Raw genomic sequence first — 288,358 nt, 5'->3', positions numbered from 1 at the left:
AGAATAATTTTCATACCTACCTTACACTGATTTGTGAGTATAAAATTATAAAAACCCATGTGGAATATTTAGCAAAGTTCTTGATTAGTGAGTAAAACAGCCAATGGTACCAGCTACACTAGTTTCCTCTGGCTGTCATAACAAAATGCCATAAACTTGGTGGCTAAAAACAACGCAGACTTATTCTCATATAGTTTTGGAGACGAGCAGTCCAAAATGGGTTTCATCGGGCTGAAATCAAGGTGTGGGTAGGGACACACAGTCCCTGGATACCTTAGTGGAGAGTCGATTTCCTGATCTTTCTTACCTCCCTGTGATAGACCGTGTTTCCAGGTTCATTGCTCCACCCTCCATCTTCACAGTCAGAGGTGTGACATCCCTCTCCACGTCTGCCTCTCTGCTTCCTTCACATGGCCTCTTCTTCTGGGTCAAGTCTCCCTCTGTCTGTTCCCTATAAACACTTGCAGGGCACCGGGGTGGCTCGGTCAGTTCAGCGTCCGTTCAGGCCAGCTCAGGTCATGATCTCACAGCTTCTGAATTTGAGCCTCACATGAGCTCTGTGCTGACAACTGAGAGCCCGGAGCCTGCTTCGGATTCTGTGTCTCCCTCTCTGCCCCTCCTCTGCTGGTGCTCTGACTCTCTCTCTCTCTCTCTCTCAAAAATAAATAAACATTTTTTAAAAAGACACTTGTGAGTGTATTTAGGGGTCACCTGGAGTATCTAAGATAATCTTCCAATCTCAAGACCTTCATTTAATCATATCTGCAAAGTCTCTTTTGCCACATAAGGTAGCATTCACAACTCCAGGATTGGGGCCTAGGTAATTTGGAGGCCCATTATTCAGCCTACCATACCGCTGTGATTATTACTGGAATTGAAAAAAATTGATGGAATAGTATGGATAATTCTACACACACTAAATAATCAAAGTATATGGTATCTCTGCAAAATGCACAGAACTTAAGTTCTATTGCAGCAGATCAAGAAATCCTTATGTCTTAAGCTTCTACTAAAGTTATACATTTGATGACAAAAAGGACTACAGGACTATAGCTTCCTATACTTAACTCCTAAGAGAAAGAATCCATTATGCTTTCTCGGAAACAACTTTCATCGGATATATTTTCTGAAGATTGGTGAAAGTACAGGAAAGTCAGGAGAATTATTATTCTTTTTTTTTTTTAAAGTATATTTATTTGGGGAGGGTGGAGAGAGAGAGAGAGAGAGAGAAAGAGCAAGCAGGGGAGGGGCAGAGAGAGAGGAAGAGACAGAGAGAATCCCAAGTAGGCTCTGCGTTATCAGCGCAGAGCCCGAGGCAGGGCTCGAACCTACAAGCCGTGGGATCATGACCTGAGCCAAAGTCAAATGCTAAACTGACTGAGCCACCCAGGCGCCCCAGTGTTATTCTTGATTCTTTATTTGATATAGGCATACAGGGTTGTATCCTGTCTCTCTTCCTCCTTGCAAAATCACGGCAAGACCTATCTGTGCCTGAAGCTGCCACTGAAAAGAAGATAAGAAAGATTAGTTATTTTCAGACCTCGGTGTCTCTCTTTAACTTGTCAACATGCTCTACTGAAATAGAAAAGGCTTGCGGTCATGTTAAGCATTGTTGCCAGGTCTCTGGGTATGGCGAATTTCTTTGCAACTTTAGCAATTTGTTCATTAGCCAATATGCTTCCTTGATACAGGTGTAGTTGGACTGGGAAAGGATTCTTGAGCTTAACAAAAATCAATGAAAGGAATTATAATTATGGGGCACCTGGGTGGGTCAGTCAGTTAGGCATCCGACTTCTGCTCAGGTCATGATCTCATGGCTTGGCTCATGAGTTCATTCAAGTCCCACATCAGGTTCTGTGCTGACAGCTCAAAGCCTGGACCCTGCAGCCTGATTCGGATTCTGTGTCTCCCTCTCTCTCTCTCTCTGCCCCTCTGCAATTCAAGCTCTGTGTCTCTCTCAAAAATGAATAAACATTAAAAAAAATATTTTTAATTACAACTGCAAAAAATTCTGCAAAATTAATTTCTTCTAAGCAGAGGGCAATAGAGAGGATTTTACATAAAGGTTGTAATATTACAATAGATTTTTAAAAAACTATTTCTTTACTTTGAGACAGAGAGAAAGAGAGTGTGTGCACAGAAAAGGAGCAAAGAGAGAAGAGAGAAAATCCCAAACAGGCTCTGCGCTGACTGCACTGACATAGGACTTGAGCCCATGAACTGTCAGATCATGACCTGAGCCAAAATCAAGAGTTAAATGCTTAACTGACTGAGCCACCCAGGCACCCCTTCCAATAGTTTTCTGATACTCCAATGTTAAAAAAATCAAATAAAATAAGGGTAGAAACTGTATAGTTACGAGGGTCAAATCAAGTCCAGAAAGCTTATCTCCTCATGGTGTGTAGATTATCATTTGCCTAAATTATAAGTTCCAAAATCCAGGATATTCACATGAGAGATAACAAGAATAAGTAGTGAAGTCAGTGGGGAGTGTGTGTGTGTGTGTGTGTGTGTGTGTGTGTGTGTATGAGAAAGAGAGAGAGACAGAGAGAGAGAGAGACAGAGAGAGAGAAACAGAAACAGAGAGACAGAGACTGACAGATACGGAGGAGAAGGAAAGAACTATAAATTATTAAACAGCAAACGCTTTTTGAACACTGTTTTGTTCCCAACTGATTTAGTAGATGCCAAAATTGTGATTAAGGTAGAAAACAAAGTAGGAAATCAGAATTAGCTTCCAAAGTGTTTTGCTTCCAATCTAGGCAACACTGATAAAGCAGACTATTAATACAACTTAACTCTAAACACTGTTCTTCTATGAGAGTCTCAAATATCTCCACACACCAGCGTGGCTGTCTACACGGTGTGGGAAGGAAAACCCTGAGAGAACGGTTTAGTATGCGGTTCCTGCACCGCTGAAGTAGGCCTGGGAGCCCATCTTGAGCTGTGAAACGGTTAGATCATCCAGAACAGGCTCTGGCATGTGGTACGGTCTGTCTTCCCCGGGAGGTGGACAGGGCAAGGTCCGCGCAAGGTCGCAATGGTGACAGGGAGACTTCACCCAACGCAGTGTAACAAGGCGAGGGAAGGGAAAAAGGAGGCTTCGGCTCACAACGGTACATCGTGACACTTAATTCTACAGATGACCCTGCTCTGCTTCTTCTGATTTCAGAGAGAGAGAAATAAAAAAGAACCTCGGGGAGGGAGCTTTACAGGCTTCTCGAAAAGTGCTGTGAGCCACAATGAACAAAGAACAGTATTCCACTCTTCCCGTGTAGCATCTACGTTAACTGCAGAGCTTGGGGACGGCCTCGCTCAAGGGAGGTGTTCCCACAGGCAGGCCCAGGCTCCCAAACGATCGTGTCTCCTGAGCTAGCGAGTGCCCAGTCCACCTCTCCAGATTGTGCATGTGCGGCAGTAACTGCCAGGAAGGAGGAAAGTTCAAGCGCCAAGGTCACTGATGGGAACTGGGACCTTTCCCTGCCCAGGAGCCTGCAGGTTCGACAGAAGGGCCCCTGCAGTAATGACCGAGCTGTCATCTCCAAGTGTGGCATTAAGTTATTAAACTCAACCACAATTACTACAGCTGATAAAGTGGTGGCGCAGAGCACAATACCAGCAGTAATTGTGTGGCGGAATGATTAAACAGCAGGCTGCAATAATTATTCCAATCCATCTTCAGCAATGGCGTCAAAGCTCGAACAATCAAATCAATCAATTAGGGAAGAAGAGCACTGAAGGGAAAAAAAAATCAATGAAAAACAAGTTTTCACAACAAAGCAATAAATCAATCCCAAATAATTGTGCCGCTTCATTGTCCAAAAAAAAAAAAAAAAAGTGATACCAGTTATTGCAATGAAATACCAAAGCAGTGGTTTCCTTATCTACAATTACAGCTGAAGCTCAAGGGGTATCTAATATTTGTCAGACTTTGTGGCATCTAAATAAACAGATGGGACTCAATGTATATTTTTAAGAGTAATGTCATAGCATGGTATCTCTTTTGGCAGTAAGTCCCAGGCTCCTGTCGATTTCCTCTGCCCAATACCCAAGCAACCAGGGATGATGGCTTCTACAGCCACCCTACAAAAACCCAGAGCAGGCCCCGAGAGGTCCTCTGTGCAGCATTTTACAGCTCCAAAGCACTTTGACCAACATTTTCAGAAGGTTTCTTTCTCAACAAGTGTCAAGTGAGGTGACAGAGAGTTGATATTATTTATTACAAAAATTTTTTTACCTTTATTTATTTTTTAAGAGAGAGAAAGAGAAAGAGCAGGGGAGAGGCAGAGAAAGAAGCAGAGAGAATCCCATACAGGCTCCACACTGCCAGCACGGAGCCCAATGCAGGGTTCGAACCCACAGACCATGAAGGTATGACTTGAGCCAAAATCAAGACTCGGCAGCCTAACCAACTGAGCCACCCAGAAACCCCCAGAAAATCGATATTTTTAATTACTATTTTACAATGAGGCATACTGAGGTTCAGAGAAGTGTCTTTCCCAAGGTCGTGTGGAGTGAAACAAACAGAGAGAGGGCCATGTGTCTTTCTATCTTGATCACTTGACATTTCGAGGGTCATGGCATTATAGAAACTTAGGGAAGGGATTTAAGGAAACCCCAAAAGTCCCTCTTTCCTGCAGGTAGCTGCAAGAGTCTGAGGTCATGCACGAGACTGGGAATGGACACAATCCTCCTTGGTTGGAGGATTCTGACGTGTAGGCTCACCCCTGAGTAACTCAGACTGAGAGGCCACCTCCTGGGGCTGCTCTAGATGTGACTAGAGACTCCAAGGTCCAGTCAATCAGCTATCAGCTTCTGCTTCTCAGATGGTTCCAGAAGTGAGCTTGACGGCATCTGTCCCAGAAGTAGGCTTGATGGCATCTGTCCCAGAAGTGAGCTTGGTGGCATCTTTGAGTTGTTTCCCCTCATTGCTCACTGACAATATATACTTATGCCACTGATTAAGCCCTTAGAATATGCCAGGCACTATGTAAATTGTATTACATAAACATTCAAGTTAATTCCCCCAAACAGATGGGTAGTACTATTCCCTTTCTACAGATCTGAAAAAGAAAAAAACAAAACAAAACAAACTTAAACTCAGAAAAGCTAACTTTTATAAAGTCATATAATAATTAGATTTAGATAGTGGAGCCAAGCCTCACACACAAATTTCTGACTCTGCTCTGACCTGTTTCACTTGGATCTCTATAACATTTTGATTGTGAATTAATTAGTTGCATATAATCCAAAGAACATTAGCATTCCCCATCAGTCTCACCTTCTAAACATTTCAAAAGACTATTCATATTGACCTCATTCTTCAAACAAACTTGAAATTAGTGAGTACAGAAAAGATGAATCAAAATTTCTCCTGGGCTGTTTATAAAGTTACCACATAGTTTTTTAAATTGAAGGAATTAAATGATGGCAGAAAGGTGGTGTGTCAGGCGTCCCCAAAGACCAGTACAAGGTTCATTGATTTGCTGGGACGCACAGGACTCAGCATATAGCTGTACTTGGAGCTATAATTAATGACAGCAAGACGATACAAAACAAAATCAGAAAAGGGAAAAGGTGCCTGAGGTCAAGTCCAGAGAACACAAGGCTCAAGCGCTAAAATCCTCCACCAGTGTGGCGTTACCCAGTTCTCCCTGCCAGGAACTGTGAGAGCACACGTGAAATGCTGTCTCTCAGGAAAACCCATTAGAGACTGAGCTCAAGGTCACATAAGTTCCCTCTACTGAGCGTGCATCAAAATCCAGACTCCCAGAAAGTACACGGGGATTCAACACAAACCACGTCATTTTCACAAACAGTTGAGGCATGGTGAGGCTTTCTTATCAGGAGATTGTGAGAATCTTCCCAAATTCCAAATTCCCAGACTCCTGCCAAGGGCCAACCCCTTAAAGCAGATCTTTAACAGGAGAGCAGTCTCAGGCCTGCTAATGCTAACTCTTTTCTGCCCAGGGTGGGTTTGTCATGTCTTTTCATTTTATTTACTTTCTCTCCTCCCTCCCTTCTTCCTTCTCTCCCTTCCTTCCTTCCTCCCTTTTTCTTCCCTCCTCTTCACAGAACTGGAAATCAAGACTCTAGAAATCATTTTAGCCAATGCCCTAAGGGTACGTAGTAATGCATTTCCATCTTGCATCTCTTGATTAACTTGCTGCCTTTCTTATAAAGGTCTGGTTATGGTTTGTTCTGAAAATCGAGCTCTCTGGGGCCTCTCTGGGGGCCCTCTGGGGGCTCTGGTGTCTCTTATACTGGTAGCTTCCAGAATTTGACAAACCCTGTTTTTGAGCCTCTAACCCAAGAATTTCTCTGTGAGAGAAGAACTATTTTCTATCTTCCCTTGATGGCTCACAGGACTCCCTGCTTATTCCACAGAGAGTTCTGAGAACTTCAGCACTGTTCAGGAAGGGAGTCCAGACTCACCTTTTCTCTTATAAAACTAGTAGCTCCTCTCAGGCACCCTATATAAGCACTAGGTGGCAGCTGTGGATTGGCTGTTTAAAATGCAATGAAGCTCCACACTGTTTTCCAGAGGGGCTGCACCAGTTTACATTCCCACCAACAATGTAGGAGGGTGCCCGTTTCTCCACATCCTCGCCAGCATCTAGAATCTCCTGATTTGTTCATTTTAGCCACTCTGACCAGTGTGAGGTGGTATCTCAGTGTGGTTTTGATCTGCATTTCCCTGATGCTGAGGGACGCTGAGCATTGTTTCATGTGTCTGTTGGCCATCTGGATGTCCTCTTTGGAGAAGTGTCTGTTCCTGTCTTCTGCCCATTTCTCCACTAGATTATTTGTTTTTCGGGTGTGGAGTTTGGTGAGTTCCTTATAGATTTTGGATACTAGCCCTTTATCTGATATGTCATTTGCAACTATCTTTTCCCATTCTGTCGGTTGCCTATTAGTTTTATTGATTGTTCCCCTTGCCATGCAGAAGCTTTTTATCTTGATGAGGTCCCAATAGTTCATTTTTGCTCTTGATTCCCTTGACTGTTGGTGGGAATGTAAACTGGTGCAGCCCCTCTGGAAAACAGTGTGGAAGTTCCTCAAAAAATTAACAATAGAATTTCCCTATGACCCAGCAATAGCACTGCTAGTAATTTACCCAAGAGATACAAGAGTGTTGATGCATAGGGGCACATGTACCCCAATGTTCATAGCAGCACTCTCAACAATAGCCAAAACATGGAAAGAGCCTAAGTGTCCATCAACTGACGAACGGCTCAAGAAGATGTGGTTTATCTACACAATGGAATACTACATGGCAATGAGAAAGAAAAATTTGGCCATTTGTAGCAACGTGGATGGAACTTGAGGGTGTTATGCTGAGTGAAATCAGTCAGGCAGAGAAGGACAGATACCATATGTTTTCACTTAGAAGTGGAACAGGAGAAACAGCAGAAGACCATGGGGGAGAAGAAGGGGACAAAAAGTTGGGGAGAGGGAGGGAGGCACACCATGAGAGACTCTTGAATGCTGAGAACAAACTGAGGACTGATGGGGGTGGGGGGGAGGGGAAGGGGGGTGATGGGCATGGAGGAGGGCACTTGTGGGGATGGGCACTGGGTGTTATATGGAAACCAACTTGACAATAAACTATGAAGGGGAAAATAAACAAATAAATAAACATTAAAAAATTAAAAAATATATAATGCAAGGAAGGCAAGAACCGTTGCCTCCAGGGAGGAGAGGAGGCTGTGAAGGGAAAGCCCAGAGGGCAAGGTAGAACACAGCAAAGCCATTTAAAGAAAGAGAAGAAAAACAGAGGCAAAGAATGGCCTCAGTTTAGAGTGAGTCCAGGTCAGAAAAGTGAGCTGAAATGGTGACAAAACCCAAAAGTTACCAGAGACAGTTGTGAGGGAGGAAGAGACAGAGATAGAATCTTAATGGAGAATTCTACTTTGTGACAGCATTAAAAAAAAAAAAAGAAATAAGAAAGAAAGAAAGAAATTAACATTAGTTCGCAACTTTGCCATTGGTAAGTATTTCCCATGTTCTATTACCCTGTGGACGAGGAATAAATGATCATTTAAGGTGATATCTACATAGAAACCTGTTAACACCACCACTGCCCCACACAGATACTAATCAATTATTAACCAGTTGTTTGAATTAAGACACATTTTTATTTATCTTCCATCCAATTTGCTTTGTGTGTATCTACTTTTTGGGTACTGGAAAACAAATCACAAGTTGTTTTGTTCTGTTTTATGGTTTGTTTGTTTCCATGAGAGGGATCTGCTTACTAATCCGTACAAGATACTACCCTTACTTTCAATATTGCTCCCTTTCTCTCTCTCCTCACATCTATTTCTTACCACCTGCTACATCCCACCCCTTTTCTTCTTCCTTCCTTTCCCCTCAAGTCCAGAAACGTGGGGACTTCTGCCTCCTCCTCATCCTCAGCCATGTTCTGTGTCCCAAAGTCCTTGAAATAAATGACACATCTTCATTAGCTTCCAGAGTTTATATTTGTGTTGGAAATATTCTCTTCTAAACAAGGCTCAAAGCCTCCGCGAAGTCAGACAAATACCTACTGAGCTGTGCCTCCCATCCTGGATGAGTCTCTGATGTACCATGCTATTAAAAAATGAGGGGTTTCTGTCACCTAACGCTGGTGTTGTCCTGAGAGAACAGCTATGCAAAACCTTGTTTAAAGATTTTTCTGTGGTGTCATGTGCTTACGGAGCACGTACAGACAGAAGGCCGGGAGCCAAGAGGTCGTACAAAAGGGATCTGAAGGCGCCGATCTAGGTCTAGAAGACAGAAACGATGTTTTTGAAATGATTTGCAAATAACCATCATTCCAGTGAGAAACTTAAAAAGAGGGACTCTGACTGGCTGTTTCATGAGGCAGCCAGGCTCTTTCCAGTTCTTTGGTGAGTTTACTGGATTATGATGCTTCCTTTTTAATGCCGTTTTGATCTGCAAGGAAGAGAGGCAGAAATGAAGAAGGGAAAAGCCGGTATTTTGATGTTTGCACACAAATGGAAACGGAGCTGTCTCATTCTGATAAGGAAGCTGCTCCATGGAGAGAACCGCAGGGTCTTTTTAAACCCAGAAACACGTTTAGCCCACAAAGGGCTGAAGCAAGCCAGTTAGTTGGAAAAAGTAGTGCTAAGAGAGGCCAACATACTGCACCCCGTCCCCTCCCCACCCTCACCGCTGAACTGCTCTGTTCCCAGCATTTCCAGGGGTAAGAAAAGAGAAGAGTCAATTTGCATCTCAAGGTCAGAACGCAAGTGACAAAAATGATTAATTGCATCAACTCTACAGGTAAGTTCTAGGGCCTCCTCATAGATTATCTACCGAACACTGAAGAGTTACACAATTCATAAGTATTATGAAATACCAAACATTAACCTAATGATATGAGTTTATCTATATTCCCAATTAAAATGGACAAAATTGTAAGGCTAGCCAATTATCAGAATCACTGGGAAGTTTTAATAAATAAGGATGTGTGTGGGCTCACCTCTAGAGATTCGCCTCCAGTAGGCTTCATATCTCTGTGTTTTTAAAAATCGATGCTATTGATTTTGGTGTTAGAGCAGGTTTGGAATTCCCAGATGTGAATAGTACTAGGTCCAAATGACCAGAATTTCTGATAGACTTTATAACAGAGCTTCTCAAATTAATATGTATACCAACCACCCAAAGATCTTGTTAAAATATAGATTCTGGTTAGTATCACTGAGGTAGAGAAAGAGCTACTGTGTTTCTATGTATGTATGTATGTATGTATGTATGTATGTATGTATTTAATTTACATCCAAATTAGTTAGCATATAGTGCAATGATGATTTCAGGAGTAGAATCCAGTGATTTATCCCCTACATATAACACCCAGTGCTCATCCCAACAAGTGTCCTCCTTAATGCCCCTGGCCCATTTAGCCCAACTCCCACCCAGTGCCTTTCCAACAACCCTCAATCTGTTCTCTGTATTTAAGAGTACAATTTTGTTTTGTCCCCCTCCCTGTTTTTACATGAGTTTTGCTTCCTTTCCCTTATGTCCATCAGTTTTGTATGTTAAATTCCACTTGAGTGAAATCATATATTCTCTGACTTATTTTCCTCAGCATAATACACTCTAGTTCCATTCATGTCATTGCAAATGGCAAGATTTTATTTAAAAAAAATTTTAATGTTTGTTTATTTTTGAGAGAGAGAGAGAAACAGAGCATGACCGGGGAGGAGCAGAAAGAGAGGGAGACACTGAATCCAAAGAAAGCAGAAAGCAGGCTCCAGTCTCTGAGCTGTCAGCAAAGAGCCTGACATGGGGCTCAAACCTATGGACTGTGAGATCATGACCAGAGGCAAAGGTGGGTCACTCAACCGACTGAGCCACCTAGGCACCCCGAGATTTCATTCTTTTCAATTGCCGAGTAATATTCCATTGTATCCATATACCGTATCTTCTTTAGCCATTGATCAGTCAATGGACATTTGAGCTCTTTCCACACTTTGGCTATTGTGCTGCTTGTAAACATTGGGGTGCATGTGCCCCTTCAAATCAACACACCTGGAGATACTGTATTTCTAATAAGCTTCCAGGGGAGGCTGATACTGTCTGTCTCTAACTGTACTCTGAGGGCAGCTGTGAGAGACCAGTTCCCCAAATCTCAGAGACTAGACACATCAGATGTTTACTTCTCACTCATAGAGAGCCCAGTGTGGATTGGATGGGCCTCTTCTCTCTCTTAGTTATGTCATTCAGAACGTTTGGTCTCCCAAGTAGGAGATAAAAAGGATGGTGGTGGGACCATGGCTTTTAAATGCCTCAATCTGGAAGCAGGGTGTGGCCTATTCCAGGCATGTGGGCTCAGTGTAACTGCAAGGGAGGCCAGAAAATGCAGAAGAGCACATGGAAACTGGTATTAGTGGCCTTTGCACAAGGATCTAATGTTGGACCAGAGTACATTAACAAGTTTCAATATCTATTGGATAAATGCTTGATCTCATCTTTATTTGCTAGTTTTGTTTTAATCTAAGCTACATCATTCAAACAGAAAAAAATCACTATGCCTGTGATTCACTTAGCTCCATAGAGTGATTATCTTGTCAAATATCCGAAGTCCAGGAAATGCCATGATAATGTGTTCCATTATTACACTGTACACAAAATTATACTGTTTTTAATTACAACATCTGTATTCAGTATCGTATAAAATGAAAAGCACTAAAGACAGTAATTTCCAATGAGTGTATCATGGGAAAATGGTAGACTGGTTAGGAGACCGACAAATTCAGAGAGCATTGAGGTAAGTGGCTTCATCAAATAGAACATGATTCTCTTCAACTCCTCGGTAAAGCCTGGCCCCGTCCACTTCACTGCATACTCACCTGATCCCATTCTCTTTTGGCGTCCTTCACTCAGAAATCCTTTATAGCTCTCCTGACATAGGTAAGTAACTTAACTTTGTTGGGTCTCAGTATCTTCATGTGTAAAATGGGCATTGAAAAATCTAATGCTTGCAGCGCCTCGATGGCTCAGGCGGTTAAGCATCTGACTCTTGACTTTAACTCAGATCAAGATCTCACAGTTCGTGATACCAAGCCCCATACTGGGCTCTGTGCTGACAGTAAAGCCTGGTTGGGATTCTCTTCCCCTCTCCCTGTGCCTCTTCTCTCCTGCCCCCCATCTTACACGTGCACGCTCTCTCTCTTAAAATAAACATTTTTAAAAATCTAATGCTTCAGAGAGTTGTTGTAATGACAAAATAGTTACTGAATAAATACTCTCTTACAAACAGACTATGAACAAAATGTGAAAGAATAAAAGGAGGAGAAAAGGTAGATTTGGGCATATTTAGGGGGTCCACTCCAAATGTTATTAATCCTTGGTTTGAAGAGTCTGTCTATATGCGTATTATATATGTTCTACCTGGAGATTCATGGAGCCAAGGAGATCCTCACTGGTGAGCGAAAGTTTAGTTTCAGTGTAATAGAAAAACATTTCAGTGTCCCTCCTGCAGTATGATTCTAACTAAACACTGTGATCACATGTTTTCAGTTTTCTCCCCAAAGTTTGAAGATTACATTTACATGAGCAGTGTCTCTTCTTATTTTCCCTTTGAAGCCTCTAATAACATCTCTGCAGGAAGTTGATCCTCAAAGTAGATTTACGATTATAGCGAGCTGTGTTGTTTTGGAAGAACATCCTATTGATTTCTTTGTGACAAATATTTTTAACTTTTGGGAGGTCACAAGACACTTAGATAATTTTTAAAACTATAAATCCCACTTCCCTAGAAAAATTTATATTTTCAATACATATAAATGTTTATAGATAATTTCTGGAGGTTCATAAACTTCCAATGCCATGGGTTCCCTGTGTCATAGTTACAACTTTATGTTAACTTTCTAAAATTTGGCAATAAGCACTACTAACCGGCAGGAAATACAGCAGCGCTTCCCATAGGATGAAGCAAATAACCCCCCAGGTGCATAGAGGAGGAGTAGCAAGGCCAGAGTATAACAGGCTACCTCTTCTACTTTCCCAGAACTTCTGGTCCCTGATACTCTCTCCTCAAGAGGGAGACTTGCTGTTTCTATCACTTCTGTCAAGCCTTCCCTGACGCTACCAAATAAAATCATCTTTCCCTCATCACGTACCTCCTCCAAGACAGTCGGCACGTTAGGGCAATGGCTTATCCATTTCCACTCCTCCAGCGTCTAGTCCAGCAGATGGTACCCAATGAGCATTGAGTGTTTATTTAACAGAGCTGAGTGGCAGGCCACACGGATCTATTCCTTTTTTTATATTGAGTGTAATCCCAGAGTTCATCAGAACCAGAATAAGCAGAACATTCCTGACAGACTACCTCACCAGCCTCTCTCCTTCCAGATCATGCTTGACCCAGCATGAGACAAATATTAGTCAAATCAAATTAAACTGTATTTAATACACTTGTCAGCTCTTTGGACAAAGCAGTTATTTCCAAGGTATTGTAAAACAAAGGGTTCCTTAAACTTGCATTAAAAGTGGGCAGAAAGAGGGGAGCAGCATTAGACAGAGTCAAAGCCAGTTATGCAATTGAGGCCCAAAGTTCCCCCACTTCTCTCGAACGCTTGGAAACCAGTTGCATTCAGCTTGGCGTTGCCACTATGGGTCTTAGGAAGAGAATAATCAGGAATCAGAAAGGGAAATAGATTGTCCATTTGACTCCAGATCCAGCACAAAATAACACAAAACACCCAGTCAGATTTGCATTTCAGGTTCACAACAAATAACTCCTCGGTACAAGAGTGTCCCAGATGTTGCCTGAAATATATTTATACAAAATTTTTTCATCGTTCACCTGAAATTACAATTTGACTGGCACTCTGTATTTTACTTGTATAATCTGGCAATTTTAATTTGAGGGCCAGTGCCTCACAGTCAAAATAATAATAATACTAATAAGATACACAGAGTCACCGTCCCTGGTCCCCTCCTACAAAAACAGCTTTGATTTGAACAACTTTGACTTGCATTTTTATTTACCATGTTCCAAAAACTACTTTTACCTCTGCGTAATTGTGCTTTTTTCTGATGACAACCTGCAACTCTCCAAAGCTTTTACGTCTGTGGTAATTGCATTCACAGAAAACAAGATTCTCAGCAGTTCTGTTTTTCTTCTTTTCCTTCCCTAACGGGTGGTTCATAAGGAGAAGCGGCTGGTGCCGTGTATTCTTGGCTGTCTCTTCTGGGCTTTCCTTTTTGCTGGCATGTGCGGTGAGAGACCAGCTGTCACCCTGTGGTGTCGGGTTGTGGGGCTATTCCTTTTGGAAAGAGTAGACAGTCCCCTCCCTGAAAAGGGAAAGGCCCCCGAGGTCAGCAAAGGCGGACACCTGTTGGGATTTGATAGTGTTCCAAAGCGAAGTCAAAAGGCCCTGCCTTACTATTTATATTGGAAAGGACAAAAGGGCCTTAAAATTTTGAGACAGCTGATGGAGCCAGAGCACAGCTACATCTTGGTGAAAGAGAACAGATGTGGCTTCTGCTGAACTATGTATAGAATCAACCTGGGAGTTCTCCCCAAAATCATGGCGACAGAGCATCACCATGTGTCAGCTCTCCACGGGTCACCGCATGCATTTGCCTCTGGTTCTTTGGTTTCCATATGAACCAAATGTTCTGGGTTTCTTTTGCCCTGGTGTAGCGGACACCATGACACTTTTGTAGCATTCCATTTTAAATTTGAATCTTATTGCTAGACTAGGAGATCCCTGACAGTGATCTTAGTGGTGTTGTGAGGAGGCAAAGGTCCAAAAGCACATGAGGATCTGTGGCCGAAATGATAATATTTTAGTCAAACATTTACAATCTGTTTAATTGAATTCCTTGTCAATGCCTGCTTGATGTCCCAAGAAGCATCAATAGCATCTTAAGACCAATGCACCTTGTAGATGGCCTAGGGACGTTTTTAGGGTTGGAAGTAGGGAGGGCTTTCCCATTCAGGGGACTCCTCAGGACATAAAGTCAGGAACACATCTGCTTCAAAGCAGAATCTGGTGGCTGTAAGATTAGGGGTTTATTCTGCACAGAGCTTCACTGCAAGCTGCGGTGTACTCAGTGGCGGCCTCAAAACACACAGGAGAGCAATTGGTATAGTTCCATAGTAGAAGGATCACATCATGGCCCGTTCGGAATGACTTGCCAATATGATTTCCCGCTATTCCCTGGCGCATATCTGATATTATCACCTGTCTTTGAAACACATTCCTTACCATCGTCACTGCTTAAAAACCACACTTACCACCACCATAAACTCCCTCTCCAAAGTTTTACTTAACAAACTCTTCTCCTCGAGGCACACTCAAATAGCACTTTCCTTTAGTGTACCCATGACCTTGGGTCTACCTCGTAGCCCCTACCAGGAGATGGGCCCGTCTTCAGGGACATGATGTCAGTCAGGGTAGCCTGAGGCAGCACGGGTGGGTGGAGAGCCAAAAGAGTTGAAAGGAACCCAGATTAATCTAAAACTGGGATTGAAGGGATAAATCACAACCAGGTTAAATAGCAAAGAAAGAACAGAATGAGTTTATAAAATGGACAGCTGAGGGGCGCCTGGGTGGCTTAGTCGGTTGAGCGTTCGACTTTCGCTTAGGTCATGATCTCGCGGTTCGTGGGTTCGAGCCCCGCGTCGGGCTCTGTGCTGACTGCCTGCTCAGAGCCTGGAGCCTGTTTCAGTCTGTGACTCCCTCTCTCTCTGACCCTCCCCTGCTCACGCTGTCTCTCTCTCTCTCTCTCTCTCTCTCTCCTAGAAATAAATAAAACATGAAAAAAAAAAAAAGGACAGCTGAGAGCAGGAGGAACGAGTTTTGACGAGCAGGTGGCTCATGTCTGAAACTGTGAATCAGGGCCAGGATGTCCTTCTCCTTTTGTATGTGGTGTACAACGTAGACCAACTTGAGACAAGAACGTCCTCCCTGACCGATCACACTTTATGACTGCTTCGTGTGTTGACTTCTTCTCTGATGCTGTCATCTTCTAGATCCAAAGTCCTCGTTTATTCTATATTTTCATAATATCTGCCTAATGCAAGGCAGAGAGTCCATGCTCAGCCAGTGTTGGTTGACTGATTCACTGCCAATGGACCTACAGCTCCTTTAAATCCTTTAGCCACAGTTGTCACTGTTTGCCTGTGCCATGGTGATGGCTGACTTCCAAGGATTCTATGGGAACGCTGAGCGATGCCATCTTATAGATTGCCCTTATGCCTTCTGCTCAAAGGGACAGAGATAAATTTAAAAACTTGTAGAATCAAACCTCTTTCCCTGCTTCACATTAGACGTATGCATTTGAGAAGCCACTTTCAAGGAAATATGATCGTAAACGCAGTAAAAATCGTGATTCATGTTTAGGGGCACCTGAGTGGCTCAGTCAGTTAAGCATCCAACTTCAGCTCAGGTCATGATCTCACAGTTTGTGCGTTCAAGCACCGTGTCAGGCTCTGTGTTGACAGCTCAGAGCCTGGATCTTGCTTCAGATTCTGTGTCTCCCTCTCTCTCTGCCCCTCCCCCACTCATGCTCTATTTCTCTCTGTCTCAATAATAAACATTAAAAATTTTTTTAAAAATAATATTGAAAAAATTATTAAAAAAAGAACTGTGATTCATGTTTCAACATCTATAATAGGGTGAAACTAAGTTCACTCGGAGATTGAAGGGATTGTCGTTGGGGTAAATATGTCAAAGGGCTATGAAGCTGAAGTTAAGGCTAAAACGATATACTTTTTGAATATAAAGTTGAAAATAAAATATCTGAAATAAAAAGAACAAATTCTATAGCTTTGTCCTGGGGATTAAAGGAGGAGAAAGGGCTATGAAGCTTAAGTTAAGGCTAAAACGATATACTTTTTGAATATAAAGTTGAAAATAAAATATCTGAAATAAAAAGAACAAATTCTATAGCTTTGTCCTGGGGATTAAAGGAGGAGAATGAGTTAGGCACTACAAGAAACGCGTGATATTTTTATTGCCTCTATAAGCCATCCTCTCCTCCTTTCACAGATCTTCTCTAATTTACCACCCATTTTGCAAAACCAAAGACAGCAACACTCCAATTTCAGTGGAATCAGGACTGCTCTGGATTTTCTGTCCCTTAGCACCTTGCTATGTAGCATGTCTTCCTATAGCCTGTAGCATCAGTATCACTAGGAAGCTTGCTAAAGATGTAAAATCTCAGGTCCTACTCCAGACCTACTGAAGGAGAAGATATATTTTAACAAGATCCCAGGGCAGTTTATATGAAGTTATTAAAATGTGAGATCTTCTGGAGGCACCTGGGTGGCTCAGTCAGTTAAACATCCAACTCTGGGTCAGGTCATGATCTCACAGTTTATGGGTTCGAGCCCCGCGTCAAGCTCTGTGCTGACAGCTAGCTCAGAGCCTGGAGCCTGCTTTGGATTCTGTGTCTCCCTCTCTCTCTGTCCCTCCCCTGCTCATGCTGTCTCTCTCTCTCTCTCAGAACTAAATAAAACATTAAAAATTAAAAAAAAAATCTGAGATGCTCTGGCCTCGGGTAAGCAACACATAGAGTATCAGCTTTCAAGAGAATCCACACTAGTTTATAATAGAAACAATCCAAGTGTCCATGTTCAGATGAATAGATAAATAAAATGTGACATAAACATGCAACAGAAATTATTCATCCCGAACCAAAGAAGGAAATCCTGCCTCTTATGACAGCACAAGTGAACCTGGAGGACTTCATCTATCAGCTTTACAAGCTGTGAAATAAGCCAGTCACAGAATAAGCTAGTCACAGGATTCCACTTACATGAGATATCTAAACTAGTCAAGCTCATAGAAGCAGAGAATACAGCGGTGGTTGCCAGAAGCTGGGGAGTGGAGCTGGGGAGTGGGTACAATGGGTTTCAAGCTTCCGTTATGCCAGATGAGTAAGTTCCAGATATCTGATGTACAACATACTGCTTACAGTTAACAATATGGTATTCACACTTCAAAACTTATTGAGGTGAATCTCATAATAAGTGTTTTTAAAATGCACACACAACACATACGCACAAAACACAAAAGAACACACGGAAATTTAGGGAGGTGTTTCTCGGGTATTCCCATCGCCCTGATTGTGGTGATGGTATTGCGGAAGTTTGCATGTGTCTAGACTCATTAAAGCACATGCATTAAGTATGTGTAGTTCTTTTTATGTCAATTATATGCCTCCATAAAGCTGTTAAAAAAATAAAGAGAATCCACACTGAGACGCTTTTAAATTATCCAACAGAAGAATTTCCCCATTCACTCTCATTCTCATACTGAGTTCTGACTTGAACCCTTGCTCATTTATGCTTGTTGTGACAAAGCCCCACGCCCCCACCAGCCTCTGCACAGTCCCTGGAGTCACTGATACAATCGGGTGCCCATTTATTTTTCCACTGAGGGGCTTCAACCTACCACATGAGCTCTGCAGACAAGTATGGTCAGTAAGTTGACCCTCTGGTCACTGATTTATCATTACACGTTGCCTTACATGCTTTTCCTTTGGTAGAGGTCATTAGAGTGTTCTCGGGTCGCAGGTAGAAGGGGCATCTTTGGGTTTCCTATGTCAAGATAATTGACACTTTCCTCATATACCTTCTTGGAGAAAAATAAATGGGGGCTACCACTACCCACCTGACTACCTGACTAGTACGTGAACAATATAGGATTCTTTTAAGGAGGAGCCCTCCACCCCTCTGTACTTTTCTCTGTGCCCCCTGGGGCCTGACTTCTAGGGATCATATGGGCTAGGCGTCCTTGCCTGCTAATTTCTGGGTGGATTTGGCCTGTGAAAGGCATATGGAGAATACTAAAGGATGAACAGAGAAAGAGGTCTGGATATTTATGACTCCTCTACTTCCTACAACTCCTTCACTTGCCCCTGGAGGGCTAAGGGTGCTAACAGCTTTTTGCTTTTATTAATATCTAAATGTTTCACCTTCCATTATAGGTTAGCTTGATCCTGCCCACACCTCTGCAACTAGGATTTTCAGTTAAGTTCCCTTAAATTCCTTTTTGAGTAGTCCCACCTGGTCCGGCTGGGACCTTGACTGATTTAATCACCTTGTTTCTCTGCTCTCTTGCCTTAGTTCAAAGATGCATAACCAAGCACACTGTAGCTTCCTGATACTTTTCATTAGAATGCCTTTCTCTGACCATCCCCCTGGCCTGTTCTGCGAGTGCTCTAAGTCAGCGCTTCTCTAATTTTAACGACTGCAAAGTAATCACCTGAGCGACTGTGCTACAATGTGGATTCTGACTCAGAAGCTATGAGTCAGAATACACCAGTTGCATTAGCATCACCTGAAAACAAGCCTGTTAGAAATGATGGTTCTAGGCCCCCACCCCAGACCTACTGAAGAAGGTCGAACACAGAGATTGCTAGGCCCCGACCCCTACAGAAGCTCTGATGCTGGGGCCTGGCAATCTGGGTATTAGCAAGCTCTCCTGGTGATGCCGACTCACACGTAGGTTTGAGGACTACCGAAATAGGACATACTACACTTGCAACTTCACATTACTTGAGTAACTTCAGAATAAATATACTCAATATATAGACAGAGTTCTTACAGAATTTCAGAAACTGACTTTAGCCACATTTGACAGAATTTTAAACTTCTGCTATTGTCATACATAATGCCGGGAAGGAAAAGAAAATTACCAATCAATGTGTTTTGAAGACAGTAAATTATCTCGAGTTGTAGTTCATTTCAGTCATACTCATACCAAGTCTAAGTTAGATGCTGTAAAAGATACAGAGATGGGTTAGGCAAGATTTGCCTTATGAAACTTACAGTTTCATGGAGGAAAAAAATTAGCAAGACCAAAAACGAGCGTTCACTAGGGGTACTGCAAAACTGCTCTCTAGGACTTAAACTACACAATCAGTACATAAGGAATGAGCAGAAGCCTACAAAAAGGCAACTTGGAGATGAAATGATTTCGGGATTTAAGGTGGCAAGATGAACAAGAATCAGGTGATTCTTGGATAAAGGAGAGCCACAGAGATAAACCCTCTTCAGCCCTGTTGTCTGGTGTGGCCCTGCTGGGAAGCTGCTTTTGACTAGAGGCCTTTTGCACCAAGCTTTTGAATCACAGCATTGCTCTGATTACATGCCAACCAAGCAAACGTGTGGCCTTTACTGTCCCAGTTGGCATATACTCAGAGGAAGAGCATGCACTGGTAAGACCGACTCCACCCGACAAAATTAACATAATGGCATTCTGGTCTCATGTTGCCACTCTTGTGAGTCTACATATTGTGTGAGTCTGATGGGTTCTGGAACACTGACAAGACAGAGTTTCTGGGTAGCGGGACTAGAACCACTGGACCATAGCCAAGTTCTCTGTGGTCATTGAATTTGCTACCTGTACAGTCCCTGTGTGGATAACCTCCCAGCCTCTCCTGGTGATGTCCATTTCAGTACTTACTCCCTTTAAACCTTTGAAAGCCACACAAATGATTGTATGCCAAGGCCACAGGAGGTGCCATAAAAGATTTCTGCCTAAAAGATAAAAGTTCCAAGGAAAAATTGAACACCGGAGATTGAGGTGGATGCCGAAGATTAATGTATCTTCAAGAATGGGTAGAATTTTGTTGTTGAAGTAGAAGTCACAAACCATAAAATCCACCCTTTTAAAGTATACAATTCCATGATTTTTATTATATCACAAAGATGTGCAACCATCACTATTATTTAATTCTAGAACTTTTCATGACCCCCAAAAGAAACACCATACCTATTAAGAGTCATTCCCTATTGTCCCTTCCCTGGACCTTGACGACCATTAATCTGTTTCTCTCTCTCCTTATATGCCTACTCTGGATATTTCATATAAATAGAATTGTGCAGTATGGGGCCTTTGGTGTCTAGCATTACATTTTCAAGATTCATCCATGTTGTAGCATATAGCAGTACTCCATTGTTTTTTAAGACTGAATAATATCCCATTGGATGGATATACCAGATTTTCTTAACCCATTTATCAGCTGATGGCCATTAAGATTATTTTCACTTTTGACTATAATGGATTGTGTTGCTATGAACAATACCAGCTTTTTTGTGAACATGTTTTCAATTGCCTTGAATTTATACCTAAGAGTGGAATTTCTGAGTCACGTGGTGCTTAAATGAAAAAATTTTTTTTAAATGTTTACTTTATTTTTCAGAGAGAGAAACAGAGTATGAGAGAGGGAGGAGCAGAGAGAAAGGGAGACACAGAGTCCAAAGCAGGCTCCAGGCTTCAAGCTGTCATCACAGAGCTCAATGGTGGGGCTCAAACTCACAGACCAGGCAATCATGATCTGAGCCAAAGTCAGACGCTTAACTGACTGGGCCACCCAGGTTCTCCTGTGTTTAACTTTTTAAGGAACTATCAAGCTGTTTCCCAAAGTGGCTGCACCATTTAATATTCCCTCTGGCAACCTATAAAGTGATGGCAAAATCCAACACCATTTCATGATTAAAGACAACAAAAACAATAAGAAAACTGGGAATAGAGGGAAACTTCCTTAACCTAACAAAGGGCATCTGCAAAAATCCACAGCCAGTGTCATGCTTAGTGGATAAAGATTGACAGCTGCACCCCCTAATTTTAGGAACAAGACAAGGAGGTCTACTCTGACCACTTTTACTCAACATAGTGCTAGAAGTTATAACTCCTAGCATTTGGGGTTAGAGTAAAGGAAAGAGTAAAAGAACAAAAGAAAGAAAGGAAACCCAGAGAAAGAAAAGAAGTAGAGCTATCACTAATTCTTGATGACGTCATCTTCTATTTAGAAAATCCTAAGGAATCTACCAAAAAAAGAACAAAAACTATTAGAACTAATTGATGAGTCTGGCAATATTTCAAGACACAAGTTGGTACACAAAAATCAATTATATGTTTACATGCTGGCAATAACCAATGGGAAACTGAAATTAAGAAAAGAATCCCATTTGCAATGGCATCAGAAAGAATAAAATACTTAGGAATAAATTGCAGTACCATATTAGCACACTGAAAACTATAAAACAGCACTGAAAAAATTTTTAAAGATCAGAATAAACGGAAAGATATCTCCATGTTTAAGGACTGAAAGAATTAATATTATATAGACTCTCAAATTGATCTACAATTTCAATGCAATTCCAACAGCATTCAATGGGGAAAGGACAGTCTTTTCAACAAATGGTGTTGAGACAGCTGATAGCCACATGTGGAATAATCACTCTCATTTCATACAACATACAAAAATTAACTGAAAAGTAGATAAAAAACTTAAATATAAGAGCTGAAACTATAAAAATTTTTAGAAGACAACAGGGGTAAATCTTTGGGATCTTAAATGTAACAACAGATTTTTATGACATCAAAAGCACAAATGACAAAACAAAAAATAAACTGAGCTTCATCAAAATTAAAATCCATTGTGCCTCAGAAGACACTGTCATGAAAACTCAAAGACAACACATGTGGAGCGAGAAAATATTTGTAACTCATGTGTCTGATAGGGACCCTGCATCCAGAATGTATGAAGAACTACTATGACTCAATAATAAAATGAAAACTCAGTCTAGAAATGTACAGATGATCTCGATAGATCTACCTTTGAAGATTATACAAATGGCCAACAAGCCATGAAAAATGCTAACCTCATTAGCCATTAGGGAAGTGCAAATCCAAACCGTGATGAAATACCAGTTCATATCCACTAAGACAGCGATAAGAGAGACAAACAATAATTGTTGGTGAGGAAGTAGAGAAATGGAAACTGTTCTACTCTACTAGTGGAAATGTAAAATGATGTAGCTACTTCAGAAACAATCTGACATTTCCTTAGTTATACATATAGTTACCATATGACCCAGTAATTCCACTCCTAGTACATACCCAAGAAAATTGAAAACATACGTTTGCACAAAAACATTCATAGCTGTCCACTTCATAGCAGCATTATTCATAATACACAAAAATATAAACAACTCAAATGTCTATCAAGTAACAAATGGATGAACAAAATGTGGTATATCCTTCTACTGGAATATTTTTCAGCCATAAAAAACAATGAAGTACTGATGTAGGCTATAACATGAATGAACCTTTAAAAGATTCTAAGTGAAAGAAACCAGCCACAAGAAATCACATATTATGTGATTCTGGTTATATCAAATGACCAGAATAGGCAAATTTCGAGATACAGAGAATAATTAGTGGTTGCTTAGGGATATAAGGGAGGGGCACGGAGAACTAGGGATCACAGCTAAAGAGTACAGAGATTTCTTTTTTGAGGTGATGAAAAATCCTCTGAAATTGATTGTGAAGATGGCGGCTAGACTCTGTGACTATACTAAAAACCACTTACGTGTATATTTTCAACAGGAAAATTTAATGGTCTGTGCATAGTATCTCAATAAAGATTTTTTAAAGAAAAAGAAAAAGTGCAGAAGAAAAGATGCGGGGAAACCAAGCCCTTGGCATTGTTTAAGCCACTGGAACATGCTTTGCCTGAGTCATTTCTACCTCAACATTTTTAGTTACATGAATTACATAAACAATGTTTAGGGGCGCCTGGGTGGCTCAGTCAGTTGAGCGTCCAACTTCAGCTCAGCTCATGATCTCATGGTTTGTGAGTTTGAGCCCTGTGCTGACAGCTCAGAGCCTGGAACCTACGTCTCCCTCTTTCTCTGACCCTCCCCGCTCGTTCTCTGTCTCTCTCCCTCAGAAATAAACATTAAAAAATGTTTTAAAAATAATGTTTAGGTCATTTTGAGTGGAGATTCTGATCACCTGCAACATGGATTCATAACCATCACGAAAGTGGCAATAGTTCATCAGGACAAATTGAGTGAAGGGAGCAGTTAAGGGCCAAGAAACCAAGCAGGGGTCATTGCTACAGTTGAGAAAATGGTAAACAGTGAAAAGGGGTTGACAACATGGATGTTAAGCTTGGGGGGTGGTCTGAATTTTATAAAAAGTGGGATGCTTTGAAAAAGGGGGAAAAAACCATGAAAATGTCTGAAGAGATAAATCTTAGTGAGCTGGAGATCCTCTACTGAACACTGAGCCCCTGATGACAAGAACAGTATTTCATCATTACTCCATTAGTCAGCTTAGCTGCTGTAATAATCCCAAAGCCCACCTGCTTTGCACAATCACTGATTTCTTGCTCACATTCTAAGTGTACTGTGGGTCAGCGGCAGCTTGCTCCAGGCTGTGTTGCACGGGTCTCTCATACAAGAACCTAGATTGAAGAGGTAGGCCCTTTCTGGAAATACCACTCTCAGGGAAGAAGTCAGGAGCTAGAGCACTGGCAAATTTGTGACACTGTCTAAAAAATTTGCTCACTCATGGTATACATCACATCTCATATTCCTTTGGCTAAAATAAGTCACATGGCCGGCCGAGCCCAAAGATAGTGCAGCAGGGTATTTTTCTTTAGAAGAACACACTGTAAATCATAGCAATGAGCAGTATGTATAGCCTTCTCAAGTAGAATTATTTGTGGGTAATATAATTCCCACAACCGCTTTACCGGGTGTGTCATTGTGTCTGGTATAAAATAGATAGTTAATTGATACGTACATAGAACTTAAACAAATGAATTCATGAATTAACAGCTATGTGCATCAATAAATGGAACAAGAAACTTTTATGGAGATGGGAAAGAAAGTAAAAGAAGGGCACCTGGGTGGATGTCAGTTAAGTATCTGGCTTTGGCTCAGTTTGTAGTCATATCACAGTTTGTGGGTTTAAGCCCTGTGTCGGGCCCTGTGCTGACAGCTCAGAGCCTGTAGCCTGCTTTGGATTCTGTGTCTCCCTCTCTCTCTGCCCCTTCCCCACTCGTCTGTCTGTCTGTCTGTCTGTCTCTGTCAGAAATAAACATTAAAAAAGAAACTAAAAGAAGACGAATTTATGTTAATTTTGAAGAACTAAACGAGGTAAAGATGGAGATTGTTCAACCAATAATAACAAAGTTAGATAGAGTGAGAGTGAGATTAGAGAGATACAAGAGACTGAGGCTTTTAGGAGGTGAGATCATAAATGTGGAATGTATGCAGTGAGAAGAGAAATGGCTATTAGATCAGTAAGAAAAGGAATCCAGAAAAGATCAGTCAGGTCATGGTCAAAAACCAGAACAAGGTGCTATCAAGAGTAGTGAAAAGAAAAGGTAATTAAGAATGTCAAGGACGTTTTTGTAATTACTAAATAATGCCTCTTTCAAAACTCCAAATAGTTGTGTCATTTTTTCCCCTTTTTGCTTCTACAAAGGTCTATTTCACACAGGAAAATAAATTAATTGAAGGCTAAATGTAACAACAGCCTAATTAAGTTTAGTTGAGGGTGAAAATAGATAGTTTAATGGGAAGAAAAAAGATTTAAGCGACCCGATTTAAAAGTTAAGACTAAGCAGGAAACCAAAATCAATACACACAACAAGTATGTAACAAATATTTAACAATAAACTATAAGTCCATATGATATCCAGTTAAGAGGGAATCAGGAAAGAGAAATAAGGAAGAAAAAAGGAGAAATATAGGAAGAAAGAAGGAGAAATAAGGAAGAAAAAAGGAGAAAACACAGACAGACGTAAAAAAATGTAAAGCTAGAAACAAAAGCAAGGGAACAATCCTTTAGCCTAATGGTTCTCAAAGCTAGCTACATATTAGAATTACTTGGGGAGTTTGAAAAACAAAAACAAAAACAAAAACAAAAAACTTACGCAAGATCTATCCCCAGAGGTTCTGAATTAATAGGCTAAAATGAGACCTCGTGTCATTATTTAAAAAATAAAATAAAATCTCCCAGTTGATTCCAACGTGCATTTTGAACTAAGAACTACTGTCTTAGAGATACAGAGAGAAAATAAAGAGGAAGCTGTAATGCAGTAAATTACTTTTGTCCAATCTCATGATCCATTTCAGCTACAGTCTTCAAGAAATCTTTAAGGGGTAAATTAGCTAATTAACCAAGCACAGCAGTTGTATTTTACTTGTTAGACAATGGAATGCCTAAAGACCTAGTTTTATTTTTTTCATGTTTTTTAATGAGAGACGGCCTGAGCGGGGTAGGGTAGAGAGAGGGGAAGCAGGCTCCGCGCTGTCAGCTCAGACCCTGAGGTAGGGCTCAAACTCGCAAACGGTGAGATCATGACGTGAGCCAAAGTCAGACATTTAACAACTGAACCACCCAGGAACACCAAGACCTAGTTCTTTTTTTCTTTTTTTTTTTTTAATGTTTATTTAGTTTTGAGAGACAGAGCATGAGCAGGGAAGGGGCAGAGAGAGAGGGAGATGCAGCATCTGAAGCAGGCTCTAGGCTCTGAGATGTCAGCACAGAGCCCAATGTGGGGCTCACCCATGAACCATGAGATCACAGTCTGAGCCAAAGTTGGACTCTCAACCACTGAGCCACTCAGGTGCCCCCCCCGCCCCCCCACCACCACAAGACCTAGTTCTAATGCTAACTGTAAGGCCCTGAGCAAACCACTTAGTATCTAGGGATCTCTTTCCAGATTTGCAAAATGAAAAGGTTTAGGCAAGATAATACCTAAGGCTATGACCACAATTATGATTTGAAGAGTATTAGAATGAGAGAGGGGGAGGGTCCATACAAAATCAAATCTCTTCCAGATATGTACTGAATGGTCCACTGGGCACACTTAGCATATATTTGAAAACATAAAATAAAAAACAAAAAGGGAGTGGGGTGGAAAGAGAAAGTCAGAAAATATGAGAAGATAGCAGATCAGGAGGCCCCAGCTGTCACCCCCCGCCAACACAAACTGATGTAACAACCATCCACAGACAAAAATAATTTATCTGAGTTCTAGAACTCAAGTGAGGTAACAGTAACCTGCTGAACCTCAGAAACAAGAAAAGATTCATTGAAAAGGTAAAAACAATTTCATTTACCTGCATCACTGCATTTTCCACCTGGTACAGTGCAGAGCTGAGAGAGATCCCATGGGGCCACAATTTCTCTTTTTGGAGAAAGAAAGAGCAAGCCTACTTATAGGCACTGACACCAGGTCCATCCATCCATGAATTCCAGCCTCAGGCCCAGCAGTGGACCCCACAAATCAGGCCTGTGTGGGGAAGAAGTGACTGCTTCTTCAAATGTGCAGACACCAACACAAGGTTACAAAGATCACAAAGAATCAGGAAAACATGACACTACCAAAGGAACAAAACAGCGTACTAGTAACTGACCCTAAAGAAATGGAGGTCTACAAAGTACCTGACCAAGAATTCAAAATAATCATCATAAACAAGCTCAGTGAAGTACCAGAGAACACAAAATAAGAAATGACATCAGGAAAACCTTACATGAGCATAATGAGAAGTTCACCAAAGAAAAGCCATAAGAATGAGTCAAACAGAAATTCTGGAGCTAAGTAATACAATGAACTGAAAAATTCATTAGAGAACATCAAAACTAAACTCAATCAAGTAGAAGAATCAGTGAATTGAAAGACCAGGTAATTTGATAGTGTACAGAGAAAAAAAGGAAAGAATGAAAAAAGTAAAGAAAACTCTAGGATTTAAGGGACATTGTGCATTATGGGAGTTTCAGAAGGAGAAGTAAAAGACGAAGGGTAAAAAGTTTATTTAAACAAATAATGGGTGCAAACGTCCAAAGTTTAAGGAGGACAAAAGACAGCCATATTCATGAAGCTCCTAAGACCTCAAATACGTTGAACTTAAAGAGGTCCAAATCTACACACATTATAATTAAATTGTCAAAGTCAAAGATAAAGAGAAAATTTTGAAAGAAGCAAGATAAAAGCAACTCATGACAGATGAGAACCCAGAAGATAATCAGCGGATTGCTCTGAAGAAACTTTGCAGGTGAGAAAAGAGCGGGATGATATATTCAGAATGTCAAAGAAAAAACCAGCAGCCAAGAATACTATACCCAGAAAAACTGTCCTGTAAAAACTGAAGGGGAAATAGACTTTCTGAGATAAACAAAAACCAAGAGAATTTGTCACTACTAGAACTGCCTTACAAGGAGTACTAAAAGTTGTTTAAAATCCTCCCAAAAAACAAAATTCCAAGAGCTGATGGCTTCATAGGCCAATTCTACCAAACATTTAGAGAATGAACACCAATCCTTCTTTAGCCATTTGAAAAAACAAAGGTATCAAAGGCATAAAAGCCAGACAGAGACATGATACAAAAGCAAAACTATAGGATAATATCCCTGATAAACATGGATATAAAAATCCTTAAGAAATATTAGCAAACCAAATTCAACAACACATTAAAAGGATTATACACCATGGCCACGTGGGACTTATTACTAAAATGTAAAAGTGGTTCAAGATACATAAATCAATGTGATACACCACATTCACAGAATTAAGGATTAATATCACATGATCATCTCAATAGATGCAAAAAAGTAGTTGATAAGTTAACATCCATTTGTGATAAAAATTGTCAAAAAAATTAGGCATTGAAGAAACATATTAGCATAATAAAGGCCATAGGTAACAAGCCCACAGCTAACACCATACTCAATGGTAAAAGCTGGAAGCTTTCTTCTAAGATTAGAAATAAGAGTGGCCACTCTCACCACTTCTATTCAACACAGTACTAGAAGTGCTAATTATTAAGGAAAAGAGAAAAAGGGATCCAAATCAGGAGGGAAGAAATTAACTGTCTCTGTTGGCAGAAAACATGATCTCATATATTTTTTAAAAACCTTGAAGACTCTACTCAAAAACTGTTAGAATAAACAAATTCAATGAATTTCAGGATGCAATATCAATATGAATGGAAAACATTTTCATACACTAATGATGAATTAAGAGAGAGAAAAATTAAAGCAATATCATATACAATAGCATAAAAATGATAAAATACCAAGGAATAAGTTTAATCGAGGAAGTGAAAGATTATGAAGTGAAATCTGTAAGATACTGAAAAAGACACAAATAAATGAAAAGACGTCCCATGTTCCTGGATTGAAAGAATTAATTTTAAGGTTCTGCACTACCAAAAACGATCCACAGAGTCAATGCAATCCCTATCAAAGTCCCAATGGCATTTTTTCCCACAGAAATAGAAAAGAACAACCTCAGATTTCTGCAGAATCACAAAAGACCCCAAATAGTCAAAGCAATCTTGAAAAAGAACTTCTTGGTTTCAAACTGTATACAAAGTAATCAAAGTAGTATGATTTGGGTATAAAAAATAAACACCTATATCAATGGAACAGAATAGAGAGCCCAGAAACATACTCATATGTATATGGTCAACTAATCTCTGACAAAGTCACCAAACGCACACAATGGGGAAAGAACACTGTCTTAATAAGTGGTGTTGGGAAACTGCATATCCGAATGCCAAAGAAATTGCACTCTTATTTTACACCATACATGAAAACCAATTCAAAATGTATTAAAGGCCTAAATGTAATTCGTGAAATTGTCAAACTCCTAGGAGAAAATTTAGAGGAAAACTCCTTGAGATTGGTCTTGGCAGTGATTTCTGGGATAGGACACTGAAAGCACAGGCGACAGAAAGAAAAATAAACAAGTGCGACTACATCAAACTAAAAAGTTTTGTATCAAAGGGAACAATCAGCAAAATGAAATGGCAACCTACGGAATTGGAGAAAATATTTGCAAACCATATCCAATAAAGAGTTAATATTCTGAATATATAATGAATTCCTATATCTCAATGGCAAAAAACACAAAAACTGTCATTTAAAAATGCGCAAAGAACCTGAACAGACATTGCTCCAAAAAATATACAAATTACCTACAGACATGTGAAAAAACACTCAATACCACTAATCATCAGAGACATCCAAATCAAAACTACAATAAGATATCACCTCAAATCTATTACAATGGCTATTACTTCTTTTGAACTTTATTTACTCTTTAGTAAGCACTATACCCACCATGGGGCTGGAACTCACAACCTTGAGATCAAGAGTTACACATTCTACCAACTGAGCCAGCCAGGGGCCCATAGAATGGCTCTTATTAAAAGAAAAAAAGATAAGTGCTATCCAGGACATGGAGTAAAGAGAACCCTGGTGCACTGCTGGTGAGGATGTAAACTGGTATACCCATTATATAGAAAACAGTATGGAGTGTCCTCGAATAACTAAAAATAGCATTACCATATGACCCAGCAATCCTACTTCTGAGCATATTTCCAAAAGAATTGAAATTGATTTCCCAAAAAAGTATTGGCACTCCCATATTCTCTGCAGCATTATTAATAATAACCAAAACATGGAAGCAACCTAAATGTCCGCTGATCGATGAATGGATAAAGACAATGTGGCATATACATACAATGGAATATCATTCGGCCTTAAAAAGAAAATCCTGCCATTTGTGACAATGAGGGTGAAAGTAGAGGACATCCTGCTAAGGGAAATAAGCGAGACACAGAGGAACAAATGATACGTAACACCACTCCTGTGCAGAATCTAACACAGTCAGACTCGTAGAAGCAGAGAATGGAATGGTGGCTGCCGGGGCATAGAGGGAGATGGAAACAGGAAGGTATGAGTCAAAGGCTACAAAGCTGTAGTGATGCAAGAGGAATACATCCTAGAGATCGACTGCATAGCATAGTGCCCACAGGTCACAGCTTTTTGTTGTATCCACAAAAATTTGCTAAAAGTGCACATAATGTTAAGCGTTTTAATCGCACATGAAAATAATGATAAAGAGGGTGGAGGGGCGCCTGGGTGGCTTAGTCGGTTAAGCGTCCGACTTTCACTTAGGTCATGATCCCGTGGTTCGTGGGTTCGAGCCCCGCGTCGGGCTCTGTGCTGACTGCCAGCTCAGAGCCTGGAGCCTATTTCAGAGTCTGTATCTCCCTCTCTCTCTGACCCTCCCCTGCTCACACTGTCTCTCTCTCTCTCTCTCCTAGAAATAAATAAAAATATTTAAAAAAAAAAAGAGGGTGGAGAAATATTTTGGAGATGATGGATGTTGATAGCCTAGATTATGGTTGTGGTTTCACACGTGTATTTGTAGCTCCAAATCCAATAAATTGCATATATTATATACGGACAGTTTTTCTATGTCAATCATATCTCAATAAAGTGGCTTTTTTAAAGAACATGCAAAAAGTATGAAAGTTCTTTCAACTTCAGTGTCCATGAGTTTTGTGTTACTTTGAAATATAATTTTTCAAAGCTTAGGTTTTTTTCAAGAATAAATTGCAGCTGGGCACTGTGATTCTCTTCTATGCTTACGTCCTCTAAATTATTAATACGGCTCTGCTTTTCCCATTATCCACAAATAATCTGAAGTACCTCGAGGCTCAGAAAAACTTAGAAAGAAATAGTAAGGCTTATGTGGAAAATATATGAGAACTATTTGCCCATTTAAATCTTCAAATTCTGAACCTTATTCTCATTTCTAAACACAGATATGGAGGGAAGAAGGGCAGCATGAAGGTGGAAAGAGGACTGAGGATGGGATCCCACCCCCACCCCCCACCCCCCCGCCAGCTCACAGCCTCATTACCCTACCCCTTACGTCCGTGCCTAGTACATCCTGCCTGTGCAACCTCTAGGCCAATCCCCAGGCCAAGTGTAGGAAAGACTAATGAACGGCTTGCCTGCACCAGAGGCTGGAGTTCACACAGTTTTTGACATTTTAGGGATGCTCGTCTCGCTTGTCCCACTGCGGAGGCCCAAGGTCAAGAGGACACAGGGAGAATTAGACGTGTTAGTTGCATTCGTTGAGACCCATGGACCTTCCCATGTGAGCATAGCTCAGAAGCCACATGGTTCATTTTAAGATAAGATCTATACATTATGGGAATGTTTATATTAATGGATTTGGCTGGTTTCCCACTTTATTTTTAAAAATTCCAATTCACAGTAGCACCATATTTCAACAAATATTAATGAAACACGACCCAGTTTAAATGTCACACCCTTCTGCTCTCGTGGTCAGGATTAGTTGTCTCTTATCTGTGCTCTCCAGGTACTGAAATAGTTACCTTTCATCAGACGCTAGACACAGCAGCAGGCTAAGTGTTTTACATGCGCTTAAGGCTCACAACGCCCTAGGCAGTAAGAATTACTATTTCTCCATTTTTCAGAACAAAACTCAGGCTAAAAGAGGTCAATCCATGTGACCAAGCCTGCTCAGTTAGTAAGTTGCAAAAGCAAAACACAAACACAGATAAGTATCGTCTCTAAGACTGTTTCATTTGCTGATTATACGTCACACGTGACCATTGTAGAGAATTTCCACAAATCAAGAAAATACTAAAATCAAAGTATTCACTTTCTATAGTCTTTACCACCACTCGCATTAAACCTCCATTTGTATTTTGATGTTTTTGTGGTATTTTGAACACTTTCATAAGAATTGCTTCACTTGATTATTAGATCATCTATACTTTTCTCTCATCGTCGATTCTTCACGAACATAATTTTAACCAGTAATAAGAGTTCATCATAACCGACAGAAACATTCCCTTCCTACTAGACATTGAGGGTTTTCCTTCTCTGCAGCTATAAATAATCCTAGAGTGAGCATCGCACAAATCTTTCTTCCCTTTTCTCATTACTCCCTTAGGACACATCTCTTCTCTGAGAACCATCTGCTTCACCTACAGGCGTCCCCTGTATTTATACTTAAGCCGTGGAATCCTGCCCTCCTGACCATAACTAATTGGTGCAATGTTGTATACCAGACTCAGACTGATTTATTTATTTTCGGACTTTGGAATTTTAACCTGAGAGACATAGAAACTTGAGTGTTATTCCTAGCCAAGCCACCTGATCGGTGGCATTCTCATCCCACAGACGAGATCCCCAAAGCTGTTCTGGTTCCTTTCTTCCCAAAGCCTGGCTTTTTAACCATTCCTTGTGTCCCCAGATTCACCCTTCCAATATCCTTCCAATAAAAACCCTCGTTTGGCACGCTATCTCTGGTTTGTCTCAGTAACTTTCAAACACAAGAAACTTAAGGAGTAAAAACTGCACAGTAATGTTTCCTAAAGAGGTATTGCTTGGTCAGAGTAAATTTAGGGTTATTCATGCATGTTGCCTTACTGTCCCCTGGAAATTTCTAAAGTTTGCATTCTCATCAGAAAGCACATGAGAAGATACTATTTTATTTAATATTTTTGCCAAATTTGAAGGCAGGTAATACTTTCTCATTGTAGTTATATGTGAATTTATTTAATTACCAATGTTTAACATTTTTATATGCTTATTATATTTATCAACATCTGTTCCTATTATTTATCCTTATCTGTTGTGGTCTAAGGAATTTATTGTTGATCTATACAAGATCTTTCTATATTGAGAATGTTAACCTTGATTAGAGGGCTTCTCACATTTTGCTGTGATTATATAACTGTATCTGTCAGTGCTCTCCCACCACTGCCTCTCATGTATCCCAAGTTTCTGTCAGATTGAATTGTATACATTCTTTGTATTAGTCAGGATGGGCTTGCTGATGCCATGGTAACAAATAGCCCAATATTTCAGTTGCTCAGTACATACACAAACTGAGTATTTTTTGCTCAGGTTTGTCGGAAGTGAGAGGGTTCTAATTCCAAACACTAAGCGAGCCAGGTTGATGGAAGTTCCATCTTGAGTCATGCTTCCATGAGCCCTGTGGCTCATGGGATAGGGAAGAGGATTTGAGGGCTCTTTCTGCCAGGAAGTAATGTACATCCTTTCTGATTATATTTCAATGACCAACAAGCCATGTGGCCATGACACACTTCAAACTGGCTGGTATATTCAGTCTTACCATGTGCCTAGCAGGAAGTGAGAACCAGAATATGTGTGAATAGTCCTAAACGGCTCTACCCCTGTATGTTCTTGGGCTTTCCCACCGTTATACCTCCTGGAAACCTTCTCCCTCTCCTCCACACATGAGATTCTACCAACCCCTCAAAGACCATGTCACTCCTGAAGTCTTTTCTCATCTACTCCAGAGAGGATTGTTAACATTCTTCTCTGAGCCACCTTAAAAATCTCATGTCTCTTAAAAAGAGACTCATGTCTTTCTATCTCAAAATATAGTCATTTACGTACAGTCTTCTTCCTTTTCACTGGATTCTAAGCTTCGTAAAGGACAGCTCTGTATCTGATCAGTGATTGTATACGTCACAGGGTTTAGTCCAGCACCTGGGACATCAGGCTCCCGATGATGTTGGCTGAATGAAAAAAAAATGTGTAGTTTCTTAACTTATAGACTTTAGTTTTTGCATAATACTAAAATCTACTTATAGCTCATTAGTTGTATTAATAAGAATTATATTTTTATTTTTTTATTTTTTATTTATTTATTTTTTTTATTTTTTTTTTAATATTTTATTTATTTCTAGGACAGAGAGAGAGAGAGAGACAGCGTGAGCAGGGGAGGGTCAGAGAGAGAGGGAGTCACAGACTGAAACAGGCTCCAGGCTCTGAGCTGGCAGTCAGCACAGAGCCCGACGCGGGGCTCGAACCCACAAACCGCGAGATCATGACCTGAGCGAAAGTCGGACGCTTAACCGACTAAGCCACCCAGGCGCCCCGAGAATTATATTTTTAAACATGCTAACCTTAAAATTAGCATGTTCCTCAGCTTTCCTGAGGTCCCTCGATTCAGTGATTTATTGAGAGATGTGGTAGATGTGAAGTGCTGGACAAAACTGCAAAGCTCTTCCTCTTTAGGGGCACAGGTTGATGACTCGACTTCTAGAACTTTTCAGAAGGAACATTTTTATTGGCAGGTAGATTACTACTATCTATTTAGGTGTACTAATAGGACTTTTCAGAAAGAACTTTTTTTATTATTCGGTATATTGCTACTATTTATTAGTAGGTATATTACTACTATTTATTAGTAGGTATATTACTACTAATACAGAAAAGTTTTGCTACTTTTAAATATAAATCACTAATAGTTTATCTTTCACCATTTATTTTGATAATTTGTTTACTTAACCCTATAGAAGGCTTTTGAAATTTTATTTAGTCCTTTGTGTAATTTTGGATTAGAATTTATTATTATGTATACACATATACATATCTGTGCATATATACACATATCTGTGTGTATATATATGTATATACATGTATAAAATGTATATATGAAATGCTATATATTTTTACATACACACACACACCCCTACGCTGTATGTGCACACACAAATACATATATATGGGGTCTCTGCATTTAACCTTTATCTAGATCTCTGTATGGCAGCAGATTTTCGGTCATTCTCTGGAATGTCAGCTCCTCAACTTCCTTCCGCGACCACCCCGGCCAGAGGAGCGTCTGACCACACCCAAAACCCCTCACTCCCCCCCTATATTCACTGCTCTTTTTAGATCTTATTATTATCTGAAATTCTCTTATAAATGTGCCTGTTTTATGTTTATTGTTATTCTTACCACACTTGTAGTCAATCTCTTCCCACTAACATGCAGTCTTAAGGACAGGGATTTTGTTTTTTTAACTACTATATTGACATCAAGCCAACATTGTCTGGTACGGAGTAAAATAAATATTTTTTCAGATCAGCGAGTGAATGAATAAAAGATCCTTCCTGGGATGACTGGGTGGATGGCAATGCCATTCACTTATAAAGGAAGTGCAAAGGCAGAAGGGATTTCAGAGGAATAGTGATGACGTCCTTGAACATGCTGGGTTTCAGCTTCCCAAGTGACATTCAGATGAAGATGTCAAGCAGGAATTTGGCTTCCCAGGTCTGAAATGTAGATTGGGGGATAGAGATGAGGAGCTTACTGGCTCATAGGTGACGTCGCGACCACGGGAATGCCTGCAATTGCTGTGTAGGTAGAGTAGTGTAAGAACAGAAAGGGACACATTTGGCCTCCCAGATCTTCCTCTCTCTGATGTCTGCTTCTCCCAACAGCCTCAACAGGCAGGAGTCCCAGAAACCTTCTCTTCTTGACAGTCAAATGGCCTCGCTTCTTTCATCTCATTGGCCTCCCTATCAACAAAGACAGCTCAGGAGTGCTGGCCGTGCATAGTCTATTTATCCCAGTCTGTTAGGCTCATGTTCATCCCTGATGTTACAGATGTAGGAGAATCAATACATCCCACGGGGCCTTACAGAAGCAGATAGCAGACCCCACTTGCTTACTCAAACACTTGCTCCCAGCCCTTCTGGCAAAATTCCCAGGAAGAAAAGACAGGGATGTGTGAAGAGTGTTTTATCAGCGAAGCACAGCAGCAGCCAGCTGTCTCTCTAATGATTATTTGTATTCATACAGAGATGTGTTCAACAAAGGAATTCAAGCTTAGAAGGAACTCCTCCTCGGTAATACACACCACAGTCCCGCGAAGTGTTTTCATAATTTACTGTATCTCTGCCCTGGGGCCATTCAAAGTACAACATGTAATTCACAGCTTCTAAGAATAAATAAGAGTTGAATCTCGTTCTAAAGTTAAGAACACGGAGTCATAGCAACCTGCCTGGTGACTGCTGAAGATCAATCCTGGCACCAAAAGTCACACTCCTGTTTCCGAAGTTCTGTTCCAGAACCCACTCCTGTGTCTTTACAATGGCTTCTGAAAAATCTTAATCTACTTCTAAACATTATATCAGTCCCAGCTCATGAACCAATATGATACCATTCAAGGATTGCCTGGTAAGATGAAACCATGTGAAGGCATGTTTTGTCCAAAATAAGCTTCTCTGCAACTTTTATACCCTACCGATTGAACACTAAATGCCAAGGTTAGACACTAGACATCATCCATCCATATATTGCTTAAATTCCCTTCTACAGCTTGTTTGTGGCGTATTCATCCATTTCTGCTGGGACACTCCAGAGATGCGAAATTCACTACCTCCTAAGCTAGTGCATGTAGTCTTTAGGTAGATCACACAGTTCCATGTGTTGAGTTGAAATCCGCTGCAGTGTATTTAGTCCTTATTAGCTTTGGTCCTACAGTCTAGAGCCACCCAGAAGAAGTCTGAAAGTGCTCTTCCATAGATGAGTGCTACAGCTTATTGAAAGAATTATCCATTCTCGTGTCCCCTCCTAATCCAGTGTGAATCCTCTCCATTCCTTCAGCATGTCCACATGCATGGTCAGTCTACCAGCTTCTGCTCTTCAGCCCGGGACCCTAAATAGCCTGTTCCCACTCAAGTACACTTCTCCTGGCACACAGCTCAGGGTCTGTTAATGGTGTCCAGACCTCATCAGCCATTTGGGCAGGCATACCAAACTACTGATTCACACTGAGTTTACAGCCCACTGTAACAGGATGTAAATGAGTTTAACATCCTACTGTTAAATGATGCCTCCTTTATGCTCTTCTTGGGCAGCTCATATCCTGATGCCGGGTGAGGGGCTTTGCATTTACTTATGCTAAATTTCACCTCACTGAAGTAGACCTATGTTTTCAGTTTGCCATTAAATGTCCACACTCAAGTCAGTAATAAAAGTTACACACAGAACAGGAGGGTCAAGAAGAAATCCTATGACAAGGATTTCAATCAACACTGATTTATTCATTAATCATTCTTGTCTCATTCAACCAGTTACTAAGCCATCCACCTGTACTTTCACTGGCTCACAGCCCTGCATGTTGCATCCTGGGCAACACAGCAGAACTTGTCAAACATGGGCTGAAAACCAGACCCACTCCATTCATAGCCATCGTCAAACAGTTGGTTGAGTAACTGTCAATTTTGTCTCCATTGACCAGCTTAAAACACACATTAAAATATCATTTTTTACACTTTTAAAAAATTTCTTTAATCTTTATTTTTGAGAGAGAGAGAGCCACAGAGACAGAGTGCGAGTAGGGGAGGAACAGAGAGAGAGGGAGACACAGAATCTGAAGCAGGCTCCAGGCTGTCAGCACAGAGCCCAGTGTGGGGCTCGAACTCACAAACTGTGAGATCATGACCTGAGCCAAAGTCAGACACATAACCAAGTGAGCCACCCAGGCACTCCTAAAATATCATTTTTTAAATACTGAAATGATTCACAGAACTTGGCCTTTGCCACCTCGGGTTCCTGTCAGAACCCACTCTGTACCATCCGGCCTCTGGGCTCTGGGTGCATTTCACCTTTAAGTCAGCATCAGAAACCTGAGGGCTTCTAGACATTTCCTCAGTTCTCCTTTAAAAGTATTTATGTGGTGGGGGGGGGGGGGAAAAGATAGCCTGGGGTTTTAACTCTTTTCAAGGGCAGGAAGATGAATGACCACATAGCTGTCACTGCTACTCTGGAAACAATCTCACCACCTTGCATCACAGAACTGTCCCCAACTGCCTTCCCCAGGTGTCCTGGAATAAGAGTAAGGAGCTGTGTCATTAGGAAAATTCTCAATCATCTCTGATATAGATTCATTGATGATATAACTATTTAGCTTTTTGGTTGAGGAAGTCAAGACACTCATGCCTTTGCCTCCATGAAATACTTAAGGCCAACCTTAGAACCATTTCTTCCAAACTATCATCTTTAATCATGTGCTAAAATATCACCCAAGCAATGTTTCCCCACAGGACAGTCCATGATTCCAGAACCAATCAGTACTGGCCCCCCTTCTTGGTGGGGAGGTCATGATCAGCCTCTACAGCAACAGTAGAATTACAAGGGATCCTAGCAATTCCCAGATCCCTCCTTCTTCATTTTACATGTGAGAAAATTCCCAGAGGTGTTGAGTAAGCTCTTGAAGGTCACAAAGCTGACTAAACACAGAGCCAGAACAAGCTTTCAGGTCTTCTGACTCAGAGTCCAGTGTTGTTCTCACTGTTAGAAAGAGAGGAGATGGGACAAAAGAAAGGAAGAGGCAGCAGTGTCCTCTGACCACACAAGAGATCTCTAGAACCATTATTTCCTGTCCATCATTTCCATGGCTGAGAAACAAAGAACGGGAGGGCATCTCTGATCAACTTCGTCTCCCCCTGGAGCTGGGGGTAATGTCATGTGCGTCCCTACTCCACTATTTCTGGATTACTGGTAACTAAACATCAACATCCTTTGACTCAGGGTGGGCCCTTGCATAGCACTGGATGAGAAAGGAGCAGAGAGTGCTTGCAAACCCAGCCATTTCACCCTCTTTGGTGCAGTATCTGCTACCAGAACTCTCCAAGTTTGTAGTTTGTCTCCAGTGTGTTAGTTGCTTGCACTTCTTTACTTTGTACTCTCATATAAAGAGAACTCCAAATCTGAGAAGTCTGTCTTATTTTTCAAAAACAAGCCAGCACCACAAAGTGCCTTTTATTCTTTTTTAGGAAACTGGAAAAGATGCCTTTAATCATTTAGCTATCAGAGAATTCATAAGGTTCAGTAATAGATAAGGGAACAAGAAGCCATTCAGCAATTTAACCAGATAAAAGGAGGAAGAGGGTCCTTCAGCATGGCTCTAGGAAGAAGTGTCAGAGACAAAACCCTAAACTCCCACAGTGTGAGGAGCCTGAAAGTCTCCTGTGATAGCCAACCTGAAAGGCGCTAACTCAAAATTTAAACAGATGAGGGCAACCTCGTCTTCTTGAACAGTGATCCCCAAATCAGACCAATCATCAAGGTCATTCTGGATTTTTTTTTTTTTACAAGTTTCATCTCCAGAAGTAGATCCCACAGTACATAACTTGATTCTTATGTAGCCAGCTTGGAATCATCTAGAGATGATGAGCTATAATCTTGCTGATTTTACTTTATTTAGAATCGTGGGGCGCCTGGGTGGCTCAGTTGGTAAAGAGTCTGACTTCAGCTCAGGTCATGATCTCATGGTTCGTGGGTTTGAGCCCCACATCAGGCTCTGTGCTGACAGCTAGCTCAGAGCCTGGAGACTGTTTCAGATTTTGTGTCTCCCCCTCTCTCTGACCACCGCCCCCGCTCACGCTGTCTCTCTCTCAGAAATAAATAAAACATTAAAAAAACTTTATTTAGAATCTTTCATCTCCTATAATGTAAACATCTATCATGACAAGGAGACAATGATGACTTTATGTAAAACATTCTGACATGGAACAAAGAGGGAGGAATTCATATATACAAAGGTATTTTCTAGAAAAAAAGAAACTTTAGAAGGGAGTACTGTGGAATGTACTCTAGAACGTCAGACCAATCCTATCTATTTCTGCAGGGTAAGTCTTGAACAATTGTTGAATACTGAAGATATGACAGTATACATTGTTTCGTGGCCCTCCCATATTCAAGGACTTTATTCAATATAAAATGTGGGGGGAAATGAATCTGTTATCCCAAGGGACTGACTTGTGTCCATCGAGAGAGGGGCTTTCCTTCCATCACCTTACACTCCATCTCATACGTTCTCAGATGCTACAGTGGAGGGCATCTCAGCATCTGAGGGCAAAGGCAGTAGAGTGGAGACAGATTATCTATTACACTCGTATCCAGTTATCTGTGCGTGTACAGGTAGACAACATTTTCTACCTTGCCTTGCAATTAGATGTGGCCTTTGATAAGTTCTGGCCAACAAAATGTGGGTGATAGGAGTCACTTCTAGGCAGTACAAAACTTGATTAAAAAAAAAAAAAAAGCTGTGCAATCAAGGCCTAGGAGATGACGAAACCAGAGAGGGGGAGCCTGGGTTCCTGAGTGCATGTGTAGACAGGAGCCCTGTCCTACACCTGTAGCCAATTAGACTTTATGTAAGAAGAAATAAACCTCTAATGTGTTAGCCACTGACATTTTGGGGTTATTGGTTCTAGATGTTAGCCTTCTGTATCTAGTACAGAAATCAAGACAGAAAGTGGGGTGCTGGCCTCTCTTACACTGTTGGTGGGAATGTAAACTGGTGCAGCCTCTCTGGAACTCCTTTGTGGAGTTTCCTCAAAAAATTAACAGTAAAACTCCCCTATGACCCAGCAATAGCACTGCTAGGAATTTACCCAAGGGATACAAGAGTACTGATGCACAGGGACACATGTACCCCAGTGTTCATAGCAGCACTTTCAACAGTAGCCAAAACATGGAAAGAGCCTAAGTATCCATCAACTGACGAATGGATCAAGAAGATGTGGGGTATCTACACAATGGAATACTACATGGCAACAAGAAAGAATGAAATCTGGTCATTTGTAGCAATGTGGATGGAACTCGAGGGTATTATGCTGAGTGAAATAAGTCAGGCAGAGAAAGACAGAGACCATATGTTTTCACCCATATGTGGATCTTGAGAAACTTAACAGAGAACTATAGAAGGGGAAGGCGAAAAAAATAGTTAAGGAGAGGGACAGAGACAAACCACAAGAGACTCTTAAATGCTGAGAACAAACCAAGGGTTGATGAGGGGTGGGTGAGAGGGAAAAATGGGTAATGGGCATGGAGGAGGCACTTGTGGGGATGAGCACTGGGTGTTATATGGAAACCAACTTGACAATAAACTATATTTAAAAAGAAAAAGAAAGTGGGGTGCTGGCTTAGTGAAAGCCTAAATGTGTGGTGTTGTTTTAGTGGTCAGATAGCAGACAGGGCAGAAATAAATACAGGAAGCTAGAGTGTTAGCCTCGATGTTCTCTAGCCATACATTATATAACTGTCATCTACAGTGGCTTAAGAGAAGGACCACAGGCTTCTGAGCCTGAAGTTGTGAGGAAAACGGTTGGGAAAACACAGAGGGAAAAGCATGCCGATTGCTCTTAAATGCCTTCAGTACAGGGGCTTAGACAAGAAGAGGGTGCTTTTCACACAGAGATCGCAGGGAATGGAGAAAGTACAAAGATCAAGAGCTATTCAAGTACAGATTTGTAAGAGCTGCTTGGACTGTCCTCCAAATGGTTAAGAGGTAGGACTGGACAAGATCGTGGGCTACAGAGGCTTCCTGCTCACACACTGACTTTGTAGCAAAGGTCAGCCTAAAGGAATATCTTGGTATCCAAGGCTATTGTTTCAGTGAGCTTCAAGTTAGCTCACTGAAGTTGAGAGAAGGAACACAGGGATGAAGGAAAAGAAAGAAATCGGGCTGGAGAATTATGTTTATTTTAGTAAAGAACTTGAGTGTGGTTACTTATTAGAAGCAAATAGGTCAGAAGCCTACTGAGTCCTTGAGTCAATTATATTGCCAAACTAATCACAAGCCGGAGCTAATGAGAATTCTGATTGTTTAAGGCTTAACACCATTCTTGAGCTCTCGAACTTATGTGAGCAGGAAGCAGGCTGGGAAAGCTATAAAGCTTCTGGGGAGAATATATTTCTTTGTGCACACTTCGGATGTAACCATGGAGGAAAACCGAGAAGGAAGAAATTGTCCCATCACCAATTGAGGGAAAATGCAGTGCTGTGGAGGAGGGAGGAGTGGGAAATGATACCTATTTTTTCACTTCAGAGGTCACCTGAGGCTCTGCATCCAAGCCTGATAGGGACTTTGGGATTGTCCAGAGATCCTAGACTTTGAACTGAATGTAGGAACTGGCTGTGACTTAGGGTTGTCTCCCTCAAGTAAGGGAACAATGGGTTCTATATTTGGAAAGAAGAGTGAAATTAATATTTAGTGACCAGAAGATAGACTATCTAGCGTGACCAGAAGATAGACTATCTAGCCATAAAATGTATTTTCCTGCTGGGTCTCAACCAAACTGCTTCTCCAGTCTCTTTGGCATGTGGTCAATCTTTGGTGGTTAGGAATATGAGCAGAAGTGAGGTGTCATCTACTTCCAGGCCTGGATCGAAAGTAGTCCTAATGTGCCAAGTTCACCTTTCCCCCTCCTTTGCTAGCTGTAGGCAGAGGATTCAACAGAAGGTTCTGGGAATGGCAAGAAGGAAGGAGCCTCAGTTCCTAAATGGAGAAGCCCCACCTCCACCTGTCCACCAACGCTCATCAGCTTTGACGTGAGCCGAATAAACTTCTGTGTAAAGCCACTGAAATCTGCAGTTGTCTCTTCCAGCAATAAGGCTTCCCTTACTCATACAGGTGGGCGGGGTCCCAACCCACTCCTACTTAGAGCATTGCTAGTTGAAGGAGGATCCAGAGACATGGACTTCTGAAGTAAACATCTATTCTTTTCCTTCCTGTGATTCAAACCCTGAATCACAGGACAAAAAGTATCCTGTCGTGTAATAAAGTAGATCTGGTTTTTAAATCCAAGATCTGTCACAGATTAGCTGTTTGTTTTGGGGTAAGTCATCAGATCTCTCTGAACTAGTTACTTTCTAGAGTTGGTATGAGCAGGAAATGAGGAAATGTGAGGGTACTTAGCACGGTTCCTGGCACATGGAAGGTAATCAGTAGGTGTTGGCTTCCTTTCTTCTTCCTATAATAATAAGCCATGCTTATTACGCTCTCACTCTGCACAAGGTGCCACCTTTAATCGCTTTCTGTATCTATATCTGGAACCCCATAGAAAAAACAAGTGTGGCTCTGTGTCTGGTCCTGCCTGATGCGTACATTGAAGAGAAAGTTCAACAGAAGCAGGTCTCTATTTTCTCCTCTGTGATATTCACTGAAGTGGCCTCCCCATCCCACTCAACAGACACATACTCAGGAGGCACAGTAATGATTTCCATGTCTCCTTTTGGGTGACCTGGGAACAGTGGATCAGGAATCCAAGTTAATCCATTCAACAGAACATTAAAACTGGAAGTTCTCATCACTGGCCATGCCTTTAGCAAACCCCAAAGTAGAGTACACCTTCTGGACCGTGAGATCTGCACAGGAGGAGAAGATTCATCTAGGAGCCAAAAGTGTGCACTTAGCATTCCGGAACACAGCTGCCGGGCCAATGGCCCAGAGCCTACGTGTCTAACTGATAGGTTTCCAGCTTAGTTAGGAGACATGAATTCTCTCCTCTCTTGCTACGTCTGTTCTTTTCATGGTAATCTTACTGTGGTACCATTGTCAACATCAAGAGAAGGCTTATTAAGTCTTGACCTTTGGTATTTTGTTTTCTACCTTGGTTTTCTCATCCTTTCCTAATTCAAAATCATCTTTCAGCTAAACATTTTTTCGCAGTATGAAAGTCCATAGCAGCAGAGGCAAAGCTTAACTGAATATAACAGATATAATTAAATTGATGTCCAACCTTCAGGATATATTCTTATCAACCTCTACACACACACACACACACACACACACACACACACACACACCCTTTACATCTACTGTATCTCTACTGTACAGTGATTTTCAGTTTACAAGTGATCCAGTTCAATTTTTCAAATGATTTAAACTGTTCCTCTTCATGTGCTGTAAGAAAGTTCTTATTCAAGTTTCTCAAAAGCAGTTGTAACACATGGTGACTATTAGATTTGTTTGTGCATTTCGTAGACGAATGCTTAATTTGCAACTCTCACTAGTGCCTCCTAGAAGTGAATCAAAGAGGAGTCCTCTGTTCTGTTAACTCCGAGAGATACAAGTTAGTATTCCAGGGGAAATTTGTCTCATGTTCTTCAAAAGAAGGTGGGAGAAACACCCTAACTGGACAGAGGAGAGGCCCACCCTTCTTGCGTATGGAATCAGTGTCCACGATCTTGCAATCATTATTAGTGAAGAAAAGCATTTTACAAAATACTGCATGGCTTTGGGAAAGTGACTCAAGACATAGGCCATGGTTGATTTTTGCCCCTACAACAATGACAATAAGCTCTAGATGATAACCAGTGGGACAAACTTTTAAAAGAAACCCTTGACCTGTAGTTAGAAAAAATAATATGTATTTAAAAGCCAACACTAAATAAGCAGAACACTAAATAAGCAGAACTTAGCTGTTAAGATTATAAAGGAATTCTTCTTCTCCAACCATCTCCTTCAAGCATTTTCATACCTACAGTGGGAGGGTGCCTTTGTCCATGCCCATGAATGAAAATTCAAATCATTCCATGACTTTTTCAGTTACTCTGAAGTAATAATTCCACGTTCACCCTAAATCCTCAAGCCTAATCCTGATGCTATATTAAAAGTGTCTAATCCTACATTATCAAAATTCCAAATGTGACTTAAAGTTAAATCCTCTCCCAGCTGCAAGCAGGAAGCTGAGAAAGAGAAGCATGATCCTTCTTTTCTCTCTTCCTGTCCTATGCTTTTATCCCTCCTTCCTTTTACTAACTCTGGTTTCTGACCGCCCCCTTCCCCCAGCCCCCAGATTGAATCTGAGGGAGGAAGGAGGGACATGAGGATGTTCTGTTTGGACTGGTTATAAGATACCTACATGGTTTCTGAGACTGACCCATTCGCTAACAGGGATTTTCTTGGCTTCCCCAGGGACCACTCCATTGCCAGCGTTGAGATTTCTAAAGTGGGTGAGTCATTATTCCTGATCACATTGCCTACCCTTTCTATAGTCCCTAGGAGTCCAGAAATATGTTGAACTATTTTTTTTTTTTTTGTTCCTTCAGCTCTCTACTGAACAGGGCCTCATGGGACCCCATGCTGGTTCACTTATGAGGTGGCCCACTGTGAGCCACAGGAAGTAATTATCTGCTTTGCCCTCACAGCTCTGAGAATGTAGGCAGATCCTAGAGCACCGCCTCTTCACTTGAGCTCAGCTGTCAGGATCTACACTGTCTATCTCTCTCTCTCTTTCAGTTTTCCAGGTAGAAGTCAGATACAAGTCTATTCTCCTTCAAAGGGGATATATATCAAATTCTTCTAGTCATCCTTTTGAAACCTTTTTTCTTGGCTAGAGAGGAAAGAGTGGCATCCCTCTACCTCTCCTCCTTGCTGGAGACAGGGATTGACAGTACAAATCTTTTCAAAGAAATCGCTCTGGAAGTTCCATCCTACTAATCTTCAACAACCTGGCACTTTACACTCTCACTGTGGCTGAGGGGTTTCAAACTTGTAAAACTGTTTTTGAAGTTACTTTTGAAATTTTATAACTTGGTCTAGAATCTCACGTTAGAATGTCATACGCATTATAGTTGAGTGCTTACATGGGAAACTTTCAATTTAACACGTTAACATACTTATTACTGGAAACTTGGATCCTACAGGGTCACACGATGAAGAACGTAAGAGTCATTGTAATTTGACTTCCCACACAAATGGAACCACTGAGCATTCGGGGGAATTCTTGTTCAGTCTTTTTCCTTTGCTAAGAAAAACACTGAAAGATATATACTTTGAGAAAATAGGATTACACTGTACCTGCAATTAGTAAACTGTTATTTTTTCTAATATATTTTAAACAACTTTCTAAGACAATAAGTGTGTTTTTATATATTTTTAGATGCCTGCTCTAGATATCATCTTTGGACATATCACTGTGGATTCAACAAATTATTTACTGTTAAGCTCTTTTTCAATGATTCCTTTACATAAAAAATACTCTTATGAACACAAAGTAAATAGTAAAGTATACACGATAAATTTATTTATAGTAAATAAATATATTTATAGTATATTTCAAAGTAAATATAAATAATAAAATTAGAATTTCAAGTCACAGTACAAACAGGAAGTAAAATATAATTCCTACCATTCAGGAATAGTATTTATTTCACAAGCTATAATCAGTAATCACTAAATTCACATTACCATAAATTAAGGACCTAACAGCAGATTTTGAATAAATGTCCTATAGAGAAGCCAAAGCCCACAAAGTGGATTCTAGAAGACTGAAAACAAAGTTTACCCATTTTCATACGCTTCCCCTAAAGCCAACTCTTACTTAATTTTCACCATTCTCACCTAAAAATATCACCAAATACTATAAAATTCTACTCTAGAAATATGTCCTGGTTATGGTCCCTGTCCCCCTTCTCCACTATCATTTATTTAATTCATGCCATCACCACTTTTCACCAGAACTCTATAATCACCTGTGCCACCCGCCCTCCCCTTCATTCACACAGATACCCTTTTTTTTTTTAATGTTTTACTTATTTCTAGGAGAGAGAGAGAGAGAGAGAGAGAGAGAGACAGCGCGAGCAGGGGAGGGTCAGAGAGAGAGAGGGAGTCACAGACTGAAACAGGCTCCAGGCTCTGAGCTGGCAGTCAGCACAGAGCCTGACGCGGGGCTCGAACCCACGAGCCCCGAGATCATGACCCAAGCGAAAGGTGGACGCTTAACCGACTAAGCCACCCAGGCGCCCCTAGATACCCTTAAAACACATCGATTCTTACATGACTTCTGGATTTAAGTTCTTTTCTAGCTTTCAGATGCTACAGAACAAGTCTAAATGCATTTCATGGCAATGCAAGGTATTCTCAATGGGTCTCAATCTCGTTTGCAGGGTTATCCCAGACTCTCTCATTGTCCCTGTGCTATAGCCATGTTCAGTTTCTCACTGGTCCCCAGACACACGGAGTTATTTCTCATGGTGTCTATACATACGTTCCTTCCTTTGTCTGGAAGGTTCCACCCTTCTCCTTTTTTTCATCTTTCAAACGGGACCCTCCCATCTCCTGTCCCTTCCCTCCTGTCTAGGTGGCATCCATTGCTCTCTCTCTGCTAATTCCCAGCAGAGTGTTCTTAGTTTCATCCTTGCCTTTATTGTACTGTGTGGTTTTCCTTCAGTCCGCCTGTGTGGTTAGACTGAGCTGCTGGAGGGCAGGGACTTAGTCTCTCTGGCACGCGCACCATTAGACATGTGGTACGGGCTCCATAAATTAGAATGACCACTTAGAAATCTTAATCAAATACTTCTTTACCCAGAACACAATACAGACACCAGCAGTCCTTTCCCCCCACCTTTTATAGCTAAAAGAATAAAGCCAAGGGAGGGGGAAGTCACAGCCATGAGGTAAAGCACAGGGGTGTCTGACTCAGAAGTCTGGGGGTGCCATCCTGTTTGCTGTCATACTAGATACCAGCAGGTCTGGCTTGGCCAACATGGGTTACATTACAGAAAGCCCTCAGATTTCCAGGTTAAAACTGAGGCCTAAAGACTTGAAAATGTATTTCTCCTCCTACTGCGCTGATTGCGTGCAATGATAGCATACCTGATGTGTCTAGAATACAAGCTCAGATAAGCATTTCTGGGCCGCATGAAATAGCGCTCCAACGCCAGTAAACATCGTTTTCAAAGCCCACACTAAATGATAGATTTAAATTAGAATAAAAAGACAGAAAACAGTATGTGAAACACTTCATTACCTTTTACATTTCTAGGAAGCCTAGGGTAGAGGCAAGGACTAAAATAACAAGATTGAAAAGTGGCTGGTGGAAAGGTCTTTAGCGTTTCTCAACTGACATTTTTAAAGGGGCTTATTAATGCAGAAACCCTGGGGCTTCCGGCGCGCATGCACAGACATGGCTCTCTGAGGCACGGACACGCCAGAAAGGAAGTCTGCCCCATTTGAGAGGTGCCATAGAAGAGGGGAAAAGGAGCTTTTACTCTTTGGATGTCCCTCTGCCCACCCTCTTCCATCACCATCTCCCCCAAAAGGCAGGCTGACAAAAAGGGCTTCAATCCTCATCCCAAATGCTAGCCTCATGGAACTGTGGGGGCTGCCATGCCCCACTGCCAGGGACCGTTACAGGCTGCTGGGTAGCGCTACCCACCCCGCAGCTACACAACAGGCTTTCACTGCTCCTAGGGCCAAAGTGGGTGGCCAAGCTGGCCCTCGGTATTTTTTGACAGCACAGGAGAAATCCCTTTTACAGAGGCCAGTCTCTCTTCTTTCAAAGCCAGTGGAGGGCCACCTGGGTGGCTCAGTTGGTTAAGCATTCAACTTCGGCTCAGGTCACGATCTCATTGTTCACGAGTTCTGCGTCGGGCTCTGTACTAACAGCCTGGAGCCTCCTTCAGATTCTCCCTCTCTCTCCCTCTGCCCCCCTTCTGTTCATGCTCTGTCTTTGTCTCTCTCTCCCTCAAAAATAAAATAAAAACATTAAAAAAGTTTTTAGAGCCAGTGGAAACCAAGAGTGTGCTATCTGAGAGAATTCTGCCCAGTACCTTGAGTAAGACACAGGGACTGTTATCCAGCATTATTCCTGCTGGCCCATATTCTAGAATCCTGTTCCCTGTTTTATCATGCCCTATATCTCAATATACTGTCACACCAGGCAATGTACCCATGGTGGCTACAGTGCACATTGGAAGCCATATCTCATTCTGTACCTTGTACCCTTGGACATTCAGGCAACCAGAGACCAGACAAGAGTTCCATTCTTGAAAAGTGTTTCTTCAACTGTTCCTGAGACTTCTGTCCTGTTATTTATCCTGGGAAACTATTAAAAATTCCCTCTGTCACCCTAATCCACCCTAACCGCACCCTCTCTCAGCATCTGAATTCCTCATAATGCTGGCCTGGAACAGGCCCTGGAGAATCTCACAGAAAGATCACAAGCCCTTCCCCTCACCACCCACACCAACCCAAACTAAGCCTGGCCTCAATGACTTGATGACAAAGAGAGAACTGAGTAGAAGTAATCTCTACATTTCAAATCATTGATTCATAGGGTAGAAAAACATTTTAACAATAGTTAAAATTCCAGTTGATGCTGGAATATTTGCCCACGGGAACAAATCAAGGATATGACAATTCATTTGGAAGAGTTTCTATCCCTTTCTTACAACACTGGCACTCATTTTCCATGCCTGTGCCCTTGAGAGTACATACCCCTGAGTCTTTGTTGCTCAGTAGACCAAACATCACTAGGGCTAAAACCACCCTGATCCCCCCGGTACTCCTGACCACATGGGTAGAGCCAAGCAGTTGTAGAGCTCAATGGTGACCTGGAGATCATCTCACAAAAAGTCCCGATTCCCACTATTTTACAAAAGGATAAACGGAGGCAAAAAGAAAGAGACTTGTCTAAGCTGGAAGTGGATGTAACATTGTTTTAGCATTTAGGGCCCATGATGACAAAGCCACTACTCTTTCCACCATCCCATACAAACATCAACCCACTAAAGATCTCCTCTTGTGCTCCCCCATCAGGGCAGAATTTGGATGCCTGACACAGGACTTTGCACTTAGCAGAGATTCATAAGTGACACGCTGAACAGCACAAATTTCTTGGAGAAAAATGGCCCAAGGCACTGTTTCTTTCTTCCTTCCTTCCTTCCTTTCTTCTTCCTTCCTTCCTTCCTTCCTTCCTTCCTTCCTTCCTTCCTTCCTTCCTTCCTTCCTTCCTTCCTGTCTTTCTGTCCTTCTGTCTTTCTTCCTTTCTGTCTTTCTGTCTTTCTTGCTTTTCTTTTTTAAAAATTTAACCAACAACGGATTCTCTTCTGTCTCAAGAGCTTGCAGGATCCTCTACTTCTAACATCAGAGCAGAGACACCCTTAAGAACAGTGGTATAACAGAAGTGTTCGAATTTGGAACCTTGAAACTTGAGGACCCACCTGAGGGATGGAGCAGCTAGAGAGACTTTAAACTCCCAGGGCATGATCAATAATCAACTTTTGAGGGTCTTCAGAGCTGAAGGGGTGACTGTACCATAAAATATCTCATTTTTAGCAAACATGATGAAACTTGCTCATGCAAATTAGTTTTTTTAACCCAAGTAATTGTTCTATAAGAAAACATACTTTATCCTAATATAAATATTCACAAGTATTTTCAAACTTCTCTTTGGAAATTGCTACCAAAACCTGTGCAGAATTCTTTTTAATATCTTTGGTGTTGGCAGATAGTTTTTCTTCAAGGTGGGCTTGGTTATTAGAAATAGACAAAGTCACTCTTAGGTAACTGGAAGGAACAAGATATGGAAATTATATTTTTGTTTTAAAAATTGCATATTGAGGGGCGCCTGGGTGGCTCAGTTGGTTGAGCACCTAACTGTTGATTTCGACTCAGGTCATGATCCCAGAGTCATGGGATCAAGCCCCATGTTGGGCTCTGCACTGAGCTTGGGATTCTCTCTCTCTCTCTCTCTTTCGCTCCCTTTGCCTCTCTCCCCAACTTGTGCTCACTCTAAAAGAAATAAAATAAAATAAACAAACAAGTAAAAATTTAAAAATTGTGTATTGAGAACAACACCAATTTCCTGAGTTGTTTTGAAGGTGTTTCCAAAAGTCGCATTTCAAAAATAATCTCAGGAATGGCAAAGTCCTTGTAATAAGAATTCAATCTTCCTAGTTAATTAAAGCAGAGTCACCATTCACCAATTCAAGTAAGTTTTGGTTTTGTGATCCAAAGACCAGCTACAGTGAAATACATGCTGTCCTTTCAATGGATGTTTGAAACCATGTTTAATCGCTTAGAAAATGCTTTTGTTAAAATGCTAAATTAAAAAAAGCAGAGTATATAAACATACATCAAGTATTACTGCAACCACAGAAAAATAGATAAAGATTGGAGGAATAGACACCAAAAGGTTAAAAGTGTGGGTGTGGGGGCAGTGAAAGAGCAGACGAGTATCTTTCTACTTTTCAGTAGTTTCTAATTTTTTCTAGTATACAGGTATACTCTGAATAAAGGGAAAAGGCTTCTTTTCATATTTTAGAAAACTCAATCATATGTGAGCATCTTCCCCCAACTAATGAAAGAGTTGCTGCTATTGGGCTCCAGGAGCGATCACTTCCCAGCGTGGTGCCTCATCTGTAACATGAAGTGGTCGGGCTGTTACCATCACTCTGAAAACCATAGAAAAGACTGACATGCAGCAATCACAAATGCTAAGAACAAACACCTAGAAAAGTCACAGAATAATCAAATAGTATGATTTGATTCCACTAAATGAGTACTTTGTTTACTTGCCTATCTTGTACTATAATTTGACTAAATTCTGTAACCATGTATTTATTTTAGACCAGTGTGACCATGTGTTAAGAAGCTTAAACATAACCACACAGGGGAGAGCAAGACTTAAAAAGACACAGCAGGCTTTCACGGAATAACCTGGTAGGATCCTATTCAGTTCCTTCCTTCCGTACACAGATGTCAGGGGCCAGAAAGCACCCAGCACCCAGAAGCTCTGTGAGCAACTGTAGCTTACACATTTATGGGACAGTATTTCCCACATTCACACAAAATATGTCCATTTACATTATTTTTTTACATCTGCATTTATTGTACAGCTACCATTAGTGCTCCTCACGCTGAATTAGAAACGGTTTTAGGGCTGATTGTTAATAGCTATAAATTGAGGGCATGAAGCATGCCTTATTTGTCCTAATGACCAACAAAATTTGCCAAATTACATTCTCATTGTGCAGATTAGGAAACAGGTTTGGGGTTGTCATGTGGTTCGTTCGTAGTCATAAAGCCAATAAGTGACTCAAGACTGCCAACTTCATTTTTATACTATGGCTCTTCTATAATAATACCCATATTTTTTTATTTCTGTGGTATCTTTTAGCCATGGCTAACAAAAAATTAATTTAATACTCAAGTATCTAAATTCCTTAAAGAGACAAAACTTACAGCTAAGAGAGTGAGTCTTTACAAAGATACCTGTAATTACCAGTATTACATCTACGAAGGTGTAACATCCACTAAGGATGACTACATATATTTACAGCTAGGCAATTACAAACGAAAAGTGTTATTAGAATATAAATAATAATGAAGCATGCAAGTTGAGTTTAGCCTCACTAGGAAAGATAAGATCTTGAGCTGTGACCCAATAGAAGTTCTCAAAATCCTAAAAGAAATCAATAGAGGTTGAGAGAGAGAAAGCCTTCATATGGGTAAAGTACTAACGCAACTGTCTGGAGACCATCATTCAAGACTAAGAAATGAGAATACAAAGAATTTGGACAGCATATTTTTTTCATAACCAGTAATAAACACAGGTTCCCTGAATTTGATCAGGTATCAGGTCAAATGTTACACACCTCTTCCATAATATTCCTGAAGTGAAGCTCCTGACCCTACGATGTGCTGGCAAATGTTTACAACCAGATCTCTGGGGTGGGGTGGGCGGGATGTGTGCATGTACATATAGGCATACATGTTTACTGTAATTTTACTGAAATAAGAGATGTATATCAAACTATTTAGAAATGAAAATAACATTAAGCCTTATTGTTTATCATAAATTCTTCATAGTCAATTGATTCGCATAGAATGCTTTTGCTGTTTTTTTGCATACTCATGTATCCACAGTCAATCTATGATTGTAATTGAACAAGTACAGTTCAGACTCGTTGATGTCATTGAATGTATAATTAGGAAGGGATGTGCAGTAAGGCACCATCATATAGTATTTCCACCACACAGATATAATAATATAAACACGAAAACATATATAATTGCAAAATGTAGTAAAATGAGAAAGTGAGGAGTTTTGAGTATGTATTAATAAGTTTCCAATAGGATTTATTTGATTTTAAGTTCATATAATTGATTTCTTAATAACAGCTCTGTTTAACAACTGGCTTGTGGGGCGCCTGGGTGGCTTAGTCGGTTGAACGTCCGACTTTCGCTTAGGTCATGATCTCGCTGTTCATGGGTTCGAGCCCCGTGTCGGGTTCTGTGCTGACTGACAGCTCAGAGCCTGGAGCCTGTTTCAGTCTGTGACTCCCTCTCTCTCTGACCCTCCCCTGCTCACACTGTCTCTCTCTCTCTCTCTCTCTCCTAGAAATAAATAAAACATTTAAAAAAAGGGATTATCTCTTCCTTTAAAAAAAACAAAACAAACAAAAAAACCCAACTGGCTTGTAAAATCCCTCTGGATTTAACAAGAAGTTCTCACAAGCCGGCAGGTGACCATCTAACACACCCCACCCCCCCCACCTCAGTCCCTCATTCTCTGTTTTATTTTTGAAAATAGCTTTCATCACTCATAAATCTCAGTGATGAGAGAGCTAAGTACATATATGCTTCTATTGTTTGTCTCTCCCACCATAATTTACATTAGTAATTTACTAATTAAATTTACTCAGTGAGGGAGCGGATTTTGTCTGTCTTGGTTATTACTGCCATGACACATGGTACGTGGTGAAGAGGGGTGTGAGGGGCCTGGGCTCAGTCTGAGGGGGCACAGATAGCTAAGTCCCAGCATTTCATGCCATTGTCTTTGTGTGCTCAGTAGACTGACTCTGATATGGAGATTAGGGTGAAGGAGTTCAGTAGGAAGTGTTCTTAGCAACATCTGCAGAGGAAGGCGAAGGAAAAGGGGCCGGCAGAGGAAGAATTCGGTTCAGCCCCAAGCACAGCATCAGTTTACCTACAGGAGCTGGAAGCTGAGACAGTCCAGCAGAGTTGCCCTGAGATGGGGCAAAGCACGAGCCTTTGTACCCTCACATCAGTCATTAGATACGTGCTCCCTGCACTAAGGGGCGTGACTGCGGATGAGGTAACTCTTATTGATGGCTGGTCGATAGCTAAGTAGGGTCTGTGGGCAGCAATCCCACAGGCTGGGGAGCATGTTACGCAAGGTTAGATCCAGGGCAAGGTGCTAGTGCCAGCAGGAAATTGTAGTGCAATGAGAGAATGAAGGGGAATCACAGGAATCATAGGGAGGGAGCACATCTGGTGGGGATTGAGGGAAACATTGCAGCTTGGATGGCACTCAAGTTCCTAGAAATGGCTCTAGGACTGTTTTCGGGAGTTGGGAAGCAAAAGTAAAACTGAGGTAGGAATACACTGCTAGACTTTGTAATTTGCCCCAACACTGACAGGGCAGAGCCTGCTTGGGATTCTCTCTCTCTCTCTCTCTCTGTTCCTCCCCCACTCTCACACTCTCTCTCTTTCACATAAATAAATAAAAACTTTAAAAATATATTTATTGAATATCTCTAACATGTCAGCACCTGTGCTACATTCTGCAAATGCAAGGGTGAATAAAATAGACATAGTCCTTGCCCTAATGGGACTTACATCTAATATGGTGGTTCTTAGCCCTGACTTCCCATTAGTATCACCCGCACAGCTACTTTTTAAAAAAATGTTTTAATGTTGTATTTATTTCTAAGAGAGAGAGAGAGAGAGCAAGCGAGCGTGAGCAGGGGAGGGTCAGAAAGAGAGGGAGGTACAGAATCTGAAACAGGCTCCAGGCTCTGAGCTAGCTGTCAGCACAGAGCCCGACGCGGGGCTCAAATTCCGAACCGCAAGATCATGACCTGAGCTGAAGTCAGATGCTTAACCTACTGAGCCACCCAGGCGGCCCCCTGCACAGCTACTTTAAAATGCCAGTTGACTTGGGGTGCCTGGGTGGCTCAGTGGGTTAAGCATCTGACTCTTGATTTCGGCTCAGGTCATGAGCTCAAGGTTGTGAGATGGAGCCCAATGTCAAGCTCCAGGTCAGGCTCCAAATTGAGCATGGAGCCTACTTGGGATTCTCCCTCTCTGCCTCTTCCCTGCCTCTCTCTCTCTCAAAATAAAAAAATAAACATTTAAACATTTAAAATGCCAGCGCCTGCCTCATCACCAGAGATTCTAATACAGTTGATATCAAATGCAGCCCTAGCATCAGCATTTTCTAATTCATGTTAATGTGGAGTCAGGGTTGAGAGCAACTCCTTTAAGCCACTGAATGAACAGAAAGTAAACAGATTACATACACAACACTCCCAAATTCAAACTGAAAGATATACACCCTGGACATAAAGAGATTACATCAAAGAAATAAATATCTTAACAATTGCCTGATCCTAAAATATTATTTCACCCCGTTCTCTGTACCTCAATTTGAATCAACACTCAAGACTAGATCAAGTCGTTGATACCACCTCTCCAGGATGGACAGTAAATATCTTTGCTGATCATTTGGGATTCCATGCCGTATGTATCCCCTGTGTTGTGTCTGGCGGTATAGTAGACGTGCCTTGCACACATTAGTAGACACCAGGGCAACCCAAACATGATCCAAACTGCTCCTGTTGAAAACTGGCAGCACCCTGGGTTTTTGGTTGTCGATATTGTCGGCAGTAAGTCAGCCTTTCTCTCTGAATTCCCAACTCCAGTGCCCAGGCGCAGTATTTAATTAGTGTTTCAATTATCATTTTAAATGTTTGCACATCAAGTTCAATAAAGCTCAGGCAGATGAATTCTGAGACAAGTGGGTGTATCACCAATGATTTCCACAGAGGTAGCTTATGTGAAGGTTAACAATTCAAGCAGAGGGCCTTAGAAAGTTGTTAATTGGTGTAAATACTTCAGCTGCAGAAATCAGCACTGTGAATAAGCGACTAGCTCCTCTGATCGTAATGAAGTAAGATGTTTTTCACACATCACAGCAGCTGGTTGGGTCCGAAACTGCAGTTACCAAGAGCACAGAGGTCATCTCTTTCTAAACAATCTTTCACATTGGCTAAGTTGTAATTACCCTGTACACAATTAGCCATTAGCTCACTAGAACAACTTTACTCCCTGGAATTTTTTTTTTTAATCATGCAAATAATAAAATAAAATCTGAATGGGAATGTTTTGGAGTGGAGAAGCCAGCTTTCTGTCACTAGCAGAAAATGAAAAAGAAGTGGTGGACATCCGGACTCAGACTGGCTGTTAATATTACCTCATCTATTTTTGTGCTTAAAGGGTAATAACATTGCTTATGATCAAAAACAAAATGTGTAGGAGATAGAGGGACATGGGGAGAAAGAAAAATTAAACGGCATATCTACCCACAGCATTTCATTAGGACTAAAATGACTTTAAATGTGATAAAGATTAACAGAAAACATGCCGAGACTGCTGTCTGTGTTTCGGGAGGTATAGCTGGATTTCCATTTAATTCTGAGCTGTCCTGCCTACAGGCCTTACTGGTCTTTGGTTCGTTTTCAACTCAGGGTCAGTATGAAGAAGGGAATGTTGACTCCATCTCAAAATGAGACGAAAGGATTCCAGAAAGCAGAAGATCCCAGGAGCTAAGGCAGATTACCTGGCAATCCCTCGAAATGGGATCTCTTGTATTTTTGCAGAACTTCGGGCTCTGTCTTCTGAGCATCCAATGAGTAAAGTGGAAAAAGAAACCACATAATGTGTTTGAATCTCCCGTGAGTCATTTCTCCAAAATTAAGATTCACCCTTCTTTGTCCAAGACATATCAACACACAATGTTTCAGAATATTTTCCAGGACTCTCCTAGGACTTAATGACTCAGTTGTTGCTGTCGTTTTTGCAGTTCTTGGTTTCCTCCCCGGCCAGAGGAATTTACTTGGTCTCTAAGTTCCCAAGCCCAGGGACATATTACTCTTAATCTTTTATGTCATGTCACCATTTTTATACTCCATCTTTCAGAAGAGAGAGTTGGACAGGATCTTGAAGCTGGAACAACCAAATGATTCATCAAGGTCAGTGTCCTTACTTTAATTACTACTGATACTCAGAGTGGTTCGGGGGTCTTCGAAGGCCCAGTACCATTTGGGCAAACAATGGTTGAGAGCACGAGTCCAAAGCCCTCCACACTGATTGTGACACCGGCACCGACATTTGTTTTGGGGACCTTGGGCAAGTTACTTAACCTTCCTGAGCCTCAATTTTTGCATCTGTTAAAACAGCACTAAGAATAGTACCTTCCTCTAGGAAATGTGAAAAGGAGCAAATGAGAGTATTCATGAAAAGCACTTAGCCCAGTATCTGACACAGTAAGCACTTGGTAAGAGGTGGCTGTTATAATTAGGGACAGAACCTAGCCTAGAGCCAAAGATCTCGACCTTCAGTACTACAAGATTCATTCCTTTTTGTCACAATGAACAATTTTTTTTAGTTAGGGCCCTACCATTAAAATGTTAGGCCTTCTTGCTCTAGAAAGAAACACATTTCCTTTCCTCTGTATTTGAAGATGGATACAAATTCCCATGAAGAAATGAGTTAGGAAATGATTATTCCTTCAAAGTGGCCCTTTGAAAATGTCTCGGCAGAAGCAAAATGGAGTATGGGGCCACTTCCCTGGAGGAGAGAGAACTGCTCATGTTATTTCCAGCTTCACTGCTACATGGCCCTGTTGGGCGTAACATTCTGCCTCTGATTTCTTAACTGTTTTCCTCCTAACTACACAGCTAGCCAAGTTTGTACCTCACCTCCATGACCATCTATTTCACAAATTAATTAGGCTCTTTTAAAAGGCAACTGACACATGGCACAGAAAGCCAGCCTCACATAAAGTGGCAAGTCTATCCTGCCTCTTTCTGGAAAATGGCTTTGCCATTCCAAAAGGTTATTCCTGGGATCGGTCACTTTGAAACTACAACAGCATCTTTACAGCTAAGAAGGCAAAACAAAACACTAAGCCCCACACTAGCCTTGATTATGTTGTCAGAAAGAATAGTTTCTGAAGTGTGTCAGGCATGAAAAGTAGTTAAGGTGGAACATTTTCAATTTTTTTTTTAAATGTTTCATTTATTTCCAGGAGACAGAGAGAGAGACAGCGTGAGCAGGGGAGGGTCAGAGAGAGAGGGAGTCACAGACTCTGAAACAGGCTCCAGGCTCTGAGCCGGCAGTCAGCACAGAGCCCAATGCGGGGCTCGAACCCACGAACTGTGAGATCATGACCTAAGCAAAAGTCGGACGCTTAACCAACTAAGCCACCCAGGCGCCCCAAGAACATTTTCAATTTTTGACCCTGGTTCATACAAGATGAGTTTTCCTCATCTGATCGGTGTCGCTGTGAGTAGGTGCTACCCTGACTCACGGAGCAGAGCCCTGGTGGGAAGGCAGCATGCACACTAGCAGCTGTCTCAGCTGTCACAAAGGATTTCAAGGAAGCTTGGTGGTCCCGTTACTAGGGAAAACATCAAGGGAGCCTGCTCACACCATTATGAGGCTCAGATATAAAGACACGAATGTTCTGAGAAAACCATACTCCCAGCTCTGTCAACTGGAAGGGAAAAAAATACCACAAAACTCAAATTGAAACCTTGAGATCCTTGTATCTTGGAATATGCTTCATTCTCCACTGAGTGACCTTTGAAATTATACCGTTAGAGGTTGAATCAAAACTAAAAGGAACTTGAGAAGCCACATTAGAATCTGTGAGCTCTCTCTCACCTTGGACTTGCTCCCCTCAACTCCCTCTTCTAGTTGGTTGGCACATTCTGCTGACCTTCCTCTTCCCCATTTCTCAGAGATGCCTGTTCCTCTCGTTTCCACCACACGCAAAATTCTTCAACACTCACATCTCGATTACTGCAATAGTCACTTTGTTGGCCTTCTTTGCAATCATTGGCTTTCTGACCCAAACCAACTTCTATTGTGCTATAGGATTAATCTTCCCTAAATCATAATTTTCATCTTGTCTCTTGCCTGTTTGCAAAGACACAATGGTTCTTATTTCATGCAGGTACTCATACCCTCCATGTCTGGATACACGTAGCTCCATTTCCACTGCAACTTTACCTTACCATGTCTTGAATTTGCTTCCTTCCTTTTTAACCTCCAGGCTACTTATTGTTCTGTTTTCTGGTGCAAAGTTACCTTTCCTCCACTTCCATCCAAATATGACACTTCCTTTACTTCGGAAGGCTCCTTCCCTGGGAAAGTAACTCAAGCCCCTTCAGTATTCATCACTTTACCTTTGTCCTCAGCTGCCTCTCAGGAATTTTTTCTTCTCTAAAAGTCTCTCACTTCTTTACCTCTATCCCTTGGAGACTCCACCCCTCCTTACCCTCGAGAATAACAAGTTCCCCAAAAGTTCCCTGTCCCCCCACAAATTCGTTCCTAACTATATCCTTTCTCATGGATTAGCAAGAAACACTCATCTGAGTGAAATACTGCAAAAAAGCATGGGCTGTAGATTCCAAAGTGACTTTTGTTTTCAGCAATATTTTTAGGTATACAGAATGCTTAAAAATTCCAGGAGATAATGTACCCCCCCCCCTTTTTTGATGCATGGCTGAACTGACTAGAAGGTAAGAGACATCTTTAGAGGTCAGAATAAAAACGATATCTGAAATCCAGAAATGGGCTACCAGAATTTTCATAGAGGGGCGCCCGGATGGCTCAGTTGGTTGGGTGTCGGACTCTTGATTTCAGCTCTGGTCATGATCTTGCTGTTTGTGGGTTAGAGCTCCATGTTGAGTTCTGTGCACACAGCGCAGAGCCTGCTTGGGATTCTCTCTCCCTCTCTCTCTGCCCCTCCCCCATGTGTGCACACACTCACTCTCTCTGTGTTTCAAAAGAAATAAATAAACATTAAAAAAAAGAATTTGTCATAGAGAAATGAAAAGTCAGCATCTTTCCTCTTCCAAGCCTCCTGGCCTTGAACCTCACTTGCACAAAAAATGAGGAGACAACTGAGAGTGTAGACATCATAGACATTCAGACCAGAAATCTCTGTTTCAACTTGGGCTTCTGGAAGCCTCTGTGGGTAAAACTGGGGGTGGGGGGGGAACTGCCTCACAGAGAGAGGATAAATATGTTTTGGCCTTGGCTTTGGGAAAAGGGGGGAAAAAAGAAAATGATTCCTCTGAAATCTTAACCACAATTCTGCCCTCACACAAATTCAAGCCTGAAATCTACAATGACCAGAAGACCCATAAAAAACACATGCTAAAATTTTAGTTTAAATCAGAAGGTGGCAAGCTGTGGTTCATGGCCAAATCTACATCTGCCATCCGCGTTAGTATAGTCCATGAGCCAAAATGGTTTTTATGTGTTTAAACGGTTGAAAGAAAATCAAAAGAGGAAAATACCTCATGACACATGTAAATTATATGAAATTCAAATTTCAGGGTCCAAAAAGTTGTATGGGAACATAGTTATGCTCATTTATTTACATATTGTCTACAAATCATTTCACATTACAGTGGTAGAGCTGAGTAGTTGTGACAGAGACTATATAGACCATGATGCCTAAAATATGTAATCCCTGGCCCTTACAGAAAACATTTGCTGATCCCTGGTTGAAAGTGATCCCTCGCTGGCAGAAACAAACACTAATGGTCTCTGGTAAGCAAACTTTAAGCACAAACCTCAAGGAATTACACAAATAAAGTTCTGAGGACTATAGGCGTACAATAAAACCGGGAAGGAAGGAAGCAAGCAAGTGAGCGAGCAGGAAGGGGGGAAGGAGAGAAGGGAGGGATTGAAGGAGAGAGATTAGAGGGAGGGAGGGAAAGAGGAAGGAATGGGAGAAAGAGAACAAAGAAAAAGAAAGGGCGCTAACACTCCAGGACTAAGACAGCACAGGTGACACAGAAGTAACGAATTAGAGAATCAGACCTACAAAGAAGGTAGATGCCCAAAATATCAGAGATAGAATATACAATATGTTGTATCACATTTACCCATCTGGGAGTCTCTATCCAGTCATATTTACGTATGTATTTGTTTACTCACTCATCGATTTTTCACTTGCTGTCTGCTTCCTTTATAGAAAGTGATTGATGGTAGTTTGTTTTTTTTTATTTGTTTTTCCCTACATGCATTATGAATGTCATCCCTTTTACAGAGCATGATATTTTAGGGATTCATTTCAAAACTTTGTTTAAAATAGATCCTGGGGGCACTTGAGCTCCTAGGCACAGTCCCAACACTGGCATTTCACTTACTCAGAATTTAACTGTCTACAATGGAATTGGAAAATTCTAGTCTCCTGGTGTACTTACTACTAAGAGATATTACAATCAGCCATGATTCCTAACCAGGACAAGTTCATGACTTGTGTTCTACAAGTACTCATGAAAGTAAGAAATCTTAGATCTACTTGATCTTCAAGTAGGTTAGCCACCTGCAGAAACGAAGCCATGCTCACTGATGCCATGGGTCATGCCCTTCCTCTAGATCACTGAGGACTCAACTCAAATGTCACTTTATAAGAGAGGACTCCTAAGCACTCTTATTTAAGAACCCTTACATACACACATTGTCTTTCACATTACCTTACTGAATTGCCTTCAAGACATTTCACATTATCCAAATACTATTTATTCATCTATTCATTGTCCATCCCTCCCGTACCCCCAGAATGTAGGTTGCAATGACAAAGGAATGCTGTCTTTGTCACATATACACATCACTCCTGTATATGGAGTACTTGTATTCCCAGGACCTAGAAAGTCACTAGCCCACAGGTACTCTTCACATTTGACTAATTCATGGTATGTTGCCTGAAAAGATGAACACGGACAGACTCAGCCTCTCAGACAAGTTAGAAGCTACAGATGTTTTGGACAGACTCAGCCTCTCAGACAAGTTAGAAGCTACAGATGTTTTTATGTGTCTCTGTAAAAGCCAGTGACCTCTGGTTTTACTTTCATCTCTGCCTAAGAATTCTGGATGGTTGTGGCATACCAGCCTCGGGATTTCATTCATTTTAAGCACTGAACACCCAGAGAGAAGAGGCTACAAGTTTTCAGGTTCAATTTCTCTGGGATACTGAACTTAATCCTTCCAGTATGCATTCTTTCCAGTTGGGTGGTCAGAAAAACAACGAATATTTGGCCATTCCCAAGACCACGAAACATCCTCAGTTAAGTTTACAAATGTCGGTGAACAAACCACTCTGCTACTCACACGAGCAGTATGGTGAGCTCCTCTCCATCCCCCGAGATTCTCCCCTTGTTGGAATCAAGATGGTCTAAATCTTGGTGCTTATTTCTCTGCTAGCAGAACAGAGACGAGTATATATTATCTGACTACCACAAAGGTGACTTTTTCCAGTTACTTTTACTTTGCAACAATCTATCCCCAAATGCATGGCTTAATACAACAGCCATTTTATTGCATATGTTGATTGATAAGGAAAGTAGCAGTCAGCACAGGGGGAATGGCTTGTCTCTACCCCATGATGCTTAGCAACTCATCTGAGAAGACTCAAAGACTGGGGATGACTTGGTGGCTGGGGCTGGAATTATCTGGAGGTTCTACATATCTGGTGCCTGGACTGCCAACCAGAGCTCTGTCTGAGATGAGGTCTGTCCCTACAATGTGACTTCCTCACAGCATGGTGGCCTCAGGCTTGTCAGGCTCCTTCCATGGTGGTCCAGGGCTCCAAAGTAGTGTGTTGTGGTGAATAAGACAGAGTTGCCTCACCATCTATAACCCAGCCCAGGCGTCACACAGCACCCCCACCCCCGTCTCTAATGATCAAAGCAGTCAAGTCCCTCCACACTCAGTAGGAGGGGTTGTCAAGGAATTTGCAGCCAATTTTATAAACTGCCACACTCTTTTCCTCTCAGATTTACTCCTCTCTCAACATAGTGGCGTGTATCTAACACCTAGGTTAAAAAAGATTCCTATCACTTATAACATGGGCAAGGCTGGATAACTCACCTGCATAATAAAGGTATTAGACTTGATGATCTTGGGTTTCTTCCTGCTAGCTTTTACATTCCATGCTTCTACTATTGCAGTGTGTTGAATAATATTATCCAAAAATTCTTATCTGCCTGGAACCTCAGGTTGTGACCTTATTTAGAAATAGTGTCTCTGTAGATGTGGTTAAGGACCTCAAGATTAAATCATTGTAGGTTTAAAATGGGTCATAAATGGGGCACCTGGGTGGCTCAGTCAGTTAAGCATCCAACTTCAGCTCAGGTTCATGAGTTCGAGCCCCACATCAGGCTCTCTGCTGTCAGCTCAGAACCCACTTCAGATCTTCTGTCCCCTTCTCTCTCTGCCCTTCCCCCACTGGTTCTCTCTCTCTCTCTCTCTCTCTCAAAATAAATAAACCTAAAACAAAATGAGCCCTAAACATAATGGCAGGTGTCCTTATAAGAAGAGGAGAGAACACAGAGGGACAAAGAGAAGGTCATGTGAAGACAGAGGCAGAGACTAGAGTAACGCTACCACAAGTCAAGGAATCCCGGGAGGCAGCAGAGACTAGAAGAGGCAAGATTCTCCCTTAGAGCCTTCAGAGAGAACAGAGGGAGCATGGTCTTGCCGCCACCTTGATCTCAGATGTCTAGCTCCCGGAACTGAAAATAAATTTGCATCGTTGTAAGCCACCAGGTTCGAGGTGGGTGGTTATGACATCCTAGGAAACAATTACCTGCTCCATCTCTTCCTTTCCCAAATCAAGACTCAGGTACTAAAGGTAGAAAGCTCTTCCCACTCGCTTCTCCCGAGCTGCTCCGCAGCGATGAGTTCCTTCGGGAGTGCAGCAGTGAGAAGGTAAAGCACGAAGACACCGGGGGAGCGCGCACCATCTCTAGCCTTAGGGCACCCAAGCCACCTCGTTACTGCGCTGTAGTTAGCTCCCTTGCGCATGAGCAAAACGTGATGCTGGGGCCGACGACGAGTCCCACTGTGTGGAAGACACAGACCTGCTCTGACGCACGTTCTCCAGGAGGCTTCCCTTGGAAGGGACGCAGGGAATGTGTGCGTCGCCTGCTCCTTGAGAAGACAAACCCAGTGTGGCATGACGCGAGGTCCAAGTGCAATTATCTGTACTCTCAAGACATGGAAACAGTAACAGCTAGGCCCAGTACAAGGTCGCCGAAGCAGGAAAAACAAGACATAAACTTAATTTCATCAGGTTACAGTCTACAAGTAAGTCATAAAAGTGCGAATTATTCAGCAGTTCCCATCTAGAGTCCTAAAGACTTTGCATGCGGCCAAAGGCTGGCTGTTCCTTCTCAGTTTGAGGAACATTCCTTCCTCTTGACTCTCAGGTGGCTCTCTCCCCACCCCCAAACTGCTGAGTCCAGAAACACAAAGCTTTCTCATAGAAGAGCGCCCCCTCCCTTTCCCACATCTCATTTAAACTTTGAATTTCCCAAAGCTTAAAAAAAAAAAAAAAAAAAAAAAGAAGCTGCCTCAAGCAAAATTGAGAAAGTCAAAGTGAATAGTAACAAGGGGTTCAGTTACAGACCATGCCTTCTGTTTATCTGGGTGCCAAGCACACTCATACAATTTGAGATCTTGTCCTCATTGTGAACTATGTCCTCCATAGTTCAAAGAAAGCACCTTGCCCACCCTATTCTACATAGATCACATGCAAGCTAGACAGAAAGGAGACATTTTATTTTGAAGACAAAAAAAGTTGCCTTTTCTAATGCTCTCAAAGCTGATGCCAAGATGCAAGAGGAAGAGCTAATCAGATATTTGGAAGACAGAGCCTTACCCCAGGAAGAGAGTATATTTTGTTCATTTGTGCAAATCATTTTGAGTAGATGGTGGAGAAAAGGAACATATGTAATAAGGACATTAATTTTTACTTTACAAGGCAGAAGATCACAGGGGACAGCAAAGGAACTGAGCTGTTTATGGTGAGGCTTCAACTGAAGAACAAAACAGGCTGGCTAACACTAACACAGTTCAGTGAATACTGAGGCATTGCTCTGAGCCCTTCTGGAAGACTTTTTGTTCTTGTATTGTGGCCTGGTTGACTTTGCACCAGGTCGAAGCAATGATCTGTATAATTGCAAACCTCCCTATTACCAGGGCCTGTCACTTCAAAAAGTGATGTCTGGGCTCCCAGCCAGATTTTGGTTTCACCTTAGCTTTCAGGATACTCCGTATTGATGAAATTAAGTATATTATGGTGCATAAAGGAGGGAGAGAGGGAGCGGGCAGTGGGAGGGAGAGAGAAGAAGGGAGAGAGGGGAGAAAGAGGAGGAAGAGACAGAAAAGAATGAAAACCACCAGGAGAGGGGTTGGAACAGGTGGTCTGCAAGACAGTGACATTGTTTGAAAGAATAGCTTGTCTATATTTGTCAGTTGAGGGAAAGCAGCATGAGGACACACAGCAGACTTCCGTCTGACCAAGAGTCTACTTCCCTATGTGCTTTGCACCACAACTTATGCTCCAGGACCCTCACCTTGGGAAGTGACTCCATCTCATTACAAATGAAGCTCCATGAGAACTCATGGAATTCTGGCTTTAGTGCGAACCCTGGTGAATGTCAAGGGGGTAGGGGTGTCCAATTGCCTGCCTGACCTGGGTCCTTCAGAAATTTGTGACTGAAAGAAGGGTCCAGCAGGGAGCAGACCTGGGCACCTGGCAGTATTCAGCAAATATTTGGTGAATGAACTGAATTTATTTCTTTTATATCCTTATTTTTTAAAGTTTACTTAATGATTTTGAGAGAGAAAGATAGCACAAGCAGGGGAGGAGCAGAGAGAGAGGGAGAGAGAGAATCCAAGCAGGCTCCACGCTGTCAGCATGGATCCCGCTGCGGGGCTCTAACTCTCAAACCACAAGATCATGACTTAAGCCAAAACCAAGAGTCAGAAGCTTAACTAGTGGAGCCATCCAGGCCCCCTGAGCTGAATTTAAATAAAGAAATATATTCTGTATTCAATAAGAACACATGGTTTAATGTTTTAAAGGTGATTAGAGTAATGGATTAGCATAGGGAATACAGTCGATGATAATATAATCATGTTGTATGGGGTGCGATGGTAGCTATACTGTGGTGAGCACAGCATGGCATATAGAGATGTCAAATGGCTATGTTGTACACCTGAAACCAATGTAACACTGGGTGTCAACTACACTCAGATAATAAAAGATTTAAAATCCTTAAAGTAAGGCCTAATCTTCAAATGAACTTATATTCAATAGTTTGCAGTTGTTGGGTTTTTTTTTTTTTAACCCCAGAAACTCATCTTAAAGCTGAATTTCCTAACCCATTTTTCTCCTGGATCCAAAGAGAAAAACCTCATCTAGATAACCTAGATCCTCGTGGATCTTCAGAGCTTCCACGGTTGTTAGTGGATTTCCAAAATCAAGAGTTGCAATTCAGACAAAATATAAAATACAAAAGAAAAGCAGTGAGAGGGATAATGCCAGGCAAAGATTGCCACTGTGTTTCTATGTTTTGCTATGCCTGTCTTTTTGGACAATTATCACCCTTATTCTTAAGATTTGCACTCAAATAACTGTCATCTTAAATCACGCATCGTTCATTGTTTAAGTTGCAAAGTAAGTGCACAGAAAACACTGCAGCATGGGAAGGTACAATTCAAATTTCGTGGAGGCAGGGGACATGACAGAATAATGTGTTGGGGAATAACCACAACTCCCGTAAGTCATTCTGTAGAGTTCATTTCTTCTGAGAAGCAGTTACAAACCATGAAAATCCCTAGTAGAAAAAAACAGGCGTATCCTTCCCAGAAACTCACACCTTTTCATAGGTTGCTGCCATCTTCTTCCTTTGAGATCCATTGATCCATCTTCCTCTTAATTTATTTTTGGCCCAGGCTGTTAGTGCACAGTGAATGGAAGGAATAATCAGGTGATTGATACTGGTTAGTCTGCAGTCATTGGGAGTTTTCTTACCTTCACAGGACTGGGGAAGAAGCAGTAATACAATCGTCTTCCTCACTGGTAGGTGAGCAACTCAAGTAATGGCACACCCGACTCCATTATATCCTACCTCTTTATCACAGAGGAAAGCAGCACTGTGCCCTCACAAAGCCTTGAGTGGACAATATCTCCCTTCCGTGTCCTTTGAATCTCCACAGTGACTGGGTACATGGCTTGCACCCCTCAATTACTACGACTCTCCGCAATGTGTCCTTTTGGTTCTCAAAGTGGATCCACATGGATTAGCTTACTTGGTCTTCTAACCATTTTTGCTTTCACTAGGTGAGGAAAGTCTCAGAGATAGTAAGTGATTCTCAAGACTGTATGCCTAGTAAAGAGGGACCAGCAAACCAAGTTTCTCCACATTATAGAAGAACTAGACTCACTTAGCCACTTGGAAAACAGCATTTGGGACTGGACAATGGGCTAATCATAATATCTAGAAAAGATAGGTAGGAAACGTAATGAAGCCCCCTGGCCCTAGGTAATAAGGCCTAACTAAGAATTGGGGGGTTGAAAATTATTAGCAGCAGGGGTCATGAGAGATCTCCCAGACTCACAGATGAAGTTCATAGGTGCACATTTCAGTGGCTGAAATTTCCAGAAACCTTTGGACAATAGTGGTTTTTTTTTTTAAATTATGCCCACGATAATTAAAGATATGGCATTGGTTATGCTTGATAATGAGGGAAGAAATCAAGTATAGCTTTATGTCACCAGTTCTATGATATATGAAAATTAGATCATTAATAGCTTTCTACAAGAAAGCGCCTCCCTCTAGTTGGCACTTCTCCCTATTCATCTACACGAGCCCCTCTGCACCATTCCTTAACTTTCTCCCCATCCATCTGAACCCACTGTTGCACATTATTGTGATTCTGCTGTTGCAATCAGGAATAAGCTTTTTCATTTGTACATCAGCCAACAGGCCTACTGATATATTTATTGAGAATATACCATCTTAGACTCCGAGGGCAGAATAGTGATCAAGGCATCAAAAGAAATAACTCCTATGAAGAAAATATACCCAACTGACATAAAGTCACTATTATTATTGAAAGTTGTATGGGGTTTGTTTGCTTGTTTTTGTGGCTATGCTCCAGAATCAACAGAAGTGGATATGGTGATTCTGTCAGAGGTACCACCATAAACACATTCCTACCCCTCATCCCACAACAAGAAGAGTCAATGCTTAGATTGAAGTGCAAAGCCCAGCAAGACTAAACATGTAGAAATCCTAATTATAAGTACATAAATATAATAGAGGATGTGGACTAAAGTCTCAGACTAATAGGGTAAGTAATAAAGTAAGTATTTACTTCAGTTTTGCAATTTGAGCCTTCTTGGCAAGGCACCACAGATTGCATTTTAAGATTTTCATTCTGTCAGTAGGATATTTTTTTTTTCTGGATGACAAATAAATACATTGATCTGTTATCAAAAACAACCCTAGAGATTATTAGAACATTTTCCTCCAACTTACATTCCTTTTGAAGTTTATTGCTGGTAATTTATTGCAGCACATTTAGCAGAGCAAGGGAAGATGGAGTCAGGTCAGACTCACAAAAACACCCATATTTCAAACATCAAGGATTCTCTGGAATTTCTTATTATATTAACCAGCTTGATAGTCTACGTGGTTGAGGAGCTGTCTCCTTTATTCTCCCATTTCTACCCATTTAAATTGTGTCTGCTTCTAAAAAGAATGTTACATGATTTAAATAGATATACTTAAAATGAAGATTAAAGAAACAATTTAAGGGAGAAAGAATAATTTTATCCATTACTAGGATGAGATCATTACTGCAAGTAAACACTTATTTTATCTCTCAGCTGCCTAGGAGTCAAGGCTAACATTAAATGTAACATTATATAGCTATGTTAAAAGAAGCCCACAATTTTATCTGGGAAGACACTTCTTTGGCACTAAATTCCCGGACAATGGTTTTCCATTCTGCATTGTATAAGAAACAGTAAAAGTAGCACAATAAAAAAATAAAATTTTAGAGGTGATTACAGGATATTCTTCAAATAGGCCCTCCTTATATCAAACTTTAATGAAAATCCAACAACATAAAGAACAGTTTGCATGGGGGCGCCAAGGTGACTCAGCCCATTTAGCATTTGACTTTGGTTCAGGTCATGATCTCACAGTCTGTGAGTTGGAGCCCTGTGACAGGCTCTGTGCTGACAGCTCAGAGCCTGGAGCCTGCTTCGGATTCTGTGTCTGCCCTCCCCTCACTCATGCTCTCTCTCTCTCTCTTTCTCTCCAAAATAAGCATTAAAAACATTTTTTTTTAAGTTTGCATGAAGGTAGCTCTGTGGGAAGTTAAGAGAACAGTCCTGGTATATAACACCCCGATGATCTTATTTTACACAAGGATAGAGTTTGAAGAACCTAGAGAAGTGAATAGAGAGCCTGCCTCTTTTAATCACAGTTTGTCAGCTGTGCTTAGGCGGATGTTTTATAGGGGCCACTGCAAGACCGAGATCTTTTAAACGTGTCCAAAATGCTGATCTTCTGTGCTGTCGACTGATGACAGTCTTGGTTTTTGCTGTGGACATGAGATGGATTTTTGCTAAGCAAAATATCGGTGAGATTCCCTAATGTTTATTACAGGAAACTCACCTGGACATGCCTCTGCTCCTCTGGCACCACAGCCAGAATGAGCTGCCCTGTCGGAGAGAGTGACTTAGCTGAACCACAACGCTGAAGACCATCAAGAAAAACAGGTAACAATTTGAGGTTTAGCGACCTATGGGTTAGGCATCAAGTCTTTGTCAATAATTCATTTGTGTTTTAAAAGACCAATCAACTCCAAGTTACATTCAGAGAACTGGAATCTTAAAATTGGAAGGCAGTCCTTCAATGTTGGACTGTGAACAGCAACAGTGACGGGGGACTTGCCACTAAATGAGACAGCTGTGTGGCTTTTAAAACACTCAAAATGTGAGAACGATTTTTGGGTTTTTTAAAATACAATGCTCTCCTTTAAAACTTACTTCTGCCTAACTTCTAGCTATAGTCTTTTTTTTCCCCTCTATGTGTGCAGGGGATGCATAATAAATAGAAGACATCCACTTCCAACCACAGCTATACCGAAATCTTAATTATGCCACGAGTACAGAGTTTATCTTTGCCCGTAGAGATATGTAGTGCACCTGTATCACTTCAACCCAAAAAGCTCACAGCACAACTGCTTTTTGTGGTGGTGCTAGCATGGTTCTGGTATTTTTCTCTATTGACTATGGTGGGGACTCAATCTGTATGTTTTGTGGACCTGCCCCTCCTAAAGTTGTTAAAGGGTCGGTGCCATGCCCTACACACTTCCACCCCAAGCTAGGCTGGGATGGGTTGGAATATGGACGAATGTCCCAACCAAAGGCTACCAGTCCACAGCCTGTGTGCTCTGGCTGACACACGGGAATTAACCCCATAACGTTCTCTCAATATTCAACTAAAATACAAACTATGTTGTTAGCTGGGGGTGAATGTTGGGGTACGAAGATCGTGACTATTGCAGGATGTCTTAGCGGTTTGAGGGGTCACTGGGAAACTGATGAATAGGAGAAAATAAATATTTCAAGAAAGAATAGAGAGTATGTGCACCGAAGGACTGAGCTGGTAGTTCATCAGGTCCTGAGGAACTGAGGAAGCTATTTTGACTCCCTCTGACTCTTGTTTCCTAGTTACACTGGCTGGGCTCCAATCCTCAGATCCCTATGAGCTCTGCGTCCTTACAGCGCTCTCCCACCTTTACTCTGATCCGATCGCACTGGGTCTCTCTTCCTTAAAAATGAGATCGCCCTGACTGGAGAGGGCTGAGAGAGAAACATCCCAGGCGTACAGATGGAGAATGTAATCTACAATCGGAGGTAACAAGAATGCTGATAACCGCACGGCCGCCCCGGCAGTTGAAATCCTTCTGTCCAAAATTCCATTTTATACGGGCTAATTTCAGCAACTGATTGTTTTATCGTGTGTGCACAATAAGAAGGCATATTGTTGATGAAAAGAGAGGAACCGTGACTCCAGTCAGCTTATGTGGCTCAGAGTGCAAGTATATACGCATCAAGACTGAAGTGCACTTAGTACAATACATGGTCACCAGGAACTTGGGTCTGTTTAATGGTCACATGCAGGTCCAGTGAGCAGCTTCTCCCAGTGCCATACTTATGATAAGCAGTAGTTCAGACTGACGTTAGAAAGCCCCACTTGTCATGAACAGAGCAGATCACAGAATTTATGGAACCCTAGTTGGAGACTCCTCTTCGGATGTCCTGCAATTCCAGGAGGGTAGGCTTCCATGTGACTGAGGCACAGCGAGGGCAAGTGAGGGACACAGCAGGTCATGACTGCTGTGAGGAAAAAATATGGATGACATTGGAGAGTCACCGGTTTGGAACATGATTCATAGTATTTTCCAAAAGGGAGTTACTTTCTCAGAGCACACAATTTTATAATGATATGAAGGTATGTATTCATTTTCAAGCTCTTTCTCCAGTCGGTTACAGAGTTTCTTCAGCAAGTCATTCTTTACACACGCTGCATTATCTTGGACACCAGTTTTTTGAAAAACAATATGGAATAAAATGCTTTCTCATCACTTTATATTCCTAGGAGCTACTGGTAATTTCATTTGGTTTGTAATATCCCTTCCTTCCCCTCTCTTTTCCTTCCTTCCTTCCTTCATCCCTCCTTTCTTTTCTTCCTTCCTCTCTTCCTTCCTCCCTCCCTTCCTTCCTTTCTTACTATCTTTCTTTCTTTTTGGTTCATAAAACACACCCTTCACTGAAGCCTTAAGGTAATCATCCATGAAAACAAAAACATTCGGAAGCAAAATTTACCCCACAAAATTCCTACTTTCCCCCATGCCCAAGGGAGTTTTCCATTGGGAATTAGAGTGGGAAGCAGCGGGAGAGTGCAAAGACTGGGACTTGATCATTAAAATGATTGCCAGCAGGCACAGGGGGGAAAAAAGGTAGAAATTACATTCGGTAAGACCAGAGCAAAAAGGCAGAGCAAAATGAATCACAGAAATAATGTCTGCTCAGAATCTGAAAATTAAAATACTGCTCTGAATAGAACAGATATGATTCCCAATTGAACAATGAGCTGAAACCCAGGAAGCTTTCAAAAATAAATAAAAGGTAATCACAGTGAAGAATGAAGATAAGTGCACCTTCTCATTTACATGAGCGGACAGTAGTTCCCCAACTACTTGCTTATTGGAATGGATTGTTAACCAGATTGCAAGGAGCAAAATGAAATGAATCATAACATTGCTCATTTTAAGGCTACATTCTCTCAATGGAAATGTATTTTTAAATTAAGATGTAATATGCAAGAGGAAATCTTAACATCTGAGAGATCACAGAACAGAGAGGGATTTTGAATTAGGCAACAATCTACTGTTTGGGGCAAAGTAAGTTTTTCTTTAAGTGATCCGTCATTGTAATACAAGGGCTCATTAGGAGATCTCTGTGTAGCTTTCCCAGGGGCAATCCCTGACTCTGTCAGTGTTCTGACTTTTTCCGGGTGACTACAGCTTTGCACTCACTGCTGCAGAGTGACTGATCCAACCGCGAGATGACTAAGGTAGGCACACAGGACACAAGCCCTATCCTCCATGAGTTTTCTTTTCGGTGAATAAGTTATTCACTGCTGGTTAACAAAGGTTCTCAAACTCAGGGACTTAAAACAAAAGCAACTTACCGACTCATGAATCTGAAATTTGGGCTGGGTTCTTCTGGGCAGTTTCTCTACTAATCTTGTCTGGGGTCGCTCACGGCAGCCTGACTTGGGGCGTATGGTCCAAGATGGCATTATTCAAATAGGTCTGAGTGCCTCGGCTCTCCTCCATGTGTCCTTGCCATGTTTCTTACATGAAAGCAGCAGCCTTCTTCCAAGAAGGCAAACCCCAGTCCTCAAGTGCATATTAAACCCCTGCTTGCATCATTTTTATTGATGTTCCACTGGCCAGAGTCACACAGCCAGTCACATAGCCCAGAATCAACATGAGACAGGAATCACATCAAGGCATGACATTCCAGAAGTCATGATTCACTCTGGACTATCCATGTAACAATATACTAAAACTCCCATTCCACGTTTTTTACATAGCTTTTAGAACCGTGAATTCTGAAGTATGCTTCAAGTAACAAAAATCTTGTTTAAAAAAAAAAAAAGAAAAGTTTTACCTGAGGGTACTCATTTAAAATAAAGCATATGAGAGGGGAGATGGGTGAAATAGGCTGAAGGGGATTAAAGGTACGCTCATCATTATGAACACTAAGTAATGTATAGAATTGTTGAGTCACTATATTGTATACCCGAAACTAATATAACACTCTATGTTAATTACACTGGAATTAAAATTAAAAATTAAAAATAAATTTTAAAAAATTTGAATTAAAAAAAATTAACTCCTTACTCCCAAATTTCCAAACCATTTCTGTAGACATTATTTGTTTAACCTAGAAGATATTTTTAAATGTTTAAACACTTATTAACATAATAAATATTTACATTACAGTACAATCAAGGAAGACATTCCAAATAATTGAGGGGTTAAGCTAATAGGGAGTGATTTAAATGTAATAGGAAGCATTTTATTTCATTATAATCATCATAGATTTAGCCAAAAATCGAATTTTTAGAAATACTTAAGGTTTAGCTTAGCCAAAATGCTGAAAGACGATTTTTAGGAATTTTTAAATATCCATGTGTGTATCAAGCCTTACCTATCACAACTGAAGTGAATTTCTTTATTTATTTGTATTATTATTATCATTTTAATTTAATTTGTCAAGTTGGCTAACATACAGTGTACACAGTGTGCTCTTGGTTTGTGGATAGGTTCCCGTGATTCATCGCTTACATACAACACCCAGTGCTCACCCCAACAAATGCCTTCCTCAATGCCTGTCACCCATTTTCCCCTTTCGCCCACACCCCTCCATTAACCCTCAGTGTCCCTCATAAGAAACTATGAATGGTAATCTGTAATGTAACACTTTTGTTTCACTTTCTCAGGTTCTAAGTAGTCTTGATTTCTTCCTCCAACCACTTAAACCTCCCAAAGTCTCTTAAATACCTTTCAGCCAACCCTATCTTTGTTATGGCAACAGGTATAAATTAATAGAGTCTGAAACCTCAGAAATAAATAAAAATAAAACTCCCATTATAGGTTGAGCGTTGAAAAACGTATAAAGTTCTTGGCCTGGCAATCACAGCTCAACATCTTCTCCCAAATTGCCTTTCCTTTTATTGCCCCACTGAGTCCCACTAGAAACGTTACAATAGCAAAAATAATCATGTGCTTCAACCTGCAGGCAGATGTGCATGCCACATCCAGAATTCTATCTTTCTCTCTTACTCAAATTTATTCTTATGGGCTCTACTCCCTCTGTCTAGTTCCTTCCAACTGCCAAGAATCCTGGCCATCCTTCAGGGCCCAGGTCATAGGTTACATACTCCACAAACACTTCCATGACTGTCCCAACAGATGGTATTTCTCCCTTCTCTGAACTTAGTATCCAGGAGGCACGGTGTGTAGTAGAAATGATCCAGGCCTTGGAATGAGACAAATCTAGTTTCAAACCCCAGCTCTTTCAATTGTGTGACTACAGCCCCCCTAAGTTAGGTTTCCTAGCTGTAAAATAGGCCTACTTCGTAGGTTTGTCACAGGGAGATTAAGAGAAATAACATGGTAAACATGTAGTAGGTTACGCGGCATAGCATGGTCTTGCAGATCTAAGGAGTATTAGGAGACACATCCATTACTGAGGTTTTACTTTTTATCCTCTTACCTTGTGAACAATTGTCTCCCATCACAGAATATGAATCCTTAAAAATAAATATTGAACCACATTTTATTGCTCAAGCCTTCCTCTCCATCACTCCAGTGTCTAGTGCTTACTCAATGTTAGTTGAAGGTAGAAAGAGAGGAAAAAAGGAAGCAGGAAGGGAAGGATGGCTGATGTTCACTTTACTTCCTAAATAAAGCAAATGACACTGAATACAATGCCTCTGTGTACAGAGGGGCAAATTCAGGACCACTGCCTGGTACATGTTGCAAGGGCTCAGCTGCTAAGACACACTAAGTGTCACTGCAGGAAGCCTTTTTTTTTTTTTTTTTTTAAACCAAAGTGTGTTCCTATTTGATGAGTAAAAATATCATGGACTGATAGACCTGGAGTGGATGCTAAGAAGGTGTTTACCTAAGCTTCTCCTTCAAACAGAGTTGCACCCGTTTCGTAGAGACAAAGGTGAAGGTGGCTTTAGCACAGGAGGAAAGTGAGAAGCCACGGGCTGGGCTGGCCCAGCACCTGTACGCCTGCTGCCGAGACACCACGGAAAATACTGCTGGTGGACATGTGATCTCCAGCAGGCCTCTGCTAAATCTCCTTCTTGTCTGGGGTGCCTGGGCCGCTCAGTCAGTTATGCATCCGATTCTTGATATCAGCTCAAGTCATGATTTCACGGTTCCTGAGTTTGAGCCCCACATCAGGCTCCACATTGATAATGCAGCCTGCTTAGGATTCTCTCTCTGTCTCTCTCTCTGGCCCTTACTCCCCAGCTACCACCCCCTTCACCACAGGTGCATGCATCCCTTCTCAAAAAAAAAAAAAAAACTTAAAAAGAAAAAAAATCACTTCTTGTTTGCCCACTCAGAGATTTGTCTACCATCATTTGGAGTACTGCCAGAAAGTTCTTAGGGGAGATAATGGAAGGCAATGAAACTAACAGTCAAGGAAACAGGACAATAGGATTCAAGTTTGGGGGGAGGGGACTTGGGTAAATGAGTTCCAAAGTTACCAAGAGAAGAAAGTTGTCAAAATCAAATTTCTATTTGTATATAAACATCCAAATATCCTGATCTTGCACAGAACTAGGTGAAAATTTCTAAGATATCAATAGATGCAGAAAGACAGAGACTGCCTAGCCTCCTCACTTGTAAAATCTGAAAGAGAAGAAAGGAAAAAAAAAAAGTCAAACTTAAACTCATAGAAACAAAGTAGACAAATGGCTGCTGGAGGTTGTTGAGGGGAGAATAAGTAGAGGTTGGTAAAAACGGTACAAACTCTTAGTTATAAGATGAATATGGTCTGAAGATATGCTGTATAACTATAGTTAATAACACTGTGTTGTATAACTGAAACTGGCTGAAAGAGTAGAATTTAAATGCTCCCCTCCACCCAAAAAAGGTAATATGTAGGAAATGAATGTGTTAATGAACCCAATTGTGGGAATCCTTTCACAATATCTTACAATTTTATTTGTCAATTATACTTCAGTGAAGTATTTGTCAATTATACTTCAATGAAGCCTACAAAAAATACAAACTCACTCTCTAAAACATTGAAATATTTCATAGTCACAGGTCCTAAGATGAGATAAAGAAAATTAACTTAAGAAAGCCTCTTTGGGGTGCCCCTGGGTGGCTCAGTTGGTTAAGCATCCGACTTGGGCTCAGGTCATGATTTCAGGGTCCGTGGGTTCGAGCCCCGCGTTGGGCTCTGTGCTGACAGCTAGCTCACAGCCTAGAGCCTGTTTTGAATTCTGTATCTCCCTCTCTCTCTGACCCTCCCCTGCTCACGCTGTCTCTCTCTCTCAAAAATAAAATATTTAAAAAATTAAAAAAGAAGAAAGCCTCTTTGAGCTTTAAACTCAAATTAACTATTTAATCAGTTAAATAAGTCTATTTATCAATTAGAATTGATAATTTTGTTAATTATACCTCAATAAGGCTGAAAAAAGAAAGAAACCATTGCTAAAGCCAATGCCATGAAGATTACTCTCTGTTTTCTTCTAGATATTTCCCACTTTTAGGTCTTACATTCAGGTTTCTAATTTGAGTTAATTTTTATATATGGTGTAATATAAGGGTCCAATTTCATCAATTTATGTGGATATCAACATCATTTGTTGAAGGGACTGTCCTTTCTCCATTGTGTAGTCTTAGAATTCTTCCTGAAGTTCATTTGAGCCTATGCATGGGGTTTTATTTCTGGGATCTCTATTCTGTTCCATTGGTCTATATGTGTGTCTTTATGCTAATACCATACCATTTTGATTACTGTAGGTTTGTAATATATTTTAAAAACAGGATACGTGAGACCTCCAATTTTGTTCTTTTTAAAGATTTTCCTGGCTATTAGAGGTCACTTTAGATTCCATATTAATTTAAGAAATTTTTCTATGTCTGCAAAACATGCCATTGCGGTTTTGATAGAGATAGCATTGAATTTACTGAGTCCTTTGGGTAGTATGAACAGTTCAACAATATTATGTCTCTAATCCATGGGCATGGGATACATTTTTATTTATTTAATACTTCTTTAATTTCTTTCAGTCATGTTTTGCAGTTTTCAGTGTAAAAGTCTTCTATCTTGGTTAAATTTATAAGCATTTTATTCATTTTGATGCTATTGTAAATGGGATTGCTTTCTTAATTTCCTTTTTAGATTGCTCATTGTTAGTGTATAGAAATCCATCTGATTTTTTGTGTATTGATTTTGTATCCTGTAAGTGTGCTAAATTTATTTATTCATTCTAACAGTTTCATGTATGTGTGTGGGGGATATTTAGTATTTTCTCCATATAAAATCATGTTATCTACAAAGATTTCACTTCTGCCTTTCCAATCTGGATGTCTTTTATTGCCTTTTCTTATCTCTTTGCTCTGCCTTCCAGAGCTATGTTGAGCAGAAAGTTGGCATCCTTGTCTTCTTTCTGATTGTAAAGGAAAAGCTTTCAGTCTTCCCCATTGAATATGACGTTAGGTGTGGACTTGTCTTACGTGGCCATTATTATACTGAGTTATTTCCTTCTATCCTACTTTGTTGAGTGTTTTTATTGTGAAAGGGTATTGAATTTTGTCAAATGTTTTTTCTGTGTCAACTGAAATGATCACATGGTTTTTGTCCTTCATTTTGTTAACGTGGTATATTATTTTTAATATAGTATATTTGATTTTTGTATTTTGCAGCCTTCTTGAAATCCAAGAATAAATCCCACTTGGTCATGGTGTATAATACTTTTAATATGCTGTTGAATTCAGTTTGCTATTATTTTGTTGAGGACTTTTACATTAATATTCATCAAAGATATTGCTCTGTAGCTTTCTTTTCTTATAATATCTTTGGTTTGGGTGAGGTTAATACTGGCCTCATAAAAGGAGTTTGGAAATACTCCTTCCTTTCCAACTTTTTGGAAGAGTTTGAGGAAAATTAGCATTAATCCTTCTTGAAATCTTTGGTAGAATTCTCCTGTGAAGCCATCTGACGCTGTGCTTTTCTTCGTTGAAGGTTCTTGATTACTTATTCAGAATCCTTATTGGTGATAGATTTGCTCAGATTTTTTATTTCTTTATGATTCAGTCTTGGTATGTTGCATACTTCTGGGAATTTATCCATTTCTTCTAGGTTATCTAATTTGTTGGCATAGTCTCATAATCCTCGTTTTCCCTGTGTTGCCAGTTGCAATGTTTCCTCTTTCATTTCATTTTTTTAAATGTTTTATTTAGTTTGGAGAGACAGAGACTGTGTTAGCTGTAGAGGGGCAGAGCGAGAGGGAGAAACAGAATCCAAGGCAGGCTCTGGTCTGTGAGCTGTCAGCACAGAGCCTGACATGGGGCTCAAACCCACGAACCTGTGAGAGCATGATCTGAACCGAAGTCGGACACCCAACCACTGAGCCACCCAGGTGCCCCTCCTCTTTCATTTATGATTTTAGTTATTTGACTCTTCTCCCTTTTTTTTCATAGATAATTTAGTCACTTGTCAATTTTAGTGATCTTTTCAAAAAAACTCTTAGCTTTGTTATTTTTTTCTTATTGTTTTTCCACTCTCAATTAGGCTTATTTCTACTCTAATCTTTATTATTTCCTTCCTTCTGCTAACTTTGGCTGTACTTCTTTTTTTTTTTCAGTCCCTCGAGGTGTAAAATTAGGTTGTTCATTTTAAGTTCTTCTTCTTTTTTAATAGATTTATTTACCATTAGAAACTTACCTCTTTGTATTGCTTTCACTGTATCCCATACATTTTGATATACTGTGTTTTCATTTTTATTTGTCTCAAGATATTTTCTGATTTTCCTGATTCTTTCCTTTGACTGATTTATTGTCTAAGAGTGTGTTGTTAATTTTCACATAGTTGTAAATTTTCCAGTTTTTCCTCTCCTGTTGAATTCTAGTTTCATTCTATTATGGTTAAAAAAAAAAAAACAACTTGGTATGAATATTAGTAAGTTTAAAAAGCCAGTCCCTCAAAGTGACATAGTGCATGATTCCATTTTTCCGGAATTCTTGAAATGACAAAATTATACTAATGAAGAACAGGTTAGTAGCCGCCAGGAGTTGGGGACAAGCGGGCGGGGAGTGTGGCTATAAAAGGCAGCAAGAGGGATCCTTGTAACGGAAGTGTTCTATAGCTTGACTGCAGTGGTGCCGATATGCTGGCTGTGATGTATAGTATAGACTGTAAGACATTATTGGAGTAACAAGGTGAAAGTATCTTCTCTGTACTTTTTTTTTTTTTTTTTACAATTGCAAGTGAGTCTATCGTTATTCCAAAATTAAAGGTTTAATTTTAAAAAGTCTTTAAAGAGGCAAGTAGAGCAGTTGAGAGTTCAGGGTTTGTGAGCAGACGGAACAGGTTTCCGTTCCCAATTTCATCATTAATAGCTGATTGACTTTGGCCACCGTGTTACCTCTCTGAACCTGAAGTTCCTTGTCCGTCAAATGGGGTAAATAGCACCCATCCCACAGAGGTGTGGTAAGGATTCAGTGAAGGTATAGGAATCCTAATTCTAAAGCCAGGCACATAGTAAGTACTCCAAGAACACCATGCCTTGTTATTATTGCCCACTCTCTCCATACAGCCCATGGTCGGTGAGCATGATTTTAGGGACACAGGAGAAATGACAAGAAGGAAAAGTAGGAAGACTTGCTTCTTACACTGAAGCTGGAGCTACACTGAAGTCTTAGTGTGAATATCTCAAATGCATAAATTATAATGAGAAACAAATGCATTTATAATTAAACTAAACAATCTTATGAACTGGAAACAAAATCACTGCCCAGGTTTATGCATCTCTCTCTCTTTTTTTTAATGAAATGGAGAACCAATTAGATAGCCTGAGTAGAAGCCCGAATAAGCATTAAACAGAGGCACAAAAGGGATAAAGATAATTCCTTCTTAGTTTCCCAATTTGCTAGCAATAATAAGCAAAATCAGTTAAAGTTTTCCTAAGATGACCTTTCTTCTTCCTTGGAAAGAAATTTCTGAGATGTCTGCACTCATATGAAATAAATTCCCCACAGCTTTGCATGGCCTTCCTTTATGGAGTTTTGTTTTGTTTTGTTTTCAAAATCAGGGATTCTATAGTGTAATCAGGGCATGACCATCTCTTTTCAATAGTGGTTGGATGGGGCTAACACAGGCAACTGAAGTCCCTTGGGGGGAAAAAAAAACCAAAACATAAATTTGTTTCAGCAATCGATTTTTGTCTTTTTCCCTACCAAGCAGCTAACCATCAACCAAATTAGCATTTGCAAGTTTTGTCTGTCCTGACCACCAGTTGCTAAAAAGGGATGAAAACACTCTAGACCAGGATAAATTTAAACAGCCATAGAGAATATCATGACAGCCTTTGTACTTTAAGCCATCGCGGACTCAGAAACTAAGAGAACATAAAAATTAAACTGGGAGAGAATAAAAGAACCCTGCACAACACGGAGAACACGATTTTCTTAATGAGTGTTTACTATTTGCAAAGATGAATCTATTATGCTGGTGAAATAGAAAGAATGTGAACTTTGAAATCAAAATGTAGTCAAGCCCCAAGCCCCACCAAGTACTTGCTGTGTGACTTGAGACCAGTCATCAACCTGTTCGAGCCACAGGTTTTCTCGCCTGTGCAACTGGGATTAAAGCAGTTCCTGCCCGTAGTCCTGGGGCCACTGAGAGCTCATGGATCACATGCCTACCTCAGTGCATGATCAAAACAGCTGCTCAGGATGGCGTTGGATCTGTCCTTTCCTTGCCCTTACACCTTTTGTTCGTCTTGTCATCGTGGCTTATTATGGGGCCAAGTGACTCCCAGGTTTTGATTATGAAATTGTTCCCCAAGGACTGAAACCTGACTTTTCATAGCAGTGCTGAAGGAAGATGTGATGCCTGTCAAGTCTGAATATTCCACTTTCAGGGTATCATTGACAAGTAAATCCTTCTGAATCAATTGTAATCTGCACATACCAAAACGCATATAACATTCATTCTTTGGAATATTGAAAAGAAAGAGATGGGTAAAGGGAATGGAGGTTAGAGAGGAGCTCAAATCCAGTGACAGGAGGCCCTTCATAGATCAATGGGCTCATTCCCATTGATCTTGCAAAGTGCATGGCCTCCCCTATAACCTTAAGTGAAGGTCTCTGACTGATGCAGAGAAGCGCAAAGGTCTGCTTCTAACTCAGTCTCAGCCACCAAAGATTCAGAAAATTGCTAGTAGTAGAACGGTTGTCTTTTGAACAAGAAAAGGAAGATAGTACCAATAGGTCAAGAAGCAGGAATCTGGGTTTAAGCCAAGGTCAGAGACTCCTTTGATTACTTATCCATAGTGTGTTCACTTCACTTATGCAATAACCTTTTGTTTTTTTAAAGTTTATTTAAAGGCAGAACAAGGGAGGGACGGAGACAGAGGCAGAGAGAGAATCTGAATCAGGCTCCATGTTATCAGCACAGAGCCCAACATGGTGCTCGAACTCACAAACCATGAGATCATGAACTGAGCCAAAATCAAGAATTGGATGCTCAACTGAATGAGCCACCCAGGTGCCCCCAGTAACTTTTTCTTAATAGAATAGAAGCAACATACCACTGTAGGACATAGTCAGATATGTGAACAAATGTTAATAATAATGTGCCTGAGGGGCACCTGGATGGTTCAGCCGGTTGAGTGTCTGACTCTTGATTTCTGCTCAGGTCATGATCTCAGGGTCATGGGATCAAGCCCCATGTCAGGCTCCACACTGAGCATGGAGAATGGAGCCTACTTCAGATTCTCTCTCTGCTTCCTTCTGCCCCTCTCCCCCTGCTCATGCTCTCTCTGTATCTCTAAAATAATAACTACAGTAATGTGCATGGAATGGCAGAGTTAGAAAACTGATTCTTTCATAAGTTTCTGGTTGTGCACTACCAGAAAGTGAGAGACCCAGCCAAGAGGCAACACCAACCCTCCAACATGGCAATGAAGATATCTGGGACCAGCCAGTCACAACCTGATCAACCAACTATCTGAGAACTTGAATAAGCCTACCAACACTAAAAAAAAAAAAAAAAAAGTAAAGGAGTTTCCTAGGTGAGTCCAGCACAGTGATATTGTTATCACATTTTATATATGATAAATATAAAATGTTATATATATTTATACATATATATAACAAGAAATACTGATCTGGTCTTGACCCCATTTTGGGTGCCTTCTAAAACCCTTGGAATTTCCTAGGTGATGTGAGAAATAAAAGGGGTACTTTGTTATTTAATGAGGTACTCTTTGGATGCAGCTAGGATGCAGCTAAGGACTGAGACCAGTTGCTCCAGGAATACACCATGTGATTAGAGAATTGAAACTCTCAGTTCCACCCTGTGGACCTCCAGGGAAGGGAGACGGATTGGAGGTTGAAGCAATCACCAAGGGCTGATGATGTAATCCATATTGCCTCTGTAATAAAGCCTCCCCAAACCCCAAAATGATGGGGTTCAAAAGCTCCCAGCTTAAAGAACATGTGGGGGTCCTGGGGGAAAGTCGTGCTCTCAGAGAGGACATGGAAGCTCTACACCTCTTTCTTCATGCCTTGCCCCCCACGAATCTTCCAGCTAGCTCTTCCTGAATTACGTCCTTTTATAATAAACCAGTAATCTGGTAAATACAATGTTCTGTGAACCACCCTCGCACATTAATCAACCCCAAGAAGGGGGCACTTGGAACCTCCAGTCTATAGCCAGTCTGTCAGAAGCACAGGCGACAGCTTGAACTTGTAACTGACATCTGCAGATGGGGGGAGGGGCGGTCTCGTAAGACTGAGCCCTTAACCTGCGGGATCTGGCACTACCTCCTTGTAGATAGTACCAGAACTGAGTAGAATAGTAGGACACCTGCTGGTGTCAGACAGGTGCTTGGGAGTGTTAGGGGGAAAAATCCACACATTTTAACTGGGTACAGAATCATAAATCTAAACGGCCCATGCACAAAATCATAATCAAACATGGTTTCGGTTTTAAGCCACTAATTTCTGGCTTGGTTTCTTATACACTAGGTAAAGGGACTTTGGTATGCTTTTGATACAAAATAAAAGTACATGTTACTCCTCTCTCCCACTTTTTAAAATATCTAACTGTCTTTCCTATTTTTTTTCGTTGATATTTCTGCAAGTTTTGAGATTACTGACCACCCTCTTTTTGAAATGCTTCCCTTGATTTTCTTCACTGCTCTTTCCTGGCACATCCAGTCTCCCCACATCTCCTCCTCCCCATCACTTGTGCTGGACTCCATCCTCTAGATTTTCAGTACACCAGTTCTTGACCCTCTGCTCTTCTCTTTCTGTCTCACTCTTTTGGTGAACTCACTCTGATGGCTTTATGCTGAGAATCACCCTCTCTATCCTGAAGACATGTAAGTGTTTACTATAACCTTGATCTCTGTATATCATTGGTTTTCAATAATTACCTGGCAGTTGCTTTTCATATAGAAAACAAAAGGCAGGCATATCTCATGCAGGTATTTCATTTTTCACAAATTGAAGGTTGGTGGCAATGCTTTTCATACAGAAAACAAACACAGGCATATCTCAGTGCAGCTATTTCATTTTTTATAAATTGAAGGTTGGTGGCACTTTTTCCAACAGCATTTTCTCACTTTGTGTCTCGGTGTCATGTTTTGGTAATTCTCGTAATATCTCAAACTTGCTTATTTTTTATTATATTTGTTATGGTGATCTGTGATCGGTGAGCTTCGGTGTTACTACTGTAATTGTTTTGGAGTGCCTATATAAGACTGCAAACTTAATCAGTAAATTTGTGTGTGTTGACTACTCTACCCACCAGTCATTCCCCATCTCTCCCTGTCCTTGGGCCTCTCTATTCCCCGAAACACAAAAATACTGAAACTAGGCAATTGATAACTCTATGGTGGCCTCTAAGTGTTTAAGTAAAAGTCACACATCTCTCACTAAAATCAAAAGCTAGAGATGATTAAGCTTAATGAGGAAAGTATGCCAAAGGCAAGCTAGGCCAAAAGCTAGGCCTTCTGCACCAAATGGTTTGCCGAGTTGTGAATGAAAGGAAAAGTTCTTGAAGGAAATGAAAAGTGCTACTCCAGTGAACACACAAAAGATAAGAAAGCAAAACAGCCTTACTGCTGATATAGAGAAAGTTTTGATAGTGTGCATTGAAGATCAAACCAACAGCAACATTTCCTTAAGCCAAAGCCTAATCCAGAGCAAGGCCTTAACTCTCTTCAATTCATTGACGGCTGGGAGAGGTGAGGAAGCTACAGAAGAAAGGTTTGAAGCTAGCAGACATTGGTTCCTGAAGTTTAAGGAAAGCAGCTGACTCCATAATATATAAGTGCAAGGTGAAATGGCAAGTGCTGATGTGGGTGTTGTAGCAATTATCCAGAAGATCTAGCTAGAATGCATCATCTAGTTAAGATGATTCACGAAGGTGGCTACTCTAAACAACAGATTTTCAATGTAGACAAAATAGCCTTCTATTGAAAAAAGATGTTATCTAGGACTTTCATAGATTAAGAAGTTGATGCTTGGCTTCAAACCTTCAAAAGACAGGTCAACTCTCTTGTTAGGAGTCGGTAACTTCAAGTTGAAGCCAATGCTCACTTACCATTCTGCAAACCCTAAGGCCACTACAAATTCAGCTAAAGCTACTCTGTCCATACTCAAGAAATGGAACAACAAAGCCTAGATGAAAGCACATCTGTTGACAACGGGGTTTACTGAACATTTTAAGCCCACTGTTGAGAACTATTGCTCAGAAAAAAAGATTCCTTTAAAAATATCACTGCTCATTGACAATGTACTGGGACACCCAGGAATTCAAATGGAGATGGACAATGAGATTAATGTTGCTTTCATGCCTGCTAACACAGCATCCATTCTACAGCCCACCCATCAGAGTCATTTCAGCTTTCAAGTCTTATCATTTAAGAAATACATTTCTTAAGGCAGTGACTGCCTTAGATAGTGATTCATCAGATGGATCTGGGCAAAGTCACCTGAAAACCTTCTGGAAAGGATTCACTATTCCACATGTTGTTAAAAATATTCATGAAAAATGGGAAGAACTCAAAATACTATTCCCAGAAGTTTAGAAAAAGTAGATTCCAACCCTCATGGGTGACTTCGTGGGGTTCAAGACTTAAGTAGAGGAAGTAACCAACCAGAATCAGAAATGGAGCGTGAAGATGGGAATGAATGGCCGCAATCTCTTAATACAACTTGAATGGCTGAGGAGCTGTTTCCCAGAGGAGCAAAGCAAATGGTTTCCCGAGATAGAATCGACTCCTGAAGATGCTGTGAAGATTGTTGAAATACAACAAAGGATTTAGAATATGACATGAACTTAACTGATAAAGCAGCATCAGCATTTGAGAGGATTGTCCTCAATCTTGAAGGAAGTTCCATGGTGGGTAAAATGCTATCTCATAGCCTCACGTGCTACAGAGAAATTTTTGTGAAAGGAAGAGCCAACTCATGCAACCAACTTCATTGTTGTCTTATGTTATGAAATTTCCTCAGCCACCCCAGCCTTCAGCAACCACCACCCAGGTCAGTCAGCAGCCATCAACATCAAGGCAAGATCCTCCATCAGAAAAAAGATTATGACCCACTGAAAGCTCAGATGATGGTTAGCCATTTTCAGCGATCAAATATTTTTAAGGTAAGGTGTGTACATTGGTTTTTTAATAAATAATTCTATGTCACACTTAGTTGACTACAGTATGGTGTAAGCATAACTTATATACACTGGGAAACCCAAAAATTCACTTGACTCACTCTATTGCGATACTCACTTTATTGTGGTGCCCTAGAACCAAACCTGCAATGTCTCCAAGGTCCTCCTGTCTGAGCATCGACTGTGATTCTCAGAATTATGGCTGACAAAACTGAAGATATAGGAAATCTCTTAAGGGATCCTGATTTCAAGAGATATTCTCCCATGTAAATTTTGCATATTAAATTCAAGTCAAACTAGTACCCATCCTCAGGAAGAAGCCCATAACGAACAAACCAACAAGCCAGTGAGAGTTTGACAGTTACAGTAAACCCAAGGACACCAAATACATGAAAGGTGCAAGTATTCCACATGCACGTGTAGCTGCTGCTTCAATACAGTTTTGCAATCCTCACTTAAGCATTCAGAGAGGATTCTGCCAGTTCCAAATAGGAATCCACATGTAGCTCTGGGCTTCAAAGAATGAAATAAAACAATAATTTCAATTTTATAAGTCCTCAGAGTGAAAACAACTGAGACGTAGCCTTTTTCTGGCTGTTGTGTGCTCTAGTCCCTGCAGGCCAATTAAGTTCTTTCAAAGCCCCAGCAAGGGCTCGAAGGTTAATTAAAATGTGTGATTTAGGAAAAGCTGAGGATAGTATATAGTGCACATACTCCACCAGCTGCCTTCAAAGCAACATTTAATTAACCAGCAGTGAGGCTCAGCACCTGCTTTTCTCCCCATTTCTGCACAGACTCCACGGATGCGGAGCGCCAAGGTCCCAGTAGGTGATGTGCACAAAGACAGTGAGTGGAACATCTCTCCAAGCCCCGTTCCAACTCTCTCCCGTCTCAGAAAGGGATCCTGCTTTTTGGTGTCTCTATTATCACACTGCCTTAAGACTTCCTCCCACAAAAATCCCTCCCCATTGCCCCTCCTCCCAAGCCCCACCTCCTGCCTCCCCCACCCCCCCACAGTACTTCCCTATTGTCTGCTTTTCACTTGGTTAGTTAGCTTATGACCTGTTGAGATGCTAACTCTCTCTGTAAACTGCCTGCAAGGCAGTTAGGCAGTTTAGCTGAAGGGTCTATATGACTTGAATGCTCCTCATGGAAAATGCCCCAAAGACAGCCCCCAATGATCCCGGTCTCTTGGTATACGTACCCTTGTATACCTATATGTACGTAAACGCACTCCACATATTTTACTAGAGTTGGTCTGATCAGGAGCATGTAACAGAAGGAATGGTCTGTCATTTCCAAGATTAGGTTATGAATAAAACCTTCCTCTAAGGAGAGGCCTTTGTAGTCACGTGGCCTGGAGGGCTTGGAGGTGGTGTTTGCAGCCACAGTTAAAGCCTTCAGAGACTTGGTCGATTGTTTGGCTGCACCTTCCTGAGAGATCCTGATCTAGTACTACTCAGTACTCAGTACTAGTACTACGATGCTCCCAGGTTCATAACCTACAGAAGGTGTGAGATAAGCATTTTGTTGTCTTAAACTACTAAGTTTGCGAGTAATTTGTTGCGCAACAGTAGATGGTTAATACAGAAAGTTGGCTCTTTCACACATGATGGAAACCATTTCGCAGCACACAGAGGCTGCTAACTTGCTGTAGAGTGAGCTGGGCACCCTTTTCTGGGAGTTTCTAGGAAAAAAGTAAAAGGAGTGCAGACACTTGAGGAAAAATGTCATGTCAGGGAGGTGAACAATAGGAGAGTGTTGCTGGGCAGAATGAGCTGCATTGGAGAAGGAAAGATGTAACTGCTCAGGAGTTTTTGCTCAGGAGACCAGAGTTTTCCCTGGTCAGGTCAGACTTCAAAGCCTCTTCTATTCCCCCCTTTCTGTCTTCCTTAAGCCTCAGCCACCCTGAGGCTATAGACCAGCTACAGTTTGCTCTGTCAGATGCCTATCTCACAGGATCTCTGCCAAGGTATGTCTCTCCTTTCTTTCTCTTAAGGTTTCCTTTGAGGTGACGATACACATCTGTGCTCCTTATGCATGAAATGCACTTTTGTGTAATGATTCCCAAATGGTTAGTCAGGGGGAATGATCTATGGTGCATGAGAGAGAGAGGTGTGAGTCCGGTTTGATGGACTAATAGAGTCACGTGGGAAGCTTGACTAAAATGTGGGCTGCTCATCCCTATTCATGCCTTCATTCATTTAATGTATAGTTGCCCGAAAGTGTCAGGCACTGGTGCAGGTGCAAGGTTGCAGAAGTGAAGGAATCAAATATCCTTGCCTGAATGAAGCTTGTATCAGAAATTTTTAATCGGGAGATCTGACTCTTCCTTCTGCGCTCCTGTGGTGAAGCCAGGCTGATTGACAACTGGCCTGATCCAGTCTTAGACCCAACAATGTGACTTCCTGTTTGATATACTTGCTCTTTATTTTTATTATCAGATAAGAGATATAACAGTGCTACAAGTTATAGAATATAACAATAAAAAGGATATCTGTGAACTCATTACTAACTTAGGTACTAGAACATCACCAGAGTGGTCCCACCTACCTTTGCTTTCACCTCTTCCTTTTTCCCACTTTCACCAGAGTCTTTCACCTCCTTGGTTAAGCTCATTGCTATGTATTTTATTCTTTTTATGCTATTGTAAATGGGATTGTTTTCTTAATTTTCTTTTTTGGAAAGAATGAAGTCATTATTAGTGTATGGAAATACAACTGATTTTTAAATGTTAATTTTGCATCCTGAAACATTGCCGAGTTTACCTATTATTTCCAACAGCTTAGGACCATATACCATGACCAAGTGGGATGTGTCCCTGGGATGCGATGATGGTTCAACATATGCAAATCCATTAATGCGATACAGGATACGGCACATTAACAGAAAGAAGGATAAAACCACATGATCATTTCAGTAGATACAGAAAATGCACTGGACAAAATTCAACACTATTTCATGATTAAAAACTCTCAACAAACCAGGTGTAGAAGGAACTCACGTCAACACGATAAAGGCCACATACGAAAAGGCCACAGCTAATGTCAACTAAAACTAAAAGCTTTCCCACTAACCTCAGGAATAAGGTAAGAGTAAGGATGTCCACGCTTGCTATTTCTATTTAGCATCATACAGGAAGTCCCAGCCAGAGTAATCAGTCAAGAAAAAGAAATGAAAGGGTTCAAATCAGGAAGGAAGAGTAAAATGATCTCTGTTTCCAGGGGACATGATCTTGTATGTAGAGAACTCTAAAGGTCACCCCCCCACCCCACCCCCCACACAAATATTAGAACTAATAAATTTAGTAAAATTTTAAGGTACAAAATTAATATACAAAGATCAATTGCATTTCCATGACTGCCAAGTATAATGGATGAGTGGTAGAAGGCTACTTTTTTTAAAGCTTATTTATTTATTTTGGGAGAGAGAGAGCGAGCATGTGCACAGGAGGGGCTGAGAGGGAGAGAGAGAATCCCAAGCCGGCTCCTCACTGTAAGCGCAGAGCCCGCTGCAGAACTCAAACTCATGAGCCATGAGATCATGGCCTGAGCCAAAATCAGGCACTTAACCAACTGAGCCACCCAGGTGCCCCAGGAGGCTGTTCTGGTTAGTGGAAAGGGCCTGGGACTGAACGTCAGGTAAAGGGCTGCCTGCCCACCTACTGTACTCTGCAATAGGTCTTGGGTACAGATATTTTCTTTTCCTGTCTTTTTTTTTTCTGCTGGGGGAGGGCATGGAGACATTTTACATAAAGCATTGTAGAGCAGAAATAACATGAACTTTGGAGTTAGTTACACCTGAGTTCAAGTTTTCATCCCACCACTCCATATTTTCTGGCTTTGAGAAAGCTATGTTCTCTCACTGCACCTTTGTTTCTCATCTGTAAAGTGAGGCTATTAATATTAGCTTCACAGCTTTGTTGTCAGACGAGATACGGCATGACATAGATGAATGCAGAATGCTTCAAATTGAGTAGAGAGTTCCATGTAATGTGGCTGCCAGTGGTAGCCATAGCAGAATAAGAAGTAACGGCAAATGCAAAAATCTTTAGGAAGTTTATATAAAGTTATATGCCTCAGGTGCCAAACTTTATGAAAGAATTCTACCTTCTGAATACTCAGATTTTCAGGACTCTCCTCCATCCCCCAGTTTCTTAGAAACTCCGGGCAGAAGAGAAACTGTGAGCAGTTAGAGGCTAACAACGTAACGAGTATATCTACTCCTCGCGAGTTCTTGAACTTAGCTAAACCCAAGATAGAGTCCATGTGTTTGTGACTAAGAAGCAACACAGGAGGTGGAAAAGCATGTTGTGGCATCAGAGGCCTCTGGGTTCTAATGTACTTTCTGCAGCTTACTTCCTAACAGTGTTAGGTGGGTAGTTGTTCTCAGACCTGGTTTACTCATCTACAGAATGGGAATAATCTCTAACCCACTGTAAGCATTAAGTGAGGCAATATACATAAACCTCTAAATGCAGTTCCTTGCATCGAGGAAATCCTCACCGAATATTAATATCCTTTCTTTCTATTCTCCCATCTGAATCACAACTCTGATAACTCACAGAAATTCAGAAGAAACTCCAGGGCTTATTTATGATTCAGAAGGGATGAGAGGTACATTATAACCCTTTAGGATGTGCGATCGCTTGCCAACAAAGAGGAAATCATTTGCATGCCTGAATGTTTTGTGTTATTTGTATTTACCTCCAGAAAATTCTTAAGACACACAGGATTCAAATAAACCTACAAAATCACTTAAAGCACAGATGAAGCACAGGTGGATTTTTAACTCTTACTTATATAAGAAGGACTATCTCTGTGGAAGACCTAGCAATGACAGAGAACTCAGAGCACCTCCATGCTAAATGTACATCCCATATGGAAAGCCCATCTAGAAGCTTTTACAGACAGAATGATACTTGAATGCCTGAATTCAAATCTCAGCCCTTCCTGTAATTAGTGTGTGACCTCGGGCAATAAACTCTCTGAGCCTCAGTCTTCTCACATCTCTAAACCGGGAGTAATTGTAACACCTAACTCATAGGGTTGTTGTGAGAATTTATTTAAAAAAAGAAAAAAATATATATATGTAAAGTGCTTATTTATACCACTGCCTGGTAATGAGTAAATGTAAGTGGACGCTGCCATTTTCAAGGGGCAACTGAGCTCCAGCTTGAAATTTCAGGAAACTTAGGACATTCTTCCATTGTTGGATAGCGCTGGTCCTGCCTCCTAGTACAGAATAAAGCAAAGGTACTCTCTCCAGAGAGGCGGACTCCCTGATGCTCTGTGTCTCCTGTGGCTCCTGTCATGAAGGGTTTCTAGACCCCCCCCTGCCCCCCCGTCCCTGGCTGCCCTACTCTAACCGCCCCCAATTTGCCACGATCTGTCTGGCGCGTGTCATGCAGCATTAACCCCGTCCTCCAGATGTGGCCAAATAAAATGGGACTAGCGTTTCCATGAGCAAAGAGTGCCTCTGCGGCATTGCCGGCACCAAATCCCACCGTGGGAGGTTCTGTTTTGTTTTGTCGTGTGTAATAGTGTAAAATCAAGCTTATTTGGTGCTACATATAGGCCTTTATTTCTCGGGTTTTACCTTATTAGTTGACTCCGATGTTCCATCTGTTCTGTCCTACTTTGAATTCTGTTTTTCCTACCTTTGTGTCGGCTACAAAGCCACAAACCAGACAAGAAGCTTCATCCAAATCATGAAGAACAGAGTATTTTCATACATTGCTGACAGTAAGAGAGGCACAGGACTCCACCTTGGCACGTGCAGAGAAGAGAGGGGGAAGGCATCTTTTGGATCCAGCTGACCAAGGACAGGGTGGCCTGGAGTAACCTCTGCAAGCCAGGAAAAGCCACTAATCAACAGCAAAATTGATTAATTCATCAATCAATCAATCAACCATTGGGGAGATGTCTGAAAGAAGAAATACCTAGGCTAAAATTCACACTGAGTGAGAAACGACTAGTATCGGATACTCTCTGAGCAAATGTTTTATTAGAGAAGAGTGAACAAATTCCTGAACAAGGTAAAGTTATACGAAATGGGATAGCTGGAAACATCCCACAGAAACTGCAGTTAGTCCATAATTCACCGGGTTCTGCTAATACAAGCAGGGTTTCTTTTCTAGAAAGAAAGTCTTTTCCCTTGGGAGGAAAAGACTGTTGTGTTTCATAATAGATACAGACTCTCAGGTTACATGATTTACACCTTCCACATATGCAGATTCACTAAGAGATATAAAAGACGGATTTCTTTCCTTGAAGAATTTGCTTTGGAATTAAAGAGAGAGAATGAAAACACATAAATAGAACATAGTCATGTTAAATAGCAATGAGAACCCAAGGGAGGCCAAAAAAAGGGGCAGGGGAATGAGCAAGAAACCAAAATATTATTCAAAGCCTACTGTGTGCCAAGTGATTTCCACACATTATCTCTCTTATTCCTTGCCAAGATTCTTTAGTGTAAATAACCCATTTTTTATAGATGAAAAACCAATGCTCAATGAGTTTAAGTAATTTTCTCAAGGTTCACAGGTAATAAATCAAATAGGACTCAAACTAGATTTATCTGCCTCTAAATCCTACATTCCCTCAATGCAACACATCGCCTCCTTGGGTTACAGTCCATTTGGGGTAGATGTATACAAATTAGGCAAAACAAATTATGCCAAAAAGAACTGAACTGATAAACTGATAGTTGATAACATTTATACTTTTGTAGCACAGATTAGACATAGTTTTGGAATTCAAAAGCAATCTGGAAATGTCAGAGAAGGTGGCTCTGCAGGAAAGTTGACCATGTATTGAGTCATGAAGGATGCAGAGAGAACATGACTGGTGGAGGTGGAGAGTCAGGAAAACAGAAGCCATGTTAGGAAGAAAAGAAGAGTCACTGCTCAAGAAAAGTTGTTAAGGGATGCCTGGGTGGTTCAGTCAGTTGGGCATCCGACTCGCGATTTCAGCTCAGGTCATGATCTCACGGATCGTGAGTTTGAACCCCGTATCAGGCTCTATGCTGACAATGGGGATGCCCCTCTCCTCCTCCCCCGTGCACTCTCTCTCTCTCCCTCTCTTTCTATTTCAAAAAAAAAAAAACAGTTTAAAAAGAAAAGAAAATTTGTCAAGACCTAGTATGGTGCATGGTATAGAGTGTGAAGAATAGAGGAGAAAAAAAATGACAACTCCGAAGTGTACTGGTGATATCACTGCTAAGGGTCAAAGAAAGTGAGAGGAAAAGATGCTTTTAGGTGAAAGAAACGGAATCATTTTTGGAATTATTGAATCTAGGGTGATATTGATTTATAAAGCCTAAAATCTTAATAGAGGAAACAAACTAAAGCTGGTAAGAAAATAGGGCTTAGCATGGAGTCCTGAGAGGTACTTCAACATGGAGGAAATCACTGAACTCAAGGATCTTATTGACGAAGAGAAGAACATAAGACAAGAGAGTATTGCTGAGAATCCATAAGTATATAAGTAGAGGATCCAGGGAAAGGTCACCAGAAACCTTATCAGATCTCGGAATGGTGCAGAGTCACAAAAGCACGTGAATGGCCTCAGTTCTTCACCACTCCCTACATCCACACCTTGGCCATGGTCTCATGAGCGGGGAAGGTGCCTCTGTGTCTGAGACTTCGGGTTTATCGTTGTGACCTGTGTTGACCATTGAGTGGTATGTGGGAAGATGTGACACATGCCAGCTCCAAGCATAGGCCTTAAGGAGCTTTATGTGTTTCTCCTCAGCTTCTTGCAACTCTGCCTTACCAGGAGAAGACCAAGTCTCAGCCTTCTCGCTGATCACAGGAGGAGAATGCTCAATAGAAGAGCCTCCCCAGTTCAATTTAGTACAGCAGAAACACTGCAGCAGCCATAGCCTGAAGAGAGAGCCACCAGCCAAATCCGTCCTCTATCAGATGAACCCCTAACAACCTTCAAAACGTATAAGCAGCAATATCTAAGTATTGCCTGACCTCATGGAGTTTGGGGTTGATTTTTCATGCAGTTGCAGCTCAGCATCAGGTAAGTTGACTTTGGCAAATATATCAGACATAATATAGAGGAAAGTTTATTGAACTTGGAAGCAGGTAGTCACTAGAGGTCTTTAAGAGTGAATGATGATGCTTCAGGAAAACTGCAAGTGCCAAAATTAGATTTTAAGGTATTAAGAACAGCAGAAGCAGCTCAGAAACGTAGGCATAAATAGAGAATACTTAGTTGAGAAACCTTGAGGTTAAAATGAGCAGGATAATTGTTAGCAGGAGAATCAAACATCATATGCCAGTAGAAGTGTCTCGTGCAGGAAAGGAGTCTGTGGGGTGAGGACGGGGGCACAGGGAGGCTGATGATTGTGGAGCATGCGAGCCTTAGTGTGGGAAGGGGGGGTCCCCAGAAAACAGCACAGAGCCTAACACTGGTGATTCTGCGATCACCAAGGGGACATAACGAAGGAACTAAAGTCATTTTCTGAGTCAATAGGCCACACTTCATGGGGGAGATACTTTTTTCCCAGTGAAATCCCAAGAATGTGGACACGGCAATCATGGGAGTAAGAAAGAACATCACATAGTGGTGTCTGAAATTTGTTTCCTTTACATTGAATAGGCCTCTGAAGAGTGAAATATCTAATCAAGAGGTGTATCCAAAGATACATGGTGAGAGAAGGAATTTGACATTCTCCATAAAATCCAAGTCCATGGCTTTGAGGATTTCAAAGTGTTTCTAAGTGACCAGTCATGATATTGGTCGGGGACATGAGTTTGTGGCGGCTGGAGGAGGAGGAGGAGCTTGTGAGTGGGGTCACCAGGAGAGGGGAGGAGCATGTAGTGCTGGGGTGCTGGCCTACAAGAGTGGTGCTCCATTGCTGTGAGCTGCTATTAGACAGCCCTCCCCCCGCCCCGCCCCTGCCCGTGGCTATCAGGAATGGTGCTGTCTCAAGATTTCCAGAACCCAGGAGTTCGTGAGGTGTCCTTTTGTTGGCCTGACTTCACAATCTCCGGCCAACTCTATGAGCGTGTCTGTCTGGAGGCCTTTAAAAGTGACATCAGAGGACTATGGAAAATGCCTACGAGCAATTCACAGCTGAGGCTGGTCCTGTGTTTGAGCACTGGTTTGCAGGGGTGTGCCCCGAACTAGCTGACGCCAGCGGGTCAGAGCCATCTGGGCAAAACGGAATAGGAGCCATCTTCCGAAGATCCAGTCCTGTCAGGGCTAGTGCTGACTCACCGGAAGAGACGCCCGCGCCACAGCCACTGGGCCTTCAGCGCCAAGGCGTCCTGCCTCATTTCTGCTCTAATGCGGGGTCAGGACAATGTTTACACTGCCTGCTCTGACCTCAGTGGAGGGTTATGAAGGCTTCTCTGTGGCGCAGCACTCTTTTTCCTGCCCTCGGCCCCAGCCTGTGCCTGGCCTGTCAGTGAAATCTTGAGACCCGGGTGCTTGGTGCCACTGGCCCATTGGCTGAGGTCATACCTGCAAGTGACTGCAGCCAAAGGGATTCCCAGAGCACCTGTCAGGTGAGCACAGCATAGTTGTTAGGGAATGGGTTAGCGCATGAGGGTGGAGGAAAACACCTTTTGGGTTTTCTAGAGGAGGGAAAGCAAGTAGGCCACAGTGTGAGGAGAGGAGAATTCAGTAGTCTGGCACGCTCCTCGAGGTTGTTTCTAGAGACACACTGGGAATACCTCTGGGGGCAGGGAAGAAGCCTGCCAGGTGGGTCCAGCCTTAGCTAGGAAACCCCTAGGCACCCTAGGTTCCAATTTTAAAATATGCCGCTGCAGTGTGATGGGTGGCCTAAGGGACAGGAACACACTATAGATGCCACCAAACTAGTGTAGTTGCCTGATCAACAAATGAACCATCCGTGCTAGATATTGTTTGTTGGAAATTAGAACCTTCCTACCTTTCTAAACTCTCCTCATGCTGAAGGGATGAGAAGCTCAAAAACCACAGTGGCGCCTGGGTGGCTCAGTCGGTTAAGCGTCCGACTTCGGCTCAGGTCATGATCTCACGGCTCGTGGGTTCGAGCCCTGCGTCGGGCTCTGTGCTGACAGCTCAGAGCCTGGAGCCTGTTTCAGATTCTGTGTCTCCCTCTCTCCCTTCCCCTCCCCTGTTCACACTGTCTCTCTCTCTCTCTCTCTCAGAAATAAATAAAACATTAAAAAAATTTTTTTAAAAATCCACAGTTCCCAGACCTCCTTGCCAGTCAGCCCAGTTAGATTTTGCCAATAAGAAGAAACTGTCTGAGATAGATTGATAGCTATAGATATATATATACAAATATACCTATATACCTATATAGATCTATATCTATCTATCTATCGTCATCTATCTATCTATCTATGGCAAGGTAAAGAGAACAGTGTGACTGTGGGGAGGGAGTTCTTTAATAAATGGCAGTCAGGAAAAGCCTCCTAGATAAGGTAGTATTTGAGCAGGGATTTGAAGGAAATGAGAGAGTGAGTCCTGGAGTGGTGTGGAAGAAGAGCATGCTCCTGGTGCAAGCTTGGACGCCTGAGTATGCTGAGCCCGAGTGAGAGAACAATATGGCTGAGGTAAAGTGAGTGATGGGTAGTAGAAAGATTCCAGCAGAAAAGTGACAGGGGCCCATGTTGCAGTGGGTCCTTCTAGATCATGCGAAGGCTTCTGGCTTTTCCTCTAAGCGAGATGGGAAACGGCTGGATAGTTTTGAGCAATACTTGTAATTTTGCTTTTGTAGTAAGAAGAAAACTTTACTTAAAAAAAATAGAACTTTACTGGACACCTCAGTGAAGAGGATATACAGATGGCAAGCAGGCATATGAAAAGTTGCGCCCACATCATATGTCACCAGGGAAACACAAATTAAAACAACAAAGTGATGCCACTATACTTCTATCAGAGTGACCAAAGTCCGGAATACTTACATCCCCAACTGCTGGCTAATATGTGAAACAACAGACATTCTCAAATATTGCTGGTGGGAACACAAAATGGTACGGCCACTATGGAAGACAGTCTGGTAGTTTTTTATGAAACTAAACATACTCTGATTATTCAATCCAGCATTTGCTCAAAGGAGTTGAAAACCTATGTTCACACAAAACTCTCATCAGGATATATCCCATTTTATTCATAATTACCCAAACTTGGAAGCCGCCAATATGTCCTTCGGTAGGTTAATGGAAAAATAAGCTATGACACATCCAGACAATGGAATATCATTCAGCACGAAAAAGCAGTGAACTACCAAACAACAAAAAGACATGGAGAAACCTTAAATGCCCATAACTGAGTGAAACAAGCTTATTGAGAGGGCTACATACTATATGATCCCAACTATATGACATTCTGGAAAAGGCAAAACTATAGAGATAGTAAAAAATCAGCGGGTTGCCAGGGATCAGAGGAAGGAGAGACGGAGAAGTGAAGCAGAGATTTTTTAGGGCAGTGAAAACACTCTTTATGATACTGTACGGTACATACATATCATTATACATTAAGTCCAAACCCACAGAAAGTACAGCAGTGAAGAGTGAGGCATAATAAAAACCATGGACTCGGGGTGATAACAGCGTGTTAATAGAGGCTCATTGACTTTAACACCGTAGCAGTCTAGTGGGGGATGTTGACCATGGGGGAGGGGAAGCATGTGTGGGGGAAGGAGTTAAAGGAAATCTCAGAACTTTCCACTCAATATTGCTGTGAACCTAAACTGCTGTGAACTGCTCTAAAAAACAACGTCTATCTTGAAAAACAGAGCCTGAGAAAACACAGACACAGCGTTCTATCCTCCAAAGCTACACTGCACTGAACTTCCCACCCGCCCAACTACTCCTCAACTGTAACCTATTGGCTTCTTGAGTTTTATTTGAACACGCCAGTTTTTGCCATCCTCACAAGCTGGCTTATAAAGTGATTATGAATTCTAACATCAAGCTCTTACTGGAATTTTCTGCAAACTGCAAAATAAACACTGAAGTCCCCAGACGGCTACAAGACATGGAGCGGCAAGAGACTAAAGAGTAACAATAATGCTAAGCGAGAAGATGCCTGTGATTCAGCTGAAGACAGTTTCCCCGGGAAGAACGCCCGCGTGATGTCTCATCGGAGGGGACTCCAGCACAGGAGTCATGAGAGTCCCACAGCAGCCCTCCATCCCACTGTGCTAAAGAAGGCCTCAACGTGAAGAGGTGCTCTCTTCTGAGGACTCACTTCCGTTCTTAGGGGCTGTACACAAAAACTGAGCAAAGTAAGAGCTGTCCAAGCCCGGGGCCTCGAGCACGAAAGCAGCTCCTGAAACAAGCAGCTGAAAGCCCGAGAAGATTGCAAGAAAGTGCAAAAAAGAAGAGAGGAGAAGAAAGGGGAGAGCAGGGAGGGGGGAGAAGAGGAGGAGGGGAAAGGAAAAAGAGAAAAAGAAAAGAATTTAGACTATGCCAGGTAACCCTGGGATTGCGGATTGCGTGAGAAAAAAAAAATCCCCAATGAAACAAAAGAGAGAAATATCTCGGAGTTTCATTAACTGACCTTAGCCAGAACTAACACAAGGAAGAATTCCAGGCTCACTTTAGAAACAGTCTCGACTGAAAAGATGAGAGAGGTTATTAGAAATTTTATTTGTTGCTTGGTTCAATCAAACCCTTTCCCTAGTAAGCTTCTCACCTAAAGCCCCATTTGGGAAAATAACATCTAGTCATTAAAAAAAAAAAAATGTTCCAGCTCTATGTAGACACGAAAACAGTTTAAAACATCAACTGTACAGCCAGAATTCAGGGGGCTGTTAACACACAAATAACCCAGTTTTGAAAGAGGCACTCCTGGCTCCAATAGCTGACCTTGTCAAGCCCCTCTGCCCTCCCCCCCTACAGCATACAAGGCACATCATGCCCCTGCCGCACCTCCCATAGACTTCACGTGTCACACACCAGCCCATCCACACCCACGGACTTATTCCCCCCCCTTTACTTGTGTGCCTGGCCCATGCCGAATGGGCGTGTCAATATCCGGCGTGTCTTCTCCCTCCCTCCCTGTTATTGTGTTCATGTCATGGCCTGAGAAGCGTGGAAAGCCCCCTGTTCAAAAGTGTAGTTTCTGTCCATCTTCTAGAGAGTCTCGCTAGTCAAAGTAGGTACCTGGGCCCCCCAACATCAGCACCACCTGGAGCCAGTAACAAATAAAGAACCTCAGGTCGCACCCTCAGACCTACTGAATAAGAGCGAGCGTTTTAACAAGTCCTGCAAGGGTCGTGTATACAACTGAAGTTTCAGAAGTACCATTCCACAGAGCCCCACTTTTACGCCATACAGAGTCCATCACTGGAGAAAAGGACTGTTTTCTTAAGTTGTAACTGGAAAGAGTGAAAGCAGATGAAAGCCCAAGAAGATTCCAAGAAAGTAGGAAAAAGACCTTAAACATCTTCACCCTGGTATCAACGTACTACAGACGTCAGGCAAGTCTAAGAGATGGAAAGCATATGTGTTTGTACGCTTTCTAAGCCATATTCAAAGGTGATAAGAAATAGGTGAAAATGATTTTTACCAATACATTTAACCCAGCGTATATAAAATATAATTATTTCAACATACAGCTGATATAAAAATGTATTGAGATAATTTACATTTTCTTTCATACTATGTCCTTGAACATCTATTTCTTATATTCACAGCGCAACTCAATTTGGGCTTGCCACATTTCTTTTCTCTTTTTAGGTTTCTTTATTTTGAGAGAGAAAGAGAGGGCATGGAGGAGGGGTAGAGAGAGAATCCCAAGCAGGATCCATAGTGTCAGTGCAGAACCCAGGGTAGGGCTCAATCTCACAAACTGTGAGATCATGCCCTGAGCCCAAACCAAGAGTCAGACACTTAACTGACTGAGCCACCTAGGCACCATGGGCTTGCCGCATTTCATGTGCCCAGTAGCCACCCGTGGCTAGTGGCTTCAGTACTCCCCTATGTATCTCGTATATACTAACCCTTGTATAGTACAAATTGCTGCGTATTGGATAATTTATGTGGACATACCTTATGATCACTAAATGCTGCCATTTAGAGAATGGTGTAGAGAATTCATATTTTAACATCACTCAGGTCTGTTATGAGTTATGCTAACTATCATGGCCCCTAGTTTACTTTCCTCCCTGTGGATGAGCCATGAACTGAATACACTGCCACACGTGGCTGTGTTGTGGTCTCACAGAAAGAACGCAGAACCTGCAGTCAGAATGCAGATGGTTGTGTTTTGGACCACATTCTAGCTGTATGACTTCGGCGAAGCGCAGTTTCACTTTTCAGCCTCAGTTTCTTTTGTTCTATAAAGGAAAACAATACCTCTTCCATGAACACCACAAAGTGGTTGCAAAGATAAATGAATGTAGTAAGTGTAAGTGAACCCTTGTATAGTACAAATTGCTGCTTATTGTCATCCTTGTATTGATTATATCTAGCATGCCCTCACATAACTCAAAACATAGATAATTATAGGTCTTTCAAAATTTTTAATGCGTTTCCTAGTCATTGCTTCCTCTAGCAGAGAATGACTTGTGAGGTTTGGTGCATTGGGGTGTGCTGTCAGATGTGATATGCCTTCTGCTGGAGGGTGCATTCTGCCTAGGTTGTTTCTGCAGTGGGGAGAGGGTGGCCCAAGACACGTTCAGAGGATGGCCACGCTGAGAAGGTGGATTTGGAGTAGAAGGAGCCAGGTAAGACCACTGGGACTGCGACTCGCTCTCTGAGTGCTTTTCTTTCCTGAACCCTAGTTTCCCCATCCTTGAAATAGGCTACTGCCCTAGAGCGGGTGTGGGGCTTACGGGAGAAAATACCGTATAACACTTACTCAGTTCCCAGCCGTGGTCCACCCTCATTAATGTGTAACCGTTTTCATATCATCGCAACATACCAGATGTCTGGCCTGTCTCTGGGAGGGGGACAGGCTGCGGTGAGGTTTCTAAGTAGGTTGGCCGTTCATCTTGTTGGGCGGTTTTGTGTGCAGGCTGCTGGCAGCTCTGTTGAGCGGGGACAGGCCCTGGGTTGACACTCAGCTTTATAACTTCAGGCCATTTAGTCACATATCGCTGGACAGACCCATTATTTCTGAAGAGTTAGAGCAGCAGCTCACAAGACGGACGGCTCCTTCCCGTCTGGCCGGTTCCCAGGGGACCTCCCTCACAGTGTTCAGCTTCTCAGGGACAGCCTTCCTGCTTGATCGACTTGGGCAGATTGAGTCCTGCCTCCTGAGTTGTCACATGTGACGCACTTCATGAGTTTGCGATGGCAAAGGTCGCATTCTGGGTGGACATCTGTAAGAAGTCTTTTCATCCCAGAGGGCCTTACGTTCCTCTCTCCAGCCCACATGTTGGGAGAAGCCGCTGTGGCAATGATAGAATCCTGGGGTGACAAGGGAGCTCTGGAGAGAATGGCACAGGGCCAGGGAGGTGCCATCGAGCAGGCGTTTATGATCGTAACACTGTGCCTTGGACAACAGGAGGCTGGGTGGCCAACTGTCCTGGCTTACCAGGGATTTCCTTGAATGCAAAACACTTGTCAGGTGATTCAGGAGCCTCGACAGTAGGCTTCCTCCTCAGGAGCGGCTGGGGAGAGCAGTGCTTCTCAAACTTCAGTGCAGGTATGAGTCACTCGGGAATCTTGTTAAAATGCAGATTCTGATTCAGGAGGTCTGAGGTGGGACCCGAGATTCTTCACGTCTAACGAGCACCAGGTCATACTGAGGCTGGGATTCACGGGCCACACTCTGAGTAACATCAGGTTGGAGGGCATATGTGGGGCTATGGAAAGGCCTCGGCTGGCACCCTGGCCACACCTCTTCCTAGACGGTATCCTCAGAACTTCACTTTCCTCACTTGCTCTACCTCTCCTGGCCCTGAGGATGAAAAACCTCATAGAGCTACTCATAATTCTATGCCCCTCACCCCCTAACCTTCCATCTTCCAATGCAGCCCTGCCCCCTTACTGTTTTTACCCTCCTCATTCATACCAGTAGCCCACAATCGTATCCAACAAATGCAAGTTTCCTTCTCCCATTTCTCACACCTCCACCAGTGGTGATTCAGTTACCACTCTGAGATGCCCGAATGGTTCAGTCAGGTAAACATCTGAATATTGATTTCTGCTCAGGTCATGATCCTAGGGTCGTGGGATCAAGCCCAGAGTCGGGCTCTACGCTGAGCATGGAGCCTGCTTAAGATTCTCTCTCTCTCTCTCTCTCTCTCTCTGTCCCTTTCCCCCACTCTGTCTAAAAAACAAATAGGGGCGGCTGGGTGGCTTAGTCGGTTAAGCATCCGACTTTCGCTTAGGTCATGATCTCTCTGTTCGTGGGTTCGAGTCCCTTGTCTGGCTCTGTGCTGACTGCCAGCTCAGAGCCTGGAGCCTGTTTCAGAGTCTGTGACTCCTTCTCTCTCTGACCCTCTCCTGCTCATGCTGTCTCTCTCTCTCTCTCCTAGAAATAAATAAAACATTAAAAAAAATTTTAAAAAAAACCACAAATAAATAAATCTACTAAAAAGCAAAAAAAAAAAAAAACAAAAAAACAAAAAAACCCCAAAACCCCACAAAGTTACCACTGTTAAAACTCCCCATCTTTTCAAACTACCCTCTTCACCCATTTCAATGTAAATTTGGACTTAGGCCTGAATGTGCCGTACACATTCCCTTCCTACATACACTGCACTCTAGTTACAGGTTTTCTTGCTGTGGTAGGCAGAAATCTAAGCTTACCCCCAGGATTCCTGACTCCTAGTGTTTATACACACCTTCTGCCAGTAATGCAGTCAAACACCCATCTATGTGCTGCTGTGAAGAAATTTTGCAGATGTAATTAATTTCCCTAATCAGTTGACTCTAAGGTAGAGAGATCATCCTTGGTGGGCCTGACCTAATCAGATGAACGCTTAAACTGGACTGGGCCCTTCTTGGCATAAGAGGCTGGAAGTATGAGAGGGAGATTCTCCTTTGCAGGCTTTGAAGACACAGGGTGCCTTGTGGCTGGGAACTGCAGGGAATTCTAGACACCGAGAGTCGGTCTTGATTGACAGCAAGGAAACAAAGACCTCAGTCCTCTAACTGTAAAGAACTCAATTTGGCCAACCACCTGAATCGGCTTGGAAGCAGATTTTTCTCCAGAGTCTCTAGACAAGAATGCAGATCAGGCAATCTCTTGATTTTGGTTTGTGAGACCCTGAGCAGGGGATCCAATTAGTCCGTGCCTGAGCTTCTGACCCACAGAAATTATAGATGATAAACGGGCATTGTTTCCAGCCACCAAATGTGCAGTGATTTGCTAGGCAGCCATGGAAACGTCATCGACTAATATACCCACTCAGATTACCAAAATAGGGGAACAAATAATCACCAGTCCATCTGGCTGGAATTTCTCTCGTACAATTTCTTCCAGAAGTCAAAGTATACTGGGCCAAAGTATAAGTGAAATGATACACACACAGCATCTAGAAGAAATGGTAGAGAAGTTGTGGACCCTGGTTTAACAACCCCCTGATTCATTTCATATCTGTCTCCTGAATCAGCCATACTAGCCTCTTTGCTCTTCCTCAAGTATATCGGGGTGTATCTCCCTCGGGGCCTTGCACGTTCACATCCCTCTGTGTCTGTCACTCCTCCTCCAGGTGGCTGCCTGACTTCCTTCCTCACAGGCCGTGGGTCTCCACTCACAAGACTCCTTATCACTCGCATTTGTGGTGAACATGATTTGTCACACATGTGGTCACTATTTAACGTAGCCACCCTCTGGGGCACGTGGGTGGCTCAGTTGTTTCAGCGTCGCACTCTTCATTTCAGCTCAGGTCACAATCTCACGGTTTGTGAGATCGAGCCCCACGTCAGGCTCCACACTGACCGCGCAAAGCCTCCTTGGGATTCTCTCCCTCCCTCTTTGACCCTCTCTTGCTCTCTCTCTCTCTCAAAATAAATAAACCTTAAAGTTTTTTTTTTTACAAACGAAATAAAAAACCCACCTTCAAACCTTTCTCCACCAACACCTATGGCATTCATATGCATGCCCTGTCCCCTACTTGGTCTCTCCCCAGCAGTAGTAAATATTTTTTCTTTTTTTTCTTTTTTTTTTTTTTTTGGCTTCTCTCCACTAGAGCATCGATTCTGGAAGAGCAGGGTTTGTCTGTCTCTTCCCTGCTGTAGCCCCAAAGCCTAGCAGAGTGTGTGACACATGGTAGACCCTTATATAGAAGGTAACTTCTGTATAAGAAGTTAGCAAGATTGCTGCACATATCAGCTACTAAATGAAAACACATTCTGACTTCAAATCCCTTTATAAATTCTTTTTATATATGTATACATACATGTACATCTATATATACATCTATATATACATAAATTCTTTCTGTACTCCTTATAACTTGTAGTAACAGGCTGATGTACTTACAAATGCCTGGGTGTCTGAACTTTCACATGCATACACAGGCACGCACTCAAGTACACACGCTCAGGCACACATGCGTGTGTACATATACGGCTTAATAACAAATAGTGAGCACCACACGTGTGGGGAGTTTTTGGGGGGCGGGAATGGTCTACGAACCCTGAGCGGCATGGCTGGCACCCACGGACTTAGCACAACGTGACAGAAACTTCTCTTGGAAGGAAAGGGGGTCCTGGTGAACGTGCCCGCTCAAATATCTACCCGACCAAGTCAGCTTAACTTGGATGAATTCGCCAAATCTCTGGGGCAAGCAGAGAGACAGAGAAGAAAGCACATTTGTGTCTAAAAGGTGCCTTGACCGCTACACAGTGGCCTTAATTTAGTGCTAATGGTTTAACTTCTAGGGTGCACGTCCTCCTCCCTTCAACGGCACTTAGTAGCACCGATGCCAGGTTAATCCCTGCGCCACAGCCAAGGGACGTGTCCACAGGGCAAGAAGCGCATGCTGTGCTACCTGTGCTTCAGGAGGAGAACGTCACGCCTCTCAGAAGAAACAAAGCTGCCTGAAAACAGATATCTCAAGTGAGATCTTTTAGAAAAATCAAGGATGAAGCACAAAGCAGGAAAGAGACCACACACTTACCACTATCTAAGAATTAGATGTTTTCTTTTATTTATTACATTTTTTTAAGGTTTATTCATTTTTGAGAGATAGCATGTGAATGGAAGAGGGGCAGAGAGACACAGAATCTGAAGCAGGCCCCAGGTTCTGAGCTGTCAGCACAGAGCCCGGTGAGGGGCTCGAACTCCTGAACCTTGAGATCACCACCTCAGCCAAAGTTGGAGGCTTAACTGACTGTGCCATGCAGGTACCCCTTTTTTTTGGAATTTTAGAGAGAGAGCAGGGCAGGGGGGGCAGAGGGAAAGAGAGAGACATGAGGCTCGATCCCATGACCTTGGGATCATGACCTGAGGTGAAATCAAGAGTCGGATGCTCACCCAACTGAGCCATGCAGAAGCCCCATATCAGAGTGTAAGCATTAAAGATTAAGGTGACTGTTTTTTTCTTCTTTATATTTCCAAATATAAAGTAGTAGTTTCCAAAGTTAAAACAACAGGTACATATCATTTTAGAATTATTGACAGTACACTATTATGAGGGAAAAACATATGGAAAGTATTCCCAATTTTAGTTGGGACTTATCTTAGTCCATTAGGTTTGCTGTAACGGAATACCATAGACTGTGTGGCTTATGAGCAACAGAAATTTATTTCTGGTAAGATAGTGGTAAGTCTCACAGTTCTGGAGACTGGGAAGTTCAAGAGTCAGGCACCAGTAGATTCAGAACGTGGTGAGAGTCTCCTTCCTGGTTTATAATTGTCTCCTCATATGGTGGAAGGGGTGGGGGAGCTCTCTGGGGTGTCTTTTCTTTTTTTTATTAAAAAATTTTTTTATGTGTTTTTATTTATTATTTAGACAGATAGAAACAGAGCATGAGCAGGGGAGGGGCAGAGAGAGAAGGAGACACAGAATCCAAAGTAGGCTCCAGGCTCTGAGCTGTCAGCACAGATCCTGATGCAGGGCTCGAACTCACAAACCATGAGATCCTGACCTGAGCTGAAGTTGGATGCTTCACCGACAGAGCCACCGAGGTGCCCCTCTGGGGTGTCTTTTCTAAGGGCACTAATCCCATGCGTGAGGGCTCTACCCTCATGACTTAATCATCTTCAAAGACATCACCTCTTAATACCATCACATTGGGGGTGAGGCTTCAATGTATAAACTGCACGGGGACATATAAGGACCCTATAAACCTCTAAGGAAGCACACTAAAATGTTAACAGTGGATAGCTCTGAACACTGGGATTATTGCTGAATGTTATCCCTCTCTTCCTTGCTTTTTATTTTCTAAATCTTTGACAGTGAGTATGTGTTACATTTTCAATTTTTTAAAAAGTTGGTTAATTTTCTAAACATTGCTACCATACTCTCTTTATATAACAGGTTTCATCTCTGATTCCTGAAATACACTGAGAGGGGAAAGTTTTTTTATATTGTAGACATAAAGTGCATATTTCCCATAAAGTGTACACTCTTTAGAGCTAATCTTTCCATCATTTGTTAAAAGGGGGCAGGCATGGAGAGCTGCATGCCTGGACTTACACTCATCTGAACCCAGGGCTGGAGTGACCTTGGACATCAGCCAGTGCCAGTCTCTAACCCAGTGGTGGAACAGAGTTCCCGAGGCAGGACGGGATTTGCTCAAGATCACACTCTGTTGGTGACGTTATAACAAATCCAGGTCTAGAATCTCAGAGAGAAACTATGTTCTCTTTTCTGAGTGTTCATGCTGCTTATTCTTTGGACTCAGATGTAGAATCCTTATGAATATATATACATATAAATATATAAAGTCATATCCCTTATAGGCCTTCAATAAATGAAGTTTGGAAGAATAGAAAAATGAAAAAAGTTTTGAAGTTAATGATTAATACTTTACATTGGGAAAAAGGCTCTGGAAATAAACACCCGTTCCTTTTTGTTAATCTGACAGGAGAAAAGAAGAGGCAAAGACAAAACTACCTTAAAAGTAGAACATCTGCCACTGTCTGCGAAACACGTGGCATCAGGTGCCGGGCCGTGTCCCCAGACGGGAGGTCAAAATGACTCTGATGAGGGAAACGCATAGGAAGGCTTGCACAGATCCTTCAGGGGTCCGAAGGACTTGGAAGAGATGTTAAAATGTCTCTATGTCTTGCTGGTGGGTAAAGAGAACACCTAATTCAGTTTCCACAAGGGAGATCCAGTAAGCAATTGACGGAGAAGCCTCCAGAACCCAGTGGGATATCACTCAGCTCAGCGAAAACCAAAGCAGTCAACCCATGACAAACTTCAGTAGTAAAAGAAGGTTATATGTACCCTTGAGTCAGTCAAAGGAACAGAAAGAACATTTAGTCTCCAAAGTAGGCACAGTTTTAAAAGCAAAGGGAACATTTTCAGGATTTAGTAAGGCTCACTAATGACGATGCACAGGACTCTCCAGTACAGGCTGTACCTAAAATGCAGGGCTTGCTTTTCTTCCTCTGTCCTCTTTCTGTCACTCAGAGCAACTAGATCCCCCTCAGTACCTGGGCTTACTCGGAGGCAAGCCATTTCGCACAACTAAGGAGACCACCCCACTCACGAACATGGCAGCTAGCAGACTTGATAGAAGTTTCTCCGTCATCCCCATTTATGAGGGCCTCCAAACTAGTTTTTGTATTTTCCCATATAGAGATGACGTTCCTGAGCATTTCAAATTGTCTTTTTAACCACAGTGTTTGAGCCAATTGAAACATAATGCAAATACGAGAAGTATGGTATACCAGATGTCCTTTCTTTAACTGTTTTTCTCTCCTGATTCTGAAGTGAGGGACCTGAATTTTCTTTACAGGATGAGAAAACAAAAGGTCACTGAAGACAATATTGTGGCATCGCTACCCTGTGTGTCATGGGGGGAGGGTGTGCAATGGACAAAGATATGCATGGAGTTTTCATAGAGATCCAATTTTCTTAGATGCTTCCCTGATTGGAGGACAGACTTCTCTTCCCAAGATAATCTCTGTTTCTTCTCATTTACTAACATCAGTACCGAGACTTATTGGTAAAAAGATGGTTTTTCCCTCCAGAGTTGTCCAGGCTGAAAGGAAATCTGTTAAGGGTTTTCACATTTATACAAGGGTCTTAAACACAGAAGTGGCTTCATATACATTCAGTAAGTACTCTGTAGAAGGCAGAAAAATGTCTCTCCCAAAGATGTCCATGTCCTAATCCCTGGAACCTGTGAAAATGTAAACTTACAAGGCAAAAGGAACTCTGCAGATGTGATTGAGTTAAGGATCTTGCAACGGGGGGCTGGGGGAATCCCTGGGTGGCTTAGTCGGTTAAGCTTCCAGCTCTTGATTTCAGCTCAAGTTATGAACTTGTGGTTTACGGTTTTGAGCCCCACATTAGGCTCCTTGCTGATGGTGCAGAGCCTGCTCGGGATTCTCTCTCTGCTTGTGCGCGTTCTCTCTCTCTCACTCTCTAAATAAATAAATAAATAAATAAATAAATAAATAAATAAGTGTTTTTTTTTTTTTTTAAAAAAAAGGATCTTGCAATGAGGAGATGATTCTGTATTTTCTTGGTGGGTTCAGTGTAATCACATAGGTTCTTATAAGTGACAGATGGAGACAGGAAGGTCAGGGTTAAAGACAGTTTCAAGATGCTGCACTAGTGCCTTGGAAGATGGAGGAAAGACCCTAAGCAAAGGAATGCAGGCGGCTTTTAGAAACTGAGAAAGGCAAGGAGACAGATTCTTCCTTAAAGCCTCCAGAGGGAATGCACCCATTTTGATACCTTAATTTTAGCCTACTGAGACCCATTTCAAACTCTGACCTCCAGAACTCCAGACTCTGACTCCAGAATACAAATATTAAATTTGCATTGTTTTAAGCCACTAAGTTTGTGATCATTCAAGAGTAGTAATAGGAAGTTACCCAACTGATAAGCAACATTTGAGAATTACCCAAATATTTTTTGCCCCTTTCTTTAAAGAGATGATTGATAAACAAGAAAAGTGACACCAGAGACTCCTAGTGTGGACTCTTCTGCTAGCCTCTCCCAACAAAACTGTGCCAGAATGACCTGCAAGAATGAGCACACAGAGACATGACCCTCCCGCTCCCCCACTTGGGCTCATTGGTATTACACGGAGCCATATGCGATCAGAATGATCAATTCTAAATTATAGGGCTTCTCGCTCTGCAAATCAGCTTTCCGGCTTCCTCTTTACTCCAGATTATAACAAAGTCAAATACCTCAGTAGCACATGAAACAAAGACATTGCCTAATGTGTGATTTGGGAGGGAATTTAATGATACATCTGTCTGTTTTGACAAAGCACAGTCTTGAAGTATCTATTTAAAATAAAATCGGCAGATTGGCAGCGATTAAAAATGAAAGGCTATAAAAAGTTTAGGGAAAAAAGCATTAAAGTCTAATAGCTTTTGGTTTATGTGCCAGCACTATAGTAAATATTTCCAGCACCAAATTTCTTCTCCTGGAATTTCGGCATTAGCTACTGCAAAAAATACCACCATTAACCACATACCAAAGCATCCATCTTTTATAAATATTAGGCAGTGCATCCATCTGGGATGCAGCAAGACTGGGGGCACATAATATTTCAAAATATTTTATTGGATATTGCTGAGCATTATCTTTCAACCTTTAAGGTAGGAACAATATGCTACTACTCTGTATATCAAAGATTGCCTTGAAATCTTTTTGATACTACACTAATGTAAGTTTTCCCGAGCAATTTATTAAGGAATGTTGAAAGTTTGTGAATTTAGAATGTTCTGCATGATCACTGGGAAATACACAAAACAGTTATATAATGTATTGATATCTGTTCCCAAAAGCTTTCATATAGTTTAGACCTTAAGGCAATAATGTAATGACAATCAGAATGGCTACTACCAAAAGGAACTTTTAAGTTGGTCATGAAATTGCAGGAATTACCAGTGACTGAATGTACCTGTAAGAATTCCGGGGGTAAAAGCTCCATTTCCAGACCCATAACCCCATCCTAAATCACTCTCCAGAGCAGACCTCAGTTCTCTCTTGAGGTTAATCTTGCCTTACCTTCCAGTTCTGGTCATACTCCGTGTCTCCTTAGGCCCCGTGCTTCCTTTCCCCAGCTTAGCTGATTGGAATTGTTGGAGACTGGTAAGAATCCAGTTCTCACTTCATGTATCTTTTACCTGGTAGCAAGCTGGTTATATAAATGCTCTTGTAGGAGTTCCTTATGCTTTGATGAAGCCTTACATTCAGTGACTCTCCCAAGAATTACAATGGAAACTTCAAAATAATTCTATAAACTCATCATTTGTGTAAATGGTTAGTTAACTTGTGTAAATTTATTTGTGTAAATTCACTGTGTAAATTGCAAACTCGTTATTTGTGTAAATTTATAAAACCAGTTAATTGTATAAAAGGCTAGAGATGGTTTAGGGCTTGGCACAGGACTCTGCAAATGTGGAAATTTAATGCTTCATTATTACAACTACTTTCTTAGAATATAGTTGTCCAAAGCTTCTCCAAGAAGAAAACAGGGGAAGAGAATATGATCAAAGAAATCATATTTATTCATTTATTCGATACATATTTATTATATATCTACTATATATTATGTCTTGTGCTAAGTGTTGAAAACACACTAAGGGATAAGATGGACGTGGTTGTGGCCTTTTTCCTCATAGTCTAAAATGATTGCTAAAGCTTCTTTATCCCTCCCTATATCATCCCTAATGACTACTAATTGTAGTCATTAGGATATAGGGAAAACAAAGAACAAAGAGAATCTTTCTAGTTTTATTTTTTTTTAATGTTTTACTTACTTCTAGGAGAGAGTGAGACAGAGAGTGAGCTGGGGAGGGGCAGAGGGAGGAGACAGAATCCGAAACAGGCTCCAGGCTCCGAGCTGGCAGGCAGCACAGAGCCCGACGCGGGGCTCGAACCCACGAACCGCGAGATCATGACCTAAGCGAAAGTCGGACGCTTGACCGACTAAGCCACCCAGGCGCCCCTTTCTAGTTTTATAACTTCAGCGTGTGATGCAAAAAGAAACAAACACCAGCCAATGTCCCTTTACTTCTATAATGATAAAATAAGCATAACCTGATTGTTAAATAAAGATGAGTGGTGGCGGCTGGCCACATTTGCAGAGCTGAACGGACCCATTGAGCAGGAGGGGACTTTATGGTAAGGACAGGAAAAACAACAGAGGAGAAGGAAAAAGTTGGCAAATGCTACTGAAAGAACATTTCTTAGAAGATGAATGAAACGTTAATGAAGGACCTGCCGCACCCCAACCAATGGTGATAACGAAGAGCGTTGCGTTGACGTGGGTCCTGGAACTCCGGCGCTCCCCCGGGTGAAAGGTGAAACTGACCCTGCACACGGCGGGGGGTGGAGGAGAGAATGACACAGCCACTCCAGGCTGGCAGGTGGCGGGTTTAATAAGCAAGGGAACTTACATGCGGTGCTTGTCTGAGAAGCCACAAGACGGGTAGATCTCCACACCTGCCTGCCAGAAACAAGTTTGTATAGAGGCCTTACCTGGCTTCAGTCAAGTGTACTGTCCAGGCTGTCCGAGCAGAGCGTTGCTCTCTCACCTCCATGTCCCCAAAAATGGCTCCCGCTTTGGAACTGGGGGCAGACCCTGCAGAACATCCTCATTCAGCCCATGGATGGGCCGGGGGAGGAGCCTCCAATCGCCCCAGACCAGCTCTTGAATTGAGGGTCAACCTACGGTCACGTCCATCAGTCACCTCCTTCAACAGATGCAAATGGCTGGAAACACAATAGCTTCTTTCGCCCTGTTACAATTTAACAGATTGAAGAGCTCGTGGCCAAATGAGCAGAGGAGGGGCCATTCCAGGACAGAAGGAGGTGAAACCTGTAGGCGCTGCTGGGTAGGAATTCCCGGTCAAGGCAATGGATCCACCCACTCATTCATGGGGCCGCTGGGAACACAGATAAACAACAGACACAGCCCTGGCCTTCCTGTGGTATCTAGTTTAATGAGGGTTTCAGACATTATAGGAACAAAAATACATATCCATAAATCGTGCATAGTACCCTGAAGGCAAAGTAAAACCGTGATGAGAAATTATGACATGTGGTCTTGTGTTAAATTGGGTGTGTGAGGGAGAGGGAGTGGTCATTGGGAACTAAGAGGCCTCTGAGCACCGACAAAAGAGATGAATAGAAACCAGCTGGGGGTGGGGTGGGGGTAGAGTGGGCTACTTCTGGGAAAGTATTAAAAAACACTGGCAGTTACTGGTGAGCAAAGAGATTTTGGAGACGGAAGTCATTCAAAAATTTCCAGTGTCTGTGCGCACGACTCATTTGAATGTTGATATATAGTGTAGAACATTTTCCATTAGTTACATTTAATATATCCGGAGCACAGGAGTGCTGGAACTGGCTGTACTGGCTCACTATATCTTACTGTAAGCATCTCTTCCTGAATCGGGTTCAGTGATGTCAAAATGGTAGCTTGAAATTGGCCTTGGTCAGGTCTTTCCTTATGGAACCTGGCAGAAGCTACACCTGAGGGCATTTTCGTTTTCTCTTCCAGAGAACTGGTCGTTAAACATTTACCAATGCATCATTGCTCTTAGGTGAACTAATGTTAGGACGGCGAGGCAAGATATATCTGGAGAAAAGCAGTAATTTAAACCATTTTAAGTAAAAATTTGATATAATTTGCTATTTCACTAATGGTGTAACATCTTCCTAGAGAAAGCATCAAGAATCTATGGGGAACAAAATAGAATAGTCACACATTTAAGTCTGCTGTATCTGTAGCAATTTGCTTAATAACGATGGTTCTAGAATTTACCTAAGTCTGATAACATCCTTTTTAAAGAGAAAGTTGGTAATTTTTTGAAAACTACAATATAGTTAATTGACTCCTATTACTTCTTATGTATTCAACTTTAATCATTGAAAACCTATTTTCTGTATACTAATTATTGCGCCAGACTGAGCATGGGAAATACCAAGGAAAAATAATGATCCTAGGGCTCGGCAAGTTTACAGTGTGTTAGAATGGGGAGGCTTTAAAATAAGAAATATTGGGGCACCTGGGTGGCCCAGTCGGTTAAGTATCCACCTTCGGCTCAGGTCATGATCTCATGGTTCGTGGGTTCAAGCCTTGCATTGGGCTCTGTGCTGACAGCTCAGAGCCTGGAGCCTGCTTCAGATTCTGTGTCTTCTCTCTCTGCTCCTACCCCTCTCACACTCTGTCTGTCTCTCTCTCTCTCAAAAATAACTAAACATTAAAAACACTTAAAAAAATGGAAAAAGAAATATTTAAATATTGACAGCTTACCAATATTAATGAATGGTTCAAAATATTACAAGATGTAAAAGAGAGGTAAGCATAGCCGGAAGTGATGAGAGGAGATGTCGAGGAGAACTTGAATTGGCCTGGGCTCTCAAAGATGTGTGGGACATGTTTCTATTGTTACAGAACAATCTAATGTGTTGCTACTGGGGATGTAAAATGGTGCAGTCAATCTAGAAAAGATTCTTACAAAACTAAATAAGCGTTTACCATAAAACTCAACAATTGCACTCTTGGGCATTTATCCCAGAGAAACAAAACTTAGGTCTCCCCCTAAACCTGTACACAGGTGTTCATATTTGTAATAGCCCCAAATTGGGGTGGGGGAGAAAAATGGAATGGAATGAATGACTAAATAAACCATGGTACACTTATGCTATCAGCTACAACTTGGATAGAACTCAGGGGGATTATTCTGAGTTAAAAAGCCAATCTCAAAAGGTTACATACTGTAGGATTCCATTTATATAGAATTCCTGAAATGACATGTGTAGAAGGATGGAGAACAGATTAGTGGTTATAAGGGGTTAAGGAGAGGACAAGGGAAGGAAGTGGCTATGGCCAGAAAAGAATAGTACAGGGGATCCTCAGGACAGAATTGTTCTGTATATTGCCCGAGGTGTTAGTCACATGAATCTACACATGTGATAAAACCGCATAGAACTAAATGCATACACACAGGTGCATACACAAAAATGAGTACATTTAGAACTGGAGTCTGAATAAGACCCGAATTATATCAACGTCAATTTCTTGTTTGTTTCACAATGTTACTGCTAGGAGTAGGGGAAGGTACGTAGAAAACCCTCTGTATTGTTCCTTTCAACTGCATGTGAATTTATAATTATCTCAAAATAAATGTCATTAAAATTATAATAGTAAAGAAAAAAGGGAGCATAATCTCCATAATACTAATTCACTATTCTAACAATAATGGCCATTTCTTTTATTCTTGGGGTACAAGCTGGATAAACACATAGGATGGGGTTTATTAGACTATCTCAAATAATAATTTATGGTTTTTAACAAGGCAAAATGCCAGTCTTATTTATTCTTTGTAAATATGAGCCAGGAGAAGAAAATGGTGCTGAACTGCTTTGCCGTTTCCTCTCTTCCTCATGCTATTGCACCATTGATAAGGGTAAGTATCATACCACCGACATCATCCTTGGCTCTCCTGTGAGGACTGATGTTAAGAGTCATAACTACAACATCAGACTGCCATTTAGGGCAAAAGGCTATAGAAACAGAGTGCTTCTTTCTCTACTTCCCTTTAATTGTTTAAGATAGAGACCATCAGTCACTATGTTACAGTAGAGTAGATCCCAGAGTCTTGGCAGGCTATTGTGTTAGAATGTAAAACTTCAGGTTCAGAATGTTAGTGAAGCATATTTTTCATTTGATAAGGCAAAAAACAAAGCAAAACAAAAACCCAACAACAACAAGAAAAACCCTAGGCAGTAATTGGTTTTGTTGAAAATCAGAATTGTAGGGTTTGGATCTTCCTGTACAGTATCCCCCAACACAAACACACATACATACTCGAAAGATACACATATTTTAAGTTCTTCTTATAAATGAATGTAGAAAATTATGCAGAGCTTACTGATGAAACGAAGCCATAAATTTGACATTTGAATCTGCTCTCTGTTGAGTAGCCCCAGGTAAGATCCAAAAGCCACAATTTAATTTTAGACCCAGAGTGAAAGGTTTATGACCATGTTATTCAAACAAACACATGTTGCTGTGAAATACCACCGTGGCCAGGCCATCTGTTTATCTGGGCCATTTCATTTAGTACACAGATCTCATGGATAAATTAGCTGCTTTTTGGCATAACAGGGGCCTGCGGAAAAGGCCAAAGTCTGTAATTCAGCTTCTTCTCATTGCTGGCCAAGCAAGAAGCCCTAATCAGAGTAGAATGGCAAATGGCTGATTTCACACAGTAGCTCTGGTCTCTATTTCTGCCACCTCTCTTTCTAGAAGGTCCTTCAAGTTAGATTGGACCTACAATTATACGCACATCTCCGATGCACCTGGTCGAACGACTTACCCAGGTATTGTCCTGAAAATACTAATTACATCATTTCTCCTTTCAGCTATTTTTCATGCTATCACTTTCAAAGCAAAGGTGTTTTAAGATATTAGGTCAAAATAGAGGCATTAGTGTAATATTGCTCACTAAGGATCTCACATGGAAAATTTAATAACTCAACATATTTTAAAACTAAAAACCTAGAGAACAGAACAAGTTCAGGTATCAGATTATTTGCCTGTACTTCTTAGTGCAGGATGTGGAATAAATACAAATTTGAGATCAAACAGATACATGTTCAAATATCTTCTCTCTTTCCTGATCCTCTGTGACTTGAGCAAGTTACTACACCTCTCTGAACCTCACTCTCTGAATCTAGTCTTTCATTTGACACCATGAAAACTACCCCTCACAATTTTGTGAGAGTTGATCCAGTAACTAGCACACAGTTGCAGGATAAATGCTCACTCAGATCTTTTTTTTTTAAATGTACATTTATTTTTGAGAGAGAGTGCATAGAGGAGGGGCAGAGAGAGGGGGACAGAGGATGCAAAGTGGTCTCTGACCTGGCAGCACAGACACCGCTGTGGGGCTCGAACTCACAATCTGTGAGATCATGACCTGAGCCAAAGTCAGACACTTAACTGACTGAGTCACCCAGGTGCCCCTCACTCAGATCTTTGATTGAGATTTTCTCGGATAACAGATCTCCTTGGGGATGTTGTGAGAATTGGCTCAATAATGGGCATACACTAGGCATACAATAAATGTTTATGGTAGTCTCTTACTGAGATTTTCTCAGTAGCAGAGTGGAACCGTTGAACAGGAACAACTATTGATTCAAGGCCTATAAGTGCAGTGGTTCAGAGGGTAGGTCCTCAGGCCAAACTGCCAAGCCATGAAAACCAGCTCTAGCACCTTCTACTTACGTAACCCAGGGCAAGTTATTTTACCTCTTTCAGCAGTATTCTCATCTGTCAAGTGTGCATACTACTCGTACACCTACCTCATAAGGAGTAATGAGTTAATATGAACCACTCAGAGCAATACCAGGCATGCAGTAAGTGCTGGATAAGGGTTAGTTCTGAGTAGTAGTATTACGACATGTTGTTTGGAAACTCACATTTCATGGCTTGCGTCTATTATTTCCAATAACCTTTTTTTAAAATCAGTCATTTAATAGACTGATTAGAACTTTTTATTTTCCCGTTGTTTTTTGTTTTATTATCCCTGATTAAATCTGACTCTTTTTTCCCCCTGCTTCATCAAGTCTTCTTGGGTGAAATTATACTTCAAATGAGGGAATCGATGACCTTTATGAGTGTGTCTCAGGAGAGGAAGCTGGCTCTAAGGTTCTTTTGAATATCTTGAAAAAGTGGGATTTTTCTGGTAAATCTACCCTCAGGCTTGACATTCTCTAGGGTTCCTTCCTGCATTAAAATTCTGTGAGGAAATCCTTTTCCACTCTTGGAGATGACTAGGGAGAAAGAAACAAGTTTATCTAAATCCCTATGGGAAGGAAATGAATAATAAAAATGGAACTAAGACGTCCTTACTCCCTCCTCTTCTTCAGTGATGAGTCCATGAATACATTTCAAGGCCGTTCCACCACAATAACTTTTAAAAAGCCTCCCTTTCACTCTCCACTTTTAGGAAACAGCATATGTAATTATATTAAAGAAAAACTCCTATAACCCAGAGCAATAGCAAGGTTCTCCTTTGCAGAGAGAAAGGTGGCAGTGTTGGACATGCATTTTGAGTGACTTTCTGTTGGGGTAACAGATTTGCAATCTTCCTGAATCCTCGTATGCTCTGCTTCTCTTGGAACAAAGTAATATGTCTTGGAGATGGCTGCCTCAGGCTAGAAATGTGGGTTTTCTCATCGTCATGGCACAAAGCAAAGATGTTGGTCCTCACAGTCAAACTCCTAAGGTGGTGGTTACAGTGCTGTGCTTTGCTGACCAGCCACAGATTCAAAAGCAGCATAAGCTGCTAATGGGGAGGGTGGGAGCGGAGATGGGAGCCCATCTCATTCAGCTCCGCCATCTTCCAAAGTAAAGGGACCAAGACAGAGAACCACCTTTAAAAGAACATCCGGAGACTTCTCTCTTTCTTTCCTAAGAAAAATTCCCATGCTTTCATCCTATTTCCCATCCTGAGTCACATTACAAAGTCTATGAGGCATTGAAGTCTCCTGGAACTCATAAAACAGAGTTAAAAATCTTTTTTGAATGTTTATTTATTTTTGAGAGAGAGACAGAGCATGAGCAGGGGAGGGTCAGAGAGAGGGAGACACAGAATCCGAAGCAGGCTCCAGGCTCTGAGCTGTCAGCACAGAGCCCGATGCGGGGTCGGAACTCACCAGCCGTGAGGTCATGACCTGATCTGAAGTTGGATGCTTAACTGACTGGGCCACCCGGGCGCCCCTCATAAAACACAGTTTCAAGAGCGAGTTCTTAGTGGTAAAGCTAACCTTCCACAGAGGGGGAGCTTACCTACCCCGTGTGGCTCTAGAGACTGTGAAAAGCTCCCAGAAGTTCCTCACTCCCCACCTATGCCCCCATCAGAGCTAATTGTTCAGATATTCACTGCAAATAACTTGCAATTTGAGATAAATAGTTTCTGTCTTCAGGTGACCTTTGAAAAAAAATGAAGGCTATCATTGAAAAATAGGAGAGGGCAGATCTAAATTTTTTTTTCCCCTGCTTATCAAATACATGGACTGTTCCAAAAGCTTAGCAGTGAAAACACTAAGCTCCTTTAGGAATAAGCTTGGCGGTGGCCGGAAACTGCTAGCCTATTAGTTCATAGGTGACAATGTAATTCTGCACGAAGCTCTCCCCCGAGCAGCAGCTTTGGAGAGAAGCCGTGGCTGCCCATCTAGGTTGGGGTGGGGAGGGGTGGGGAGGGACGAGGAGGGGCCCAAGGGCGGTCCCCGCTGATGCTCCAGGCCTCCCTCAGGACAGTCAGCCCGAAGTACAGTGACCACGGGAACCAGATATGCTGGGACCGTTCTGTTTCATGCAGTAGTTTTTCCTCAAAAGAAGCATTTTGCTAAATATAACTCAATGTGATCTAATTCTTATATTGAAAAGACTTTTCCAAGACAAATTGGGGTAAGAGTGTCCTTTCCCACATGTTCTGGTTTGAGGTTAGGAAAATATAGCCTTTATCGTAAGGAATGCATAAGTCAGAGCCGGGGAACTTCGTGCCCGCCAGGGGAAGAGAAGCTGCTGACAGCTACGGAGCCCAGAGAGACGCAGGAGTGGGGCCAGAGCCCTGCTGCACCTGATCAGAACCTGGGCGGGGGGGGGGGGGGGGGGGGGGGGGGGGGGGGAGGCAATGAGGTCAGAAAGTCCACCAGCCAGGCCCTGCAACCGAGCAGGTCCGCGGCACCAGCGAGAAAAGGGGTGTCCCGAAGCAGTGGTTTACACCGCAGCTGCCTGTGCCTCAAGCAACCCAAACCACATGTGGGCCCAGCCCAGGAAGGCGTCTGAGGTTTCCTTCGCTGGCTCCTCCGCTCCGCTGTCCATGTTCCACCTCCCCAGACAGAAGTCTCCAGGGCAGTGTCTCTGGGAAGTCTCTCAAAGAAAGTCCATTTCAGGGACAGCAGTGTTTGTTTCTGTAAATACTCAGAAGATACCCACCGTCCTCCGAGTCGGGAATCACTTCCAGCCCATCCCATGCCCGTCCCGAGTTTGCATCTCCTTTAGGAAAAGGCTCCACGGTTCACACCGAAGATTTTGGATGCGGGAGTTGGGGGCGGGGGGCTCCAGGAGCATGAGCCCCTGAGCACTCTCTGCTGGGGGTCTCTCCGGCAGCAGTCAGCGGGACACAATGGTCAGTGGTAGCTGATCAGTTCCAGTTCCGGCATCTTTCCTGCGTGGAGTTTACCTCAACAGACACAATCCTTAAAAAGTGGGGTTTTTGTTTTGTTCTTTTTCTGTTTAGAGTGCGAGCGGGGAAGGGACCCAGAGAGAAGGGAACAGAAGATCTAAAGCAGGCTCCGGGCTAACAGCAGTGAGCCGGATGCAGGGTTTCAACTCAAACTGTGAGATCATGACCTGAGCCGAAGTCAGATCGTCAACCCATTGAGCCCCCCAGGCGCCCCTCAACAAACACAGTTTTACACCGTTTTGATTGTTATGCTCAACCCATTGATTGTTCCTCTTGAACAGGAGAAAATATGTTATACTCCTAAGCCAAGAAGCTGAAAGTGTGTGATTTCTCAAGCGATGAAGCAGGAAAACTCACCGACTGAAGCACTGTTTTTGTGTGGACATCCTTCCTGTCCACACGGGAGGTGCTCCATGCCTCCACAGCTCCAGCCACTAAAGATGTTTGGCTTGGGGGCGCCTGGGTGGCTCAGTCAGTAAGTGTTGGACTTGAGCTCGTTGGACTACCGCTGATGAGTTCGAGCCCCACTGCCGTCCCTGTGCTGACAGCTCAAGAGCCTGGAGCCTGCTTCGGATTCTGTCTCGCGCTCTCTGTCCCTCCCCTGCTCATGCCCTGTCTCTCTCTCAAAAACAAACATTAAAAAATTTTTAAATGTTTACCTTGAACTCAAGCCTAACCACTTTTGTGTGCTTAATGATGTTTTTGAGACTATAAAAGTAATACATGTTTATTATAATTTGAGAAAAGCCACAAACATAAATATAAGATAAAAATCAATGCTAACCTTATAAAGGAATGCTGTTAACACTGAATGTATTTACCCAGCCTTATTTATACAGTACGCATGTATACAATTCGTGATATGTGTGTATCACACCACACATGCCACACCACAGCATTTGTGACAGGATTGAGATCACAGAATATAATATTTTGAATCTTACCACTTCACTTAATAACATATCATTAGTATTTTCCTGATTTAAAATATTCTTGGGGTGCCTAGGTGGCTTAGTCAGTTTAGCATCAGACTCTAGATCTTGGCTCAGGTCACCGTCTCATGGTTTATGAGATGGAGTCAGCTTAGGATTCTTTCTTTCTTTCCCTCTCTCTCTGTCCCTCCCCCACTCATGCTCTCGCTCTCTTTCTCTCTCTCTCAAAATAAATAAATAAACTTAAAAAATAAATAATTCTTTGAAAACATTTCAATGAACACATAATGTTCCATAGTATAAATGTATAATTATATGTTAACTTTTCTCAGTTAATGTGTTTTTGTCTTTTTTTTACAAATATCTGGTCTTTTAAATAACAATTTAGTAAACATCTTAATACATAAATCTTTGTCTAATTGTTTTACTATATCCACAGGGCAGAGTGCTAAATGGGAAATTATTCGGTCAGAGAGTGTGGGTTTCTTTTTATAAAGATGCATTAGTTTGTATTCCTAGGAGCAGTGTATGAGAGTATTACTTTATTATCCTGTTTTCAATACTAAATACGATAATTTTTAAATTCTTCATTACTAGAAGGGGTGAAAAATGGCCACTTCATTGTTGTTTCAAGTCTCATTGTTTCTAAGAGGTTTCATTCCTTTTTTGGAAAAAAGCATGATTGAATATATGGCATATTTTCTTCAAAACATCTAGGGGCACCTGGGTGGCTCAGTTGGTTAAGCTTATGACTTTGGCTCAGGTCATGATCTCATGGTTCGTGAGCTCAAGCCTCACATCTGGTTCTGTGCCAACAGCTCAGAGCCGGGAGCCTGTTTCAGATCCTGTGTCTCTCTCTCTCTGCCCTTCCTCTGCTCGCTCTCTGTCTCTGTCTCTGTCTCTCTCTCTCTCTCTGAGAAAAAAAAAAAAAAACATAAAAAAATAAAAACCTATAGTGGGTCTACCCAAAGAGCCTTTCTTAACTATTGTAAATGGAACCATTTGGTGGTAACCATAGTTTCTCAGGGAAGAGTTTCAAGAGACACTCCCTGGCCTATGAGGCTTCACCTTATGGAATCAACTGAGCACTGGCTGCAAAAAGGGGAGGGCGATGGGGCGCCTGGGTGGCCAGTTAGTTAAACGTCCAACTCTTTGCTTGGATTTCAGCTCAGGTCATGATCTCACAGTTTGTGAGATCGAGCCCCATGTCAGGCCCTCCACTGACAGTGTGGAGCTTGCTTAGGATTCTCTCACTCCTCTCTCTCTCTCTCCTCCACTCCCCACTCATGCTCTCTTTCTTTCAAAAGTAAATTTTAAAAGTTAGGAAAATTTTTAAAAATTAAAAAAGGGAGGCGAAGGGGGCAGGTCTGAGGAAGCGGACAGCTCTCAAACTGGGAGCAGGAGGCCCTACCCAAGCTGCCTGGCAAGAGGGCTTTGGACACGGGGAAGGGGATGTACCCGAGGTAAGAAAAGAGTTTTTGGGGACTGGCGGTGTTGAGACAAACACTGTGTAATCGCTTGTCTTCCCGCCAACGCTTCTATTGGGAGGAAAGCCTACACTGGACCCTGCGATGGGCAGAAATCATGAAACCCTCTGGTGGCAGTGGGGGTCAGCTGGAGATGCATGCTAGCCAGGAAGCAGGTCAGACCTACCCGTCTGGGGGCAGACAGTGGAGAGGCGTTCAGACAGGAAGGCAGAGCAAGCATCCAGAGTATAAGGTGCTGGTGGTCGCCCAAGCAGACGGAACTTGGCGTTCGGCAGTTCCCTGAGTGATCCCCGGTGGGTGTCCCTGACCTCGATAGGGCCTGAAGAACTAAATATATGGTCTACCCGAATGTGAGGCTGGATCAGGGTGTTGCAGCAAGCAATGGCAGCCCCCGGCCCTTACCTGTGCTTCAGGGGACAGACCGGCAAGGCTAAGGAGGACCCCTTGGATGATCTGAGGATGTGGACAAATTAAGTCAGCTCCTTGGGCCCCAACATCCAAATAGGAGGCAGGTGACTAGAGTTTACACGCAAGGTGTGGGCCGGCTGGGTGAGAATATCCTCAACACCTAGGTACCAAGTCCAAGCATTCTCCTGGCGAGGCCTGGGGCCAAGCCCAGAGTCTGCCTCCAGCTGGGGTTTGAGAGGTCTCAGCTGTGGGGACTGGCCGACAGAGGTGGCAAGGGGCTCAGAATGTCATCAGAGAAAACAAGGAGAGAGCTCTTGAGGACACCCTAAATGAAAACTCAAAATAATGTATTTCCTTCTCACCATTCAAGTTCTTAAACAACTAGAAACTTTCAATAATAAGTTGCAAGGGATTTATGGGTGAGGGAAAAAATATGTTAGTAAAGGCCCAATGGGGAGGGAAGGAAAACCATAACTGGAAAAGCCAGCTAAAGGGACTGGAATGAGCAATCAAATGGCGTTTGTTTTGATACGAGCGGTGGAGGGGACTGAGGAGCCAGAGAAGGATTTGTAGGGACATATTTTTTTTAAAGCCAGATTGTAAATCAAGAGCATGAGATTCATGACGACTTTAAAATGGCTCAGGTATTGACCTGATTTTCTTAATCTGTCTTTAATAAGAAGAATGGAACCAAGCAGCCGTTTCAATTAGGTGGTAATGGAGAGGCTGCAAAACTGTCCCCAGCTGGTACGAGAAACGTGGAGACTGTGTAGATACGCAGCTCAGCAGGTCTTGATGAAATTCACCCTCGAAGTCATGCCTGTAAACGATGCACACAACTTGGGGAAAGGGGTAGGCAGGGTGGGGACTGGGGCAGCGGCCGGGGTCCCGCCGCAGAAGGCAGCCCTCCGGAATCGCTGGAGAGCACCGCGCAGCACGCCGCAGGGTAGATGTGACAGGCGACAGGGGAGCGGTCTCGGCGTGGTCCTGGGGGGCGGGCCTCGAAGTCGGCTACCTCTCCAGGAAAAGCAGCTCGGAACACGGAACACGAGCGAGGAGCTGCGGGTGGTGGTAACGGCGTCGTGTTTCCTGTGTCTTTAACTCGTTCGGGACGGTCTGCCAGCTCACCCTGAAAGGCGTTCTTGGAAAGAGCGGTCTTGGTCTCCAAGAGCACGTATCGCGCTTGGTTCAACCCAGCAAACGTATCCCACGTGCGTATCACGGGCCTCAGCTGTTCTAGGGGAGCGATGGAGGAGGCAAACATGTGCTGTGACCGCTCCCTGACGTTTTGGAGCTTATGAACTCACGGAGGCACGAAGACCAAGTGAGAAAACAGCGCCAAACGGTGTGAGCTAAACTGTCAGCAGGGGAAGTGAGGCCAGAGAACGCACTGACGCGGACTTTCGACTCTGGACGCATCAGGAGGAAGGTGCTCGGAATGGGCTTTAAGGATGAGAAGGAGGGCGCCTGGGTGGCTCAGTCACTGAGCAACCGATTTCAGCTCAGGCTATGATCTCATGGTTTGTTAGTTCAAGTCCCACAATGGGTGAGCTCAAGGTCCGCTTTGGGTGAGCCCTGCTTCTCTCTCTCTCAAAAAAAAAAAAGGTATATATATATATATATATATATATAAAGGTATATATATATAAAGGTATATATATATAAAGGTATATATATATATATAAAGGTATATATATATAAAGGTATATATATATATAAAGGTATATATATATAAAGGTATATATATATAAAGGTATATATATAAAGGTATATATATATAAAGGTATATATATATAAAGGTATATATATATAAAGGTATATATATATAAAGGTATATATATATAAATATATATATATATATAAAGGTATATATATATAAAGGTATATATATATAAAGGTATATATATATATAAAGGTATATATATATAAAGGTATATATATATATATATAAAGGTATATATATATAAAGGTGTATATATATATAAAGGTATATATATATATTTCCTGGCAAGAAGAAAGTTGGGCTCTCCCTGCAAAGGTTACAACAGCAGGTATTCTATGTTGGGGGAACAGCACGTTAGCTGGTGGGAATGGAGAGTGCGTGCTGGGCAGTGGGAGGAGGGTGCAAAAGGTTCGAGCACTAGAAAACACAAAATGTGATTGGGCAGCAAGGGGTTATCGTCACATTCTTGAGCAAGAGAGTGACACGAGGAGAAGGCTCTTAGAAAGGGGCTCGGTCCTAGAGAACGTGGGCAGAATCGGGGCGTGGAGAGATGGTCACATGCCCTTAATGTAAACACCACTTTCCCTCCACTGCCCTGATCTAAGCCACCACACCCCTCCATTAAATGCTTTAACTGGTCGCTAAACTAGACTCCCAAGGCTGTCCTTGTTGCTCTTTGGTTGGTTTCAACACGGTAGCCAGAGTGATCCTGTGAAAGCAGAAGCAGACTCTATCTCTCCCTTGTCGGGGACCCCTCCCAATGGCTCCTACCTCATGCAAGGGGAAGCCCACGTTCTTCCAATGCCCCACAAAGTAGTACCTGATCCAGTGCCTACTTTCCATTCCCTCTCAGACCTCATCTACCTCTTTTCCCCTCACTCACTCATTGCTGTTCCTCAACTGTGGTGGACATCGTCCTGCCACAGGACCTTTGCACTTGCTGCTCCTACTGCCTGCAAGGTTCTTTCCCCAGGTGCATGGCATTCCTGGGGAATACCTTTACTTAAATGTCACCTTGTCAGTGCGGCCTTCCTTGGCCACCCTACCTAAACTGTAAACACTATGCCCCCAAAACTTTCTAACTCTCTTCCCTACTTTGTTTTTTGTTTATATTTATCTCTCTCATAAGTTTTAAAAATTAGATTGTTTACTATCTCTCTCCTCCTCTGTGTCCAAGAGACAGGTTTTTATTTGTTCTGTCCATTGCCCTAGTCTTAGTACCTACAGCAGAGCTTGGCAGGTGTGGGATCATATGTACTTAAGGAGTGAATGGATGAATGAGTAAATGAAGGAGTGAACAAACAAATGAATATCACAGAAAGCTGAGAAAGTCTGAGTATGCACAGTGGATGAGAGCTGTGAGAATGGAGGAAGAGGGAACAACTATAGAGAAGCTAGACAAAGACGCCAGAGTCTGAATTCCTGAAGGAAGAAGTGGGGAAATGCATGTACTTTCAGCGGAAGCCGAGCTCACCGCATCTGAAACATGGGTTGACGAGGCCGGGGGATCTAAAGGGGTATCGTCTTCGAAGCACGATAAACATCTGGATGAAACCCAGTAAATGACCTGCCATGTGATCACATCTCAACTTTTTCTTTCCAGGATATCCCTTTTTAAAAATTTTATTTATTTATTTTGAAGGAGAGAGCGAGAGAGGGAGAGAGAGAACCCCAAGCAGGCTCTGCACCATCAGCGTGGAGCCTGATACGGGGCTCAAACCCACAAACTGCAAGACCATGTGAACTGAAATCAGGAGTCAGATGCTTAACTGCCTGAACCACCCAGCTGCCCCTTTTCCAGAATATTCCTAATGAGACTTTGAAACTCGTACTACCCCCCTTCTATCTTTAATTCTGCTTGATAGTACTACCAAAAACTTCTATATTAATGCTGCAAATAATTATAAAATCAGTATTAGTATGTACTATGCATTTTAAGAGTTCATTTTTAAATAGCATTTCAGGATTTCTTATGACAAATACTATAATCCATTGGTTTACAGTTAGAACTCTCAGAGACCCTCACATAGGTGGAAATGGAAACTAAACAAGAAAAAAGATACGAGATGAGTAATACGAAGGAAAGGAACATGACTGTGAGGGTGAAAAAAAATTGAGGATAAAAACAAGAAACGGTTGGAGCTGAGATTTTTCCAATGTGATATAAATAAATATTTGTGGGACTAGAGTCAAGGTTCGATCAATGCAAGAACCGGCAAGTGGTGGGGGGTGGGGGGAATGTTTCAAGAGAGGATCTGGAGCGAGGCTTTGCATAGAATGCTCCCTAGCCTCTCGGCATCTGGCTGGCAGTGTGCCTAAGCACACAGTAGGTGCACGTGGAGAGCTGGGGGGCTGAGGACCTGAGGAATTCTGAGGGCAGAGGGGGACTGGCATGGTGGGGTCCCTTACTTATGTGAGGCAGGTCTGAATCAGTCCATACACACAGGTGTGCAGGAAATATTGCACCTATTTTCTTCTAGTCAACTTCTTTTTTTTTCCCCATTTTTAAAGTTTATTTATTTTGAGAGAGAGAGAGAGCACAAGCTGGGGAGGAACTGAGAGAAAGAGAGCGAGAGCGAGAGCGAGAGCGAGAGAATCCCAAGCAGGCTCCACACTGTCAGAGCAGAGCCTGATGCGAGGCTTGAACCCATGAACCATGAGTTCATGACTTGAGTCAAAGTCAAGAGTCAGACACTTAACCGACTGAGCCACCCAGGTGCCCCTCTTCTAGTCAACTTCTTCTAAAGCCATGCTTCCATCCCAACAGGGGAGCTGGAAATTTAAAGCTATTCTGGCAACACTCTTCTGCTTACCTTTTCTATTTCAAGGTTGTTTCAAAGTCCTGGGGCCCTACACGGTGCCAAGGCGGTGGAGGTGGAAGCAGCAACTGGATATTGCTGCTCAGCCCCTTGCTGTGTCAGCCCCCGCGTCCCCTCGGGTCCACCACTGTGCTCTCGTTGGCCAGGACTGGGACACATGACCGTCCAACTTTCCTGACTGGTAACCATTCATTCCCTCTAAAGCTCTAGCACAAATGCACAGAAATAACAGAAACCACGTGCAAGTGTGCATTTCTTGCGGGACCCACCATCCTAGAGCGTCTTTTTTAGTTTGAGAGAAATTGCCTTCTCTCCCAACTCTATTCCCTGAATACCCGTCTTAGGCTTCTAGGGAAATTTCAGAAAAGAAGAGAACAGTTCTGTTCCCCTGACATGAGGAAACTGTCCCCTTGAATGGGGAAGGAGAGAGGGGCAAAATACAGGCAGAAAACAGTAATTTACGCATTATCTTACCATTTGTAGAGCCTTCCTAGTCTGTAAATAAATAGCAACCAATCTAACGAAAGTAACTAGCTTCCTTCAAGTTCTCTCCTGGTGTGAGCAGTGGAGACGGAGGAAGAACTCGTTGACCTCGCTCTCAGCCTCTAAGGCTGACCCTGCTGCAGAGGCCTCCTCACCTGAGAGGCAGGGCAGCCCACATCCAGTGACCGAGGGAGGTGGGGGTATGGAAACCTGGCTATTTTACCCCATGTGGGATAACGCTGTTGGGCCAGCTGTGTATGCTCCAGAGCTCCCTGTGGGGTGGGCCGTGGCTTTCTGGCCCTGCATCATGGTTTTCCATCTCTCTGCCCGATCTTGCCTCCCCTCCCGCCCTTCCTTGGGCATTCATCTCTAAAGAAGTCCCTGATAGTTTCAAACAGAGAGGGGGCAACCCATAAGCGACTCTTAAATACAGAAAACAAACTGAGGGTTGATGGGGGGGGGCACATAAGGAGAGGGGAAATGGGTGGTGGGCACTGAGGAGAGCACATGTTGGGATGAGCACTGGGTGTTGTACGGAAGCGATGAATCATGGGAATCTGCCACTGACGCCAAGAGCACATGTATACGCTGTACGCTAGCTAACTTGACAATAAATCATATTTTAAAAAATACATGTGAGATAGAGCATTAAAAAAATAAAAAATGAAAAAGTCCCTGCACAGGGCACCTGGGTGGCTCAGTCAGTTGAGCCTCTGACTTCGGCTCAGGTCAAGACCTCATGGTTCATGAGTTTGAGTCCCACACGGGGCTCTTAGCAGTCTGTCAGCACGGAGCCCACGTTGGACCCTCTGTCTCTCCCTGCCCCCCGCACGTTGGACCCTCTGTCTCTCCCTGCCCCCCACCACTCACCCTCTTGGTATGTGTGTCTGTCTGTCTGTCTGTCAAAAAAAAAATTTCCCTGCACACCCAAATCTATCTTGGTGTCTGCTTCCAGAGATCCCTACGTGCACTAGTTCTTCTAGGATGTAGTCACTAAGGCGGGACTTGGGGGCCGTGTCACTAGCCACCTAGCAGGCAATGGGGAGCCCGTCGGTGATAAATAGAACATGGCACCCCCTGGCCCACCGTGCTGTCCAATGGGTGGTTCAACTGAAAGCTAGATCTATGGCCCACTGCCAGCCTCGGCTTCTGCCCAGTGCCTCTGCCTGGGACCAAGATCCAGGGGCTTGGGCAGTCTGCTGGGTGAGGGTCTGAGGTCACACCTCGGGCGACAGTACTCCAGTTCAAGGATTGGCCAGCTGGGAGGCCCCACACGAAGAACTCTCATTTTATAAAAAATAGCAAAACAGAAAACAAAAAACAAAAGGACCTCAGAGACATTCTTTCATGTATAGGCCCTTCCTGCCTTTTCTATTTTGTCCAAGGGGGCTCCCTGGGGACCTCTTTCCCCCTGGACAGCAGGGGTGGGCCCCATCAATAAATGTAACTTGGTTTTTGGGTTTTGGTAAAAAAAAAAAAAAAAAAAAAAGATCTATGGAAAAGAATGAGCTAGCAGGTGACATTTATCGGGTGTTGAGAATGGAGAGACCATGACTATATGGACCATGGAATTGTGTGAGTTGCTAAAAGCCATGAATACACAAAAGATAATGAAAAGCTGCAGGCAATTAATAGGCAAATACAAGCCAAATATGAAAGCCAGAAGGTCTCCCTGGTATTTACAGAGACTCTCACATCCTGCAGCTGAGGCCGAAGTGCAGAATGAAATCCAGTGCCGATCTCCAGAGACCGTTAAATACCCAACCAAGGCAGACCTACCCCACCTCTCCTGCCGGCTACTGGGCTAATGGTACAGTTAAGTCACAGCGTGCTCACCCAGGGACAGGCTGGGCCCAGGAAGCGACAAGGGGGCTCGAGGCCACACAAGCCCTAGCCAGCGTCAGGGCAGCACCAGTGGGGCTGGATTCGGAGGCCGCTTGAGCAAGAGGGGCTGGGACGTAGGATCGTTAGGAGACTTTACTGATTTGGGAGCACTCCCTGGAGACACAGGGTGCAGACCTGGGCAGGCCCCCCAGGAGATGGTGTCACCTTGCACTAGGCGCATGGAGAAAGCAGTGGCCTATCCTAAATGAAGCTGAAATGCCAGAATTTCCTTGGCAGGTTGAGGAAGGAGGGATTAAAAGGCTCAGGGACATGGACTTGCTAGAATGTCTACACATACATTATAACGTTATATACTATGAGAGGCCCCATACCCCTCTGAAGGATTACATTCTACAGAAAGGCCTGGAGGACATACCGCTTCCCAAGGCCATCAGGAACATCCTGATGAGAGGGGCTCCAGCCTCACTAAAGTGTCCAGTGTTGACGACAGGACCACACATGGTGATAGGTGAGAACCCCAAATGATAAGACTCCCCCCCACCCCAAATCACAGTGGGCAAGGATGAAACTGCCGGAAGCTAGCCAGGTGGATGCAGTTGTCCCAGTGAGCAGCTGGGGGACAGCAGCCGCCGAGGGGGCCCGACCTGCAGAGTGCGGAGAAGATTACAGGATCCTTGGGCCAGCAGCGGCACCTAGGAACTTTTTTTTTTTTTTAAATATTTTTTAAAATGTTTTATTTATTTCTAGGAGAGAGAGAGACAGCGTGTGCAGGAGAGGGTCAGAGAGAGAGGGAGTCACAGACTGAAACAGGCTCCAGGCTCTGAGCTGGCAGTCAGCACAGAGCCCGACGCGGGGCTCGAACCCACGAACCGCAAGATCATGACCTAAGTGAAAGTCGGACGCTTAACCGACTAAGCCACCCAGGCGCCCCCCTAGGAACTTCTTAGAAATGCAATTTCTCACAACTCCACCCAGACTTACTGAATCAGAAACTCTGGGATAAAAATCTGCATTTCATCCATCTCTGCAGGTGACTCCAACGCAAGCTAAAGTTTGAGAATCTCAGGACAGAACACGGGCTTAACAGGACTGACTTGGGAAGGCAGGGCTGGGCCAGGAAACCCAGGAAGTTGGCATGAATCACAGCAGGGGACCCCTGTGCTAGAATGTCCTCTGCATTTTAGAAAAGACTTTGCTTTCTCTTTAGCCAACAGAAGCACAGGAGTTTACAAATTCTTCAAGTCCCCTTGCCCCCACATTTCTACTTAGGAAATACCATATTTGGGTAATCAACACTTGTGAGTTCTGAGCAATGAATAGCTCCACCCTTCACTATACTGAGCAAGGTAACACAGTGCCCACTTCTGCCCAGCGAAGCTGCTTTTCTTTGACTTGAGCTGACAAATATAGGTCAAAGGCACCAATCCCACACTGTAACTAAAGTAGGAAGGAATGTGTTTAGAAAAGGCAAAGGAAGCCCCAGGAGGTTGAGGACAAGAAGGCTGGGCTATTCTTATACACAGTCCATGAACTGATATCCATGTGGAAATGTGTGAGACCAGAAATTCAAAGCCTGTTTAATGTCTGACATGTGAACTTATAAATGTCTGGATGATTCGCCGGCTAATTTCTCTAGCTCTTTCGTAAAGCAATTTTTAGGGCATTTAGAAGGAACTCTTTTCCCTTTATATTGTATTTTTTTGGTAAAAAGATAAATCTCAAGTTGAGGCTTTTCCCAGAACCTCTGGGAAGAAGAAACGAGCAGGGAAAGTTTCTGATCGCAGGAGTTCACAATTGCATATCTAACCACCAAGACAAATCTTCCCCAAGTTTTTGCCTTACTCCCACGTTTGCACTCTTGCACAAACCATCTATATGTGTGGAATATGTCTGCTCCTTTATTTACCAGGCCATTCCCTATCCAGCACCATTTTGCAGGAAGTCTTTTGGGTGGATCAGAATATGTTCCCCTTTCTTGCTTTGTTTTATTCCAACACATTTCTTGACATACTGAGGAGTGTGCATGTGTATGCACTGATCTGCCTTGTGGAAATGTGGCTGTGTCCCCAGAGTAACGAAGGTGGAGATGAAGGCTATTTGGCAATTCGATAACACAATGGGAGAGGTAGATATTGTTCCTGCTACGGGCTGGCTATAGGAGTGGAGGAGACCACTGAGAGCTTCGAGTATCCAGTTGGAGATGGTTTAGGTCAGTGATGTGTTCGCAGGTGCTGATTATGCATGTCCCTTCCAAACTTCAGTGCAGTTTGGCCAGTAGCTTAAAATTGACCGTGTTGAGATGTTTACACCGTGGGAATCAGCAAATGTTGTAAACCAAGTTGTTGTTGTTGTTTTAATCCAGCAAGCAGGTTTATCAGCACCCTTACCACTTGTTTTCTTTTCAACCTTCCACAGCTCCTTTTAAGAGGCTCATGCTTTCCTCTGTATTCTTGAACACAATGTCTTCATAATACCTACTTTAATGTGTTTATCTAGTAATTCTATCTTCTAGAGCAGAAAGATTGGCTAACTATGGTCAAATCCAGCCTGAAGCCTGTTTTCATATAGCCCACGAGCTAAGATGGTTTTATATTTCTAAAGGGCTGTAGAAAACAAACATCATGAACCATCAGGGAAATTCAAATAAAAAGCACAATGAGATAGCACTTCACACCTACTAGGAAAACTGTAACCAAGACAGATAACAAGTGTTGGTGAGGTTGTGGAAAAACCGGAACCTGGACCTACTGCTCATGGGAACGTAGAACATGCAGAACACGCAGCAGCTTCGGGAAAGCAGATTGGCGGTTCCTCAAAAGCTTAAGCTATAGTGTCGCCATATAATCAAGCAATTTCCCTCTTAAGTATATACGTTAGAGAAATAAACACATGTATTCAAAAACTGGTACATGAATGTTCCTAGCAGCATCGTTCCTAATTCCTAATTCCTGGCCCAAAGCGGAAACAACCCCAATGTCTATCAACCAATGAATGTAAAATGTATCCAGGGAATGGGGTATTGTCCGGCAATAGGAAGAAATGGATGATAAATGTTACAGCATGGATGAACCCTGAAAATAGACTATGTAAAAGAAGCCAGACACAAAAGTCCACATATTATAGGATTCTATTTATATGAAATGCACAGAACAGGCAAATCCAGAGACGGAACATGGTCTGGTGGTTGCCAGGGGGCAAGGGGGGTGGGGTGGGGTGAGAGAGGGTGGGAGTGGATTTCTTTTGGGGATGATGAAAATATTCATTGATTCATATAGTCCCACAACTCTGGGAATATACGAAAAAACACTGAGTTTCATACTTTAAAAGGATGAATTTTATGGTATCTCAATAAAAAACATTTTAAGTGGTTCCCAGACTGACATTTTCCAACATCCATTCGCAAAACAAAATTCAGGGATCTATCATGGATACCAACTTTTTTTTGGTAAGTAATATTTTCAAGGTTACTAGGTAGTACTAATATCATTTCATAAAAGAAGGTATATTTTAATACCTCAGGATTAATCAGGAATGAAGAATAATTGTTCAAGTGGAATAAATTTAGCTTCACTAAAAAAAGTACTAAGTAGTCTTTACAAGTGTAACTTGTCACATGTTCTAAAAAACATATCCAATACTACTTGAAGTACGAAAGTACTTCCGTTGCTATGTTTTAATTTTTAAAAGATTTTTATTATTATTTTTTTTATTTTAGAGAGATAGAGCACAGGAGTCGGGGAGAGGGGGAAAGGAGGAGAGAGAGAGAATCTTAACCCTGGGATCATGACCTGAGCCAAAAACAAAGAGTCAGACAGTCGACTGACTAAGCCACTCAGGCGCCCCTTCTGTGGCTATTTTTAAAAACCTTTTTTTTTTTTTTTAAATGGATCTCAGGCTCAGTTCTTTGGGTACAAACCCAACCGAGTAGTGCCGTCGGGAGTCAAGTTGCTTCCTGGAAAGAAAAAAATAAATAAATAAAATAAAAGTAAAAAAATAAAAAATGGATTCCAGTACAGAAATCCACCATTTCTATAAAATATGTTCTTCACATCTTGAATTTTACAGTCATGTAAGTAGGTTGTCAATTCTTATATGCACTTTAAACATAAAGATTTAGTGATAATAAAGTAAGTGAAAAACTTCAGTTGATAAAAACTTTATTCAAAATATGACAAGAACCATATAGTTCAAAAATAAAAGATAGTTTCTGGTAACTTAAAAATAAAGAATATCTATAACAACCACATTAACTCTACTACTTAGAATACAATCTTGAAATCAAAGCTAGTCTTTATAATTCTATATTTTGCCACATTTGAGCTAAAATCCTCCTCCTTAACCACTACATTGTTATGTAACCCTTTTAGTTTTAAAATTTAAAATACAACTTGAGCATTTGCTGACAAGCAAGAATATATAACTGTTGGTTCCTTCCTATACATAGCTCAAATGATTAGAAACTGATTTTTACTACAAATATTTTTAAAGAGAAAAAAGGAGGGAAAAACAGGTTAGTAAAATATTTTATTTGAAAACAATGGGTAGATTAGTATTCTGAATTGAGCTGCCTAAGAATACATTTCTACTTGGAGACTCTCCAGATTATTCGCTACACGCTTATGTAGCACAGGACATTTACACAATCCTTTCCACCACTTATTAGTTAGAATTCACAACACCCAGGTGCTGTGAAATAGAAGAATTAACCTCAGTTTATTCGGGGAAGCCAAGGCACCAGGTGAAATTTTCTCGGGGCCAGAGTCAGTCTCATTAGTTTCTGGTTTGTGTGCAAGGCCAAGTGCTTGTTTATGGAGTAATTTGTTCAGTGATGGGAGTAAAAGTAGGTGGGATTTGCCGTGGGAAAATTAGCTTTGGCTCTATAAGTAAAACGTTCAGAGCATGGATAAGGTAGAGAGGACAATTTCAGTGTGCAAAGGGTTAATGGGAAGAAAGTTAAAACCAGAGTAGAGACTATTCAGACAGAGATCACTTTTCAGAAATAAAAATAGCAAAACAAGAATAGGAAAAGAATTACAGCTATAGAGTTTCTCATTTCTAAGCCACGGGGCTTTTATAAGATCACTTTAAAAGTAGGACCTCTCTTGAAGACAACCCTTAAGCATCTTATTTTTGCTCCACAAAGCCCCATGAGGTACAGAGCACTGACGTACAGAGTGAGACTGAGCGCAGAAGTTAAGAGGTTAAGGCCACATGGAGAGAAAATAGGCTGGAACAGATGTTATGTCTTAAAGCATTGGCTTAGCCATAGAAACAGAAGGTAGAGGATAAACAGGAACTTTTCTGGATGGACAAACGGAATAATCCTGGGATCCAGTAGCAACACCAGCTACTTAACATTTTTTTTACAAAAGCCTTGGAACTTCAAGTACACCACGAAACCTAAGATGACAAATGCTCTTCTGGGTACTGAAATAACACAATAACTTCTCATAAGACCATGTGAAAAAGCAGAGGCATACATGAGCCCCAGTGTGGGGAAGTGCAAACTAATGTATTAGGACAAAATATTGCTGCCTGTAGTTAAAATATGATAAACACTGAGCCATCAACATGACTTGTGAGGGGAATTTAACGTAGCCTCATCGGTGTGTTAGGGTGGAGTAAGAAAAAAATACTGGTCATTATGGGAAGCAGTATTAAAGACCAAATCAGTGGCGCCCATTTGCTTGGAAAAGCATGTGCAACCCTGGGCTTCATAGATCCACTATGAGTTATTATGGGACATTAGGAATGTTTGAAGTATATTCCTAACCTTTGGAGAAGACTGATAAAACATCTCTTCATGGCTGTCAGACATATTTGTAGCAGAATGGGTCACAGTTCTAAGCCGCTGTAACAAATCGGATGTTCTGGATTCCCAGGGAGCCTTTCCCTCCAGGCGTCCCTCTAACCCACTGTCACAGTCCAATCCCAGGTCATGATGATAAATACAACCAGTTTAGGCCACGGCATCAAGGACCCCGCTGGGCCATAGGGGACCTGTCAGTGACAACTGGAAATGACAAGTGCTGGGAAAGGCCTCAAGAGGGCAACTATTTGGCGAAGAATATAGAATATAGCAAGTTCTGTTTTGTGCAGGGAGATATGTAACTTGATACATATCTTGGCCTTAGACCCCAAGCACTGATTAGAATATTCTTGGGAATGGACCGATGGAAGAGATTTATTCCCAAGCAGTGGCATGAAAAGTCCTTTTATTTATCAGTGACGGTTTTCCTCCTCCCTGAGCTACAGGAAGAACTTCCACATCAGGGTCTCAATGGATAATGTAAGATAAAAAGATGTTTAGTGTCATCTGAACTTCTGACATTCTCTTTGATCCTAGTTTACTCGGCTCCAAACTTCCAAAATCAAACTGAAACTTGAGAATAACTAACCTAGTAATAAAAATGCAGTAGAAATAAACCTGATATTTTATGTATTTTGACTGTCAAGGTAAATATGGCCTTTCTGTTACCGCCTCTAACCTTTTCGCAGAGATAATTTTAAAGTAAATTTAATAAAATGGTCCTGAAATAGTGAAATGTTTGCAGATGTGAGGTTTCTTCTGCATTTGTGAATGGGAAAAATTTTTTTGAACTGCAAATTTTAAGTGGACCCCTCTCCCCTCTGTCCATCTGTCTCTCACATATAACCTCCCCAAAACTCCTCTCCACCCCCCTGCAAGAAAGCAAAGACAGTCACTAAGGAGAAATGCCAACACGTATGATAATGTGAGGAATCCTTAACACATTCTGTTACAGTCGATGTAATTTACGTTATTTGGGCAATTGTTATTGGTCCTAATATACACTCTAGGAATGGTTAGTTAACAATTGAAAAAGTCTACTCAAGGAATCCTCCAAAGGTTGCTAGCATTTGAAAAACCCCAGTCACTTCAGAGGCTTCTACCACAAGAGCTTTATCTGTAATTAAACACCGGAGGCTTTGTTAATAAAGAATTATTTTCAATGGTCAAATTAGTACTGTTAATTAGTACTGGCAAAATACTGCAGTGCACTCCATCCAGCCCTTCCACCAGCATGGTGTGGGACTCCAGCATCCCACTGACCCTGGACTCCTAGATTATTACTAACCTGTTCTGTGTCTAGCAGTTAAAACAGAATTGGGTCACCTGACACTAAATAGACTGGAATATTATTGAGTTTGCTTCTAATAAACGCTTTGCATAAGATACTGTTGGGTTCCCTAAAAGAACACAGTTGGGACATTTGCAAGCTTACAGCTTAACAGGCTGTTACAGGATACCTGCTTGCTTATAAACGTGAATGATGCACAAATTGGTCTAAAAGCTGATTCCAGCGTAAAGTATTATCTGCTGAGGCTGGTGGGGGGGGGTGTTGGTGGGGGGAAGAAGAGCCTCAGCCCTCACCCACCTCTACCTACCAAAGGCTACCAGAACAACCTAATAACTGCAAGTGGCCGAAAGGGCCAAGTCCAGTTTACAACAATTTTCTTTATTGGAGGAGACACAAATGCCTTTCTAGGTATAGTAAAATTAATCCAGGCACAGTCTATATTTGAATAGGCTTGCAAATAGCAGTTTCTAGCTTCTCAGGAAAACTGGAATTCTCCGGTCCTCCTACAGGATCTGCCAACAGTACAAGGATGAAGAACCCTATCAGGTGAGCACAGAGCTGAGTCACTGATGGGGTACCCGACATTTCTACTTCACATCCTTTCTATTCTTCTTCTGTTTTTTATTTATTTATTTGTTTCTTTGGTTTTACCAAAGCTGGCTAGTTTTCCCTCTATCCACTGTAAGAGCACCACTACTTCCTGGGAGTTCAATAAAAGTGGGACAAACTAAGTAGATCAATCAGTGGATCAAAGAACTAAGTAAAGGTAGAGGTGTTAGAGAGAAGCTTGTGCAAACCAAAACTGAACCAGCTGGGATCGAGTGGCTTTAATTATTTGGTTGATTGTTTTTGCAGCTATGGTTAATCTAATGGATGTGAACCTTTCTGAGCATTTTGAGAAGTTCAGAAACTAAGTACAAATGAGCACAGGCACTTCCTTTCATCCTAATAAACATTTCTTGATTGCCTGGTAACGTTCACTGCGGGCTGAAAAATCTCAAACCACGGAGCTTTGCTGCTGAGATACCATGGCGAGACCAGTTTGGCTTATCTCTAGCGCTAGTGTTGAGCTCAGGAGGCAGCAAAAAACCAAGGGGGAGGTGAAGTCTCTGTGAAGCCCATAGGCTCAGCAATGAAGAAAGTCTTTTGGTTTAGGGAGTAAGTAGGGTGAGTTGCCCTTGGGCTCACAGGGGTACAGCATGGGCGTGGGGCGGAAGAGTAATAAGGTCAACAACTCCCTGCCCAGCTACAACATCCGACACAGAGATCTTGGAAAGATTCATAAGGCTGCCAGCTTTGGCAAGGAGGTGAAAGTGCAGCAGATTCTGTTGTTCGGGGAAAAAAGGGCTTAAATGACAGAGATAAAATGTACAGGATGGCCTCATACCACTTCTAGTTGCTATAAATGAAAGCAAAGAGCAAATGGAAGTTTTAGCAGAAAAGGAAGCAAATATATATGCAGTTGATAATAGGAAAACCAATTGCCAACTAATTTCCAGAGTGGGAGTTGAAAACCCAGCTAAGCGTGGGACACAGGAGACGGCAGAGCGAGACAACCTGCCTTATCTGCACCCGGGGCACAGCGAGGACAGATCCAAAGGAGTGATCTGGCATACCTGGTCCGGGAAGAAGGGACTGCGGGGTTGCCATTTTTCTCCCCACAACCACCAAAACGGGGCCTCAGGGATCGGTGCTTGGGGGCCCACAGAGGAACGCCTACACCAATCCACGCCCATGTGTGCTGGATAGTTGCTTATCTACTGGAGCTGGATAGAGGCTGTGGAACCAGCACTGCAGCACTGCCTGGATTGACTCTAGGTCAATTCTTGTTATTTAGATATAGTCTCCCTTTTCTCTTTCTTTATATCTTCCCTCCTCTAGGCTGGTTACTCTGGGTACTGGTTTGCTTAAACAGACATATTTAATCCATTCTCTTGATGCATGGTCTACACCTCCTTCTTTACTTTCCTTGCTCTCTCTCTGGAATAATCAGGCCATACAGTTTCTCAGGGTAACTTTACTTTCATTTCTCTTTCCTCATCTCCTTACTTATTCTCCTTTCTCTCTGTCTGGATTAAGCCTTTTAGTCTCTCTGCCTGATTAATGTTCATTTTTCCCCACCCCTGTCATTTCTTTGTATATGTATATGCTCTTCCATCAGCACTGCCTCCACCCTGCTCTTTACCTGTAGCTGGTGTTTCTGGCTTTTGCTTTTAGATTTTGTTGTTGTTGTTTGGTTTCGTTTATTTGTTTTGTTTGTGCATCTGTGTGTTTTTGTTTTCTGTTTGTTTTCCTTTCTGAGGCTACTTCAAGGAACAAATCAAAGCACTCCTGGTGGAGGATCCAAAACATCACTACAAGTAGGGAAATAAAATAATCAAATTCACAACAACAGAGAGCAAGTAACACTCTCCAAAAAACACCTCGTGAAGGGCCAGGCCCTGGACAGTGTAAGACCCCCCCCTTTAATATAGCAGTACTCACAGGTGCAAGGCACATAACAAGCTTTAAAAACTTACAAGGGACAGAAGACTAGCCAAAATGATGAAACAGAAGAATTCTTCTCAAAAGAAATTCCAGGAGAAGTGACAGCTAAAGAATTGATCAAAAGAGATATAAGCAACATAACTGAACAAGAATTTAGAATAATAGTCTAAATAATAATAGAATAGTCTAAACATAATAGAATAATTGCTGGGCTTGAAAAAAGCTAGAAGACAGCAGAGACATCACTGCTGCAGAGATCAAGGATCTTAAAAATAGTCACAAAGAATTAAAAAATGCTGTAAATGAGATGAATAACAAAATGGAGGCGGATACTGCATGAATTGAAGAGGCAGAGAGGAGAATAAGTAAATTAGAAGATACAATTAAAGAACAAGAGAAAGCTGAGAAAAATAGACATAAAGTGATCCAGGATCACAAAAGGAGAACTAGAGAACTAAGTGATGTAATCAAACAGAACAATATCTGTATCATAGGAATTCCAGAAGAAATGGAAAAACATTCCATGCTTATGGATTGGAAGAATAAATACGGTTAAAATGTCAATACTACTACTGAAAGCAATCTACACATTCAATGCAATCCCAATCAAAATTGCACCAACATTCTTCTCAAAGCTAGAACAAACAATCCTATAGTTTGTATGGAGCCGCAAAAGACCCCGAATAGCCAAAGTAATAGTGAAGAAGAAAACCAAAACGGGAGGCATCACAATCCCTGACTTTAGCCTCTAGTACAAAGCTGTAATCATCAAGACAGTATAGTATTGGCACAAAAACAGATACACAGACCAATGGAATAAGATAAAGAACCCAGAATTGGTCCCACAAAGGTATGGCCCACCAATCTTTGACAAAGCAGGAAAGAGTATCCAATGGAAAAAAGACAGTCTCTTTAGCAAATGTTGCTGCAAGAACTGGACAGCAACATGCAGAAGAATGAAACTAGACCACTTTCTCACACTATACACAAAAATAAACTCAAAATGAATGAATGACCTGAATGTGAGACAGGAAACCATCAAAACCCTAGAAAAGAAAGCAGAAAAAAAACCTCTTTGACCTCAGCCGCAGCAATTTCTTACTTGACACATCTCCAAAGGAAGGGAATTAAAAGTAAAAATGAACTACTGGGACCTCATCAAGATAAAAAGCTTCTGCACCGCAAAGGAAACAATCAATAAAGCTAATAGGCAACTGACGGAATGGGAAAAGATAGTTGCAAATGACATATCAGATAAAGGGCTAGTATCCAAAATCTATGAGGAACTCCCCAAACCCACACCCGAAAACCAATTAATCCAGTGAAGAAATGGGCAGAAGACATGAACAGACACTTCTCCAAAGAGGACATCCTGATGGCCAACAGGCACATGAAACGATGTTCAGCGTCCCTCATCATCAGGGAAATGCAGATCAAAACCACACTGAGATACCACCTCATGCCAGTCAGAGTGGCTAAAATGAACAAATCAGGAGACTAAAGATGGTGGCAAGGATGTGGAAGAAACGGGCACCCTCCTATACTGTTGGTGGGAATGTAAACTGGTGCAGCCCCTCTGGAAAACAGTGTGAAGGTTCCTGAAAAAATTAAAAATAGAACTCCCCTATGACCCAGCAACAGCAGTACTAGGAATTTACCCAAAGGATATAGGAGTGCTAATGCAGAGGGCCACAAGTACCCCAATGTTCATAACAGCACTTTCAACAATAGCCAAATCATGGAAAGAGCCTAAATGTCCATCAATTGATGAATGGATCAAGAAGACGTGGTTTATATATACAATGGAATACTACTTGGCAATGAGAAAGCATGAAATTTGGCCATTTGCAGTAACGTGGATGGAACTGGAGACTATTATGCTAAGTGAAATAAGTCAGTCAGTGAAAGACAGATACCATATGTTTTCACTCGTATGTGGATCTTGAGAAACTTAACAGAAGACCAGGGCGGAGGGTAAGGGGAAAAAAGTTACAGAGAGGGAGGGAGGCAAACCTTAAGAGACTCTTAAATGCTGAGAACTGAGGGTTGATGGGGGGTGGGGGAGAGGGGAACGCAGATGATGGGCATGGAGGAGGGCACTTGTTGGGATGAGCACTGGGTGTTGTATGGAAACCAACTGTACAATAAATTATATTTAAAAAAAATTTCTTGTATGTTTTTTCCCCATGTATTTTCTTACTGGTTATAGCAACATGCATTTGCAGTTTTAGACAAGGCCTAAAAGGTTAAGGCTCAGATATCAAGCTTTTCATAAGACAAAATAGTTATTATAGTAAAAGAAAGTTCAAGTCCCACTTGCACTTGGCTATCCTCAAATTGGGTCCAACTGAAATTTTAATGGTACCGCTTGGTTCTACCCAGTGCTGGTGAGGGCACTAGAAGTTTAGGTTCAACATATAATAATAATAGAGTCCGAGGCATTTTCAGTTTGAAGAGAGCTTATAATTTCCCATCTCGCTTTCCTGAGAGGCTGACGAGGAAGGTGTAATCTCTGCTTTATGGATGAGGCAACCAATGTCCTAGAGAGATTCAGTGGCTTGTCTAAGTCTCCATGGCTAGAAAGGGTGAAGTTGGGAGAATCTGTTCTTTCGGTTCTTGGTATAATGGTCTGTCCTCTACACCCGCAGGGAATACGACGCTTGAAGGAGGGCTCCATTACATATAAAGAAAAGTACCAGGAAACCTGCCCAGTGTAGGGAAAGACGGTACAATGAAAAACAGAAGTGAATTTTCAATTCTATGAAAGAGAATTTAGGAAATCATCTTGAAAAGATGGACAAAGGGGTGCCTGGGTGGCTCGGTCGGTTAAGCATCTAACTTTGGCCCAGGTCATGATCTCGTGATTCTTGGGTTCAAGCCCCATGTCGGGCTCTGTTCCGACAGCTCAGAGCCTGGAGCCTATTTCAGATTGTGTCTCCCTTTCTCTCTCTGCCCCTCCCTTGTTCGCACTCTGTCTCTCTCTGTCTCAAAAATAAATAAAAACACAGCAAAAAAAAAGTTCACCAAAGGTGGACAAAGAAACTGTGCTATCCTTATGAGTATATAAGGCCATAAAATATTAATGAGGGAACCAGTTCGTTTAGTTTTTAGGGCATGTCGTTAGTATCCACCATGTGTGTTACAGGGAGGTCTATCACAGGTTAAGAATTTTGTTACAAGTCCAAAGAGCATAGACTTCTTCAAACTTAGAAACATAAGAAGGCCAGAAGAACCCTCACAGAAGACACAATAAATCACTGCCATTTAAGAATTAATCTAAATTCACATCCCATTGTGTCAGACCAATCCTAGATGGTCAGATGCTTTACTTTGGAGTGGTGTGCAGAGAACCTGGCGGCCCGCTCCTGCAGCCACAGTGCACACTCCCGGAGCCTGGGCCGCCTATGAGACAGGCAGTGAAGGCTGCACATCTGAGATGCAGCACGCACGCTCCCCCTTGAAATGTTAAGCTGCGGCCACAAGTGGATAAGCGCTCTGGGGATTGATTTCTGTTTCACTGTGTTTCAGCAAACCAGTTATGGGAAGAGTCTCTAGTATCAGCTGTGGATTGTAACACTTGCTGACCTTTAAGAAATGGCCATCATCAAGTAGTCTACGCTCCAAACTTAGAGATCAACAAGACTAATTTTAGATGGCATTTTTTTGGTTGAGGGGGCTGGCTCATCAAACCCTTTGCAAACTCCTTTCTGTTGCACTCAGTATTCAGAGAGAACAGACAGGAGACTAGGAGACTAGGATAAGCAATTATACAGCTTATCTGACCCATGGAAATGGCCAATAGTTAAGAACTATGACAGCTGACAGAGAAGCAAAGAGGATACTGGACGAGCTGGCTGCAAGAGAGGGGTCTGAAATTTCTTTTCCGTAACTGCACCAAGAATGTTAAAAATTATATAGGGTGCTCTCCCTGGTAGGGAGGGTTCTGAAGACAGGCCAAGGGGCTCCCAAAACCCAGCCCTTCCAAATCTAGTGCAAATAGAGACATTTTTACTGCCTCCAAGGTCTGGTATAAACCTCTGTGATGCTAATTCAACAAGCTGCTTCTCAGCAGGACCCTAGAAGCCATCCTTAATGTGGAAGACATTTTTAAAGCTTTCTAAAGGAGGTACACTCCACTGCATCTCCTCCTCTATAGCATCTAGTATTTATAAAAACACTTTCCTCTCAAGGAGAACTCTGACCAGAGTCATCTTTCTGCTGGAAAACAATCGCAAGGACTCATGCACTTTCAGCCACACTAATTCACTGATGGGATTCCAGGTAATGAAGTCAAATATGGTCTTTCATGTCAGCCTGCTACAAAGGGCAGTAAACTCTAACTGAGGTAGGAAGTGATACAGCAATGCGGGTCGGAATTTATCCTTTAGTTTCATATAACTATAGCCTTTTAAATTGCTACAGCATTGAGTTAGAATTTAAGCATCTTTTCTCCCAGAACTGTTGGTCACCCAGACAATAGGGACAGAATGCATGACAATGGCAGAATGACCTGGATCATTTGTCTGAAAAAGCACAGCAACTAAAAAAAGGAAACCACCATACAAACAAGAACTAGAGCCAGCACAACAATCACAATGTATCTTTGGTATCTCATTAGAAATTTATGTTAATATGCTCCTGTCCTCCTGAAACTCAGCTTGGAAATGTGTACTATTTTATTAGTACTTATGTCATTCTTTCCTAATATATGACACATCGGTAGTGTTTTTAATATCTGTGGCATACCCCTCATCTTCCAGAACACACAGTAAAACAATGCTTTCCTTAAGATGTGAAGAGAGTGACTGACATTTGCGCATGTGCCCGGGCCCCCTCGTCTGCTCACTCTGCTATAATTACTACCTTCAATCTCAGTGAGGATACACTGGCAAAGGGAAGGGAGAAAACTCAAGACAGACGTTTGCAGGCACCAGAGTGTTGCACCGGTAAGTCAGTCACTATATTATTTGCTTTTTAGCATCTCTCCACTCTTGTTGACCAGGTGAAATTGGGGCAAAGGGAAGGATAAAGGATAACATGGGGGTGTAGCACATGGGTCATACTGCCTTTTTTTTTTTCAATATTTCTACCTGGCTTTTAAAAGCAGGAGTTACCTCATGGTGATTTTGCAGCAGGCTTTTCTGAGGTAGATAAAACATGGATGAGAAGTAGTCTGAAGAAGCAGAGGGTAGCAGAAGCCTGGGTGGATAGGATTAGTTTGTAAGGAATTTCAGAAGTGAAGCTGAGCTGTCATATACAATACTACGGCCAAGAGGGACAGCCCTCGAAGCTGTCCGCCATTTAGATAAGGCTTTTAGAATTTAATAGGTGGGAAATAGGCTAATCTGGCTAGGAGAGAAAAGAACTGTGGGAACAACAACGGAGCAAGGAAGAGCCTTGGTTAACACACAGCTAACCAGGATGAAGCAGAGCATGGCACAAAACACGTATCCCTCAGGACCTCAGTGATCAAGAAGGAACATATATTACAATTATCACAAGACTTTAAAAGCAACCAATAGGCTTGAAGGTCTACACTGCTTGTTGTTGTTGTTTTTTGGATAAAGAGCAAATTCTGCCTCATTCCTCAGGCCTCCTGTTTGTACACACGTATTGTCATTGCATGAAGCACGTCAGGGAAAGCCAAATCCCAAAGAAATAATTAGTGAAATGGATTTTGAATTCTTTTTTCTGCTTGCTTGAGTTAGATAAATAGTCTGGCCTTCCGAAACCCAGCAAGGTTAACACTCCCAGCTGGGGCCTTTCTTTCTGGAGAATCACTGCTGCTCTCACAGGCAGATGCTCTACGTTTAAATGAACATGCCATTGTAGGCCAAATGTTAGGGGTTAAACACTATCATCACAGAAACACACAAAGCTAGGGTCAAGTTCACAAACACAGCTGGTGGCTAAGAAACTCTTAATGAAGGAAAGAAAGTTGCTATTGGCTCCACGCCATTCATCACGACTTCTGATACACATAAACTGGGATTGTTTTATATGAGAGAGAATAAAATAAGAACCACTGGCCTCAGTTTCTCTCCCACGTCTAAGGCTAAACATTTGTTAGGGCATCCACTGGAAAAAAAAGAGGGAAATCACACGTAATGTTCTCGCGGGTTGATGTACACTCTCTCCGGGTCGTTGTTTTGATGATGCTTGCCAGGGCTCCGGTCTTGGTAGCATATCTGATTGTAAAGCGGGCACATCTGCTGAATCCCATCTTCCCCAACAGGATTCTCATCTTCATAGTCCAATCTCCTGCTATTTAGTCCATTCTAAAAATTCAAATATTGCTCACATTAGCAGAGCAGATGTTTGCATCTTTCTAGCACTTTGGTAACAACAGGCAAGGACTCAATTCATTATAGTCTGTGTCTCTGATTCATTATCCCACAAGCTATTGAATGGCGGGTAAAGTTCAACAACTTATCACTTTCCAGTCATTTGTTGCTTACAATACCCAAATAAGAGTCACAACAACTCCTAAATAGAAAACTATGACTAATGGGGATGACAGTCAGTTTCAGGTTTTGAAATTTGGAATTGGTGTCAGTTAAACTAGGAAAGAACAAGGTTGTAAATTTCCAGAGTCCCTCAGCAAGACTTGATATTGGAATGTACACATGAAATATACAGAGAATTAAACCAAACAGCCAAAACAAAACCAAACGAAACCTCAAGACTCAGCGTTGGGGAATTAGGGAAAAGACAGAGTGAAATGAACTGGTATTTGACCGTATGCCCAACTGAGAACTGAGAATCAGAAATGCTGTCACAGCTGACACCGGAAAATAAACCCCACCCCATGATGCTCTGTGATGTCTCTGGTACTGACCCCTCCACCTGGTTATTGGTTTCTTAAAACTTGATTCTTCTAAGATGGGCCAGCAAGCTCAAGGACTTGATAAAACCATGCTACAGATGCCCAGAGAGCAGAGATGTGAATACAATAAACTTCCATGGAAATCGAATGATACTCCAATCAGCATAGTAGCCACCAGTGCCACCTGGGCAGACCCTCACGGCAGGACCCCGTTACTTACAGAGTGCTGGAGGCCGCCAACCTCTCTGTCTTTGAACTGAGTCTGCAGAGGCAAGTGTTCGCTCTGGAGGCAGAAGACAGAACAAGACACGCACTTTAAAGCTCCAAGCACATAGTGAAACACATCAACCAAGACCATGAAGATGCCTATTTTTAAAAGAGCCAATCATGTCCTGTCAAATGTGTGCCCGGCAAGCAAATGTTCCGTGGGAGGGGATAAGCAATTACATTTCTTGAGAGCTGGTCTCTCTCCTGACTCTAGACTTCTTCTGGAAGGAAGAAAACATACAGAAGATCTGCTGCGAAAGCTCTCATGCGAACTTATTCTCATCTTACTGGAGGAAGGCCTTAGCAAAGAAGCAGCTGATACTTGGAATTGGCTTTAAAAGTGGTCTGGGGTGGTAAGGAAAGGTTATTTTTTGTTCTCTATAGATGTATACATTTTGTCCTCCATCTGTTCCTGCCAGCTACTCTCTGCCCCCAAACCTGCCCATATCATAAAGGGGATTCCTCATTTTCAAATCTCACCCTAGGAAGAATCTCTCTGTTTCCCCTTGGCCTATAAATGCATCCTTACGCTTCACCCTCAGGTTAAATATTAACTCTTGCAGGAAGCCTTGCCCAAAGCATATAGTACTGCGATTATTTGTTTATATTTGCTTGTCTCCTTCACTGCATGGAGGATGCTAGCTGAAGTATTTTAGAAACATTATCTCATTTATAAGCTCTCTAAAATTTCTATAAAACTGATGTTTTTATTTTACAGAAGACTAAAACTGAAGCTCAGAGTGGTTCAGTAAGGTGTCTCCAGTCACACAGTGGAGGATTGTGGGAAGTGGAGGATTGCGATGAACAGGTGGCTTTGTCTGAAGCCTAATCCTATATTCCTATATCCATGACTTCTAACTCGGTGTCTGGAAAACAGATGTTTAATAAGTATAACAGAAGAATGCCTGAAAGTCCCGGCATGTAGGCGTATCTATCAAAATACTCTCCCGTTCACTGCCTTTCCTTATGCTGTCCTTTCGGCCTGGAAGGTCTGTCCCTTTGCCTCTGACAGCTGAAATACTACTCGTCCACCTTGGCCTGACTGAAGTCATTTTTTTCCCCCTACACGTTAATTTCTTTACTCCAATTTTCCTATTGTTCTAGTTTATATCTCTGTCACAGCACACATCATTATTCTATCTGATCTCTGTCCCTTTCAACCCCAGTGAAGACTGAGCCTTCCTGGCCATCCTCCTCCACCCCCACACCCTGGCCTGTGGTTCGGCAACAGTAGGAGGTCAACAGTTAAGTCATGAATTTACTAAACTCTGAACTATCAATTCTTGATATCCCATGTTAAGGTTATCCAAATTATAAATCATGCCCGTCAATTTTGTTCCTCCTGTCGTATTCTGCGTGATCTTAGGGTGCTTCCCACACGACCATGTGATACTGACAGTACATACTGGTAAAAGTCCAAGGCAAGGTCAGCTTCATGGACGTGTGACCAGTCACACAGGGCCTTGTGTTCAGAAGGATCCATTTTGGGGTTTAATGCTCTGTGGCTGCCATCTTAGATTTGTTAATCTTTTACTGTGAATATGTTTTATACGTAGTCTAATGAAACAATGGAGCATGGCTCAGTGACCTGTAGCCTCACCTCAAGGGTGTCCTCTCCTGCTGCTTGTGTTTGACTTGGTTCTTGGCTACCACTCCCTCACCCTAATGTTCCAGATACCCCTTGCCTGCCTCTCCCTGTCCCTGGGCAGTGACTGTGCTGTCCTCTGATCCTGCAGGGGCCTGAGTGCCGGTCCAGGGAAGGCTGGGGGCAGGAGTGCATGGCCCCTGCATCATGGCACTTCTGGCAGGTGGCTGAGGACCCATCTCCGCAAGGGCAAGCCTCTAACCCCCACATAGGAACCTGGTATCACCATCTTGACGTTGTAGATTTTTCAATAAGAGGCTCTGCATTTCTTTGCACTGTGCCTTACAAATTATATAGCTGGTCCTGATCCAAGAAAAATAGACTTGGGGAAGAAATTCCTAAAATTAAACCAAGCATTTTGGTTTTTTGTTGTTTTAGGTGATCCCGGTTGCTATTCCCCTTGTATCAATACTGGTGATTGAGGGCGTCTGGGTGGCTAGGTTGGTAAAGCTCAGGTCATGATCTCGCACTTTGTGGGTTTGAGACCTGTGTTGGGCTCTGTGCTGACAGTCCAGAGCCTGGAGCCTGCTTCGGATTCTGTGTCTCCCTCTCTCTCTGTGCACACACACTCTCTCTTTCAAAAATAAAACAAACATTTAAACAATACTGGTAATTGAAAAGTTATTCTACTCAGTGCTGTATCTAATTTGACAAGAGACAGGGAAGTTAGAAGCTTCCCTATACAAGGGGTGAGTACCGTTCTTCCTGCTGGTGCAGAGTGTAGAAAGCAAGGGTGTGGTCAACAATGAAAGAGGCCACAATCTAGAAATATGGCGATCACAGCCTCAAGGGTCAAGACAAGATGTGGTTGGAATATGTGCTGTTCTATGATTATGCTGGCGGATTTAATATGACCAGAAAATCAATAATCATTCACATTTTCCTGAACACTCAGGGGTGTACTTATATCTGGTCATTGTCGGTTAAACACAGTAACAACCTTTAAGTCCTTGGAAGCCAGTGTTCACGGAGGGCACAATGAACGATGCTGCATCAATAGTAACGATGTAACTTTCAATATGAAGAGATTTCAAGGAGCCATGGCTTGCTTTATGAGTTATAACAGCACTGTTACATTTTTCTTATAGTAAGAGATATAAAACTAGCCAGAAGTGGTACATTCGAAAATGAAGAACATGAAGAGAGTTTCTAGACCTGAACAGGAAGAAATGGTGCCTGGACACTATAAATCATCTTCACTTCACAGAAGGGATGACAAGCATATGTGTGAATTCCTTTTCTCTATCCAGTACTGTAAACTTTCACGAACAAACTGCTATCCCTCCTGTGAGCCCATGAATTGTGTAACAATATTTAACCAAATTCTATGAACAGAAGCCCCACACATCTGAGGGATCAGGGATCAGGGTTGTGGACAGTGTGCTGCCCTTCCTCTGCATTGCACAGCTGTCCAATTTCTGACAATAAGGGATTTAATTTAATCTAATGCTGGGTGGGTACGTGTGTTCTATTTCTGCTACTCCCTAAACCTCCTGAAATGCTGAATATCTGACTTAAAAAAAAGGTTAACCACCAATATATTGAAAACTGTCTTGCATAATACCTTACTTATTTTGATGCTAAATATACAGGTATGAATTAACTTATAATATTATAACTAATGGAATTATAGCATATATCATTCAATTATTCTTATAGATTTTCCTAGAAAGCCTTGGGCTACTCTGAATCTCTAATATATATTTTGATTTCCCTACTGACATGTACTTTCTTGTAATAACTTCTATTGAGCTACAGTCCATAGGCACTTTCCTCATTTACTAAAGTCATGTAGACTTTCTGGCTCTAAAGCTTCTTCCTTATAATGGCAAATGATACATTTTTACTTCTGCTTCCAGTCATGTTGGAGAACTAATACCAGACTAGCCTTTCTGCCATAAGTCACTAGAAAACTGGACAAAATATATGAAACAACAGTTTTCAGACACTAGACAACTGTGCTGCACAGGAATGGGGACGCAGAGAATGGAAACACACACACACACACACACACACACACACACACACACACACACACACTGATCCTCTAATAGTCCTGGAGACTAACTGATTTTTCTGCTGATCTGGGAAGAGAAAAACCCATAAAGAGCCCTGCTGCGCTGAGGGGACAGAGTTCAGCATTCCGGCAAGCTGAGGCTCTGTAATCTGTGGGCCGGTGTAGTGAAGAGAAGGAGAATCATCACTGGACATGTGAGACATTCAGCAGAGAACCCAAGGTCATGCTTTAAAAGTAAGGCTAACATAGCTCTAGGGCACAGCGCATTCCAGAACCACCCTAACAAAACTTAAAGACAAGCTTCCAGAAGATCAAGTTGATCTTAAAGTAAATTGACTGCCAGAAAATAACCCAGTTCTTATTAAGGAATGACAGCGAAATTCAAATGATTGATAATATAACATTCAGAATGTCTAACATCCTATTAAAACATAGTGAACATGAAAAAAAAAGCAGAAAAAAATAAGTCAATAGAAATGAACCCCATGGACATGGCACATATGGAATTAATAGATAATAACTTTAAAACATTTATCATAAATATATGTAAGGAGCAGTGCCTGGGTAGCTCAGTCGGTTAAGCTTCTGATTTGAGCTCAGATTATGATCTCAAGGTTCATGAGTTCAGGCCCTGAATTGGGCCATGGGTCGCTGCATCAAGCTCTGCCTTGACAATGCAGAGCCTGTTTGGGATTCTCTCTCTCCCTCTCTCTCTGCCCCACCCCTCCCTCATGTTTTCTCTCTCTCAAAAAAAAAAAAAAAAACTTAAAGAATTAATATGTGTAAGGATATTTAAAAATATGAACATAATATGAGAATCAAAAACTATGAAAAGAACTGAAAACAATTTCTAGAACTGAAAAAATACAGTATCTGAATTGAAAAAAGTCACCTCACGGCCTTAATAGACACTGTGAAAGAAAAGATTAATGCACTTCAAGATAGAAACTATCCATACAAGGAAATGGGGAAAAAAGCTGAAAAAGAATATAACCTTTGTAATCTGTGGAATAATATCAAGAAATCTATCATTTGTGTAACTAGAATCACAGAAAGAAAGAAAGACAGGAAAATGATATTTGAAGAGCTGTTAAAATTTTCTAAATTAGATGAAAAACACATCTATAGTTCTAAGAAGCTCAATGAATTCCAATAAGGTAAACATAAAGAAAACTACTCTAATACATTTCAAACTGAAATTGCTGAAAACAATGACAAAGGAAATCTAAGATCTGGCCAGAGGAAAAAGAAATAAAGATAAGAATTATCACTGGCTTTTCACCAGAAAAAAAGTGAAGGTCAGAAGATATGAAGCTAAAATATTAAAGCATTGAGTAACACAAAAAACAACAAAAAACAAAACAAAACAAACAATTCAAACTACAATTCCATATCCCACGAAAATATTTTAAAATGATGATTAAATAAAGAAATTTTCAGACAAGCAAAAGCTAAGAAAGGGTGTTATCAGCAGACCCATACCATAAATAATGTCATGGGAAAGCTCTTTGAGTGGAATAAAATTGATTCCAAATAAAGCTTCATGAATTCTTGAATTTTTACAAAAGATACATTATTGTCTAAAACAAAAATAGTAAGAATATATTGTCAGGTTTGTAACATATGGAGAAATAAAATATGTAAGGATACTAAGGAAGGGAAGGAGGAAATTGAAGTAAAGAGTGTGTTCAAGTTCTTACAGGATACATGAGGTAGTATAATATTATATTAAGGTAGATAGTGACAGATTAAAAATACATATGCTGGGGTGCCTGGGTAGCTCAGTCAGTTAGGCATCCGACTTTGGCTCGGGTCATGCTGTTGCAATTCAAGGGTTTGAAGCCCTGTGTCAAGTTCTGTGCTGACGGCTCAGGGCCTGGAGCCTGCTTCGGATTCTGTGTCTCCCTCTTTCTCTGCCCCTACCTCACTCACGCTCTGTCTCTCTCTCAAAAATAAATAAAAACATTAAAAATTTTTTAAATAAAAAAATTACAAAACAGCATATGCCAAAATCCAGAGAAATCACTAAAAAAAGTAAAACAAAGAGGTATAGCTAATAATTCAATAGAGGAGATTTAAAATGCTAAAAATTCTCAGTTAATTTAAAAGAAGACAGGAAAAGACAGGGAAAGGAACAAAGAACTGATGGGACAAATAAAAAGCAAATAACAAGGTGGTAAACTTAAGCCCAACCACGGCAATAAATATATTTAATAAGAATAGACTAAACATTGCAATTTAAGTCAGGGATTTTCAGACTGGGTAAAGTAGCAACTCAAGATGTTAGCTTTGTGAAATGTATTTTAAATATAAAGACATACTTAGGTTAAAAGTAAGAGAATGGAAAAACACATCTCATGAAAACATGATTCAATAAAGAAAAGTTTAAACTGGAGTGGCTATAATATCAAGGTGACTCCAAGATAAGGAAAATTACCAGAGATAAAGAAGAAGAATCTTTCATAATGATAACAGGATCTACTTATCAAGACAACATAATCCAACAATCTTTTTTTTTTAAATATATTTTTTAATGCTTTATTTTTAAGAGAGAGAGAGAGTGTGTGTGAGCAGGGGAGGGTCAGAGAGTGAGGGAGATACAGAATCCAAAGACAGGCTCCAGGCTCTGAGCTAGCTGTCAGCACAGAGCCCAACGCGGGGCTTGAACCCTTGAACCGTTGAGATCATGACCTGAGCTGAAGTCGGATGCCGAACTGACTCCCCAACATAGTCCAACAATCTTAAATGTGTATATACCCAATAAAAACACATGAGTAATTGACAGAACTGAAAGGAGAAACAGACACATCCACAAATATAGTTGGAAATATCACTCTGCTTTCAGTAATGGATAAATATGTCCAAGTAAAGAATACTTAAATGACATGACCAGCCAGTGTAACTTAATTAGCATTTATAAAATACTACACTCAACAACAGTGGAATATACATTTGTTTTAGTGCACACAGAACATTCAGTAAGACAGACCATATTCTGGGCAATAAAAGAAGTCTCAAATATGTATAGGTATTGGAATCCTATATATACACACACACACACACACACACACACACACACGTATGTGTATGTATGGGATTTGGGGATTTTGAAAAAAGAACTGGTTAAAGAAAAGTTTATAGCTTTATATCCTTGTATTAGAAAAGAAGAAAGGTCTTAAATTAATGCTCTAAACTTCTTCAAGAAGCTGGAAAAAAAGAGCAAATTAAATCCAATGGAAGTTGAAAGAAATAATAGTGAAAAATCAATAAAAAGTGGGCAAACACTGAACAAAATTAATAAAACCCAAAAAGCTGGCTCTTTGAAAATATTAATAAAATTGGAAAACTCCTAGTAAGAAAAAAAAGAAAATACAAACCAATATCAAAATGAAAAAGGGGATGTTACAACTGATCTCATATAAAGTAAGAGAATAAGATGTGTTACAAACAATTTGATGACAATTTCAAAAACCTAGATGAAATGGATAAATGTCTTGAAAGACACAATTAAAATCCTTTCCACAGAGAAACTCCGAGGCCCAGATGGAATCAGTAGTAAATTTTATCAATCAATTAAAGGTATCTTAAATTCTTTCTACAAAAACCAAATGCGGGTGTGTGTGTGTGTGTGGGGGGGAGGAATCAAAAAACAAAAAACAAAACCACTTTGTAACTCCTTTTATGAGATTAGCATTATCTTGGTACTGAAACCAAAAACATTACCAAAAAAAAGGAAACAAGATTTTTATTCACAAATCCCAAAGCCTGAAATGAAAATAGCCCTCAAAAGTTGAATGAATACACGAATCATGGTATATTCATAAAACGGATACTACACAGCCATGAAAGGAAACTTATACATGCAACAACATGCATCTCAAGAGCATTATGCTGAGCAGAAGAAACTGGACACAAAAAGAGCACACTGTTAATTAATCTCTTTATGTGAAGTTCTTTTTTTTTTTTTTGTTTTGTTTTAAGCATAACTAACATACTGTAATAGAAATCACAGTAATGGTGCCTGAGGCAGGAGGTGTTGGGAGCACGGAGGTGGAAGGTGTGTATGACAAATTATTTGAGTCACAGAAATGTTCTTGGTTGGGGTAGTGCTTACATAAATGTATACATTTGGCAAAGCTTATCAAACTGTATACTTAAAATGGAGCACAGTATTATATAAATTATAGCTCAATACAGTTGAATATTAAAAAAACACTATACCTTCCATTTTATCATAATTATTCTATTTTAGAGAAACATGTGTAGGGAGGTAAAGTAGAATAAGTCATTGACACAATTTGGAATCTGGCATGATACAAGAACCTAGTAAATGCTCAATAAATACTTCATCACAAATTGCCATTGATAGCAGAGTTTCACAGCTAAAATATCCAATTGCTTACTTTGTTCTAGGGACTGAGTCCAATTCCATAGAGATGATTTCACTACACCAACAGAGTAACACATGAAGAAATGGCTACCATATATAATTCACCAAATATGGATTCCTTAAGGCATAAAGTATTTTTACATTTCTATCTAGTAATACCTCTCTGAAACTGTAAATTATTAGTAAAACTGTTGAACCAAAAGTCGATTTTCCCTTTCCCTTAATTTTTAATAACTCCGAGAATGCTGACGTGCTACATGAGCAACAACTATAAAGGCTGTGTTCTAATCAAATGAAATTTACAACATTAATTAGGCACTTGTTTAATGAGATACATAATTGTTACTGTTCTCTGTGATAATTACCCATAAGGGTAAGCTATGCACATGAATGTCTCGTATTACAGTAGACCCCTGGCATTCACAGATTTAACATTGCTGGGTTTTACCTCATGAGTGAATTTTAAAAGGTTATGATAGGTTGTAAGGTTGTAATTTGTAATTTTGTTGAGACACAAATTAGAATCAAGACCTGGGAGGTTTCTGAGATGGGATAATCATTTAGCTAGTTAATGAGCCTAGCAACCACTCAATATCTGCTTTTCAATGTCTCTTTGTTATTCTCAACTCTTATATGAGTTTTATAAAAGACAGAGGTATTTAAGAATGTAGGGTTTTTCAAAAGCCCGTGAAGTATCTTGTGTGAATGTCAATGAGGAGTGCTGTGTTATTAATCAAACTTCTTTTAAATTTAGAAATGTTTCCTTATTTTTTAGTTAATTCGTATTTCTGCAGTATCTGTAACCAATCATGACCAATGCAGATTGCCACTACACATTATACAGGTTAAACATATAAAGTCTGTCCGGATCTTAGTCCCTAAGACGTGAGGTTTATTTACTTACAACTCCTCTTTCCCAATGTCTGGGAAGTAAGGTTCATGTCTACGTTCTGTCTGAACATTCCATCCTATAAATCCTTTCCTGTCAACCCCCTGAGAGATGAGGGGGGGGGTTTCCCTAAACCTCACACAGTAGATCACATAGTAGATGATCAATAAACACTTGTTGATATATGACCCACATATGGGAACTGCTGTGACTCCCACTTAGTCAGCGGTCCCCGTTAGAGGTCTTGGGTGCTGACACACGTTGGGAAACCTGTGCCAGTTGGGATTGGAAACCCTGGAAACCCTAACTACAAGGAACAGGGCAGAGTATGTCTGAATTGATTCAGGAGAAGGGAGTGAACTCCATGAAATTAGGTTCTAGATCCTTTGTACTCAGCAATCTTATAAAGAAAGATTAAAGGAGAAGGTCTAGAAAGAAGTTGGCTCAATATTGCCAACACAGTGAAAAACAAGACCTCATTCTTTTCTGCTTAGACAAAAGAACAATTATAACTTGTAAGGACTGATTGAAGATTCTTCCCCTATGCCCTGTCGCTTACGGTAGGTATTGTACGCGATGCTTTAGAGGTGCTCATATTCTCATACTGCCTCCTTGAAGTAATGTTCTCATTGTTCCCATAAGAGAGATGAGGAAGCCAAGGCTTAGAGGGAAGAAGCAATGTTTCTTCTTAGTAGAGCTAAGATTCAATTTTTTGTTTATGGGGCCGCCTGGGTGGCTCAGTCCATTAAGCATCTGACTTCAGCTCAGGTCATGACCTCACAGTTCGTGAGTTCGAGCCCTGCTTCAGGCTCTGTGCTGACAGCTAGCTCAGAGCCTGGAGCCTGCTTTGAATTCTGTGACTCCCTCTCTCTCTGTCCCTCCCCTGCTCACTTTCTCTCTCTTTCAAAAATAAACATTAAAAACTTTTTAAAAATTCGTGTTTATGTAATTCCAAATCTGTGTCTTACACCATCACACAAAATTGCCCATTTTCCTATCTTGAGTAGATCACATCTCTTCCTAATCTGACTGGAGAAAGGGGGATGGAAAAGCAGGAAGACAGCATCTGAAAGAGGAGAGGGCATAAACTAGAGGAAAGAGTGGCGGTGCACAGTACTTGCCCAGCTTTGCCACCTGCTCTGAGTTATCTTCACCCGAATTGTCAAATAAAAGCTCCAGTCTAAGTTATTTCACCTCCTGCTTGGGCTCCAGCCTCAATTAAAGGAAAACAAAGGCAAAGCTTTTCTTAAGACTCTCAGAGTTTTTTATCTGCTCCAGTCCAGGGCTGAACACAGAATAGTCATTCACTATAGGATAATACTCTTTAAAATGAATTCAGAGGGCATTTTCCCTCCAGTTTTATTGTTTGCCTATACTCTTCAGTAATATAGTTAGCACCTTAAAATGCAATGTCCACTCCCCTGATATCTCAAAGACTTCAACTGAGGCAGGTACCAGAAGAAACGACTACAGAATGTCCTTACGGCAAAGTCTTCAAACGTATGCTTCAATCATGAGGTTTATGTATAAGATAGAATAATATTAGATAATTTATCTCACAAGGTAACACTGGATTTTTCTCAAGTCATCAGAGAATTATCACAGCCTGGCAGTTGTTGAAAATGTTGTATTATCCAGAAGGAAGGCAGTGTTCCTTCTTATCACTGGTAAATAAATTCCATTACCTCTACTGAGTATACATTCCAGATTTTAATTTTTCAAAGTGAAATTTGATATGACACATTTTAATGAAAATTCTTATCTCGCCTTTGGTCTCACTTAATCCTTACATTAAAGTATACAAGAAGTGATACTTCACCTAAATTATAATATGTTTGCCCAGCCAAGTATCTAATTAAAGCAGACAGATGATAAAGGGGATGGAAAATTATTTGTGGGCACACTATCTATTTCCAGGATACGAATCAAATGATTATGCATTCAAATGCACTCTTTTCCATAACTAAATATTTTAACATTAGAATGCTATGCTGTCCTGGTCACAACGAGCATCTTTGCTCTTCAAATCCTAGCCCTAATCCTGTACCATATTACCCACTCATACCACTTCATCTCCAAGTTTGCCCACAAGGAAATCCTTTTTCACTTTAGGGCCATTAGTGTAATTTCACCTACATACCCAAACACCCTCAAAGAAGATATTAATTGCTCTTTCTGCATCAAAGTATTGTACCCCAAGCCATTTGGTGCAGAAATATTATCCATTATGCTGTTATATACTAACTTGTGAAAAGATGTATTCTCAAAGAAAAATGACAAAGAACATCCCATTTCTGGGTTAGTTGTTGTGATGGTCACAATTTTACATGCTAAAATAAGAGCCAAACTCTCTAATTCTTCTCTAGAAACGATTAATATGGGCCTCCCCAAATCTCATATTTAATCCAATATCTAAATTCCTTAACTTGTAGAACTGAAAAAAGATAACTGATAAGATTTTCTTTGTGGTTAATAATTATGCTATTCTTAGCAAAAAAGGATTAAAAAAAATAAAAAGAGTCTCCTAAAATCTTCAATACTGAACATATTTTAAGATTGTGAGACAAAAGGCAACATACTAAATATAGAACACCACTATTCTCTTAGTCCTTCCTACTGAAAGGTGAGATAATATAGGAATCATTTCCTTTACCAATAATCTACTTTTGCCATTGAGGGTGTAATTTAAAAGAAAATAAAATATGGAAAGGTCTTATCTGTTTGTTTAATGGTTACTATCCCATAAACCATCGAAGGGATCTCTTGAACATATTTAGTTGATAATTGCATGTATTTTTCTTTGGAGTCTTAAATTTAATGGAATGGTATTTTGTACCATTTTCCTGAAAGGAAAATAGAAAACATAGATAGCATGCCGTATTTCTTCTTCTGAAGGAAGATAACCTAATAACAGTAAAGAAGGTGAGACAGAAAGAGAAATCATCTGCTATGGAAAACTAATACTAACCTTCAGGTATAGCAATTTTGTAAATATAAAACCCAGAGTAGGCAGTTTTGTTTGAATTAGAGAAGTAACTGTAATCCTGGCTTGGCATTTCCCTGCACGCAGGCACTAAAGTCTTGAGTGAGCTGCACAAAGGCACCTTGAGCTAGAATTCAGCTCATGAATTAAGCACGACCAGAACACATCAGTGATTGGGATAAAGGTTCACAGAGCCAGTGCTGTGAGAGGGAAAGTGAAGCAGGTGATACAGGAGGGGAATCCTTCCAAGGGAGATATATTGCTTGGCTAATAAAATGCATCAAGGGTCTTTTTTATGTCTTTAATTTACCCTACACTGTCAGTACTGAATGTTTACACAGTGATCTGCTCTTATTAGATGCTATTCTTCTTTGAGGCAAGAAACACTGCTTATAACAGTAAACAACGGTTAAAGTAACATTTTGTCTTTGTGCACACGTAATTTAAATGGCCAGTTTTCTATTAGCCCACCAGCAACTACAAGTGTCAGGTCATCTACTTGGTGACTTGTAGATGGCATTGTGGAATTCATAAATGCCATTGCAGGACGAAGTTCCTTCACGTAACAGTGAAAGGAGTCAGTCACTCTGTTACGACATGAAAATTTCCATTATCTAAAACCAAGAAATAAATGTGTACTTTTGGAGAAACAACAGAGGGAGTGCAAGAAGTTTTTTAAAATATTGACTCCAAAAATATTGAAACTAACTAAATCTCAACAGTATTTAAGGTGGCATAAGTTATCTACTCCCTGCCCAAACTTGATTGGCCTCAGGCTGTAGGTGGCCTTGGCTGGACCCTTCTCCTTAGGAGCCATCGGAAGGTGACCCAAGCAGGAACAGCTCTTTCCCCAGTCTTACGCGGTGTTTACAAGGAGTGCCATTCTATTTGTCATCTGCCCTGCAATGTGACAGGAATTTTGGGTCTGCTGTCAATGACAACTGAGCTCTACAAAGGTGAACTTCAGTCTTCTCCTAAATGAACTGGAAGTAGTCTGTCCTCTGAAATCACCTCATCATTAGCAATACTCTAATAGGAATGCAAAGAATTCATGGGCCACTGCCCTCCAGGAAGTTACAATCTTGCTTCACGTGGCTTGTCTTCCAGTTAAACAACAAAGCAAGGCAGTTTCAATGCATGCACCTTAAAAATACGAAAACCTTTCTTATGTTTTTGCTTTTTCTTTTCTACCACAGGACCCAGGCATGTAGGTAATAAAACCACCTGCTGATCTGATTTGATTTTAATCTCAAATAGCTACAGGTCCACAATTTCTCATCTGAATCTTTTAGGAAGAGATACATTTAGAGATTCTGAATTTTTCAGATAGTTAAAATTGATAGTTATTTATTCTATATTAATACAACATCTTTAGGAGGGTCTGGTAGAGACCCCATAAGCAAGCATATGCATACTTTACAGAGTAGAAATTGAGTATTCACATTAAGTGAAGAAAGAAATGACTATATTTAATTTCATGAGAGTCAGCAGTTGAGGTCAAATTTGGGTGCAAAATGAGTTAAGAAAAACTTTAGATGTTTAGAGATTTTTGGAAATATACCTGTCAGGTGTACAGAGCTGACATACACATCACAGGAAAGACAGGAGTTCAGAGGCCAGAAGTCAAGATAACTTATGCAGAGGTGGAAGTTAAACAGTATCAGGGAGGACCCAGACTTTACTTGTGGAGCGGGAGGACTCATGTGAAGGCACTGGGTCAGGTATGGTGGGTCCGATCACAGAGCACCAGCCTGAGAGTCCCCAGCCCCTGGAGCCAGCCAGATCCTAGGTTGTGGAGCAATGTGGTGAAAGCAAGGCCTGAGAAACAGTATTCCAGCCAATGATAATGATCATGATGATGATGGGGAGAGTGGCTACGTAATTTAGGTTCTTCTTCCAGAGCACAGGAAAGCTTGAAGGGCACTAGGTTCTTCTAAAGCACAGGAGAATCCAGGACTTGAATACCAAGAAGAGGGAGCAGAGAAGGGGAAAAGAGAAGGCAGATAACATCAACAGATCCATGGAACTAAGTCTGCAGATGCAACAAGCACATAGAGAAAACAGAAAATAAGAGGAAAAGAGAATAAATGTAGGCCATATACTTTATTACAGGTTTATGGGACAGAAGGTGTATTTGTCTGTGAAAAGGATAACTGTGGATAACAGCAGAGATTACTACCATAGATTGAGTCAAATTGTGAGAATGATCACATTTCATCCAGGAAAATAGAACATACATTTTTCAAAAGCACAGTGAAAGGAGAAAAATACCCGCTGCATTATAGGATGAAGTATATTATAGGGGACGGCTACGGGGACAAATGATAGTTCTTGAAGAGAAGACAAAGACTGTAAAATCCCCTGGGAGTGAGCAGCTCATGTTACAGACCAGACACGGACCCAACTGTAAGGCTGGGGAGGAGAAGAAGGGACAAAGCGGCTATGAACCCAAAGTGGAGGGTAAGGCTTTATAGGAGCCAATGAAAGATTAAGATGAATCAGAATTGAAACAAGGGATTCTGATTAAAAGGATCATGCATGATTGCAGGTGAAAGATCTAGAATGGGTGAAAGGCAATCAAGGCCTGACAGTGACAAGATGCAACAAACGGGAGGGGTTACATGTTGTCGTGTGCAGGAAAAAGTGCTGCTCATGTGAAGACGAGGAGCAGATGTGGGTTCAGAAAGAGACCTCCCTCGTTCATAGGGATGAAGCATGCTGTGTTAAGGAAGGGTGGCATGCACTTGGAAGAGGAGTCATGTTCTTCCAACAAATTCAGAATGGGTAACACATCAAAGACTGTAAGCACATCTGTGTATTAAACGAAAAGGCATAATGTTTGCTTTTGATTGTAGCCTGGTTTTGTTTTGGGTTTTTTTTTTTTTTTTTTGGTCTTTTTTTAAGTTGCATTTTTCTATACAAGTTGCTCGGAGAAGAGGAAGGAAAGAACAAACTCAGTGGAAGTAGCTTCAAAAGCTGCAAAAATCTTTTCTTGCTTTTCCTCCAAAGAAGCTCACAGTGCTTTGCTAAGATCTCATTTTATTTCAAAAGAATTTGGGGAAACTCAGTGATATAGGTAGAAATAGAAAAGGTTCTTAGAAAGACTTGTGCAAGATTTCACAGTAAGTCTAGGTGATCTACCGTGTTCACAGAACAAATGAAGCCTCCAGCCAGTGTGCATGGTCCATGGCAGATCACAGAAACAGCCAACAGGAAAAACATCCTCCTGATGACAATTTGTGCATGGAGAATTCTCTAACAGAAATCATGGCACCATTATAGATGAACGTTTTACTTCTATGTTCAATAATTGAACCTAAGACCCACTTGTTTTTCTCCTTCTAAAATAAAGTTTGAATACCATATCATATATTTAGTATGCTTTGGGGAAATATGAAATTTTTAGAACTATGTACATGAAGGAGCTAGACAGTCCAAATTTCTTATCTGAAATAGGACTCAGGCTAACTTTAGACCCTTTAAATGTATCAAAGTAAACAGAAAGGATGTTGTTCTTATTTCCATTCTTCCTCATTTATTTTATTTTGTTTTTCATTTTTTTAAATTTTATTTAAATCCAAGTTAGTTAACATACAGTGTAATAATGGCTTCAGGAATAGAATTTAGTGATTTATCACTTACATATGACACCCAGTGCTCATCCCAACCAGTGCCCTCCTTAGTGCCCATCACCCATCTAGTCCATCCCCCCACCCACCCTCCTCCCATCGGGCAATTCTCAGCTTGCTCTGTATTAAAGAGTCTCTTATGGTTCATCTCCTTGTTTTTAACTTATTTTTCCTTTGCTTCTCCTATGTTCTTCTGTTTTGTTTCTTAAATTCCACATGTGTGAAATCATTTATTTATCTTTCTCTGACTTATTTCGTTTAACATAATACATTCAAGTCATAAAGTATGACAAGTATCCAAAAGAAAAAGGGGTGCAACAGTACAAAGCCTTCAAGTTATTTCTTTTAGAATATCACTGTAGTTGAATCTGCATTCATTTCAAAACAAGAAAAGGCTCAGAATATTTAGATGAGTAACATCAGCAAGATACCTGTGTTTCCCTATTTTGTGAAACATTGACAAAAAATACCTACCTCAAGTACCTGGCTACAAATTTGTGCCACAGGCCTTTAAAAAAAATTTTTTTAATGTTTATTTTTGAGAAAGAGAAAGAGAGAGAGAGAGAGAGACAGAAAGAAAATGAGTCGGGTAGGGGCAGAGACAGGGGGAGACTGAATCTGAAGACAGGCTCCTGGCTCTGAGCTGTCAGCACAGGGCCCCACGTGGGGCTAGAACTTGGGAATGATGAAATCATGACCTGGACCCAAGTAGGATGCTCAATCGACCGAGCCACCCAGGCGCCCCTGTGCCCACAGACCTTTAATAGAGCAAGCTGGATGACAAAGTGAGTGAGGAGTTCTAAGAAAATACATGCACTTCAGGATAGCTAATCTTTTTTTTTTTTTTTTAACAGGACATGATATACATACGTATATTTCAACTGTTTTTATTTTAGATGGTATTTTCCTTACAAGGTTCAACCCCTAAATGCAGTGGGGTCATGTGATATCTCCTTATAAGTAGCTTTCAAATGGCAATGTGCACTGGAGTACAGGGCTCTGCTCCTTACAGATGCAAAGTGACCTGATGACGTATTAAATGGCAGCAGCTGAGCATTTCTGGGTATGGTCCCAGAGGCTGTGGGATAACCTAGCTACTAAAGTCTGACTGTCCTTCATCATTGATGAAGCAGAAGCAGCAGACTTGCTTGCCTCTTCCCATCTGAGGATTTCTAAAGTGTTATTGCAAGAGCCACAGGAATTATCCAGAAACAAACCCCCTCCTTTCACATATGAGGGAACAGAGTTCCAAAGAGGAAAAGGTATTTCTGCCAGGATTCACCCCCTGAAGAGACGGGACGCAAATCCAGATCCACATTTCTTGACATCCAGGTCGGTGATCTTTCCTGTATTTGTTTGCAATCCACTGTGAATTCTCGAGCTAGACTGCCTGGGTTCTAAACTCGGCTCTCATAGCTACACTGGTGAAGTTACTTAATGCTCTGAGCTGCAGTCTGCTCCTGTGAAAGAGGAGGAGAATCCTTGCCTACCTCACAAGGTTGTAGCTTGCGAGTTCACACTGGATTGCCTCACAAGGCTGTTGTACTACATGAGTTAATGCATATAAAGCACTTAGGACAATGCTTTGCATTTAACAAATGCTAAATAAATGTAAGCTCTAGGGACACCTGGGTGGCTCACTGGGTTAAGCGTCAGACTCTTGGTTTCGGCTCAGGTCATGATCTCACAGTTTTGTGGGTTCAAGCCCATTGTGCTGGCAGTGCAGAACTTGCTTGGGATCCTCTCTCTCCCCTCTCTCCTTCCTCCTCCCGCCACTTGTGCTGTCTCTGTCTCTCTCAAAATAAATAAACTTAAAAAATAAATAAATAAATGTAAGCTCTAACTAGTGTTAACATATGTTCTCTCAAAACAGCTCTAGGAGAGCTCAGGAGTCCATCTAATAAATTTCAGCAACAGTGGGACAAAAAACCCGAGAATAACCACAAACCAGAAGGAAGAACAGCTTTATTTTGCCTGCATCATCCCATCCCCTAGGCCAACTCTGCTCACTCAGTGCTGGGAAGGAACTTCTCAGCCGCAAAGAGTTCCCCTTGCGGGGAAGGAGGGGAACAACCAACTCCCCCAGGGATTTGAAGCACCACAGGAAGGATCTGCCTGGGATTCACCCCATCCAGAGACAGGAAAATCTGAGAGGCAGAGCAGGCTAGGAACAAGGAAGAAGAGCAGGGGTCAATACCGACCACGCAGTGGGAGCAACCACAGTGTCCGTGACCTGCTCTGTAGAGGACCCTAGCAGCTTTTGTCCCTGAGAAAACCAAAAGCATATTTGTTTTTTGGGTGTTAAATTGCCTAAGTTCTTTATATATTTTGGATACTAACCCTTTATCAGATTGGCCATTTGCAAGTACTTTCTCCCATTCGATAGTTTGCCTTTTAGTTTTGTTGGTTGTTTCCTTTGCTGTGCAGAAGCTTTTTATTTTTATATAGTCCCAATAGTTTATTTTTGCTTTTGTTTCCCTTGCCTCAGGAGACATGTCTAGAAAAATACTGCTATGGCTGATGTCAGAGAAATTACTGCCTGTGATCTCTTCTAGGATTTTATTTATGATTCCCGATCTCACATTAGGTCCTTAATCCATATTGAGTTTATTTTTGTGTACATCTGTCAGAATGGCTAAAATCAACAACACAAGAAACAACAAGTGCTGGTGAGGATATGGAGGAAAAAACCCTCGTGCACTGTTGGTGGGAAGGTGCAGTCACTGTGGAAAAACAGTATGGAGTTTCCTCAAAAAATTAAAAATAGAACTACTCTGGGCACGTTGGTGATGCACTCAGTTAAGCATCTTACTTTTGATTTCTGCTCAGATCATGATCTCAAGATTCCTGGGATCAAGCCCACACCGGGCTCTGTGCTGACAGCGTGGGAGCCGCTTGGGATTCTTTCTCTGTCCCTTCCCTAGTCTCGCACATGCTCCTTCTCAAAATAAATAAGTAAACTTTATAAAAAAATAGTACTCTATGATCTAGTAACCGCACTACAAAGAATACAAAAACACTAATTCATAGGGCTATGTGCACCCTGATGTTTACTGTAGCTACATCAGTTACAATAGCCAAGATATGGAAGCAGCCATATCAATCAATAGATGAATAGATAAAGAGGATGTGGTATGTATGTGTGTGTGTGTGTGTGTATACACAATAAAATATTAGTCACACACACAAAAAGAGAATACAATCTTACCGTTTGCAACAATATGGATGGAACTAGAGAGTATAATGCTAAGCAAAATAAGTCAGAGAAAAACAAATACCATATGATCTTGCTCATGTGGAATTTAAGGCCCAAACAATCAAAGGAAAAAAAAGGCGAACCGAAAAAAGGAAAAAAAACCAGACTCTTAACCGCAGACAAGAAAGAGATGTGTATCAGATGTGAGGCAGGTGGGGGAATGGATGGGTGAGAGGTGATGGGGCTTAAGAGTACAGTATCATGATGAACACTGGGTAATGAATAGATTTGCTGAATCACTATACTGTACACTTGAAACTAATACAACACTGCATGTTAACCATAGTGGAATTAAAATAAAAAATCTAAAAATAAAAACAGTGGTCAAAACAGGCACCCCGGAACCCCGGCAGATGTTACCAGGTACCAAGGTATTTGCACTTGCAAACCACTGGAGTCCTTCTCCATTCCTGCCTCCCCCGGACCCACTGAAGCCCAGACTCCTCACCGGTAGCCAGTCCAGGCCTCTGTGGCTGCTTAAGTGTAAGACATCAGCTTAGATCTCTGTGATCGACTCCCATCAATGTGTCATTTGCTTAGGGCTAGCCCCTCCAGCTGTGCACTTGCACACTGCCAGCCTATTCCCATCACTGGCCTCCACTACTCTGTGTGGGCCTGTGGCAAGACCCTGTAGTCATGGAAGTACATATTGAGAGCCAAAGCCCCCACAGATTCGGGTGGGGGTCCAGATTCAGCTCTATCACTAATCACTTGCCTGTATTGCTAGGCTCACCTGCAGCTAGCTTCCAGGCCCTGCTAAGCACCTGAAGCCCCCAACCTGACTCCAATCACTGCTCTCCATTGCCATATACATGCCCGCGGGGATCCCTGCAGCCACAGGAATGTCAGATGACAGCCAGGGCCCCTGTGGACACAAGGGCTGAATCCAGCCTTATCTCCCGTCACTGGCCTGTACTGCTGGCTCACCTGCAGCTAGCCCATTTAGCTGTGCACCTGCTCACCCAGCTCAATCCCCATCACAATGCCTCCAGTGTCACGTACCTATAGAGAGCCAATGGCCACAGTAGTACACACTGATGGCCAGGGCCCCCCAACTGCCACAGCATTCACAGTTGGCTCCCAACATTAAGTTTGTGTCTGTAGTTGACTCCTAACACTACACAGGCACCTCCAGCTGGCCCCGCAGGCTAAAGGAGTGCACACTACTGTCTCTGGTCACCACTGCTGCCCGCCCTAATCCCTAGACGTTGGACCTGGAGGTGCCACTGAGGTGGAGGTGCCCTCCAGCCTCTGCAGCTCCCCCACTCCCGCCCTTCCCTTAGCACTTGCCAAGGATCACACAATTGTCAATGCTTTAGACTTGATTTGCCTGAGACAAGGAGACATTATGCCCTGACACACTCAACGGTGCCACATACCCCCACACTTTGCACCCACACCAAGAGATTCAGGGTACCCTTGTTTATACCCATAGATGGAAATCGTCCCTTACCAAAGTCAGTCCATAAAGTGTGGAAGCAGTGACTGCTTCTTCAAACGAGCACACACCTATGCAAGGCTACAAGAATCACAAAGAATCAGGAAAGCATGACTCCACCAAAAAATACATTAAACCTTCAGTAACTGCCCTCCCCCCTCACCAAATGAAGATCCAGGCACTCTCTGACAAAGAATTCAAAATATATTTTCTAAAGATGCTCACAGAGCTAGAGAGAATACAGATAAACAATTTAACGATGTCAGGAAAACAACACAAGAAGAAAGTGAAAAGTTTAATAAAGAGTCAAAAAAACATAAAAAGAACTAAACTTTTGGAGCTGAAGACTACAATGATTTAAGGGAAGAATTTAACAGAGACCTTCAGCAGACAGGGCCAAGCAGAAGAATCAGCGAGCTTGAAGGTAGATCATTTGAAATTATCTACTCCGAGGAGCAAGAAAAGAAATGGAGAAAGTTTACAAAACTTATGCACCACCATTAATAAAAATAATCTGTGCATCACTGGCATCCCAGAAGGGAAAGCGAGGGAGGAAGAGGCAAAAAGCTTATTTAAAGAAACAATGGCTGAGGACATCTAGAATCTAGGTAGAGATGTGGGCATCCAAGTTCATGAAGGCGATATGTCACCCCATAATTTCAATCAAAAACCATTTTCACCAAGGGGTTCCTGGGTGGCTCAGTCAGTTAAGTGGCCAACCCTTGATTTTGGCTCAGGTTGTGATCCTACCATTGTGGGATGGAGCCCTACATTGGTCTTTACACTGAGTGTGGAGCCTGCTTGGGGTTCTCTCTCTTTCTCTGTCTCTCTCTCCCTCTGCCCCTCTCTTGCTCACACATGTACTCTCTCTCTCTCTCTCTCAAAATAAATAAAAAACTCCACAATTTTCTCCAAGACACATTATAATAAAACTACCTGGATCCAAAACGAATTCTAAAAGCAAAAAAAGAAAAGAATTCTCTCATACAAGGGAGTCCCTTAACACAATAAGCAGATTTAAGTTGTCCATCAGAAATGAAGGTGAGACAGAGACTTTCACAAACGGAAGTTTGTGTCTGAGTTTATCACCAATAAAAATACTGCCTTATGAGAAAAGGCTGAAAGGAGTTTCTCAAGCCAAAATGAAGGATGCTAACTACTAAAATCAAGACATGAAAATACACACTGGTCATGGTAAGTATATAGTCAGATTCGGAATTCTCTGCTATGAATATAGTGCTGTGTTAACTACTTAACTGCAGTATTAAGGTTAAAGGACAAAAATATTAAAAACAGTTAATCTAAAATAATTTATTTATGGATATACAACATAAAAAGATGAATATTATGACATCAAAAACATAAAATCTTGTACATCAGGAACAAGAGTAGGTACACACTATCATCGATCCTATTGCTATTATAATAAAGGAATTCAGTAAAGTTTCAGAATCCAAAACCAACAGATAACAGTAAATTGCATTTCTACACAATAACAATATACTGGGAAAAAAATAAAATAATTCCATACATAATACCATCAAAAATAATAAAATACTTAGGAATAAAATTAAGGAAGTGAAAGATCTATACACTGAAAACTATAGGATACTAATAAAAGAAACTGAAGAAGACACAAACTAATGGAAAACTATCCCACGTTCATGCCTTCCGAACTGATCTACAGTCAATGCAATCCCTATCAAAATTCCAATGGCATTTTTCACAAAAACAGAAAAAAACAATTGTAACATGTTTATCAAACTAAAAAGACCCTGAACATCCAAAGCAACATTGAGAAGTAAGAGCTGGGGGCAACACACTTCTTGCTTTCACACTATATTATAAAACTACAGTAATCAAAATAGTATGGTGTTGATATAAAAACAGACACATAGATCAATGGAAGAGAAGTGAGAGCCCAGACATAAATCCATGAATATATGGCCAATTAATTTTGACAAAGAAGCTAAGAATATAAAGTGGGAAAAGGACAGGCTCTTCAATAAATTGTTCTGGGAAAACTGGATAATCACATACAAAAGAATGAAACTGGTCTGCTCTTTTACACCATTAACAAAAATCAACTCAAAATGGATTAAGGATTTGAATGTAAAACTTAGAACCATAAAATTCCTAGAAGAAAACACAGGTGTAGGCTTCTTGACTTTGGTCTTGGCATGAATTTTTTAGATTTGATACCAAAAACAAAAGAAACAAAAGCAAAACTCAACAAGTAGAATTACATTAAACTAGAAAGCTTCTACACTGTAAAAGAAACCATCAGCAGAATGAAAAGGCAACGTAAGGACTAGAGGGAAATAGTGGCAAACCACATATTGGCTAAGAAGTAAATATCCAAGATGTATAAGGAATTCACATAATTCAATAGCAGAAAACATGTAATACCTCTTAGGATGGCTACTATGAAGAAGACAAGAGATAACAGGTGCTGGTGAGGATGTAGAGAAAAAAGAACTCTTCTTGTCCACTGTTGGAGGGAATGTAAATTGGTACAGGTAACATGGAGAACAGTATGGAGATTCCTCAAGAAACTAAAACAATTAGCATGTGATCCAGCAAGCCCACTTCTGGGTCTACATTCAAAGGAAACAAAATCATCTCAAAGAGATATGTGCACTTCCAAGCTCACTTAAGCATTATTCACAATAGCCAAGATACAGAAGCAATAGAAGTGTCTGTCAACTGATGAGTGGACCAAAAAAAAAGTACATTTATATACAGTGGAACATTATTCAGCCTTAAAAAAGGAAATCTTGCCATTTGTAACACAGATGATACTAAAGTGCGTTATGTTATGTGAAATAAGCCAGGCAGGCAAATACTGCATGGTATCACTTTTATGTGGAATCTAAAAAAATATTTTTAAAAGAAGTCAAGCTCCTAAAAACACCCAGTAGAATGGTAGTGTTTGCCAGAGGCTGGGGAAAATAAAAAGTCTGATAAAAAAGTACAAACTCAGCTACAAGATGAATAAAATTTGCGGATCGAATGGATAACCTGGTGACTATAGTTGATAATACTATTGAATAGTTCAGGTTTGCTAAAAGACTAGAACCTAAGTGTTCACACCAAAAAAGAAGAAAGATAAGTATGTGAGGTGATGGCTATGTTAACTAACCCAATGGTGGGAACCCTTCCACAGTGTGTATCAAATCATCATGTTGTATACTTAAAATACATTATAATTTTGTCAATTATAGCCCATAAAGTTTCAAGTACAAATAAAGCCTTAAAGTAAAAAAAAAAAAAAAAAAAAAGACCACTTAGAAAATCATACCTGAAGATTAAATATATATTATACTCATATATGACCTAAAAGTAGATATACAGATATAAATGTAATTTCACTATCAGAAGAGCTTTTAAAATTATTTTACTTAACACATTTGTCTAGAACTCAGACCATGCAATTTCCCAAATACTGTTCTTGAATATACATTATCTAAATCATTACTGATTCATTACTTCATAATTTTAATCTCCCATTAATATGTTTATGAGGTAGTGATGATTGTTCAAAGTAGCTAATTTACTTATTTGTGCAAGTGTTTTTATTTCATGAGCATGTATGAAGTATCCAAATTAGCCCTTTGGGAAAACCAGATAGTCAGAGGCTTCCTCTGCTCTCTGCCAATAGATAGTCAATTCTTCATAATAAATAGGCAATATGGGGCAGTTTAAAACATTTTGTCCAGTGGATGTTATTCTGGTTATTTTAGGAAAACAGCTCTGAAGCAATCCCTCCCATTCTCTAAGAAGTAAAGATCTATCAAATTATGTGAACAACTCCTTTCAGCTGAAAAACAGAATTGGCAGATACCATGATACCACAATATTTATATTGTGATATTTTTGCCAATGAACAATGCTTTAAAATAATTATATGCTTCTTGATTAAAGTTTAAATAGTGTAAGTTTTAATTGATGAAATAGGCATGAAATGTCCTGTCATTTAAATATGCCTTTGCCTAACTCCAGTGCAGGAGCTACATGCTGTGTGGGTTGAACAGTGTCTCCCCAAAAAAGATATGGTTCAAGTCCCAATCCCTAGTACCTTGGAATGTGACCATATTTGGGAATAGGGCCTTTGCTGATGTCAAGTTAAGATGAGGACAAATCGCATTAGGATGGAATCTAATCACAGAGAGGGAGAACATCATGTGAAGAAGACACCAAAGACTGCCAGCAACAACAAAAGCTAGAAGGGAGGGATGGAATGGATGTCTTCAGTTTCCAGACACCTTACGGACACCTTGATCTGGTATTACCCAGTTCGTGGTAATTTGTTAGGGCAGCCCTAGGAAACTAATAGATACATGGCAAGAGACTTACTTTTCAGTCTCAGTATTTGTCAGTGTCGGGAATATGGGTGAAACTCCCCTGGCAGACTGTGCAAAACTCAGCGAAGTACCTGACAGACAACTGCTCAGAAGCTGAGCACCTGAAACCCCCAAGGGAATCCAATCACTGATCTCCATTGCCATACACATGCCTGTGGGGATCCCTGCAGCCACAGAAATGTCAGATGACAGCCAGGGCACCTGTGGACACAGAGGCTGAACCTACATGGAAACAGGGCCTAAGGATTTGAGTTAGGTGGAAGGAATATAATGAATCAAATAAAACCTGCTGGCACAGATGTACTGAGTCAAAATTCTTGATTCAATATATTAATTTGAGTGGCCAGTAGTAGCTCTAAGAGTTCAGTTAGATGACTGAAATTCAGGCCCAAATGTGGAATTACATTAAATGAAGGTGAAATTCTAAAGTTCCTTGACATACCAAAGAGGAAGTATCCAGAGGCTTAAGGAGACCAGATGTTAAAGGAGATTCATCACCTAAGGCCTATTTAATCACCCCTCATCTGTACCCTCCAGGAGGGTCCTGAGAATGTATCTATTTTTTAATAGGCTTCACAGACAGTGTGGAGCCCAACAGGGCTTGAACTCATGAGCCTGAGATCAAGACCTGAGCTGAAATCAAGAGTCAGACACTTAACTGGCTAAGCCAGCCATGTGCCCCATAAGAACATTTCTTGACCAATTTCTATATGAAATGTATTCAAGCAGGGAGCTCTGGCCTTCTTGAAGATTCTGTGGTAGCTACACTCTGTAAGCCAAGAGTGACAGTGAACTGGGCTCTCTGGGTTAAATGGAAGAAATGACATCCAAGTGACAGCACTTAACCACTAGAAAAAAGGTAGATGTGGTACCAGACTAACAACACTTGGACACCAATTTTGGCTTGAAACTCTAATTACTTTATAAATGTAACACATCCTAAGTCACCAGATTGTGTCTGAAAAGGTTTAGAATACATACATATTTTTCATTTTCTCCCTCCTCCACTTTTTAGTCCACACTGTTATTGTTATTTTCAAGGTCACTATCAATACACGTTCATTCTTTGTCTATCTCTCTTCTCAGCAATTGTTCCTGCCTAGAACCCAATCTAATTTTTTTCTATTAGTTTCAGTTTCTTAATTAGAAATAATTTTTAAAATACGTGGCCACAGTCTGAAAATCCACACAGTATAAAGTATGTAAGGTAAAAATCACATAAAAAATGTTGATGGGACACATAAGGAAAACAGCAGGAGATTGTCTTCAAATATGGAGGCACTAATGTTACAATCACTGATTTTGATAATCCAACTGAGTCTTGACATCTCCTGTTACTTATTTTGAGTCATATCACTTTTTGGCTACCTACTTCTCACACCAGTTCAGGATATTAAAGAATCAAAGTTTCCAAATTTTGACTGTATTCTCAGAGGAGAGAGACCAGGGAGGGATGATAAACTATGTCCTAAAAGGAAGAGCTGAAAATAGTGGGAAATATTCAAGTTGGTTTTAGAAAACAAAGAGAGCAAATCAGAGAACTTTAAATATTGGGGAAGCTATAAAACAATTCCTCGAAGGGCTGTTATAAACATCTGAGGTACATATGAAAAGCATCTGGATTAAAAGAAATATGTTTTTAATAGATATAGCTTTAAATGCTGAAGAGTTTTAAGAAATTATGGAAATCAGAATCAGGACCAATTAAGTTGAAAGGAGGCTAGATTTCTGATTTTCTAGCAATTTTAGCTAGAAGTCCTTAGTGAGGTAGGGAAATTGTTAATCAAGTGTTTTAAGTTGAGGCTGGATGACTATGTTCTTAGATTTTGTTAAAGGAAATTTTGTCTTGAGTGGGAGTACCAGTTACGAGAGCGCAAATGGTGTTTTCAACTCCAGGGCAATGACTCATAACTGTCTGAGGCTGCCCTGACAAGTCTCCTCCTTGGCAAGTTTAGGTAACCCTTAATGTCACATCCCTCATTTTTTAAAAAAATTAAGTACCATGTAGATCATAAGCAGTTATGGGAAAAAAAACAACTACCTTCTGGATCAGGATTACTCAATTATAAAGGACTTTAAAATAAAAATGTATATGTGAATCACTTCTTGTGGAACAAAGAACCGTATCACATATTCATTATAAATCCTTTGCATATAAGAATTTTAATGGGGATGGGGCTGAACGAATAATGTCTGAGTACAATTTTGGGGGTTTGGATTGTTAATTACATTTAGTGCTTTGAGACATAAGAACAGGAAATAATGAAAATTAACTAGCAGAGCAAAAATGAAAAAATATTTAAGTATAAATTGCTTTTATATAATTAAATATAAAAGACTTACAAAAGTAGGAATTATTATAATGGCAACACTTAGTACAGTCTTTTTAATTTTAGCCAATCTAATGGGAGTATAGTGACATTTTACTGTGGGTTAATCTGTATTGCTCTGAGTACTAATGATATTGAGAGCATTTTTCCCATGTTAGTTAGCCATTAGCATATCTTTTCGATGAAAAGTCTATACAAATCTCCTGTCCATTTTTTTAAATTTGGTTGTTGTCTTCCTATTATTGAATTGTAAGACTTCTTTATTTATTCTGGATACAATTCCTTTGTCTCATATATGTGTTGCAAATATTTTCTCCCAGTCTGTGGTTTTCCTTTGTCTTCTTAATGATATCTTTAGAAGATCAAACATTTTTAATTTTAATGAGGTTTAACTGATCACTTTTTATTATTTTATATTCCATGTTTTTATGTTCGAGTACAATTCATTTGTTTGGTGTATGTGTGTGTGCACGTGCACATATTGTTGATTATACAGCTTTACATGCAGTGCATATCTCAGCAGTATATAACCACAGTGAAATTTTCAACTTTGTAGCTACCTTTCCTTGAATAGAGCCTGCAATTTCTAAGAATCTACTTAAAAGTAAAGCCACTAGTTTACATCACTTTTCTAAAGGGATAGTTGTGGTTTCCATGGGAACATATACGCAGTAAGAAGGCATTTAAAATGTTTCGAACAAATACATTCACATAGCATTTCTTTTAATAAACAGGATTGATAGCCTAAATAATTATTGCCCACCAAACATCTGAAACTGAGATTATTACCTTTTGTAAGTGCCAATGAATTTAAAATAGGAATCATTATAAAGCTAAGAATTTCTTTTTAAAGACCTTTAACAATTCTCATTCTTCCAAAGTTACTTATGTGCATAAAATATTCTGCAGTTAGCAAGTTTTATATCTCATCTAATTTTCATTGTAGTTACAGCTGCTGTAGAGATATCATTAAAAGTATATTTCAGGCTTTAGTATCTATGTGAGCAGTCAGTTATAATTGTAAACCGACCATAAAACAATGCATAATTTGCATTTACAGAAGACACATGTTTCTCTTCTTTAAAAAAAGGTAAAAAAAATTTTAAAGTAATTTTTGCTTATGTCAAACTGCTTTTCACAAAGACTGCATAATATCTGGAAATACCAAAAGACCTTGTAATTAAACTCAATGAAAACATGTATAGAATAGAACTGGTTAACTCTAATGTGTGTGCTTTTAGTAACTCATTAGCTAACTAATCAATTATATAGTTAAATACTGTACTCAGAATCACATTAAGATACCTAGGTAGAACATTGGTCCCAAGTAACAGCAATGTTAGTTTTTAATCTACCACCTGTATTATTTTTTTTTGTGGGGGGGGAGGAAGAGTAAAGAGAAAAGACTAGAAGGGGCATTAAAATTAAACTGTATTCCCAGTGCAGAAATGTATTTTATAACATAACAATGAAAGACAATAGCTGAGTCCTTTAGACAAGGCCAGTTAGGAAATATGTATGGCTTCCTGAGGTATGAGTCCCCTTATCAGATAGACCTAATTATTGGAAAGATCTTCTTTATAGTGAGTATACAAATCTGTGTTCCTATCACCTTCTGGTCCTAGCTTTGTTTTCTAAAACTACAAAGAGAAATTATACTCCCCAAATAGGAAATAATCCTGGAGGTTAGCTCTGTGGGGGAAAAAACAAAAAACCAAAAATATGGAAAAGCAATATGCAATCATAGAAATGATAACTGAACTTGGGGCCAAGGGTAGGCTGCCCTAAAATGTGCCATTTTTGATGCAGATTATTTTGAACTGAAAACAATGAAGGCCCAGAAGATGCAGGAAGAAAATTTTACCTAGTCACCCCCCAACTGCCTAAAAAGAATAGAGATAAAGGACCTGCTCCAGGAAGAGAGCTCTCACGGCATATCCCTACATTATAATAGGAAGTAGGTGCAGTAGACAGGGAGGAACCTAGCAAGACCTGTTTGATCCAAGTCTTCTGTCTCATTGTTTCTGAGTGGCCCAACAAGCATGTGTGTACCAAACAGTTACACTCTTTCATCTTATGAATTGCTTTCCTTCTCTCTTAAGTCCCAGACCCCTCCCCGTTCTCCTTAGTTGAGAATGACCCATACACCTCTGTTGCATGACTCTCTCTGTAATTTCATGTTGGGATGGATTCCCTGTATATACAAAATTAAATTTTATTTTCTCCTGTTAATCTGTCTCAAGTCATTTAATTCTTAGTTCAGCTAGAAGAATCTTGAAGGGTAAAGAAGGATTTTTCCTCCTGAACAAACTCAAGCTGGGTCTCAAAACAATAAGTAGACCTAAAAGAATTCATCATAAGTTATGATCTTATGCTATGCATATATGTGCTAGTAATCAGCACACAAAGATAAGGAAGATGAGTTTAAAAAAAAAAATTGTAAGGCACCAATGATTCAAACTAAAGTACCACTCCAGATAAGTTCCCCATCATTCTCCCAACGAGTCTTATTAATTCCTCAATAATAAAATGCTGTTTAGCCTGAAATAGAAGATTAAACTTTTCATTCACATACCAAACGAAACGCATGCCACTTTGAGACTTATTTCTTCTCAGAATTAGATTCTTGAATAAGCAAGCAATATATTTAAAAAAAAAAAAAAAAACACACACACACATGAAGTCAACAACAGGCTAACTGCTTGCCTTGAACATATTTCTAATTAAGCAAATATCAGTAAAGCAAACAAAGGAAGATTACTGTACATAAAATTGAGGAAACAGAAATCTTGGTTGAAAATATGTGCCAAAGAATCAACAACAAAAAAAACAGAATCATGTCACAACCAAACTTAATCAAACCAGTGGTGGAAACATGTCTCTGGGGAAAGAAGGTGCTAATTTTGTTTATTATCATGCCTAAGAACAAGAAATTTGCACTATGGTAGCTTGTAACTACGGAAAGTTATCTGACAAGTTGCCAAGACAGACTGGATGAAAAATTCCCATACTCATGTAAGGAAATAAAATAATTTAGTGGCTGTAGGTCAAATGACTAACGTTAACTCACTCCAGGATATACTGTGGTCTTGAGTACTTACCCAAAACAAATGCTTTTGAATGTTTTCCCATCAGATTTTTAAAAATTCCTCAATTTTTGGCATTTTAAAGACATCTAAAACAGTAAGCATCTTGAATTGAATTTAGTATTTCTAACTGACTTGATTTCTAACTTGTTGCATTTAAAAAAAATTATGGCCTGTGTTTCATCCATAAGTTCCTTTTTTTAAACCAATGAGCTCTTTAGAAACATTGAGTTTGTTCAAACATGCATTCTTCAAATTTAAGAGGTTTCAAACATAAATTTATATTTTAATGAGAATGTACTTTCTAATTGTATATAAGATATATGGTAGATTCAAAAAAAACCAAAGCTGTGTTAAATATTCAGTAAACCTGTCATGAAATGAACTGGTTTTAAATGATTAATTACTCATTTTTAGTTTTTCCTAAAAATACCTTATGCTGTTTTCTAGCATAGGGGTGGAGAGAGTAGAGTAGGCTGCCCTAAGATGGGCCACTTTGGCATATGGGTTATTATCAGCTGAAGGCAATCATGACCCTGCGAGCTCATGAGAAACTTTTGCCCCTCCCTAACTACATAAAAGAATCTAAATGTACAGTTTTTCCAGATAGGAGTTATTACCAGAGATAAAGGTTATCTTGGTAACCAATCTATATGGTAGTGCAAATATTTGTTTACCAAACATGAACTCTTTTTCATCTTCCTGTAAATTGCATTTCTTCCCTTTCAAGTTGCATACCTCCATCCCCTTCTCTCCTTAGTTCAGAATGACATATATACTTCATTTTGCCTAACTTTGGAATTTCCATGTCTGTGTGGATTTCTCTTATGTATGCTATTAAACCTTATTTTCCCCTGTTAATCTATCTCATGTCAATTTGATTCTTAATCCAGCTATAAGGATCTTTGAGGGGACAGGTATTCTTGCTCTCAATGACACTAGTTACTCTACCATTTTATGAAACAGAATGAAAATATTAAGTAAATAATTCACAGCAAATCACAAAATAAGAACCCAGGTTACTCTCCATTTCTTAGAGTTCTCTTAATAAGAGTACATCTCCAATTATACTTTGGAAAGTGACTATCACAATACAAGTACTTTTACTATAGTTTACATTGATACATTTTAATCTAAACTAAATAGAAATTAAATATTCTTATCATCTTAGGGAGAATTTTTTGAGGAGGTTAAGATGGAAGAGCCTTTTTGATTATGGGAAGAAAGCACTTTGAATCGTAATGATCAGGAACGAAGAAGGAGGTTATTAAAGAACTGGAAAAAAAGCACAGGAATAACAGAGCTGTCAGATGTACTAGGGAAATCTCTCAGACCAATAGCAGTCTCAAAATGGGAACAGGTGCACTTATATACATACTGACATTAGTGCACAAATATGTGAAATCCAGACCATCCTGGAAATTCTGGTATATACTGCTATACCAATACATAGGAGAATTTTAATAATAATCAATAGCCTGAGAGAGTCTCCCCATAGTTTATTCACATCACATGGGTAGTAACAGATATTAGTAAATTAACCTCTATGATTCATCTCATTATTCTCTGCTGAGAATCAAGCATGTGGTAGGCACTGAGACCTCATTGGCATTGCACACATCACTATATGAAGGTAGCTGCCTAAAGCAACTCTCCATTTAACTCAGCTTAATTTAACCAAGGACTCCATAACTGAATCTACTTTAAAGAGTCTAAAAAATTGGGGGGGGGGGGGAATCACTCAGTAGTGCTTACCATAATTCACAGAATGAATGAATGAACATTGTAAGCTTAGGCATAGGGGTAACACTTAAATAATATCATTTACATTATTCTCTCAAAAGTCCACATGGAGCCTTTACCCATTTTTTATGTGTAACATGTCAAAAGAACTTAAAAAAAAAAACAACAATTGGGCATGACTAAAATCAAGACTAAGTAGTCAAATTCAAACTAAAATTAGATTGATAACGTCCATGTAAAATGTAATTCACAAATAATAAAAAAGTCTAATTCTCTGAAAATAATTTAGTTGCTTTGTTCTGAACATTTAAAATAATATAGTTCTGGGGTGCCTGGGAGGCTCAGTTGGTTGAGCAATCACCTCAAGGTCATGATCCCAGGGTACCAGGATTGAGCCCTATGTAGTGTTCCACGCTGAGCATGGAGCCTGCTTGGGATATTCTCCCCCTCTGCCTCTCCCCTGCTCCCTACTGGAAGAGCTCTTTCTTTCCCTCTTAAAAAAAAAAAAAAAAAGAGTAAATAAAAACTAAACTAAGCTAAACTAAAATAACTCAGTTCTCTATCCAGACTTCTATATTTAAAAAAGAATCACTTCCAATAAAGGAAATCATGAGCTTTTAAATAAAGGTAACTATTAGGTCCTCTAAAATTTGAGAGGAAATTTCACAGTACTCAGATTAATGCATTTAACTTCAATAGTTCTTTTACTTCTACTTAACTCATGAGTCAATCAAGAGTCACCCCTAATTAAGACTTACAGTTCCCTGATGGCAGTATGAATTTAACACAGGTCTCAAATAAACCACTCAAGATTTCATGTTCTGATTATATCTCAAGTACAAATAGTCTAAATTTAATTCTTTATAAACCAAGGGAAAAAAAACAATTTAAGTAAGTTGATGGTTAGGATAATACCTTTTTGTCTAAGTTCCCAAGTAGCATTGAACCATTAAGAGTTTCCCTCCCCCACTCCCCCCGAAGTTTAGCATTACATCTGAGTTAATGGTTCAGACTTCAATGTGGTTTATCAGATGCTTTAAAAATATTTTGGTGGTAACATTAAAAGTTAAGGCCTACTTCTAATTACTATGAATTAATAGTGATAATTATTTGGAAATGCTAAGATACTACAGATTGATACCTTGTTACTTATCTTGCTCAAAAACAATGACAAACTGGCTACAAAATTTCTAAGCTGTTTAAAATAAATTTTCTAGGTGTTCTACAGGCAGAAGGATGAAGTGACACTGTATATAAATTCTGATATCTTCCCCTCCTTCCCCCTCAAATTCCTGGAATTATCCTCAGCTAGCCTGGGGAAATTGATTTGATAAAGAATTACACTATCACGACAACTCGACAATTACCAAGTAGCCTCTGTACAGTTTATGAGGTCTCAAGAAAGGTTACAAAGGCAATAGTAATCATGGGTTTCACTTGTCAAGAGCTTATAATTAGGAAAGCAAAAAAATGGGAGAATCACAAATACACATATTTAAGCACAGATAGTATATAATTTTTATAAGGAATCAGTTTTAAAACTAAGTGCTAACGATTCGAAAGGAAGAAAGAAGAGATGTTTATAACATAGAAAGAACCAAGTGGAATTATACTAAGAAGTTTTATGAAAAGGTTTGAATTAGATGTTCTCCTCTCTAAATTGCTCAGAATATCTTAAAAGGCCAACATTTTAATTCTTTTATTTTAATCATCTACTTTTTTTTAAATTTTGGTACTGAATATCGGTGACTAGAATGAAGTCAGTTCTTTTTGATCATTTACTGCATGAAATAATTCAATTTTTATTAGATATAGCTCTGAGGGTATTACTATTGCCTCAGCTTTTTTTTTTGTTTTCATTTCTTAAATGCAGTCCTAACTCAAGCAGTTCAGCTACAAATCAGAAACAGTCAGCAGTGAGAATCAAGGTCAGAAGTTTTCAAGTCCTTTCTGAAAAATCACATAATTAATGCACTGATGCTAGTGATGCCATTAACAATACCAAAATGCAATTAAACTCGGAATCTTTATCACTAAGAAATCCTTACTCTAGGTTTTCCAGATCAGTGCTGGTTTATATGTATATAGTAATTCTAAAATAAACTTAAGAGTATTTCTTTTCTTTTTTTTTTATATTTTTATTTATTTCTAGGAGAGAGAGAGACAGCGTGAGCAGGGGAGGGTCAGAGAGAGAGGGAGATACAGACTCTGAAACAGGCTCCAGGCTCTGAGCTGGCAGTCAGCACAGAGCCTGATGCAGGGCTCGAACCCACGAACCGCTAGATCATGTCCTAAGCGAAAGTCGGACGCTTAACCAACTAAGCCACCTAGGTGCCCCAACTTAAGAGTACTTCTACAATTTACACCAAGTCAAAATAACTGAATCACAACCTTCTTAATTATGTTATTATTAGATCCCATTTGATTCTACTAAAAATAAGTTCATGACTCTAAAATATTTTTCTTTCATGGGCCACTTATGTCCCAATTTAAAAATTTTTATCAAGCATCTGTGATAATTACTGTTTAATACAGAGATGAAGACAATATATAACAAGATAATGGCTACTTAGGTGCTATGGGCCATGAAACACTATTAGAGGAGCCAAGTCTTCCTAATTTTGATATTCCTGAGATGAGAATTGCTCATAGTATGCATGTATCCTGAAGATACTAGATACTGAAGGAACTCTAGTGACCAAGGAAAACTACTGTCTTTAAATTCAATAAATTTTCTAATTGATAATGAAGTTTGAACAGGAAAAATAAAGCAATATATCATAAAAATATTTTACCTGTCAACAGCAACTTAAAAAAATTAAGTATTACCTCCCCTATCCCATTGCAGAGAGAAAGCATCGTATCACATTGTCATTGCATAAATATTGACTTCATCAAAATTAAGAACTTTTGCTTTTCAAAAATCAGTTTAGAGAACGACAATCAAGAGCATGGTGGAAAATATTTCCAAATCACATTATCTGACAAAAGACCTGTATCCAAAATGTCTTATTCCACTCAGGCTGCTATCGCAAATTACCATGTACTAAGTGGTTTAAAGAAAATTTATTTCACACAGTTCTAGGCTGTGTGAAATTTCAGTTCTTGGTGAAGGCTCTCTTCCTAGTTTGCAGATGGCGATCTTTTATCTTCACATACCAGATAGCAGAGAAAGGTATCAGCTCTCCCCTTATTTCCTCTTATGAGGCGCGAATCCCACTATGAGGGCTCTCAGTACCTAAAACCTCTCCAAGGCCGCACCTCCAAATACCAACACACTGGGGCTTAGGGTTTCAACATATGAATTTTAGGGTGACAAAAACGTGCAGTCCCTAACACAAAATATATAAAGAACTCTCAAAATTCAACAATAAGAAAATGATCCAATTAAAAAAATGAGCAAATTTTTGAAGGAGCCTTCACCAAAGAAGCTAAATAGATGACAAATCAGCAAGTTAAAAAAAAGTTCCACATATGAGTAACTAGGGAGAAACGACAAATTAAATTAAAATCATAATGAAATACACCACATACCTATTAGAACATCTAAAATTTTAAAAGTCTGATCATAACATGGTGGTGAGGGTATAAAGCAACTCTACACTGCTTGTGGGAACACAAATGGTAAAACTGCTTAGGATGACAATCTGGCATTTTCGTAAGTTACACTGTTTAAGCTACATTTACATGACCCATCTGTTTCACACCTAGATAGATGTTACCCAAGAGAAATAAGAACATATATTGACACAAAGGCTTATACATAAATATTCATAGCCGCATTGCTTATAATAGCCAAAAAATGGAAACTATGCAAATGCTCATCAACAGGGAAATGTAAATAAAATGTAGTATGCCTGCAAGGTATACTCGTCTAAAAGGAATAAACTACTGATCAGCATAACATAAAGGACCAGAAATCAAAATCCTTATAGAGAGCCAAAGAAGTAACACCAAAGCAAAACAAGATAGAATGGAACAACCCCAAATCAAAACAAAAACAAAAAAAAAATCCAAAAAAACAAAGCACCATACTGTATGATTCTATTACATAAAATTCAAGAACATGTAAATTAATATATACAGACAGAAAGTAAATCAGTGGTGAGATCCTTAGGGAGCTGGAAAGGCAACAGGGGAATGAAGAGAGGGAAAGATTACAAAAGGGCATCATGAAACTTTTGAAAATGATGGACAAATCCATTTTCTTGACTGTGGTGATGTTTTCCCAGTATGTGTATATGTATGTATATTTGTGTATTGTGTTTGTTTATTATATATAAAATGTCTCAAACTCACACTTTAAATATATGCCATCTGTTTTATACCAATTAATAAAGTTCTTTTTAAAACAGGTAAAAGGAAGGGTGCCTGGGTGGCTCAGTTAAGCCTCCAACTTCAGCTCAGGTCATGATCTTGCAGTTCATGAGTTCAAGCCCTGCATCAGGCTCTGTGCGGACAGCTCAGAGCCTGGAGCCTGCTTCGGATTCTGTGTCTCCCTTTCTCTGCCACTCCACTGCTCACACTCTGTCTCTCTCTCAAAAATAAATAAACACTAAAAATTTTTTAAATAAATAAATAAATAAATAAATAAGGGAAAAAAGATGTCATCATAGGCTTTGTCTATTTGTCACTAAAATATAAGCTCCATAAAGGAAATAATTTTTTTCATCTTACTATCTATTCCCAGTACTGGCACATAAGAAGTACTCAAGAACTATTGGTTTGATAAATGAGTAACAGAAAAAATAAAATAGAACTATGAATCAAAACATGTAGACACCATACATTTTAATTTCATTTTAAGCACTACTAATTTTATAATAAAAGTATCAATAATTTCCAAAAGAAAAATATTCTGAGTGTTCATAAATCAAGTACTACCAGTTTTATTCTTCTACTGAGATAATTTCACTACAAGATCTCTTTAATATTTTTGTTAAGAATTACATTTTCTTTTTTAGTAACAGCAAATACATAGAACTTACTATGTGTCAGGCATATTCTAAGGTTCTATGTTCTAAGGATGTAGCATATGGTAATTTATGGTAATTTATTAATCCCTATAAAACCTTCAAAATAAGTTTATCTTTTTCTCATTTATAAGAGTGATTAGTAAGAGCTTTTAGTAAAGATATCAATCCTTTATACTTCAAATGTTGCATCTATATTTCCTTTGAATATATTATTTCAATATGATTAGTTTATGTCATTATTTCATCCAAGCTTTGTTGATCACAAAACTTTGTCCCTTCACAGACGAGAACAAGGCCCTACAATTCTTTGACTACTCGTCTCAATAACTACCACTACCTATTAACTGGAGGAAATATGCAAGATGTAAACTTTTTTGCTACTCAAGGGCAAAACAATGCTAGAAATCCTCAGTATTCATTTACTTGAAACAGTCCACTCTGTCATATAGTTTTCTCTAATTTGGATGAAAAATGTTAATTCTTCTGTCATCTTTCTCCCTTCCTTCTCCCGACTCCAAAGCCTATAGCTACTGGTAGCATCTGAATATATGTTAAAATACTGAGATCCTGGGAGAAAACCAGACAATTGATGATAATTAACAAAAGCAGCTTATCTAAAAAATATTATTGGAAAATGGCAGTGATGTATCAGAAAGATGAAGTTTTGAAAGACGTAATGAAAATGTTTAAAACTATATACAGTAGTAGTAGGTAGGCAGGTTCAAGAAAGCCTTAAGTGAAATATGGCACGATTGGTAGCAATTAAGATACCTGGAGCACATATCCAACTCTAGAACTTGCTAACAAGTAGGACTATCATGTTTTTTTTGTTTTTTGTTTTTTGTTTTTGAGGAGGAAGTCGCTTTATTGAGGGGAGAACACTGCACGTGGCTGACACATGAAGGCAGCCTGGGGGGTGCCCTACACATCAGGCTCAGAAAGGGGCATGGGGGGGTTTGCTAAGAAAGATCAACTGGACGAGGTTTCTCTGGCAGCTTCCTGACCATCTCTTTGAAGGCAAATGTGGCTACAAGTAGAGCCCCTCAGGGGTGCCTTCTTGTTTTTTATAAAGAACATTTTCTTTAGATTTTTTAAAGTCTTCATTTGTTACTTTCATCCTGCATTCTTTCAAGGCCATCAGACTGGCTTCTGTACAGATTGCCTCGATGTCAGCCCCGGAGAGGTCATCTTTAGCCATGATCAAGTCATCCAGGGTCACATCATCGGCCAGCGTCATCCTGCTTGTGTGGATCTGAAAGATGCGCTTCTTAGTCTTTTCATCGCGCAGGGGGAACTCAATTTTCCTGTCGCGGCCTGGTCTGGTAAGTGCTGGATCCAAAGTTTCTATTCGGTTTGTGGCCATGATAACTTTCATGTCACCCCTTGAATCAAATCCATCCAACTGGTTCAACAGTTCCAACATTGTTCGTTGAATTTCTCTTTTGCCACCGGAATTTGAGTCATATCTTTTTGTTCCAATGGCATCAATTTCATCAATAAACACGATGGACAGTGCATGTTCTTCCGCAACTCAAAACAATTCCCGAACGAGTTTGGGCCCATCACCTAGGTACTTCTGAATAAGTTCAGAGCCAACCACTCTTAGGAAAGTGGCTGAGGTGTGGTTTGCTACTGCTTTGGCTAATAAGGTTTTACTGTGCCACGTGGTCCATAGAGAATGACCCCCTTTGGGGGCTTTAAACCCATCTCTTCATAATATTCCGGATGAGTGAGAGGAAGCTCCATAGATTCCTTAATTTCCTGGATCTGGTTGTCCAAACCCCCAATATCAGCATAGGTTTCCTGGGGGGCCTTTTCTACCTTCATCACTGTGACCAAGGGATCCGTGTCATCCATGAGCACCCCTATGACGGCATGTACCTTGTGGCTGAGCAGGACTGAACAGCCTGGTTCCAGCAGGTCCTTGTCTACAAAGGAAAGAATGCTGACTTAGTGTTCTGAGCCCACAGATGTAGACACGATGGCATGACTGTCATCAATGATCTCTTCCAACGTTCCTACCGACATTGGGGTCCCCCTCAGATCATCCACCTTTGATCTTTCCTCCTCTTGCTTTTCTTCTAAAGCCTTCATTTGTTCCTGATTTCTAATGAATTCTTCCTCCATGAGAAGGTAGTCTTTAATTCTCTCTAACTTCAGTAATTTTAAATGGCACTGAGTATGAGGTGTCACCAGTGGCAGCTTGCTGGCAGCATCTGGTCCCTTTGTTTTCTTCTTCTTTTTCCCCACTCTATTTGGTACAGGAGGTTCGTATTTCTTTTTCTTGTCCTTGTCATCCTTCTTGCCACCTCCAGGGCCATGACCACCACTCTGACTTTGACCCATCTTGCTTTGGCTGCTCGAACAGCCGCTACCCGAAAAAAGGACTATCATGTTTCTAAAACCACATAGTTTGATAACATTTGCTCTAGTTGTAACAACTTTTCATTTCTATCTTATTTTATAAGTCAATGGAAATATAAGATTCATCTTCCTAAACTTTCTGTACCACAAATTTGGATATCAAGAAGCAGTGTACATGCTATTCATGCTGGAATTAAAATAAAAAAGTTTCATATTTACTTATAAAATGTTTAAATGGTCATAATTTTGTTCAATAAACAAGCACATGAAAGAGTGAGAGCTTGCAGGAAAAATGACTTTTTTGACACTTGAAAAGATAAAACTTAATAATGAGATTGCAAAATTATAATTTTATATACACACACATATTTTTTTTACCTATCAGATTACCAATAATCAAGTGAAATACATATGCTGTTGGTAAGGATGTGGGGAAATAACTACTTTTAAGCATTACTGACTGGAGTGTAAGATGGTATAATATTTATAAAGGATAATTTGACAGTATCTGTCAAAAGCATAAACATATTTACTATTTGATAATAGCAAGACCAAGTCTAAAAAATTTATACCGAAGATTATACCTGCATTAATACAAAATATCATATATATAAAGCTATTCATTGCAGCATTATTGGTTCATTAAAATATTTTGACATTACAAACTATGTAATATATGCAAATTAGAATCTTCTATAGACATAAAAAAGAATGAGAATGCTCTGCATCCCAATAAAAAAGATCTCCAGCATATCTTAGGAAGAATGGCAAAATATTTTTTTTTTTTTTTAATTTATTTCTAGGAGAGAGAGAGAGACAGCGTGAGCAGGGGAGGGTCAGAGAGAGAGGGAGTCACAGACTCTGAAATTGGCTCCAGGCTCTGAGCTGGCAGTCAGCACAGAGCCCGACGCGGGGCTCGAACCCACGAACCGCGAGATCATGACCCAAGCGAAAGTCGGACGCTTAACCGACTAAGCCACCCAGGCGCCCCAAGAATGGCAAAATATTTAACAGTACATACAGGTAGCTATCTTTTATACATGAAAAAATAAAATGTGTGCATGTATGTTTCCCTGTCTATGCTTAAGCAAATCTGAAGTCAAACAAGAAATGTATAAAAGTGATTTTTGCAGGAGGTGTCGAGTAAACAGGAATGGATATGGGAGGAAGACTTTAGAAAACGCCCTTTTATATTGTTTTATATGCATAATATACTCAAAAAATATATAGAAACACTCTTCCTAACAACACTCAGCCATGAGCATTTACAAAAATTTACTAAAGGATGTGATATATCATAGTGAATTACTGGGGGGAAAATCTTAATATCCCAAGACAGTAAATTCTGCTGAAGTATTACTATAACCGGTTTGACTGATTAGTTAGTAATTCAGGTGTCAAAAGATCCCTATTTTCTTAAGGTAAAAGGTCACTGACGGGAGAAAAAGCACTGCAGAAAAATTAGAAACTACAGAAAAATATAAAATAAAACAATATTCATGGAGAAGTCTAATACATAATCATTGCTGGTATTTTAGAATACTGCTGTAAAGTCTCTTGTTCTTCTGCTTTCTTTCATATATGCTATATTCATAGCATATGATAGCACTGATATTAGATATGCTGACATTAAATATACAGGAACATAGTTATGTCTCTAGGATAGGGATATTCTAGAATTTGTAACACAAATATGATCACAGACTGAGAAGAATATAAAGAGGGATTTGATTCTTTCATTTATTCATTCAAAAATATTTTGTTTGGTAACTACAACATGCCAAGCAAGGTGTTGTGCACTGGGACTATAGTACTAAGCAAGAGAGACATGATCTCTGCTTTCACACTGCTTAAGGTCTACAGCAGAGGTTCTCAAATTTGGGGCCTCATGATCCCTCGTATACTTTAAAATTTTGAGAACCCAAAGTACAAAGCTAACTATATTTATCATATTAAACATTAAAACTACGATATTTTATAATTTTTTTAGTATTTATGTTTGAGAGAGAAAAGAGCACAAGAGCAAGCAGGGGAGGGGCAGAGAAAGAGGGAGACGCAGGTTCCAAGCTTCAAGCTGTCAGCGCAGAGCCCGATGAGGGGCTCAAACTCATGAACCACGAGATCATGACCTGAGCCAAAGTCAGACACTTAACCGACTGCCACCCAGGTGCCCCAAACTATGACATTTTTAAAATATTTAATTCATTTAAGCAGAATAATAATATGATACAAATAGCATCTTTTACATGAGAAAATAAGCATGTTTTCTAAACAAAGATAACCAAGAAGAGTGGCATTTGATTATTTTTTACATCTTGCAAATCTTTTTCATATCTCAAAATAAGAAAGCTTGATTTTCATATCTGCTACAGCATTTAATCTGTTGCAATACGTTGTTTGGTTGAAATGGATGAAGAAAAAATGGCCTCACACAGATATACTGCTAGAAAAGGGAGAGATACTTCATTACTTCTTTCAGATAACTGAGAAAATTCTCTGATACTATACCAAAACTCAGCAACTGGAAGTTTCTTAAGGCTAGTTGATAGTTGCTATCTGAAACTTTTCATACTCTTATATGAAAATCTATACATTTGCCTTATACTTTGCGTATTTGATGTATGCATGATTATACAGCACACACTGGTCATATGGAAATTATTAGTTCACTGAGTTATAAAGATATTCCAAACATTGGTACTTTTCATTATTCAGTATAAAAAACATTCATTAATTTCCCCACTAATGTCAAACCCAGGGCTGCAGATACAAATTTTTTAAAAATTATAATTTTTACTTGGAACTTCAATTTTTTCATTGGCAACAAATACTGTAAGTTGTTTGCCTTGAGCGACAGGTTCAGTTCATTGATTTGTGAGGAAATATCTGCAAAATTACTCAAGGCTAAATGACTATAGTTTGTTAGTCATTCTTTTAGGTCCAAATGGTGCTCCTCAATAAAGGCAGCTAAGTTCAGCTTGGAATTCGTCATACAAGTACTTATGCATGCATCTCATTTAATCACACAGAATATCAATACACATATACACATATTTATATGTATATATAAAATAAATTTCTTAAATCATGAAAACTGATCTGTCTATTCCAACATCTGAAATACTGTTTATAAAACATTTTCAAGGTTGCTAAAATTAAAAATTTACCAAAGTAATCTGACAGATGGTTAGAATGTGGCAATCAAGGGGGAAAAACATCGCATGATATTTCAAGAGATTATAAAGCTTTCAATAATATGTCAGCATTGTGAAAATAGAGCCACATTCCCTATAATATTGCTGCTAGACTGAAATCCTGTTATAATCCTCAGTAAAATCAAGTTACAGTATCTATTTCACAGAATCTACTAGACCTGACTTTCCAAGAATAAATGTTATTTTAGGCTGAACCACAGAGCATTCTAAAAGACTTACATTGACATCAGTGCACCTGGGTGGCTCAGTCAGTTAAGCGTCCGACTTTGGCTCAGGTCATGATCTCATGGTTTGTGGGTTCGAGCCCTGTGTCAGGCTCTGTGCTGACAGCCAGCTCAGAGCCTGGAGCCTGTTTCAGATTCTGTATCTCCTTCTCTCTCTGACCCTCCCCTGTTCACGCTGTCTCTCTCTCTCTCTCTCTCAGAAATAAACAAAGCATTAAAAAAAAAGTTTAAAGATTTACATCTAGATTTTTTTCCATGTCAGAAATCAAACTGTATTCATTTATATATTTTTTTTCCTGAAAATGAATGCTTGATCATTTTAGTTGGTTTGGGATATATTTTTTTCACATCAGAGTATACAACTCTCCCAACACAAGGCTAAAATACAGCATTATTCTTAGAATGCTAAGTGTTGTCCAAAATATTAATACAAAGAAATTTTGTATCCGTGTTCAGTATTTCATGCCGGATTTGAAGTTGAATGAGTTAAAGAAACCCTCTATAACTATAAACAACCCTGTGCACTCTGAAAAATATTGGCCTATAATAGAGTGGGAAAGCAATTTCTAGAACACTATGTATTCTAGGATCACATTTGTGTTTAAAAAAAAACAACAAAACCAATTGTAGATGTAAATATGAATGGCATGCCCATGAAAATAAATTCATGGAAAAACAGTCTGGGAGAATATTTAAATTCATAACAATGGTAATAGGTGGAGAAGGAAATTATATATTTGATGATGGGATAATGAAAATGGCCTTTCATAGCTGACTATAAATTTCTGTAGTATCTGATTTTTTTTGTTGTTCCAAGAATATACTTATGGATTACCTATACAATGTTAATAAAACATAATAAAAAGGTAAAATATATTTTAAAGTCATTAATTAATATTTTTTCCTAAATGAAGACTCAACTTTTATAGGATTATGACCTAATTAATACATGACAAGCTGGTGGTATTTCTTAATTATTCTTTGTCTCAGGTAAGATATTCCTTTTTATTTCCTTCATACCTATGCATGCCTCCATGCATCTTCTCTGCAGTAATGGTTCCCACCCAAGGACACTGACTGCCTCTTCCCAATATCAGGCCTCATTCTCCTAACATACACTGAAAGGAAAACTTCTCCAGGACGAGTATTGGTACTCTAACCACAAAAGCAACGGTCACACAAGGTGTACAAATGTGGGTGGTGTGGAGGTGCCTCTTTCCGTGATTTCCCAAAGGTAGAACACTGATGGGTAGAAGAAATGAGAGTCTCTTCTTTAAAGCCATGGAGGCATTTGGGAGCATGGCCTAGGTGACTAGGTCACTAAGGACTGTTTGGGAAGGCTGAGGGCTAATGACTTCAAGCAGGAATTACCTCATCACTTTAAAGCAGACAAGTTATCCAGGGAAGTGGAACATTACAAAAGTATTTAGTATTATAACATGCCATCACAGCATGGAACTAATCATATAGTAACTACATACTTAAAGATTTCTTGGTAACCAGGACAGAGTTCTGTGTATTTTACATTTTGATATCACAGCATTAATTAAAACACAAACAGCCACATAATTAACATATGACATTATAATGCATGAATCATAACAAATTATCTTGACGGATAATGATTTTAGCCCAAATTATTCTTTTTTCTTTAAGATTATTATTATTATTTTTTTTTTTTTTTTTTTTTTGAGAGAGAGCAAGTGCATGAGTGGGGTAAGGACACAGAGAGAGGCAGAGTGAATCTTTTAAGCAGGCTCCATACTTAGAGCAGAGCTCAACCCAGGGCTCAGTCTCACGACTGTGAGATCATGACCTGAGCCCAAATCAAGAGTTAGGCACTTAACCAACTGAGCCACCCAGGAGCCCCAGCCTAAATTATTCTTCAAAGCTTTATAGATTTGGGAATTATTTCATCTCCAACTCAAGTTGTGACTCTCTTAAGCAAAATGACAGCAACTAGTTAACCCTCTGTAGAATCAGTTTTATAGCTAAAGGATGGAAACAGTTCTGCTTAATTTCACAGGATGAGGAAAAAGTCACAATGTTACTACATGGTCCCAAAGTTCAATGCTTGTTATGCATTGCAGGTACTTTCCCATCAATTTTCTTTCTAAACTTTATACTACTTTTCGACTGTAAACTCTTCATTTCCACCTATGTATATGCTTTTGAGTATGCAATTTACTACAGATCAAATTATTCCAATCACAAAGTGAGTAATTTCAACACATGCTTCATAACTTCTACCTCCAAAAGCCAGGAAGCATTCCCTAATTCCAAAGGCACTAAAAACTATAGTTTCTAGCACTGTCAACTCAAATCATCCAAGAAAAATCTTACTTTTTTATTTTGAAACAACTACATAGACAGAAATCATATTTTTTAAACTACAACCCAGGACGCATGATGATCTGATCTAAACCAAATATTTTTTCCAATTTATGACCTTTTGTAAATGTTTAATTTGAAGATGTTAAATAATAACAACTTACATAATCAATTGGTTTTACAGACAAGAATTAAATTATATGTAGTCAGGGCTGTCCTAGAAAATTACTAACAGTGTTCTTAAAAAATTCCCAAAACTTAATCTAGAAATCCTCTGGTTAATTACTAGGTTTGTGGAGGGAAGAAGACAGCTATCTTTCTGTAGCATTTGGCAACCGCTCTAGCTAAATATTTTGTTGACATTGCATACTACCTGTCAAGTTCATTTATTTGCCAAAAGAGATGTGAAACTACACTCTACATGAAAACAGAAGGTCTGAAAAGATAGCATGTCTTCACCCGTAAGACCACAAACTTGTGTAGACAACAAACCTGGTGCCCATTGGCGATGAGTGCACATGCCAGGGAGCACTCCCTGCCCTGTGCTCAGGCAGCAGACTGAACACGCGGGCAACTGAGACACAGAAGATGAGACCATCTTAGTGTATGAGCTGAAATGAGCACGGAAACTGAGAACATCTTAACAGATACATTTCGTTGGAATTGTCCCACCAAATTAAATTACTTAAGTGGTGGGCAAAATAATTTGTTTTATTCCAGCTGACGATACAAAACATATTTTAGGGGGAAAATATTATACAATATTCCCATAGCTAATAAAATCCCAATATAGAATGAGAGCTCCAATAGGTTACTTGGGTGTTATACAAAAAAACAAGACCAAAACAACACTAAGAATAAAAGTATTCAAATATCCCAATGGTTTCAACTTTCCCAAGGAGAGCATATTGATCTAGGTATAGAACATGAGATAGAAGCATTTAATTGATACTTTCACATAAATTATTGTAAACTGATTTCAAAAGACAATTTTAAATTATCATAAAGGTAATATGGGGCCCAATATTCATACCCATAATTTTAAACTGGAATATAAACCTTTGGTTGGGAAATAAAGAAATCCTAAAATTTAGATTCTGAGTATACCAAAACCAAAAATGAGATACATACTCCAAGGATTAAAAGCTCTTCATCATACCCTAGCAAAGACATTCAATTTTTTTTATCCTATACAAAAATGGGTACTTTACAATGAATATGTATTCATATTCTAATAAACTATTAACAATAAGTCTTTGGGTGTAAGCTGTTAGTAAAAGTCTGTACTAATACAGTGTTGATTTGTCGTATCTACACTTGCTATCCCATCTTTTCTTACCAGTTTGTAGACAAGATTTGATCCTTTAAATGTTTCAGAGAAATATTATGTATTACTGTGCTACATTTAATGCATAATGACTAAATAATATCAAATAATATACATTGCTTAGTATTTTTTTATGTGTAATCAGGAACACATACCTGATACAGAAGGTCTTTTTGAGGCAAAGGGGGAGATCGATCTTCATACACAGGAGGTGGTTTATGTGTGGGTGGAAGGTCGATCCTGCATTAAAAATATTAAAAAATGTGATTGCAACATTTAGCAAAAAAAAAGGGGCGGCGGACAACCAAGGTTCCCCTAATTTTTGAGGATATTTTTCTCATGCTAATATTTATATTGGTGTATATGCTTAATTCAGTTCTTATATTTCCATTAGCCTATCCTATAGGGGTGAAAAGCCTGGTTTTAAAGGTTCCAATGTTTAAAACTAATCCAATTGATTCATTTAAGAAGCAACTCAAATGGAAGCATTTTTTGAAAGTTATTACTAAACAAGTAACCTAATACATGACCAACTGACTTAAGTATTTTTTCCATCTTACTATACCTACCATCATTTTAAACATAGTCAAACATGCAATGGAAGATAAAGTGTCATAAAAGTAATTTTAAAAATTGTATCTTAAAATGGTAATGAAAAAATTTATACATTTTAAAATACTTTAAAAATTATTTTTGGGGGCGCTTGCATGGCTCAGTTGGTTAAGTGTCTGACTTTGGCTCAGATCATGATCTCACAGTTCGTGGATTTGAGCCCCGCATAGGACTCTGTGCTGACAGCTAGCTCAGAGCCTGGAGTTTGCTTCAGATTCTGTCTCTCTCTGACTCTCCTCTGCTCATGCTGTCTCTCTCTCTCTCTAAAAAATAAATTTAAAAATTTTTTAAATAATTTTTAATTAATTTTTAAAAATCTTTAAAATGTTTTTCATTTATTTCTCTAGCTGTCAGCACAGACCCCGAAGTAGGGCTCGAACCCACAAACCGTGAGATCACGACCTGAGCTGAAGTCAGATGCTTAACTAACTGAGCCACCCAGGCACCCCCCAAAATTAATTTTTTTTTAATATCTGTTTGTTTGTTTTGGAGAGAAAGAGAGAGTAAGGGAGGGGCAGAGAGAGAATCCCAAGCAGGCTCCATACTGTCAGTGCCAAGCCTGATGTAGGGATTAAACCCACAAACTGTAAGATCACAACCACAGCCAAAATCAAGAGTTAGTGACTTAACTGACTGAGCCACCAAGATTCCCCATCAAAACTAATTTTCAAAAGCCATGGTCACTCTTAGAATAATCATCTTGTAAATTAGGATTTTGAATCTAAAGACCATTATAAATCTTGTCACCTGAAATAAACAAAGTGGCCATTACATCCTTAGGGAATATAGCTTTGCCAAAATAACCCATTTTTAAAAACCTGTATTTTCATGTATTTAAACACTGTTGTTATATAATACAAATAGAATTAAATATATCTTGTAGCTCTCTGCATTTTAAGAAATAATTTTTATATATTCCCATGCTTTTAAAATTCACAGATAACTAATTTATAGTAATCATGAATATTAAATCACACAAAAATGTTACCTATAGTAAAAAATAAAAAGAATGAAATCTATAGAGACCAAAGTAATTACAATTTCTCTGTGGTCTAACAGCTTCTCAATGTGGACATGAAATAATATTTTAAATGAATAGAATTCAAACAAATAAAAATTATGTTTTTGAAATTATAAAAAAGCCTGAGATAACTTGGGAATGAAAATAAAGTTAACCAAATGCTAGGTACTCTTGAAATATTAAAGAACTATAAAAATTATTAGAATTATAAATATTATAAGCATGAACATTAAAGAACTAGTGTTACAGGTGTTGTACTGAAAATGTATTTTCCAGTCCTTTAAAAGTAATTACTTCTTTTCGTGTAATGCAAATCACAGCAAAGTCATAGCTCCAAGGAACCATCAATCATTTGGGTGAGAAAACAGAGGCTCATGGAGGTGATGTGACTTGTCCATGATCATACCACTACTTTGATCCTGACAGAGTTGAGACTAACCCTCAGGTTCTTTAATCCAAGAAGATCTACGCTATAACTGTGCCAGATCAGAAAGGCACAGACACACACAAAGCATTTATGAAGACAGAAGAAATACATTCTTTGAGTGACAGACTTATTTCCTAATATAAAAACATGAATAACTATATAAGAAATACTGACATTTGTATAAAACTTCATAGCTCATAAACAGCATCATTGTATTCTACTCATCACAACTATGGAAGGTAAGTAGGAAAAATATAAAAATATTATTCACATTCCATAGATGAAGCAACAAAGCTGTTGACAGAATTAAGTGAATTGGGACATTTGCCTTTTGATTCTACAGCAAAGTGTAATTTCTGGTTTACAATTCTATCTCGATAATTGGCCCAAAACATTACTTTCTCTTAAGTGAACAAGTTGCACATTTTGTAATTCACCAAAACCAAAATTATTTAAGGAAAAAAGCTTTAAAGCTCAATGTATTTACATGGCAATGAGAAAGAATGAAATCTGGCCATGTATAGCAACATGGATGGAACTCGAGGGTGTTATGCTGAGCGAAATAAGTCAGACAGAGAAGGACAGATACCATGTTTGCATGTATAGGAGGATTAGGAGGAACTTAACGGAGGACCATGAGGGAGAAGAAGGGGAAAAATAGTTGGGGAGAGGGACGGAGGCAAAACATGAGAGACTCTTAAATGCTGAGAACAAACTGAGGGTTGATGGGGGTGGGGAAGAGAGGAAGGGGAGGTGATGGGCATGGAATAGGGCACTTGTTGGGGTGAGCACTAGGTGTTATATGGAAACCAACTTGACAATAAACTATTTAAGAAAAAATAAATGAAAATAAAGCTCAATGTATTTGAGTAACTCTTGGCGGCTGAAAGCTAAGATTTATCCATACATAAGACTGGCATACACAATCTGGAGATACAATTAAACTCCTAAGATTTTTTTTGAATCTCTCTTTCAAGCACAGTTCTTCAAAGACCTGCATTTTTATTCAGAAGACAAGACAAAATAAAGTATCATTATGTTATCATTTGGAATGATGTCTAATATATTTGTCTCCAACAGCCCTTTGAGCCTATATACTAAAATACTACATTCTGATGAAACCATGATCATCTCACAAAGATCTAACAGTATCTTTGTTTTCATCCCTCAGACATTTTACATATGAGTAGCCATAAAGATAGATACAAAGACTGACTCATACCGAATGTTGAACACAAGCAAAAAAGTTACCTACACTTTGTCCAGATAGGATGGTCTCTTCTTTCGGGGAGTCAGCAGCACAGTCACAAAGATAGCAATGATGAAGAGGGCGAGGACGGCTCCAATTACAGCGCCAGCTACAGCTATGGAGGAGGTCTGCTTAAATGGAACATCTGTAAAGTAACAAAAATCAGGCTTTTCAAACAATTTTAAAGAGTTCTTGAATTTGCATACCCTAATTTCTATAATGTGCAAAAACTGATTGAAATTTGTTTGCTTAGAGGACCTCAAATTTGATTCAGTACTTTTTGTAGGATTATGCTAATGCCCTTCTTCCTTGTAAGATGTCACCTTAGCACTCCAGCTTTCCTTTTTGTCAAGTTATGAAAACAATATCCCCAGTCAGATAGCAATGAGTGAATCTATTTTCTATGGGCAAAGAATGTCTGGAGAAGAAAAGATAAGAGAAAAGGATAAAACCTATTTTAAGTTTTTACTCTAAAAGATAAAACAATTTTTCATTATTCTTTGAGTTAACCAACAATATATACATTTACCATTTTTTATTCTAATAAAATAGAAAAGAAATTCTACTAAAGAAACTAAAACCTTCAAGAAGGGGCAAATCAAAGACACAAAAGTATCCCAGATCTAATAAATACAGTAAAAAAAATGACACTGTAGAAGTTTTTAAAGAGATATTATAAAAATAGCACTTGTTGCAATAATTTCCCTTAATTCATGAATATTTAATACAAAATACACTCAAGATAGTGTCTCTACTACAGAGTGAAATGGAAATTCTTCCTTATCCCCTGGGTATAAACACACTATACAATTTATAAATACCAATTTCTCTTTCCCAGCCTGCACCATAAATTTTATTAAAAAGAATTTTAAAAACATAGTTTTTCATACAATTTCATACATCATTTCATACAGTTCTGAAAAATTAAGTCACTATTTTATGAACATCCAAATAAGGGAATTTCCTAAAACTATTGTTAACTATTTTGACAATTTCAGTGACATTAATTTTGAGTAACTACAAAGTGCCTTCAATAAACACAATTCTGTCCTATCTTTCTAACCAGAAAAGATGTTTGGGATAATCTTTTATAAATGACAATATTGAAGTTCTAAAGTTAAATATTCTCCTGGACGTCATTCCATCAACTAGCCGTAGAAAACAAAAGTGAAATACAGCTAGCTCGGGCAGGCTAGAAGCCCTCATTATGCCCCTGTTGGGAGAAAATGTTTTTATGCAATATCTAGACTCTCCTTTTGGATCCCCTACTTGGAAATGAAGAACTCGTAGCTTTCACTTAAATAGGCATTCACATAAACTTCTAAATAATTGCAAATTACCACTGGGACCAGACATGGCAAGTTTAGAAGAAATTAAAGCAGCATCAGTTTCGAATATGTTTCACAGACTTACCATCATAGTATTTCCATATAAATACATATTTAGAAGTATTTTCCAACTTATATCTGTTAAAATGTGAGCTGCACGGTGATTTAGATTGCCAAAAAAATTTTTTCCTTTCTTCTCAATTACAAAATTTTTTTAATGAGTCATTTTAAAAATAGTAAAATATAGAATTATTTTAAACAATATAACCAGTTTAGTCATTCAGGACCTTACTCTCATTTGCTAATACACCCAGTTTATCTTCCTATTGTTGGTCATTTCTCTAATACCTAATATCTCCATTTGAATATGTGCTACATGAGAAAAAGTTTGAAATCCAAGCCAGTCAAATATTTCTCTGCTCTTGTCAATGTTTAAAGATTTGAAATGACCTAGGAGTAATTACTACTGTACACTATCACTTTTCCAACCATATAAATTATAGCTTTTGTATTCAGTCTTTAATAGGTCAACTGAAACCTATTAAGGTTACATACCCAAGGTTATGTGACCAAGTTCATATACATTTTCAGTGGCAAAAATAAAAAATCCTAAAGTGTCAAATATGCTATCTACTCCACACTACTTTTCTAAAGGTTTTCCTTTAAAGGAAATCTTTCTTTTGCTAAGGGATAAAAAACAGCCCTATCATTTTTGCCCAAGTGTACTGAATTCAAATTGAGTGTTCTCATCTTGATGGTAAGGACAAAGTTAATACCATATTTAGAGCAATACTTTTTAATACTTCTGAAATTATTTTTTAAAAACTCAGGTTACTCTTTGAATATAAGATTTTCAATGTACAGATCATTATACATTCTTCATCAAACCTCACATCTCCAGGAAAACCTTTCATTTAATCTTAATAAAGATATTAAATTTGGTAGTGCTTGGTAATAAGACATAATAACCACAGACTTTTCATATCCTAAAGTAATTTCCAACTCTGTACTATTTTTAATATCCTTAGGCAATTCTCAAGTCCAAATAGACACTATTTTCTGAACATTTAAATTATGGTCTTTTTATCCACTTCTGTCTCTTTAGTCTTATAATTCCTAGCTCAGGGACTCTAACCGAGAGTTGACTTTGTGTAGACTATAACTCTTCCTTCTATCTTAAATTGAGCATCTTTATTTCACCCAGTTCCATTCAATCTTTATTCATATTTTTCCTTTCTTTTTTGTACACCTCTCTTCTTAGTATCAAAACAGACTAGCAAGTACTAAAAAGAGCAAATCAAAGAAAAACTAGGTATGAATCCATTTACCAAGTGGATATTCTATAGAAGTAAAGTGATTATGTTAAATACATAAATGAGATAGATTTCAGATTTCCTTTTCTGATTCTTCTACTAATCGAGAAAAAAAGAAAGAAGAATATATTTAGGGTATTAGCAGGTGATGAACACTAGTATGAAATGCAAACAGCAATCTGAAATTTCTTACATTCGAGTCAAAGAATTTTAACGAAAATTGAGAATTTAGCTCCAACACTGCCTCCTCCACATCTCTGCCCACATACTCTAGACTCTGTATTATAATTAAACATTCAGCTAATTTACTAAGTGACTGACATGAAGCAACATTACCATCACCTAAGGAGATAGACTACTAAATCTTAACTATCTGCTTACAATCAGCAGAACACAAAAGTGTTTTAATGCTAAAGTATTTAGCATTAAAGGACTGGCGTATGTGTATCTCAAAAGAACAGCTTCCTATTATCATTGCAGCTATAAACACACACACTGAAAATCCATCTATAAAAACAGAAAAATAGCATTCCCCAATACAACAAAAGCTTACTGCCCATAATAGATATAATGTATGTCTTATGGGAAAAATGTTCAAAAATCTGTTAACACATCATACCAAAAGAAATACAGCTGTAAGAAATTTCATTATTTTTGAAAAAAATATATACACGTAACTACCAAACTGAATTTAAGTTTGTCTTCATTACTCTGATACATATGAATAAAAAATATGTGGAAACTATTCAAACATATGCTCACCTAATTCACACTTGAGAAGATTTGAAAAAATACCATTCTATACAGCAAAACATAGTAATTTGCTAAAACGACTTGAAATGGGTGAGTATAGAAATCTACAGGCCCTTTCCAAACACTTAAACACCAAGTCCTAACAATTAATGGAAACTCGGTTTCATTTTTTCCTTTATTACTTTCACCAAATCTTCAGTGATGCTACCATGCGATTCACACATTAATGTGACACCCTACAAATTTATCTTCTCAATTTTTATTTGCTTCCATAATACATACCACTGTATCACCATTTTTCCTCAAAAATATAACTCATTTTTTTCAATAAAATGTTTACCTTTTCAATATGACATCTAGCTCATTATATCCATCTATTTATCTCACTACTTTTTAATTAAAGTCCTCTCTTTGGGTTAGGATGCTGTTGTTAGCCTCTCATTCAACAAATTAGCAATAGTAACCTAACATGTGTCAGGCACATGCTAGGTTCCAAGAATGCAAGCATGAATTTTACATAGTCCCTATCTTCATAGTAGAGAGCAAAATCCCCAAAGTGGGATCACAGAATCCATAAAAATATTTTTTCCAATGTAGAGAGGTTATTATCACCTATCTTATTCCCTTTTTTATAGTGTAAGAGAAAATTACAAAATAAATGTGGTACTAGTATATGATACATGGACTGGCATTGGTAGCCCCACTGAGTCTGTCAGGTGCTCACGTGCTATACGAGGCACCTACAAAATCCCATGAGAAGTGTGGAATGGGATAGTTCCAGAATAAAATCAAACAATTACACATTTACTTGGTTGTCCCACAAACCAGAGCCAGCATCTTGTGACACATTGTGATGTATGAGCTCAGCTGAGTGAACTAGTAACTACTCTAAATTTAACCAACAGTCAAGAATTTAAAGGAGGCCCGACATGGATGCCCTGGGTGACAGGGGAATATGAGGGGATCTGTGCTAATCCGTCTTATATATTAGTAAGCATTTATTCTTAATAGATGTCATTGCTGCAAAGAATTGGAGGAATGAAGAGAACACTAATAATGAAGGCACAAATAACGACAGAACCCCATAAAACACTAATGCAATTATCTTACTCTTAATACACAAATTTTATCAGTTACATTATGAAGCAAAACCATGGCCATATAATCAGTGATGAGTCAACCAAAAAACTGAAACACATTAGGAGACTAAGTAAAATAAAAGATTTACATTCATTCTTATTAACCATAAACCTTACACAAAACCCATACTGTACTGAAATAATAGCTAATATGAGGGGGGAAGTTATTGTGATCAGCAAGACATTGAAAAACCAAACACTGTGAACAGGAGACTAGCTCTAAAGACAGTAGTTGGGATGAAAACTAAAACTGTTAAGGTTCCCAACAATGTACTTCTTCCATTTAATCTACTTGTGTTGGAGAGACTGCATTTTAGCAACCAAGTATCAAAATAAAAACCAAGTATCAAAATGTACTGAACATGGACTCAAACCTCTGAATCATTGAATCAAAAATACAAAACCATGATTAAAAAAACAAATGAAGCACACTCCATCACATGTTTTGAGCTGGATCTTGAATATGGTAAAGAGTGTAAAAGAAATTTCAGGTAAAAGCAGTACGGTCATAATTATTCAGACATCAAAGCACATGGTATGGTAAAAGAAAGAACAGAATTAAAAAATCCAGGCATCAAGTAGTTTCCCTGCTACATATAGGCTTTGAGCATCTAATGACTGCTAATATCAAAAGAAAAGCAGGTATTATATGCCTTTTGACAGAAGATACCACCACTTAGAAGTAATTTTGTACCTTCTCCAAATTACACCTTAATATTACCAAAGTTCTAGATCTGACAATTTACAGAAAATACAGAGGTTCAATTAGCACAATCCAAACTGGGAAATTGCAGGACACAAATGAAGCCATTTCTTCAACAAATAAATTGCAAGGGAAAATAATCGAGGGAGTGAGGAGTGTCTCACGGAGAACATATAGCTTAAAAATATCACAGTGTATGGGTCACATTTAGAAACTAATTAAAACAGGGGCGCCTGTGTGGCTTAGTCGGTTAAGCGTCCGACTTTCGCTTAGGTCATGATCTCGCGGTTCGTGGGTTCGAGCCCTGTGTCGGGCTCTGTGCTGACTGCCAGCTCAGAGCCTGGAGCCTGTTTCACAGTCTGTGTCTCCCTCTCTCTCTGACCCTCCCCTGCTCACGCTCTCTCTCTCTCCTAGAAATAAATTAAAAAAAAAAACAAAAACTAATTAAAACTGTGTTTAAAAAAAAGTGATTAGAAATTTAAACTCACTAGATTCTTAATATTACACATTTTTAATTTTTGATGTAATAAATCTGTGATTACTTTTCCTAAATGTTCTACTGTTTTAGAGCTGCATGCTAAATATTTACAGATGAACTAAGGACAGGAGGGATTATGTGAGTAGGAGCTTAAATTAACAAGACTGACATGAATTGATAACAGAAGCAGGTACAAAGAGATTCAGTTCATTATTCTGTCCTATTTTCATATAATTTCCCATAAGAAAATGTTTATTACAAAGAGAGGCCAATCTTCTATATCTAGTTGTCTCTGGCTTTTACATCAAACTGTCTCTTCAAGACTAGGTGTTTCCTGAGATATTTCTCATAACTGAAACTGTGAAATTAGATGTCATGTCTATATAGAAATATTATACATGTAAGGAAATGAGTCTCTGAATTATTTTCTCATGTTTAGAAGATTATATTTTAAAGTCATCTCACTAAACTCACTTTCACACTGTTTCACCCACAATAAGTAGCCAGAACAGCAGCAAAAAAGGTAAGTGATCTAATACAAACCAAAATTGAATCAAGTTTTATCTGCATAAATTGAAATGAACATGATAAAATAACTATCAAGGTTCAAAAAATGATATATACAGCAAAAGCAAACCTATCACTACTCAACTCAAAGTAGGTAGATAGAAAAAAACAAACAAAAATTTAAAAAACCCTGCAGCTAAGTGGAATAGAGAAAACAAATACTAAACAGAATGCATTTTTTAAACCTAGAATAGTTGATATCGTGTGTACACTATTCCAGAGATTCTTTCATGCATGAATTTTCATTAGTGTAACAAGAAGGAAACCAAACCTAATCCAAACTGTATGCTACTTAGAAATAAAAACAAAGCAACACAACTGCTGCTTGCCTTAAACAATTTAAAGTTTAGGAGAACAAGTATTACTTTAAACATCAGAGATAGAAAACAGGGAGGTGATTACAATTAGAAACAATGGCATTTATAATGAAAGCAGTAATAAGTGAAAAGCACTAAATGCCAACCTAAAATAATCTCAAGAAATATGTTCATTCCAAATGGAAAGCCAATATATAAAATTTAAACTTATGTCAAGTTTGCAGCAAAAACATTCAAAATTTGTTTTCACTGCTAAGCTAGAGAGACAGATAATTCATGATTCTAGAGAATGTTGTTCATGTGTATATAGAAAATAGGAATTAAGTGGTCAATTAAAAATAAATAGTGTAATGGCTAACCTACCAACTTAGATGCTCTCTCAAATTTTAACTGTATCCTTGTTTGAGAAGAGGAATAAAAAAAGAGGTTTTGAATTCCCACAAAAACTTCATTATAATTAAATATATGAAATTCGGTTACACGCAACACACAACACACACACACACACACACACACATACACACACAGTCTGCAGCAGGGAATATAACAAGGACAAAGAAGGTAATACAGAGACATAGGCTTGTTATAGAAATATGCCTCTAAAGAATTTTTTAAAAACTTTTATTTAAAGATTTGTTGCATGGCTATTAGGGGCTACCACCTGATAAATAACTTGGTAAAAAAAACAAAAAAACAAAAACCACTGGTACAAATCAAATTAAAATTAAATCCAAACCCCATATACCAAAAATTTGAGAAAGGAGCATATTCTTTGGGGTGATACATTTCCAATTAACAAGCAAACAGAAAGAACAATTAAATCTGTAAATCATTCCTCTATTAGAATTAAAAATTCAATATACTGATCATTTTTTCCTTTCTTATATTTTACACGATACTTCCACACATTCACAACTTCTTGTTCATATGCCATTAGTATTTATCAAAGCAACATCAACCTCAAATCAGACGTTTTCATGTATGAAAGTGTTATATTTATCTCAATTTTTCACTCATACATTGTACTTCCTACAAGCCCTTCTGCTAAACATTTAGCTAGGGTTATCACTAGAAAACATTCCTATATATGGCTATCAGAAGCAATACTTACTACTGAAAAACCTTAATGGTTTCTTTAATGTTACACTTCTCAAATAGAAACCTTTTAGGCACATGGTAAAATACTAAATATTTCAACTATAATGTACCTCTCAAGTGTAACTTTTAAAGTTAACCCCTAGCCTATTAAAGTTTTAATATATTTTTATAAAAATGGCAGGACAAAATAAAAGTTGCATTCATCATCCCTGCATTACTGAAACATTTTAACCAGTGTGAAGGAAAACCCTAAAGTGAATACAAAAATGAAAAGTCAGTTCAAAGAATAAAAAAACAAATATAAACATCGTCAAAATAAAGTAAAACATTCTCCCATCTTTTCCAAAAAAAATAAGGATTTTCTTATGCACTTATCAATTAGCTGTGTATATCACTGACATCTAAAACTTAATTTAACGAAAGTTTATTTAATATGACTATTCATGTTCACAAATAAGTATGTACAGTAAACAAACATAAAGTTCTAATAAACAGCAGTGCAATGCTTCAGAAAGTCTTAACTAGTACCAGATTCTTAACATTTTGAAATCTTAGTGTGTCAGATGATTTATATTAAGGATAGAGAAGGTATCAAACATTCACTTGCTTGCTGTTTTCCAGGTCACCTTCTCCCATCAAAAAACAGAACAAAACAACCCCACCATAAACACATAATGGCCACAATATAAAAGGGAGGTCATAATCACTAAGTAGATATTTAAATTTTTGCAGTACAGTTGCAAAATATATTTCCTTCAGATAATACTCCAGAGCCAATGAGATTATACAGTGATTATTCTGCTCAGATTCATATAGCATTTCAAACCATAGTTCTAAAGATGAAATTGTGAACAAAAAAGCCACAACTTCTTATCTTCTATGGCAAGAAATTTTAGATACATTCTTCTTGTGGCCATACGAGTGCTGGTATTTAAATTAAAAAATAAAGTCCACTTTAACCACAGGGTATTATCAATAAAATTTTGCTTCCAATGACTTGGACCAAAGAGTCTTAATATTTGTATGTAAGTGGTTAATTATATTAAAACCATATATTTTTAACAAGATTATCAGTGAGCTTACCTGTGTCCTTCGCTGATATTACAATCTTATACTAACTGTGTAAGAGGGAAGAGAAATAAAAGGTTTCTAATTTCCACAAAATACTGATAGTCTAAAGAAAGGAAATTATGTTATAATTGTTTAGAATACAGCCTTGACTACTTGCAAGAACATGTTAGAATTGTGTCTTATAAAACATTCCTTTAGACTCAAAGAGGAACATCAGGAGTGGAGTGGTTGGGGGGTTAAAAAAAAAAAGTACCTACTTTGCCTTTTTATTAACAAAATAATTTATTTATGATTCTCCTACTACTAACCACTTCAATTCCTGGCAAAATACCTAAGGCAATTCTACACAGTCCTTTTTTCAAATGAATCATCAACAGAAAACAACATATTCTTTGGGCTTCAAAATAGTTGTCATCATTACAATTTTGTAGGACTCCACTGTAGAAGCAATTTAATTATCTCACAAAGAAACCCACATTTGAAGATTTAGATAACATTTCTTTTTCAAAAGATACATGATTTTTGGAAAGAATATACTTAATGAATTATGGAAAAAACAAAAACAAAACAAAAAAACCTTATGATGTTTATGATGTTTCCAGTTTTAATTGGAAAAACAAAAATCTTGAAACAAACACATACATTTAGGAGGAAAACGGAGATGATCTGCCAATATACATCAGCAAGCGCTAGTGAGTGGTTCTATAATTCAGATTTTTCTCATTAAACCTCAAATTTACAAGTTTATTCTAATTTTTCTGTATATTTACCCGTTTGAACAACATTCACTATTAGGTAACTAAGACAAGATGGGCTAGAAAATTCTTTGTATAGATTTTTGGCTGACATATCTCATTTCTAAAAACTGTACTCCAATGCTAACTTGCTCACATTTTTCCATATACTTAAATGCTCTCTCTGAACTATACTCAATTGTGTACCATCTTTTCATTATTCTTATATTTAGGACATAAAGCATTCAAACAAAACTATGTATGCCACTTAATGTACCAAAATCCATGTTCATACGAAACCGTAAGTATTGTCCTCTAGAGATGAAAAAAAAATGTAATAATTATGTTTAGAAGGCATGTTTTTATTAAGACTTTTGTATGTATTTTAGACAAAAATACTGACCAGCTAATTAGGCTCTTCCACACAGCATGTTCACTGAGTTTACTACCACAGTTTTAGTGCAACAAAATACCTTTGAAAAGCCACTCTACAGTAATTATGGCAAGGCTCATTAAAATGCAGAGGTAAAGATTCCATTTATATAGAAACTTAGAAAACAATGTTTGAAAAGGAAAGATGTTTGTCAGGCTGAATACTTTTTTGTATACTAAAAATATATATAAACATTTCTTGAATTAGTTTTATAGTCGATTTTCATGTAGTGTCATTTAGTGGTGATAAATTTTGAGAGGTATATGTTTAACAAACATTATACTTGAGATTATAGTCTTAGGTAAACATTTAATACACAATGCCAAGGTAGTTTCCTTTTTTTTTTTCCTTTTTAATTTTTGTACCAAAAAAAGTCATACATTTAATGTTGACATTTCTTCTTACCTGTGTGCCTCAGACCAATAAAGTACTCTGCATTAAAATTTAAATCTTGAGACAGTAGTACAGCATTGAAAAAAAATTGTAAAGCAGCTCAGATACATTGAACCCAGATTTTACAGTTTCATTTGTCAAATTAGAATATAAAAAGTAAGCTTGAAAATCAAGTTGAAAAAGCTTATTCTTCCTCAAGAAAAAGTATGAACAATCTGAAAATGATCAACTAGTATGAATGAAACATTGTATATAGGTAAGTCACATTTAGTGGTTGCTAAACATACCACTCCCTCCTGGAAATTACGGAACCATCTACATGGGAAACTAAGTCATCTTCATTGTCGTCATAATGTTCATCACTGACGAACTTCATTCCCATTTTTAGATCTTCATAATAATCCATTGGTCTTTCAAACCTACTGAGATTTTCTACATTGTTCCACTGCGTTTTTTCAGTCTCTTCTAAATAGTCTTTCCGTATTAGATTGTTCACTGGATTCTTGTTTTCTTTTTTCACACTGTCTGGGTAAGAATCAAGCTCATCTTGTTGAAGAACATCTATTTGTGATTCTTTTTGCATATCTGATGGTGGAATGTAGTTCTTGGCAAAGTAGTCTCCACGAAACGTCCGTCTTCTCCTATAGCAGAATATTCCAGCCAAAACACTTACAAGTACTATGAAGAGAGCCCCACCCACTACACTAGCAATGATTGTGCCAATTGTGTCATCCTTAATTGTTGCCAAAGTTGACAATGGGAAGGGCAATTTTTTTGGTTCTGTTGCTAGATCCTCGATGTCAGCAGTTGAGGGATGCCACTGAACTGTAGGCTGAAGGGTGGTAGTAGTAGGAGGATCTAATGGAAACAGTAAAGATAGACAAGACACAGAAAGGCAAAGAATGTCAATGCAGGCTGGTTTGGCAGCAAGTTGAAAAGACTGCACAGTTAATGAATATATATTCATAGTAATAATAGTTTTTCATTCTTAAGATCAGAATGTGGTGGTACTTACATATTTTTAAAAAATAACAAAACTGACGTACAGTCAGTTACCAATGAAGTAAAAGGAATAAAAAATGGCCTACGATGTAAATCCTAAATTATTCTATTCCAAGTTTTAGCATGACATTGTACTCCAAGGAATACTTTCTTTTTTTTAAAGAGTATTACTTAAATGTCCTATAAACAGCTGGCTTAAGAATTATCATACCAAAAAATTAAGTAATCCAAATGTACATTTTCTTAGCCAGAAGAACAAAGAAATAAAACGAAAGAATAAAAAATTAAAGTATGTTTTGTTTTTATCTATCTTTACCTAATTTTGTTTATTTTTGTAAGATCTGAACTTATCTTTAAAAGAATGAAAAACTATAGATTCTTGTTAAGTGGCCATAGTATAAGCTGTTGGTTTAATAATTCTCTCAAAAATATTTTCCTTGAGTAAAGAGAACTTTGAATTTTTAGAAAGCACATATGTAGTACATATCATTATTTAGTAATTTAAAAATAAAAAGCATACGTTTAAACTGTGTTAGCCAAATGGGCTATATTATCAAACGAAACTAACAAAGACAAAGTAAAAACATGTTATAAAGTATTATAAAAATTTCATCGCCATGTCTATATCCCATGGGTAAGATATCTGCACATTTAGGAAATTGAAGGATTTCAACCATATCTGTAGAATTTATTGTCAGATCACTTTAGTACAAAGTATCAAAGAGTAGCTAATATTTTAGAGAGAACATTCTAATAATACTCAAATATTAGATGCAAATGATCCTGTGTACTGCCATTAGATTACAGAGTAAATAGCCATTAATATTAAAAAGCAACTAAACATAAATAGTAAAAATTAAAGATTGGTTAATTATCAATTAAGTGGTATTTGTAGGTCATGTTATACAAAACTCTAGAGTTTGAAGAAAGGATGAGTTAAAAAATCTTGAATTTCTTCTTTGATAAAAACAAATGACCCGAATGGTAATCTCCTATAATTAATTTTTAAATGAGTGGTACTGAAAGAGCTTTTTAAAAAATGACTGTTAGAAAAACACTAAATCTACATGGGGTAAGTTATACTAAAATTACAAGCTAAAGAAAAATACTTACTGAAACAGGTTTCATCACGGAATGCCATATGTACAGAATGTGGTAAAAATTTAGCAAGTACAATATAAAACTTAAAAGTACAGTATAACTAATTTCCTAAGAGTTTAAACCAATAGAATAGGCAATCCTGTCAAGTGCTTTGAAGTGAATACTAGCCATCATATTCTATGTAAGTAAATCAAGGAGGAATTTTAATTTGTAGGAACATATTATTCACTAGCTGAACAAACTCAATCCTAAAAAATACTGTGGAACTATAAAATCATTTCTAATATAAAAGTAGTAAAGCCTCCTATCATACAATGCAACCTCACAGAACCAGGATATTTAAAATTTTTTTAAATTAATTAATTAAAAATTAATCATTTGTAAGACAACTCATCTGAGGGGCTAAGACTAATGGAAAAGTAAGTTTTAAATAATAAATGTCCACTTTGTAATAGTGAAAGCAAAAGAAAAAGTACAATCAACTGGCATCGGCAGGTTTAAACAGAAGTACAAATCACCTAAAAAATTATTTATAATTCACACATTTTTGTGCACATAAGATTTTAAATTTTTGACAGGTCTTAATGAAATGCTACTTTTCTCAGAACAGTGCATACACCTGAGCTCTCACCAAGTACAGATATATATAACTTATTATTTTTACTAAGTATCCTTAAAAATATCACTGACATTTACTTCTACTGGCAACATTCTTTGTGTAAACACAGATGGATGACTACTACTTAACTGAGATTTAACAATACACAGCTTTCAGAAATTCTAACTAAAAAAAAAAGAGTAACAACAACACCCTATTTAAAAATCTTATTTAATTTTGTCAGTGGTTCTAAAAATATTTTAGCCTGCCACCCCGTCCTTAACCACTGCTAAAAACAGCACAGCTTCACTATTAATATGATTCCATGAAAAAGGGGCTGTTGTTAATACTTATTTTGCATTTTAAGCAATGGACATATGACAGTGCACCCAAAACATTTATTCATGCTTTCTAATTCTTGCCCTGCTCCAAGATCATTACAATGAAAGAATTTGCATAAGGAAACAAAAGGACTATTGTGTCATCACGAAGAGCTACTTATATATCATAGTTTAAAATCTTTTCCAACAGCATTCCTTATTTTTTCGGACACTGTTTTTTGATATTATTTGTAGAATATGTGATAAGCGAGCATATAACAAATGTAATCAACTAGTAGAGACTCTGAGTTCTCTACAGTCAAATGAAGAAATTCCTTTTTTTTTTTTTAATTTTTTTATGTTTTATTTATTTCTAGGAGAGAGAGAGAGAGAGACAGCGGGAGCAGGGGAGGGTCAGAGAGAGAGGNCTGATCTGCAGAAAAGTATACTCACATTTGTAGACATATAAGCTAGTCAATGCCTTTACTGTCCTTTCCTATCCATTCTAATAATTAGAGAAATATCAGTTTTTGTTGTTTTTTTTTTAACGTTTTATTTATTTCTAGGAGAGAGAGAGAGACAGCGTGAGCAGGGGAGGGTCAGAGAGAGAGGAAATCACAGACTGAAACAGGCTCCAGGCTCCGAGCTGGCAGTCAGCACAGAGCCTGACGCGGGGCTCGAACCCACGAACCGCGAGATCATGACCTAAGCGAAAGTCGGACGCTTAACCGACTAAGCCACCCAGGCGCCCCGAGAAATTCCTTTTTCAAATTAATGAGTTCTGCCAGAGAGGAAAACAAATAGTCCAGGTAAGGCCTCCGCAGCTATAAAGCATCTTTTAGCCTAATAATCACCATGGTAAAAAGAATTGATTTCTTGTTTCTTTTACACTTCATATGAATTGTTTAAACAAAATCTAGGAATTTTAAAGTTTAAAGACTGCTAATTAGGTGTGGATTATGCTAGATATTATGCCTCGTTCCTAAAATCAACAGGATTCAAAAGTCAAGATTTGCATAGCAATATACTTTGAGTTTCAGGTGTGGGGGAATGTATGTGATACATAAAATTTTGCTCCTCTAGTCTTAAAAGAGAATTAAGAAATATCAGGGAAAAACACACACCAAAAACAACTAAAACAACATAATTTCCAGCAGTCAGTTAGTACTGTACAAAGATTCACTGTAACTCCATGAGGAATAACTGAAGTTGAATATTGCAATCTTGGATCAATCACGTTTTCCAAAATCTTAAACTTAGCAATGTGGAAAAAATGTATTAGAAAATTACAATTCCCCTCAAACAGAGTTGCTAACTCTACTCTGTTCTGAGTAGATCTTTTAATCTCCAGTCATATGTTCCTTTTACAAATATTTTAAAAAATTATTTCTGAGATGATTTTAATTTTATTTTAATAAATAAAATGTTTTCTTCCTAGAGGAAAAAGGATTTATGGAACTTCCAACAATAAAGCCCAACAACTTGATTTTCACTCTGGGTGAATTATGGCTTTTTATTCTGATAAAAGCCCACTAGGCTTTACTAGTCATTTTGGAAGGCAGTATTATATCTAGGATACTTAATATTCTCCAAGAAGCTCTCAGCAAAATTAACTAAACTCAACATAGTATACTGTATTAAATATTAAAGACTCTGGATAGAAAAGTAAAGTCTAATTCTTGATGATGACTTAAAGAAAATCATCTCATAATGCTATCTTTCTGAAGTACTTAGCAGTAATTAATTGATTTTTCATATTTACTCAAAATTTTATTTCCCCTTTTATGGGACTGAGAAGATGTTGATCAAAAGATGTGTGAAGTTTATCACCATCATTGTGTTCTTTCCCTTGTCAAAGAAAAAAAAGATACATAAAAGCACATTCTGGAGTTATAATTCTTTCCTGACAGTTTTCTTCTCAAACAAATTTTTTCATTCATGCAAGAAAAGTTTATTAACCACCTAACACACGCCAAATATTATTGGAGATGGTGGAGATAGGTAGTGATTAAAGCAGATGACAGGACTTATATTCTAAAAGAAGTAAAAACAGCATATTAATAAAGTATGAACATTCATGTGGCAATAAATACTGAGAGAAAAGTAAGGTGGAGACAAAGTAGTAAAGAGGTGAGAAAAAAGTTCCAATTTTCAATTTTAAATATAGTTATAAAGGCGATACTTGAGCAAAGACCTAAAGAAAGTGAAGGAAAGAGCTCTAAGGATATCTAAAAATCTTTCCCATAAGCAACAAGTCAAAGACTCTGAGGTGGCAATGTACCGGCAATGTACCTGTTGTATTCAAAGAACAGCAAGGAAGCCAGCAACAAGGCCAAGTGAACAAGAGATATAAAAAGAGATGAAGTCAGAGAGATAACTAGGACCAGAGTATGTACAGACCCTTATAATATAGTCACTGCAAGATTTGGTTTTAATTAAGGGTAAAATGAGAAGTCTACAAAAGGTTTGTAAGAGAGAAGTGACATGATGTGACATGCCCTTTATTAAGTGTCATTCTGGCTGCTCTTTTGAGGATAAATTAAAAGTAGGAAGATTAAATGGCTGTTTTAATACTAAAGTAAGGGCTGGGGCACCTGAGTGGCTCTGTCGGTTAAGTACCCGACTCTTGATTTCAGCTCAGGTCATGACCTCATGGTTCATGGGATCAAGCTCTGCACTGGGCTCTACACTGACTGCATAAACCCTGCTTGGAATTCTCTCTCCCTCTCTGCTCTCCCCCCCCCCCCCCCCCCCCCCCCCCCCCCCCCCCCCCCACACACACACTCTGTCTCTCAAAACAATAAACATTTAAAAAAAATAGTGGAGTAAGGGTTCCTGATGGCTTGGGTCAGAATACTCACAGTAAAAGTGGAGAAATATAAGGTTCTGCATATAACATATTGGAAGACAGGTCCATATTGCTATGGACCTGTTGATGGACTGGGTGGGATATGAGAGAACTGAAATCAAGAATAAGCATCAAGGATTAAACCCTGAGCAAAGCTAAGGATGGAGTTACCAATGACAGAAGAAAGGAGGGAGACTGTTAGAGAAAGAGGGCAATGGCAAGAGGCATAAGATCAGGACCTCAGTTTTGAATGTTAGGCCATAAATGCCTATTATATTTCTACAAAGAGTCAGTGATCTTTAATAGGCAGTTGAACACGTAAGTCAAAAGTACTGAGAAGTGGATCCAGAATGCCAAAAAATACAAACTTAGGGTATTATCAACGGAATCATATATATAAGAATGCCCAAATTAAGCCTCAATATTTAAATGATTACATAATAATACATAGAGTCTGAGATTTACATATAATATCCCATACCTAACTATACAACAGAAACAAAAAGTAAGCAGTCCTCTGGTAACTGCATTTTAAATATGCATTCCCTATAGCTTTAAGAACCTTAAAAAAAAAAAAAAAAAAAAACCTTTAAGGAAAAGAAAGGGAGACTAATAAACTAATATTTAATCTCAATCTGATTTCCACCAAAGCACTGCTGCTGGCAGAAAGAGCTAGCTAGCCAGAGATGTACACAGCTCTAAGCTTCTTGTGAGACTCATGCAGAAGTATATTTGCATCATGCCTATCATGTGCCAGGCACTAAGTGCTGCGGATTCAAAGGTAAATGAGGCAAATGCAACATGCTTAAATGTGAGGGTGGATAATGAGTACACAAGTATGCATAAAACTACAAATTGTGGGAGATGCTAAGAGAAAATAATATGAGGGACTGTTCCTAGATTGAGTGATCATACAAAGATGAAGAATATAACATTAAAGCAAGCTTAAAATTTCTCTAACTTACTTAGTTTTAGATCAGAACAGAGATAAAAACCTTAACTATCCATTACATAATTACCATACAAACCTGCTTTACTCAAAGTTCTCTTCCTTTTCCCTTTTCCATCTTTTAGACATGAAGATTGCTATATTCTCATAGTCAACAAGGAGATGCTCAAAATATCTTATAAAATTTTTATAAATGAGCATTCCATTGATAATTTGTTACAGCCACACCCATGAAAAACGTATTTCTAGCTCTAATGGTATTTTGTGAGTACCCAAATTTATATATTCAAATTAACAAAAACGTTCACAGTAAAACAAATTGGTAATAATAAATATCTTAAATAAATTTTATTTTATTAGCACATTTTCAATAGCATTCCTACTTAACCTCTCAGTAATCCAAGACGATATAGTTTCATACTGAATGACAAAACATGTTGTTTAATAAGCCAGGTCAAATTCAACATCCCATTTTATTGATGAGACCACTTGTGTTCAGAGTAGCCACCAAAAACAAATAAACCCAGTGTAAAGATGTTCTCGGTGTAAAGATGAGAAAACCTAGAAAGGTACACACCACCTACAAAAGGAATACTTAATACTATAACTGGAAAAGTAACTACATGCAAAGGTCTTAAAATGTGTACAAGCTTATTGCATAGACATTTTGACACTTCTATGTATGCCACTTTTTATACATGTTTCAGGTAGGGCTCCTTCATTATATCTCTTTTAGATTATTTGGAAAACCTCACATTGCAGAATGTGTATCTTAGCCAAGTATAAATTACCATCTAGAACACAGTGTTATTATGACTACTGTTAAAGGAATAATTTAATTAACTCATTTTGCCAGTAGACAGTAACTTACCTGAAATGTAGATGACCTTTTGATCACTCCTTTGACCAAGGGAATTGGTCACTTTACAGACATAAACACCAGAATAATTGAAAGTCAATGGATGGACAAAATGAAGAGTATTGTCTGAAGCCAATAAACCATCAGGCCACTGTCCATCCAACCTAGATTTTAAAAAGCATGAAATTATTTTATGTATCTTCAGATTTTATTCACTGACAGCTATTTAAATAAGATATCACACATTTGAGATGTTAGTGGAAGAAATGGCATCCTTTAGGTAAAATTCACTATGAAATGAAAGTATATAAGATGTGAATTGTCAACAAAAATGAACAGACAAAATCTATTAAGAATACTCATTCTTTCAGGAAAAAAAAAGAAAAAATAACCATTCTTTCACAATACCAAATGATAGAAGTGGAAGTAGGCCAACATATTAAAATGAGAAAGAAGTAGAGGAAAAAAAATTATGTGATCTTAAAGACTCAAATTCAGAAAACAGGAAAATTAGAAAAATATATTATTTGGAGACATACAGTATCAAAGGAATTACAAATAATTCTCAGTGCACAGATCTATTCATGATATATCTATAAATTTCTTAATGAAGAGCTGTATCATTTAAGTACATTTTAGCACCTTCTATAACAGATTTCATACTGAGCAAAATTAGACTGTGCTCTATCCAAAGAGCATTAGTTTCTAAAGCAACAAAAAGGTCTTCTTTATAAAATAATCTCAATTTTAAGGTGAGGATCTGTGACAGTAAAAACCAAGACACCATTTGGCATCAATAACAATTTTTTAAATTGTTAATAAATTAGTATGTCTATACTAATTTGGCTAAGAGGTCCTATCCTACATTAGCATAAACCACAATAAGAATAAAATCCCACTACAATTCTAAAGCCATTCATTGCAATGGAATTAAGTGTACAGTTATACATCATATTGCCAACCTTTGGGTACCAAAAAACACACCAAGAGGTATTTATTTTTAAATTTTTTCTAAAGCCCATGAGTAATTTTTTTTTTAAAGAGGACAAAAAGTCAATTACACCAGGCACTCAAGTATTACGGTTTGAGTTAAGTAGATTTTCAAAACGTCCATTCATTCATTTGGCCATCCATTATTTAATTACCAGTAGCTTACTACTAATCATACCCTACTCTGCTACTGTTGCTGAGATTCACAAGTAAACTAGATCAGTTTCTTGCTTTCAATGATCTAACTATGCAGTAGAAGACCAACAACTAATTACAAAGGGAATAAAAATTTAAAAATAATAAAAAAGTAGAAAGAAACAAAACCAACACTGTACCACAGGAGGAATGATTTTGTTCTGCAAATCCAAGGATAGTATGTAAAAGAACAATCAAAATCTTTTACGGTGCTGGAACCTTAATTTAGCACTGAAGAAAAAAGATAATATTCTTACATGGCTTTTTAAAAAATAGAAACACCCAACCTCTTCTATGAAGACTCTGAAAACAACATTAGTACAAGCACACGCTTTCAAAAGGTGAATTTTCCTAGGAGGGTGAGAATGAATATGGAGTATATAAACCTTACCAATTACCTCTCTACACTTTGAGGCCCAAATTCTAATCCCTTTAATTCTGAGAAATAGAAAAATAGCTTATAATCCTTTAAAGTTGCTTATTCAAATAAGTCACAGTCATAAAAATCTAAGTATCACATTAAACTCACAGCAAATGACATGCTAAGCACTTTCTATAATCTTTCACTTACACTACTTCATTTATATTCATTGTCTCTACACTCACAACTCTATGACATACTTCTATAGGTGAAGAAACAAAGAATTAGAGAGGTTAGGCATCATACTCAAAAAGAATCTCCAAGTACACACACTAGGAAGGGAACTCAGAATTGTATGACATTTAGAAATAATCTATCACACATCTTAATCAATGACTGCTTCCCACTTTTAAGAAAATGTAAATGAAAAAAACCTTCTCTACTTTAAAACTGTACCTTTGCTTAAAGACAACAGATTAACCAAATATGTTTCTTTGCTCCCACAAAATTCCACCTAAAACAAGGGTAAAGGAATTGAAAGCTATTAAAAACCCACAAGGAGAAACAGAACAGGAGGCACAATTCATCAGACAAGATGTTTCAACAAACTTTTAGAAGATGGAAAAGTAATGGCGAAAATACATGCTTTAAGCCACTCAATCAGGATTGATTTTGTCCCCGGGGGACAACTGGCATGTCTGGAGATTATAGGGTTGGGGGTGGGGGTGATGGTTTGAGGCCAGAGATGCGGCTAAACATCCTGCAATTCACAGAACTCCCTTCCAAAAGAAAGATTTATCCAGCCCCAAATGTCAACAGTGCCAAGGCTGAAATGCTCCACTTTGGGCTGAAGAAGTGCTTCCAGGAGGCATATGAATGGGAAGGCAGTCAAACTGCTCCAAAGAACTCAAGATTTGGAGTTTGAATCACTGTACTACAGAAAGCCACAGTGAAGCAGAGGGCTAGGAATTAAGGAGATTAGTTGAAAGCTGAAAAAACAACAGACTCCTCTCTCAACTCTGTACAGATGCTAGACACTCTTGATTTAGAAATATTAAAAAAAAAAAAAAACTGAACGGCTATGAAAAAAGGCTTTCCCTCTTCCTAAGTGACATCTGAATGAAGCTTCTCTAGGGAAAGAATTCTCTCTATCTGATCACTCTAAATGGAATCTACTAATGAGTATTCAATCCCCACTCTAAAGACAGAGTTTCCGGGCATTTTATTTTAATACATCACCCTAAAACGACTAGAAAGCTGAGAAAATTAAGGAATATCTACTAAATAAAGGCAAAACAAAAAACAAAAGAACTTGAAGAAAAAAACAGACAATAAGCAGGAAGCAGAAAAAACTCTCTGAGGAAATAACTTTCGTACTGTATTCCTGGGAAAAAACAAGAAGACATTATATCCATAAAATAAATGCTATGAAAGGAACAGAGAAAGAAGAAAGTCACCCCCAGAATGTTTTACATCAGTAAGTCAATTGGGGGGAAAAAATCAAGGAAATCTAGGAAAAACAAAAAACTGTTTGAAAATAAGAAAGGATATTTAATATACAATAAATAGGTCTGGTAAATGCAAACCAAAAAAAAAAGGAGGGGGAATTATCAGGAAAAAAAAAAAAAAAGGGAAAATTATACATAGTTAACAGAAGTCTCAAGACTAAAGGGGAGCCCCAAATACTGAGAAATATAAATGAAAACCTTAGTATTAANAAAAAAAAAAGAGGGGGAAATAACAGGAAAAAAAAAAAAAAAAGGGAAAATTATACATAGTTAACAGAAGTCTCAAGACTAAAGGGGAGCCCCAAATACTGAGAAATATAAATGAAAACCTTAGTATTAACAGTTTGAAATTTCACAGATAAAGAGAATTAAGAATATTCTTTTAGGCTAAGAATGATTAGCTTCAGGAAAAACAAAGATCTTAGATGAAAGAAAACAGAATTCTGGTATACTACTAAGTTGTCAGCAAACAGTATTTACTTGTCATAGGGAGGCAAACAATGATTACGGAGTTTAACTAAAAATAGCTGAATTTCACTGGGACTTATAAAGGTAGGGTTACATATATAGGTATGTTTGTGTGTGAAGGGGTAGATATAAAATTAAATTTTCATCTGCCACAATAGTAGGCAATAAATACTATTATGAAGTAGCAAAAAAAAAAAAAAAGTAGCAATTTACAACATATGATGGTAACTACCAGAAGGAATTGCTAAAAAGTAGCCTCTGAGAAACAGAACAGCAGGTAGGGTATGGAGGTGGGACAGGAGAACACTCAGAAACAATTTAATTTTCAACTATTACTATGATCATGTATTACACGGATAAAAAAATTAATTATGCATTTAAGAATATTTTTTACTTTTAAATAATTTCTCTTTAGAAGTATCTGATATTATTACCTGCTCCACACAGATTTGAAGGGTGGTGGATTTGCATCAGCATTACACTTGAGATTAACACCTTTTCTTCCTACAAACCAATTCCCATCATAGCCTGTTACTGAAACCTCAGGAGCATCTATAAAATAAATGCATAACAGGACAAATTATCTTTTGTTAATGATAAATGCAATATAAAATGACAAGGCATTAACATAACAGACTGTGGAAGACAGTAGTTAATAAATATTAGTAGACTGAAAGAATGAGTGCCTGAATGTACAATGAGTACCCAAACCCTAGGCAACTATAAGCATGTATACAGTTCTAGTTATTATGGACACTGAATGTAAGAATATTCACAAACCTATAATCACCAAGAACAAAATTTAAGAGTTCTATTATGAGAAACAAAGATATATGAACAAAGGAAATACATTATACTACCTAATTTGATGAGAAATGGCATTTAAATACCAAGTCACCATATACAACTGTTTTAAAAAAATGTTTGATCTGAAAGAAAATAACCCCTAAGAGATACAAAACCAATCACAGAGATTAAATTCTCTGTATTATAAGCAACTAATATTCTATGGGTAAGTTGAGATGGGATGTGACACAAACTTTCTAAGGCTAAAATTAAAACTAAAGTAAGTTATCTATGGCCTCAACTGTTCTAAAACATGACATTTTATCCATTGCACCCAAACATCCTTTGGTACATGTGCAATATAATTAGTTAAATGAGCAATTATCCCTATCTACCAGCAATATAAATTTATGCCTTCCAACTATACAATCCAATACTAACCATTCATTCAACCATCATATTGTCTAACTCCTAATAAGGGCAGGAACTGTTTCAGGCATTTGGTATACATATAGACTCTGTATTCATAATATTTATTTTCTAATAGCTTTTAATAAGGAAGAGAATAATTTAAAAGTATTAAAAACCTGTTATGAGAGCCAAGAAAGAAAAGAACAGGATAATACATAGAAGATAAGAAAGGCTTAATTTAGATTGGGGATGGGGCTGAGAAAGATCATGAAAGGCTTCTTAGGGAAATATCACTTATGCATGGTACAGGGGCCTGCTGTGAGTTATGCAGTAAACTAGATAAATAGTACATGACCAGGTGGGAAGTTACAGACTAGGTCAGTTTAATTCTGCCAGGGAAACTTGATCTACTATCAACCAAGGTTTACAAAAAATGTGGTAAAAAATTAAACCTTTACTAAGGAACAATTAACTACCTTAGTAATTTTAAGAACGAAATGCCTGCCTCATAAATACCAGAATTAACAAACATTTTTATAACTTAAAATTGGTACTACAAAATGTTACTGAAAGAACAGTACAGATATCTGTGTGTTTACTTTCTTTTAATAAGAGGAAGGAACAAGTACTAAGCAAGGTATTCCCAAAGAATACCTCCAAACTTTTATATGAATTCTGGATATAAAATTTTATCTCTTTAAATTTTGTTCACATGTTTTATAGGTCTCACTTAAAGAAAAAACTCATGAGTATTCTAACATTTAAAGAACAAGTCAATAAATCTAAGCCATAATTATATGCCTTACATTAAAAGAAATATTTTTTTATATTTAGGATTGCATTCAAGCAAATACCAACCAAAAAAGAATAACATACGTAATACAAACTGAAGAAAAATTTCAGTCATTACTAAATACAAGGAAGGACAAAATATATATGAGGAAAATATTAATAGTACTTACAATTGGGATCTGAATTTTACAAGAAAAAGGAAAAAGTTAAGTCTGTGAAAGTAAGGTAGGAAAAGGAAAAAGAGAAATTTTAATTGGATTCTCCAGAGAAGTGAAAAGAAGGTATCTGCACTCCAGAATAAAATGGTAATAACATTCACATAAGATTAAGTTCCCAAGTTCAACCCTATAAATGTTGAAAAAGATTCTTAGAATTAGCTTTAGAAACCATTACACAAAGTGTAATGAGTATGTACAATTTAAAATTCCACACATCATATCAAAAACAAAACACTAAGAATGAAAACTGTAACAGCACCTATTCATTTTCCTTGTTATAAGCTAGCTGCATTATTACTTTTTCTTCTGCTCAAAATTTTTAAATGCTACATAAAGAACATACCAACTGAGAAAATGTACAGGAAAAAGTATACACACATATATATACACATATACAAACTTTACACACAAGGGAGCATCCCTTAACAAAAAAATAAAAATACAAGATGGGCAAGCTTTGAACTTATCTACAATGGTTATGATCTCAATGATGTCTTTAAAATACCATCTTACTCTATAACATGATCAATAAAATCAGATGTAAAAAAAAGCAGTAGTGAAACACACAGGTTTTCACACAAATAAAATGCACCTAGGCAATGAAAGATTTTTGCTGAAAACATCATGGGTAGTATGAATAAAACTGAAAAACAATAACTAAAGTAACTGGATTGGAGAAGTTTATCTTGAAGTATTGCACATTTTGAGGTATAAATATTCCCACAATTTGCTTAAGTCCGGTCTAAAAAGGATAAGATTAAATAATTTTAAGTTGGAAAGCAACTTTAAAGTCACTCTCCATCTTTACAAACTAATAAAAAATGTTCTGGTTACATAAAATTTCCATGAACATATTTTTAAAAATGAAGAAAGAAAAGGTCAACAAGGAAAAGCTGTAAGAATATCTGAATACTAAATATTCGAACTAAAAAGTCTGACATTGAATCATGTCAAAGGAAGAAAATTAAAATAAAATGCATGATATATTTAAAAAGCAAACGTTATCATTTACTTACACTGTATATCTAATATGAAAGAATATCGGATGTCCTTTTCCAAGGCTGGATGTTTTACAACACAAGTAATTCGCCTTCCTCTAGCAAATCTGGTTGGAAACAGCTTGTACTGACTGACAATTGTTGCTGTTTCATTTGGAAAAGAAGTTGTAGTGGATTCCATTTCACCAAGATCACCTTCCCAGTCAATATGTGCAACTGGTTTTCCAGTGGCTGCGATACAAATGGCTGCTACCGTTTCATTTCCGCCATCAATTAAAGAATCTGGCCCTTTTATCAGGCTTACAGTGGGTTCAACTGTTTAAATTTTAAAAAAGAATTAGTTATATTTTAATATTTACATGCTTCCAAGCCATATCTACCCATATTTCATAAATTTAGAAGCAAATGCACATAAAATCTATGCACACTTTTAAATAATACCAACATCAACTGGATTCTTAGAACGAGAGGATCATAAACCAAGACAAACAAGAAGCTAAGAAAAACTTTATAATCTTGAGGACAGTTCTCCCTAGTATACATTTTTCTTTATAGCGACTGCTGAGTTCTCCCCAGTTAGCATATGAAAATGTCCTGTAAACTGGATCATAATTTCCCTTATGAGACTGTAAGTATTATCACTCTGAAAGGGGGGAATATAGTTTTTAGATATACTGCTTCATATTGCAGGAAAAATGTTTACAGAAAATATAAATTAAGTTACAAGTATGGAACCTACATTGTTAAAGTATAATGTCAATAATAGTTGTGCTTAGCATGTAGATCCCATTACCTTTTTCTAGTATAAGAAAGCTCCTCAGCAGGTGAAAAGTATCCTCAATGTTTAGGTCCTTTCAATCTACCTTCCATTATAGTAACTATCTCTTCACATTTTCCAGCAAATTTTATGTACTTCTTTCTGTATAAATTCCTCAGTCTCACTTCAGGAATTATTTGACTCAAGCCTACAGTTTATTCTGTATATTAAGTTTTTATCTCAATAACTTCTTTTCATCCCCAAAATGTCCAACTAGTTCTTTCAGTGCCATCTGTTCTTGATTTATATCTATTTTTTTGTTTCATAATTGTCTTAAGGGATGTTAATATTTATGTATTTCCTTATGTATAAGATGTATTGCTATAAAACAGCAATAGGAAAAGTACATACAACACACGTAATGAACACTTTATAGTAAACATCTATGTAACCACCATACATCTTAATTCAAAAACAAGCATTAGCACTTCCCAGGTCCCTCAACATGCCTCTTCCTGACCTTGACACCTACCTGCCTAAGTATAAAATCATTATTGGAAATATATTTTTGTTTACTTTTCATGATAGGTCTACAAGCAACACATGCAAATCTAAATAACAGTTGCATTTTACCTATTTCTGAACTTTACACGAATAGTATTGGACTATATGCATATTTGTAACAGTTTTTCTTTGACTCACCTTTGTGTTCCTGAGATTAATTTATTTGAGAACAATTTGTCTTAGTTTATTATTCTGGAATTCATTTTTAACTTTTAATTTTTAGATCATTTAAATTTACATGCAATTGCCTAATTAATTTTAACTGTTGTATGGTTTATTTACCATTGGACATTGGCGCAGTTTCCTGTTTAGAATAAACAATTCTATAAGAAACATTCTCATTCATGTACCTTGGCATATTTGTCAGATGCTTCTCTAGTCTATCCCTTCTAGTGGAATTACTACTGCTATTTTTATTTTTAGTTTTACCAGATAATGCCAAAACAGCTTTCCAAAGTACCAAATTACTCCCGATCTTAGAGCTCCTACTGGTCCAAAGACTCACCACAAGTTCATAGTGTCTGACTTCCCAATGTTTGTGAATCCTGTATGTATATAATGGTATTATCATTGAGACTGTATTTTTAATTTCTCACATTATGAATGAGGTTAAGGGTCTTTTCGTGGTTATAGGCCATGTGGAATTTCTTCTACAAAGTCCCTATTAAAACCAATGGCTTCTTCTTATTGATCTGGGAGGAGAACCCTTTTTTGATGATGTGGTAAAAATATCCTCTACTGTTTTGGACCAGTGATGTGTTTTGATAAGCAGAAATTTTTAATTCAAATGTACCAAAATTTATCAGTTTTTATTTACCTTTTATGGTTAACTGCTTTTATATGCTAAAAATTACTTCTCTACTTCAGGGCAAACTATTATGTAATTTTCTTTTTCTCTGCAGGAATTTTATAGATTGACTTATCTCTTCAAATGTTAAGTGATGCTATTTGATAGTCTATGTCTGATAATTCTATCATCTTATATCTTTGCAGGTCTGTTTCTGTTGTCTTACTTGTGCTGGCTGCTGCTTATGGAGTCTTCTTTACTTGTATGCCTGCCTACTCAGCAATAAGGAAGGCTATAAACAAACAAACTATATGCCTGTGTTTGAATAATTGAGATAGAAATAATCTAAAGTCTAAAATAAAGTACTTTTCTTCCAGACCAGAAAAAATTGGAGTTTTCTTCTACCAAGCTCCTGAAATCACTAACCAGGTCCAGGATCTCCTGAATTTAAGATCAGACCACTCAGGGGCGCCTGGGTGGCTCAGTCAGTTAAGCGTCTTGACTTCAGCTCAGGTCATGATTCCACTATTCATGGAATAGTGGATGTGGGTTCGAGCCCCACATCAGGCTCTGTGCCGACAGCTCAGAGCCTGGAGACTGCTTGAGATTCTGTGTCTCCTTATCTCTCTGCCCCTCCCACACTCAGGCGTGCACACACACTCTCTCTCAAAAATAAAAAACATAAAAAATTTAAAAAAAAAAAATCAGACCACTCAGGTAATTATAAACCTAGAAGTGTATAAGAAGGCTGGTTTACTTCTAGTTTACTACTAGTCTGAAAATGTAAGCTTTGGATAGTGAATAAAAGAAGGGTTATTAGACATCCCATATTAAGCAGAACTACACTTAGAGGTTTTCTCTGTCTTCTCAAGGCTCTCAAAATCTTAGCATCTCAGGTGTTCTGAATTCTCAAAAGCCCTCAGACTGAATGCAGCTTTCATTGCTAGGCTTATTTCTGTTTTTACCTTCTCCCAGATTTTGCTCTAGTTAGACTTCTCACTATATGTCTTACCTCTTTGAAGTTTTCAATGGTATTTTATATTGCACCCCTCCTATGGGAGAGTTAGTCTGAATAACTTATGCCATCATTAATAGAAGCTTTTATCTTTGAGGAACTTAAAATTTTATTTTAAAGTCAATTTTAAATTACATTATTTCTGTCTTCTCTGAAGGGAATAAACCTCCTGGCTGTAGATTTTACTGGCTTTCTGAAGTTACTTTTCTCATATACCTCAATATTTTAGTTAACTTCTCTGTACCCTTCCCTGTCTAGCAATTTTGCTGTTACTTCCTCTTAAGATTCTACCAATGCCCCCCTGAATGGGTATTCTCAAAGGGGAGAACATGGTTTTCCCAGCCTTGTGTGAATGCCAGAATTGTTGGTTAGATCTAAGGCTTTCTGTTGGTTCTTTCCCCCATCTCAAAAGGTTCCTCTCCCATGTACACAGATCAGTACTGAACCAAAGGCTTGAGAGGACCCTTCTGTAGATCTCTAAACAACGTGCGTGCTCTCTGATGCTCTTGGCTTTCCAGTATTTTCCTCCACAAATTCTAATCACTTGTCCTCCCTGAATTCCAATGTCTCTTTTACTCTCTGAACCCATCATTCTCTGCTTCAAATCCCTGTCACTGAGCTGTACCCTGGAAACTGCCTAAAGAGGAAACTAGAACGTTGGAGGAACTCACTTTGTTTTCCTTCTTTCAGGGATCATAATCCTACACTGCCTATTGTCCCATGACTAAAAGCTTTCTTATTTGCCTGGTTTCTTGTTCTTAGAAGAGGGTAAATCCAGTTCTGTCATTCCATCATGCTCAACAATGGAATTTTTTTTACAGCAAAAGCAGTATCTCTAAAAACTGGAAAAACAGGAGAAAGAAAAATTACCCACAACTACAATATCCTAATGCAGTCATTTTCACCTTCTTCCACTTTTCTTCATTTCTTTTTCTAGTTTCTATATGGATATAATTATGGCATACCCATTTTTTTTGGCTTCCCCCCCCTCAAGCAGCAACATTTCTCTTAATCATAATTCTAACAACTATATACTATCCCATTTAGAGAAGTAATCAACTATGTAACAACTGTTCTACCATGGGGCATTGACGTTAAATTTTTCCAAAGATTTTTTGTTTGTATCACATTCCCTTAAATTAGTTTTTATCACTAACACTGCACTGAAACTCTAAGGTCACCATGTAAACTAAAGGCTCAATATTTCTGTATGCCTATTTTCTTTGACTAACTTTATAGAATTTGATATTTTGGTGTAGTTCTTCACATTCAGTTCCCAAAGAACTAAGTACTAATGCCTTAAGGTATCAGTTGTAAGTAAAGAATTACCTTCTGGGCTATGCGTTTAGAATGATACTAGCTGTGGACCATCCTTAGGAAAACTGAAAATGGTTATTCAAATCATGTGCTATAGGGCTTAATTCTCCCTGTGGTAAAAAGCTGCTAAAGTAATCTTAAAAATTTTATCTTCTCATCATGTAAGTAGTATTACTTTGCTCGAGTTTTTCTCAAAGCTCTTTTTGAGCTCTTCATTTGTTTCTTCCTACCTCTGCAGTAATAAATACTGGGTCCTGGGCCTTCAGTTACTTTTTCCATCTCCCTTAATTAAAAACTTTTATATGTTACATACTATTATCCAGAAACTCCACAGTTTCTAAATACCTGCCTGGGATTTTTTTTGCCTATATATCCTCAAACTCAATAAAACAAATGCTTGAACTCATTATCTTAGCCTCCCAACCTCAACACCTGGTTTTCATTCAGACACGCCCATTGGAATTAATAGTAACATAACTTATTCAATTACCAGGGTTCAAAACCTGTTATGCTCAAAGCTCCCTTGCTTCTTGTATCCAATCAGTTACAAAGTCCTGACAGCTATTCCTCTATAACAGTTCCCTTCTTTCCTCAAGTGGCGGAAATTAGAAAATTAATTTCAAGTCTTCATATCCTCATGGCTGAGGGATTGTGATTTTAGGACTTCTTCATTTCAATCCATCAAAAACGCCAGACTGATCTTCATAAATCACAACTTTCATCACATTACTCCCTATATCAAGTCTACTATGACTTAAGTATTTTTGTAAGCAAAGTGAAAGCTGTGCTTCTCAAACTTTACTCTGAATATGAATCATTTGGTTATCGTGCTAAAATGGAGACTTATCATTCATTAAGTCTGGGAGGGGCCTGAAATGCTGCATTTCTAACAAACTCCCAAACTCCCAAGTGATACCAATGCTGCTGGTTCATGAACCACACTTTATACAGCAAGAGTCTGATAGTAGAAAACGGGAGGCAAGAAGCACAGTACCTTATACTAAGTTGGCATTTCTGTTAATACAAGCTCAAATTCCCCATCCTAACCTTCAAGTTACTTTAATGCAGTCCTACTCAACTCTCTAGCCTTTCATTCTTGGGCTTTATATAAATCTTGTAAGCAAACAAATTAGTCAATGGTTCCACTAATAAGGGTTCTCAACAGTAAGCGATCTCTCCTCTCCTCTCCCAGAGGACACCTAGCAATGTCTAGAGACATTCTTAGTTGTCATAACTGAAGGACTGCTACTAGCCATCTGGTGGGTAGAGGTCATGGATGCTGCCAAACAGTCTATAATGGACAGGACAGCTCACTACAACAATTTCAGCACAAAATGTCAACAATGCCGATGGTACAAAACTCTGCTCAGATGTGGTTTTTTGCCTCCCTACACTGGCTCACTTATTCTCCCTATACTTATTCTCCTTCTTCTTACCCAAAACCTACCCAAAGTTCAAGGACTGACTCAACTATTTTTTTTCTACCCCACATCTGTAGACTAAAAAGCTCACCAATCCATTCTTAGACCTTACTTAAATAACATTTAAATGGGCATGACTGCTATATACTAGGAACCCTCGTAGGCTTTGGAGAGAGAAAGTTAAATTTCAAAGTACATAGTTTCAGTCCACCAAGTGTTTCTAATGGAGAAAACACATAATAAACAATATGGTAACTGCTGTAAAAGATAAGCTCAAGATACAATGGCAAAGGAGCCAAAAAAGAAATACATCAATTTACAAGGGGTTATATATTTCAACAATGGCTTCTAAAAGGATATGGTCTGACGAACAGCAGTCAACTACAAGAATGTAGGAGAGAGACAGGAAGAAAAAGAAGGCAATCCAACCAGAAAGAAAAACACATGTAAAACAAACAGATATTACCAGAACTGCAAATAGTTTATCATGATTATTAAATGTGGGTTGTTAGGAAAAGCGGAGCAAGGGATGGAAGAGAAGAAGCTAGAGATACAGGCATGGGTAAAACCATGACAGTCCTGAGTTTAAAATCATTGAATACTGTATTAATTTAGAGGGAATTACTAAAATTTAAAACAAAAAAAATTTATTCACATGAGCTCCCTCTTCCACACATTAACTATTACTTTTGCTGTGACCTTTTTTCACCCTGATGGTGTGCACTTGATTTTTCAGCTATTTATACCTTGTCTTCTAAACAAAACATTTCTCAAAAGTATCAATTTCATTAATATGAGTTAGATATCCCCATAGCTATTAGGGCATACCACAAACATATAAAGCCCTCAAGAATTTAGTTTTATTTCTATTTTTAAACAGTATCTCTCAACATGAAAAAATACCTACCATAGTTGGACAAATCTGCTTTCCTGCATTTCAGAGACCCTGAAATTATGCCTTTAAATACTAGGGGCTGTGTACTTTTTTGTTTCTCTGAAAGCAGGCACTGAGACCAAGTGAGGGGTACAAACAGCTTTTTATGAGAGTTTAACATCGGGAAGGAAAAGTGAAGGAGGACTGTGGATGGGTGCTACCAGCCAGTCTGACCAAGTTCCCACCAGGCAAAGACTGCCTGTTAAAGGAGTACTATTTTGGGTGGAAATGGCTCAGGTTGCTATTACTCTCTAATCCTTATTCTATTACTCCAAAAGTATAAACCAGTATTTCCAAACTGGTGTACCTTTCACTCTAAGTGGCTAAGAAGCTCATTTTAAATTCCACCATAAATTCTAACAGTTATCAGAAAAAGGCAGAAGATTGTTCATTACAAGCAACAGCCCAAGAGTCAAACAGCTATGAAATCCACAGTAGCAGAAATATAACTTGATTTCAGAAACAAACATGAAGTGTATCAATGGGCTCTAAGACAAGTCATTTAAATAAATGGAAAAGCTTATTTAAAAATAGTAAAGTTTGAAAATTTGAGAATATTGAAAATGTCAAAAACACTCAGCACTCAGTATTATAGATAAAAAATAATCTTTCATGAAGAAAGGAAAATAGCTAAGAACCACATGGTATCACATAAATGGTTAGGGCAGATACAGACAAAATTTTGTTTAAATTGAGAGAGGCTAGAATCATAGAATTTTAAGACAGAACTTGGAAAATCATATTTGAATTATTTCACATCTAAATATATATATATATTTTCAATTATTTAAAAATCTTGAAAATATTTTTATTATAATTCTTGCCACTATCACCAAAATATATAATTCAAGCATACCTACCTAATACAGTTACAGTTGTAGAGGACTGAGCATTTCCAAGTGGGAATGTAACAGCTTTGCATATGTATTTTCCAGAATCCGAGAATCCTATGTTATGTAGAGTAATTGTAGCATCATTAAGTGAATAGTTTTTAAACAAGACTCTTCCCTGATACTCTCCTTGAACAGAGAATCCATACTGAGGATGATGAACTGCAACAGTCTGTGAACTTTTGCCATGGATCTTCTCCCATGAAATTTGTGTTATAGTTTCATTTACTTCAATTAAACACTTCAATGAAACATTCTTTCCCCATACTGCTGTGACATGTGGCTCCACAATAATTGGTCCAGCTAAGGCACCTATGGGGGGGAGAAAACAGTTCTCAAAATGGAAAAAACTTATACTAACATCTGATCATTCTCCCCCCAGCCCTTCCTGTTTCCCTCTCTCCCTCCCACTCTCCCTTCTACAGGTCCTCACAGGTGTAACACACACACACACACACACACACACACACACACACACACATTTTGAATAAATAAGAGGAAGGACTCAAAAGAGGTAGATGTTCCCAGGGCTGAATGTTAAAACCACAGAGTGACTCTCAAATAAATCAAATACCTGCCAATATTGTTGCATGAAAGGAAAAAGCAATAGATTGGGCCAAGAATAAGCTTGGAAGATCAGTTCCCAGGCAAGCCTTCCGATGAGATCCCAGCTCTAACTGACACCTTGACTGCAGCCTAGTGAAAGTCTCTTACGCAAAGAAGCCGGCTGAACCATGCATGAGGTCGTGACACAAAGAGACATAATAAGTGCACACTGTTTTAGAGTTACTAAGTTTTAGGATTATTTGTTAGTTAGCAATAGATAACTAATACATGCAGGATCTGTTGAACCAAATATAATACCAAAGAATCTTCCTCTAGAGGGTCCCTCTATCAAAAATATCTATAAAAACCTTCACTTAAGATACACCAACTGCCAAAAAATTCATTAAAACAACACTTTTATAAATATGAAATCAATTTTTTCCATTTCATGAATGAAAAAAAAATGCCACAACCAAAAGTTAAAATAAAATGACAACAAACCTTTCCCTTATAATACTGACTCCCTTCCTGAAAGCAATGTGTGAAATCTAAATTATTTTAATAGATATAAGACTAATATTTATGAAACTAAACTCAAGCAAGACATTGCTCATTGACAAGTATATTACAACATATATACAAGCCCTTGGAGAGCTTATAACTCACATGTCTCCTGACCAAATAAATATTCAAATTCAGAAATAAACAAATATAAACACTCAAACATGGAAACTGTATAAACAATATACTATATAAATAGTAACTTTGAAATTTAGAGTTATGTCTAATATTTTTAAATGAATCTAAAAATATAGAGGTATCACCTAAAACATAACCACAAAAATGTGTTTTAAACATGTTCAAACAATTCTAAACAACTACAAAAACTTTACAAAATATTATTTCTATGAGCCCTTTTAGGGGAAATAAAACCACAAATGAGTAAGTAAAAAGTAAGTAAAGAGACAAACTGTACCATCCAAACCATACATGAATAAAAGCAAATAATAAGTAATAGGAGAGCAAACTGTGTCACCCAGGAGACAACTGAAGGAACGTATTACAAAAAAGGACTGACAATTCACAGTGACTATACTTAACAGCTATGGAAGAAAAAGGTTTTATTTAGCCACTCCCCTCCAAAAGTATCAAGTCCCCCAAATTTATTGTGCTCTATCACCTTTCAAGTATAATTTCTAAGCTTTTAAAATTAAGCCAAGACATATAAATTATGTAAGCATTGTAATGTATTTTAGCAGGCTACCACAAGCCTAGTAGTAAACCAGAAAATATATAAATGATCAATTTATGAATATTAAAAATTTCATATATTATGAAATAATACCCAGTTTATATTGTAAAAAAAAAGACACAATGACTAAGTAGGATATTCCAAGAATGTAAGGATATTTTAAAAAATTTTTTTTAATGTTTATTTTTTTTTGAGAGAGAGAGAAAAAAGAGCACAAATAGGGGAAGAACAGAAAGAGAGGGAGACACAGAATCTGAAACAGGCTCCAAGCACTGTCAGCACAGAGCCTGGTGTGGAGCACCAACTCTTGAACTGTGAGATCATGACCTGAGCCGAAGTCATAGGTTAATCGACTGAGCCACCCAGGTGCCCCTCTAAGGATATTTTTAAACTATTTATAACACTGAAAGCTCACAGTGACTTCCTCATTTGATGCTGAAAAGGCATTCAATAAAATTTAACGTTCATTATCTGATTTTTTTAAAAAATCTATCGACAAAAGGATTCTTAATAATAAAGTAGATTTTTCTTAAATCAGTAGCCATCAAGAGGGCCTTGCTACTAAAACTAGAAAAAGAGGGCCTTGCTTAACCACTGAGACTCCAGGTGCCCATAAAAAGTGTTTAATTTTACTCATAAATATTAATATTACTATCAGGTTTTTCTTTTTCATCTTTTGTTTTAATATCTAGGAGATAATGAGCAATTTTTATTTTCCAATTTTTCTGCAAAATTATTCTTAGTTTTTGCTTGCTACAAAAGTAAACTCTGGCACAGTTTTCTGTTGTTTCAACTCTTAAACCTCTGAACAAGGCTTTATACTACCTTTCAAGTATTGGTAATTTAGCTCCTCCATAGATTCCATAAGCTCCTAATGATGTATGTCCTTTTTTGTGTTTGAGTTAGCCAGAGTTAAGTTTCTGTTGCCTGCAAACAAGTATCTAATATATTTCCAATCCTAGACTAAACCCAAAAGTTAAAAACCATTTCTAAGTAAGATCTTCCTCCATGGAAACTTAAAACTGTACAGAAACAGATTCTTCACTGTAGTTCTCATACCAAAGTCACTGTTCGAATGCCTCACTTCGCAAGGTCTCCCAAACATTAAGCCTACCTCCTCCCCCAACTTTCCCACATGAAGTAGAGTTTGACAAGAGAACAGAAGTGTGTCCTCAAGAAACGTAAATGTTTATTTCTTTTTTATTATTAATGTTTTATTTATTTCTAAGAGAGAGAGAGAGAGACAGCGTGAGCAGGGGAGCGTCAGAGAGAGAGGGAGACACAGAAACCAAAGCAGGCTCCAGGCTCTAAGCCAGCTGTCAGCACAGAGCCCAACGCGGGGCTCGAACCCACGAAACTGTGAGATCATGACCCCAGCCGAAGTTGGATGCTCAACCGACTGAGCCACCCAGGCGCCACAAGAAACGTAAATGTTTATTTCTAAAGACCCAAATTATTTGAAGTTTTTTAATAAAGTTCTTCATTAAGAGTGATGTAAGTCTAGAATATAAAAGAGGCTAAGGAACAGCAAAGAACTGAACCTTTCATATCTGGCAAGAGCCTACCTGACATTGTCAGAAGGTGTTCCTCATTACTGCACACTCCAGAGGCCAAAGAAAAGCAAAATACATTTGTACCAATGACTAATTAATTAAATTGAATTTATTATCCTTTCAGAGAGAAAGAGAGAAAAGTGTTTTCCTTAGCTCCCATGAAAACACTAGAATCATGAAAATAAAACTGTTTGTATTTTTCATGTATATTTGAATAGTCAGTCAGGATTTAGAGCGTGATGAGGATACAAATCATTTGGAAATATTTTTTAAAAAAGTGTGTGACAGCAAAAGAAAATATAATGATTCATGTCCTATAACTTCTATGGGTTAGTTAAAAACAAAAAGTGACTTCATGTTCATATTAGAGACCATATTAAAGTATCTGAGAGGAAGTATAAAGTGACCACTATTCACTTTCCTACTTCTCCCACTCTCAACAATGAGCCAAAAAGTAACAGAAGTCATCACAAATCTATCCTTAATACTATGTTTTTTAAAAATGTTTTTAATTAAGTTTATTTATTCTGAGTGAGAGAGAGAGAGAGAGAATAAGTGGGGGGGAAGAACAGAGAGAGGGGGAAAGAAAGAGAGAATCCCTCTGTCAGTGCAGAGCCCGATGCAGGGCTCAAACCAGAGATCATGACCGGAGCAGAAATCCAGTCAGTTGTCTATCGACTGAGCCATCCAGGTGCCCCAGTACTATCTTTTTTGATACTTTGATACAATTTTTTACCACATCTCATTTCTCAACCTATGGAAATGGCAGGTATCTTGTACATTTTAGGTCCCAGGATCTTCTAAGTGTTATTTATCATCTACAAAATAGGTATATGCAAATATTCTCCAAATCAAGCGTTTACTGTACTCTATGTCCGATTACAAACAATACTTCCAAAGAGGTATGGATCTTTTCAGACTCCTCAGAATTTAGAATAATTTTTTAAAGCAACATCTGAAGTAAGTACACATTTTCAAGAAACTAACAGAGGTATTTTCAACAATTTCAGCATACTTAAAAGTTTAGATGAATCCGATTTATCACTAGTACATTCAATAATTAATCTGAATTGTTTTAAACTAATAAATGGATATGTCACATCAGCTTTGAAAATTTAACAGAAAATTCTTTTCTATAAAATCCCCAAACAACACTCAAAACAGAAATAAGCATAGAAGAATGAAGTCAAGTGAATTAATAGAATGTAAAAACTATGAATAACTGCAAATTCAAATACTATTAGAATATGGAAGAATCTCTATCTTCTTGTCATGACTTAACTTGAAAGGAGAACTCTGGGATCACAGGAGGTCCTATATCCTAAGGGAGAAACTGAATCACATACTAAATATAATGAAGAAAACCCAGGACATTCATTTATCAGTATGAATTAGGAATATACTTTTGTGCCAGGCACTGTTTTAAGTACTGAAGATGTCCCTGTATTTATGAAGTTTAAATTCTAATCAGAGAAAAGGAATTAAGATAAGGTATCATAGAGTAGGAAAGAAGGAGGAAAATAAAGGAAAGTAACAGGGATTACTTTTGGGTACCACCAACACTTGTTGTAGATGCAGGAGAGAAGATGGGATTTGAGTCAGGATAATCAAAGTGGTAATGTTAAGCAGTGTTAAGCACAATTCTGGATATACTATATTGTGAAAGAAAAACAAAAAGGATTCCTGGTGGAACAAAACACTGGGCCTAAGAAAATAGAAAGGCCAAAATTATTCCATAGTTTTTGGCCTGAGCAAGTGAAATCATAGAGTTGCCATTTACCAAAATGAGACCATCAAGCGGAGCATTTTTAAGGGTCTGAGGTAGAGAGGAGTTCAGGAATGCAGTTTGAGACTTGCTTATTTCACAACCAAATGGAAATGCTGAGTAAGTAACTGGATGTATAAGCCTATGCTGTTTTGGAGAAAGTGATAAACTGAAGATATAAATTTAGACTAATCAACATATAAAAGGTATATAAAGTCATGAGACTGAATGAAATCAAATACAGAGTATTAACAACATAAAGACCAAGCACCCATGGTGCATTCAAACATTTAAGGGTTTGGAAGTTGAGTAGAATTCAAAAAAGATGATGTCAAAGTGTAGTCGGGGAAGAAGAAAAAGCACCCAGAAAAATCTTGCACCATAAGTAAACCAAGTACCTAGAAAGGGAGAGTGATCAGCTATTCCAATTACTGCCAACTGGACAAACAAGGACCAATGAATTTAGTCAACTGTCTTAGTGAGTGCGGAGGATAAAAGCCGACTGGAATAGATTTATAATAGCAGAGACTTCTGCTTATAGCCAAGGAGAAGTAAAAGGATTTACCCTCTTGCTTGAAACAACCATTTCAAGGCAATGATCAACAAAGAATATTGATCCTGAGAGTAAACATACAAGCTAAGACCAATAACTGACCTCAGTTTACCACCTGGAGTGAACCCAAAGGCCTCAACACAGGGAAAGAGAATCTAATAGCTAAGCAATCTCCCTGACATCTATCCAAAACTGTACAATCAAGCAAGAAAAAGAAACAAAAGGCATCTAGATTAGGAAAGAATAAAGTAAAAATGTATTTCCAGAAAACAATCATCTGTGTGGAAAATCTGATGGATTTTCTACAAGAAAGCTACTGTAACAGGGCATTTAGCAGAGACAGTAGTCCTTACATAGCACCTAAGATCAATATACAAAAGTCAATTTTATTTTCATGTATTAGCATTGAAAAAATTGGAGGTGGGGAGGGATTTAAAACACTGCTGTTTAACATCAAAAGAAAAAAAATGAAATGGGGACATACCTGACAGAAGTTATGAAAAACCCAGTTAAAACTATGAAATTTGCTAAGAGAAATTAAAGACCTAAACAAATGGAAAGATAAACTCTTCTCATAGAAGACTTAATATTCTTAATATTAATTCTTTCTAAGTTGAGCTACAGATTAAACACAATCCCAATTAAAATACAATCAGATTTTTATAAAAATTGACAAGCTCTTTTCCTTGAAATTCACGTGGACATGCAAATGTAAATTTTTGTGACTTTAGATTGGCAAGTATTTCTTAGCTTTGTTACCAAAAGCACAATTAGTGAATTTCATCAAAAATTATCTATTCGTCAAAATATACTCTTAAGACAAGCCACTTAATGGAGAAAAACTTTGCAAAACATTACTTGATAAAGGATTTCTATCTGATAAAGAACCTGAATTCAAAACACTTATAAAGACTTCTGTAATTTTCATAAAAAGAAAATAAAACAAGCCAACTAAAAACATGAGGAAAAGTTCTGAAGAGACATCACCAAATAGCATTATGAATAAGTGCTCAACATCATTAGGGAAATGCAAATTAAGACCACAATAAGATATCACTACCCAGATATTAGAGTGACTAAAATTAAAAAGACTGAGTATGTGGAGGACCTGGAATCCTCCTTCACTGCAGGTTGAACTGCAAAATGGTACAACCACACTGGAAGACACCAGCAGTTTCTTAAACAAACACCGTATCATCTACCCATTTCACCTCTATGTCTACACTCACTAGATAAGAAACCACGTGTCTATACAAAGACTTGTAAACAAATGTTCACAGCAACTTTAGTTACAAGATCCAAAAACTGGAACCAACTCAAACGTCCACCAAGAAGAGAATGAATAAACAAATTGTGGCATAATCATACACACTATACTATTACATATATGTATATATTAATTCATATGTATGTACTAACATATGTATATACTAATACACATATACACACACTATTCAGCAATAAAAAGAAATACGCACAACTAGGAACAGAGGAGACCGTCTTCAACTTGATAAAGAACAATTACTTTTTAAAAACCTACAGCTAACATCATATTTAGGGTGAGAAACTAGAAGCTTTCCCAGTAAGATCAGGAACAAGGCAAGGATGCCCCCTCTGTTGTACCTTTATAGCATTATACTAGAAATTCTAGCTAATGTAAGAAGAAAAGGAAATAAAATGTATACTGATTGGAAAAGAAGAAATAAAGCTTTGTTCAGATATGATTTTGTGATGTAGAAAATCAGAAAAAACTAACCAAAAAATCTTCCAACTAATAAGCAGTTACAGCAAAGCTGCAGGATACAATCGCTTTCCTATATGCCAGCAAGGAAAAGTAAAATTTCACATTAAAAACACAGTATCATTTACATTAGCACTCCAAAGATGAAATATTTGAGTATAAATCTTAACAAAATATGTGCAAGATCTATCTGAGGAAAACTACAAAACTAATCAAAGATATCAAAGAAGAACTGAATAAATGTAAACACAGTCCACATTCATGGATAGAAAGACTCAATGTTGTCACGATGTCAGTTCTTCCCAACATTATCTATAGATTCAACATAATCCCAGCAAGCTATTTTGTGGTTATTAACAAACTGATCCTAACAGGTATACGGAGAAACAAAAGACCCAGAATAGCCAACAAAATACTGAAAAAGAAGAACAGAGTCACAGGACTAACACCACATGACTGCAAGACTTAGTATAAAGCAACGCTAACCAAGACAGTGTGGCACTGGTGAAAAAATAGACAAGTAGATCAATACAACAGAGACTCCAGAAATAAATTCATACAGCTATAATCAATAAATCCTGACAAATTAACAAAGGCAGTATAATAGAGCAAAGAGAATATTTTCAACAAATAGTGCTGGAACTGCACATCCACGTACAAAAATAAGAATCTAGACCAACTTTATACCCTTCACAAAAATTAACTCAAAATGGATTACAAACCTAAATGTAAAATGCAAAACTATAAAATTTTCTAGAAGATAATACAGGAAGAAATCTAGATTACGTTGGGGATGGTGATGACTTTTTAGAAACAACACCAAAGACATGATCCAAGAAATAATGGACAAGCTAGACATGATGAAAATTAAAATTTCTGCTCTGCAAAAGACACTACCAAGAGAAGGAGAAGACAAGCCACAGACTGGGAGAAAGTGAAAGACATGTATAAAAAAGGGCCAATATCCAAAATACACAAAGAACATTTAAAACTCAACAATATGAAAAAGACAACCCAAATGAAAAATGGGGCAAAGACCTTGACATCTTACCAAAGTAGATATACAGATGGCAAAGAAGCATATGGAAAGATGTATGTCATTAAAGACTTGCAAATTAAAACAATTAGACACCACTGCACACCCATTGGAATGGCTAAAATCCAAACACTGACAATACTAAATACTCACAAAGATATGGAGCAACAGGAACTACCATTCATTACTGGTAGAAATGAAAACTGGTACAGCCACTGTAGAAGACAGTTTGGCAATTTCTTACAACACTAGCTATACCCTTACGTTATAAACCAGCAACTGTGTTCCATTGTATTTACCCAAACAAGTAGAAAACTTACGTCTACACAGAAAGCTACGTGTGGATTTTATGGCGGTTTTATTCAGAACTGCCAAAAACTTGTCAAAGCAACCAGTGCCCTTCAGTAGGTGAATAAACTTTGGTACATTCAAATAGAGTGCTAAAAAGAAATGAGGTATAAGCCATAAAAAGACATGGAGTTACCTCAAATGTATATTGTTAGGTTAAAAAAGCCAATCTGTAAAAGTCACATACTGAATGATTCCAATTATATGATATTTTGGAAAAGGCTAATTAGGAGAAAAGATCAGGAGTTGGGAGAGGAGGGGAAATGAACAGATGTAATAGAGAATTTTTAGGGCAGTGAAACTACTCTGCAATACATTTGTCATAACCATGGAATGTACAATACCAAGAGTGAACCCTAATGAAAACTATGGCCTTTGGGTGATGATGATGAAATGTCAATGTAGGTTCATCAATTTTAACAAATGTATCACTCTGATAGAAGCTGGTGGGGGGTACCAAGGGGAAGGGTGACCAGAGTACATATGGGAACTTTATGTACAATGCATTCAATTTTGCTGTGAACTAAAACTGCTCTATAAAAGTAAAGTCCTGGGGTACCTGGGTGGCTCAGTACGTCAAGCACCCAACTCTTTATTTCAGCTCAAGTCATAATCTCATGGTGCATGGGTTCAAGCCCCACAATAGGCTCTGTGATCACAGAGTGGAGCCTGCTTGGGTTTCTCTTTCTCCCTCTCTCTCTCTGCCCCACCCCCACACTCATTCACTCATTCTCTCTCTCTCTCTCCCCCAAAACTAAATAATACGTTAAAATTTATTTTTAACATTTATTCATTTTTGAGAGAGATGGAGTGTGAATGGGGGAGGGGCGGGGGGGGAAGGGAGACACAGAATCTGAGGCAGGATCCAGGCACTTAACTGTCAGCACAGAGCCCAACATGAGACTTACACTCACAAACCATGAAATTATGACCTGAGCCGAAGTCAGACACTTAACCAACTAAGCCACTCAGGTGCCCCTATTAAAAATTTTAAAAAGGAATATTTATATAACCAAATACTCACAATAAAAGGAAATAAACTGATACATGCAACATGGATAAATTTCAAAATAATTATGCTGATAGAAAAAATAAAGTATAATTCAATTTATATAAAACTGTAGAAAACGCAAACTACAGTGACAGAAAGCAGACAGGTGCTTACTTAGGGTAGGGGGACAGGAAGAGATGAGATGGATGATTTACAGATGACACAAGGAAACCTTTCACAGCAATGGATAACATTTCACTATCTTCACTGTAGTGACGGTTTAACAGGCATAAACCTTTGTTAAAACTTACCAAATTGTACACCTTAAGTAGATGCAATTATTACAGGTCACTTATACCTAATGATGCTGTTTTATATAAAAATGAGAATAGAAGAGAAATTGGAGAACATTTAGTATATAGAGAACTCTTGATTTTTACTATAAAGACAGACAAAGGGATAATAGCTCAAGAGAGATTATACATCAGGGAGTCTTTTTTAAATGACAGATATAGCGTGTATCTATGCTGACTGAAATGACTGAAAAGCAAAATTTATGACACAAAAGAAACCGTTGTTAAAGTGAGATCTTTGAGGAAAAGGGAATGCTGGACAGGACTCTGAGGGACATTACTAGACATCCGTAGTGTATCAGTTGTAGCTGGCAGAGTCTACCTTTACAGATCCGTGGATATGGTGGTGAAAGTTGTGACTTCTTATGTTTGCTCTTTAAAAAAGAAAGGATTTTGTGTGAGAATAAAAGATGATGTTGAGAGGCTTAAAAAGATAGAAGATGTGGGAAAGAACAGATGGAATGAGCCAAAAGTACTCAAAGTATGACCCTTGAGAACCTCCAAGACTTTTCCATCGAAACTATGTTCACATTCATTCTATAATGTTATCTTTTTCACTCTATAGTATAGGATGAATGTACAGAATGTAGAAAATGTAGAATAGTATAGAATGTAGAGTATACAGTGGATATTCCAGAGGCTACATATGATACTCAGCAGGTTAAATGCAGAAGCAGGTATGAAAATCCAGTTGTTATTAAGATAGAAGTTAAAGACATTTGTAAATATAAAGAACTATACCACTTGTATCACTAATTTTTTCACAGAAAATACTTTATTTTTGGGGGTGTCTAGGGGGACTCGAGCAGTTAAACGTCTGACTCTTGATTTTCAGCTCAGGTCAGCTCTCTTACTCTCTCTTTCTCAAATAAATTTTAAAAATACTACTTTTTCATAAAAATACTTGTTGACATGTAATGACTTTAATGACTTTTAATCAATTTTATTGATTTTTGAGAGAGAGAAAGAGACAGAGCATGAACAGGGAAGGGGAAGAGAGAGAGGGAGACAAAGAATCTGAAGCAGGCTCCAGGCTCCAAGCTGTCAGCACAGAGCCCAAGAGCTCGAACTCACAAACCACAAGATCATGACCTGAGCCAAAGTTGGACACTTAACTGACTAAGCCACCCAGATACCCCTGTAATAACTATTTTTGAAGGAGCTAAAGCATTTTTAAATTACTCAGTTTTAATTTTTAACCAAGCAAATATTGACAGATAAGATCCACACTAACAAAAGCTTGCTATAGTCACCGATAATTTTTTTAAGAGTATAAAAAAGAACCACTCATTAGAAAAATCTAAGATTTCAGAGTTGTTCCAAGAACCACTTGCAGTTACTACTTTTGAATTATGGTGACACTAATCAGCATTCATTGCTTGAACGGAGGCATGGAATGGAAAAACTGTAAGATTTAACCCAGGTTGAGTTTTACCAGGCTAGCACAAATAAAAGATGATCAGGGGTTGATGGCAAGGAAGTGATTTCAATGATCGACTACAGACTTTCAGCTGGTCAAGAAGGTAAGAAAAGGAATAGGATGAAAGGATTATAGAAACCAATGTAGGTAAATTACTGGAATTGAAGTACTAAACCTCACTGAAGTGAAGTTGATGTCAGGGAGTGGGGAAGTCAATTTCTCGTGAGACTCAGTTTTCACATTTATAAAATGTCTAATTACCTTAAAGTTGTATATTCCTAAAAGTTGTCTGTCTTTACATATCATTTTATTGGACTTTTCATTTTATTGTTTCATTTGATCCACTCACTCCATCCCTCCTCCCTAAAAAGCACACTATTAGGTAAGATAGGCAATTTTTGTTTCCATATGACAAATCAGGAATCAAAAGGGTTAAAAAACAAAACTTAAGCTGGGTCATACAAATAATAGGAGACAGTGCCATCTTCCATAGTAGAATCAGGGAAAGCTTTGCAATAGGTAGAATTTAAGCTCTTCCTTGAACTAAGATTTTCATAGGCTGGAAAGACCAATGCAAGCTAATCAAAGAGCCAGCATGAGGCCAAAATACAGAAAATAAGACTGGAGGGAAGGCTGAATTCAAAATGGGTAAAGGGCAGTAATCAGAAATGAAACAGTAGGAACTAGAACTAAACTCTAATTATGCTTTGTAACAATGTTTAACAATTCTAGAATCCCAGGATCCCAGCCACTACCCACAAGTGGCTATTTAAATTAATTGAAATTAAATAAAATTTTAAATTCAAGTTTTCATTTACATTAGTCATATTTCAAATGCTCAACTGCCACACGTGGCTAGTAACTATGGTACTGAAGAGTACAACTGTATAACATTTGCTTCACTTCAGAAAGTCCCAGATAGTTCTAGAATGAAAGTTTAATAAAGGTTAACTTTTAATTAGTTAGATTTCTGTAATAATGATTTACATGTAACCAAACAGGGAATAACAGGTGACAGAGATAGCAAACTTCTACTCTTACTATTTCTATATATTAACACTAAATATAAACTTTATCCCACTGTATCATATCATCTTATCTTCAAGTAGTAACTTCAGCCTTTACAAAATGCTCTAAAATGTTGTTTGCACCATCTATCCTCAATCACTACCTTTCCGTTTCAAATACAGAAAATATCTTGATTTAACCAATCAACATAAAATAAAGGTTCTCTTTAGTTTATGCTTTAAAAGCGCAATTCCTTCATATTTTCAGAAAAGAAGCACAAAACCTTCGATCAGGAAGAGAACTTACAGGAGTCTGATCTAATCTCATTTTACAGAGACATTTGAGGTGATGTGCCCTTATTATATATAGCTAGTGGCTAAAGAAGAAGGTTTCAAAAAGTAATCTTGGCAACTCCATCATGCTGAGCACATTATAAATAAATTCTAATATCTATAATGATATTAGTGGAAACATTCAAAAGCTCAGTGGCTTTCAAGATAAAAAGGTGAAGGGGGTACTGGAGTTCTTAAGTCAGCACTACTCCCACCAGAGGTGAACCACGTGGGAGAATGGATTTTCTTAACAATTACTAAGAATTTGTTCTTTCGGTACATTGCATCCTGTGAAATTGTGGCAATTTTTAAACACTGACGAAATTATGAGTTTTAATCCTAATAACATTTATTCCCCCAAATACTCTAGTAGTTACCTTAGGTTTTACTGTTATTCCAGCAATAAAATCTATAATCAATAACTAGCAATTTTCAACTGAAAGAATTGTTTAACCATACTAATGAATTTACTTCTGATCCTTTAATATACTTTAACATTATAAGAGACATGTAATAAACAGGAGGCCTATGAATATGTACTCTCAGATGAAGTGCACACTGTAGAGAACAGGTGCTTCAAGGATAACGATCTATGGTCAATTCTCATAAATGACAGCCTTCTACAATGACCCAAGTAAAAATTTATACCCATTTATACAACATGCATTAATAATCCAAAAGTATCAAATTTACCATTGTAAATAAGAGAGGCATCTCTAACCAAGTACATGGAGCTTATGGTTCAGTAATACACTACTTCTGAGACCTAAATTGTGAATGATAGCAAGGTGGAATGAAAAAGCAAGAACTTTGGAATCAGACTAACCTAGATTCAAGAACACACAGACATCTCAATTTTTACCTGTTTGACCCTGGGTACTCAACAGTCTGTTTTAACACCTATAAAATGAGACTATTATCACCTAATTAACAAGGTTTCAGTAATTTTTCTAAAAAAAATTCAAACATGGAAGTATGCACGAAGCATCAAAGGAAGAACTGCTAGGGTTTGAGGTCCAGTTAAAGCTAACACCTAATTCTACAGGAGCACCAATCTGCATAGTTATATGATTTTTTTTCTCTCCAAGTATCATTAGTAGCTGAGAGGTAAGCATAAAAAATCTCTACAGCTGTACTGATTTAGAGTTAAGATTTTACAAGGTGAAAGTTAAGAGAAAGGTAAGTGAAAAACACTAGAGCAAAGGATTAGATATTACAAGACAGGTCTAGGTTGAAAAAATAAGTGAGCTAATATGGACGAAAATACTGCAGATATGGCACACACTTAAGAGCTCAAATATTTACTGAGTTTCATTCACTGAATACTAAGTTCTAGGTACTATCATGTAGAAAATTTAATAGCCTCAGATTTCTAAGAGCTGAGAATCTAGAAGAGAAAATAATGCTTCGAAGGCAACAGAAGGTATGGACAGAGTGATCATGTAATTTGTTAGCCAAGGCAAAACACACATTTCTTTGAGTGAGAAGGAAGTAAAGGAGTACTATTTTTAATTATGTCAAAATAACTGTTGCCTAGACATTGAGGTAAAATGGGATATATCCACTTTTAAGAGTGCCAACGTATGGTGACTTGGAAGAAGGAATGAGAGACATGTATGAAGTGAGTAAGAAAAGCCCCATCTAAAAAGTAAAATTTTGGGGGCACCTGTGTGGCTTAGGCAGTTGAGTTTCAGTCTCTTGATTTTAGCTCAGGTCACGATCCCAGGATCATGGGATCAAGTCCCATGACAGGCTATGTCACTGAGTGTGGATCTGCTTAAGAGTCTCTCTTTCTCTTTCTCTCTCCCTCCCCCCACCCCGTCAGCCTCTCTTTCCCACTCGTGCTCACACTCTCTAAAATTTTTTTTAATGTAATTTTCCTTTAATTACAAGTCCGAACTAGTGATTCTAATTTTATTTCTGTAAATTTGTGTTAAGAGTAATAGAACTTAAGCTGGATCTTAGGCAAGGTTAAGTTTTTCCAATCAGAGAAAAAGGCACTACAGAAAAAAGAACAGAAGTAAAGAGATTCACAAAAACATAAAATGCAAGGAGTGTTTAGAGAATTCAGAAAAACCCAGGTATTGGTAACATAATAACAGAAATGAAACCAGAAAGGCGAATTCTTAATACAGTTTCTTTGTACTTCCATTTGTTCACTAACACTTATTTAATACCTACCTGATTAGATCAGGCTTTACACTGAGGAAAGACAAGAAGAAACATTCCTACCCCTTCAGCTTAAAGCCAAATCAGAAAAAGTGTAAATATACAAGGGAAAAAAAGAAGTAATACTGTAGAGTGAATATTCAAGAAGCCAAAAAATTACGGTGCGTAAAAAAAACGCAGATACAGAAAAAAGCAGTTAGGAGTGTAAAGCTGTGATTATGATCTTATTTGGAAAAGGGGACTTTGAAGATATAATTAAAAATCTCAGGATGAGAACATCCTGGATTATCCAAGTGGGCCCTAAATTCAATGACAAAAGTCCTTATAAGTGACAAACAAGGGAAAGACAGACTGTGGCAAAGGCCATGTAAAAACAGAGGCAGGGCGAGTTATGAGGCCAAAAGGTCTGTGGCCACCAAAACAACGACAGAATCTCCCCTAGAGCTTTCTGGAGGGAATGTGGCACTGCAGACGCCTGGAGTTTGGACTTCTGTACTCCAGCACTGCAACAGAATACATTTGTCGTTTTAAGCCACCAAGTTTTATGATAATTTGCTACGGCAGTCCCAGGAAACTAACGTTGAGGCTACTGCACTAAAGAAAGCATGAGATAATAAATGCCCAGAAAAAGAGTACTGACAATACAAATGGAAACAGAGATATTTAGACTTACTGGGGGGAAAAGTACAACAAGAATATTTCAAAGGACGGTGCTTACATGTACCCCAATGTTCACAGCAGCACTCTCAACAGTAGCCAAAACATGGAAAGAGCCTAAGTGTCCATCAACTGACGAATGGATCAAGAAGATGTGGTTTATCTATATAATGGAATACTACATGGCAATGAGAAAGAATGAAATCTGGCCATTTGTAGCAACATGGATGGACCTTGAGGGTGTTATGCTGAGCGAAATAAGTCAGGCAGAGAAGGACAAATATCATATGTTTGCACGTATAGGAGGATTAGGAGGAACTTAATGGAGGACCGTGGGGGAGAAGAAGGGGTGAAATGGTGGGAGAAAGGGAGAGAGGCAAACCATGAGAGACTCTTGAATGCTGAGAACAAACGGAGGACTGATGGGTGTGGGGGGGAGGGGGGAGATGGGCATGGAGGAGGCACTTGTGGGGATGAGCACTGGGTGTTATATGGAAACCAACTTGACAATAAACTATTTGTTAACAAAAAAAAAAAAAAGGACAGTGCTTAGAATTTCTATCAGAGCAGCTCAGTTTTATACATATAAAACTGTTGAGAGGGAAAGAAAATGGAAAAAGTAAGGGGGCTGAGTATTATCAGACTAGATGTCTAGATGTCTACAGTCATTTTCAGCACAGTTTGTGATTTGGCCTTTGTTCTGCATTCTGGACAAAAGATGGACACCACTATACCATCCCAAATTTATGCTATAATCCTATCACCCTACTCTCTTCCATCCTAATTTCAATAAAAACAATCTCAGCAGCAAATATTCACTATCCTTTTAATCTAGTTAAGCTCTTTAATACAGCATTCAATATAGCAAGCAATCTCAAAAAAAAAAAAAAGCAGTTTTTAAGTTACTTTTTTCCACTGTCTACAAGATGCAGATCTTTTCTGGGGCGCCTGGGTGGCTCAGTCGGTTAAGCATCCGACTTCGGCTTGGGTCATGGTCTCATGGCTCGTGGGTTCGAGCCCCACATCGGGTTCTGTGCTGACAGCTCAGAACCTGGAGCCTGTTTCAGATTCTGTGTCTCCCTCTCTCTCTGCCCCTCCCCCACGTGTGCTCTGTCTCAAAAATAAATAAAAAACCAAAAAAATTTTTAAAAAAAGATGCAGATCTTTTCCATCTCTAAAACTGGCCTATGTATATGCAAACTTGGTTATTATTCCTACTGGCATGATTGATGATAGGCAACCCTATGACCTATGACCTTTAAGCAATAAGAATTATATATTCCACTAATTCCTACTAGTAAGATCAGGATAGCACCAGAATGAAAACTTCCAGAAAGGATATTATAGACTGGTAAGAAAAATCTCAGAGACAATGGTCTTTTGTGCAATAAAGAGATAACATAGTGAACCTAAGCTGCTGTCCATAAAAAGGCCTTCATGGGGCACCTGGGTGGCTCAGTCTTAATTAAGCGTCCAACTTTGGCCCAGGTCACGATTTCACAGTTTCTGGGATCGAGCCCCGTGTCGGGCTCTGTGCTGACAGCTCAGAGCCTGGAGCCTGCTTCAGATTCTGTGTCTCCTCCTCTCTCTGCCCCTCCTTAGCTCACGCTCACGCTCTCGCTCTCGCTCTGTCAAAAAGAAATTTAAAATTTAAAAAAAAAAAAAAAGGCCTTCATGCAAGGATGGCCTTTCGCTACAGGTGAGGAACCACTATTTTGGGAAAGTTCCCACTATTAATTGATAATAGTGGCTCACTGTGCCTAAACTGTTTTGTACAAACGATAGGTTTATGATGAACACCTACTTTGATTCTTCCTTCTAAGAATCTGAAATTCGGGTATATGCTAGGCAAGGAGTGCCTACATGATCAGTCTCCAAAAAAAAATTCTGTTCATGGAATCTCTAATGAGCTTCCATGGTTGACAACATTTCACCCATGCTGTCACAAGTCATTCCCGTTAGACTCCAGGGGGAGAGAGTTCTGAAATCTTGTGCCCAGTTTTCCCCCAGACTCTGTCTCATGACCTTTTGCTTATTGTGGGAGCTTTTGCTGTAATAAATCATAGCCTTGAGTACAAATATAACCTGAATCCTAACTGTCTTCTTAGAGAATTACTGAATCTAAGGGTGGTCTTGGAAACTGTAATACATCTTTTTGTCTATAATAGACATATGATATTCGTTTCAGTTGTACAACATAGTCATCTGACAATTATATACTAAGAAATTCTCACCATAGTAAGTGTTGTTACCAGCTGTAATCATATAAAGTTATGATAATACAATTAACTCTATTCTCTATGCTACAAAGACATCTTTAAGAAAGTATCAAAGACTCTTCAAAGCACTGAGGCAAAAAGCAATAAAAAGAAGGACCCTGAATATGACGAAGCAATAGGGATACCTTAACTATTTTCCCACTTACATTTTGCTTTTCATGGATGCACACAAGTTATGATGACTTCTAAAAATCCATAAATATTCATAAGTATGAAAAAAGTATAATAAATAAGTCAAACATAAAGTGAAAAATCTAGGTGACAGGAATGTACTGTCACAGTTTTTTTCTCTTCCTTAATGGTATATAAAATCATAGTGTATCTCTTAATCAATGACCTCATATTTGGTGAAATACGGTAACCGCCAAATTTGATATCCTAGGATCACCTGGGTGGCTCAGTCAGTTGAGCATCCAATTATTAGCTCAGAGCATGACCTCACAGTTCATGAGTTCAAGGCCTGCAAAGGGCTCACTGTTGTCAGAGAGCCTGCTTCAGATCCTCTGTGTCCCTCTCTCTCTGCCCCTTTCCTGCTCACTGATGGCTCTGGCTCTCAAAAATGAATAAACATTTTTAAAAAAATTGATATCCTAAAGCAGTAAATCAGCATCTGCAGAGTATCTCACTTAAGTCAAAAGTTAATGCAAGTTATAACATTCAAAAAACAGACTAGTAAAAATGTGTAGTAAAAAGAACTACACATAATATTGTTTCTACATTCCATACACTTTCTAAATATTTAAATTAAAATGTTTTACTTATACGAAACTATAGTTCTCAAAGTTTCTAGAAAAGCATTAATATAGACCTGTTTCATCTTATTTGGCTTAAGAGATACACAAAACACATAATATTTAGCTTCTAATCTTATGTACCTTTAAAGTACCTTTAAACTATGGAGATGCATGCATTATCAATTTATTGCCAGTCAACTCCAAATATACCAACCATATACGCTCTTCGATAAATGGGAATTCCTTTAAGTAAATTCCTTTCATATAAATATGGTGTTAAGCTCTCTCAGAAGATGGCACTATAAGAATTCTGCAGGAAGAGACTCTCCTGCCATGTCCAATGCAGACTAGTAGTCAGCAGCATGGGTATGAGGTACTGGGTACAGCCAGTCCCAGCCATGTGTCCAGAACTCAGCCCCCCTACATCCTTGGAGCCTCATCCGGGCAATAACTCGCCTCCATTCTCATAACACAGAAACCAGAGACTTCATCCTGCCCAATATTCTCAAAAGTCTACTTCCCCACTAGCACCAGAAGTCTCACTACACACTCATACCACCATCTGCACTCCCAGAAAATAGCTTATTCCTTGCCTAATAACTCCAAACCAGCTCCAGCCTTTTCTACTATCAGGTGGTCTGAACTATATAGCTTCTCAACAAAGTCTGAACCTCTCCCAAGTCTTTCCTTCCTTGGGTATACTCCTTCACAGAACCAGTGGTTCACACTCCTTAGGGTGGCTGGCCCACAGAGATTTGTGGTAAGGGGTAAGATAGTCAGTGTCTACCTTTCACATCCACATGTCTTCCCACACTTCCCACACTACCCTACTCCAAAGACTGGCTTCTCAAAAGGGCATACACATCTTTCTGTACAATCGTGTGCACAGGTCAGAAGCTAGTAAGTGTTCGTTCTAATGTGCTACAGCCTTGAGTACAGATCAGGAGAGAATTCTTCACCACAGGGAACTGCCCCCACAAGGTTTTGGTGGAATGGTTTGGCCACAAGAAAAGAGTTGCTTTTCCTAAAACTAATAGAGACCATGTAGGAAATGGCAGAAATCAAAATTCTAAGGAAACATTTCGACCTTGGATTTAAACAACAAGCCTGCCTTTGGTTCTAAGAGTGGGGAAAAAAGAATAAAAGACAAAATCTGGGTCACCAGGACTTTAAGCTTCCAGAAATGCTGTCAAACACCTAGCCAGACTCCCCATAGCACATAGCTCCTTTCCTAATTCCTGGCTCTTACCTATTTCCAGGTGTGATGCTCACCTGCCTGGGACTGTGTTATTCTTTTGCTCTTTTGGTTCCTAGTTTTGATGTTACTACTTCTCTTCTTCCAAGATATAAAATTCAGACCATGCCCAGACAAACCCAGCCCCATCATCCACAAATGATCCATCAACCAAACTACACAACATCTGGAGATCTGAAGTGGCCTGTGCTGCTTGTGGTCTTTCTTTTTTGTTTTGAATGGAGGAAGGATAATGGAACAATTATGAAGTGGAAAAGGAATTTGGATGTGTGTCTGGGGATAGACAGGGTGATGATAATGATGTTAAACCAGAGGAATTTCATCTTAGTATTTGATACACAGATACAGATACTCCAGGAGGGATGGGATGTGGTCTCTCATTCTTCATGAGAATGAAACCAAGAAACATAGCACGATGCCTCCAGATAGAAGGAGCTAAATAATTTTTGTTGAATGGATGCACAGTGTTCTCATTTTCTTCTCTTCACCTCAGAACAGTCTACCTGGGAGCTTCAAGAGCAGCATTCTCACCTCATTCCTATATGCCACAGCGACGAAACAGCCAATTTGTTGAGTTTCCTTATATAGTTTTTCTTTTATCAAAGTAAATAATTATTTACGTTAAACTTTCCCTGATTAACCTATTGTGTAAAGTCTGGCATCACTGCTGAAACTCACAAGTTTACCACAAATCATATGGAAATTAAAGGCAGTAGAAATAGCCAAACAAAGAAAAAGAACAAAGTTGTAAGACTAACACTTCCAAATTTCAAAACACCGCAAAACTATACTATTTTTATAGTAGTAAAAAACAAATGGCAAAACTGTATGCAGTAGTCAAAACTGTGGAAAACTAGCATGATAGAGATCGATAGACTAGTATGGGGAGTCTAGTAATAAACCATTACATTTAAGGTCAACTGATTTTCAATAAGGGTACTAGCCAAGACAATTCAACAGGGATAGAATAATCCTTCAACAAACAGTTCTGGGACAACTGAATAACCACATAAACATCTGTCATAGCATACATAAAAATTAATCCAAAAAAACCCAGAGACATAAATGTAAGAGCAAAAACTATAAAACTCCTACAAGAAATAGAGTAGCAAATTTTCATGAACTTTTGTTGGACAAAAGCCACTTAGAGACGAAACCAAGAGCACAAGCAACAAAAGGATAAAAAAAATAAACTGGACTTAATTAAAACTAAAAACTTTTGTGCTTAGGTGGACAACATCAAGAAAGTAAAAATATAGCCTACAGACTGGAAGAAAAAATTTGCAGGTCATATATCAAAGGCATTTGTACCTATTTATAAAAAGAACTCTCAATAGTAAAAATACAAATATTCCAATAGAAAAATGAGCAAAGGATCTAAATAGACATGTCTTGAAAGAAAATATACAAATGGGCAATAAGCACATGAAAATTTGCTCCACATCATTATCATCAGGGAAATGAAAATTAAAACAAGAATGACACACCTCCTCCTCACACCTACTAGGACAGCTACAATCAAAAAGTCAAATGAGAAGTATTTGTTAAGGATGTGGAAAAGCCTCCTACAATGCTAAAAGGACGGTTTAACAATATAGCCACTTTGTAAAACAAACCAGCAATTCTTCAAAAGGTTATAGTTACCCTGGTTACACTCCTAGCTAAATATTCAAGAGAAATAAAAATATATGTCCATACAAAAAGCAATACATGAATGTATAGAGCGACACTATTCATAAGTGGTAATAATGCAAATGTCCATCAACTGATGAAGAAATAAAATGTAGTATATCCACACAATGGAATACTATTTGGCAAGAAAAAAGAATGAAATTCCAATATATATACAACACAGATGAACCTTCTAACCATTATGCTAAATGAAATATATCAGACATAGAAGACCACATATTGTATAACATTTATATGAAACGTACAGAAAAGGTAAATCAATAAAACATAAAGTATATTAATAATGATTGCCAATACTGGTAGAGGTGAGGGGAAATGGGAGAATGATTGCTTTTGGGGGAGCAGAGAGTGATGAAAATGTTCTAAAATTAACTGTGGTTATGGTTGCAGAACTCTGAATATACTAAAAACCACGAATTATGCACTTCAGGGGCGCCTAGGTAGCTCAGTTGGTTAAATGGCTGCCTAGGGGTCAGGTCATGACCTCACAGTTCCTGAGTTTGAGCCCCGCGTCACGCTCTGTGCTGACAGCACGGAGCCTGTAGCCTGCTTTGGATTCTGTGTGTGGGTCTCTCTCTTTCTCTCTGTCCCTCCCCCTATTCATGCTCTGCCTCTCTCTCTCAAAAATAAATAAACATTTAAAAAATTTTTATTATGCACTTTAAAAAAGTGAAGCATATGATATGTGAATTACATCAATAAAGCTGTTATATATTTATATAATGAAATTTCAGGCAAAATAAATGAGCGGATTCACACTAAAGAAAATACAAAGGATGTTTTTCAGGCAGAAGTTAAGAGGATTCCAGATGGAAACTACAAGATGCAGACAGAAAGAACTACAGAAAAAGTAAGCATATTGTAAAAATTAAATGAATGTTTACTGTATAAAATAAGTGTCTCATGGGACACATGTACACAGACACTAGCATTAACAGCAAAATAAGGATAGAGTTAGAGGGTTTGATGGTCCCTGTATTGTCTAAAAAGGAGCAATATACACAGTAATTTATACTGAACTTTATTTTTTTATATATAGAACTTACTGTCAAATTGGCTTACATACAACATCCAGTGTACTGAACTCTAATAAAGTAAAGGATGTATTTTGTAATCTCAAAAGTAAGGGGGAAATTTAGCAAGGGGGAAAACAGAATGAAGGAAAAATAACTAGTACAAAGGAAAGCAATGAATACATGAATAAAACAAATAACATTTGCACAAGAAGAAAACCAAAATGAAACATAGTAGATTTAAACCCAAAAATGTAAGGGACTAATTAATCATAGATAACTAAATACGCCAAATAAAAGATAAAGCTTAGCAGACAGGATTTAAAAATTACATGCCTGCTAACAAGGGACACACCTTAAATTTAAGACCACAGAAAGGATAAAAGTAAAAGTTGGGGAAAAGATAAAATGCAAACACTAACCAAAATAAACAATGTAACTATACTAAAATCAGAAAAAACAGACTTTAAGGAAAGTACTATTGTTAGGGATAGAGGACTATTTGATAATTAATAAAAAGTCAAGTGCCAGAAAGATAGAAAAATTCCAAATTTAACTGTACCTCATAACTCAGCCTCAAATCATACAGCATAAAACTTCACAGGATAAAAGAAAAAATCCACATCATGAGAGTATGATTTTAATACACCTCACAGTAATTAACTGTTTTAAAGAGCAAGGGGAAAAAATATCAGAAGAGACAAAGACTTTGTACAATGCAACCAACTTGATATATACAGAGTAAGAAAACAATTACCCAACAAAAGCAATGCACATTCTTTTTAAGTATACACGGAATTATCAACAGTGATCTAATGCTGTGTCAAAGACTGAAATCAGACACAAGTTCTTGAACACAATGTTAAAAGTCAAAAACTAAGGTAACTAAAACATCTTCATATGTCTGGTTAAGTAATAATTTTCAAAATAATCCGAGGCTCAAAAAAGATCATATGGAAATTTTTTAATGTTTTAAACATTTATCTGCACATAGTGCAGATAAAGTCATAATTAAAGGGAAAAAATAGGGGCGCCTGGGTGGCTTAGTCGGTTAAGCGTCCGACTTTCGCTTAGGTCATGATCTCGCGGTTCGTGGGTTCGAGCCCCGCGTCGGGCTCTGTGCTGACTGCCAGCTCAGAGCCTGGAGCCTGTTTCAGTCTGTGACTCCCTCTCTCTCTGACCCTCCCCTGCTCACACTGTCTCTCTCTCTCCTAGAAATAAATAAAACATTAAAAAAAAATTAAAAAAAAAAAAATTAAGGGAAAAAATAGGCTCAAATGCATATATAAGGAAAAGAGAAAGACCGCAAATCAATAATCTAACCATTCATCTCAAGAAATAGAAAAGTGATAGGAAATAAACTCTCCAAAAAAAGTCAAAACAAATATGGAGAAGGAAAATAATGAAATAGAAAACAAATACAAAGTAGAGAGGATCAACAATGATTCAAAGGTGAGTTCTTTGATTAAGTCTTTATAATAAAACTGATAAACTCTTGGCAAGACTGATCCAGAAACCAAGACAACACAAATTACAAATATAAGAAATGAAAAGGGCAGGGGCATTGCTATAGATCCTTCAGGTATTTAAAAAAAAAAAAAAAAAAAGCAAGGGAGTAAGAAGGCATTATTAAAAAATTCACGTCATTAGAATTGAAAGCAAGAAACTGGCAAATTCCTAGAAAAACAGAATGAGTCAAAAGTGACACAGAATATAGAAAACCTAAGCACCACCATCATTAAAAAACTGAATCTATAACTTAAAATCCTTTTCATAAAAAAATATTCCAGGCCTAGATGGCTTTACCTATGAATTCAACACAACACTTGAGGAGAAAAATAATATCAGTCTTAAACTCATATACAGGATAATAAAAGATGCAGTACTTCTCAGTGTTTTTGAGCACAGCATAACCTTTATACCAAAGCATGGCAAAATCATAAGAAAGGAATATTCCAGGACAATTGATAAACATAGATGAAGGAAAAAAAAAAGAAAAGAAGTCAACTGAATCCAGTGATGTAATAAAAGATATATTCATCAAAACCAATCTGTGATTTTTCCAGAAACACAAAGATGGTTTAACAATTTTTAAATGTAATCCACATTATGAAAAAAGGAAAAGAAATTCTCTAATCATCTCAAAATTAAGATACAGTATTTGATAAAAGTAAATACCATTTATGATAAAAATTCTTAACAAATTAGGAATAGAATTTTTCCCAATTTGATAAGAAGGATTCTATTTAAAAAAGAAGAAAGAAAGAAAGAAAGAAAGAAAGAGAGAGAGAGAAAGAAAGAAGCTACAACAATCATACTTAATTTTGAAATGTCGAACACTCTTTTTTCCCTCTGAGATTACAAATCGGACAATGATGCCTGCAGTCATCACTTTAATTCAACATCATGGTGGAGCTATGATGCTCCAGGGCATATAAGCAAAGGAAAAAGAAAAAGTATAAGGACTGGAAAAAAACGGGCTTTCATTTTTTTACAGATGGCATGATGGTGTAGATGGAAGATCCAAAAGATTTAACTAAGTATTAGAAATAAAAGAAGTTAGCACGGTCTCTGGATATAAGATCAGACCATGATACTGAAACTAAAGCATTAAATATTTATATGCCTCAACCAATTAGTAATATTTTAAAATTATCAGTTGTAATAATATCAAAAAAACAACTTGAATCTTTAATTAAAAGAACTTAGATTAAATTTAACCAAAATTTATAGTTATACAAGACCTTGACACAGGAAAAACCAGAAAGTTTTATGGAAAAAATGTAAATAAAACCTCAGTAAATAGCAAGATAAACCAGATTGACAGATTGAAAAATTCAGTATTATGAAGATGTCTATTTAGCCCCACATTAATTCATACAAATTTAATGTACTCACAATAAAAAAATCTCTATAGGTTTTCTTTGTGGCAATTGATAAGCTGTTACTAAAATTTATACAGAAATGAAATAGACAAAGACGAGCCATATTAAGCTTGAACAAACAGGTGGACTTACTCTACCCAATACCAGGATACATCATAAAGTTATAATGAGGGGAGCCTGGGTGGTTCAGTTGATTAGGCGACCTACTTTGGCTCAGGTCATGACCATGCAGTCCCTGATTTTGAGTCACGTGTCGGGCTCTGTGCTGACAGCTCAGAGCCTGAAGCTTGCTTCGGATTCTGTGTCCCCACCTTCTCTCTCTCCTCCCCTTCCCCACTTGCTGTCTCTCAAGAATAAATAAATGTTAAAATTAAAATGAATAAAGCTATAATGAGATATGGTGACATTTGTGCCAAGATAGCAAAGTGGATCAATGGAACAAAGAAGAGATCCCCAAAATAAACCCAGGCATGGGTAGCTCCTTCATTTATTATAAAGGCAGTACTGCACAATAGGTCCTTTCCAAAAATGGTGATGGTCAACTGAACAGTAAATGAAGAAAAATATGGACCCTACCTAATAATCACAAAAACAAATTCTAGATGAATCACAGTAAAGGCAAATGATAAAACTCCTAGGGAAAATGTTTTCATGATGATGCACTAAAGAAAGATTTTGTAAATAAGGCAAAGACTTAATTATAAAGACAAGGATTGGTTTTGACTATCTGGAAAATTATTAAGGAACTTCTGTTCATCTACAGACACCATCAACAGAGTGAAAAGACCAGAGTAGGAGAAGATATTTGTAATACATATAAGGGTTCATACCTAGCGTACATAAATCCAACAAATCCATAAAAAGACAAAAGACAATACAACTGAATAAAATGGGAAAAAACAATAGGCATTTCACAAGAAGATATTCAAAATGGCCCAAATCCTTAGCCATCAAGGAAATGCAAATTACAATCATAATGTTATACCACTGCATTCTGCTCAGAATAGTTAAGAAAAAGTACTGACATTACAAAGGGCTGGTGAAGATGTGGAGCAAAAAAAAAGTCTTAGAAGCTCTTGACAGGAAGTATAAATTGTTACTGTTTAGTAAACTTATTCAACAAAAACATGTATAGAATGAACTAGCAATTCTACCACCCTAAGAGAGATATAATGATGTCCATGGCAGTACCATTCGTGAAAGCCTAAAAATGAAGACAGCCCAAATGTCTGCCTAACATTAAAACTGATAAATTATGGATGGTGATAGAACAGAATATTGCACAGTGGTGTTGGAAAAAAAAATGCTACATCCAACAACATAAATGAATCTCACAACATCAGCAAAAAAAATATATAGGAAGTTAAACAAAGCAAACTTACGGTGTTAAAAGTCAGAATTGTGGTTATTACTCAGGAAGAGAGACAGATTTGTGATTGGAAAGAGTATGAGGAAGCTTCTAGAGTGCCAGTAAATTTATGTCTTGACCAGGGTGATGGTTTCATGGATTTGTTCACTTTGCAACAGTTCATCCAACTGCACACTTACCATGAATACTTCTCTGTACATGTATGTCAGTAAAAGGTTTTAATATTTCATGAATCTATATCTCCAGCCTTGTTCAAACCAGCTCATACCTCACATCTTCTAATGCTGTGTTCACCTTTGACTCAAATCAAAGACAAATACCATATGATTTCATTTATATGTGAAATCTAAAAAACAGAACAAATGAACTAACAGAAATAGAATCGTAAATACAGAGAACAAACTGGTGGTTGCCAAACATTAGGAGGTTGGAGGGATGGACAAAATTGGTGAAGGGAATAAGATGTACAAACTTTTAGAAAATAAGTCATGAGGATGATAAGTATAGCCCAGGGAACAAAATAGCCAGTAGTATTATAACAACATTGCATGGTGACAGATGGTTACTATACTTATGGTGGTAAGCATAGCCTAACGTATAGAATTGTTGAATCACTGTGCTGTATACCTGAAACTAACAGAACACTGTCAATTATATGCCAATTTTTAAAGAAACCTTTCCTTCAACTTTCTGTAGTGGACACCCATGGAAACTATAGTCCCTTGTGCTATAGTAATAACAATATCCAGCCTCTACGAGCAGCAATGCCAGTCTAAGAGGCAAAGCTATATATAACATCCAGTGTCTCAAAAAGCAATGGCCTTGACAGAATGTCCCTTGACATTATCTTGGCTATGGTTCTGGATATGGCTCCTGATGCCTAGTGTCCTTTGGGTCTTGATTTCCGTATGTGAACCACCTGATAGCCTTTACATTTTTTTTCCTTTAATTAAATATTTTTTTCATTTTTTAAATTTGCATATTTATTTTGAGAGAGAGAGCCTGAGCTAGGGAGGGGCAGAGAGAGAGGGAGAGAGAGAAAATCCCAAGCAGGCTCTGCACTGACAGCAAAGAGCCCAACGTGGGGCTCGAACTCATGAACGGTGAGGTCATGACCTGAGCCAAAACCAAGAGTCAGATGCCTGACCAGCTGAGCCACCCAGAAGTCCCATGAAAGTTAAGTTTCTGTTCATAATTAAGAACCTTGACTGATGTCTTAATGAAACTCAGGCTGCTATAACAAAATACCATAGCCTACGTAATTTAGTATATGTGCTGCCGAAGCGAGCACTAGACTACGTAATTTAAACAGCAAACATTTCTCATAGTTCAGAGGATAGAAAGTCCAGGTTCACAGTACCAGCATGATTAGTTCTGGTGAGAACTGTCTTCCTGACTTACAGATGGCTGCTTTCTCCCTGTATCCACAACATGATATAGAGAGGAAGCTCTGATGTCTCTTCCTTTTCTCATAAGGCCACTAATGTCATAAGGCTCTAACCTCAACCTCATCTAAATCTAATTGTCTCCCAAAGGACCCTTCCTAATACCATTACACTGGAAGTTAGGGCTTCAATTCTCAATTTTGGGATGATAAACATTCAGTCCATAACAACTGATACATTATTCTTTCCCCATCAAATTTCTCTTTCTCTTTCCCAAGAGTGGGCCATACCCTACTACTTCTTCACTATCCCCTCATTTGTTAATTTTTTGGACTTTGACCTCTCCTAACCACTTTTACTAAATTACCGGGTCTTCCGTGCACTCCTCCTAACTACTAAATTTTTTTTCCAGATGATTTCCCCCCTCCCTCCTTCTTATCCAATTAAAATACCTCAATCTTGAGAACTTTTCCCAGTCCCCTGCCCACTTCTCTTTCCTCTTTTCCTCTCTCCTCTCCTCTGCCTTCTCTCTAATAACTCATCTATTTCAAATATCTCAATCCTGGTAATTCCCAATTCCACATACTACCTCCAAGATCTCATAATAAATTTCCAACTATGGCTCTAAAATATGTCCCTAAGGCACTGCAAATGCCTAAATGCCCTAAATGCCTCTAAAAAGTTACTGGACTAAAATTAATCAATACCTTTACCATACTTTTCTAGCCATTCAAAACAGAAGCATTACGTTCATAACCAACTCTTCCTTTCTCACCCACTATGATATCCAAACAGTAGGTAATCTATTCAGATCCATCCCTCCATTCAAGCCTCCTACCAAATTGCCATTTGTCTCCATAACCTTCTCTTCCACAATTACAATGGCTTTCCCTTTTGTCTCTCATATCTCCAATATACCTTATACACTGCTATCAGAGCAATACAACATCCTCAAATCAGACAGATTCAGTAGCCTTCAAAAGCTCCTCACTGCCTACCACACATAGTCTCCTCAGTATCAGTAAGGTATTTGAAAACCCATGACTTCCCTACAAAAAGTTCATGCTTGAACCACACGGGAACATTCTTTCCACAGAATTCTTAGTCCAGTGATCTTCTCAGCCTGGAATGCCCTCGTTTTCTTTGACTTTCCCTCACAAATGGAAATCTAAATTCTTCCCTCAAGGTTCAGCTACAAAATTAGGCCTTCTATTAAGTCTTCTTCCTTTGTCAGTAAAACTGCTCCTCCTTCTATAATCCCACAATACTTTTATATATCTAATATAAGACAATTCTCTTTCCCTTGCATTATTGTTAGTTGTATTTATAAAGCACTGTATTGCAGTTTATGAAGCAGTTCATTTAATTTTCACAGCAACCCTGTAAGTGAAGTATTTAGCCAATTTTTCAGGGAATGAAACAGGCAGAGAGGCTAAATAACTGGATTTAAAACACACACACACACTCTAATTCCAAATCTACTAACAATTAAATTTTACATTTACCAGGTACGAAGACTCCAAGGCCCCTTGCATAGCCCTTTCTGTGTAACAGATGCTTTGTTTTAATATCCTCTTCCCTGTTTGAAATAACCCTGTTTTACTTGTCTGAATTTAATCCATTCTTGAAGACAGAGCTCAAAAGTTTCATCTCCTCTAATTAGTTTTGGCTCTTCCAGATCTTACTGATCTTTTTTTTTTTAAGACTGTACCATACTACTTGCCATGTTTTTACAAACATCTTTTTGTGTATACATTTTAACATACAGTTAGTCTTACCAATAGGTCTATAAACTTGGGACCAACCACCATGTCTTATTTCACTGTGATATTCTCTAAACCACCTAGCACTCAGTTGATATATTACCTATTTTCTGACAGACATTCAACAGTCCCCAATCTATCCCCTGCTCCAATTTCTAAGTCCTTTAGTTTCTGCATTATAGGTATGGATCAACTGCTGTGGCTAACTAAAAAAATATACTGAGTAAATATTACTCAACCCACTCACAAATCAAGTAAGTATTTTAATCATCTGATGGAAGAAAAATCAAGAGTGACTATTTTAGATGACTGTAGAGGGCAGCAAAGCAACAGTAGTATCCTCAAAGATCTGCATTTTTCTTAAGCAATTTTAGATTTGTTTTTATATTTTAGCAGATGTTGTTAGGATTCAAACTTTTAGAAGACAAGAGACTTTTCTGCATGCTCTATACAAATTTCACCAACTAGTTATGTATTTAAACATTTTCACAATCAACGTATCAAAACTGTACCAATGTGCAGATCCTTTTATACACATGTGGAAAAATAAGTTTGTTAGACAATCTATGGCTTCAAAATAGCCACCAAAAATTGCTAACTCTTAAGAATCTAAAAGTTGAAATGTTTTTCATAATCTTGAATACAGAGAAGAATGTCAATAGTCTAACCAAACAGTCTTATTTCTTCGTAAGAAAGATGTCTTCATTAGTGTTATTAATTCTAGCCTTGATAAGCCTACTTTTATTATTCAAAATCAGTCAGGTAACCTTAAAAGTCCTATAAGCTTTAAAAGAAAAAAATAAATCTTTGACACTGCACTAATGTACAACAAACAGAAAGTAACAACTTCAAAGAGAATAGGAATTCCTTACTATTATACTTCATTACTAAAGTTCATTCTGGTTTTAATGTGCATTAGCCAAAGCTGTATAAAATCATCATAGATTTATATTTATAATCATATACTTACAATGCTTATAGGAATGGAGAAGCTACTATAAAAGTTGATAGTCAATACAACTGCATTATTTGAACATGTTACTTAAGGCTTTTGTTCGTGGTATCTTTTTATCTCTCTTAAGTTTAACAAGCAGAAATCGGTGACTGAGAGCAGCTGCTAGAGCCATTAACAAATGCAGACTCATGGTTTAGTGAAAAAAGCTATGATGTTCTAGCCCTATGCCCATAATGAGAAGGATAAAACTGTAGTTAAGTACCTTCTCCCATTTGAGTCTCTTCAATAAAAAATAAGAGAGTGGCTTCTTAAAATTTGGATTTAAAATAAAATAACCAGTGTATCCCTGAGCAGATTTAAAACTAGGCAGTTTAACGGTATGACCTAGCAAATATTTAAATTGAACTTCTAGCCATGAATGATTATCTCTAATCTAAATCAAATTAGAAGGGAATTTGGAGTTCATAATGACAGGACACTTGTGAAATGAATCTTAATCTAGCCCACAGTAGCTATGGCTAAATTAGAAATCATATTAATAAATTTCAAAAACAACAGTCTAAGATAATCTGGTAATAATGACAATCACGTCTATCATGGATAACACACAGGAAGTTACTATACGAATATGATCTCACCACAGTTTACCATTACTAACATTTCATTAACATTTTTGTTTTTCCTCTAAACTTAAGGGATTAGAAGTCAAGCACATTGTTAATTGTACACAATATTCTCAACACCGAGTTGGAGTCTTAGCTGTATGCACCTATATTTACAATGGCCTCTTGGTCTTTTTCAGGTCCTTCCCAATAACAACACTGACATGTTTCCGTTACAAAACAGATTAGCTACCTTAATCTTATACTTTATGTTGAAAATTCAAACCCAGGGTGAGATATGCTCTACATAAAGTGAGGCATGTCACACATAAGCAGCTTAAACCACATATGTCCTGAAATAAATAATACACAGCTGATTTTGCAATACCAAAGAGGAGAAATAAAAAACCTGTATTTCTCCTAGATCAATTTTGCAAATGTCTCAGATTCAAAATGGGTAAGACAATGAGGAATAACGACACAAAATGAAAGAGTAAAGAGAATTTTTAGAAAAAAAAAAACAACAACAATGAAGAACTATCTCATCAAGCAACAACTTTAAAACCTACCAACCTCTTCTAGTTCATTAGACAAGTTTTATAAACACCTTTGTACGTATGTACATATTCAGTCCCCTCATCTAGAAAAGGAGGAATAGGAATGTCAAAATAGGAATAATATCAAATATACAAATCTCTCTAAGGATATATTTTCCGAGTATGTTCTGTACAACTTAGCTTCTGCAATGTAACAGGTATTACACAAAAAAGAATTTTTTTAATTAGTTTGTAAAACAGTATATTTTATGGAACAATTATTTAGGCTAGTAGTAAATTAATGCACATAATGATTTTACATAAGCGGGTTATATGGTTAGTTTTTTCCATTCCCAAGCCTATTTAACCACAGTGCTTTCTCCCAGAAACATATCTTCTGAGACTTGAAGTCGACAAAACCACTTTGGCAAACACTGCTCTAAACCTAAAAACATGAAGGGAAAAAAAAGTGAATAGAATGTGCATGCTTTTCCCTCTAATGACCACATGTCACATTATTAAACACAAAAGAGGGTAGGCGTCCAGGGCCTAAGGAATGAAAGATATCTAGGATCAGATAAGAAATAAAATCAAGTTCACAAAAGCTTCATAGTTACTTATTATAACTATTATTCTACTTTATTTTATTATTTCAACATGGAAGATGAAATAATAAACCAACTATTCTCTTCATGCCATTTATGGTATAGCAAATTGGGTCAATTCCTTAAACAGTTACTAGTGGGCAAAAAAACAAATGTTAGTAAAATGTATATAGTATGAAAACTAACTTGTGTTTATTCTGATACGTGTTATGACACATAAAATGAAGCATGAACCAAGATCTCTACTGCAAAGAGCACACATCACAAAACAACTTATAATTAAATACTACATAACAAATACAAGAGTAACTAGAAAGAAGAAAAGCTCACTTTAGTCAAAAAGTTGTGAGGGAAGGCTTCACAGAGAAAACTGATCTTAAACCAGCTATTTTAGAATTTCACTAGCTAGGCAGGAAGAGTAATATTCTTCGGGGCCTTATGAGTAAGGAGCAGAGAAGGGCATCACCTACTTCAGAAACACATATAGTTTAGGCCCGCACTGTCCAATATGGTAGCCTCCAGCCACACCTGACTACTGAGCACATCAAATATAGCTAGTTTAAGTAACAATCTGCCAGTTAAAATACACACCAAATTTCAAAGACTTACTAGGAAAGAAAATGTAAAATACCTCAATTCTTTAGTATCAAATGAACAATGAAGTGATACTTTGGTCATACTGTGTTAAATAAAATAAATGATTATGGTAAATTTCACCTGTTCCTTTTTTTATTTCTAATGTGGCATAACTTAAAATTCTGTATATGGCTGGTACTGTATTTCTACTGGACAGTGCTAGCTAGTTTAAATCTGATTATGCTGTTAAACTTTTGAAATAAAGAAATTTGAGTGCCTACTATATGCCAAGCACTTCTGATACATTAGTGAACAAAAGAGTAGACTATATTTCTTTCAGAAGAAGGGCCACATCTGGTCAAATCATAAATTTAAATGTTGTAATAACAGCACTCATCACGGGAAAAAAGAATCATCTGAAGATGTCTCTCAAGCTACAAATGTCTGAATCCCCAGCCTCTATTCCCCCAACCCTCTTGCAAAAATTGTCAATATCCAGTAAATCCAGAGTGGGGCTTGTTTGAATGTTGTTTGAAAAAGATTCCCTAGTAACTAGGATTTGAACCCACCCGCACACACCCTGCTTCTGCTGACCCTGGCTAGTTGAGAACAGTGATTTATAGCACTGCCTTTCCTTTTAATTTTATTTCTTCTGAATAACCCTAAACTGAGAGCCTAAAAAAAACCTCCACTCAGTGCAAAGCTAACCTATTTAAAATAAGAACAAGTTTGATTTCTCTTCGCCATTAAAGTTCAAGGAATTCAAAGTTTAAAAAAAAAATACTTTCCTATCTATAGGCCCACAGGTATAATTTACTATCTTACACCTACCTACAAAATAATCATCTGAAGTGCCAAAAAGCATACTGCCAATTCTTAGCCACTTAATCCAGTTATGAGCTGGTGTATTTTTACACATGCCTCAAACTTCAGTTTATGAGTAGCTACACAGTGCAACAGGTAGTTCTTTCCTACTCATCTTAATTAGCAGAATGAATGCTGGGCAGTAAATAGGACTGAAAGAAAAACAATCACCCTGAATGCTATATTAAAGTGAATATGTACCACTGAGATTAAGTATGGAATACAGTATCCTTTCTAAAATAGTACAGTACTATTATAAAATAGTACTAAAATAGTATAGCATGAGTATAAAACAGCCTGCAATATGGCTGTTTCCAAACTCATAAGGGGGAGCTCTCACTAAAATTTTAAATTAATTACCTATAGTATAATAAGTGAGTCATTTAGGAAAAAAATTAAAGCTCACCCTTGATAAAGATTCACAACAAATTTTATTTAAATAAATTATTAACTGTCTGAACCTATTATCAAAATAGAAATCTTGGGGTGCCTGGGTGGCTCAATCGATTAGGCATCCGACTCTATTTCAGCTCAGGTCATGATCTCTCGGTTCCTGGGCCCACTTGGGATTCTCTCTCTGTCCCTCCCCCATAAACGATCACTCTTTCGCTCTCTCTCAAAATAAATAAACATTAAAAAAAATGGAAATCTTAAGTTTTATGAAATTCAGGAAAGGATAGAGTCGAGACTTTAAAGAATTTTAGATAAAAATACAAAAGGTAACCAAAAGTTGACATTTATTGTACCTAAGTTTTTGGATCTAAAGGCTTGGAACATAAAATCATCTTTAATAATCATTCCATTACTATCTTAAGAATTATTTGATTTTATCCTAATTTTTACATATTAATAGCTATTATTAATTAAATGCCCATCTTTCACAAACTAGTTAGTTCTTACTGTGAATTGTTATGAGGACTTTAATGGATATTAGAATATGCTATGTTATTTACTCTCATTTTAAAGGGGCAAATTATAAAATGTCAAAATACTCTATTTTTAACAAAGGTAACTCAGCCAGCCTCTCTTCACTAATTTTCAAATAATAGGCAATAAGTCGTAAGTTTAACTTAACTATACAAATGCAAAATGTCCATTAGAGTTGCAGAATCACTAAATATATGTAAGCATAATGAAACAAACAAGACAGTAAATACACACATGCACACACAAATATATATTCCCAGCTTTTTCCAGTTCCTATTTCTGATGCTACGGCTAAATCCAAGAAAGGAAGATTTGGGGCTTTTTGCTTGCTTTTATATTTGGTTCACTTTCCAATTATATCTGTTAAGGATGCGGAAAGATTTCTATGGGCAGTATACATTATAGGCTACAACCTGACACTATCAGTAACTTGATAAAGTAGAAGCCTACTGTGACACTTTTCTCCAACTCTACATTTTCAGTACATTCCAAGTGACCTTATGGAACTGCCAAATTCTAAAATGCATTCCACATCGAGAGAAGATTCAACTTGGTTCCATACAATTACAAAAGTTAGTTTCACCGTATCCTAATATTCTGAGAACTGGTCTTCTGACTATTTATCTAAAACAAATTTAACAAATATTTAAAGTGCACTGACTGCACTACACATTCAAAAAAAGCTATAAAGTGCAAAGATATTAAGTTAATTACCTTGAAAGCTCAATTATTCAAGACACTGGGGTAAAATTTAAGAATGGCAAATACCAGGCAGGTTAGTTTATGACGTGCAATCTAATAAATGCTACTAACACCTGAATGTTTATTACCATATTCCATGTACTGTGTTTTATTATTTCATTCTTTAATTCTCTCAACAACTCTATATGCAAGGTGATATCTTTTTTTTTTTTTTTTTAAAGATGAGACTAAATAGCTTGCCAACAACTCACAAAGCTAGTAAGTGGCAGCCTTTTTTCAGAATCTAACTGCCCATTTAGTATCCAAACCACAAAGATCAGAAAGAGACAGGAACAAACTTCTACCACCTACCACAATGTCTAATCTCAGTAAGATCTGCCTCACTGATTTTAAAAAGTCATTTTATTTCTCTCAGTTCACAATCTTTACCTAACGCCTTTGGAATCCCTCTTCTGGGCAACCCCACAGTACCTCATGCAGATCTCTATCATAAACACTAGACTGTCCTATAACCAACAACGTTCTACATGTCTACCACAATGCTGTAAGCTCCTTGAAGCCAGGACTCTGCCTTACTCATGCTTTATGTCCCCAAGTGCCTTTCAAGTGCCAGGAATATAGAAAGTACTGAAAGTGCTGTTAAAGATTCAATTTAATAACAGTTCTTCTTTTCTTATCATCTTCTAACATCTATCGTCAGATAAAACCTTAATGAAAATGTGGGGCGCCTGCGTGGCTCAGTCGGTTAAGCATCTGACTTCAGCTCAGGTCATGATCTCACGGTTCGTGAGTTCTAGCCCTATGTCAGGCTCTGTGCTGACTCCCAGCTCAGAGCCTGGAGCCTGTTTCGGATTCTGTATCTCCCTCTCTCTCTGACCCTCCCCTGTCGCTTGTTCTCTCTCTCTCTCTCTCTCTCTCTCTCTCTGTCTCTCTCTCAGAAATTAAAAAAAAAAAAATTTAAAAAACCTTGATGAAAATGGAAAATCATAGAATCCCAGATTCAAACAGGAATAGACAAAGATCAAATAAGGCTTTATTATCTCCTTCATTGATACCATATCCCTGCTAACAGTCTCTACCTTTCAAGAAAAATGCTGGAAGGGAAATGAGATAAATCTGATCACATACGAACTGAATATTGCCATCATAAAGAAATATGGCTGAAAATAATATAACACTATGTGTTAACTACACTTAAATTAAAAAAAAAAGAAATACGGAATTCTAGAAAAATGGGATTTAAATAAATGGGATTTATCAAGTCACTTGGTGTTGTAAATCTAGTCCCCTTGACCTTTATACCTAAGAACTTCTTAGGCTTAAAAAACAAACAAAAAACCTGACAATTTGTAACCCTGTAAAATTCTCACTTTAAAGTTCAATTCTTCAAATAAGACAGATAGTATACACCCTCAAAACAACAATATGGATGTAATTTTTTTCCACCTTTCAGAATATCAAATCTACCAGTTGCAAGGGTTTTGTTTTAGCAAATGAACATGATCTAAAAACTATCTTGTACTAATAGATGATACTGCAGATGTTAAGCATAGTTAAGGTCATGCTAAATGTAAACAGCATATCAAAAAAGGCAGCCAAGAAAAAAAAAACTGTACATGTTAAACAAGTAAAATATTCTAATTAACATATCACCAGAAAATCATCTCTTTAAAGATCTTTTCAATTCTAAAACTGACTACTCAAACATTAGTACAGGCAAAACCTTGTAAGTAGTATTATGAATGTCAAATCAAGAAACAGCTTACATGAAGAAAATTCTACCTCCATACTTACTAAGCATCCGTAAGTCAGGACAACTGTGCCCTACTCAAAGACTGAATTCTAAAATAGAGAGAGGCTGATGGGGAAAAAAAACCAAAAAACTTGTCATAAGGGTTCACAAATTAGGGTGTTATTAACACTACAAGCCAGAAAAGGAAACTCTTTAAAAGAACAGTGCACAGTAACACAAAGCTAGTGCCGGTCTCTACAACTACCAGCAAAACTGACTCTAAAAACTTCAATTTACACCTGCTCTAAATCACAATCCATTTGCTTATACTGCTTGAATTTTTAGGACCTTAAATAAAAATATCAAGCCCCTCCAAAAGCACATTACTAAAAAGGATGTTAAAAAAAAACAAAACCAAAATACCTTTCTTCTTCTACATGAAAACCGTGTGTTCCCTCAAAAGTAATCAGCCCTTCACTTGTACGAGCACTATGAAATTATTATTCAAATTCAACCTCTTTGATTATATGCACATATCACCTAGTTTCAGTCTTCAACAAGGCTTTGTTTGCTTAGCAAGATAAGCCTTTATCAGAGGTACAAATAATATTCACTTAGTCTTTAACACAATCTAAATCAGGATAGTAAACTGTTAATACCCCCTCCAACTTTTCTCCCCCTCGACTGTAATCCACCATCCTCCCTAATGGCAAAGAACAGTATACAAATTCAACGTAGAATCTTGCATCAATTTAAAGAGGTTAAGAGCATTAAGAATTGTATGGTGGAACCAAACAGCTGGGGAGTGGAGATACACATACAATGCAGATTAGATAACAAGCCACTTATCAGACTTAAGCGCTGTAAATCAGAACTTTTCATTACCGAGCTTGAAAGACGGTGGTGAACTGGTAGAGGAGATTCTCAGCCTATAAGGGGCACTCAATCTCTTGAAAACTCTGCCTCCCTCATAACCAACTACCGTGACACACCTCCCGGAACAGGACTCTCTTTCTTCCAAATCACACCATCCCAGAGATCCGCACACATCTCTCCTTTCAATAAACCCTGATGAAATTTCTGGTTTCGTTTACAATTACACTAATCACAGATCCAACAGCAGCCTTACGTACCAATAAAAATGTCTTAGCTACACCAATCTTTGCGCAAGGCTAAGTTTTGCTTCACCTTCCTCACCAAGTCAGAGTCCTCGAATGAATAACTTCCTGCAGTATTTCCAAAAGCTAGAGCTAATCCCCTAAAACTGGTGTGGCCTCACGTTCCCAGATCACCGCCTTCCATTAATGATCACTTACGTCCATCTCTCTCGTCTGAGGCCAGATTTTTTTTTTTTTTTACACGATCCTTAACAAGTGGTTTTCTAGTCTCGGATACCTAGGAAGAGACTAGCTCCCAAATGTGACAGTAAAGCTGTAACAAAATGAGGGAAGAGACGGGGAAGAGGCGCGGGGTCTGTTTTGATCGGAACAGCCAGAGCACGGGCGCTGCAATCAGGTATGGAACCCACAAATCCAAGTCCTGAGGACAAATAGGGTTCGCTCAAATCAACACGGACAGTGCGAGCCACGTCCCATCAACTGGAAGGCGGCGACGCGCTCAAGGCAAAGCGATCCCGAGGCTGCCAGGGCAGAACCGAGCCGGACGGCGGAAGCGGACTGTAAGGGACGCTGCAGGGTGGGCTAACATGGTGCCTTCTCCAGAGCGGAAGGCCACGAGGGGGTCGGGAGCCTAAGCCTCCATCCCCATCCCGTCGGGCTCTGGTCCCGGGAGGGCTCCGGCCTCACAGCTCAAGTTTCACCAGGGAAAAAAGGAGGCGGCCACCAGGGAAAAAAGGAGGCGGCCAACGTGCAGCCCGGCACCTTCGTCCCAGCCCCGAAGTCCGCGCTCTCGGCTTCCTCCGCGAAAGGGCGAGGAGGTAGCGGTCCCCGGAGCCAACACGAAGGAGCTCCCGGCGCACCCAGCACTCGGCGTGGGGCAACCGCGCGGCGAGCGGGGGAGGGGAGCGGCCCGCCGGCGCAGCGCTCGCCGGCCCCGGCCCTTCCCCGGCCTCGCCCCGGGCGCGGCAGAAAGTTTCCAGCCAAAGTCCGCGGCACCCTCTCGCGCAACCAACCGCCGAGCGCAACCGCCTTACCGCCCCGGAGGGCGGCCCGCGCCGGCCGCCCTTTGCGCCGGGACCCTCGGTCGCGCCTCCCTCAGCCCGCGCCGGCCGCCGCGGTTCACCTACCACAGAGCCGGGAGAAGAGCAGCAGCGGGAAGAGCAGCAGCAGTAGCGGCGGCGGCGTCGGGGGCGGCAGCAGGAGCCCGGCCCCGGGGGGAGAAGCGGAGGAAAGTTGTGCTTTGCCGCCTCCGGGACACAGCGGGGCCGGCCCCGGGGTCCGCGCCATCCCCCACCCTCCCCCCGGCCCGCTCGCTCGCCCGCCCCCCCGGCTCCCCCGGCCCCGGCGCCTTAGGCTCTGGGCGGCGGCAGCAGCGGCCGCGGCGCGGCGGCGGCGGCGGCGGCGGAAGGTCCGGCGCGCGCGTCCCCAACTCCCAGTTCTGGAGCCGTCGCCGCCCGCCCGCTGACACTCAGCCGAGCGCTCGCGGCTGCCTCGAGTCCGCCTTCGCCGACGCCACTGCCGAGGCTGAGGCGGGAGCCGCCCGCCGCTGCCGCCGCCGCCACTCCCCTCCCCCCGGCACCCGCCCGCCTCGAACTCCTGGGAACTCGGAACGCACCACCCCGCCCCGCACGGGAGGGGGAGAGGAAGCCGACCCTCAGAGCCGGCGTGGGGACTCGCCCGCCCTCCCCGCACAACTCCAGCTCCCGTCTGCTCGCGGACTGCGAGCCGCGTCTCCTCCCACCCCGCCCTCCTACACACGCTCCTCCCCCTTCACAAAAAAAAAAAAAAAAAATCTCTTCTCTCCACTTTGATAACGGGTTTCTCCCAAAGCAGGGTCTTCAAGAGGACAGGAAAATCTGGAATAGGTTAGCAGGCCCCGCCCCTCGTTCCTGCCTCGTCCCCGCCTCGTCCCCCCCTCCCAACGTTTCCAATGGTCTCGCCCACTCCGCCCCTCGCGGGTCCACCGCTGCCCCGGCGCTGACGGAGGCGGAGGGCGGCGGGACCATCGTGCTGGCTGCTCGCCTCGCCCCGGCCGCGCTCTCCCTCTGGCTGAGCGCCGGGCAGGAGGAGGGGGGCGGCGAGGCGGGAAAGGCGGGATGGGCTGCCCTTCCGTTGCCCACGCTAAAGGTCCCGGTCTAGGGGGCTGACCGCAGCCTGGAGAACTAGTCCTCTCCCTCCTGGCGGGGGACGCAGGGGGCTGAGAGGAGAGACTTTCTCCTGCTTCCTGCTTTCCGGGACAGCGGCGCTCTCCGAATCCCTTCCTCCTTCGCAGCCCCACTTCCCCCGGCCTCCCGAGACTTGTTTGCACAGGCGTTTTTCTTGCTCCTTTCTCTTGGGAGGGCGGCTTGGTGGAGGGGTCAACGGAGCCGAGCGAGGAGAAGGGGCCCCCCAGAAGGTTCGCTTTCTCGCTCTTGCTTCTGCAGCCGCCGGGCTGTCCGCTGTCCTCGCCGGGCGACTGGCAACAGGAGGCCATGGATCCCCCTCATCGGAGCGCCTTGAGTGCGGTGGTGTTTTCCTTGGTTTTGTTTCATTTGCATGTTCGCACGTGTTAATTTTATTTTCACTGCCTGTGTTCCTTGGAGCTGATCGCGGCAAAGCGACCTCGGGGAGTGTTGAGCATTTGCCCCAAAGAGGTCTGGGATCCAGCCCGACCCTCCCTCACCCCGGATGGCTGCGCGCTCTGCCCAGTCCCTCCACCCGCCACGCACAGCCCTGGTGGCCTGACCTTGAAGCCACGGCCCCTGGCGGTTCTGCAGGGGCGGCGGACAGTTTGGACTGTCCCGAAGGGGGTCCGGAGGCAGAGGACACACGTCCTCAGTCGTGATACCATTAACTAATTTGATGGAGGTCCTGCCATCTCCACTAGATAGCTGTAAATGTGACTCCAGGAAGAAGAAAAGTCGAACAAGGATTCAGCCGCCTATCGCAGCTAAAACTAATGCTTGCCTGCAGCCAGGAGCACGCCCCTTCCATCACTAGGGTTCCCCCACCCTCCACCCACTGACTTACAATGTTTTACTCACCTCCAAAGCTACACACCATTCTACCCCTGCCTACCTCTCTTTTTTCTTAACTTCCGCCTCCCATCCTGCCTCCCAGCGCTCTCGTTTAGTGCCTCTTTTCCACCCCCTTTCTAGTGTGTCTCTCTCTTTCTCTCTCTCGTCTTTTGTAAGCCTGTCTCCTGCAGCCACTCCTTTCCATCGCCTATCCTCAGGATGCGCTTATGAATAAACCTTGTCCTGCGTCTCTACGGGAGATCCCCTGATGATGATCATAATTGACGAAATGTAGCTATTGTGACATTCCTCAGCTGTGCTGACACCACCATTTCCCTTGAGAACGTTTCTTTCCCTATTTTCTCATTCTCTAAACCTAATTTCACTGCTAAATTTAGATAAAGCCCACTGTGCAGCGACTGGCTAATTATCTGTTTAGATAGCACTTCAACACGTTGTTGAGAGTCAGTTAAATGTTAAACAACCAAAATTTTAACATCGCTAGCCAATTTCATTCCCCGGGCCTTACCACCATCGTTCCAGTTTCCAGAAGAAGTAATTTAGCCAACACTTGAAAAGGTGCCAAAGGCTTAATATGGGGGGCCATTGTGCAATCGCTACAGAGATGGTGAGGGATTAGCAGGTTTAGTGCTTCTCAAAAGGATGATACGGAGCTTTAAAAATATAGATTTCCTCCATATTTTGAGTAATTGGATTAGTGACATGCTATGATTATATTCTCCTCTGACCTAAAGTGAAGAGAGAGCATGGAAGAGCAGTATTTATAGATGTTGTATAAGCATTAAAAGAGCACCATGCCGGTGTTTTATGTGCATACATGCATTATGTTCTACTATTAATCACTTGTGTTGATATAACATCTTCAGCCTGGATGTCAAAGCACAGGCTTACTTCCCATGGAAGGTAGCGATGATGACTGTTATCCCTTCCCAACAGCAAGAGGAACCGAGGCACAGAGGTTAATTGAAAACACAAGCTATATGGGGTGGTTTTTCTGCCAGAACCAAGTTCTTGCCTTCTAGTTGGCACCACTGACTCTCAAGATTCCTTTTAAAGTTAAAAACAAATTTACTGAGGTAACTCAAATTTCCACTTTCTAAATGTCCAGTCTTAAATTACGTTGTCCTCAAGTGAAGACATACTCACCCCACACCTTCCTGTTGGAAATTATTACTACCTACAAAAAGAGATTTTATATTACGTGGTACAGTTCATTTTCTTTCAAGGGTCAGAATTGCTGTTGACTTTTAAAAACAAAACCAAACAGAACACAAACCCTTTATCTTGAGAGTGTTAACTGGGTTTTATACCATTTGAGTTGCCTAACTTTAAGATAAGTTCACCTTTATTGTTTGAGTGATGAACTGGTTCAGAAATAATTATAGCTAACTTATTAATATTTCTGGCACCATTAAACCCCAAGTATGCATGTATTTTCCAGGAAGAAAATTATCTGAACAAAAGGCAACATGATCCTACTGCCAACAATGATTTCATTGTTTTGGGTTAAGAGTACTGATGGTGTCCATCCCACTTTCTGCCTCAAAGACTGTTGGCCAATTATCGAGGTTCATTAACTCTTAACTAAAAAACAAAGGTTGACATCTTAACAAAGAAGTAATTATGTACAGTGCTGGACATTTTACATTTACTCAAATAATCCAAATTAAAGGTTTGAGACTATTATTAGAATTTCATAGCTGACTCTGAAACAAAGAAAGCATTTTATAGGGAAGGTGGGCCATTATGTACTCAGCTCATTCCCCTTACCATCAGCAAATTTTTTATAACCTGCTGCGTGAAGAAGTATAGCTTTTCCCTCAGCAGAAGAGATGAGCAATGCTTTGTGGAATGTTTGAACTTGGTACTGTATTTGATAATAAGTTGATGTCACCCTACTAGAATCACAGTCTTCTAAAGGAGAGCTATGCAAACAGCTAAACTGTGAACCCACAAAAAAGTCCACCCACTTGCAAAATCCTCACCAACCTCACATTTATCAAATTCAATGGTTTTCTACTGAAAATATCTCCCCTCCCCGTATATTCACACTGCCTTCTCCCTCAAATTTCCTTTGGATCTTTGCTCAAATTTCACTGTATCATAGAGACCTTCTATCTCCACCCCATATGAAAGAGGTGACCCTATCCTCAATTTCTATCCCCCCTTCACTTGCTTTATTTCCTCCGTTGGACTCACTATCTGACATGTTATATGGAAACAAACACCTAAAAAGTATCTGCCATGTAAGCCCCAGATTGGACGACTAAATGATAACTGTAGTGACATAGCATATTCTAGTGTGTGTTTAATCGCAGACAAGCTCAACAGAATATTAATTTTTTAATTTTTTAAGGTCTTGGAGTATGTGATCATGTTGAGTCTTTCAAGCTGGAAGGCAATTAACGACCATTGCTTAAGACTCTATTTAATTACTCCTAATGCTATGTATTAAGCTATCATCTCTCTAGTCCATATTGACCCTCTCACACTCTGGGTTTGTAATACTGGGGCTGGGGCTCTGCAAACTACATGTCTCCCTTGCCAGCTGGCTTCCCAGTGGGTTCTATGAATAGAAGTCCCTGGAGGGAAGGAGAAAGGCAGAGGGGAAAAGAGACTTGTTCCTTTCTGTTTGCTTCCTGCTCCTAACAGCATCCCGACAGCAGTAACAGCCCTTTGCTCTGTCATCACCAGTTGGCTCCAGCCTCACACTTGCACACTCTAAGAACCAGACTCGTCAGATCCCTGCAGAGGTACCAGCACTGGCCAGAGCCCACGTCTCAGAGGTTTGAGCCCTCGCTCAACAGAAACCCTCCTCTGAGCTTTAATAACCCAACTTTTCCCTTGTGTTTACCCTGCTCTAAAGGTAGCAATGGCTTCTTCTCATTTACATCACTCGATTACCTCAACGTTCCTCTGTATGGCGTGGAAACCCTCTCCAACCATTGGGTGACAATATCCTAATTATTAAATTCCTTCAGTACCATAGTATGGTTCCAGTGCTTATGACTGGATTTGGATCAGTGCTCTACTTTTTCAGTGACTCTTTCCCCAAACTTTCCCTTGTAACAATTTTATCTTTCTCTAAGTCAAACTGTTTAAAATAACAGAACCAATGCCAATCTGTCAATTAACGTAAATAAAAACAATTAGGTAAATGAGCAAACTGTGTTCCACTTCGTTGGCAATAATCCAGGTTAAACAGACATAGTTTGAAATAAGTAAATTCGATGGTAATTCTGTTAATGTTTTAGTCCTATATACATATGATTTGTTTTTGTTGTTGCTGATGTTCTTTATCTCGAACATAGGTGATTTAGGTGATTTCTTTCTTTTACAGAACTTGCTTGCCTGTGAGAGTCATTATGGAACTAAAGATAAGAGGATTGTCAGGGAAAAGAAAAAATGAACTTCTTTCCTAAAACGACAGTGAAATCGAATGCACATTTCACATAGCTACCTAAAGCCTAACTCTATAACATATACCTCTTTTGTAGGCACACTACTGTTCCAAAGAATACAGTCTGAGGAGCTGGTATTGAGGCAGAATGAGGAGTTATGCCATAGCATTATGGAGGATAGGTAAAAAGGTAGGCTAATTTAGCAAGATGATTGAGCTACAGTGTGCTGGATTCTATGTTAAGTGTCAGGGATGAAACCAATCCAAGTCCTGACCCCAAATAACAATAACAGTATTCTTTTTTTTTTTTTAATGTTTTATTTATTTCTAGGAGAGAGAGAGAGACAGCGTGAGCAGGGGAGGGTCAGAGAGAGAGGGAGTCACAGACTGAAACAGGCTCCAGGCTCTGAGCTGGCAGTCAGCACAGAGCCCGACGCGGGGCTCGAACCCACGAACCGCGAGATCATGACCCAAGCGAAAGTCGGACGCTTAACCGACTAAGCCACCCAGGCGCCCCAACAATAACAGTATTCTTACAAGCAATGGAAGGATACACTGTAGGAGAGATTCAGGGGAGTCCCAAGTCTGCCTACAAAGGACAGGGAAGGCCTGGGGCACCTGGGTGGCTCAGTCGGTTAAGCGTCCGACTTTAGCTCAGGTCATGATCTCATGGTTCGTCGGTTCAAGCCTCGCATTGGGCTCTGTGCTGACAGCTCAGAGCCTGGAGCTGCTTCAGATTCTGTGTCTCCCTCTCTCTCTGACCGTCCCCTGCTCATGCTGTCTCTCTCTCTCTCTTAAAAATAAATTAAAAAAAAAAAAAAAAAAAGGACAAAGAAGGCCTAAGATCAAAGAAAACATTTGAACCGTCCTAAAGAATGACCAGGAATTTTCCATGTGGATGAGGTAAAAGCGGTGAGGGGATAGGAGAATGACAGATAGAAGGACACAGAGGCATGACAGATGATGACATGTTTTTGAAACCACAAGTATTACGGTGCTGCCAGAGGGTGACCTGCAAAGCAGAATTAGGAGGAAAGGTAAAAATGAAGTTAGGCAGGCAGGGAGCTTTCGAATCTTAACAAAGACGTTTCAATTTTGTCTGGTAGATCATGGGAACAACTGAAGAACTTAGAACAATGACAACATTAGGTTTTCTATAAAAGTCAAGTGTGTGAAAGTGAGGATGGATGGATTGTCAGGGCGCTTGGGAAAAATAAGCAGAAATTCAGTAAGGAAGTTGTGATGAGCAGAGCAAGTGAAGGTCTAAATTTGAGCAGTGATTAGTGAATGGGAAGGAAAAACTGACCTCAGGAGAACTTTAGTATGTTAGGACAGAATAGTTTATTCCCACAGCAGTTTGAACATATGTGGCTAGCTAAGAGGTAGTTACGAAGGAGGCAGCTGAGGAGGCAAAAGGCACATGAGCAAAATGATGAAAAAAAACAAAATAAGGGGCACCCGGGTGGCTCAGTCAGTTAAACGTCTGTCTTCAGCTCAGGCCATGATCTCATGGTTCATGAGTTTAGGCCCCAGATCAGGGGCCTGCGTTGGACTCTGTGTCTCCCTCTCTCTCTCTGCCCCTCACTCACACTCTGTCTCTCTCTCTTTCAAAAATAAACATTTTTTTTTCATTTTTTTAAAGAATGAAGTGGAGAAGCACTCAAGGTAATAAACGTATGGTTAGAGGCAAAGGGATATTAAAAGAATAAGGAATGTGGAGAAGCAAATGAGAGCAGAGGAATCAAATGACAAAGGTTGAAGTAAGATAATTGATGGTTTTATAACTTAATTGGGCAAATTTTATAATTTACTTCCACTTTATATTATTCATTTAATTTGTATGGGCATAACTCGGGTTCATGTAATGGCCTGTACAGTTTCTCTTACATGATCATTATTAAATATTTGTTAAATGAAAGGGAGAGAAAAGAAAGAATAGTTTTTGTGGATGGTTTCATATTTAGATGGAAGTGGACGAAAGAAATTTGGTGTCTGTGTACGTTCAGTACAAAGAAGAGCTGCTCTTCCCCTCATGGGTGTTTCAACAAATCCTGCCCTAATTAATTGCCTGAATCTTTATTTCTTACTTGTATCCTTTGGTATCTAATCCACAACAGATACTCATCAGCCACTCCACATCTCCTGACCCAGAGAGATACACTAAAGGAGGCTGTGTGATGTAATATTAAAAGCCCTGGAGCTTCACTGCCTGGGTTTCAGTTCAAATCCTCTGCTTTGTGACCTTGGGCAAGTTACTAATTTTGTTTAGAGGAAATGTTTATTCCTTATTCACAGTATTATTTAAGGATAAAGTTAGTTCATATGATGACTATAGAATAGGTCTGATATACAGAGCCAAGAGGTGTTAGTTTTTGTTATTAGTAGTAGTAGTAGTAGTGTTAGTATTTTTAAATCTGGATTCAGGAATTGCAGATCAATCATCAGCAAGCTGGGAGTGGAATTCTGATAAGACTCAAGTTTCCAAAGTGTAATTGAAACCAGTTCTGAAAGACTCTGTCTATCATTAACCAGATTGTGGTAATAAAGTATTTCTTCCTTAGCTTTTTTTTAAATTTTTAATGTTTTTTATTTATTTTTGAGAGAGAGATAGAGACAGCGTGAGCAGGGAAGGGTCAGAGAGAGAGAGGGAGACACAGAATTAGAAACAGGCTCCAGGCTCTGAGCTGGCAGTCAGCACAGAGTCCGACGTGGGGCCCGAACCCACGAACCGTGAGATCATGCCCTGAGCTGAAGTCGGACGCTTAACCGACTGAGCCACCCAGGTGCCCCATTTCTTCCTTACCTTTTACATACTTCTGCAGTGGACCTTCTGTGCTAGGCAGAAGAGTGGTCTCCCAAAGATGTCCACGTTCCAGTGCCCAAAACCTGTGACTGGGTTAGGTTGCATGACAAAGGCAAATTAAGTTTGCAGATGGTTGTGGTTGCTAATTAACTGACTTTGAAAATAGGAGGAGTATCCTGGGCTATTCAGGTGGGCCCAATGGAATCAGTCACCAGGATCCTTAAAAGTAAAAGAGAAAGGCTGAAGAATCAGAGGGAGATGAGACTATGGAAAATGGCTGAGGGATGCAACATTACTGGCTTCAAAGACAGAGAAAAGGGACAATAAGCCAAGGGATATGTCAAGGTTTGGAAGATGGGAAAGGCCAAGACCTGGATTCTTTCCTGGAGCTGGACTCCAGAAAGGAATGCAGCTCTGACCACGCCTTGATTTTAGCCAAGTGAGACCAGTTGTTAGACTCCTAACCTACAAAACCAAAAGGTAAAAAGCCATTGAGGAGTCTGTGGCAATTTGCTACAGCGTCAGGAGTAAACTAATTAGGATGTCGTGAGAAATATTTACTTAATCTTTGTCTCTTGGTTCCTGGCACAGTGCTCGCAGAACCTCTGGAATTTCCTGAGTGATAGGAGTATGTTTTGTCACTTAATAAGCCCCTTTCAACCAGATCTGCATTTATGTTAGTGAGGTGACTCTTGGAGGATGGGGGCTGGTTGCTGGAGAAACCAGTTGCATGATTAGAGGGTTGGAACTTGCAGCCTCACTACCCCTTCCATCCTCCAGAGCGGGGAGAAGGGCTAGAAAGAGGTTGACTTAATCATCAACGGTCAGTGATTTGATCAATCATGCCTGCTTTGCGAAGCCTCCATTAAGCATTCTAACCAAAGTGATTTGGAGAGCTTCCAGGTTGGTGAACACATGGGGTTGGAAAGGGGATGCAGTCAGGTAGGGTATGGACAAACATACATTGTCCTATGCATCTTTTTCCTTTGGCTATCCCCAAGTTGTGTCATAATAAACCAGTAAATGTCAGTGTTTCCCTCAGTTCTGAGAACGATTCCAGCAAATTATTAAACCTGAGAGGGGAGAGTCATAGAAACTCTCAACTTTGGGCCGGTGGTTAGAAGTACAGGTGACAATTAGGGACATATGCTTGGCATCTGAAGTGTGCTGGATCTGTGCTGACCCCAGGTTGTTAGTGTCAATATTGAATTGTGGGACACCCAGTTGATATAAAGAGCTAGAGAATTGTTTTGGGGTGGGAATACCCCTCACCACATTTTGTGTGATTAGAGAGGAATACTGGGTTTTCTTTTACTAGTACACTTCCCAACGCTTCTGCTTAATTTCTTTGACCAACACTCAAGGACCTTAACATAAAACGTAGCCCTATGTCTAACCACCCTGTCTAGCTTACCTTTAGCTCCACTGTAGGCCAACTCCATTTCTTACCAGTCTATTTGTTGTTGTTTTTTTTTCATGAGACTCCTTAAGACACCTGTTCCATCATAAACAAACATCCCTATATCCTTGCCTTTAAAATTCCTGCCTTCTCAAACTAAATGAAAAAAAAGTATATTCTCTTAAAATTTATTCTCTTTTGTATTATCTTCTATAGAAAGCTTCTGCTTTTTTCCACTTCAGCCCATGCCACCTAAAACAGAACTTTGTATATCTACTTCTAGATCATTGTTCTGTAGCCTTCATTCAATAACCCACCCCCAGACACTTTTTTATTTTACTCCTACTTGAAGTCCTTGACAATATCATTACTTTTTGTCTTCCTGGTGACATTTGGTGTCAGTGGGAATTTCTCATTGAAGAGATTTTCTAACCAGCCTTCTGTTTTCCTACCTGTTTACCATCACTGTTGAATTTACTCTTCATCTTCCAGTTTGTGTCTTCTGACACTTATCTCCAAATCCATTATTCTCATTCTGGCTTTTCTGCCTTTCTATCCAGACTGGATTCCATTTCAATAATATGCTCATTAGTCCTTGACTGCTTTGCTGATTCTCACTAACAAAGTTCAGCATTCCTGCCACACATCAAAATTGCTTCATAAAATCTCAAAGGGGCACCAGTTCTAATTCCTGAAATTTCATGGTATCAGATTTCCCCTCAGGTTCTCAAAGTTACTCAACAATCCTTACAATCATCCTTATTCAACCCTTTACACTGACTGCTCCCAAATTGTTTTCTTTCTCGTCAAGCTTCCATTCCTATCCTTAGCCCATGCACTCTCTCTTGGATAAAATTGTTTCTTATTTCTCTGAAAAAAACTGAAGCTCTCCAAGATAAATTACATCAGTAACCTTCTTATTTAACGTATCTTGTCACCCTTTCCCCTCCCTTAGCATTAATTTAAAAGTTTGCTGATGAGGGGCACCTCGGTGGGTCCGTTAGTAGGTTATGCATCTAAATTTTGGTTTTGGCTCAGGTCATGATCTCATGGTTTGTGAGCCCCACATCAGGTCCTACCCTGACAGTGCAGAGACTCCTTGGGATTCTCTCTCCCTCTCTCTTTCTCTCTCAAAATAAATAAATAAACTTTAAAAAAAAATTGTTGACAATAACCTCATCTCCATACCAGCACCCCAAATCAGAACCTATGGGTTGTTCTATTGTAGGCAGCTAAGGATGTAAGATTTAGCATAGATTTACTCACTTATTAGAAACAGATCACGTACTTTGAGTATTAGAATTCCTTTTTTTTTAAGTTTATTTTATTTATTTATTTATTTATTTATTTATTTATTTATTTGAGAGAGAGAGTGTGTGTGTGTGCAAGCAGGGGAGGGGCAGAGAGAGGGAGTGAGAGAATCCCAAGCACGAGCCTACTGACAGCACAGAGCCCGATGCAGGGTTTGATCCCACAAACTGTGGGATTATGACCTGAGCCAATATCAAGAGTCAGCATCTCTTAACCAGTGGAGCCACCCAGGCACCCCAAGTATTAAAATTCTTAAAATCTAGCTTTAGAATCAGGAACTCAACTTTAAAGATAACACACTGCTAATAGCTCTGTTGCCCTCTAGTACTACAGTCTTTCTCTTATAGGAATAAAAAGCCAAATAAAGGAGTTGCCCTCATGCATAGAAATAAATAGGGGAGCTATAAGCCAGTTTGTCAAGATAATCAGTTCCATCCCTTTCATGATAAAAAATTTTAATGCTTAGCTATTGCCACTCACTGTTTGAAAACATCACTTTGGTATAAATGTATGTGTATATATGGGTAGATAAGTGGGTTGTGCTGTTTTCACATGTGATTCTATAACTAGGTGGCTAGAGCCTTAGGATCAGAGGGAGTCTTCGCTTTCTAATTTTCTTTGTCCTTTTTACACTGCCCTTTAGGTATTTCATAACAATTCTATCTATTTAATTCCTTGAACTTGTCGTTTCCTACCTCTTTCCTTTAAGTATCTCCATGGTTACTTAAATTACTGTGAAATACACTATGTTATCGAAAAAGATCTAGGCATTCATACTTCCAATACAGCTCACCTGGAGGTACTAATATGTCATTTCTGCCAATCTCTGTATTTATAAACCCATGAGGAAAATTCCTGAGGAACTAGCCCTTCTCCCTAATGATAAAATAACCTTTCAGAACAATTAAATATTTTTCCCTGTAGGGATTATTGACAATAAATGAACTATGCTTTTGAATGTTATAATAGAAGATACATTGCATTTATTTAGTAAGTATTCCAGACCATCTATGCTCCATGAAGTGGAGATGTAGCAATAAAGAAGACATAGAAATCTTTCTCTTTGATGACTTTTCAGTTTAGCAGGGGAGGCATATATTAAATAAATAATTATGCAATTTTTAGTCACAATTTTATTAGTGGTGTTTGGAAAGGCACAGGGTCCCAGAGCATACATATTAAGGGTTCTGAATTTATACATGGGGTCCAAAAGAGCTTCACTGAAGTATCCAAAATAAATGACTAAAACAACGCAACACCCAAAAAACAAATAATCCAATTAAAAAATGGATGGAAGACAAGGACAGACATTTCTCCAAAGAAGATGTACAGATGACCAACAGACACGTGAAAAGATACTCAGTATCACTCATCATCAGGGAAATGCGAATCAAAACTACAATGAGATATCACCTTATACCTGTCAGAATGGCTAAAATCAAAAACACAAGAAATAACAAGTGTTGGCAAAGATGTAGAGACAAAGGAACCCTCTTACACTGTTAGTGGGAATGCAAACTGGTGCAGCCACTCTGGAAAACAGAATGGAGGTTCCTGAAAAAGTTAAAAATAGAACTACACTATGATCCAGTAATTGGGCTACTGAGTATTTACCCCCAAAAGACAAAAACATTAATTCAAAGGGATACAGGCACCCCTATATTTATAGCAGCATTATTTACAATAGTCAAATTATGGCACCAGCCCAAGTGCCTATTGATAGATGAATGAATAATGAAGATGTGAGATAGATATATATATATCTCATATATCACATATCATATCTCATATTCATATCACATATGGAATATTATTCAGCCATAAAAAGGAATGAAATCCTGCCATTTGTAATGACATGGATGGAACTAGAGGTATAATGCTAAGTGAAATAAGTCAGTCAAAGAAGGACAAATACTATTCGATTTCACTGACTTAAGAAACAAAACAAATGATCAAAGGTAAAAAGAGAGAGAAGCCAAGAAACAGACTTTTAACTACTGAGAACAAACTGATGGTTACCAGAGGGGTGGTGATTGGAGGGAATGGGTTAAATAGGTGATGAGGATTAAGGAGTGCACTTGTCATGATGAACCCTGGGTGATATATGGAATTGTTGAATCACTATATTGTACACCTGAAGCTAATATAACACTGTTTATTAACTACACTGAAATTAAAATAAATAACTTCACTGACTAACAGTTATTAGTTAAGACCTAGAAAACAAATTGATATTAACCCTATGAAAACTGTATGAGTGCGTGCGTGTGTGTGTGTGTGTGTGTGTACATGTCTGTGTGTATGCCTTGCAAGGGTTCAGTGTAAAGCCCACACTTGGTCAATTTTGAAAAGTTAGAGTAGGAATATGTGCCACTTATTTGTGTGTAGCTTTTGGCTCCATCCCTGACCTTCCTTGCATGTTCTCTGAATCCCAAGCAAACTACATTTTGCAGACTCCTTTGTCAGCACATTTCCTGTTAATTTCTACTACTATGCAGAACTGGCAGGACATTTCAAATTGGAGAAATGAAGAAGCCATTTTTTCCCTGCTTTTGGTGGAGTCTCTAGTAGAGCAACAGAAGTGGTAGAAGATGCTGGGCTCCAGGAGTCAGTAAAGATTTTTAATAGCATTTATAGAACAGCATTATGGAAGTGCCTATTTAGTTTCAACAGCAGTACGAACAGGTACTGTGTCGCTAACATATGACAAAGAAGTGAAGGCTAGTAGGCTCCAGCCCAGGGTGGGAAGTAGTGTCCTAATATTTAGGTAACCTCTTGCTCATTGAAAGAGTCTTTGAATTCTGTTTTTCTGGCTGCATGTACTATGCCAATACAGAATAGGAAATGTCATTAAGAGACTAGAGAGGTAGAAAGGGTCAAGGTAAAGGAGATTCTTAAAAGGCATGCTAAGTATTTTGGACTTCTTCCTAATAGTAATGAGAAGCCATTGAAAGATTCTCAATAGAGAAGTGACATGATCAACTTTCCATTTTTGAAAAAAGCAACCTGACTACCATAGAGAGAACATAGTAGTAAGAATAAGAGCAAATTCAAGTCAAGTAGATCTAGGAAATCAAGCAAGAATTAATGATAGTTAGAGCCAAAGTGATGAAAATAGAGAAGTTGACAGAGTTGAAAAGGAATTGATAAGATTTGGGGATTGGCTGGATTTTGAGGATAAGATGAACAAAGTCCAGGATGATCCTAAAGATTCTGATATGAGCACTGAGTAACTGCTGGTGCCATTCACTGAGAAAAGACAAAAAATTTAAAAAATAGGTAACATTTTAAGGACAAATATTATAATCTTGAATTTGAGGTGCATATGAGACGTCCAAGCAGATATAATAATTATAATGTTAGTTATCCAGCTATAGAACCCATAACGTGGGTCTATGTTAACTAACGTAGGAATGAATACAAGAAGATGTGAGAACAAGTATAGGTAACTTTTTCAAGGCACACGGCTATGAAAGAAAAGTAAGGGAGAAGCAGCTGGAGTGCAATGTGGTATCCACAGAGAGTTTTTCCAGGTTAGAAGAATCTAGGAGTTAGGGAGAAGCTGATAATACTAGGGAATGAGAAGATAATTTACCATGTAAGATAACCCAAGTAACAAGACAAGAATAACTATGATCACACTATTGTCTAACATAATTGTGGGGGTACGAAATAGAGAAAATGAAAAAGAGAAATTTGAGGTTTAAATATTAGAAAGGAAGAAATTGAATGATCACTGTTTGTAGGTAATATCATTGTACACCTGAAAATCCCAAGACAATTAACTAAAAACTTATTACCATTAGAGAATTCAACAAGGTGACTGATTACAAAATTAACATACAGAAGTTAGTATCCTTTTATATTGAAATGAGTTGAAATCTAATAAAAATAGTATCCACTTACAATAGCAACAAAAATGATAAAATATCTAGAAATAATTTTAATAAGAAATATGTGAAATTTCAGTGGAAAAAACTTTAAAGCAGAAATCATAAAAGTTGTAGAGAAAACCATAAGAGTTTTTCCCCCATAAGCCTGGAGTAAGAAAGGGCTCTCTAAGTATATCACAAAAGCCAAAAGCCATAAAAGTAAAACTAATAAATCTGACTATAAAAAATGTTCTGCATGGCCAAAATAAAAATTACAACTCACATTACAAAAGTTGTCTTTATATACAATAACTTTTATAAATCAATTTTTAAAAAACCCAACAACATGGGAAAATAGAGAAAGGATATGAGCAGGTCCTTGGAAACGAATTACAAATGGCTTTTAATTATTGGAAAAGATTGTCAATCTTTCTCATAATTAACAAAATGCTCATTAAATTTGTAGTATGAGATCAGTGAAAAACTTTGTGACACCCTTTTCTTGGGTGAATACTATCACGCTCATGCTTTATTTTGGTGGGACTATAGTTTGGCTTAATATCTATGGAGGATAATTTGGCAATATCTGTCAAAATTTCCACTGTGTTTACCCTGTAATCCTGCAATCCCATGAATAGGAATTTAACCTAGAGGATATTTTCTTTTCTTTCTTTTTTTTAAGTTTATTTATTTATTTGAGAGAGAGAGAGAGAGACAGGGTAGAGAGGGAGGGAGACAGAGAAAATCCCAAGTGGGCTTTACACCATCAGCACAGAGCTAAATGCAGGGCTCAAACTCACGAACCATGAGATCTTAACCTGAGCTGAAACCAAAAGTCAGATGCTTAACTGACTGGGCGACCCAGGCACCTTATAACCTAGAGCATATTTTCAATGTATGAAATTATTTGTTGTAACATTTCTTACAGTAATAAAAGTTTGGAGACAAGTTAAATGTCTATCAATAAGGTTGGATGCAATAATTTATGGGACATTCATAATTAATTCTATGTACTTGAAAAAGAACAAACCAATACTTTTTTTTTCTTAAGTACTCTTCACGCCCAGCACAGAGCCCAACATGGAGTCCAACACAGAGCCTGAACCCATGACCCTGAGATCAAGACCTGAGCTGAGATCAAGACTTGGATGCTCAACTGACTGAGGCACACAGTCACCCCTGAACCGCTACTTTTTTAACTGAACCAAACAAGACTTTGTCTACCTGATGTGCAGCAAGTCAACAAAAACAGACACTGAACAACAGAAACAGAAACTTCACCACACTATGTGGTGAAGAAAAATAGGTGATTTATTGTTGTGGCACCACCCAGGAGAACAAAGAGTTAATGCTCAAAAGGTCCAAACTTCCCTACAGCTTGCTAGTGAGGGGGAAATGGGGGGGGGGGGGGGGGGGAATAATGGATACTGGTGATTGAAGGCCCATGAGGTCACTTAGCAGATACTCTGCTGCCACTTCATCAGATCCCACAGGGGTCCTTTCCTTCTTTGTTTTAAAAAAATTTTTTTTAATGTTTTTTTTTTTTTATTTCTGAGAGAGAGAGAGAGAGACAGCGTGAGCAGGGATGGGTCAGGGAGAGAGGGAGACACAGAATCTGAAACAGGCTCCAGGCTCTGAGCTGGCTGTCAGCAGAGCTCAAAGCGAGGCTCAAATCTGCGAACCGTGAGATCGTGACCAGAGTCGAAGTCGGACGAAGTCGGACTGAGCCACCCAGGTGCCCCAGGGGTCTTTTCCTTCTTTAGAGACTTGTGATCTGGAGGCATCTGGGTGGCTCGGTTGGCTAAGGACTGTTGGTTTCAGCTCAGGTCATGATCTCATGGTTCCAGGAGTTTGAGCCGCATGTCAGGCCTGCTAGAGATTCTTTCTCTCTGCCCCTCGCCTGCTGTCTCTCTCTCTTTCTCTCTCTCAATAAATAAACTTTTTTTTTTTTTAAAAGAGAGAGACTTGGAATCTGAAAAATAAAAACCATCTTTATTCTTTAAGATTCTGCTCGCTGGAATTGTTTTCTTTATTTTTTATTTTTATTTTTTTATATTTTTATTTATTTCTAGGAGAGAGAGAGAGACAGCGTGGGCAGGGGAGGGTCAGAGAGAGAGGGAGTCACAGACTCTGAAACAGGCTCCAGGCTCTGAGCTGGCAGTCAGCACAGAGCCCGACGCGGGGCTCGAACCCACGAACCGCGAGATCATGACCTAAGCGAAAGTCGGACGCTTAACAGACTAAGCCACCCAGGTGCCCCAGAATTGTTTTCTTAAGATCTTAACTTTTATGATTGAAAATAATATATTTTCTCAGGAATTTAATCTCCATATGTCGCTAAAACCCTTCTCTCATTTAAAACTCTTAAAATGGTCTGTGAGGAGGGGTGCCTGGGTGGCTTAGTCGGTTAAGCGTCCGACTTTCGCTTAGGTAGTGATCTCGCGGTTCGAGCCCCGCGTCGGGCTCTGTGCTGACTGCCAGCTCGGAGCCTGGAGCCTGTTTCAGAGTCTGTGACTCCCTCTCTCTCTGACCCTCCCCTGTTCACGCTGTCTCTCTCTATCCTAGAAATAAAATAAAAAAAATATTAAAAAGAAATGGTCTGTGAGGAGATGCCATAGTTTTTGTTGAGATAACATAGTGTCCTATTGAAAATGAAGAGAATTCATTAGGTATCTCTGGTGATTCTGTCTCCAGGTGAATGCAGGTTAACGACTTGTCTCGCAGGTTCCTTTCACGATAAGCTAGTGTTCCTGTCCCTTGAGCCCTGGCCTATGTGCTCCTTGATCAGCCCAGCAATGCCGGGGCTGTACGACTTGTAGTGTTCCTTCTTCTTCCTGAACTGACCAGAGATGGACACTGGCTTCACCTTATGAATTAATATTGTCTCCAAGATGCATTTTTCTGATGGAAAAAAAAACCCAGTTATATAACAGTGTATAAATAATATTCCCTTTTTTTAACTTAAAAATATATATATATATATGTAGTTGTATGAGCAAGGGCGGACGACCCCAAGATGGGCCACTTTGGCATGAACATTATTTTGACTTCAAAGCAATCAGAACTCTCAGATTCAAGAAAAGTTCTTTCCCTTCACAACTGCCTGCCGGCACCAGGAAGGGAGCGATTAACAAAGATTCCTCTTTACACAAGAAACTAATCTGCATAACACGGCAATCCTTGTTTTCCAAACATCTCTCACCTTCCTGCTAATGGTCATCTTCCCTTTTGTATCTCCAGACCCCAGTGCTCTCCTTGGCCCCCCGTAAGCATTATGTTGCCTGGCTGTCTTTATAATTTCATGTCTATGTAGATTCCCTGTATGTAGGATATTAAATTTGATTTTCTCTTGTTAATATGTTTCATATCAATTTGATTCTTTGTCCAGGTGGAAGGATCTTGAAGAGCAGAGGAAATTCTTCCTCCCTCACATTTGCATACATTTACTTGTATGTGCACAGAACATCTCTGGCAGAACATTTGTCCCAAGGAGAAGATAGGTACCTGGCACTAGGCATGAAAATCATCATATTCCCTTTTATAATTTTTGAACAACTTATGTATATTGCCTAATCAAAACAATTAAAATTTGAGAACAAAAAGCCTATGACTTTCCTGGAAATATAGAAGGAAACATAATCCACAGAATGTGTAGGGAGATCACCTTAAATAATGAGAGGAAACATTTCTTCCATTTTTAAGGACCAGAAAGAGAGAGAAGTAGTATTGATTTGGTGGTAGGAGATTGAAGCGTTGAAGAAATGATCTGTTTGAGGCTTTAAAAAATAAAGAGGTTTTTATTTTTTATTTTTATTTATTTATTTTTTTAATGTTTTATTTATTTCTGAGAGAGAGAGAGAGAGAGGCAGCACGAGCAGGGGAGGGTCAGAGAGAGAGGGAGACACAGAATCCGAAGCAGGCTCCAGGGTCTGAGCTGTCAGCACAGAGCCCGGCGCAGGGCTTGAACCCACAAACCGTGAGATCATGACCTGAGCCGAAGTCGGACGCTTAACTGACTGAGCCACCCAGGCATCCCGTTTTTATTTTTTAAAGGTGAATGCAAAGTCCTGAGAGTATTAGGAGTTCAGAAGGGGATGGAGCCAGAGAAGACGGAATTGTTGCGGAGACTAGGAGTGGACTGACTGTGGGAATGTGGTCAAATCCAAGGCCATATTGAGGGCCAAGTTGACATTGGTTATTAGAGATCCAAACTGGTTCGTAGCTGCTCAGTTGTCCAATTTGACTCTAAGGGTTATCTGGTTGGAGTGAGAGTTTAGTGAAAGTGAAATGTTTAACTGTTCACTTTTGCATGCTGACTATTAGGAACACTGAGGCAGAGATGGTCTCTGAGTTGGAGGACAGCCACCTTAAGAACTGGTGATTAAGCTGACCGGTCACGCCACCCATTTAGGGAAAAACACCCAATTTTTACTGTTTGCCACCATCTGTCACACAGAAACAAGAACAAATTTACAGGGATTTGCTTACACAGAAGCAATACCTATTTTATTTGATTTTCTTAAGTTCTCAGAAATGTGTTGAGATTCTGAAGAGTTTAAGCTCCATCTATAAAACTATAAACAAGTTGTTGGCCTACTTACTTATTCTTCATGTTAAATCCAGTATCATATGAATCTGTTTTGAGAGGTTTTCAAAAGGAACTTTAAAAAGTGTACTCCACTGAGTTTTTAAAATATTCCACCATTTAAACCAAAGCTAGAGGTAGAACTACATCCTGAATCGTGCTGATTTAAAATTATTAAAATGTGAAGAGCAGAGAGCTAGTTGTGACGTATTAACTTAACCATTAAAAAATTGAAGCACAAAAAGTAATAACACGTTATTTTTTTAGGCTTTTCACTGCAAATATTATACTCTGAAAGATTCTGCTCACTAGAATTGCTTTTTGAAGATTCTAATTTTTGTGATTGAAAATAAATGTATTTTCTCAGGAATTTAATTTCCAGATGTAGCTAAAACCCTTCTCTCATTTAAAACTCTTAAAATTATATGGGAGAAGACACAATAGTTTTTGTTATGATAGCATAGTATCCTATTGAAAATGAAGGTAATACTCATTCCCTGTAAGTCTGTTGTTGCAAATCTACTTAGGAAGTGCTTTAAAAATCCCTTACTTTCATTCTTTTGCCTATGGAGATAGTTCCTTTTCAATGACCAAGCATTACCTCCCGTAGTGATCTTTAAATAGCAACAACAAAAAGATGTTTTCTTTGAAGTTGTCATTTGGAAAAGGTATTTTCCTTGTGCTAGGCTCAGAGTAAAGACTGCATTGACAGCCTTTTGTGATTAAGTCTCAGTTCTCTTAAAATAGATACTCTTCAGTATTTGTACGGGAAAATATAAATTGTGCATTTTGGCTTTTTGTATAAATCCAGTGGAATATTCCCATTGCATTGACTAGGACTCACACTTTGGAAGAATTATGAAAACACAAAACACTTTTCATTAAAGCGATATCGCCAATTTAATAGTAAACAAATAATGGCAAAATATGTTTAAAGTACATACTGTTTCATCATCCCGGTGGCACTAAAAAGGTAAGGCTATTTATAAAGTTGAAAGTAGAAGCTTGAAATGTGTACAGTATTTTTTTAAAAGTTTGTTTCTGAATACAGTAACACCAAGGTACTTTTTGAATCAGAGAATTCTTAGATCTAAAAGGGTTCAATCTTCATTTATTTTATACACAAAGAAACTTAAGTTCAAAGACTTTAAGTAACTAGTTCAAAACTACACAGTGTTATCAACTGAATTCCTTCAGCTGAACCTTACAAATAATCTCAGGAATAGTAGTTTAAACACAGAAAGATTTACTTTCTTATATAATGGAAAGGCTAGAAGTAACCAAATGCTGGTGTTAACTCAGCTGATAAACAACATCTAAGGCCTAGGCAATTTCAGTCTTTCTGCCATGGTGTCTATAGGTCTCTGAGTCTCTGTCTTCATGACCTTCAATGCTCATGGTCACAAAAAGGCTGCATCAGCTCCAGGCATCGTGGCTGAATTAAAGGCAAAAAGATGGGAGAATTAGAAGTCAATAACATCTCTTCACCAGTAAAGAGAAACTCCCCTGCCCCTCCCCGAAACTTCTAAGAGACCTCCCTCATGTTTCTTTGGCCAGGACTAATACACGTGGCTACTTCTAATATGGGCCTTTCTAGCCTTTTGTACAAATCATTTTAGGAATGATTGCAGGATTGGCCAACTAACAATGTCAGTCATGCACAGCTACTGTGATTTTAGGAAAAGATTTTCCTTATAATTAGAAATTAGCCAATTGTACCTAAATACTCTGAGATGGAAAATAATTCAAGAATGCCTAAATTGCCTAAAGTAGAATTATTTCAGAATAATGGAGACATAATTAGTATATGTGTCTCCTTCTCTATACCGCCATTATTACTACTACTACTATCACTACTACTACTATCATCTTACTTGAGGTCAGGAACTTACTTTTCTTTAAAGGTTGAAATTATTGGGACACATGCATCTTTTTTCAGAAGGATTTTAGGTCTTCTTTAAAGAGCAAATCAGGCCTAGGAAGAACCCTTTCCACTAAATATTGTTCTGGAAGGAAATGGGCTCAACATGCTTACCAATTCTCACCTAAGTCAAGAACCTCCAGTCCCCTTACTTCACCATTTTTCTTTATGAAAGGCACGCATAGCAGAAATGCACTAGGGGACTGTGTCACGCAAGCCATGTTTGCTCCGGTAGGTGCCAGTCACAAGGCGTCTCACAACCATATTAAAAGTTAAGATTTATCTGCCCTTCTGCTTTTGACTGTGAGAGGCTGTAATGAGTCTTTAAAGAAAACTAGAATGAAATGAGGTTGTGACCCCTCGGTCTTCACGAAGGGACACGGC

The 288,358-nt window shown here is 39.3% G+C and overlaps 1 protein-coding gene and 1 pseudogene across 2 annotated transcripts; both read right to left on the bottom strand.

Annotated features, from left to right (window-relative positions):
- Nucleotides 1–143,003: 143,003 nt before the first annotated feature.
- NECTIN3 (nectin cell adhesion molecule 3) lies at nt 143,004–266,970 on the bottom strand. 2 transcript variants are annotated; one of them, XM_039250342.1, is made up of 9 exons: nt 266,794–266,970; nt 226,921–227,262; nt 219,284–219,580; nt 216,495–216,612; nt 212,551–212,702; nt 194,541–194,679; nt 191,381–191,465; nt 144,972–145,034; nt 143,004–144,203 (listed from the first exon to the last, which is right to left on the bottom strand). In XM_039250342.1, the coding sequence occupies exons 1-9, from the start codon at nt 266,951–266,953 to the stop codon at nt 144,024–144,026; spliced, it is 1,536 nt and encodes a 511-aa protein (XP_039106273.1). In that variant the 5' UTR covers nt 266,954–266,970; the 3' UTR covers nt 143,004–144,023. The 2 variants fall into 2 exon arrangements, with proteins under 2 accessions (XP_039106273.1, XP_039106272.1); XM_039250341.1 differs by lacking the exons at nt 143,004–144,203; nt 144,972–145,034; nt 191,381–191,465; nt 194,541–194,679 and adding an exon at nt 203,565–205,719.
- LOC120244043 lies at nt 182,527–184,111 on the bottom strand (annotated as a pseudogene).
- Nucleotides 266,971–288,358: the final 21,388 nt, after the last annotated feature.

The sequence above is a fragment of the Hyaena hyaena genome, unplaced genomic scaffold (genome assembly GCF_003009895.1).
Source record: "Hyaena hyaena isolate Hyena2069 unplaced genomic scaffold, ASM300989v1 scaffold_366, whole genome shotgun sequence".
Lineage (NCBI taxonomy): Eukaryota > Metazoa > Chordata > Mammalia > Carnivora > Hyaenidae > Hyaena > Hyaena hyaena.
Note: the sequence above shows the minus strand (reverse complement) of the source record. Positions and strands in the feature narration are given on the sequence as shown.

Bases quoted from the DNA above. Each gene is read 5' to 3' on its own strand.
- NECTIN3 (XM_039250341.1), bottom strand. From the start codon at position 266,953: ATGGCGCGGACCCCGGGGCCGGCCCCGCTGTGTCCCGGAGGCGGCAAA. The intron at 212,703-216,494 runs GTAATAATATCA...TTTAAAATCTAG, and splicing joins TTCAAATCTGTGTGGAGCAG to GTTGGATGGACAGTGGCCTG. The intron at 205,720-212,550 runs GTAAGTTACTGT...TGTTTCCATTAG, and splicing joins AAAGGTCATCTACATTTCAG to ATCCTCCTACTACTACCACC.